The 288,358-nt window shown below is 41.5% G+C and overlaps 2 protein-coding genes across 6 annotated transcripts; one reads left to right on the top strand and one right to left on the bottom strand.

Moving 5' to 3' along the window:
* Positions 1–59,296: 59,296 nt before the first annotated feature.
* On the top strand, positions 59,297–110,313 carry foxn4 (forkhead box N4). Of its 5 annotated transcripts, XM_073065879.1 has the most exons (11): positions 60,339–60,366; positions 60,893–60,991; positions 61,180–61,258; positions 85,581–85,753; positions 87,268–87,395; positions 92,093–92,203; positions 94,540–94,667; positions 105,678–105,774; positions 106,964–107,171; positions 107,804–108,190; positions 109,453–110,313. In XM_073065879.1, the coding sequence occupies exons 3-11, from the start codon at positions 61,209–61,211 to the stop codon at positions 109,698–109,700; spliced, it is 1,530 nt and encodes a 509-aa protein (XP_072921980.1). In that variant the 5' UTR covers positions 60,339–60,366; positions 60,893–60,991; positions 61,180–61,208; the 3' UTR covers positions 109,701–110,313. The 5 variants fall into 5 exon arrangements, with proteins under 5 accessions (XP_072921979.1, XP_072921981.1, XP_072921978.1 ...); XM_073065878.1 differs by lacking the exons at positions 60,339–60,366; positions 61,180–61,258 and adding an exon at positions 59,297–59,373; XM_073065880.1 differs by lacking the exon at positions 61,180–61,258 and having other exon boundaries at positions 59,949–60,366; positions 105,678–105,726.
* A 207-nt stretch (positions 110,314–110,520) lies between these two features.
* Positions 110,521–283,383, bottom strand: acacb (acetyl-CoA carboxylase beta). Its single transcript, XM_073065876.1, has 54 exons — positions 283,181–283,383; positions 260,126–260,258; positions 258,431–258,569; positions 258,195–258,304; positions 254,264–254,345; positions 253,341–253,439; positions 252,107–252,216; positions 245,079–245,189; positions 240,522–240,731; positions 238,139–238,309; positions 233,461–233,622; positions 231,490–231,653; positions 221,682–221,832; positions 214,476–214,579; positions 211,113–211,194; positions 210,248–210,393; positions 210,001–210,151; positions 202,978–203,112; positions 201,444–201,590; positions 199,925–200,113; positions 198,859–198,959; positions 197,420–197,508; positions 195,089–195,213; positions 192,536–192,649; positions 191,504–191,617; positions 188,069–188,158; positions 186,208–186,326; positions 184,015–184,038; positions 182,417–182,542; positions 175,565–175,664; positions 173,914–174,021; positions 173,633–173,689; positions 173,466–173,507; positions 171,148–171,363; positions 170,482–170,637; positions 163,568–163,771; positions 162,142–162,297; positions 160,933–161,055; positions 156,548–156,817; positions 155,156–155,253; positions 149,387–149,507; positions 144,307–144,417; positions 143,099–143,242; positions 141,890–142,010; positions 141,544–141,640; positions 137,872–137,968; positions 137,363–137,498; positions 136,464–136,641; positions 136,200–136,312; positions 135,943–136,097; positions 134,077–134,247; positions 132,070–132,206; positions 126,345–126,467; positions 110,521–110,539 (listed from the first exon to the last, which is right to left on the bottom strand). Exons 1-54 carry the CDS (start codon positions 283,225–283,227, stop codon positions 110,536–110,538), a joined length of 6,783 nt encoding a protein of 2,260 aa, XP_072921977.1. The 5' UTR covers positions 283,228–283,383; the 3' UTR covers positions 110,521–110,535.
* Between the last annotated feature and the right edge of the window lie 4,975 nt (positions 283,384–288,358).

The following is a 288,358-nucleotide window of genomic DNA, read 5'->3' as shown; positions in this document are numbered from 1 at the left end:
CTTGACCTGAAATGTCTACTGCCAATGTCTGGCTTGTGACTGAACCTGCCCTACCTTCTGCAGAGTGGGACAGAACCCTGAAGAGTGGATGTGCTGGAGGTTAACTGTGCATCCGCTCAGGGCTCTTGCAATTTGTTACCCTCCAGTCTATTCTCTTTCCTTCAATTCTACAAAGCGAGAGCAAGGAAAATTTGCCTTAGTTATATGCTGTGGCCTGGAGTCAGGATCCCAGCACAGGTTATACTTGGCTCTGCCTACATAATTAGAATGAAATTTTGTTCAGCCATTCACTGTACACACACTGGAATTTTCAGGAAGCTGTAATATGCACATCGGTGTGTTTTGTGCCTTTCCAGTTACTTCCTTGACTCTGCATTTGGATGGTCAGGATTTTTTGTGAACCTTACCTCTGGTTTCATTCCCTGTTTCCCTTAGGTTTTTTTTGTAGCTCAGCTCTTTCCAGTGAGGTGACAGTATTCTATTGGAGGGAGCTTGAATTTAAATTGTCATGCACTATCCTGTTTCTACCACTAGAGGAGGATGTTTGACAGACATCACTTAGAGGCATGCATGTGCACACGTATACATAGGCATACAGAGGTATTTTTACATGTGCACACTTAGCCATGTATGTATACACATACACAGGGCAATGTAAGCATGTATAGAACGTGTGGACACACACACACACACACACACACACACACACACACACACACACACACACACACACACACACACACACACACACACACACACACACACACACACACACACACACACTTGTGCCCTTCAGAATGTGGGAGGACACTTGTGCACCAACACAATCACGGGGAAAATGTAAGAGCTCCATAAGATCATAAGGCATAACAGCAGAAATAGGCCTTTTGGCCCATTGAGTTTGCTCCGCTATTTCATCATGGCTGATCCAATTTTCCTCTCAGCCCCAATCTCCTGCCCTTTCCGCAAGCAGAATAATACAATTTACATTTGCAAATATTCAACTGAGTCCTCAGTTATACATACTTTATGCCAGTTATGTTTCAGCAGATACAGAACATCTCATACAACCTTGAGAAAGTTGCTCATTTCCTATTTCCCTCAAGGCCAGTCCTCGACATCGAGGGTGGCTTGCATCATGGAGATCTGTCTCTACCAAAGGAGGTGTAAGGCACTCCTTCCCTCTGCCAGCCTGCACCTCACCCTTGGGCAAGGTGTAACACCTGCTTAGCCCCCCCCCCCAATGATCAGGGTCACAGAAGCTTTGGGAGCATGTGGTGGATGGTCATATGAGCAGCCGGTGCATATCACAGGTCCTGGTTATGTGACCACTGATGCCAGGCAGATAATCTCTGAAGTGTATTGATAATGGCTGGGGTCGCCCGACTTGTAAAGACACTGTTCAGAAGAAGGCAAATGCAAACCATTTCTGTAGAAAAATTTACCAAGAGCAATCATGGTCATGGAAAGACCATGATCGCCCATGTCATACAAAATGGCACATAATGATGATGTCATACAACATGGCGCACTCAGTCAAGTTTCTCAATACCACCCCAATTGCTCCTTTTCCACTTTGCGTAGTTACGGGGATGTTTCACACCTTCCAGAAGGCTCTGGGAAATCCTTGTTTTTGCTTCTGTATACCTGCCTGTGACTGAGCTCAGTGTAGAGTATCTCCTCTATGGATGTTGACTGACTTGCTGAGCTCCTCCAGGAATTTTTGGAATGTAGATGAGAAGGAAGTTCTTTAGCCAGAGGGTAGTGAATCTGTGGAATTCATTGCCACAGATGGCTGTGGAGGCCAAGTCATTGTGTAAATTTAAAACAGAGGTTGATAGGTTCTTGATTAATCAGGGCATCAAAAGGTATGGGGAGAAGGCAGGGGAAGGGGGTTGAGAAGGATACTAAATCAGCCATGATGGAATGCTGGAGCACACCCGATGGGCCAAATGGTATGTGTTGCTCAGAATATAGTATGTGTTTCAGGGACCCTGGTATCCTGCCAGATGCCATGAAGAAAATCACCCTGGAATTATCAGATATGATGCAGGGTCTACCTAAAACATTTGCAGTCTCTTACCCACCCACAGTTGCTGCTCGACCCCGAGTTCCTCCTACAGATTCTTTCTATTTTGCTGCAAATCATCTTGCGATTTATTCTTAAGAGGTGGATTACAGAAGCAGTATTAGCCAGAACATTAGCACGGCGGGCAACCCAGCTTTGAAATGATGCAGCGTTCACATCAGATTCAGGTTTATTAATCACACGTGCAGTGAAATGGTACAACAGTGGCAAAGTGGCTACCGCTCAGGGCACCAAAGTTCGGAGTTCAACTCCTTCACTGCTGTAAGGAGTTTCTACATTCTCCCCATGACCATTTGAATTTCCTCCCCCTGGTGTTCCAATTTCCTCCCACAGTCCAAAAATATACTGGTTAGTAGGTTAATTGGTCATTGTGAATTGTCCTGTGGTTAGGCTAGGGTTAAGTAGGAGAGTCACTAGGCGGTGCAGCTTGTTGGGCTGGAAAGGCCTGTTTCGTGCTGTATCTCTAAACAAGTACTGCAAATAAATAATCAATAAGTTTACATTAACATCTAGGATTCTGAGTTGAACCTTTCTTGCCAAAGGTTATCTCTACAGATTGCATAGCGAATGCCTGGCAAGATTGCAGTGTCTAGTCGCTGGAGTGGGGCTTGAACCCACAGCTTCTGAAGCCAGAGTGGGAGAGTGCTGCCGTTGAGCCAAGGCTGACACTGATATTCATGTCCGGTCATTGTGTGGACAAGTTCACTGTCGTCTGGGTTTGCTGCCTTAATGATCTGTTTACTCTCGAGCACAATGCAGAGGCAATGGGTGGCTTACAGGCTGCTTAGTCAAAAGGCGGATGAAATCTGGAATGCTGTCAAAGCCTTTCATTAGTGTTCAGTCAATGTGAAGCCCAGCTAATCATGCACAAGCAACTACTTTCAGCCATTAGACTAAAGCATGTCTATCCCCATGTAAATCAGGGAGCTGGAATAGATTCTGTATGGAATACTCCTCCACCATTGAACAAGGTTCAAGGTCAAAGTCAACACACCTTCTCCGTTGGACAGGGTTCAAGATCAAAGTCAATGCCCCTTCCCCCCATTGGATCAAGTTCAAGGTCAATACTCCTGCTCCCCTGTCCAAGGTTCAAGGTCAAGGTCAGCGCTCACTCTCCACTGGACAAGGTTCAAGGTCCAGGCTGACACCTCCACCTCCACTAGATGAGGTTCAAGGTCAAAGTCTACACACTCTCTCCACTGGATGAGGTTCAGGGTCAAAGTCAATACACTTTCTCCATTGGATGAGGTTCAAGGTTAAAATCAAATTAGTTTGTCACAGTCACAAGCACAAATGCGATGAAAAGGCATCACAGGCACATAGTGTCAGATAAGCAGCATTCACAAGAAAAACTAAACACAAACTATTTTTGCAAGAAAGAACCACAATTAGAACTAAAAATTTTTGAGGCCAAATTTGGAGTATTGTGTGACTTCTGATCAGTTATCTACAATAATCTGACCAGAACGGCTGAGGAGGCCAAGTCATAGGGTATATTTGAAGCTGACGTTGATTAGACAGGGCATAAAAAGGTTACAGGGAGAAGGCAGAAGAATGAGGTAGAGAGGGATAATAGATCAGCCATGATGGAATGGCAGAGCAGACTCGATGGCCCAAATGGACTAATTCTGTTCTTATGTCTCACGGAAAGATATCAATAAGATTGAAAGAGTACAGAGAAAATTTACAAGGAGTTTGCTATGAATTTTGGACCTGAGTTATAGGGAAAGGTTGGATAGGTTAGGACTTTATTGCCTGCAGTGTAGGAGAATGAGGGATGATTTGATAGAGGTATACAAAAATATTAGGGGGATGGAAGGGGTAAATGCAAGTAGGTTTTTCCATTGAGGTTGGGTGGGACTGGAACTGGAACTATCTTTAGTGTGAAATGTGAAATATTTACAGGGAACCTGAGCTGGATATTCTTCATTCAGAGATTAGTGTGCATGTGGAATGAGCTGCCAGTGGAAGTGATGGATGCAGGTTCAATTACAGTATTCAAGAGAAGATTGGATGAGGATATGATGGGAAGGGTTTGGAGGGCTATGGTCCAGGTGCAGGTCAATGGGACTAGGCAGATTAAAAGTTGGTCATGGTATAGATGGGCCGAATAGCACGCTTCTATGGCTAATGCTCTATGCTCTGGTTCTAGTGCTCTATGACTAAGTGGTCACAATATTGCTAAACTGTAGTGATTAGAATTGAAGTAAGACCTAACAATTTTAATCAGAGATATAATGATTTAAGTTATAGGCAGGGCTGATTCCACTTACAGATTTCATTAAGGATCGAGGGAAGGTCTAAGGCACGTTATTGGGATTATTATCGCAGCAACTCCTGGTACTCAATATCAATAAAAGCAAAGAACTGGTTGTGGACTTCAGGAAGGGTAAGACGAGGGAACACAAACCAATCCTCATTGAGCAAATTCAAGTTTCTGAGTGCCAACATCTCAAAATATCGATGCACCCTCTAAAGAAGGCAAGACAGTGGCTATATCTCAACAGGGGTTTGAGGAGATTATGTATGTTACCTAAAACACTCGAAATCCGTGTACCGTGGAGAGCATTCTGACAGGCTGCTTCACTGTCTGGTATGTGGGGAGGGCTACTACACAGGACCGAAAGAAGCTGCAGAAAGTTCCGTAGTATCTAAGACATCTTCAAGGAGTGGTACCTCAGAAAGGCAGCGCCCATTATAAAGGACATCCATCACTCAGGACATGGTCTCTTCTCTTGTCAGGAAGGAGGTACAGGAGCCTGAAGGCACACACTCAATGATTCAGGAACAGCTTCTTCCCCTCTGCCATATAATTTCTAAGTGGACATTGAACTCATGAACGCTATCTCAATTTGTTAACACTATTTCTGTTTTTGTACTATTTTTAATTCAACAATTTAATTCACATATATATACAGTACTCACCGCAATTGATTTACTTATTTTTTACTATATTTATCATATATTGCACTGTACTGCTGCCGCTAAATTAACAAATTTCACAACATATGCTGGCAATATTAAACCTGATTCTGATTTAGAAACAATAGGCAAATGCAGGTGGAAAATTTGGACTGTATTGGTTCCTCCCATATTCCATCCCTCTCCAGGGATCTGTCGTATGAAATCTTGACTAAAATACTTAATAATTTTAGCAGAAATGTCAATAACTGTGGGACAGGGGTTTAAAGTAATTAGTAAAAGTATTAAAGGGCAGTTGAAAATAAATGTTAATCAGAAGAGCAGTGGGACTCTGAAAGGGTAGTGAAGACAGAAATTCATATTAGATTTCTAATCAAGAGCAAGAACCTAAAAACTTATAGAAACAGACATAGAACATAGAACAGTACATCACAGGCCCTTTGGCCCACAACATTGTCCCAACTTTTTATCCCATTCCAAGATCAGTCTAACCCTTCCTCCTACCACATAGCCCTCCATTTTTCTTTCATCCATGTGACTATCTGAATCTCTTAATTGTCCCTAAGGCATTTACCTCTACCACCACTCCTGACAGGGTGTTCTACACACCCACCACTTTCTGTGTAAAAAAAAAACTATCTCTAACATGCCTCGTACAATCATCTTTTAAAAAATCCTCTTGTACTGGCCATCACTGTCCTGGGGAAAATGGTCCACTCTATTTATGCCTCCTCTATCAAGTTACCTCTCATTCTCCTTGACGCCAAAGAGAAAAGCCTTAGTTTGCTCAATCTATTCTCATAAGACATGCTCTCTTGTCCAGGTAGCATCCAGGTATATCTCCTCTGCACCCTCCCTAAAGCTTCACATCTCTCTTATACTGAGGCAACCAGAAATGAATACAATACTCCAACTGCAGTCTCACGGGTTTTACAGAGCTAGATTACCGTACGGCTCTTGAACTTAATCCCCTGACTAATGAAGGCCAACACACCAAACACCTTCTTCACCACCCTATCCACTTGTGTGACAACTTTGAAGGTCTATGAACTTGAACCTCAAGATCCCTCTGTTCCTCTACACTGCTAAGAATTCTGCCACTAACCTTTGTATCCTGCCTTCAAATTCAACCTTCCAAAGTGAATCACTTCACACTTTTCCAGATTGAACACCATCCATCTCTTCTCAGCTCAGTTCTACATCCTATCAATGTCCCTTTGTAACCTATGACAACCATCTACACTATCTGCAACATGACCAACCTTCGTGTCATCTGGAAATTTTCTTGTAGCAGTGCTCCATGTAAGACCATATGGTATAGGAGCAGATTTGGGCCGATCGTGTCTGCTCCACCATTTCATCATTGCTGGTCCATTTTCCCTCTCAGCCCCATTCTCCTGCCTTCTCCCTGTAACCCTTCATGCCCTGACTAAACACGAATCTATCAGGCTCTGCCTTAAATAGGGTCTTTTAAGAGACTTTTGGATAGGTACATGGAGCTTAGAAAAATAGAGGGCTATGGGTAAGCCTAGTAATTTCTAAGGTAGGGACATGTTTGGCACAACTTTGTGGGCCAAAGGGCCTGTACTGTGGCTGTAGGTTTTCTATGTTTCTAAATATACCCAGTGCCTTGGCCTCAGCAGCTGCCTGGATAGAGCAAGTGAGCTGCAGAGGTTTTTATTTTTAGTGGAGTCTACGATCTCAGGGCACAGCCACCGAATAAAGGCATGTCCCTTCAGAACTGACATGAGGAGTGATTTCCTCTGCCAGAGAACGATAAGTGTGTGGAAATTGTTGCACAGAGAAGGGTGGAGGCCAAGTCGTTGGTGTATATAAGGCAGAGATTGATAGGTTCTTGATTGATAAAGGGGTTAATGGTTAAGGGGAAAAGGCAGAAGAACTGGGTTATGAAAAATGATCAGCCATGATTGAATAACAGAGAAGACTTGATGCCCCGAATGGCATAATTATGTGATCTAACCTTAAGGTTTTATGAGGCAAAACAATCACTTTGTCTCTCAGGTCTAGGTGAGCTCACCTCTTCACATCTCCTTTTAAATCATTTCCTCCAACAGATCAACTCTTCCAATCACCTGGAACAGGCCACAATGGCCTAATGTCAGTTACTGATGATCAGTCAGTGTCCAGGGAACCAACGGTGGGTGTGGCTACTCAGTTAATCCTGAGTTCACGAGCCAGCCATCAGCTTAGTGCAGATCTGCTCATTACGGTGCATGGCAGACCAATTGAGTCCAATTCTTTGCCAAAACTGTTGCCATTCCAATTCATCCACAAGCCCAATCTCCCTCCTTCTGTCCACCACTGGTTTTCAGTTGGACCTGCTGAGGTGTCACGTTAAGACCTGTGGGCCTTAATAAACAGAACACCCTCAGGAGTGTGGGCTCAGCAGATGGAAGATATTTCCCAAGGCAAAGTTCTCATCTAGACTTGTCTAGAGGAAGTAAATCAATGAGCTAGTGCCAATCCCAAAGCCATACATTAGATCAGGAGTTCCCAGCCTTTTTTATGCCATGGACCAATACCATTAACCACTGGGTCCCTGGACCCCAGCTTGGGAACCCCTGTGCTAGAAGATAAACACAGGGCAAGGGGCAAAGTTCTATTCAGGGGAGCAATGATGGCACTGATTGATGTGTCATCACGCAGCAGGGAAACATGATGTGGAAACTTGCCAATAAACCAAATGGGAGTTGAGGAGATGATAATCAACAGAGGGGCAGCAAGGTCTAGCTACGGGGACTGCAGATGCTGGAATCTGGGTCATCATCATCATTACATGCTCTGTTGTATGATGTAGGTATTAATCGTCTTTCCATGACCATGATTATTCTTGGCAAATCTTTTTACAGAAGTGGTTTGCCATTGCCTTCTTCTGGCAGTGTCTTTACAAGACAGGTGACCCCAGCCATTACCAATACTCTTCAGAGATTGTCTGCCTGACGTCAGTGGTCGCATAACCAGGACTTGTGGTATGCACCAGCTGCTCATACGACCATCCTCCCCTTGGGTATCAAGGATAAGTGGCAAATGGAACATTATAGCAGCCAATATTCAGAACATGGAAACCCCCTCACCTCTTTGTGAGTCTTTGTGATTGGGTTAGGGTTAAATCGGGGTTGTTAGGGGTTGCTGGGCAGCATGGCTCATAGGATCTATTTTGCACTGTATCCCTAAATAAACCATATAACCATATAACAATTACAGCACGGAAACAGGCCATTTCGGTCCTTCTAATCCGTGCCGAACACTTACTCTCACCTAGTCCCACCTACCTGCACTTAGTCCTTAACCCTCCATTCCTTTCCTGTCCATATACCTATCCAATTTTACTTTAAATGACAAAATCGAACCTGCCTCTACCACTTCTACTGGAAGCTCATTCCACACAGCTACCACTGTCTGAGTAAAGAAGTTCCTCCTCGTGTTACCCCTAAACTTTTGCCCCTTAATTCTCAACTCATGTCCTCTTGTTTGAATCTCCCCTACTCTCAATGGAAAAAGCCTCTCCATGTCAACTCTATCTATCCCCCTCATAATTTTAAATAACTCTATCAAGTCCCCCCTCAATCTTCTATGCTCCAAAGAATAAAGACCTAACTTGTTCAACCTTTCTCTGTAACTTAGGTGCTGAAACCCAGGTAACATTCTAGTAAATCTCCTCTGTACTCTCTCTATTTTGTTGACATTTTTCCTATAATTCGGTGACCAGAACTGTACACAATACTCCAAATTCCGCCTTACCAATGCCTTGTACAATTTCAACATTACATCCCAACTCCTATACTCAATGCTCTGATTTATAAAGGCCAGCACACCAAAAGCTTTCTTCACCACCCTATCCACATGAAATTCCACCTTCAGGGAACTATGCACCATTATTCCTAGATCACTACTGCATTCCTCAATGCCCTACCATTTACCATGTATGTCCTATTTGGATTATTCCTACCAAAATGTAGCACCTCACACTTATCAGCATTAAACTCCATCTGCTATCTTTCAGCCCACTCTTCCAACTGGTTTAAATCTCTCTGCAAGCTTTGAAAACCTACTTCATTATCCACAACACCTCCTATCTTAGTATCATCTGCATACTTACTAATCCAATTTACCACCCCATCATCCAAATCCGGATAAAGTAAGATTCTAAATAAATATACATGTGTAGAATACCGCTGCAGAACAACAGGCCAGTGGGGGTACGCTCCCCAGGAACATTCTCCATTTCAATATACTTCATTTATTGGAACATAGCACCAAAACAGGCCCTTCAGCCCAACCTAAATTAGTAATCAAATGTCCAACCCTTCTGCCTACACAATGTCCATATCCTTTCATTTCCTGTACATCTATATGCCCCTCTAAGAGTCTCTTATACCCCCCATCACCACCCCAGGTGGCACATTCCAGGCACCCACCAGCCTCTGCGTAAAAAAACTTGCCCTACACACCTCCTTTGAACCTACCCCCTCATCTTAAATGCATGTCCTCAAGTGTGATAGACATTTCAACCCTGGGAAAAAGATACTGTTTGTCTACTCTATCTGTGCCTCTCATAATCTTATAAGCCTCTGCTGCTCCAGAGAAAACAACCGAGTTTGTCCAACTTGTCCTTATCATACATGCCCTGTAATCCAGTCAGCACCCTGTCCAAAGATTCCACATCCTTTCTGTAATGAGGTGACCAGAACTGAATGCATACACCAGATGCGACTTCACTGGAATTTTATAAAGCTGCAGCGTAACTCCCTGACTGCTGAACTCAATTCTTTGACTGAAAGAGTTATTGCAAGGCCTGTGATTCTGATATATTCTATTCCTTGAATCCAAATCCAACAAATACATGGCAGAATTCAAACTCAAGTCTCCAGCCTTCTGAATACTCGCTTAGTAACCTGATTCCTCTGCTGTCAAAACCATGTTAATCCCACCCGATCAACGGTGTGCATGTGTCAAAGACTTGTGTAATGACGGTGGGACTCGGAAGTTGGGGGAAAGAGGCAGAGTTGGTGAGATTTAGGGTGAGAAGAGGTAGTCGTTTAGTATGAATCAGCAAAGACAATATGGGTTAAACAAAACTATTTCATAGCTGTGAGATATTTTACACCCCTTCAATTTTGTCTTGTCACCAATTATAGATTTAGAATAAATACTATACAGCAAGGATATAATGCTGAGGCTTTATGAGACATTTGTCAAACCATACTTGGGAGTATTGTGTGCAATTTTGCGTCCCTTCTCTAAGAAAGGATGTACCAGCATTGGTGAGGGTCCAGAGGAGGTTCACAAAAATGATCCTGGAATGAAAGAGTTAACATATGAGGAGCTTGTAATGGCCCTCAACCTGTACTCACTGGAGTTTAGAAGAATTGGAGGGTGGGGAGGGAATCTCATTGAAACCCAATGAATGTTGAAAGGCCTAGATAGAGTGGATGTGAAGAGCATGTTTCCTAAAAGGGGGGGGGGGGGGGGGGAGTCTGGGAACAGACGGCACAGTGTCAGAATAGAGGTATGTCCATTTAGAACAGAGATGAGAGGGAATTTCTTTAGCTGGAGGGTGGTAAATCTGTGGAATTCATTTCCGCAACTGGCTGTGGAGGCCAAGTCATTAGGTATACTTAAGAAAGAGGTTGATAGATTCATCATTAGTCAGGATGTCAAAGGTTATGGGGAGAAGGTAGGAGAATGGGGTTGAGATGGATAATAAACCAAACATGACGGAATGGCAGAACAGACTCAATGGGCCGAATGGCCTAATTCTGCCCCTATATCTTATGGTGTTATAGCACAATAAAGGCTCTTTTGCCTACAATGTTGTGATGACCTTTTAACCCGCTTCAAGATCAATCTATTGCCTCCTTCCCACAGATCCCTCCACATTCCAAGATGAAAAAAGTACTGAAACTAAAATCAATAGTACACAAACCACAAGTTTCATTCAGAACAAAATCTGACATTTTTACTATCACCGTAGAGGAAGGCATGACAGTTGTTCAGCTTTTGGCTTGTGGCTGGGAGACAGCAGTGAAGGGGTTAATGTAAATATCACAGCGTCTGAGGAAATTTAAGCTGAACTATCACTTTTTCCCTTAAAAGCTTTGAATATAGAAGCAGAATAATGATTATAAATCCCTTTACTCTTTGTGAGAAAACTTTCAGTGTGTGAATGGCACTTTTTCACAAGCCTTCCTTCAGACCAATACACTTTTTGTCAACTGATGCTCCAATTCTGCATCTTATATTTAAAGCCTTGTGTTCAAAATCCTTTGAACCAAACTCTCTCAAAAGGGCTTCAGCTGTCAAAGAAAAACTTGTGTGGATAATTGAGAAAACCTCAGCACTTTTCTCTGTAAAATAGAAGTCCCAAAGTGTACCAATCCACTACAAAAATATTTCGAAATTTGCTTTGAATATATATTCATTAGAAAGCATTTAATGTCAGGCCGCATTTCACACTGGCTAGTTTCAACACTGCGGCTCACAATGGAAGGCCTCTTTTCCCTTTATAAACCACTGAAGACCCACTTCTAATCTGAGAGACTCAGAATGAGGCGGGGTCTGCTCCAGACAACAGGCAGACTGGCCATGCAGTTAACGGTTGGGGACCCCTACCCGCTGAGGCTCTCATTTAAAGCTGTTTGGAACAATGGAAGCTTGTTCTCAGAGCCCGTTATGCGGCCGACATTGTTTGGGCCATTCGGCACAAGGGGGCAAGGAAGGAGACTGCAATCTCTCCACCTGCCAGGCGTACAAGTGCTCAGCTCCCACTGCCTCCCCACCACAAACTAACTCCCCCCTCCCCCCAGCCCAGTCAGCAGGACCAACCAACCCGCCTTCCCTTTCCTCTCCTGCCTCCGCAAAACCCTCCCCCAAGTCAGTGTGCCCTCAATTTAACCAAATGAGACAGGTGAACAATATCATTAAAGCAGCACCATTACAAATGTCAGGTCTAATATCACAATTGTCTATCAGACCCACATGCAGGCTGGGACTGAGCTTCCACAGCAGTACAAGGAGCCTCTGTTCCACAACTGGGATTTCCTGCACTTCGAGGAGCACTTAAAAAATATCTGTGGCTATTAGAGGGTGAGGGAAGGCACGTCAATGTCCAGACAATCTTCCCCACCCCCAACTTCCAACACTCACCCTGCATCAAGCTCTTGCAAAACATCAATTAGGGAATGTAAATTGACTGGAGGTGTTGCGAGAGCCTCTGAGATTCTTTTCACTAATTATCTGCCATGTCTCCTTTGCAGTTTTTCACTTTTACACACATTGCTGAAGCCAAAACATAGGTAAACATCAATTAGAGAACAAGGATCCTCAGAAAAAACTGCAAACACAGAGACATACTCCCCAGATGCCTTAATTTAGAGTTTCAAGTGAAACACTTGCCACTGGGGTAAAATGGCAGGAATTCCATTAACGACCCACCCTGCCCATTATGGGAGCAGGGAAACACTGATTTAACTACACTTCTACTTAAGATACTAAACTCCAGAAATCTTTTGCTGCCCTTTCCATTGTGCAGAATTCCTTATAAGTTCCATCAACTCACACCACCTCTTTCACAAGTTATGTCCTCTCAAATGAGTCAGACTCCGTAGAGCAGAACACAAAATGCAGGAGGTTAACTCAGCAGATCAGCCAGCGTTCAGAGAGAGAGATGGTCAGTCAATGTTATGAGTTGAGACCCTTCATCAGGACATATTGACTGTCCGTTTCCCTCCATAGATTCTCCCTGTCCTGCCGAGTTCCTCCAGCACTTTGTGTGTTGCTGCAGATTTTGAGCAATTGCAGTCCCTATTGTGTCTATAGAGAAGGATACTGTTATGTGTCTCAGCGTTTACAGGATCCAAAACAGGTCAAGTTCAATTACACAGTTCTCTGTGCTGGAAATGACAACCTTGACTCAGTTGGAAGCAGTCTGATATTGAGCTACAGAGTTAATGGCTACAAAGTTACAAGGTTAATGGTATTACCGAATCTAACTGAGCCAAGATGGCTTACATTCTAGGACTGTAGAAGGAAGCAGCTATCACAATATTGGATGCATTAGTCATAACATTCCACAAATCTTTCAATTCTGGACATGTGCCAAAGGACTGGAAGTTGGCCAATGTGACACTCTTATTCAAAAGAGAAGGCTAAACACTGGTAACATCTATTGTTGAAAAATGTTAGAATTAATTATTTAGGAAGTAATAGTGATGCATTTGGAATGCACCACTCGACTCGTGGCGCTGGAAGAGCCTGCTGTTCTGCTGTATCTCTGGATAATAACAGAAATTATATACACTATGTTAATGACTTGGAGGAAGGAAGTGAATGTTGGTAGCCACATTTCTGGATGAACAAAAATAGGTGAGAAGACAGTTACAATTAGGCTTGGGATCAGACAGATTCTGACAGGGTAGGTGAGTGGATTGTGAACAGCTTTTCTCAAGGAAGTTCATTTGCTGAAACTTCAATGGGATAATCCCAGGTATGGGGGGGGGGGTGATACTACAAGGGTGGCAGGGTGGAGATACATCTCTACCAGTGGAGGTGTAAGGTGCTCCCTCTCTCCACCAGCCTGCCGGTTATCCTTGGGCAAGGTGCAGCACCTGCTCAGCCCCCTGACCAGGGTCATGTGAAGCCATGGGAGCAGGTGGTGGATGGTTATACGAGCAGCTGGTGCACATCACAAATCCAGGTTATGTGACCCCTGACGCCAGGCAGACCATCTCTGAAAAATATCGATAATTGTTGGGGTCACCCAACTTGTAAGGACACTGTCCAGAAGAAGGCAATGGTAAACCACTTCCATTGAAAAATTTGCCAAGAACAAATATGGGTCATGGAAAGACCATGATCGCCCATATCATATGATACAGCACATAGCAAATGAACTACAAGGAAAAGTTGAATAGTTTGGAACTTGGATTTTGGGAGATCTTATTGACATAGCTAAGGTTCATAGGGGTCAGAGAGACTAGATGCTGAAATGTGTTTGGGAGTGTTCATATCCAGAGAGCATGATTTCAGAAGATGGGAGCACCCATCTAGGTCTGGTTCAATGAAGAACTTGCTATCTCAGAGTGTTGTGCATCTTTGGAATTCCTTGCCATGAGAGCAACGGGGGCAGAGTCTGTATCGATATTTAAGATTGTGATATTTATATTTCTAACCAACAAAGGAATCAAGAGTTATGGGGGAAACGGCAGGAAGGAGAACATGTGGAATGTCAAATCAGCCACCATCTGATTGAATGGTGGAGCAGGCTCAAGGGAACAAATGGCCGACCACTGTTCCTACTTCCAGTATTCCTAAGGTTATAAGGCATATTCCAGGGACATGAACACAAAAGTCCAGGTAGACAGGGATTTTTCATTTCCAGGCTCTCTATATTTTTGCTGAAGTTGTCTTATAGAAACATAGAAAACCTACAGCACAATACAGACCCTTCAGCCCACAATGCTGTGCCGAAAACATACTTACTTTAGAAATTACCTCGGGTTACCCATAGCCATCTATTTTTCTAAGCTCCATGTACCTATCCAGGAGTCTCTTAATCCCTATCATATCCACCTCCACCACCATTCCACACACTCACCACTTTACATAAAAACCTTACCCCTGACATCTCCTCTGTACCTGCTTCCAAGCACCTTATAACTGTGCCCTCTCATGATAGCCATTTCAGCCCTGGGGAAAAGCCTCTGACTATCCACATGATCAATGCCTCTCATCATCTTATACACCTCTATCAGGTCACCTCTCATTCTCTGCCGCTCCAAGGAGAAAAGGCTGAGTTCACTCAACCTATTCTCATAAGGCATGCTCCCCAATCTGGGCAACATCTTTGTAAATCTCCTCTGCACCCTTTCCATTGTTTCCACATCCTTCCTGTAGTGAGGTGATTAGAACTGAGCACAGTACTCCAAGTGGGGCCTGACCAGGGTCCTGTATCGCTGTAACATTACCTTTCAGCTCTTAAACTTAATCCCACAGTTGATGAAGGCCAATGCACCGTATGCCTTCTTAACCACAGAGTCAACCTGCGCAACAGCTTTGAGTCGCCTATGGACTCGGACCCCAAGATCCCTCTGATCCTCCACACTGCCAAGAGTCTTACCATTAATACTATATTCTGCCATCATATTTGACCTACCAAAATAAACCACTTCACACTTATCTGGGTTGAACTCCATCTTCCATTTCTCAGCCCAGTTTTGCATCCGATCGATGTCCCACTGTAACCTATGACAGCCCTCCACACTATCCATAATACCCCCAACCTTTGTGTCATTAGCAAATTTCCTCATCCAGATAATTTATAAAATTCATGAAGAGAAGAGGTCCCAGAACAGATCCCTGAGGCACACCACTGGTAACTGGCCTCTATGCAGAATATGACCTGTCTACAACCACTCTTTGCCTTCTGTGAGCAAGCCAGTTCTGGATCCACAAAGCAAGGTCCCCTTGGATCCCATGCCTCCTTACTTTCTCAATAAGCCTTGCATGGGGTATTTTATCAAATGCCTTGCTGAAATCCATATACACTACATCTACTGCTCTTCCTTCATCAATGTGTTTAGTCACGTCCTCAAAAAATTCAGTCGGGCCCTTAAGGCACGACCTACCCTTGAAAAAGACATAACACAAGGAAATCTGCAGATGCTGGAAATTCAAACAACACACACAAAATGCTGGTGGAACACAGCAGGCCCGTCCTGACGAAGGGTCTTGGCCCGAAACGTCGACAATGCTTCTCTTATAGATGCTGCCTGGCCTGCTGTGTTCCACCAGCTTTTTGAAAAAGACATGCTGACTATTCCTAATCATATTATGCCTCTCCAAATGTTCCTAAATCCTGCCTCTCAGGATCTTTTCCATCAACTTACCAACCACTGAAGTAAAACTCACTGATCTACAATTTCCTGGACTACCTCTACTCCCTTTCTTGAATAAGGGAACAACATCGCAACCCTCCAATCCTCTGAGACCTCTCCTGTCCCCATTGATGATGCAAAGATCATTGCCAGAGGCTGAGCAATCTCCTCCCTCGCTTCCCACATTTGCCTGGGGTACATCTCATTTGGATCCGGAGACTTATCCAACTTGATGCTTTCCAAAAGCTCCAGCACATCCTCTTTTTTAATGTCAATATGCTTGAGCTTTTCAGTCCACTGCAAGTCATCCCTACAATCACCAAGGTACTTTTCTGTAGTGAATACTGAAGCAAAATATTCATTAAGTATCTCTGCTATCTCCTCCAGTTCCATACATGCTTTTCCACTGTCACACTTGATTGGTCCTATTCTCTCACATCTTCACCTCTTGCTTTTCACATACTTGTAGAATGCCTTGGGGTTTTCCTTAATTCTGCTCGACAAGGCCTTCTCATGGCCCCTTCTGGCTCTCCTAATTTCATTCTTAAGCTCCTTCCTGCTTACCTTATAATCTTCTAGATCTCTATCATTACCTAGTTTTTTGAACCTTTCACAAGCTTTTCTTTTCTTCTTGACTAGATTTTCAACAGCCTTTGTACACCATGGTTTCTGTACCCTACTATCCTTTCCCTGTCTCACTGGAACATACCTATGCAGAACGCCACACAAATATCCCCTGAGCATTTGCCACATTTCTACCATACATTTCCCTGAAACCATCTGCTCCCAGTTTATGCTTCCAAGTTCCTGCCTGATAGCTTCATATTTCCCCTTACTCCAATTAAACGCTTTCCTAACTTGTCTGTTCCTATCCCTCTCCAATGCTATGGTAAAGGAGATAGAATTGTGACCAACTATCTCCAAAATGCTCTCCCACTGAGAGACCTGACACCTGACCAGGTTCATTTCCAATACCAAATCAAGTACAGCCTCTGCTCTTGTAGGTTTATCCACATATTGTGTCAGGAACTTTCCTGAACACACCTAACAAACTCACCCCATCTAAACCCCATGCTCTAGGGAGATGCCAGTCAATATTTGGGGCAATTAAAATGTCCCACCATGACAACCTTGTTATTATTACACCCTTCCAGAATCTGTCTCCCTATCTGCTCCTCGATGTCCCTGTTACAATCGGGTGATCTATAAAAAACACCCAGTAGAGTTATTGACCCCTTCCTGTTTCTAACTTCCACCCACAGAAACTCAGTAGACAATCTCTCCATGACTTCCTCCTTTTCTGCAGCCGTGACACTCTCTGATCAACAGTGCCACGTCCCCACCTCTTTTGTCTCCCTCCCTGTCCTTTCTGAAACATCTAAAGCCTGGCACTCGAAGTAGCCATTCTTGCCCCTGAGCCATCCAAGTCTTTGTAATGGCCACAACATCAGAATTCCAAGTGCTGATCCACATGCAAGTAAAATTCAGCAGGACTCTTTCCTCTCGTCACTTCCAAAGTACAAGGGTTTGAAGATCAATGTAAAATTTATTATCAGAGTACATTATTGTCACCACGTACAACCCTGAGAGTCTTTACCCTGTGGGCATACTTGGCAAATCTATAGAACAGTGACTGTAAACAGGATTGATGAACAACAAACTGTGCAAATGCAAATGTAAACAAGTAACGAGTATGAAATAACATGAAATGGTAGAGCATGAAGCCCCAGAAACAGAATGGTAGAGAGAGCACCTAAGATCCCAAATCAAACACCAGCTGAGGCAGGGTTAACATTGAATCCTTCTACCACCTCATAGCCCACAGAGCTGGAAAGGAAACAAATAATCTCTGAGTACCTACAAAGTAGAAACCAAGCCCTTGTCTGCTCTCTTGAGTGAGTAGAATGATCCCATGTTTCCTTCTAGGCACAAGTTGTAGTCAATATTCATCCCTCACTCAGCAGCTTTAGATCTGGGGTTCCCAAACTTTTTCATGCCATGGATGTGTGTGTGTGTGTGTGTGTGTGTGAGTGTGTGTGTGTGTGTGTGTGTGTGTGTGTGTGAGTGTGTGTGTGTGTGTGTGTGTGTGTGTGTGTGTGTGTGAGTGTGAGTGTGTGTGTGTGTGTGTGTGTGTGTGAGTGTGTGTGTGTGTGTGAGTGTGTGTGTGAGTGTGTGTGTGTGTGTGTGTGTGTGTGAGAGTGTGTGTGTGTGTGTGTGTGTGTGTGTGTGTGAGTGTGAGTGTGTGTGTGTGTGTGTGTGTGTGTGTGTGTGTGTGTGTGTGTGTGCTCACACACACATACATGCTTGTACATGTGGCTAAGTGAGGACAGAGCTATCATACAATCTAATACTGCACACAGTTAAAGGGCTGAAAGAGCTTGTTGAAACTCTATATTGAATGATCACACATTCACAGTCATAACATTGACAGATAATGGGCACTCTGTGTTTGCAGCTATAATATTCCAGTGAAGCTACAGGAGAGAGCTTGGAGACTGAACCTCGCTCAGAGTGTCCTTTAATCACAGGCAACACACAAAGGAACATTTGGCTTCCTTGTTGATGTAGAAGAGACAGGAGGCTTAAGCTCTGGATCTTTGGATTTGTGAAACTGGAAGCCTTCCTGTTTTGGAGTTAATACGGAAACACACTGCCTGACAAGGTGGTGGAAGCAGGTATTGCCAAATCTATTTGGACAAGCACATGAATCGCCACGGAATGGGGGTTTACTGACCAATTGCTGGTAAATAGGATAAATTTTTTTAAAAAAGGATCTAGTTCTTTCCCGGCATATATGATGAATAAACTTTTGTTGGGCTTCCTGCCGGGTACATGTATTGATTATAAACGATGTTTTGATGACAAATTCTGCCAACTTCATCAGGGAAGATGTCTGGACATCTCTAGTTTGGTGGTATTTATACCCCCATAGTCCGTCCCTCCTGATTGGTTAGTCCTCATCTAATCAAGTTTTTGCTCTTCCACCTTGTTTACAATCAAATTCCAGTTCTTTGAGAATAATATGTATAATTCTAGATAATTCTCAGGATTAATATAGATAAATACTTTATGGGTTTACATAGACATGATGGGATGAAAGTCTTGTTATTGTGCTGCAGGACTCTCTGAGAAGACAATGAACTGTGGCTCTGTCTGCTCATCCGGGTGAATACAGAAGATCTCAAGGCTTTGTTTCAAAGACAAGCTGGAGAAATTATCCTCAGTGTGCTGACCAATGCTTATTCCTCATTCAACATAGAGTGGTGGTGTCATATAGTACAGAAACAGGCCCTCCAACCCAACTGGCCCATTCTGGCCCAATATTCCAATCTCAGCCTGTCCCATTTGCCCATGTTTGGCCAATGCCCCTCTAAACCAGGGCTTCCCAATCTTTTTTTATGCCACAGACCCCCTACTGTTAACTGAGGGGTCTGTGGACCCCAGATTGGGAACCCCTGCTCTATTTCTTTCTTGGATATGTACCTATCCAATTACCTTGTAAATGCTGTTAAAGTACTGTGCCTGGTTCAACCACATCGCCCAGCAGCTCATTCCATCTACTGACCACTCTCTGGGTGAAAAAGTTCCCACCAGGTTCGTATTAAATCTCTTTGCTCCCACAAACCCATGCGTTCTTGTTCTTGATTCCTAAAGCCTGGGAAAAGACTGCGCATTCACCCTTCATAATTCTATACACAATGTTTTATTACATAAGGGAAAGATTACCTGATTATCATTACAGAGCCATTATGCATAGATTAGCAGAAATATTTCTTATAGTCATGAGTACACTTCAAATCTTAATTGGCATGAAACAATTCAGATGTCAGAAAAGTGGGGGAAAACACTTCAAGTAGTTCAAATCTCACTTTAACCCTGAATACCCAGAACACAAACTCCAAACACTTATAAGAAACTTGATGAGATTCCTGTTTACCAGAACCATCTCGTACTTTCACTGCACAACTAAGTATTCAATTTTAATGTTGCCATTGCTGAATTAACATCAGTTTAGATGTGTCAATATGTTTCAACATGTTGCTAATAGCAATTTCCAGAGAAGAATTGAACGTAATCACCTACAGTTGGGATTTTTGCCCTCTCATGACTGCTGTCCACCCACTGAAAACCCCTGAATCTTTTTCATAGCAGAAAAGGGATTGTTATTTAAAACAGAAAGTTAAAACTCTTTTTACATTCAGACAAGTCCTCAAAAGTGGACCGAAATACAAACAGGATTGAACTGCAGCGGAACTGAGTTCACGAGAAAACTTCCAGCTCCACTCCAAGCCATCCTTGAAACCCAGTGCACATTCCCAATTGATGAATTGGGATTAGAGAAAATGAGGAAAACGATCAATAATTTGACATCCAAAGCTGCCTTGTGCATCCAGCTGCCAATGGTCACTCAATGATCCAACCTTCTTTCAGATGATGGTAGAGGGCATTAAATAAAGTTTCAGGGAGCTTACCTCCTCAGATTATGGTAAACCCTGTACTAACTTCCGATGCTCCTTTACTCCTCAACCATTTCCCCTCTGGCTTCCGACAGAGTGAAAGGAGTTAAGTTCCTTTAGAGCCAGGCTTTAATTAGGGTTAGTGTATTGGACTAGACATGCACACAGAGAAGTCGTTTAAACATTCATGACGTCAGGTACATTTCATGTCTCTTCGTTTTAGTGGACACTGGGACAAGTATGAACAAGTATCTGACATCTTCCAAATTCAGTTTCTGTACACTATGACTCATAATATGACTGATTGTTCTTGATAACTGCCTGAAAAGGGAGACTCAATTATTGCCTATAATGTAGCCTTTCCAACAGTTTACCAGTGTGATTAACTCTAACAGTGATACACCAATCTTTCCCACAACCTTATATTGTAATGTAACACTCTGCCAATACAAATGCATTCCAGGTCTGCATTATTGCAAATAATTATAAACATATTTATTCCAGTCTGGCAAATACTCACATAATGCTTTAACCAATTAGCCTGATTCATTTTAATTGCTTATCGTAAAGTTTCAAAATATATCAAGAAGAATACCTGCATTATGCATATGTTATAACGTATTCTGTTCAATTAATTCTATGTAAATGAGTAAGAGATGCCACTTGCCCAATCTTGCAATGCATGCCTCCGCTAACTGAGCCTCACAAGTGTGTTACCTGGCAAGATGGAGTGAGATTAATAATTCAGGAGTTGAAGTAATGTGTCCGTGAATCCCGCAGTTACCTGCACAACTAGAACACATTCATTACCTCTCTCTCTCTGTCTCTGTCTGTCTCCCTCTCTCTCATTCCCTCTCTAGTTAAGGGCTTTGCAGAGGTTGGGAATAAAGCAGTTTAAGTCTCTCACTTTCACACCGTCTGTGACTTTTCTCTTTTAATTTGGGAAACCCCCCCCCCCACCTCTCTTCCTCCCTCTCTTTTGTTGTGTTTTTTATTTCTTATTCTGTTCTCTAACTGATCTCTGAGACAGTCTACTATTCTTTCACTGTGAGATTCTCTCTCCTCCCCTTTCACTCTCATTGTAACAATCTCCTTTTTCTCAGTATCAATGCTTATTTTCTTCTCCCCATGACATAACCTCTATCTGATTGCTTCTGTCTCTCTTATTTGATAACATCCTCTCTCTCATATACATTCCAGTGGGATAGAGAGAAAGAGGAAGCAGATTATTTCTCTCTCCTTCTCTCTGTCTCCCTCCCTCTCTCTCTCCCTCTCCCTCTCTCTCTCTCTCCCCTCTCTCTCTCCCCATCTCCCTAAAATGTAGGCAGCAACATTACTTTTTTTGTTAATGCAACTGTCAACAACCTTTGTCCTGTTTTTCTCTGACATTATCTTTGTTTATTTAGTTTTTTCATTCACTACTCTTTCTGAGAATAATAACCCCTGACTGCACAGGTGTAAATGGGCTGACTCCTGTGGTAATTCTTCATCTACCTGCTTTGGCAACCAAGCCCACCTCTGTTTCCACTCAATGCCCTTGTACAGGACGTATCCAGCTGTAATCAGTAACTAACCATTAGGAGCAGATCTTTCCATTTAAGGTTTAGATTGGTGAGACTAATTGCAGAGCACTTTTTGATCTTTCAGTACAGTTGGGAACAACCTGGCCACCAGTCAATGTATTGCTGTAGACTGTGAGTTTAGGACGTTTAAAGACAACTTTGTCAATATTCTAATCACTGTTGCTGTGGGAAATGGTTTGAAATTCTTAGTTGGCACAATTCTATTTGCCACCTGCTCTAAATTTGGGACATCTTTGTGTTCATAATTTTCTTTGAAAGAATTTTGAGAGCTCAGCGATTCTAAGTATTTCAAAAGCTACCATAGAACATGAAGATATTTTGGGTGGTTTAGCTAGTAGAAGTTTTTCCTCACAGGGTCAGTGACTGGATTCAGTCCTGTTGTCTGCGTGGAGTTTGCATGCTTTCCATATGACCATGTAGGTCTCCTCTGGATGCTCCAGTTTCCTCCCAGCTTTCAGAAAATATGCACAGTATTGTGCAAAGGTCTTAGGCCCATCTGTATAGCCAGGGTGCCAAAGACTTTTGCACAGTACTGTCTTTCTCAAACTGGGGTGGAGAGTGAGTTTGTAAATCTGGTGAGAGCAATGGATGTTGGGAGTGGTGAGGGCGAGTGTGGCACAGATGGCAGAGAAGGAGTGCCGAGGCAGTGGGTGGCACAGATGCAGATCTGAGACACCAGGCAAGGAGCTTTGCTTCTAAATTATTGATTTATTGATCATTATAGGATGTCTCTCTGGTGCTTCCCACTCCCCACCCCCTCCCTTCCACTTTTCCCAACCGTGATTCCCTCTCCCTGCTCCCTTCCCACTCTCAGTCCACAATAGAGACCCATATCAGAATCAGGTTTATCATCACTCACATATACCATAAAGTTTGTTTTTTTGTGTGGCAGCAGTACAGTGTAATACATAAAATCATTACAGTGCTGTGCAAAAGTCTTAAGCATTGAGTTTTATATATATACCTAATACTTTTGCACAGTACTGTAACTTGGTAAGTTAATTAACCACAGTAAATTGCCCTGGTGTGTTGGTGAGTTGCAGAATCTGGGGGAAGTTGGGGGGAAGATGGAGAGAGTGAAATGGGACTGGTGTAAATCAGCCATAATGTTGAATCACATCAGGAAGAGAAACTGTATAATCAAGGATGACTACTAACTTGGCCATTCCCTTTTCTTTCTTCTACCTTCCTGGAGACAATGACCCGGGTTCAATACTGCTGCTCTCTGTAAAGAGTTTGTACATTCTCCCCCGGCCATGTGGGTTTCCTCCGGGTGCTCTGGTTTTCTGCCACACGTTTGGGTTAGTAGATGAGTTGGTCACATGGGTGTAATTGGGCAGTGTGGGTATGATGGACTGAAGGGCCTGCTACTGAGCTCTATGTTTAAATAAAATAAATAAGATTGGGGAATATGAAAGTCTGGATAAGCAGTTTCATTCCCATTGCTATCGGATTCAGAAACTGTTCACCTTTCTCACATCCCCTTCCCGGTGGTTCTGCCATGCCCTCACATCCTTAATTCTAGCTCTTCCGTTATTTTCTGTCTTTACACTAACCCATTGTTATTGTGCTTGGTGCTGTGTTTATCATGACTAAGGATGCTGTTGATTCTGTGAACTTCGTGTGAGCAAGGAGATTCATTGCACCCACGTGTATATGACAATAAATAAAACTAACTACGTGTGATGTTTGGTTCAGACTTGATGGACCAAGAGGACTTTTTCCATGTTGTGTGACTCTCTGACTTCACTTCATCAGTTGGAACATTGAACATCAGGTATTATTCCCTCAATACCATAGCCCCTCCCTGGGGTAATGAGATGGGTACTGACAGGGGATTAGGAAAGGGGTTTTGCAGAAGCTTTCCAAAAGTCATAGAACATAGAACGCCACAACACAGTCCAGACCCTTCAGCCCATGATGTAGTGGTGACATGTTATTCTACTCTAACTGTTCCCTGTGTCTTGGCCCAAAAAGTGAACTGTTTATTTCCCTCCATAGATGCCGTCTGACCTGCTGAGTTTTGTGTATGTGGGTCATTTGGTAATTGGATGCAAGCCCTCTTCAAATCTTGCCCAGACTATATTAGTACACAGAACACTACAGCATAGAACAGGTCCTTTGGCTACAATGTTTTGCCAAACTTTTAACCTACTCTAAGATCAATCTAACCCTTCCCTCCCACATAGCCCTCCATTTTCTATCATCCTTGTGCCTATCTAGGAGTTTCTTTAATGTCCCTAATGTATTTGCATCTGTGGATACCTATGGCAGTGTGTTCCATGCACTCATCACCCTCTGTATAAAAAAAAACCCTTATACTTTACTCCAATCACCTTGAAACAATGCCCTCCCTTGCTATCAGCCATTTCTGCATTGGGACCCTCAATAAGATTCCTTCAATGGGATGGTTATTACTGAAGTGTGGCCCAGGCAGGGAAAACCTGGTCCACAGGAACATTCTGATCAAGTTATTCAAACAGTTCTCTGTGACTAAGCAGTGCTTACTGAGAAACAGAGCAGGTTGTATATGATTGTAATATAATTGTTGATATTATATTAGTTACAGATTATAGTTCCGGAAAAGCAAAGGGGATAATACTTTTTACTCAGGTTCTCAATTAATGATGACTGGGTTGCAGCCTTGATGATATGTCAGTATTTCAGAGGGAATTAAAGCCCCCGTTAGCCTTTGTAGAATGAAATTCTCACATGATGAGGCAAATTTCTCTGGAATTAATATTTTTAATTCAGTTCCTATCCAGCCCCAAAAGTCCACTCTCTTTAGACAGGAAGAAATGAATGTTAAAACAAAGCTGAAACTTAAGACCATAAAACATAGGAGCAGCATCAGGCCATTCAGCTCATCGATCCTGCTCTGCTATTACATCATGGCTGATTCATTATCTCTCTCTAACCCATTGTCTTGTCTTCTCCCCGTAACCTTTGTTGCTCTGATTAATCAAGAACCTATTAACCTCTGCTTTAAAAACACCCAATGACTTGGCCTCCACAGCCACATCTTGCAATGAATTCAACAGATTCAGCACTCCCCAGATAAAGAAATTCCTCTTCATCTCTGTTTTAAATGGACATCCACCTATTCTGAGGCAGTGTTCCCTAGTCCTAGACTCTCCCACTATAGGAAACATCCTCTCCATGTCCACTCTATCTAGTCCTTAAAATATTCGATAGGTTTCAATAAGACCCCTCTTATTCTTCTAAACTCCAGAGAGTACAGGCCCAGAGCTATCAAACGCTCCTCATATGTTAACCCTTCCATTCCCGGGATTACTCTCACGAACCTCCGCTGAGCCCTTGCCAAAGCCAGTACATCCTTTCACAGAAAAGCGTATCTTATACACTGTCTAGGATTCAGGTGAGTGGGAACATGCAGTTATATTTTGCTTAACCACTGACTGTTTAGGAGTTATGCAAATATAGCAGATATTAATACAAATGAGACCCAGAATTCAGTTCTTATAGTAAATGCATATATGTTCAGGAAACTTGCAATTAGTCTTTTGTTTTTTTTTGTAAATTACAAGCAATAAATTGAAGTTAAAAGTATAGACTGCTCCATAGACTAAGAGATTGTATGTGCAGGGCCAAAGGCTAAGACAATGGGGTTGTGTTAATTGGCTTGCATCAAACCAGGAAGCATGGGGGAAGTTAATTGCAGCATTGTGACTTAACTTCAGTCTGGCAGGCCAGACATGTTGGCACTTAGCATATCAACCAATAGTTTTGTGTACTTACCATATTTGTGTACTCAGAGACAGCCTGACAACATTAATTTTGGGTATTTGACTCTCTGTTGTCAATAGTTTTTAGAACATTTATGCTTCTCCCAAAGGACCTTCAGAAGTGCCTTATCAAATACAATGTGCTTCCACTATGTACCTCAAAAGAACCGTTTGTCAACCCAAAAGTTGAAGTACAGAATATCATTGTAACTATTGAAATTGTATAAAATAACCTACGTTACCTTTGATCTTAAGGCTATAAAAACCTGAAGTAGCTTTGGGTTGGTGAACCTCTACCGATATTTAATATATGATATCTGCTTGTTGTGAAGAATAAAGACCTCTATGTCACCACTTTCAGTGTCTCTCCAGTGATTTCAATCAAGTCATAACACTGACCACACAGAAAAATAAGATATTTAGCAGCAAACTTTAATAACTTCCCTGTTCATTCCCCTGAGCATTTATTTTGGCTGCATCACTGTCTGGTATTGGTGGGACAGGGAGGAGCCAAAGCACAGGATCAAAATAAACTGCAGAAAGTTGTAAACTCAGACAGCTCCATCATGGGCAGTAGCCTCTCCAGGACATCTTCAAGGAGCGATGCCTCAAAAAGGCAGCATCCATCATTAAGGATCCCCATCACCCAGGACATGCCCTCTTCTCATTACTACCATCAGGAAGAACGTACAGAAGCCTGAAGGCACAGACTCAACAATTCAGAATGGACATTAAACCCATGAACACTACCTCACTACTTTTTTAATTTAACTGCATGTATAATTTAACTACTGTGTGTGTATTATATATATTTAGTGTAATTTACAGTTTTTTATTATCATGTATTGCAATGTACTGCTGCCACAAAATAAATTCCACAATATATAGTATGCCTGTGATATGAAACCTGGTTCGGTTCTGCATCCCAACCTGTTTACATCTCTGTTGTTTAACGTAAAGAAACTCTTTCACATAAACTCTTCCCAACAGTTCCTTCACTGTTCACCCACACCACCCACAACTCTCACTCGAAGGTTTACAGAATTGTAGGAGCCTGCAGAAACTTTAGTTGACAAGATTGGGAATGGAGGGGAGGCAAATAAAATAAAGAAAATATATTTAAAAATAATGAAACAAGAAATCATCGCATGTAAATTTTGAAGAAAATTGCTAAAGAATATTTACTTGGTTTCAGATGCAATATGAGTTTTTTGAAGGGACAGTGATACTTGTGAAATGTTTTATGTCCTGAGAATAACTATTTCTAGGCTTTACTCTCAGGATTTGTGATTAGAGGTTTTAATGGCGTGAGGTAATGTTGTAGAAATTTGCCTCATTTATAATCACATCTTAGAACAGTTCATTGTTTGCATTGACAAGATTACTACACCAAACACACACACACTCACATGCACGCATGTGCACACACACACACACACACACACACACACACACACACACATGCACGCGCATGTACACATGCACACACACTCGCATGCACATGCACATGCATGCAGGCACACACACATGCACATGTACGCATGCACACACGTGAACAGCATTTGAGAATATTCATAGAGTCAACCTAATTTTCAATGTCTTCCTCAAGCAGGACAAACTCCCATCCCCCAGCTCTAAACCCCAGCTCAGCCAAAAATAAATTCAACTATTTTAGCCTCAGCTGAAGGAAAGACAAGTCACTGCAGTGACCCAGATACAGTGCAAAACCTGTTCCTGCTTGAAATTTAGTCTGATTGGCGTATCAGAGAGAATAGTTGTTAACCCATTTAGTCCATTTCTATCGCTTTCTGTGGTGAAAACTTCAGATTGTATACAAACCTTACAAAGTTCCATCAATAATTTTATATCTGCCTGACAGGGCAAGTGAAGCCTGGAATTCATAACTCATTCACCTCCAACTGTGCAGCTCACCAAACTGCACCAGCAGAAAAGATTTTGGACTTAAAGTCTCTGGAATTCATTCCAGTGGGGGCCTTTGTCCTGGATGTTGTTTATGCTTCTTGAGAGTTGTTCAGAGTACGCATTCAGATCTTGTTTGTTTTTAACAAAGGAACTTTTAATAAAATAAAATATGTCATAAATGTATTTAATGTTGAATTATTGTATTAATTATTAATTATATGTATATACAATATAGAAACATAGAAAACCTGCAGCACAATACAGGTCTTTCGGCCCACAAAGCTGTGCCGAACATGTCCCAACCTTAGAACTATCTAGGCTTTACCCATAGCCCCCTATTTTTCTAAGCTCCATGTAGCCATCCAGGAGTCTCTTAAAAGACCCTATCGTATCCGCCTCCACCACCGGCAGCCCATTCCACACAATCACCACTCTGCGTAAAAAACTTACCCCTGACATCTCCTCTGTACCTTCTTCCAAGCACCTTAAAACTATGCCCTCTCATGCTAGCCATTTCAGCCTGGGGGAAATGACTCTGACTATCCACACGATCAATGCCTCTCATCATCTTGTACACCTCTATCAGGTCACCTCTCATCCTCCTTCGCTCCAAGGAGAAAAGGCTGATCTCACTCAACGTATTCTCATAAGGCATGCTCCCCAATCCAGGCAACATCCTTGTAAATCTCCTCTGCACCCTTTCTATGGTTTCCACGTCGTTCCTATAGTGAGGCGACCGGAATTGAGCACTGTACTCCAAGTGGGGTCTGATCAGGGTCCTATATAGCTGCAACATTACCTCTTTGCTCTTAAACTCAGTTCCACGATTGATGAAGATGAATGCACCGTATGCCTTCTTAACCACAGAGTCAACCTGCGTAGCAGCTTTGAGTGTCCTATGGACTCGGACCCCAAGATCCCTCTGATCCTCCACACCGCCAAGAATCTTACAATTAATACTACATTCTTCCATCATATTTGACCAATCAAAATGAACCACCTCACACTTAACTGAGTTAAACTCCATCTGCCACTTCTCAGCCCAATTTTGCATCCGATCAATGTCCCGTTGTAACCTCTGACAGCCCTCCACACTATCCACAACACCCCTAGCCTTTATGTCATCAGCAAATTTACTAACTCATCCCTCCACTCCATCATCAAGGTCATTTACAAGAATCACGAAGAGTAGGGGTCCCAGAACAGATCCCTGTGGCACACCACTGGTCACCGGCCTCCACGCAGAATATGACCTGTCTACAACCACTCGTTGCCTTCTGTGGGCAAGCTAGTTCTGGATCCACAAAGCAGTGTCCCCTTGGATCCCATGCCTCTTACTTTCTTAATAAGCCTTGCATGGGGTACCTTGTCAAATGCCTTGCTAAAATCCATATACACTACATCTACTGCTCTTCCTTCATCAATGTGCTTAGTCACATCCTCAAAAAATTCAATTAGGCTCGTAAGGCACGACCTGCCTTTGACAAAGCCATGCTGACTATTCCTAATCATATTATGCCTCTCCAAATATTCATAAATCCTGCCTCTCAGGATCTTCTCCATCAACTTACCAACCAGTGAAGTAAGACTCATGCTTATAATTTCCTGGGCTATCCCTACTCCCTTTCTTGAATAAGGGAACAACTCTCCAAACCTCCGGAACCTCTCCCGTCCTCATTGATAATGCAAAAATCATTGCTAGAGGCTCAGCAATCTCCTCCCTCATTTCCCACAGTAGCCTAGGGTACATCTTGTCTGGTCCTGGTGACTTATCTAACTTGATACTTTCGAAAAGCTCCAGCACATCCCCTTTCTTAATATCTACATTCTCAAGCTTTTCAGTCCACTGCAAGTCATCCCTACAATCGCAAAGATCCTTTTCCATAGTGAATACTGAAGCAAAGTATTCATATAGTACCTCCGCTATTTCCTCCGGTTCCATACACACTTTTGCACTGTCACACTTGATAGGTCCTATTCTCTCACATCTTATCCTCTTGCTCTTCACATACTTGTAGAATGCCTTGGGATTTTTTTCTTAATCCTGTCTGCCAAGCCTTCTCATGGCCCCTCCTGGCTCTCCGAATTTCATTCTTAAGCTCCTTCCTGCTAGCCTTATAATCTTCTAGATTCATATCATTACCTAGTTTTTTGAAATATTTAATATATTTATTATTAATTACTAAATGGTTACTTAGTAAATTTAATAAATAATTTAACAGTTTAAAAAATAAATATTAAAAATTAATTGGATTTCAGATCCCAACCACCCTCTTGTTGAAAAAGCTCTTCGGAAGATACCCTCTAAGTTCATACCCCTAACCCTATGTCCCCTCATTTTAGATACAGTACCTCTACTATGAAGAAGACAAAAAATCCTACTGTCTACCTATTACCATTCATAGCTTACAAAAGATGAAGAAAACTGAGATGATTGATCTAGAACATTCATCATTATTATGTTCTGTGACATATGATGTGGGCAGCCATGGTCTCATGACCCTGATTGGTCTTGGCAATTATTTTCAACAGAATGGCTTGTCATTGCCTTCTTCTGGGCAGTGTCGTTAAAAGACGGCGACCTCACCCATTACCAATACTCTTCAGTGATTGTCTGCCAGGCATCAGTGGTCACATAACCAGGACTTGTGATCTGCACTGGCTGCTCATACAACCATCCACCTCCTGCTCCCATGGCTTCACGTGACCCTGATCTGGAGGCTAAGCAGGTGCTACACCTACCCAAGGGTGACCTGCAGGCAAGTGGAGGGAGGGGGAACTTTTCACCTCCTTTGGTAGAGACGTATCTCCACATTGCCACTCACATTACCCTGGCAATATAAGGCAAAGTCCTTGGGTTGAGGTGACGAATTTCCAAAAAAATTAAATTCCTTTCTTCCAATCAACACACACAAAATGCTGGAGGAACTCAGCAGGCCAAACAGCATCTAGGAAAAGAGCACAATGGACAATTTGGGCCAAAACATCAACTGTACTCTTTCAATGACTGTTTGATATATTGGATTAACTAAAAGCAAAACATTGTAGGTACTGAAAATCTGAAATAAAAGTGGAAATGCTCAGCAGACCAGGCAGCATCTGTAAAGAGAAAAATGGTAAAGTTTCAGTCCTGAAATTTTACCAGAACTCTGAAAAATTAGAAGATAAGGCTTAAGGTGCAAAGAAGGGAGAGGAGAGGGGAGAAAAGTCAGAAGCGGGCTGTGATAAATGGGAGGCTGGTGATCTGAAAAGAATAAAGTAAAGGAGATGAACTAAAATTCTGTCGGAGAAAGAAATTATCTGCTCTCAGATGCTCAGGGTATGGACAATATGATGAATCTCAATAGCCTCCTGAAATCCTAACACTATCAACAGCTACTGCCAGAAGATATTCATAAAGGCATTTACACCTGTGGTCACTTTATTACGTACCTCCTGAATATTCATGAGGTATAACAAGGATGAAGACTGGTGAAGAAATCCATTCTCAAAGGTAACAACAGTGATTGTACATCCAAGATTTACCCACTGGTGAACCCTGCCTTAAACATCAGTAATTAATCTTCCAAAGAATGTACCTGATTCAGAATGCTTGCGATGACTGCATTCCTCCCTGCAAGCTCCAAGCCATTCATCAGATTGAGCTGCCCACTGATTCTTTTAGCTTCAGAGTTGTTAATGATTTACTGATAGCTAATATTGTCAGCGGAGTGTGGCTGGTCTTGATTTAAACTCAATTTAGATTAAGGATTTCCAAAGATTAGCTTTATCTGTGACATGTCCATGGAAATAAAAAGTAAAATTTGGCATTTGCATCAGCAACCAACACAGTCCAAGGGTGATCTGGGTGAAGCCCGCTATATCGCCATGCTTCTGATGCCAAAATTGCATGCTCACAACTTACTAATCCGTGCATCTTTGGTATGTGGGAGTAAATGGGTGAACCTCCAGGAAACCCATGTGGTCACAGGGAGAACATACAAACACCTTGCAGCAGTGGCGGGAATTGAACCCCAATCATTGGCGTTGTAAAGTGTTAACTGCCATGCCACCTAGAAGATACATTCAGCATTGAGAAGTGTTGGAACATGGAGATCGCATTCAGTGACTCTTTATTAAAGTGATTAGACTCAATTAACATCAGTCCCATTGAACTGAGGTTGTGGCTTGTAACTAATGGGGCTCTAAGTCGGCTGTGGACTCACTTTTGTGAACTTTACTTCTGAATGCTATTTGCTTACTTTTATTGTCAGAGTGATTTGTTTATTTCTCTGCATATTGTCTGTGTGAAGGTCTTCTTTTCTTTCAATGAGCTCTATTGGGTTTCTTTGTTTAGTGGCTGCCTGTAAGAAGACGAATCACAAGGTTGTATAAAGTATATGTACTTTGATAATTAACGTACTTTGAACTTTGAGGTAAAGTCTTGGGAGATGGGACAGGAAAATGCAGAAGATAAAACAACACTGGTGTCCTTGAATATTGACGCAAGAGGCCACAGATTCTGGAACTGGAGCAACTAACAAGATGCTGGAGGAACTCGACAGGTCAGGTAGAATTGGTAGAGGGGAATGGGCAGTCAGTGTTTCAGGCTGAGGCCCTTCATCCTTTGATGGTGAGGTTGGGACCATTGTGGAGTGAGAGGGGTGAGGTTGGAGTGTGTGAAGGGGAGTGGAAAAGCCAAAGTGGTTAATGTTGGGCCAGCAGCTGGAAATGAGAAGGGCGGGGCAGGATAAAGGCCCGTAAGGGGATGACGAAGCATCGGGGAGGGTTGCAAACAGGAGAAGATTGTTAGGGATTTTGGGTACTAAGACATAACTCAAGGAGAAGGGCAGAAGTAAGATTTCATAATGCAGCAGAGGAAGAGAGAGAATATTCACCAATATCTCTGTTTACCGTTGCTGCAGAACAATTGTTAGTCAACCGCTCAGCTCAGCTCAGCTCAGCAGGAAGTCCTAGAAGCAACAATGATGCCAGTTTAAATGACTTGGCCTTTGCTTGACCTACTTCAATTCCTTGTCTCGCTCACTGTTAGTGTGGTAACGAGACGTTGTGGGGGATGAACTGGACCAATTAAACAGCAGATTCCAGATCTGAGAGAGGGAGCGGCTGACACCTGACACCAAACCCACGGTAAGGTGAGCCACGGGTTATAAAGTTCCAGGACTATTAATTAAACAAGAAATGAAAAGCTCTGTACCGGTCTCACTGATTTCACTCTCTTGGAGAGATTGTTGCAGGAGTAAGAGGGGTCTTAAACTAAATCTCAGAGCTACCAAAACTAAAGAAATTCTAGTGGCTTTGTTTGGCAATAGCTGTTCCTTTTGTTTTATATTTATCAAAGAGCTTTTTTCTGCTCTCTTGCTCTGTGATTCACTTCAGTCTCCTGGAGAACACAAGAGATTCTGCAGATGCTGGAAACCCAAAACAACACACACAAAATGCTGGAGGAGCTCAGCAGATCAGGCAGCATCTATAGAAGGGAATAAATAGTCAACCTTTCAGGTTGAGACCCTTCATCAGGACATTCGATGTACATGTGATCCTGATGAAGGCTCTTGGCCCTAAACATTGACTGTTTATTCCTCTCCATAGATGCTGCCTGACCTGCTGAGTTCCTCCAGCGATTTGAGTCTTCGGTAGAATCTACCTGTACACAGAATGAGAAATGTGCATTTGGAGTGGGATGCAACCGCACCAGTGATTGTGTATGGAATGATAAAGGGGCCACCCTATGTTTTATTGGTGATTAGCATTCCATTCCATTCAAGGCCAAATCTGGGCACTTGCCCAAGGACTGGAGGCCTGGAGGTGGCCTGTCCTGGGTTGGAGTGGAATGTGTGAGTGGGTGGGCGGAGGGGTGGGAAGGGAGCATGTTTTGCTGTTATTATTGCTGCTTGTGTTGTTCTGTGGAACACTGTGGGCATGATATGTTGGTGCCAGAATGTGTGGTGACACTTGTGGGCATTGTTGGGCATGCTGGTTGTTAACACGTTTCATGTTTCGATGTATATGAGATAGATAAGTCTGAACTATAACTTAGGTATAGTTTATGTTCTGTTTATTGTCAGTATTTACAGGCCTGTGATGCTGCTGAAAGAAGCCTTCCATTAAACCTGCATCTCCTCATACTTATGCCAACTTGATTTCACTTGATGAAAATTGCACTTCTTGCAAGGACAGGAATAAATTCAGAAAATAGACACGCAGTAAAATTCCAAACCTCAGGAGCATCCTCGTCAAACCCAACCCCTCATTTCCTCATGGTAACTATACAGGGTAAACATCAGATTGGAAATGTCTTCTTCAGCAAGAAGGTTTTAAATGTTGTTGAATGGAAAATCCTACAAAAAGTAGTGGATTTGCCCCAGTCCATCACGGGTAAAGCCCTCCCGACTATTGAAAACATCTGCATGAAATGCTGTCACAGGAAAGCAGCATCCATCATCAGGGACCCCCACCACCCAGGACATGCTCTCTTCTCACTGCTGCCATCAGGAAGAAGGTACAGGAGACTCAGGACTCACATCACCAAGTTCAGGAACAGCTATTACCTCTGAACTATCAGGCTCTTGAACCAAAGGGGATAACTTCACTCAAGAGAAAATCTGCAGATGCTGGGAATCCAAGCAACACATACAAAATGCTGGAGGAACTCTGTAGCCCAGGCAAAAAAAGAGTACAGTTGATGTTTTGGGCCGAGACTCTTTGGTAGGACTGAAAAAGAGATCAGAGGAGAATGGCCAGACTGCTTCAAGCTGACAGGAAGGCAACTGTAACTCAAATAACCATGTGTTACAACAGTGGTGTGCAGAAGAGCATTTCTGAACGCACAACACATCGAATCTCAAAGTAGATTGGCTACAGCAACAGAAGACCACAATAATACACTCAGTGGCCATTTTATTAAGTACAGAAATGTTAAGAAATCTTGGGCATGAAATCAGACCTCTAAACATACAGCATGAGTTCACAACAATAAAGACCTTTGAGTCACCATGGTAAAATTCACAAAGGATGGGGAATGTAACTTAAACATTAGGCAATGTCTGCCATGGCTGAGAAGGTGCTGTCTCCACATTTAGTCAGGATTGTGCCTGGAAAGGACAGCTCCACTATCCAATGAACCTCCCCTTTTGTTTCTGCTGTACCCTGCTTTCAAACCAAAGAGAAATAAGAGGGTTGATTCTTTACATTTACATCTCAACACATTCCGGGACAAATGAAGATTCCCATTTTGTTTAAATCAATGAACTCTCCTAAATGAGGTCAGTCTTAAAATGGAACCATGTTTGCCCTAATTAACAAATCCTTTTCATTGCACTCAGCCTCACAAAACATCTACATCTACTTTCAATGTCAACTTTTAATGTGAAAAATCAAAATGGAACAACAGAGGAATTTTTAAAAAATCAATGCACCTTTTCTGTCAAACTGAGAGCAAATATTATTCTATATTCTACTTTTGATTTATAGTTTGATATTCCTCCAAAGGTTAAATGAGATTATTTGCATGTAATCTCTGTATAAGAATCCAAGGAAATCCTCCTTTAATTATTCATTACTAGGTTTCTGGTAGAAAGCAGATTCATTTATAATATTAACTGTATTATGCAGATTCAAAGATAAAGCTATATGTTACCTTGCTGTCCATATTGCTCTTCTTCCTCTAGAATACCAGTGATTGTATCTTTGTCTGCCCAGGAGTGCTGGACACTTGAATGTCCCAGTTCCTATGGATTCAGGTCTGAGATAGCTCCTAGGAGCTGTCCCTGAATTGGTGACAATCCCAGCCTGCCTTGGATTAGGAGCCTCTAGCCATCAGCATTTATTAGTGAAGTGGAAGAAGAGGACAAGAAAGTTGCCCTAGATATTGAGTCCCTCCTCCCTTTAGTTTCTATCCAAGCACCAATGAGAATAAATCCCAAAAAAATCGGTGTCTCAGAAATAGTGCAATCACAGATCTGTCAGGTTATTATTCATTAAGGCTGTGATCGATGATCCTGATGAAACATCGCAGTTTTTCTCAGGTTAAGATAAAGCATGCACAGCTTACTTTGTTTAACTAAGTTTGTTTTCAAATTACTTGCTGCTGTTGATAATCATTTCCCCTACGTGCCCACATCTCCGCCAAATGATTCTGCTGTTTCATCAGGGAATTGAAACACTGGCCAATCTAACTGTCTCAGAATTTCTACACTTAGACTGGCTACAACAAGGTGTTAGGAAAATAGGTGAATTTTTTCTGCTGTTGCTTGGATCCTGGGCAGGACAGAGAGGAAACCAGGGTAACACACACTCATCAATTGTACAAAGTCAAAGTTGAGTGTATTGTCACATGCACAAGTAGATCAAGAACCAAAGATCATTTTTATTCACCATATTAGGAATCTACTATGGTGTTTCAGTCAGGACACAGCATGCAATGAAAACCAAAATGTTCAACAATTATAAAAAATATAGAGCTGCAAAAGTCTGAGGCACATCTATATAGCTAGGGTGCCTTAGAGTTTTGCACAGTACTGTAATTTTATGTATTGCACTGCACAAATGCCACAAAATAACACATTTCATGACATATGTGAGTGATGATAAACCTGATTCTGATCTGGGTCTCTATTGTGGACTGAGAGTGGGAAGGGGGCAGGGAGAGGGGAATCATGGTTGGAAAAGGGGGAAGGAAGAGAGGAGGGTGTGGGAAGCACCGGAGAGACATACTGTCATGATCAATAAACCAATTGTTTGGAATCAGATGACCTTGCCTGGTGGCTCAGGTCTGGGTGTGTCTGCCCTTCTTCTCTGCCACCTGTCCCACCCCCCACCTGCAGAGCTTCACCCTCACCATTCCCAACATCCTTTGCTCCCACCAGATTTACAAACTCACTCTCTGCTTCACGTTGACAAATATTATATTTGTGTGCCTAAGACTTTTGCACAGTACTGTATGTATGTATCTACAGTAGATCAAATGCGAACAAATGGACTAGCTTGTATAGGAGACGTGGGATGAAAAGTCCTGCTGTATGGCTCCAGAATGACACACATGCACAGGTGCAATGAAAACCTTACTTGCAGCAGCAACAACAGGCATGTATCATTAGACACACAACATTTACATGAAGAACATAAATTAAACAAGAATGAACACAATTAGAACAAAAAAAATGTCCACTTCAGTGGCTGAAGTGGTTTGGTGTTTCTGTTCTGAGATAGTGATTAGGGTTGTGCAGGTTGGTTCAAAAACAGAATGGTTGAAGGGAAATAGCTGTTCTTGAACCTGGGGATGAGGGGCTTTAGACTTCTGTTCTTCCTGCTCAAAGGAACCCCACTTATCCAGTGTTTTCAAGGCTTCAAAGTACATTTATTGCCAAAGAATGAATGCAGTATACAGTCCTGAGATCTGTCTTCCTGCAGGCAGCCACGAAACAAAGAAACACCATGGACCCATTCAAAGAAAATATCAAACACCTAATCTGCAAAGAAGAAGAAAAAAACACACAAATGGCAAAAAATGAGCAAATAACACAGAATATTAAACATCAAACCACAGGCTCTGGGCCTGGACCAAGACTGGATTGTGGATCACCTCAGTTATCACTGCATAGAACCAAGAGGGAGAGAATTCTTGGAAGATTAGGTCTTGTAACAGGAGCTCATGATTTGCCAGGTAAGTCTATAAATTAAAGATAGACAGCCATTCTAAATCTTTAATTATTTCTAACCTCTATCCTGACCCAAATCTCCTCCATACGACATCATTTCTGAAGCTACCTATTCTGTGTACCGATGAAGGGTCTCAGCCAATACGTCGACTGTTTACTCTTTTCCATAGATGCTGCCTCACCTGCTGAGTTCCTCCAGCATTTTACCAGCATCTATAGATTTTCTTGTGTTTGTGTACCAGCTCTGTGTCTTGGCTTTTGCAACCAAAATGTCTCCAAGTAGACAATATTTTTCTTCCTACCATATAGTGATAAGACCATAAGACATAGAAGCAGAATTCTTAGTCCTTCTTAATAATCCTATCAGCTTGTGTGAACAGAGGTGTCTTGGGATCCACGAATCTATAGACTTGTAACCGAAGATCCCTTTGTTCCTCCACCCGCTAATGATCCTGTCATTAACCCTACTCTCTGCCTTCAAGGTCGACAACCTTTTACACTATCCACCACGCCACCAATCTCTTTCTAATAATTGTCTTCTAACAACTTGACAGAAATTGTGATCATCTATGGAATAATAATCAATGTGCGATGCTTGTAAAGGGGAGTCTGATCATCCTGAGCTTTACAATGAGTGTCGGAAAATATGTACTGTTTACTGTCTATATAGGTTGGCCCAGTTCTAGCCTTTGCCCTGATTTGGAGATTCAGTATGGTACCAAAGACACCAACAAGTTTCCATGGAGAGCATTCTAACTGGTTGCATCACTGTATGGAGGGGTCAGTGTGCAGGATCGGAAAAAGCTGCAAAGGTTTGCAAACTCAGCCAGCTCCATCATGGGCACTAGCCTCTCCAGAATGGAGGACATCTTCAAAAGGCGAGGTCTAAAAAAGACCAACATCCATTATTAAGGACCCTTATTACTCAAGACATGCTCTTTTCTTATTCCTACCAACAGGGAGGTAGTACAGGAATCTGAAGACACATACTCAATGTTTTAGGGACAGCTTCTTTTCTTCCACCATCAGATTCTGTACAGACAATGTATGAATGCTACCTTACTATTCTTCACAACACACACAAGATGCTGGAGGAACTCAACAGGCCAGGCAGCATCTATGGAAAAGAGTAAACAGTCGACATTTCAGACCGAGACCCTCCATCAGGTCCCTACTGTATTTTACTCTTGTTTTGCACTACTTATTTAATTTAATCTTACATATACATATTTTATGTTTTGCACTGTACTGCTGCTGCAAAACAACAAATTTCATAATGCATGTCAGTGATATTAACTGGTTCTAATTTCCCAGTATCCCAGCACAGGTAGTTCACCATCCCTCTGCTACCAGCAAGTAATGCACAATGTTCAGTCCCGAACAAGCTCATACTTCTTGCCTGAGCTAGCTCGGGCTTAGCTGAGAATTGATTTTGTCCTAGCTGGAAGCAAAAGAGAGTAAATTCGTGCAAACACAAGGAAATCTGCAGATGCTGGAAATTCAAGCAACACACACAAAATGCTGGTGGAACACAGTAGGCCAGGCAGCATCTATAGGGAGAAGCGTTGTCGACGTTTCGGGCCGAGACCCTTCTCAGCATTTTGTGTGTGTTGTGTAAATTTGTGCAATAGTTTTCATTTTCTGCTTGGTGCTCTTGCACTGTCTGGCTGCGTCGGAATGAGGTGAAAGGGTGGGGGTGGTAAGTGTTCATGATTTGATGAGTGGGTGAAATAAAAGGAGGTGCACTTGCACTATGTGTGGGTTGAGTATACAGTGCAAATATTAATTAAAGTTATCCTTATTTAAATAGTTTAATTTATATAAGGGTACAGAGTATAGGTAAAGCAAAAGAACCATGTTTACCCTGAGAACCAAGACTTGCTGAGTGACCGGGTGCAGAGTAACATGAGGGGGTGTCATTGTATCCTGGCATATACATTGAGGTAAATTTGATGTGGCTGTACCCTTGACCTCTCCTCTCCCAACTCAAATATTCTTCCACATACTTATGGCCACTGGAGGACAAAGAGGCCTGGAAGTACCGGGGCTTTTGCTGGGAGTGACGGCTGAACTAATTTGTTCACTCCAGGTAAGCTGTTCCTTTGAGTGCAGACTGTGTTTGTGAGTGTCCTGTTCTATTGAAAAGACCCCCACTGTTCCACCAGACAGGAATGTGCACTAATGATTGCTTTGCATGACAGCCCGTAAGAGATTACCTGAGTTCCCAGGCCTCATTGAATCTTGCCGAGGTTGCCGCAGACCCAGCTCTTCCTTATCTGAAGCTGCAAAGCAGCCTTCCCACCTGAGCTGAAGCCCTTGGCTCTCCTCACTGCTCCAACCTGCCAGGAAATATCAGGGCCTTTTGCAACAGTGTGCCAGTTTGAAAGTCAAGGTGGAGGGCCCACTGGCAAGCTTCCAGTCAGCTCCAGTATGTGAAGATCTTGTTAGAGCACTAACATTGTAGGTTGACTGTGTACCACACCTGGGAAATGGTGCGTTGGTAATCAAAGTAAATCACATCAAACCCAAGTTTAATTGTCATGCTACCATACATGGATAGAGAAGAACAAAACAGCACCCCAGAACATCAGGGTTATAACACCAAGGCTTTATATGACACTGCTGAGGTCTCACTTGGAGTATTAGGAATGGTTTGGGGCTCCTTATCGAAGAAAGGATCTGCTGGCATTGGAGGGAGTCCAGAGGAGGTTTACAAGAATGATCCTGGGAATGAATGGTTTAATATATGGGGAGTGTTTGATAGCTCTGGGCCTGTACTGGAGTTTAGAAGATTGAGGTTGGGATCTCATTAAAACCTATCAAATATTGAAAGGCACAGGTAGAGTGGATGTGGAGAGCATGTTTCCTGTGGTGGGGGAACCTAGGACCAATGGGCACAGCCTCAGAATAAAAGGACGTCCTACTTAAACAGAGATAAGGAGGAATTCCTTTAGCCAAAGGGTGGTGTGTCTGTGGAATTCATTGGGTATATTTAAAGTGGAGCCTATTAGGTTCTTGATTAATCAGGATGCCAAAGGTTACAGGGAGAAGGCAGGCAAATAGGGTTGAGAGAGATAATAAATCAGCCATGACGGAATGGCAGAGCAGACAAGATGGGCTGAATGGCTTAACTCTGCTTCTATGTCTTATGTCTTATGGTTTGTAACAAATTGTAGGTAAGCACTTTGCTGAGACTGAAGATAGTACAATTTAAGTCTCTCTCTCTGTTTCTCACTTTCTGTGTTATCTTCCTTTTATGTCGGCTTCCCCACCTCCACATCTCTCTCTCTTTTTCGTTGTGAGTTTTTCTATCTCATATTCTGTTCTCTTTTTCTCTCTATGACAGTTGATCTTTATTTTAATGTGAGATTCTCTCTCTCTTACCCGCTCTCATCAGTCTCATTGTAACAATATTCTCACTATTGCTTTCTCTCTCATCTCCTCTGTCTCTATTTGGCGACATTCTCTCTCACGTCATCATCATCATTATGTGCCGTGTCATATGATGTAGGTGATCGTGCTCTCCCTGACCATGATTGTTCTTGGCTATTGCTTGGCTAAGTTGTTTGCTATTGCCTTCTTCTGGACAGTGTCTTTACCAGAGGGGTGACCCCAGCCATTATCAATACTCTTCAGAGAACGTCTGCCTGGTGTCAGTGGTCGCATAACCAGGACTTGTGATCTGCACCAGCTGCTCATACAACCATCCACCACCTGCTCCCATGACTTCACATGACTCTGATTAGTAGGCTAGGTAGATGCTAAACCTTGCCCAAGGGTGACCTGTAGGTTAGCGGAGGGAAAGAGTGCCTATGCCTTCTTCGGTAGAGACGTATCTCCACCCCGCCATGAGTCTCTCTCAGATATCATCTTCTGTGTGTGTGTCCCTCTCTCTCTCTCCCTCTCTCTCTTTCTCTCTCCCTTTGACCGTTACATCTCTCTATGCAATTACTTCTGCCTATTGTAAGTACCCTGGCTCACCATCTGTCTGGTATCTGCACAGTCCCACTGGGAACTGGGATGTTGTTAAATCCTCATCCCCTAAAGGATTAACTCAAGGTTTCACAGTTAGTGACATACTTAACACAAAGAAACACATTAAAAGCTACAGTGAAAAACATTCAAGAAAAAAAATGAAGCTCCATTAATATGCACAGAGAGGCCAGAGGTAGAAATCAGCTTTCAGACACCAGGAACTCATTTGAACTATTCTCGATGTGCAAGAAATTCATTTAAGCATCATGTGTTTCAGTTATTTTCCAAACAGATTTCTTGTTAAAATGAGACCCCGTGGGCAAAAAGCTCTTTTGTAAAGAACATTAGAAGGAAGTGTTAAGCGAAGAATAGGGTTATCGGGCAACAGCTGAGCTGCAGACGAGTGAATCATTTTCAGGATCCTCTTAGGCCATGGATCTCCTGAGCTGCTCATCAGTCTGCCCCTTGCCCTTTTCACTTGACTAAACATTCCCAGATTTCTTTTGTTTGCTCCCACTTCTTGTCTTCTACCTAATTGCTCCACCATTCTCCCATTTAATTATAAAGTTTGAATAAGAGTCATTTATTTTCCCAACTGCTCCTCCTTCTATATTTTATCATGGCCCTACCACCCTTGCCTTGACCTAGTCTGAAGACTTTTCATGAGCAGCAAATTCCAAAGCTGATCTCCCCAAGAGCCACACGTCTCACTATTCCTGCCGGGATGCACCGTCCCTCATCTTCACCTTCATTATCTCCTTTCTCCCCAAGAGCAATGATATGAATTTGCATCTGAATTTCCTCTCTTTTACATCTTAAAGTACTAAATATTCTTTCTACTGTCTTCCTGGCACCACACCCAGATTAGCCTTGACATCTCAGTTAGTGATGTTCTCATGTCTGAACTAAACGCTATGGGTTCAGGTCTCAGATACATTTATATACATTGTTTGCATTAGCAACCAGCACAACCCAAGGACATGCTGGGGGCAGCTCACAAGAGTTGCCTCATATTCCAGTGCCAAAATACCACTCCAAGGAAAGATGCAACAAAACTCTTGATTTTGGCACCATCTGGGCAAAGACATTTTCTGTATCCCTCCCTAAATCCTTCCACCAATCACTTCAAGTCTATATCCACTGGCTCCTGCTCTCAAACTTCTCTTCATCATCTGTTCCATAGATCCACATTCTTCTGCAATGTTTAGAGCCGCTTTATACTTCAGCATGAAGCTGGCCAAGGAATGCTTTGTTGACCAATAATCTCCAGGAGAAACTCAGCAGGTCGAGTAACATTTGTGTTGGAAAAGGGATTGTTAATATTCAGATGAAAACGTTTAATGATGAATTTTCTCCTGGTATCGCTGTAAGTAAGAACTGGAATTTGATTGTAAACAAGGTGGAAGAGCAAAAACTTGATTGGATGAGGACTAACCAATCAGGAGGGATGGACTAAGGGGGTATAAATACCAATGGACTAAACATGTCCAGGCATCATCCCGAAAGAAGATGGCGGAGTTTGTCATTGAGACCAGTGATAATTGATACCTATACATGGCTGGAAGCCCGAGCAGAGTTTATTCCTCTTAGAGCAGCTGTTCTTGGGAGCTTTGCTGATTAACACATCTCAGGTTTTGTCTATTCAAATCCAGTTGATGTTGCTTAACTCACTGAGTTCTTCCAGCATTTGATTTTCAGTTCAGATTTCGATCTTTCATTTTCAGACAATACCAGTCTGTTTCACAAAATATGTGAACAGTCTAATTCAGAACTGAGCACTGTTGTCGCTTCAGACAAGCCCATAATATATAGACATAGACACAAGAAAGCCTGCAGGTGATAGAAATCCAGAGCAACACACACAAAATGCTGGAGGAACTCAGCAGGTCAGGCAGCATCTATGGAAATGAATAAACAGTCCATGTTTCAGGCCGAGACCTTCCATCAGGTCTGAGAAGGAAGGGGGAATAGACCAGAATAAAAAGGTGGGGAAGGGAAATAAGGCTAGATGGAAGGTGATAGGTGAAGCTAGGTGGGTGGGAAAGATCAAAGGCTAGAGAGGAAGGAATCTGACTAGAGAGGAGAGTGGATCATAGGAAAAAAGGAAGGAGGAGGGGACCCAGGCAAAAGTAACAGGCAGGTGAGAAAAAATAGATGTAGACATAAATTTCAACACACCTTTAGGTTGTTTATTGTCATTCTTCAGTCACCATCATCATTATGTGCCGTGTTGTGTGACATCATCATTATGTGCCATGTTGTATGATGTAGGTGATCATGGCAACCATGATTGTTCTCAGCAAATTTTTCTACAGAAGTGCTTTGCCATTGTCTTCTTCTGGGCAGTGTCTTTACAAGGTGGGTGACCCCAGCCATATATATACATGCACATATATATAGATATATTTACAATATTTAAATTTTAAAAAGTAATGTGGTAGTGTTCATAGGTTCAACATCCATTCAGAGATCCAATGGTAGAGGCAATGTTCCCTCTGATTTGTAATGACCTGTGTGCTCAAAGGTGTGCAATTTGTTGCCCACTGACAACAGCATGTGTCAGTTTTTAAATGAATTTTTAAATGGAAATAAACCTGAACCTGTTCTAAGGATAATCAGCCATTCTGCTTTAAATGAACTCATGATTCTTTTGTGCTTCACACCCTTTGCTTCTTTGGAATTCGACAAAATGAATCAGCAACTTATTCAAAAGAAAAAGTATAAATAAGCCAGTTCTAAAATCTGTAGACAAATCATCGCAAACTCTACATTGTCAGCACCATCCACACCAGAAGCCGGAAAAGTAGATGTGATTGTATACCATATTAAATATACTTAACATGCTAACGAGGTAGAGTGTGGCAACCTTCTGTGCACAGTTTAAATTCCTTCGTGTGCTTGTAGCAGAAGATGTGTGAGTGCACACGCACACACCTTGGAGGGAACTTTGGCAGAGGAGAAGAAGCTGTTCCTGAATCTTTGAGTGTGCGCTTTCAGGCTTCTGCACTTCCTCCCTGATGGTGGCAATGAGAAGAGGACGTACAAACTTCTTACAGACAGAGGCAGGAATTAAAGCCAAGTTGCTGATGCTGTTATAGTGTAATGCTATGCTACACTACCAAGCTAACCACTTCTAATTTCTTGTGGAGCTGTTATCATACAATCCCAGTTCATCATTGTCTGGATGAACTTCCCAATTATGAATTGATCCATTGTGTTTATTGTTTCCAATGGCTACTGAAGTTGCTTTTGCAACTTGATCTGCATACTATCAAAATATGAATGAAAAATCTCCAGCTACTGGAAATCTGAAATAAAAATAGACAATGCTAGAAACACTCAGCAGTCCTGGTAGCATCTATGAAAAGAGAAACAGAGTTAACGTTTCAGGGCTGAGTCCTTCTATCAGAACTGGGGAAGAGAGACATACGTAAATTTTCAGTTGCAGAGTACCTAGTGGAGGTTGTGTTGAAGTTGTGTAAGATGTTGGTGAGGTGAAATTTGGAGTTCTGGTCACTTTCCGACAGGAAGGGTATCAATAAGATTGAAAGAGTACAGAGAAGATTTACAAGGGTGTTGCTGGAACTTGAAGCCCTGAGTTATAGGGAAATGATGAATAAGTTAGGACTTTGTTCCCTGGAGCATAGGAGAATGAGGGTTGATTTCATATACAAAATTATGAGGGGTGTAGATCGGGTTAATGCAAGCAGGCATTTTCCACTAAGGCAGGGGGAGACTAGGACTAGAGGTCATGGATTAAGGGTGAAGTTGTAATATTTAAGGGGAACATGGGAGAACTTCTTCACTCAGAGGGTCTTGGCGAGTGTGGATTGAGCTGCCAGCAGAAATGGTGGATGTAGGCTCGACTTTAACATTTAAGAGAAGTTTAGATAAGTGCATGAACCAATGGGGCATGGAGGGATATGGTCCAGATGTGGGCTGATGAGACTAGGCAGAATAACAGTTTGGCATGGACTAGATGGGCTGAAAGGCCTGTTTTGGCACTGTAGTGCTTTATGACTCTATGAACCTATGAATGGGTATAACAAAAAGAACGCTATTGAAGTGTGACGTCCCTATTGGCAAATGAAACTCAGGGTGAGATTGAAAAAGATGATGGAAAGTGCAATTAGAGCAACTGAACAAATTGCCCTCAGCAGTTTGCTTCAGGATAGATGTCAGTGCCTTCAACATCACTTCAACTCTCAGACAGAGACATAGATATTTCTGTTTGCTGCTAGTAGACAAAATCCTCAAGCCATTTGGGATGACATCTGTATCAACGGTTTTGTGTGCAAGTTTAGGCATCAAGCTTTGGCTCAATAGTTCTGTTTGAATTTGTTCATACTGATCCATATACAAGCACGATCTGAGAAGGTGATAAAGGATAAGTTAATGTATTCACTATTCCTTCTTCTGGCTCTTTACCCGCTTTTGTAACTTTCAGCTCATCATAATAACTTCAATTAAAGTAATAGAGTTATACAGATCAACAGCAGAGCAACGGGTCCTTCAGCCCATCGGCTACTTGCCTACCATCCATTTACACTAATTCTACATTAATCCCCTTTTTAAATTCTTCCCCATTTTCCTCAAATCTGCCATCGATTCTAACGTTCATCTACATGCTATGGGCAATTTACAGCAGTTAATTAACCTACCAAACTGCATGGCTGGAAACTGAAACCCCTGGGGGAAATGCATGTACTCACAGGGGGAACATGCGAGCTCCACGCAGACAGCACTGGAGGTTGGTTGGGGCTGTGAGGCAGCAGCACGATCTGCTGCGACAATGTGCCACTCCACAGATCTTACACGGGTAGATCAGTGAAGACAAGATTGAGTGGGTCCTTTGTATCGATTCACTCATGACCTGTTGTAGATCCAGTTGTGCTCATCTCAATCAGCTGAGTTTATGATGGACAATGAAGTCCCCCACCCATCCAATCTACATTCTGAACCCTTTGTCCAAATGTCCTTCATCATGGAAAAGCACTGTTTCTTGAGCAGAGGGAAGATGGGTAAATGGTCATTGGAGGTGTGGGGGGGGGGGTGTTGAAATGTATTGTAGTGGTTAGTATAATGCTTTACAGTGCCAACTGTAAGATCAGGGTTTGATTTCTACTGCTGTCTGTAAGGAGTTTGTATGTTCTCCCCACGAACAAGTGGGTTTCCCCCAGCTACTCCAGTTTCCTCCCACAGTCCAGAAAAATGCAATTAGGGTTAGTGAGTTGTGGCCATGCTAAATCCCTGCTGATGTGATTTGATGCAAACAACGCATTTCACTGTATGTTTCAGTGTACATGTGACAAAAGAAGCTAACGTTTAATCTCTCCTTGTTTATATCCTTGATGGTCCATGGATTTCTGGGACATCATGGTGTCTGGAGTCAATGTTCAGGACTTAATATGTCACCATTTTCCTCAACTCTGCCATCGTCTCTAATGTTCTTCTACACGCTATGTACAATTAACTTACTAATCTGCATGGGTGGGAAATGAAACCCCTGGGGGAAATGCATGTACTCACAGGGGGAACATGAAAAACTCCACAGGGGCAGCAACAGATCCTGCAGGTCAAAAAACATAATGAAGCCAGGGATTAGGTTGGAAGGGGTTGTCACGTTTCCAAGCCTTGAATAGAAACTTTCAAACAGGCCTCTGTGTTTCTTGTCTTGGGCTTTGGACCCATATCTGTGGATCTGGTGATTGAATTTTGGCTCACAGTTAGTCCTGAATTGAAATGATGATCCATTTGGAACCTTTGCTCTCTGACCCACCTACTTCCCAGCTGTTGAACAGATCCACACCATCCCTTCCTATTGACAAAAAGATGGGTCGGTCTTCCTTTCATCTCCTGTGCCTGTGGTCTGTGAAGGTTTACAATGTTTCTCAAAGTTTTCACACTTCTTTATAACAGTGTTGTCCTCCCAGTTCATTGCAGGCTGGAACCATCTCAACATTGCAGCCTCTCCCGCACTCTGACACATATTCTCTACTGGCTGGGGCTAGTTTTATCCTTAATGGTCAAATCCCACCATTGGGATGGGGCTTTTTACCCACTGCACCACTGCCTCCATATCTCAAGTATCACACACACAATGCTGAAGGAACTCAGTAGGTCAAGCAACATCTCTGGAAAGGAATAAAGAGTCAACATTTCAGGCCAAGATCCTTCAGTAGGACTGCAAAGGACGGGGAAAGAAGCCAGAATAAGAAGGTGGGGAGAGCAGGAGGAGTACAAGCTGGCAGGTGAGAGGGAAAGTGTGGGGGGTGATGAAGTGGGAAGCTGGGAGGTGACAGGTGGAAAAGGGAAAGGGCTAAAGAAGAAGGAATATGAAAGGAGAAGAGAATGGACCATGGGAGAAAGGGGAGGACAGAGGGATATGATGAGCAGGTGTGGAGAAGATGAGAGGTGAGGGGGGAGCCAGAAAGGGGAATGGAAGGAGAGAGAAGGGGGAGGGCGGAGAACTAACACAAGTTAGAGAAGTCAATGTTCATACCATCTGGTTGGAGGCCTCCATATCTTGTACCCAAAGCTCTGTAGCTCAAGTGCCCTTAATAACTCCAATCATTTACTTTGGTCACAGAGTAATGGAGCTTTACAACCCTGAATATAGGCCCTTCAGCCCAAAGTCCACGCTGACCAAGGTGCTTATCTAGGCCATTCCCTTTTGGTTTCAATTCCCCTTATCTCTCCAAACCTTTCCTATCCATGTACCGGTACAAATGCCGTAATTGTAACCATTCATAGAGTTACATAGCATGGAAGTGTGTTGTGGAGGCATTGTTAAACATACATGCACGTGTGTGCATCCTTGATATGCTTAATGGTCACTGGGAGAACAAGTACCCCTACACTGGCCTCTGGGTGTAAATAAATTTGTTTCTGAATCACTTTGTCCTATTTATGTTAGTTATAATGTAACCACAGGCTTAAATAGAAGCAGAGGTCGATCAGAAAAAATAATAATTACATGATATCATTGTACTTCTTGCAGCTTCACTAAAATTAAGCTGGTAATTCTCTTCTGTATTTTTCCTGTGATTTGCATTTTGGTTGTAAAGGTATTGGTTCTTGCCAGGAATCAGACCAGCGTTGCTCGCTCTGGCCTAACAGAGTCTAATCTCTCTAACTGCATGCACCGGAATGGGTTTGGAAGGAACACGCTGGAGTTTAGAAGAATGGCGGGGATCTTAGTGAAACCTGTTGAATATAGACAGGCTAGATTGGACGTGGAGAGAAGTTTTCTGTGGTGGGGGAGTCTAGGATCAGAGGGCACAGCCTCAGAATAGAGGGATGAACCTTTAAAATGGAGATGAGGCGGAATTTCTTCAGCCAGAGGATGGTGAATCTGTGGAATTCGTTGCCACAGATGGCTGTGAAGGCCAAGTCACTGGATATATTTTAAGCGGAGGTTGATAGGTTCTTGATTTATTTATACAGTATATTTATTTAGGTCCTCCTGGCCCTCCTAGCTGCACTGCCCAGCACCTATTTAACATATTCAACACTAGCATAATCACAGGACAATTTACAATGACCAATTAACCCACTAACCAGTATGTCTTTGGACTGCGGGAGGAAATCAGAGCACCTGGAGAAAACTCACACGTTTCACGTTCAGACTCCTTACAGATGACGTTGGAACTGAACTCCGAACTCTGACACCCCAAGCTGGAATAGCGTCATGCTAAATGCTACATACCATGGCGCTTGATTAGCGAGAGCATCAAAGGTCATGGGGAGAAGCCAGGAAAATGAGGCTGAGAGGGATAATAAACCAGCCATGATGAAGTGGTAGGACAGAATCAATGGGCCAAATGACCTAATTCTGCACCTATGTTTTATGGTCCAAGTTTGTGATGTGAATGACGCCACATGCATGAACCTGGGTATGATGAACGAACAGTGCCCATCTTTCCGGGCAGAGTGAGTCAGCCTGCAGGGAGACTCCTCCTTCTGAACCAGCCTATCCAACTCCTGTTGCAAACTCACTCACCTGATATAAACAAAAGTCCCTGAAGTGTCCTGCCAGAGCAGGCGAAGGCACTGTGCTGTGCTGGCTGAGTGATTTCATTCCACAATTCTTTCTTTGTTATCCGGATTGGCCAGCTAACTCAGGCCTAACTTTCTATTCTGCACAGCTCAGTCAGGGATTACCTTCACTGGCCGAGTGAGAAGGAGCTAAGGAGGCTGCCAGGAGCTTGCGGTTAAAATGCCTATCGGGCCTTTGTTGGGTCCCCTGAAACCAGTCTTTCTGAGCAGCAAAATAGACAGTTGTACTTCTCACACCATGCATATTATTTCCCTGTACTCTTGACAAGTTTGAAACATTCTCTGGGCTGCATGTATTCCACAGCCAACTTAGGTATTGTTTCCAAAATGCAGACAGTGTAGCAATTCCAATTTATTCATAGCTAGCTCAAATAATGCATAAGGAGCTACAGCCAGACATTCAGTGTTTTAGGCATGACCTTGCAGAACAGACACATTGGAGCATCACTGGAGTTAGGTTATAGAACTCGGAACAGTGCAGCCCTTTGGCTCAAAATATCCAGTTTGGTGGATGGTGCACAGTGAGTTTTCTTCAGGAGATCAGAGAAGTCCACTGACCAATATCTGTTCTATATTCTGATCTTTGCTATTAGGTGGCAGGATAGAAATATGTCTCTACCACAGGAGGTGTAAGGTGCTCCTTCCCTCTGCTAGCCTGCAGGTCACCCTTGGGCAAGGTGTAGCACCTCCTTAGCCTCCGATCAGGGTCACGTGAACCCATGAGAGCAGGTGGTGGATGGTCGTATGAGCAGCTGGTACATATCACAAGTCCTGGTTATGCGACCACTGACGCCAAGCAGACAATCTCTGAAAAGTATTGATAATGGGTGGGGTCACCCGTCTTATAAAGACACTGCCCAGGAGAAGGCAATGGTAAAACATTTCTGTAGATTGCCAAGAACAATCATGGTCCTGAAACCATGATCGTCCATGTCATATAACACGGCACACAATGAAGATGAAGATTATTGTGTATTCCTACTGTGTAAAAAAAAACTGCCTGAATTCCTAAATTCACTGCAAAACTACTTCACTGTTCGCAAATCAATTTGAAGTACCCTTGGGTAGTTAAAGATACCAAAGGTAACCTTATTGACACAAATGAAAGATCTTGTTCTTCATAATCCTTGCTCAGCATGGTTTAGTTGGGCCGAAGGGCCTGTTTCTATGATGTAGTACAGTGTAGCTCTATGAGTCTGCAATTTCTAATTGATAAGAGGCAATGAGCATCGACAGCCAGCATCTTTTCACTCTTTCCCAACACTATAACAGGGAATAATTTTGTTGATTGGAGGAAAGTATAGGGGGATGTCAATAGTAAGTGTTTTACACAGAGAGTGGTGGGTGAGTGGAATTCACTGCTGGGGGTGGTAGTAGCGGCAGATGCATTAGGGGCATTTAAGAGACTTTTAGATAGGCAGGTGAATGAAAGAAAAATGGAGGGTTAGGTAAGAGGGAAGGCCTCGATTGATCTTGGTGTAGGTTAAGAGGTCGGAACAATGTTCTGGCCTGAAGGGTCTCCGCTCTGTGCTGTAATGTTCTATATTCTATTTTAATCCAGATCAGGTCATTTTAAAGCGGGGCTCCCTATTTATTCTTCACAAATTTTCTTTGAAACTTCATGAACACAAAACTATCAAGAGAAAATAAACATAAATAAAGACGTGGTCTTCAACAGCAGTGATGCATTCCAGCTCCTGTGCTGTATACTAGTTTACCAAAGAATGCACTGAGCTCCATCTCCAGGGACACTGGAGGGACCCTGATGGCCCCCACCTCGATCTGTGAACAGCCACCTTGGCGTGGCTCAGGACTAGTCCTCCTTGACCAGCCCACCCTCTCTGCAATGAACACTCAAGCTTGCTTTGCTTTGCTCACCTACCTCCACATTAATTGCACTACTTCAGAGAAACCTTTTGAAAGTGAAAAATGATGACAGCTTTCCCATGACTTAATCAAAAGATAAACCCATAGAACCATAGAGCTGTCATGGGGACAGGCACTGGCCCAACAACTAAAGTTCAAAGTAAATTTACTGTCAAAGTACATATATGCCACCATAAACAACCCTGAGATTCATTTTCTTGTGGGCATTCAGAGTAAATACAAAGAAACGCAATAGGATCAACTTGGAGGAACTCAGCAAGTCAGGGAGCATCGATGGAAGTTAATAAACAGCTGACATTTTGAGATGAGACCCTTCTTCAGAATCAATGAAAGACCACACATAACAAGATGGACAAACAACCAATGCGCAAAAGATAGCAAACCATGCAAGAACAAATAAATAAATAAATCAACAATGAGTATCAAGAGCATGAGATGTAGAGCCCTTGAAAGTGAGTCCATAGGTTGTGGGAACAGTTCAGTGTTGTGGTCAGTGAAGTTATACCCTCATGATATCCATCTAATCTAGTTCCGTTTGCCTGTGTTTGGTCCATATGCATCTAAACCTTTCCTCTCTATCTACCTGTCCATGTGTCTTTATTTGTTATTATGCCCGTGTCAATTGCTTCCTCTGGCAGTTCACTCCACTTAATGTACCATCCTTTGGGTGAAGTAACTATCCCTTTTACATGTTTCCCCTCTCGCCTTAAACCTGCACTCTGATTTTTGATTTACTTCCTGAGGTAAAAGATAGTCTGCATTCAGCCTTTCGATGCCCCTCATTGTTTTATATGCACCCACAAAGCCACTCCTTCACTCTAAGGAATGAAGTCTTAGCCTCCATATAACTCGGGCTCTCAAGTCCCAGAAACATTCTCATTATAAATCCACAAAATGATGGAGGAACTCAGCAAATCAACAGGGGGGAATAAACAGTTAATATTTTTGGCAGAGACTTCCTCTGGCATTTTGTGTGGGTTGCTCAAGATTTTGAGCATGTGCAGAATCTCTTGTGTTTAAAACAGTATTATATTCTCTAGACTATCATTCTCAAGAAAATCATTAGGAGGTCAACGGTGGAAAGGGTGAGTTCATGGGCATAAACATCCCAGAGGATCTATGCTGGGCCAGTGAAGGCACACCAGCAGCTCTGCTTTGTTGAGAGTTAGGAAGATTCAGACTGCCACCAATATGTAGATATCTTACAGATATCTATAGATGTATGGTGGCGTGCATTCTGAGTGCTTGCATCAAAGTCTGTTATTGAGATGCCAAGGCACAAGATCACAAAAAGGCTACAGAGGGTTGTAGACGTAGACAGCTCTGTTACAAGAACAACCTGCCCACCACTGGGGACAGCATCAAAGACATGGTGTCTCAAGAGGGTGGCATCCATCACTGAAGGCCCTCACCATCTGGGACATTTTCTTCTCATTACTGCCTTCAGGGAGGAGGTACAGAAGCCTGAAGATGCACACTCAAGTATTCTGAAACGGCTTCTTCCTCTCCACCAAGAGATTTCTGAATAGTCCATGAACCCATGTTATTTTTTTCACTATTTATATATTTATTTTAATTTATAGTCATTCGATGTCTTTGAACTGTTGAGACGTTCCATTGGCTGGGTCAACCATGGGATGTTGCTTCCCATCCAGCTACATGATATAAACCTGAGCAGTACAATGTGGAGAGCAAGCTGTTGCCCCTGTAGCAGGCTGCTCCTCTCCATGCACCTGATGAACCCAAAGGAACGGCAGCGACCGATAACAGTTTGACACCAGCAGCGTCGCAGGAGTTGCCAGCCAGTGTTGAACTCAATGTTGGACTGACTTAGAGACTCCAACTCTGCAGTTTTCTCAGGGGTTTACTACCGAAGCCTTCCCCTGGAGTGGGTATAGCTGCAAGACAGCGGAGGTTTGAGATCAGAGTTTTCCTTTTCCTAGATGAGCTGCCAACAACAGCTGACAAGTCCCATTTGCCCAAAGAGGCTGGTTTTAAAGCATCAGTAACCTGCCTTTGCCCCTTCTCCTATCAGTAGAAACAAATCTGCCGGGCTTAATGGCTAAGACACATGTGAAGCCTGGGACACAAGGCATTGGGAGTATTTAATAGAAAGTAAGAGCGTCTCCCCATTATCTCCCCCCCCCAACCCCCTGTCTATGCCAACCTTAAGGTTCCATTGTAATATTCTACTGCATACCTGTAACCTGCTCATAAATTCAAATATCTAATCAGCTAATCATGTGACAGCAACTCAATACATAAAGGCATGCAGCTATACCTACTCATTGGGGCAGGCTTCAGGAGTAAACCCCTGGGAAAGCTGCAGAGATGGAGTCCCTAAGTCAAGAAGTTCAGTTGTTCAGACCAAACATCAGAATGGGAAAGGAATGTGATCAATGTAATTTTGACTGCAGAATGATTGTTGGTGCCATATGGGGTGGTTTGAGTATCTCAGAAACACCTCCTGGAATTGTCATGCATAACAGTCTCTGCACAGGCATTCTCAACCTGGGGTCCATGGACTCCTTGCTTAATGGTATTGGTCCATGGTATAAAAGGGTTGGGAAGCTCTGTTCTAGAGCTTACAGCAAATGGTGTGAAAAACAAAAAACATTCAGTGAGCGGCAGTTCTGTGGGCAAAAATGCCTTGTTAATGAGGAAGGTCAGAGGAGAATGGCCAGACTAATTCAGGCTGACAGGAAGGTGACAGTAACTCAAGTAACTATGTATTACAACTGTGGAGTGCAGAAGAGAATCTCTGAGCACAGAGCATGTCAAACTCTGAAGTGGATGGGCTACTGGAGATAACTAATAAAGTGGCCACTGAATGTATAAGTCAGTGAAAACAACTCTGATTCTGATTCACTTGTAGGTGATTGACAAGCAAGATTAATTTATAGCAGTTTGCCCCATTTATAATTTTTTCCATCTTCAAAAGTGATTGACATTTTCACAGAACACAGAAGTCAGGCAGCATCTGCAGAGGGGAATGAACAGGTGAGAAGACACAATGACCACAAGAGGCCAGGTGTGGTGCTTCTGAACACCTTCTGGTTAATAATTTGAGGTTTATTTCTCAGTGCATTGACTTTGCATAGCAGACTGATGCTGCCCTATACCCGGTCTCCAAAAGTACTCATTAATTGGAGGACACCAGCTCTTTTAATATGCAAAATGGCAACTGAATTGGGAGACCATAGATGCTCGTTATCCAGTGTTGACAGTCTGTAGCTACTGTCCAACCCTTGATGAAAATTGAGTGGAGATGTTGACTGGAGTTTTACCGTGACGCATGGTCCCAGTACATTCCCAGTAAAATTCTGCTCACAGGAAAGAAAGCGTGAGCTTGGGTGTGGGGCCTACATAATCATCGTCTTCTCTGGGTTTGTTGTTCAGGGTTGAGAATGACTCAGTTCAGTGGGATCTAAAGTGGCTGATGAGGGACCTACTGACTTTGCCATTGATGGTGCAGGAAGAGCCCGAATGAGTGATCAGGCAGACAGTGCAATCTCCATTGGGTTTAAGCATTAGACATACTCCCAATGCTTGGACCTGATGTCCTCACTGTTATCTTGGACGTTCCTCCTCCACTTTGTGCAGTCACAGACCAGGGATGTTACAATCTTTTTCAAGGATGGTTTCAGAGCACTGCTGAAGCTTTTTCTCAGTCTCACCCCAACTCACTTCATCCACCCAGAAACCTCTTCCCATGACAGTGCTCAGAATAGAATCTGTCTCTGGAGTATAAACTCAAAGGGCCAAATGGCATAAGAAAATATAAGAATATAATATGAAATATTAAAAATAAGATTCTTTTTCTTTCCAACATGGCTTTATACAGACCCAACAGATACAGGTCTGAGTGTATCAAGAAGGCTGCAAAGTTTATTGGCTCCACAGTCTGTCTCTGCTTCTGTATCAAATGCCAGCTTCTAATTGTAGAGGATTCCTCCGTTCTTTATATCATCTTCATCATTGTATGCCTTGTTGTATGATGTATGTGATCATGGTTTTGTGACCATGATTGTTCTTGGTAAATTTTTCTACAGAGGTGTTTTACTATTGCCTTCTTCTGGGCAGTGTCTTTACAAGACGGGTGACCCCAACCATTACCAATACTCTTCAGAGATTGTCTGCCTGGCGTCAGTGGTCACATAACCAGGACTTTGTGATATGCACCGACTACTCACACGACCATCCACCACCTGCTGCCAAAGCTTCACGTGACCCTGATTGGGGGGTAAGCAGGTACTACACCTTGGCCAAGGGTTACCTGCAGGCTAGCGGAGGGAAGGAACACCTTTTACCATCATTGGTAGAGATGTATCTCCACCCTGCCACACTATCTCTCTATAAAAAGATTGTCATTCTATGCAAATTCCAATCTGGAATTACACCTGCTTCCAAGCTATTGGAAGAATGGTCTACACTATGGAATTAACTTCTGACAACATTGTTCCTTGAATAACATTTTACAGTTCACCAGGGTCAATATTAATTCTGCAACTTTCCCTTGTGTGATCCTGGAATTTTCTTCAGCATTGCATAGTAAAACACTGGATTTTCAGTCTGCATTTCACGATGACAGGCTCTTTTGATTGTCCTTACAATGTATTGTCAGTGTGGGTGGTAGTTGTCAGTGTGGTCCCTAGGCAGAAAGGACGAAAGAGAAGAAAAACTGTCTGAATTGGGAAGGATTCTTTTGGCATTATTTCTCTGAATTTTAAACAATGAATGGTTTGGCCACAAGTATATATTCAATTTCAAGGACTCTACAACCTATGTTCTCAATAATATTTATTTATTATTTTGTATTTGCGCAGTCTGTCTTCTTTTTCATGGTGGTTGTCAGTCTTTGTGTGTCATTTCTCATTGATTCTGTTGTATTTCTTTGTCCTGCTGTGAATGCCTTCAAGAAAATGCATCACAGAGTAGTGTATGGTGTTATATATGTACATTTATAATAACAATGGTGATGATTAAAATCCATATTCTCCCACTTAATGCTTGGTGTTAGGATTGAAATTAGAATCAGAAAGGGTTTATTGTTGTTACATGTACAGAAATAGAGTGCAGAGTTTAGTTCTTCAAGGGAACCAAGTCAAAATTCAAAGTTCAGATTAAATTAATTATCCATGTACATACATATATGTTGTCAACATATACTACCCCGAGATTCATTTTCTTGTGGGCATTCAGAGCAGAAAAAAGAAATAAAATAGAATCAGTGAAAAATGATAAAGACTGACAAACGACCAGCATGTAAAAAGCAGACTGCAAATACAAAATAATAATAAATAATACTGAGAATGGGAGTTATAGAGTTCTTGAAAGTGGTTGTGTTCAGTGATCAGTTCAGAGTTGAGGTGAGTGAAGTTATCCACACTGGTTCAGGAGCCCGATGGTTGAAGGGTGATAACTGTTCCTGAACCTAGTGGTGTGGGACCTGAGCAGGGAAAAGCAGTTACTGAATGTAGAATATATTTACAGAGAAAGTGCAGTGCAGGCAAACAGTCAGATACAAGGGCCATTACACATTAGATTGTAAACTGTAGGTGACATTGTAATATGTTACCTTGTTACTTCAGGGGCTCCCAACCTGGGATCCACAGACCCCTCATTAATGGTAAGGCACCATGGCATTAACAAGGTTGGGAACTCTGCGGAGAGGGTTCAAAGGAGCTTCATGAAAATGATTCCAGGATTGAAAGGGTTGTCATATAAAGAATATTTGATGGCTGTGGGCCTCTACTCAGAAGAATGAGGGGTGACCTCATTGAAACCTATTAAACGGTGAAAAGTCTTGATAGAGTGGATGTTGAGAGGATGCTTCCTGTGGTGAGAGAGTCTAAGACCAAAGGACACAGCCTTAGAATAGAGCGATGTCCTTTTCGAACGGATGAATTTTTTTAGCCAGAGAGTGGTGAATCTGTGGCATTCGTTGCCACAGGCAACTGTGGAGGCCAAGTCTTTATGTATATTTAAGGCAGAGCTTGATAGATTCTTGATTAGTCAGGGCATGAAGGGATATGGGGAGAAGGCAGGAGATTTGGGCTGTAAGGGAAAATGGATCAGCCATGATGAAATAGCAGAGCAAACTTGATGGGCCAAATGGCCTAATTCTGCTCCTATATCTCATGGTCTTAATTTATTGTGTATATGACAATACATCATATTCTGATATCAGAGTAACAAATTATGATGTTCATCATCCTGTAACAACTCACTGTGTGTATAAACCTGTAGCAATCAGTGGTATTGACAATTATGTACCATGTTATTCTGTTAATAATGCCACAATCAATATTTTCTTAACAATTTATCAGACATATTTGGCATTATCTTACCCTATAAGTAACAATGGTTCATTTGTGTGTAATATGCATATTAAATGTGTAACACTGTGCCATGTGCATTTTCCTGTAGGTAACACGGCACCAAGCACATCTAACTAAAGACAGTGAGGTTATTGTGGAAGATGCTGCAGGAAATGGGCAGTTGAGCCCTCACCTGGAATGAAAGACAGTATAAAGAGCTGAAGGGAGGGGGTGGAGGAAAAGTTGGCAAGTGAGGAGACGTGGCAGGCAGAAGCAGGAGAGAAATTATAGGAGGAGCCGAGAAAGGGCTTCAGATGATGGAGTCTGATTGGACAGTGAGGGTGCAGCATGCAACTACATAAAGGAGGTGGGAAGGTGGGAACTGTGAGGGAAGGAGACCTAGTGGGAGGCATGTGTGGAGGAGGGGATGAGGCACCAGGTGAGGAGGGGGTTGTGTAGGAGGAATTTAATGGATTAGGAGGAGTGAGAAAAATAACAGAGGGGCGGCGGGTTGCCTGAAATTGTAGAAGTCAATGTTCATGCCATTGACTAGCAGAATATAAAGTACAGTTCTTCTAGTTTGAAGTTAGCCTCACCCTGGCAGTAGAGGAGGCTGAGGACAAACAGGTCAATGTGGGAATGGGCAGGGGAATTAAAATGACTGGCCACTGAGGGAGTTTTAGACAACCCTGATACAAAGAATACAGGTGTATGTCAAAGTGGTCTGCTGGTAACTGTGTTTTTGTAAAAAGATGTTAAGACATTAGGATATAAGAGCTATTTGGCTATTAGGCTATTTGGCCCATCAAGTCTGCTCTGCCATTTTATCATGGCTGATCCATTTTCCCTCTCAGCCTCTATTCCTGCCATCTCCCTGTATCCCTTTATGCCCTGAGCAATCAACCTCTGCCTTAAATATACTCAGTGTCTAGGCTTCCACATCCACCAGTGGCAAAAAAATTTACAGATTCACCACTCTCCAGCTAAAGAAATTCTTCCTCATCGCCAATTCTAAAAGGACATCCTTCTATTGAGGTTGTGTCCTCTGCTCTGACTCTCCCACCATCACCTCCACATCCACGTTATCCGGGCCTTTTAACACGTGATAGGTTTCAATGAAGTCACCCCTTATTCTTCTGAATTCCAATGAGTACAGGCCCAGAGCCATCAAATGCTCCTCATATGACAAGTCTTTCAGTCCCAGAATTATTTTTGTGAACCTCATTTGAACCATCTCCAGTTTCAGTACTTCCCTATGTCACCTCTTTCTATATTCTTAATAAAACCCCTTTATTCTTCACTTTAACCTAATGTTAGTATTATTTGCTCATCTACAGTATATGCTAATCTTCTAATATCTCATTGGATTGCAGAGTTGTAGAGATTTTGAGACTGTGAAAGACAGATGGAGGAGGGGGGCACCTTCTCAGCTGCTGTGTAACTGTGGAATCCCACAAGACTGCTCTCTAGGTGAGGAGGCGAAAGAACCGAGATAATGAGGTGGAGCAGCTCAGGAATTGACTAAACGCCACGGGAAAGAGCAGGTTCCTTTTCCCTTTCACCTACCGCCCATTCCATCCCCTACCCACAGACACACATCACCCTCCATCAAATGCCTGAGCTCATGAGTGTAGACCTGTGCCCCAGAACGTGATTTAATTCCTTCCTAAGAGGAAAGCGAGAGGATATGGCGGGGGGGGGGGGGGGGCGTGGAGAGGAACCTTTGAACTTATGTACATCACAAAGCTAGTCAGGTATTTACCGAGCCAGCTGGGAACCGCCACCGAGAAAAGTTTGTGGGTGCTGGTCTTTAGCAGTTGAAGTACGAGGTCTGCTTAGATCAAGAATTTTTTTAAAATGTAGGTATAATTGAAGTAGAATTATTGCAAACACAAAAAGAATGCATCGTTTAGAATTTAAAGAAAATATATCTTAATCCTGAGTTCATTTACAGTAACCGAATTCGCCTGTTGATCTTTGAGAAAGAGGTTCCGGAGAGCCGAGAGCATTGTGTAAATTAATAGCGCTGTTCTCTCTCTCCCCCTTTACTCAACCCCGTACCCCACAGACAGGCAGACACACACACACACGCGCGTTCGCGGGTCTCCCAGCCCCCGAGATTCAGGAGGGCCGCGCCACTCCCGCCGCTTTTCCCGCGAAGCCACTGGGAGCCGGGCGGAGGCGCGGGCAGAGTGGCGGGGGAGCAGAGGGTGGGAGGCGGGGTTGCACCCTCAACACGAGCCCGTGGGTGAAAGAATACCGGCCCAACGGTTTCTTTCAATCACCGCTGTCAAGAGAGACGAGAGAGAGAGAGAGGCCGTTCCAGGACCAGGGAGAGAGCAAACTTCCTGCACCAGACATTCTAAAACTTAGAGGGAACAAGGATATCGTTTTGGAAGAAAATAGATTTACACATTTTATTTTCAGTCTATATATGTATAATATTTTAATTTCAGGCGCAAGGCTTACAGCATCGGTATAAGCTCGCTGGAACACAAATCCAAAGAAGTTTGTAACTTGGCGATAACTTTTGTTTGAAGTTATTGTTGAGCTAAGAGTTTGGTCTGTATCTTTCCGGCCTCCTCCTGTGAACGAGCAGCGCTGCCGTCCTGCAGCCCCTGACCAGTCTAAAGGTGGAAATGTAGCAGCAGGTGCAAGCAGCCTTGGAATTGATCGTAAATCTCTCGCCGATTCGACAAATCGATTTCTCCTTCCTCCCCCCTCCCCCAATCACCTCCGGGCAGCGCGCATGCGTCAGAAGGGCTGCCTGCCAGAGCCGGGAAATTTAAAAACCGTTTGTGTAGATTCAAAAATTCAAACAGGAGATCGGAGCAATAGGAAAATCTCATCAGGTACAGGCATTTCTTCAGTAACTTTCTGACACAGAACAAACAAATCTCTGATGATGCAGAAGCGTTTTAATTGAGCGATGCGCAGGTCTTATTTCTAAATGCTGTGCTAAACTTTAGGATGCATTTATGTACGATGCTGAACAAATCCTAGCAGCTAATTATTAACCAGATTCTCCTGTAAAATATTAATGCTTTGGAAAAATAATGGCTGTTTAGTGCATTTTGTTTTGGGCTATTTGGAAGACTCTACCTGTGCAGACACCGTCTTTGCAATATTTAGAACATAAAGTAATTACCAATACACAAACAAGTGAGAGAGCTTTAATGATACCCATTTATTACAGTGTTGCGGGAACTATTGTTGCTGGGGTTGACGGCATGGGTTTCATTTTATCCGTGAGTGTGTTTGGGGCCGGCGTTGAGCTTCTCCTGAAGTGTTGGATAGCTACAAGTTAAACCCCTACAGATGGCTGGCAAAACCACAATATTCTCTCTGTCTATGTGTGTCTGTGTGTGCATCCTTTAGTGGCTGGAAGGAGATGATAGAAAACGAGATCAGATCGGAAATGTCAGGGATTCTAAGGACATCAGAGCACAATCCTCACCATCCAGCCCAGGAGTACAGGTAAGAAAGGCTCCTTTTTGGAGGGGAGAACGTGAAGCGAACGGGAAGGCTGAGAAACCAGAGGACGTTTTTTTCCTCTCCTGAATAGAATTGATTGCGTACGCAAGCTAACTCGTGTTTTAATGCCTTGTCCGAAAGGAGAAAGGAGTTAAGAGTGATGTTGAGGATGATTGAATTTATATTTCTAGAATTTAAACAGAAATTATTGCACCTTGAGATGGACGGCGCAAGTGCAATGGGACAAGCGCCCGCCTTCTTAATTCTAAGGTATTTAACTTGAACTTTTATTGTCGAACGGTGTATTGTGACACCAGATCCCAACACAAAGTGTATCTAAGTCTGTCGCCCCGCCCCTCCTTTCCCGCTGTAACTGCAGTAGCTCATAGTCCTGCTCGCTTTACACTGTGAAGGGACAGTGCACTTTCTGAAAAGCTTGTAACTTTTAGCCGCAGTGGACTCGTGTGGGGAAGGAATGGACCGGGATAATCGTGTGCTGGATGGCTTCGTCATTGTTTGGGAGTTTGTCTGTGTGTCACCGGATGGTGCAGGCGACCGTGCCGCTGTCAGTTAGCTGCCCCGGGTAGGTGCAACTGGAAGCCCCGCTGCCCCGTGATGCCTTGATTAAAGTCTCTTCTTTATCTGCCACTTTGAAAGGGAAGGTGACAGAGGCCGGGGTCATCCGCACACTTGCTGGGTGAAAGGTGTTTGGGTGGTCGGAGGGTGGACCCCATTTTACAGATGTTTTGCCTCGCACTGCACAGCAGCACCGGGGAGAAGCTGCAGCTTTAGCAAGGGTTTCGTTTGGGTTGGGATGGGCGGTTTGCAAGTCAGTTCGGTCATCAATAGTTGAGGCAGGTGTTAAAGTGCATCAGTCAAATGGGCGAATGGTCTCTCGTCTCAACAAACACCGCCTAATTGACAAACTGGGTGCAAAGAAGAGACCATTCGGCCCATTCCTTGAGCGCTTGCTCGTGAAAGAAAGCGAACCAGTTGTTTCCCCGTGTTTTCCTGACAAATAGGAAGATTAATGTAGCATCGAACATCTGGTTGTGAATGGACTGAATTGGACTGAAGGTCCAATATATCAATTTAACGAATCTTAAATAATTGATTTTGTAATGTGCTTTGAGGAATCTTTACACAATGACTCAATAGGTAAATGAAGGTTTGATATTTCACATTTCAATGGCTGAAATAATTGTTATTTTAAACATTTCCTTGTACTGAGGCCAGTCTTGCGGCACAGTGATTTACTGACAGGATACAGGGAAAGAAAGACGGGAGGTATCTGAATTTCAACAGAGGTCTGCACCAATTATCTTCATTTCGTGTTGTTTCATACGTGTGTCTCGAAAATAATTAGGTGCATTCAAAATAAGACCATAAGACATAGGAGAAGGATTAAGCCATTCAGCCTATCGAGTCTGTTCCACCATTTCATCATGCTGATTTATTATCCCTCAGCACCGTTCTCTTCCCTTCTTTCCGTAGCCTTTGATGACCTGACTAATCAATAACCTATTAACCTCTGCTTTAAATATTCCCAATGACTTGGCTTCCACAGGCGACCGTGGCAACGAAGTCCACAGATTCACCATCTTGTGGATAAAGAATTACCTCCTCATCTCTGTTCTAAATGGACAATCTTGTATTCGGAGTTTGTGCCCTCTGGCTCTAGACTCTCCCGCTACAAGAAATATCCTCGCCACAGTCACTCTGTCTAGGCCTTTCAATATTCGACTGGTTTCAATGAGATCCCGCCTCATTCTTCTTACTCCAGCCATACAGGCCTAGAACCATTAAATGCTCCTCATATGTTAACTCTTTTAATCCCAGAATCATTCTCATCAAACTCCTCTAGACCCTCTCCAATGCCAAGAACGGACCAAAGTTTATTGGGGTGTATACTGTAAACCACTCACTACAGTGTGGTATTCTCAGGTGGCCTGTGTGGTGCCTTTGCCAGGCTGGAACAACACAAGGATCTCATTTTTTAAAGACTCCCCTGCAGGAATTTGCAATGTTACTTTTAAACATTAAAGAGGATACCAAAAGTTTCTTCAGATACATAAAGTGTAAAAGGGAGGTGAGAGTGGATATAGGACCACTTGAAAACAATCGGGAGAGGTAGTAAAGGGGGTCGAGGAAATGGCAGATGAACTGAATCAGTATTATGCATCAGTCTTCACTGTGGAAGACACTAGCAATATGGTGGAAGTTCCAGTTGTCAGGAGTCATGAAGTGTGTGAAGTTATCATTACTAGGGAGAAAGTTCTTGGGAAACTGAAAGGTCTGAAGTTTGATAACTCACTTGGAATAGATGGTGTACATCCCAGGGCTCTGAAAGAGGTGGCTGAAGAGATTGTAGAGGCATTAGTAATGATCCCTCAAGGATCACTAGAGTCTGGAATGGTTCCAGAAGACTGGAGAATTGCAAATGTTACTCCACTCTTCAAGAAGGAAGAGAGGCAGAAGAAAGGAAACTATAGGCCAGTTGGTCTGACCTCAGTGGTTGGGAAGATGTTGGAATTGCTTGTTAATAATGTGGTTTTGGGGTACTTGGAGGCACATGATAAAATAGGCCAAAGTCAGCATGGCTTCCTCGAGGGAAATCTTGCCTGACAAATCTGTTGGAATTCTTTGAAGAAATAGCAAGCAGGATAGACAAAGGAGAATCAGTGGATGTTGTGTCCTTGGATTTTCAGAAGGCCTTTGACAAGGTGCCAAACGAGGCTGGTTAACAACCTATGAGCCCATGGTATTACAGGAAAGATTCTAGCATGGTAAAGCAGTGACTGATTGCCAGAAGGCAAAGAGTGGGAATAAAGGGAGCCTTTTCTGATTGGCTGCCAGTAACTAGTGGTGTTCCACAGGGGTCTATTCTAGGACTCATTCTTTTTATATTATATGTCAATGATTTGGATGATGGAATTGATGGCTTTGTTGCAAAGCTTGCAAATGATATGAAGCTAGGTGGAGGAACAGGGAGTTTTGAAGTAGAGAAGCAACAGAAGGACTTAAATTAGGAGAATGGGCAAAGAAATTGCAGAAGTATACAGTGTCAGGAAGTATATGGTCATGCACTTTGGTAGAAGAAATGAAATGGTTGACTATTTTCTAAATGGAGAGAAACTACAAAACATTGAGGTGCAAGGGGACTTGGGAATGCTTGTGCAGGATTCCCTAAAGGCTAATTTACAAGTTAAGTCCATGCTGAGGAAAGCAAATACAATGTTAGCATTAATTTCAAAAAGACTTGAATATAAAAGCAAAGATGAAGTATTGAGTCTTTATAAAGCACTGGTGAGGTCTCACTTGGAATATTGTGAGCAGTTTTGGGCCCGTTATCTTAGAAAGGATGTACTGAAACTGGAGAGGGTTCAAGGGAAGTTCATGAAAATTATTCCAGGTTTGAACAGCTTGTCATATGAAAGGTGTTTGATGGCTCTGGGTCTGTATTCACTGGAATTCAGAAGAATGAGGGGTGATCTATTGATGAAAAGCCTTGATAGAATGGATGTGGAGAGGATGTTTCCTATGGTGGGAGAGTTTAACACTAGAGGACACAGCTTCAGAACACAGATGAGGAGGAATTTCTTTATCCAGAGAGTGGTGAATCTGTGGAATTCTTTGCCACAGTCAGCTGTGGATGCCAAGTCTTTATGTATATTTAAGGCAGAGGTGGATAGATTCTTGATTGGTCAGGGCATGAAGAGATTCAGGAAGATTGGGGCTATGAGGAAACATGTTGGAGCAGACTCGATGGGCCAAATGGCCTAATTCTGCTCCTATGTCTTATGGCCTTATGGTAAAATGCTGCAATGCTGTTTCTAAGGAGGGATAGGACCATTTTGGGTGGGAGGATGTGTTGGGAGCAATGGATTTAGTGCTGATGGTGTGTGAAGAGCCTTGCACTGAGACAAGCGCAAATGCAGGCAGAGATACAACATGCTCAGAATAAATTAATTCCACTGCTTTTTGTGCTTATGCGCACATTTAAAGGTCACTGAAGTTGGGTTTCATTTAATGCTAAAAGGCAGCTCTCCACTTGCCATGTGCTCATGTACCGGAGGTTCTGAAAGCACTCATCGTGAGAGGGGGGAGTGTTTTCTCTGTTGTTTCATCCAGTGGCCTGCATCGTCCAGTTAAATATGGTCAGAGCGAGACATGACATGTAACCCAGCCATTTCCTTCCAATATGAAGCCAATACAAAGAATTATCATTAAGTCCCTTGTAAGTGAATATTTCTGTTTAAGTGGTTTTTGCAGTATCAAAGGACTCAGATCAAAGAATTGACCAAGTCCAGACTTGTAAGGAAGTGGGATTACTGTGATGATTGAAGTATTTCCAGCAATGATTGTCCCTTTGCATATGTCAGTTAAGGCTCTGCATGCTGTCTGCCGTGACCAGTGCTCTCAGACGGGCTACTTCACCGATGGGCCAGCAGCACTTGCTATACTGTTGCTGTTATGCTCATCCCCAAAGAAGATCTTTTACAAAATATTACCTTTGATCATAATTCTTTACTACTTTTGCCATCAAATTGACCTCGGTTAGAAATAGTGAGTGATTTTTACCCTTGCTGTTTATTGGAAGCACGACGAGGAGCAAGGAGCATCACGTTCAGGTCTGCACCCGGATAAAAGCAGCAGAAAGTTAGACATGCCACATCAGAATCACAATCAAATTTAATATCATTTGATATACGGTATGTCATGAAATTTAACAGGCTGGGTAGCATCTATGGAAAAGATTAAACAGTCAATCTTTCGGGCTGAGACCCTTCATCAGGACTGATAGTTGGTCACCTGATGAAGGGTCTTGGCCCGAAATGTCGACTCTTACTCTTTTCCATAGATGCTGCTTGGCCTGCTGCGTTTCTCCAGTATTTTGCGTGCATTGCTTTGGATTTCCAGCATCTGCAGATTTTCTAGTGTATGTCGTGAAATTTGTTGTGGCCATAAGCCAAATATACTATACATTTTAATAAGAAACGTGGGTGTGTGTGTGTATAAATTAAGTAGCTAGTGCAAAACGAGAGTGAAAATAGAGATAGCGTTCATAGATTAATTGTCCATTCAGAAATCTGATGGCAGTGAAGAAGCTGTTCCTAAAACATGGAGTATGTGTCTTCAGGCTCTGGTACCTCTTCTGTGATGGTAGTAATGAGATGAGGGCATGTCCTGGGTGATGTTGCCTTTTTGAGGCATCACCTTTTGGAGGTGTCCTCCATGGTGGGGAGGCTAGAGCCCATGATGGATCTTGCTGAATTTACAACCTTTGGCAGGTTTTTCTGATCCCATTCAGTGATCCCTCCATACATGAACCCCTTTACAAACTGTAGGCCATTTAGGTTCTTCTGAAAATTATGACTACAGGGTCTGATAAATAATTGGGCTTCTGGCTCCGGCGTTTCATAGTGGGGTGTGGGCGGGGGTGGGGGTGAGAATAACCACAATCTCAATTCTTGCCTGACTTCAACCATCAATCAAAGTACTTTGAATAAAGTTTGAGTGAGTTAGGGCTTTTTTCTTTGGAGCAAAGGAGGATGGAAGGTGACGGTAGAGGTGTATGAGATGATAAGAGGCATGGATAGAGTGAACAGCTATTCCCTTTTTCCCAGAAATGGCTAATATGAAAGGGCATAACCCTAACCCTATTTGTCCCTCTCCACTAGTCTCCCTCCTGGCACATACCCCTGCAAGTGACAGAAATACTACACTTACCCTTACCTCGATTCAGGGCCTCAAACAGTCCTTCCAGGTGAGGCAACACTTCACTTGAGGATCTGTTAGGGGTTGTCTATTGTATCCGGTGCTCCCAATGTGGCCTGCTGTACCACTGAGACCTGACATAAATTAGGGACCACTTTGTCGAGATCTCCACTCCATCCACCAAAAGTGAAATTTCCCAGTGGCCAACTACAGGTATTTTGATTCCGATGCCCATTCCCATTCTGACCTGGGTGCCTCTTTTTGTCACAGAGAAGCCACTCTCACAATGGAGAAGCAACACCTCATATTCCATCCGGGTAGCCTCCAACCTGATGGCATGAACATAGATTTCTCTTTTTGGTAATCTTTTTCCCTCCCTCTTCTGTCTTCTATTCCCCCCCCCTGCCCCTTACTTCTTCTAGCCTACCAGTTACCTCCCCTTAGGTCCCCTCCTCCTTCCCTTTCTCCCATGGTCCACTTTTCTCTCCTGTCAGATTCCTCTCCAGCCCTTTACCTTTCCTACCCACCTGGTTTCACATATCACCTTCTAGCTATCCTCTTCCCCCCTCCCCCCCACAGTTTTTTCTGGCATCTCCCCCTTCCTTTCCAGTTCTGAAGAAGGTCCTTGGCCCAAAACATCGACTATTTATCCCCCTCCATGGATGCTGCCTGACCTGCTGAGTTCCTCCAGCATTTTGTGTGTGTTACTCTGGATTTCCAGCATCTGCAGAATCTCTTGTGTTTTGGAGTGCTGTGAGCAGTTATGGGTCCTTATCTAAGAAAGGATTGGAGAAGGTCTAGAATAACAAGTTCACAGGAACAACCTGGGAATGCAAGGGTTAACATGAGAAGCATTTGATGGCACAGCAGTGGTAGCAGAGAGCCCATGCTACTACCTAAATTTTACAGGGCATATGAAAAAATATTTTGTTCATATTAGATTAGGGCATGTTTTATGAAGATAGGTTGACTGAGCTCGGGCTTTTCTCTTTGGAGTGAAGGAGGATGAGAGGTGTACAAGGTGAAAAGAGGCATAGATCGAGTGGACAGCCAGAGACCTTTCCCCAGGGCAGAAGTGGCTAATACAAGGGGACATAAATTTAATGTGATTGGAGGAAAGTGTAAGTGGTAATGTCAGAGACAATTTCTTTGCCCAGCGAGTGGTGGCAGGGGTGATGGTAGAGGCAGATACATTAGGAGTGTTAACTCTTAGGTAGGCATTTGGATGATAGAAAATGGAGGGATATGTAGGAGGGAAGGTTTGGTGATTTCAGAGAAAGTTAAAAGCTTGGATAAAGTCTGAGCTGCAGTGTTCTATGTTCTATTAGCTTAATGTCATATGCACCAGGATGCCATGAAATTCCTTGTCTGCAGCATGGTAGTGTAGTGGTTACCATAACACTGTAGCATACCAGTGACCCAGGTTCAGTTCCCGCTGCTGTCTGTAAGGAGTTTATATGTTCTCCCCATGACCGTGTGGGTTTCCTCTGGGTTCTCTGGTTTCCTCCCACTGACAAAGATGTACCAGTTAGTAGATTAATTGGTCTTTGTAAATTGTTTCGTGATTAGGCTAGGGTTCAATCATGGGTTGCTGGGTGGCATTGCTCGAAGGACGGAAGGTGGTTGTCCGTCGTGTCCAACAATGACAGGAGACCTGTGCGGGAGAGTTTTTAAATGGAAGAGCCGTTGCACTGGGGGAGTTCCACTCTCTCTACCTCGGAAGTCTAGGTCCAGTGCTACGAGTAGCCATCACAAACTGTCTCAATCGGTTCAACAAGCACACATGGTAAGAATAAATACAATAATGAATACCAAAAGCACAAAAGAGCAGAGTGGTGCGAAGGCTGTACTGCAATCTGAAGAAGCACAGAAGAATAGTAAGTGACAAGTAGAAGATTACAGAGGTACAGTGAAGAGTTTGAGAACATGGCAGCACCTTTGGGAAGAGTGGGCTTCTTAAAGTCCCTGATTTGTATCTTGCTTCATACAGAAATCAGTATCTTTTGTTTAGTTTCCATTCTTTAACTCCGATGTCTACTCTTCTGACTTTAAACCTCACCACTCTAAAACCCCTCTCTCAGATGAATCAGTCTTTTGTTTCTGTGCAGTCTCTGATCCTGGCATAAGAACATTTACATAATTAACGACAAATGGACGGCCAGAAAGAAATTTGTAACTCACAACCATTTGAATGGAGAGGCTGTGCCTTTATACTGTACCTGCAACCAAAGGAAATGACTGTAAGCAAATAAAAATTGCTCTTTTGTCCTGAAGTTAAATTACAATGAATTCTCTTTTTCTTACCTATTACTGGTGTCAAGAATCCCCTTGGTTGGGGAGGGATAGTCTCTAACGGATGTGGGCCACAGTTATACAGCCTTCCTTTAGCAGCAGAAAAGGGATTTCCACTGATCCTCTGTCTTAGTGATGGCAGCCAGTCAGTTAGACACACACTGCTGCAAGGCAAATATGGGCCATTTGCCAAAGACGCTGTGCAAATGTGAATTGTAGACAAGTGATTGAATCCAGATTTACAATTACAAATGCTCTGATATGATTTGTTTTATTTAATTCTGTCTGTAAACATTCCATGACCTATTGTGTATAGTTTATGTGAATGCTTGTGAACGCTGCTTATCTGATGCCATGTGTTTGTGATGTCATTGCAGGTCAGTTTTTCATTGCACCTGTGCATGTGTGTACCCGTGCATGAGTCCGCCTGTGCATGTGTCCGCCTGTGCATGTGTCCGCCTGTGCATGTGTGCGCCTGTGCATGTGTGCGCCTGTGCATGTGTGCGCCTGTGCATGTGTGTACCCGTGCATGAGTCCGCCTGTGCATGTGTCCGCCTGTGCATGTGTCCGCCTGTGCATGTGTCCGCCTGTGCATGTGTGCATCTGTGCATGTGTGTACCTGTGCATTTGACAGTAAACTTGACTTTGATGTTGACTATTGGCTGTTTCAGAGTGCCATGCAGTTTCGATTCAGGCTCGCTCACAAGGCAGATGGGATCCAGTGGTGTTGGTTATGGGTTCAGAGTCAGAGCAGGCTGTAGTGATCGACTCAATAATTGATCTCGATCAGGATGACTTGCTTAGTATTGCTGCAGATGTCAGAATCAGGTTTAGGGTCACAGTACAGTACAGGCATAACAAATTACTAGAAGTCGCAATAATAAATACATATATACCTATAAAGTGCTTTCATGAGGCATTGCCCTTTGAAGTTATTCACAATAGTGGGGAGGCTTGTGTCCGTGGTGGAGCTGGCTAAGTTTACAACCCTCTGAAGCATTTTCTGATGCTGTGCATTGGTGCCTCCATCCCAGACGGTGATACAGCCAGTCTGAATGTTCTCCACGCTAACATCTGTAGAACTCTGTTAGACTTATTGGTGACATACCAAATTTCCTCAAACGTTGAACCCATGAACTACCTCACTACTTCTTTTTCCTTTTGCACTATCTATTTAATTTGACTTTTTAGATATATATTGCTTACTGTAATTTACAATAGTAATCGTATTCGTATTATTATCTGTTGCATTGTACTGCTGCCACATAACAACAATTTTGCGATATATGCCAACGATATTAAACCTGATTCTGGTTCTGATTCTTAATGAAGTATAGCCACCGGCATTCCTTTGTACTGAATGCATCAATATGGTGGGCCCTAACCAACAGTAATATTAGTGTTGCAAAATGTGTGTTTATTTCCCTGCCACCAGGTCAGGTACGGTAAAAATTCCAAGTACCCAGGCTTTGTTATACAGTGGTCAGGCTGAGTTTGAATACCCAAAGAGATTAATTATTCTCTCTACTTTCTCCCATGCCCTATTCCCACCAAGTATTTCCCCAATTCTGCCTGAAGATCCATTATTGAATTTATATCCACCAGCCTATCAAAGATTTGATTCTTTTTCCTCACCACTCAATGCTTAAAAGGGTTTTCCTGGTGTTACTTCTGGTTTCTTTGCCTTAAATCTGTACCCTCTTTCCCCTTCTGTAAAGTACCTCTGTCTTAATCTTTGCTATCTAGACCATTCTTGGTTTTAAACTATCACATTGCTTTTTAGACTCCCCCACCCTTTGAAGGACAGTCCCAGATTCTCCAGACTATCAATGCAATAATAATTCCACATTTTTGGAATACCCTCTCATAAAGATCTTTGTACCCTACCTAAAGCCTTCACATTCCCAGAATTGAGTACTGTATGTTTCTCCAATTTGGGCCAAACATGTTTTACTCGGGCAATAGCATAAACATATGGATTTTTCACCTTACACGTTAATTTGTGAAGATCATGCTCCTTAGTCATTCATTAATTGCCATGAAAGAGTTCTGCATGAACAACCTTTAGTGTTCTCCTTTAACACTGATATTCAGCATATATTTCCTTTCACCATTCCTTCCAACCCAAATGTATTATCTCCTCCTTTCTGCAGTCAAATCTCATCTGGTCCACCAGCCTGCCTGAAAATTCTAGCATCTTCACTATTTGCGCTGTTTCTACATTTTGTGTCACCTGAAAATTTCAATGCTGTTTTCTAAGCCTCCATGTCACTTGAATATCATTCAGACATTATTGACTTACAGAAAATATTTTGAGGGACCAGTTCATAGTCAAGGTAATAGTTGGAGCATTACAGTTCGCTACTGTGGCTGTGTGCCCTCTCTGCACTGACACGTGCAAAATTCCAGTGGCGCTCATCAAACTGGGCTGCATTTACGGATGGAAATAAGCTGTCAACATTTCTGGTCTGAAACATAGATTATTTCTTCCCCACCATAAATGCAGCCTAACTTGCTGAGCTCCTCCAGCATGTTGTGTGTGTTGCTCTGGATTTCCGGCACCTGCAGAAGTTTTTTTCTTCTCTGTAAGTTGTTAATTTCTGTGCACCAATGAAGACTGAATGTTTATTCAGTGTTCATTAGTCCATTTACAACTGTAAATATGTTCAGTTACTGTATTAGAAATTATAAAATATGGTGCACTGTACTTCATCTGGCTGCCTCTGCTTTTATGTGTCTTGGTACAATTGTCTATCTCATTTTATTTCTGTGAGCTTAACACTGGGTGATGTCATTGGTAGTGACCTTATCCAGCATCGGAATCAAGCATTCTTGCTTTTACATGCAGTGTACCTTAATCCAGACTTGGCCACCGATACAGTTTTAGTGATGCCTGAGATCTTGTGGCTATCTTCTCACTGCTGCCATCAGGAAGAAGGTACAAGAGCCTCAAGACTCACACCACCAGATTCAGGAACAATTACCATTCTTCAACCAATAGGTTCTTGCACCGAAGGGGGTAACTTCACTCAACATCACCTGCCCCATCATTGAAATGTTCCCATAACCTATGGATTAATTTTCAAGGGATCTTCATCTCATGTTTTTTTAATATATTTATTGCTTGCTTGCTTACTTGCTTATTAATTAATTAATTGATTGCTTGATTATTTTTTTGTTGTCTTCTGCACTCTGTTTGGATGCCCCAGTTGGTGGTCTTTAATTGATTCTGTTATGGTTATTATTCTATAGATTTATTGAGCATGGTCACAAGCAAATGAGTCTCCAATTGTACACAGTGACATTATGTATTTTGATAAAATGTACTTTGAACTGTTATATAATGTTGGTTGACAGTCCTGAGTGACCTCCGACCACACCTCTCATCTGTCTTTGTTTAAAGGGCCCAGTTTCATTTCAGTCTGAGTGTAGAGGCAGGAAGCTAGCACCCTTACAATGCAAATGGATTCTAAGCCAGGCTCAGAAATGCAACGTTTGCTGCATTATCCCCTCTCATTTACACTTTCAGTCAGCATCTCAGTGTTAGTGGGCATCAGTCTGTGTTTCAAAAATCAAAACCACAGGCAATTTGGTTAGGTTAGTCTTTTGTATTTGATTTTAACTTGGCACTTACCTAAGCAAAGGACATTGAAGTGATCTAGTGAAGGCCTTGGTGGAGGGTTGAGTTTGTTGGACATACACAGACATGTAAGATGACATTAATCAATGGAATATACAGTACATGGGCCACTCTATGGGCTGAATATGCCAATTTTGCTCCTGTGTCTTACGGTCTGAATATTAATTCAATTGCAACTCACAGTCAGAGTCAACAAGATCTCCTGGGCTAAGGTATCAAGGTAAAATGCAGGAATTCATTCAGCACTTAGATTTGAAGAGCAAAGCCTTGGAACTCCTCTGATGATCACTTGCTGGTGTATGTAAAGACACTGCCCAGAAGAGGACAATGGCAAACCACTTCTGTTAAAAAATTTTGCCAAGAACAATCATGGTAATGGAAAGACCATGATTGCCTATGTCATACAACACAGAACATAATGAATGAATGGTGTGGAATTAAACCGTTAATAAAAGAGAGATTCCAGGTTTGATCGTAATAACAGTTTGTCTTCTTTTGCAAATTGACTGTTTGTCAGTTTTGGTTCGTGTGTAGTTTTTCATTGATTCTATTGTATTTCTTGTTCTGTGAATGCCTGCAAGAAAATGAATCTCTGGGTAGTATATGGTGTCATATACGTACTTTGATAATAAATCTACTTTGAATTTGAATAATAGTGGCAAAGTAGCAATTCTCAGATGGGAAACAATCAACAATACAGTATTCCATGATGCCTTGAAGAATGAATGAAATGTCCTGTATTATCAGTAGAACACTCCCTGAGGAGAAAATCAAGCTAGGAAGAGATATTTCCTTAGCCAAGTGGTTGGGTCAATCAACGTTCCAAGGGATCTTCGTTTGAATCTCAGTGTAAGATTGATTCCTGTTATTGGAATGTCTGCTTTGAACCCTTGACCCTTTGGGTTGGAGAACAGCCTGGTACCCATCACAGTGTGAAAGCTGGCAAACTGATGAGAGGAGCTCCCTGAATCCCCAAGGATGACAGGTAAAATGACTTCTAGAATGGTGGAGGAAAGCACAACCCAGGTAAGTCCTCGTCTACCAAGCTTTTGTTAGGAAGACAGATGTGAAAGTTGGTTTTTTAAGTTATGACATTTTTCTGCCATCCCAGGTAATATTTCGTCCAAAATAACCAACAAGGGGATTGACTTAAAGTTGACCATGTGAGTGAATTATTATCACTGTTCATCAGCTAGCAGATAGTTGAGTTAGTCTAAGTCAAAGGAAAATTTATTATCAAGGTTGCCATATAGTACTTTGAGATTCATTTTCTTGCAGGAATTTACAGGAAAATAAAGAAATACAATGGAATTTGCAAAAAAAAAACTACACATAAACAAAGACTGACAAACAATCAATGTGCAAAGAAGATAATTTGTGCAAATAAGTACCATGCTGAGAATATGAAAGAGTCTGTAGATTTTAGACTGTACTTTGTAGTTCACAGTTACCCATGATGGTCCAGAAGCATGGTGGTGATAGGGTAATAACTATTCCTGAACCTCATGGTGTGGGACCTGTTCTGGAAAATGACTCCATTTAGTCTATCTCCTTTTGGGGAATTGCATCTACTGCTTGCACTGACAGGTAATGCTGGAATAATGAAGCGTCATTGTGTTGTGAATAGGCTAAGTATTCAGTGACTGTTCAAAGGTCTGGTAGAAGACCAGGCACTGGCCAGCCACCATCTTCCTGAGGTCAGCAGGGAAGTGTAATGAATGCTGGTCTTGCTGGACAAACTCCAACAGTGGACCTGCTCCTGAGAATGTGAGTGTGAACTTGATTTGAAGAGTTCTCCTCCTCCTGCATCTTTTGTGCTTCACTCCCTCCCTATTGCTCTGACATTAATAACCCGTGACTACATAATGATAACCTAACACTCCAGAGTCCAGGCTAGAACTAAGCCAACGGAATTGTTATTTTTAAGTCATTAACCATCTACAGAATAATATTATTGCATGAAAATTAAAAATTTGCCTGAGGTTTTCCTGTGTCAATCAGATGGATTGGGAAAGTACTATTGATCTTTGTTCGTATAGAATCTGAATGCCTGCTGGTGCAGTCATCTTAGAGAACATACATAGAACATAGAAGACTACAGCACATTTGGCCCTCAATATTGTGCCAAACCAGCTAAAGAGTAAATCAAAAACACTCAAACATTAATCCTCCTACCTACACCAAGTCCCTATCCCTCCACTTCCTCACATTCATATGCCTATCTGAATGTCTCTGAAAAGCCACTGATGTATTTGCCTCCACCACCATACCAGGCAGTGCATTCCAGGCTTTCCCCTCACATCCCCCCTTACCCTACCCCCTCTCACCTTCAATGTATGCCCTCCGGTCTTAGATATTTCAACCGTGGGCAACAGATACTCTCTGTCCACTCTATCTATGCCTTTCATAATCTTGTAAACCTCTATCAGATCTCCCCTCAGCCTCCGGCACTCCAGAGTAAACAACCCAAGTTTATCCAGCCTTCAGTGGTAGCACATGCCCTCTTAACCAAGCAGTAATGGTAGTAAAACTTCCAGTCTACCCTGTCACCTGCTTAATAAACATGTATCTTAATAAATCTTAACAGAAGATATTAAGAATCTCCCCATCTTTTTGTTTAGGCATCTTCCCCCTTCCTTTCCAGTCCTGAAGAATGGTCTCGGCCCAAAATGAAAACTGTTTACTCTTTTCCATAGATGCTGCCTGACCTGCTGAGTTCCTCCAGCATTTTGTGCATGTTGCTTTTGATATTAAATCTACTTATTCAATTCATGGCAGATGCAATTTAATGTGGATAAATGTGAGGTTATCCATTTTGGTTGCAAGAACAGGAAAACAGATTATTATCTGAACGGTGGCCGATTAGGAAATGGGGAGATGTACCGAGACCTGGGTGTCATTGTACACCAGTCATTGAAGGTGGGCATGCAGGTACAGCAGGCAGTGAAAAAGGCAAATGGTATGTTGGCATTCATAGCAAAAGAATTTGAGTACAGGAGCAGGGAGGTTCTATTGCAGTTGTACAAGGCCTTGGTGAGACCACACCTAGAATATTGTGTGCAGTTTTGGTCCCCTAATCTGAGGAAAGACATTCTTGCCATAGAGGGGGTACAGAGAAGGTTTACCAGATTGATTCCTGGGATGGCAGGACTTTCATATGAAGAAAGACTGGATCGACTAGGCTTATACTCACTGGAATTTAGAAGATTGAGGGGGGATCTTATTGAAATGTATAAAATTCTAAAGGGATTGGACAGGCTAGATGCAGGAAGATTGTTTCCAATGTTGGGGAAGTCCAGAATGAGGGGTCACAGTTTAAGGATAAAGGGGAAGCCTTTTAGGACTGAGATGAGGAAAAACTTCTTCACACAGAGAGTGGTGAATCTGTGGAATTCTCTGCCACAGGACACAGTTGAGGCCGGTTCATTGGCTATATTTAAGAGGAAGTTAGATATGGCCCTTGTGGCTAAAAGGATCAGGGGGTATGGAGAGAAAGCAGGTAGAGGGTTCTGAGTTGGATGATCAGCCATGATCATACTGAATGGCGGTGCAGGCTCGAAGGGCCAAATGGCCTACTCCTGCACCTATTTTCTATGTTTCTATGTTTTTACTTTGAAAGTTACTATACAGTAACCCCATCATTTGTTTGCCCTTACAGATGCCAGGAATTGGCAGCTCAGTCCCATACAAATGAGGAGTGGAGAAGGTAGTAAGGCTCCTGCAGACTTTGCAAGAGTTGGTTCTTGTCTTTTGTCAGTTGCTCCAACAGCAGTCTCAGTGTAGCTTTCAAGAGAGATTTCCTGCTCTCCAAATCAGAACATTTAGTTAAAGTTCAATGGAGCATTATAAAATATAAGAGTCAGAGGAGACTGGAGAGGTGGATTTCATACATAAGGATTCAGCATGGCTGCTAATGGTGGAACAACAAATTAAGTTCATTGGCTTCCTGAAGTTCAAAGTCTAAAGTCAATTTATTAATAAAGTACATATTGTGCATGTTACTATATGAATCTCTAGGCTATATATGGTGACATATATCTATTTTGACAATAAATTGACTTTGAACTTCAGGAAGCCAGTGAACTTAATAACCAGGACTTAAGAACTTTTTAAAAGCTATTATTAATGCTTTTTGAGATAGTGATTTAGATGCATATCATATTTTTTTACTGAGTTAAGTATTGTATGTAATTAGTTTTGCTACAACAAGTGTATGGGACATTGGAAAAAAAAAGTTGAATTTCCCCATGGGGATGAATAAAGTATCTATCTATCTATCTATCTAATTATAACTGTGAATAGAATGACAGCCTTTTAACTGTTCTTCCCCCTTTCTGCATGGTTCTGCCCAGTGTGGTGAAGTGAATTGGTCTATCTGAGACCTTCCCAATCTACTTTGGATTCTTTCTTCTGCTGCAATCCACATTTAGTTCGTTCAGAAGTGGGGCAGCAGGATTAAGGCCTATGATGGCAGAGGAGCAAGGTTGTACGTGGTTGCACTAGGTTGGAATATTGATTTTACTATCTTTTTAATCTTGTAGACAGAATGATATAGAATAGTCCCACAGTAGGTCCTGGGGGAAGATCAGTTTTGTTTTCAGGAGAGTGTTAATGGAAAGCGAAAGAAGACTACTTGGGAGCAATAAATGAAAAACAATGATTATGATGACATTAAGAGGTTGATATTTATTAAAATCACAGCTGCAAGGTACCAGCATTCTATTTCTTACCCTCCAAGATTTCAATTTGTTCTGGAATCTCAAGCACTAATATACTCTACACAAAATGCAACAAAAATGGAACTGTTGGAAGAACCTAGCTAGTCCAGCAGCCTCTGTGGAAAGAGAAACCAGTCAACGTTTTTCTGTCAGTATTCCTTCCTCAAAACTGGGGGAAGAGTGGGTGTGTTTACAGTTTACAGATTCTATCACCTGCAGTTTTATTATAAAGTACAGTATGAATCCTTCAATATTCAGATCCCCCGTGCACTTACTGTAGTCCATGTGGTAACAGCACTGGAATAAAAACACTTTGACAGTATTAGGAAGTATTACTGAAATTACCACATTGTGTACCACGTCAGGGCATTACCATGTCACGTACCACCTCTGGACATGACCCCATCACGTACCATCTCTGGGCATGACCACGTCACATACAATCTTTGGGCATGACCATTTCATGTACCACCCCTGGGAAGACCACATCACATATCATCTCTGGGCATGACCACATCACGTACAATCTTTGGACATGACCATGTCACATATCACCCCTGGGAAGACCACATCACATATCATCTCTGGGCATGACCACATCACGTACAATCTTTGGGCATGACCACGTCACATATCACCCCTGGGAAGACCACGTCACATATCATCTCTGGGCATGACCACGTCACGTACAATCTTCGGGCATGACCACGTCACGTACCACCCCTGGGAAGACCACATCACGTATCATCTCTGGGCATGACCACGTCACGTACAATCTTTGGGCATGACCATGTCACGTACCATCTCTGGGCATGATCACGTCAAGTACCACCTCGGTATTACTGTGTCACGTACCACCCCTGGGCACGACTATGTCACATATCACCTCTGGGCATGACCACGTCACGTACCATCTCTGGGCATGATCACATTACGTACCATCTCTGAAGTTAAGAAACTGTATCTTGGATCCAAAATATCCAGGATTCATAAAGTCAGAGTTGTAGAGCAGTACAACACAGAAACAGACCCTTTGACCAGTCCAGTCTGTGCCAAACTGTTATTCTGCCTGGTCCCATTGACACACATCTGGACTATAGACCTCTATACCTTTTCCATCCATGTTCTTATCCAAACTTCTCTCGTGTTTCCTTGGTCTTACTTAGTAAAACACAATCTTATTTAATGCTACAACTCCTGCTGAATTTACAATCAGTGGCCACTTTATTAGGTACACCTGTACACTTGCTTGATAATGCAAATATCTAATCAGCCAATCGTGTGGTAGCAACTCAATGTATAAAAGCATACAGACATGGTCAAGAGGTTCAGTTGGTGTTCAGACCAAACATCAGGATGAGGAAGAAGGTGACTTTCACTGTGAAATGATTGTTGGTGCCGGACGGGGTGGTTTGAGTATTTCAGAAACTGCTGATTTCTTGGAATTTTCATGCACAAGTCTGTAGCGTTTGCAGAGAATGGTGTAAAATACAAAAACATCCAGTGAGCAGCAGTTCTGTTGGTGAAAATGCCTTGTTAATGAGAGAGATCAGAGGAGAATGGCCAGATTGGTTCAAGGTGGCAGGAAGGCGACAGTTACTCAAATAACCACACTCATTACGACAGTGGTGTGCAGAAGAGCATCTCTGAACACACAACTCATTGAACCTTGAAGTGGATGGACTATAGTGGCAGAAGGTCATTAACATGTACTCAATATCCACTTTATGAGGCACAGGAGGTGCATACACTACTGAGGTCACTTTGATTCAATTAAGTGACTTGTGGAATTAGGACTGAACTGATTCCCAATATGCCTTGTTCATGACCTTGTTTCTTAGTATTGTGTCCTGATTTTCAGCCTACTTATTGTAAACTGCCAATGTTATTGTATGGAATATCTTTCCTAAACCATTTCTGCACATGGCAATGACTCCCTCTCTCTGCTTGGCTTCAGTACTCGGCAATGAGCTAAGGCACACTGCATCTACCACTGAGGAGACCTGTGGAAATAGCTGGCATGTTCCATTTTACAGATCTGCTTTGCTCAAGAATGTAAGATTTATTTCAAGGGGAGGCAGTAGAGCTCTCCCACCCCCCAGTGCCACTCAGTGAAATCATAGCTGATATGATGGTGGGCAACATCTCATATTCCAACTGGGTAGCCTCCAACCCAATGAAATGAAAATTGATTTTCTTACTTCTGGTAATTTCTTCCTCCTCCCTCCTCCTCTCTTTTTCCATTCCCCTTTCTTGCTCCCCTCTCACCCCTTCTCTTTTCCTCGCCTTCTGCTGGTTCTCCTTCTCCTTCCCTTTCTTCCATGGTCCACCGTCCTCTCCTAAGAGATTCTATTTTCTTCAGCCCTTTACCTTTTCCACCTATCCCTTCTTAGCTTCTCACTTGATATACCGCCCCATCCACCCACCCAGCTTCTCTCTCATCTATCACCTGCCAGCTCGTACTCCTTTTCACTTGTTCCTCTTTCCTTCACAGTCCTGATGAAGGGTCTATGGTCCAAAACATCAACTATTTATTCTTTTCCATAGATGATACCCAACCTGCAGAGTTCTTCCAGCATCTTGTCTGTGTTATTCTGGATTTCTAGCATCTCTTGTAACAGTGACCCTTATGTCTCCTTTGCTGTAAACCTTGGCTCCAAAGCCTATGAATCTCAGCCTTTAATATCTAATGACTCAGTACCCACAGCCATCCAAGGTAGAGAGCTGCAGAGATGAACAAACCTTAGAGAGAAGAATTTCCTCACCATGTCTCTTTGTCTTGTGATTATTCTCTCTAATTCTTGTCAGAATCGTCCTGCTCAATCCCCTCTGGCCAGTCTACTCATCAGTATGTTCAGCTCACATTTTTTACATTTCAATAAATCAAGGCCTGATCTGTTCAGTTTTTACCCTAAAAATCAACCCAGTGAATCTAGCAGTTCGTGCAATAGTTTACCGTGTCGGCAGTTACTGGCTGGGGTTCAGTTCCCACCATTGTGTTGAAGGAGTTGGTATGTTTTCCCGGTGGGCTCCCTGGGAATGCTCTGGTTTCCTCCTATGGATCAGGGTTAGTAAGCTGTGAGAATGGGAATGTGACTAGACTTGAGGATAGTCCTCAGCACATCCTCGGACTTCACTGTAAATTTGGATGTACTTGTAACAAATGAAGCTTTTCTTTCTTTTCTGTCTTTCTCCCATTCTTTTTCTCTTTCCTTTCTCCACACTGCCACCAGTGCAACTACATCGTTCCTGAAGTAGGGAGAGCAAAACTGCTCATATGACACCTCACCATAGAGCCAATGCACTGTGGTAGGAAATGGGTTGAGTCATGCAGTGCGGCAACACACTAATTCTTTAACTCACTGTCCTAGTTATCAGTACTGCTGGATCGAAATAAGCTGCAGAAAGATGTCAGCTCAGTGGGCACTAGCCTCCCCAGCATCCGGGTCATCTTCAAGGAGCGATGCCTCAAAAAAGGCGGCATCCATTGTTAGGGACCTTCATCACCCAGAATAAACCTTTGTCACATCAGGGAGAAGGTACAGGAGCCTGAAGACGTACACTGTATGATTCAGGAACAGCTTCTTCCCCTCTGCCATCTAATTTCTGAACAGACATCAAACCCATGAACACCACCCCACTGCTTATTTTTTTAATCTTTTTGTATTACTTATTTAACGTTTAAAAAAATATATGTATAGTTCTTACTATAATTTATAGTTTTTTATTTATATGAGTTGCAATGTACTCCTGCTGCTAGCTACGAACTTCATAACTTTTTACTGTGATTCTGATTCTGAGCTTGCTTGCTCGCTCAGTCCTTGCCCCTTCAATACACAGAATAGTTAACACAGCTCTCTTACAACAGCAGACTTGGCCGGAGCAACCACTGGCTCTGTTGGCACCATTTCACTGCATTGTGCAGCGGAGAACGTTTAATCACCATGCAATTGGCAAGTTCAGGAGAACGTATCCAATGTCAAATACTGAAAGCTTTTATTTTGGCCAAGCTTGTTGTTCACAACAACGGCAGAAAATAAAGGTGAAATGAAAATTCGAGCTTTATTTTGACTGATGTGGACTTTACAGCGAGCAAACTTGGCGGCAGATTTTTATTTTCCCTTTAAGGAGAGCACAGGCAGACTAAGCCCTAATTGATGTTCCTTTTTTAAATAACCGGTAGTTTGGAGTGGTGGATTAACCAAACTGCATGTTTGTACACAAGATTTTTACTTCATGCTGAAGATGTGTGCTGTCAGCTGTGACCTCCCCTCCCTGACTATACAGCCCGACAGGAGAGCCAGTGATTGAGAGGTTGAGGTGAAACCTCTGGGTGGTTTGGCCAGACCTTGAAGTGGCAGATGGCATTCTGTGTCTGTTAAGTGCCTGCTGTCGCCCCCACCCCTTTCCTCAGATTAATGTAGAGTTTTTAAAAAACGCAATTAAGGGGATAGTGAGAGACACAAAAGGCCCACGTGCCTCTGGTGAAGCAGCCGTTTCAGAAGACAATGGGGCCATCAGCCAACCATACAAGAGACAACTGTTGCCTATGACATGGGTCTAACTGGCTTTCAAATCATTTCTCTCTTGTTGTCTTATGATTTTATCCAATTGCAAATCTGGACAAGGGTCACCTGATAGTACACCCCCTCCACCCCAGGTTTTTTTTGAATTGCATGACTTAGTACTAACTGCCTGGTTTCTGTTGCTATGGCAACCCTAATTTTATTGTTCTTTAAGTAGTGGGTGCGTTATTAATCATGGGCTGGCTGTAATTGGCTCTCTTTTGAATATTCAAACTGCTTTCTTTCTCTGGTAGTAAAGACACACAAACTGCCACTTTAATTTTTTTCCCTTCGTCCTCCTTCCTTGCCGAGCTCAAAGAAAAAGTCTAAGACTGACACCGGTGCCTACAACGCTTAGCAAGCTTGCAATTACGTTTGTTAAACTTTTTCCCCCAAGTTGTCAATAAAGTTAATGGAACTCCTCCAGTCACAGAGTGGGGTGCAGCAGCATCAGGACAAGATTTGGGAAGTATTCCCTTTAAGTGTTTTTTGTTCAGTGTTCTTTTTTTCAGTGTTTTTTAGGGCTTAGGTTTAATGCCCTGTAGATGGAGGTTTTCCACACTAATAGATCAGGCTGCTATGTCAGCCCCATTAAAGGCAAGATGTACAGTACATCCCCAGATTACCGAGGGGTTTTGTTCCCAGAAAACTGTCCATATCATGATTTTCCTTATTTCAAACCCTTGACAAAAATTGATAATATTTGCTGTCTCTTCTGCATTTTGTGTTTAACTTGCTTTTCCCTCACATAATATGGTAAGGGTGAAACTCTGTCAGGAGTTATCAAGTTGCAGTAACTCAGGAGTCCACTGTGGTTGCACTTACCAGGCACCGCTTCTGAAAACAAAAATTATTGAATGTAATATTTAAATATAACTGTGAATAGAATGACTGTGGTACCCCCTTTCTCCGTGATGAAGTGAACTGTGTATCTGAGAATGTTGTTATGGAGTCAGTGCCTCATACTGTTTGGGGAAGAGGACACCATACCAGGCAAGGTTAGGAGATCCTGGCACATTGCGGCACATTTGGATAGCAGTAACAGGATCGGTCCGAGTCAGCATGGATTTACGAAGGGGAAATCATGCTTGACTAATCTTCTGGAATTTTTTTAGGATGTAACTAGCAAAATGGACAAGGGAGAGCCAGTGGATGTAGTGTACCTGGACTTTCAGAAAGCCTTTGATAAGGTCCCACATAGGAGATTAGAGAGCAGAATTAGAGCACATGGTACTGGGGGTAGGGTACTGACATGGAAAGAAAATTGGTTGGTAGACAGGAAACAAAGAGTAGGGATTAATGGGTCCCTTTCAGAATGGCAGGCAGTGACTAGTGGGGTACTGCAAGACTCGGTACTAGTACTGCAGCTATTTACAATATACATTAATGATTTAGATGAAAGGATTAAAAGTAACATTAGCAAATTTGCAGATGACACAAAGCTGGGTGGCAGTGTGAAATGTGAGGAGGATGTTATGAGAATGCAGGGTGACTTGGACAGGTTGGGTGAGTGGGCAGATGCATGGCAGATGCAGTTTAATGTGGATAAATGTGAGGTTATCCACTTTGGTGGCAAGAACAGGAAGGCAGATTACTATCTAAATGGTGTCAAGTTAGGAAAAGGGGAAGTACAACGAGATCTGGGTGTCCTTGTTCATCAGTCACTGAAAGTAAGCATGCTGGTACAGCAGGCAGTGAAGAAAGCTAATGGCATGTTGGCCTTCATAACAAGGGGTGTTGAGTATAGGAGCAAAGAGGTCCTTCTGCAGTTGTACAGGGCCCTGGTGAGACCACACCTGGAGTACTGTGTGCCGTTTTGGTCTCCAAATTTGAGGAAGGACATTCTTGCTATTGAGGGAGTGCAGCGTAGATTCACGAGGTTAATTCCTGGGATGGTGGTATTGTCATATATTGAAAGGTTGGAGCGACTGGGCCTGTATACACTAGAATTTAGAAGGATGACAGGGGATCTGATTGAAACATATAAGATTATTAAGGGATTGGACACACTAGAGGCAGGAAACATGTTCCCGATGTTGGGGGAGTCCAGAACCAGAGGCCACAGTTTAAGAATAAGGGGTAGGCTATTTAGAACGGAGTTGAGGTAAAACTTTTTCAAACATGTTCCCGATGTTGGGGGAGTCCAGAACCAGACTCCACAGTTTAAGAATAAGGGGTAGGTTATTTAGAATGGAGTTGAGGTAAAACTTTTTCACCTAGAGAGTTGTGGATCTGTGGAATGCTCTGCCTCAGAAGGTAGTGCAGGCCAATTCTCTGGATGCTTTCAAGAGAGAGTTAGATAGAGCTTAAAGATAGTGGAGTCAAGGGATATGAGGAGAAGGCAGGAACGGGGTACTGATTGTGGATGATCAGCCATGAGCACAGTGAATGGTGGTGCTGGCTCAAAGGGCCGAATGGCCTGCTCCTGCCCCTATTGTCTATTGTCTATCCTGCTTTACTGTGTGAGTCAGGGTTGACCATGGTTGTCTAGATACACAGGCCTGGGCAGAATGATGTGCAGAGCAAGCTGTTGCCTGTGTGGCAGCCCCCCACCCCCCCCCCCCCCACGCAGTTGATGAATCCAAAGGAACGGCAGAGACTGATACAATCTGGTATCAACAGCGTCGTAGGAGTTGCCAGTAAGTGCTGAACTCAACGTAGAACTGCCTTAGGGACTACACCTCTGAATATTTCCTCAGGGTTTACTCCTGAAGTCTTCCTTATGAGTGGGCGTAGCCTCAAAACAGCAGAGGTTTGAGATCAGAGTTTTCCTTCTCCAAGGTAAGCTGCCAACCATGGCCAATGAGCTCCAACTGTCTGAAGCGACTGGGTTTAAGGAGCCAGTAACCCACCTTTGCCCCTTCTCCTGTCAGTAGAAATGGTTCCATCAGGCTTACTAGCTAAGCCACATGTGAAGGCCAGGAGTTAGACTTGGTTGTCAGAGGATTTTTGAGATATACACCTTTGGAAGCATTTAATAGGTAGTGGGAGCTTGTCCCCATTACCACCCCCGGCTATAACAACCATATAGAATCTCTGGGCTTGGGTGAGAGCCAGTAAGCTTTTACTTGGAGGGAAGGAACCAAGGAAAATTATTTCAGGATTCTGTATTATCCCAGCAAGCAAAGCTAATGCATGCTCCTCGCCACAGCTCACAGTGGCATTTGACACATTGTCTAGACTACATAATCCAAGGTGCAAGCGGTCCGTTATCCAGCATTGCTTTTACAGTGTATGTGTGCCACAATTAGATGAGGGTGTTTGAAAGCACACTCAAAGAGAATTGCTCATCTAGGAGAAGGAAAACTCTGATCTTGAACCTCCGCTGCCTTGCGGCTATACCCACTCATGGGGAAGCTTTCAAAGATAGGCAAGTGTAGTTCAACTGGGGTGCAAAGATCATCCAGACATTAAGGAGTGAAGAGATAACAGGATAGAGGAGAATATTTTCAGAGATATTACTTTTGATTATGTTATAGGAGAGCCTATAATTTTGCATATCTATTTGTTGATTTAAAGTGACAACTGAGAGTCCCCAGAGTGTGCTGGCAACCTCTACCCCCACCTCAGCTTTTTATTAAATGAGATTCAATGCATTGACACAGAGCAATAAAAGGCAGATTGTAGCCTTACTCAAAATCGCATTTCTTTACCTCCAGACCCGGCCTCCTGACCCCTGACCCGTCTCAGCTGAGCGAGGATGACCTCCCAAGTGACCTGCAGTCCCTGTCCTGGCTGACATCTGTTGATGTGCCCCGCTTACAGCAGATGGCCACAGGTAGAATGGATTTTAACCTGAACACCCAGAATCCGACACTGACAACACAAACAGGTATCACTGAAGCTGCAGATTGTAATGCGTTCATGGTTAGTGCTGGCAACAGTCATTTTGGACAGCAAATATGAGTTATTTCGTGAGACTGAAGGTCATGGAATCCCTTACAGAGTAGAATGGTTCAAAGCTTAATCCCAAGTCCTCTCTATTCAGAATATTCAAATTCTCATTTGGCCGGAAGCAGTATTTGGGTGGACTCTACTTGAGGAGAATATTCATGCCACATGATATTGCTGTAGTCAGCTTCCATGTATGAAGCACATTTTGTATGATACTGTATATCTGTAGTGGTTGTCCATCCTGTTCCCTCCACTTCCTACAGCCCACCACACTTCAGCCTCTTGTTAGCGCCCACCACTTCATGAGGTGATCTCCAGCCAATGGAGCAGTGGTCACTAACGGAGCGTGGCTCTGATTCCCAGCCACAGTTTGTGCCAGCTAATTGGAACATTCCCAGTTCAGTCTTCTGGTGAAGGAAGTATCACTCCTCATTGCTAGGGTGAAGATTACGAGGAGTGGACCTGCCTTCTCCACTTCTCATTGTTCCATCTTTTACTGCTCAGGTAAGTTAATTGAGTAAAGTTTCAACTTCAGTGGTCAATCCCTGCACTCTTCCATTCCCTCTGGCTATTCCCTCACCCCCCCCCCCCACCCTTACCGTGCCCTTTTCATACCTTGGCATACATCAACTCAAGAGTATCATTTTGCATGCAGAAAGGTTCTGGTTAAACCATTAGGCTGTAAGGTACAGCAGCTGAATTAGGCCATTCAGTTCATTGAGTGTGCCCCACCATTCAATTATGACTGATTTTTATTTTCAACACCATTCTTCTATTTCCGCCCAGTAACTCTTAATGCCCTTACCAATCATGGACCTATCAGCCTCTGCATTAAATACACCCTCTGTGGCAATGAATTCCACAGATTCACCTCCTCTGTTCTTAATGAGACATCTCTCTATTCAATAGTTCAAGACTATGCCACAGATCCTAGACTCTTCGACTAATGGAAACATCCCCTCCTCTTCCGTTCTACCCAGGCTTCTCAGTATCTGGTAGGTTTCAATGAGATTCCCTCTCCCCCCCATCCTTTTAAACCAGGGGTTCCCAATTTCTTCTATGTCATGGACCTCTTCCATTAACAGAGGGGCTTGGGAAACCCCTGTTCTAAGCTCAAACTCAGTGATTGGTCTACCGTAGAGAAGCAATAAGAAGAGACTGCACGAGGACTGGTGGGAGATGGAGTCACTTTCTCACCACCCTTCATCACTGACGTACCAAGTGGTGACTATAGGGATGACAAGTTTCTTGCCAGTGTTCTATTGCTTGGAACACTATAATATCAGCTGGGAGTGCAGGAACACTATCAGGAATTTGGAGAAAGTTTAAATCTGGTGTAAATTAAATTCTCAGTAATCACATCAATATGAATTTTTACGTATCTCACCAGGTTCTACGTTCAGTCTGATAGAGTACTTCTACTTAATTCTCACTTTGAATGGATTCTCTTAGGCCTAGTGCTCCATGACATGTCCAACAACCTGACTCCAACTTCAGTGCAAGGGACCATGATCCAGGTACAAGCATCCATGCAGCATGGCATTATGGGAATGAACACCATGGCAACTCATGGACAAAGTGTAAGTTCACAATAACTTCCAAATTGATTTGTAATGCTATTGAATAAACACTGATTTTCAAAATGTAGAAAGAGATCAATAATATTATCTTCATTACTATTTTACTAAGGAAGAGGATGTTGACAAGATGTAAATGGAAATAGAAATGATAAAGCAAATAGATTAATGAAAATTAATATGCAGGATGTAAGCAAAAGATTGGCTATGCTCCAAGTCATCATCATCATTAAGTGCCATGTTGTATATCATGGGCAAGCTTCTCTTTCCTCAGTACGTCCCAGAAATTCCAGCTGCAGTTTCCTGATTGATGACATCAGTTTGCTTCTTATTTTGGCTTTTCACAACACTTCCTCACTTGTTACTCTGTCCTTCCACAGCTTTGAGTCTTCATTCATTTTGCTTTGATATTGTTTCAACATTCGCTTCCATATGTTAGTGTGGAATGAGTGTAGCACCAGAACACTCTGAGTTTCATACCCAAAGAAATTATGTTCTTTTTTGTGTCTTGCTTAAACACTCAAATGTGCACTTAGCAATCCCCACCTTTCTAATTTCAACATCAGTCCTACCGTCAGATGTTATTGTGCTCCCTAAGTAATTGAACTTCCATGTTTGTTTAATTGTTTCATTTCCCACTTTCAGTTAGTGTTTCTGTGTGGTTAAGTCAAACAATTTGCAATCTAATCGATAAGAGAGGAGGTGGGGGTATGGAGGTAACAGAAGCCTTAGTCTCCTAATTTTCTCAGGAAATGCAGGAGGTTCCAGCCGACTACTACGTTGACTCAGGCCTAGGGGGCTGGCGTCGGGCGCAATGACGGACTCTCCTCTCCCTCATCAGTGTGTTCAGTTCATCTACAGTAGCCACACCGCTATCTTCTGGGAGTGTGTTGACCATAGTCTTGGGAGGGTTCCAGGGTTCACCCTCCCATGCTTGGGCTCCCATGTGATGACTAGGCTGGCAGGTAGCTCAGAGTGGCGTAGACGGTGTCCCGCTAGTTGCAGTCTTCTCACCTCGATTTTAGTAGTGAGCAACAGTAGGTCTCATGGAGCTTGTCGTTCGTCATGTGCTGTTGCCAACTGACATCAAGAGCCATCCGGAGCGTTCGTGTATAGCAACCATCTAGTGACTTTCGCATGGTCTTGGTGAGTGTCCATGTCTCACATCCATATGTGAGAATGGACTCTGACTGCTATGAAGATCCTCTTTTTGAGCCCTCTGGTCAGGTTCGACCTCCAGACTTCCTTCATGTCGTTCATAGCCCTCCACACCAGCGCCTTCCGTATCTTTATGTCCTTCTCCGAACTCAGCATTCTTGACCTGAGGTACTTGAAGTCTAAGACTTTCTTAATGGTATCATTCTTTACGGTCTTGAGAGTACCACTGGAGAAGGAGGAGGAAGAGACTGCCACTGACCGCTATCAACGGCTCATAGACGCACACACAGATGCAACAAAGAGTCTGCGTACTCTGAAGCGAATCAAAAACAGCCGGATCTCGAAACATCCTGACGTCGCAGCAAGGAGTGTGGTCAATGCGTGTCATGCTGAACTTAGAAGGAGCAAAACAGAAGAGCTAAGAGACCAGTTCAAAACAGCAAAGAAGAATCCAGCAGACTGGGAAATGGGGATGTATCACCCTTTGTTCAAGAAAGGGTATAAGAACATCATTAGTAACTGCAGGCTGGTCAGTTTAAAATCAGTACTAGTAAAGCTTTAACAAAAATCAGGACATAATTACTGAGCACTTGGTAAGGTTTGTAATTAATTAGATTTTTTGATTTTCTGAAAGGCAGGTAGTGTTTGACTAACCCAACTGAATTTTTTGAAGAAGTAACAATAGATGAAGACTTTGCTAAAGGATTTCTCAAAGTAAATCACTGGTTAACTAAACTGTGAAAATCTTGTGAATGAAGTGTGAATGTTGGCTTGAATTTTAAAGATTGCTTGAGGATATAAAGCAGTGGGTTATGGTAAGTGGTTATTATTCAGAATAGGAGATAATGGACAAATAACATTTCCTTAGAGATGGTGGAAGACACTGCTTTTTGTTTGGAGAATGATCCCGGGCATCAAAGTGTTAATGTATGAGGAGGGTTGATGGCTCTGGGTTCAGAAGAATGAGGGATCTCATTGAAACCTGTCAAATATTCGAAGACCTGGACAGAGCGGAGGTGGAGAGGGTGTTTCCCATAGTGGGAGAGTCTAGATCCAGAGGGCACAGCCTCAGAATAGAGATGAGGAGGAATTTCTTTAACCAAAGAGTGGTGAATCTGTGGAATTCATTGCCAGAGATGGCTATGGAGACTAAATCATTGGGTATATTTAAAGCAGAGGTTGATAGGTTCTTAAATAGTAAAGGCTACTTGAAGAAGGCAGGAAAATGGGGCTGAGAAGGATAATAAATCAGCCATGATAGAATTGTGGACCAGGCTAGATGGGCTGAATGGCCTACAGGAATTCAAAATAAGTTTCAAAGTTAGCCAACAAGACATGTCATGATTTACTAGTTATCTGAAGAAAGATATAGGACAGATGAAAATATATCTGATGGAATTTAATACAGAGAAGTGTGAGATGATACATACTGGCAGAAGGGATGTGACAGATGTGATTGATCTATGGTGATCCAATATGATTTTAGTGGGCCAAATGGTACTTTGACTTTAATACCAAGGATAAATAATTCAAATGTGGTGTAAGGATTTTTTTTAAAGGCTCAAAAGGTCACGAGGATAGATGGATTGCATTTGTCCATCTCCACAATCAGCACCTCAATCCTTTTCAGTAAAAGCAATTTTAAGAGTTATCCTGATTAACACACACAAAACGCTGTAGGAACAGGTCAGGCAGTCCCTATGGAAAGGAATAGTTGATGTTTCGGGCTGAGACCCTTCATCCGGACTGGAAAGGAAAGGAGAAGATGCCAGAATTTTAAAAAATGGGTGGAGAGGAAGGAGGATAGCTGAAGGTGAAGTGATAGGTGAAGGTGAAGTGATAGCTGAAGGTGAAGTGATAGGTGAAGGTGAAGTGATAGCTGAAGGTGAAGTGATAGCTGAAGGTGAAGTGATAGGTGAAGGTGAAGTGATAGCTGAAGGTGAAGTGATAGGTGAAGGTGAAGTGATAGGTGAAGGTGAAGTGATAGGTGAAGGTGAAGTGATAGGTGAAGGTGAAGTGATAGGTGAAGGTGAAGCCAGGTGGGTAGGAAAGATAAAAGGTTGGAGAGGGAGGAATCTGATAGGAGAGGAGAGTGGACAGGTCTTGAACCAAAATGTTTGCCAATGTCTTCTACTACAGACTCTGTCTGACCTTCTGAGTTCCTCCAGCAGTTTGTTTTCCTGCTCCAGGCTACAGTGTCTATTGGAACTTCTAGTTCATTTCTTGCCAATGCTACTACTCCAATTGAAACTGTTCTGACTGCTCATTCCTTATTGGAACGTGAGGGCATCTTGCCCTAGCATATCCAATGAACAAAATCACACTGGAACCTTTACCAGTTAGAACATAGACTATTACAGCACAATGCAGGCCCATCAGTCCACAACATTGTGCCGAGCTTTTAAACTACAATCTAACCCTTCCCTCCAAAGTAGCCCTCTATCTTCCTACCATTCATATGCCTGTCTTAGAGTCCCCAATGTATCTGCCTCACACACCTACCATTCTCCATGTAAAAAAACTGACCTCTGACATCCCCCCGTACTTTCCTCCAATCACCTTAAAACTGGCCACCTCAGTTAGCTATTTCTACCCTGGGAAAAAAGTCTCAACTGTCCACTTGAGCTATGCCTCTTATCATCTTGTACACCTCTATCAAATCACCAGTCATCCTCCCTCTCTCCAAAGAGAAAAACCTATCCTCATGAAACAGAAATTGTGATTTTTTTAATAATAAAGATTAATGAGAAAGAATGACATGGGATAGAAACAGGTCTGTTGATCCTAAACAAGAGTAATCTTACACCAATCCCGCAATTCCCATCAGATCTCCTCATGTTCTAACATATAATCATATTCTGCATATGAGGGACAATTTACAGTGGTCTACTAACATACAAACCCACATGTCTTCTGGATGTGGGAGGAAACGAGAGCACCTGGAGGAAATCCACATGGTCACAGGGGGAACATGTAGACTCCATACAGTCAATACAAGAGATTAGGTTTGGCATGGGTCTCTGGGACCGTGAGATGGTGGCTCAGCCTGATACATCAGTTTCCCACCCCTCTAATGGTCACATGGTCCCCGGTCTCCACTCTAATGGTCATATGGTTCCAGGGAGAAGGTGTGGAACCCACAGTCAAAACCCGAGATTAGGTTTGATGTGGGTCTCTGGAACTGTGAGGCAAGAGGTCTTCCTGCTTCATTAGTATCCCACCCCTCCAATGATCTTCACTGTTTCTTCTGGCTCTCATCTTTACCCTCCACGATCTGACCTTATCTCCTATCATTTTCTTTCAAAGTTTTAAGAAAATGAACAATTGCTTGCTTGGCTCTTAAAGAAAATTTGGAAGGAATATTTGATTGGAAAAGTTTGAGCTTCAAATCTGCTTATTAATTTCATTCTAATAATTTATCCTTGAGCTAAGGTTTTGTGTTTGATGTTGTAATGTGACAGCACAGAGGCTGCTGGTTAGTAGCTTCATACACTTTTAAAAGGAGATAATGAATGTAAGCATTTTTTCCAATCTCTGCTTAGATGTCCCAGTACTCTGTGGCAGGGCAGCATCCATCCACGTTTCAGACACAGCAGACCCTCTATCAAACCAACTCTCAGCAACTGTACAGCCTTTCACAATCTGGTCAGCAGGTATGGCACCATTAATTGTCAACACTCCGATAGTGTCTCTGTGGTCTTTCACGTATCACTTTGGCCCAGCAATTAATCCTACCCTGAAGGACATTAGCTGGAAACGGAAGATAGGATAGGGATATGATGCACCATCAACAACTCTCGGAGACGGGAGGTGAACAATAGGCTTTTATTAGCAGCAAAACGGAGCACGACATCTCGGAGACTGAGGGAGGAGCAGTGCCTCCAATCACCTTTATACAGGGGTCTGTGGGAGGAGTCACAGGAGCAGTCAGCAGAGGGGCGTGTCCAGACAGGTATACATAGTTTACCACAGGATATTCTCTCTCCTTCCCTCTGCCATGGGCAGAAGATACAAAACCTGAAACCACATACCACCAAAGTTCAGATGAAGAGGCAGATTTTGTCATCGAAACTTTCATTAAAATTGACACCTGTACCCAGCTGGAAGCCCAAGAAGAGTTTATTTGTCATATACATCGGGAAACCACTAGATCCTTTTTCAGGTTTAAATCTTCTCTTTGATGGGAATTCAATAAGACCCTCCATCACTGCTCCACATTTATGATCTTTGCTGCCCTCTGATATCCTCTCCATAGATGCTGCCCAACCAGCTGAGTTCCTGTCTGTCCACTAACCCACACCCAATTACCACTACTTCAACTACTGTATGTACAGACACTCCTGTACCTCATGTTACTTTGTGGATCTATGTGTGTAAGCTATTTTACATATTTATTTTATTATTATTGTGTTCTTTATCATATTGAACTTTTTCTTAGGTGCTGCTTTGGATCCAGAGTAACAATTATTTTGTTCTCCTTTGCACTTGTGTGCTGGAAATGACATTAAACAATCTTAAATTTACATACAACAAGCATAAGGCACTTTACCAAAATCAAATTTATTATGTGAAGGACAAAAAACAAAATTAACTAATTCTATTTCCATATTTATCTTACACTGAAAGCAAATGCATGTCTTAGAAGAGTTTAGACCTAACAGTAACAAACTTCACGCCTCCGCATCTTTCTTTAAAGTACTTCGCCCTCCAGTGGCCTTCAGAAGGAATTACAGATATTCCCAGATTTGTACACTGTACCAATTTATGGTCGAAGTGTGTATATGTTACCATATATTATTTTAATATTCATTTTCATTTACAGAGAAAAATAGAATTTTATGAAATTCTATACATAAAGATTGAAAAACAACCAATGTTTTAAAAAGAAGACAAACAATGCAAATAAAAATAACAGCGAGAGCGAGCTTGTGTTGTAAAGAGTTGTGATGTCCACTGTGATATATGTGCATTTTGCAAATATTGGTTGAAGCCCACTCTGAATAATGTTTCTATAAGGCTGATACCATGCAATATGCAGTCACATCATGTGAGGCCAGTGGGAGGATGGTTATATAACACAGCACACAATATTCCACCATGTTTTGGGTCTATGAGTCATGCGAAACTAGCTACTGGAGTGACTAAGAGTGTGGGTCCGGTGTTACAGCCTTTAGATTAGTTCAGGACAGCAGATTTATTTTCTTTGTAGCTTTATGGTCATTGCTATTGATAATTAAACATATTTGGATTAAGTTTATCAGTGATCAGTCTGAGTTTTGTATGAAGACAGACAATGATGGGAATAGGCAGCAGGTCAGGCCACACCCGAGGGAAGAGGAACAGAGTTTGAGTGCCCTGGGTCAGAATGGGAAAGGAGAGAAAAGAATCTTGTTAAGCTGTTGGGAGGGTGAGGGAACAGAAATGTGTCCTCACGAGTAAAACAATGATAACCATGTTTTACCCTATTAGAGACATTCCCCCCACCCTCCTTGCAGCTCAACAAGATTCTTTTCCCTCCTTGTCTGTTCTGACAGAGGGTCGTTGAACTGAGACATTAATTCTGTTTCTCTCTCTGCAGATACAGCCTGACCTGCTGAGTGTTGCCATCATTCTGTTTTGCATGTCCCAACACCTGCAGAGTATTTCCACCACTCTGAGTGTCTGGATTACTATTTATTCTCCATGCTTTGATGTTATTTTAAGCTTGTGGTAATTTAACTATGTTTGTTTTCTCTCTCTCTCTCTCTCTCTCTCTCTCTCTCTCTCTCTCTCTCTCTCCCTCTCTCTCTCTCTCTCTCCCTCTCCCTCTCCCTCTCTCTCTCTCCCTCTCCCTCTCCCTCTCCCTCTCCCTCTCCCTCTCCCTCTCCCTCTCCCTCTCCCTCTCCCTCTCCCTCTCCCTCTCCCTCTCCCTCTCCCTCTCCCTCTCCCTCTCCCTCTCCCTCTCCCTCTCCCTCTCCCTCTCCCTCTCCCTCTCTCTTTCTCTTTCCAGTGCTCTTCTGGCAATATCTACCACTCTGTTTACCATGCACAGACTCAGTACGTGCAGCCCCGACTTGCTCCACATAATGACCAAGATCTCCAACCCAAAACCTATCCCAAACCCATCTACTCATACAGGTACGTAAAGACTGAATTGAACACCACGCTAACTCCAAGAGATAAAAGTTTCATTAAAATTAACGTATAAGCTGATTTAAGATGAACAGAAAGCTATTTTGTAATTTGTAGTCATTACAGTGCTGATGTAATTATGTATGATAAAAAATTTGCTAGCACAAGTAATCTGCTAGAAGAACTCAGTGGCATGAACAGCAACTGGGAAGCTATTTGTTGGGCAGAAACCTTGCTAATCTTTACTGCTTCCACCTGCTTTAACAGCAGAATGAAGACATGACATGAAAACAGTCCCTCTGGTCTAATTCATCCATGCCAAGCACGATGACCATCTAAGCTAGTCCCATTCACTCTGTTTGGTCCATATCTCTCAATCTTTCCTATCCATGTAACTGTCTTATAAAATGTTTTTTGGGAGCTTAACATCTAAGGATACACATTGTATTGAAAGGACAGACAGATAGGCAGAGGAAGTGGGGTGACTCTGTTGGTAAAAAGTGAAATCAAATCCTTAGAAAGAAGGTGACATAGAATCAAAAAAATGTAGAACACTTGAGGGTAGAGGTTAGAAACTGCAAGGGTAAAAAACCCTGATAGGAGTTAGAAGTAGAACAGTAGCCAGGATGTAGACTACAAATTACAACAGGAGACAGAAAATATATGTGAAAAGGCAGTGTTACAATAGTCATGGGGTATTTCAATATGCAAGTAGATTGAGGGCAAACAGATTGGTGCTGGATCCTAAGAGAGAGAATTTGTAGAATGCATAAGAGATGGCTTTTTTGTGCAGTTTGTAGTTGAGTCCACTAGGGGAACAGAAATTCTGGATTGAGTGTAATGTAGTGACCCAGATTTAATTGCAGAGTTTAAGGTAAAGGGATCCTTAGGAGGCAGGAATGATGGCAGAACAGCAATGGCTGGAGTTCCTGGGGGGAAATTCTAAAGGCGCAGGAAAGATACACCGCAAAAATAAAACAGTATTCTAAAGGGAAGATGAGGCAACCGTGGCTGTAAAGGGAAGTCAAACGAAGTATTAAAGCTAAAGAGAGGGCAAAGAAAATAGCAAAAATTAGTGGGAGATTAGAGGGTTGGGAAGCTTTAAAAAAACAACTAAAAAGGCCATAAAGAGAGAAATGATGAAATATGAAAGTAGTTAGCCAATAATATAAAAGCTTACAAAAAGAGTTTTCAGATATATAAAGAGTAAAAGAGAGACGAGAGTGGATATCGAACTACTGGAAAATGACATTAGAGAAGTAGTAATAAGGGACAAAGAAATGGCGGGGAAACTTTTTGTTTTAGTCTTCACTGTGGAATACACTAACAGTATGCCAGAGATTCGAGAGTGTCAGAAGTGAGTGGTGTGGGAGATGGTGCTTGGGAAGCTGAAATGCCTGAAGGGAAATAAGTCACCTAGATCATATGGACTACAACCCAGGGTTATTTTCAAATCTTTTTATTATTATTCAAAAATAGCACAAGTACATTGAAATAACAACACTTACAATACCTCATAAAAGAGGAATTTATCTTAAGGACTGAAAATTTTGTGAATGAAAAAAAAACCCTGCTAAGCAAGAAAAGTGAGGGGGGAAAAAACCCATTGCAGGTACAACCCCGGAGCCATGTGTCATACAGAAAGCTTCTAAAAATAAGCATCAAACCACCAACAAGAAAAAATGATATATCAAAAAAAAATTACATTTAGATCGTGGAGGAAATCTATCAGTTAACTGAAATGATAATAACGAGCAAATGAGCCCCGTCTCTTCTCAAAACCAAATAAAGGTTCAAAGGTTCGACTTCTAATTCTCTCCAAACTAAGACACAGCATCACTTGAGAGATGTGACAAAGTAGGAGCTGATGTATCCTTCCGCGTCAACAAGATGGCCCTCCTAGCTATCAATGTAACAAACGCAATAACATGTTGGTCAGACACAGTAATACCATGGATATTTTGAGGAATTATTCCAAAAAGCACAGTCAATGTATTAGGTTGTAAATTGATTCTGAGTGCTGTAGAAATTGTCGAAAAGACTGACTTCCAAAACTGTTTTAATATAGCACATGACCAGACCATATGTGTCAGTGTCGCTATCTCAGTTTTACATCTATCACAATATTTGTCAACATTGGGAAATATTTTAGAAAGCCTCTCCTTTGTCAAATGGTAACGATGTATAATTTTAAATTGAATCAGTGAATGACTAGCACAGATCGAAGAAGAGTTAACCAGCTTCAGAATCCCTGTCCAATCCTCCCATATAAAAGTCAAATTAAGTTCCTTCTCCCAATCCTGTTTAATCTTAAGTAAAGGGCACTTATCCCATTGTAATAATAAATTATAAATTCTTCCAATAGAACCTTTCAACGAGGGGTTCATATTCATAATAGTATCTAACAAGTCAGCCTCCAATATGTAGGGAAAATTACTTAAATATTTTTGTAAAAAATGTCTAACTTGAATATATTGTAAAAAGTGTGAATATGAGAGAGAATACTTATAGACTAATTGTTCAAAAGACATCAATCTGCCTTCTTTAAATAAATCCAAAAAAGAATAAATACCTTTATTTTTCCAAAGTAAAAAAATTGGATACGATAAATTGTACTGCAAAGTTTAAATTTTTTAAGATTACAAAAATTGCTGAACTGGATCCAAATTTGTAAAGTGTGCTTAACCACAGGATATAGGTTTAAATTAGCAACTTTAGCTAATTGTATAGGTAGAGCAACTCCTATTAAATAAAACTGTTTCACAGCTCTCAGTTCCAGGTCTACCCAAATTGGCCGATCATTCCTATCACCCCAATATGATCAAAAGGACATATACCGCAAATTAACAGCCCAATAATACATTCTTAGATTAGGCAAAGTGAGACCTCCATCCTTTTTCAACTTTTGTAAATGACATTTACTAATTCTTGGTCTTTTATTATCCAAATAAAAGATAGAATAATAGAATCAATCCGATCAAAAAACATCTTAGTCAAAAAAACTTCTTAGTCAAAAAAACAGGAATATTCTGAAATAAATATAAAAATTTTGGTAAAATCATCATTTTAACTACATGAATACGACCAACAAGTGAAAATGTAGGTGGGCTCCATCTACTAAAGAAATACTTCATAGAGTCCACTAAAAGAGGAAAATTGGCTTTATAAAGATTCTTATATTTTTTTTAGTAATTATAACACCTAAATATCTAAAAGAATCCGTAACTTTAAAAGGAATATTATCATATATAGAGACAGATTCATTTAAAGGAAGTAATTCACTTTTACTAAAATTTATTTTATATCCTGAAAAGTCTCCAAATTTGTCAAACAATCTTAGCAAAGCAGGAATAGATTCTTCAGGTTTAGATATATATACCAATAAATCATCAGCGTAAAGAGAGATCTTGGGCATGGTTTCATTCATAAAAATCCCATGAATATTTTCAGCTTCATGAAGAGCAATAGCAAGGGGTTCTAATATTAAATTAAATAACAAAGGACTTAATGGACAACCTTGTCTTGTCCCCCGTGATAGCTGAAAAAAGGGAGACCTACAATTATTGGTGACAACAGTAGCAACAGGAGCTTTATATATCATTTTAATCCAATTATTAAAATTAATACCAAAACCAAATTTTTCTAAAACATTAAATAAATATTTCCATTCGACTCAATCAAATGCTTTTTCAGCATCCAAAGATATAACACATTGTGGAGTTTTAGACGGCGAATATATAATGTTAAATAATCTCCGAACATTTGAGAAAGAATAACGACCCTTTATAAAGCCTGTTTGATCTTTAAAAATGATTTTACCCAAAATACTCTCCAACCAATTGGCCATTATCTTTGAGAGAATCTTAGCATCAACATTCAATAATGAAATAGGTCTGTATGAGGCACAATCAGTAGGATCTTTATCCTTTTTGAGAATTAAAGAAATAGAAGCTTCAGAAAAAGTAGAGGGTAAATCACTTTTCACAAAAGATTCTTTAAACATCTCCAACATATATGGAGAAAGCAATTTTCCAAATTTTTTATAACATTCTACTGGATAACCATCTAGTCCCGGGGCCTTACCAAGTTACATTGAGAAAATAGCTTTATGAATTTAGGATTCAGTAATTTGGGCATCAAGAGTTTTTTGATCCTCAGCAGAAATTTTAGGAAAAGCAATCTTTTGTAAAAAAAAAAGCATTCATTTCAGAAGAGTCTACTGGACATTGAGATTTATAAAGTTCAGTATAAAAATCTTGAAAAATCTTATTAATTTCTTCATAATCCCGAGCCAGGGTACCATCTTTTCTACGAATTTTCAAAATTTGCCTTTTGGCTCCAGCCAATTTTAATTGCGATGCAAGTAGTTTATTATTTTTATCTCAAAACATATAAAATTGGCTCTTTAACTTAAGTAGATAACCTTCAATTGGATGAGTTAATAATAGGTTATATTGTGATTGAAGTTCCACCCTTTTTTTAAATAAGTCAACATTAGGGGAAGTCACATAGATATTATCTAAATCTTTAATTTGTTTTGAAATTTTATCTAATTCTGCTTTAGTCTGTTTTTTAAGTTTAGTTGAATAAGAAATAATCTGACCATGTAAAAATGCTTTGAATGTATCCCATATAATTAATTTAGACATACCTCCTATATCATTAAAAAGAAAAAAATCTTTTATCTGGCTTTTGATAAAATCAGAGTTTTGCAATAAAGTCTGAGACTTTATTACAAAAATGACATCATCAAATTCAAAGGACAAACTCAAAGGCGCATAATCAGATATAGCAATAGCGTCATATTCACAGTTTTTAACATTGGGCAAAAGGCGGGGATCAACTATAATATAATCAATCCTCGAATATTTTTATAAACGTGAAAAAAAAAGAATATTCGCTGTTATCAGGGTGTAAATGCCTCCATAATTCGATCAACCCAAAATCGGTCAAAAAGGAGTTAATAGCTGATGCAGAACGATTTGGAAGTCGTTGATTAGTTGAGCTCTTATCAATCATAGGATTTAAACAACAGTTAAAATCCCCACCCATTATCAACATATATTCATTTAAATCTGGCAATAAAGCAAATATTTTTTTTTAAAAAGAAGGATCATCTAAATTAGGACCATACAAATTAACCAAAACAACCTTTCTATTACAAGTCACTCATTTAACAATCAAAATTATACCATTAGAATCTGATTCAATATCCTCTTGAGTAAATATATTAGATTTAATAAAGATAGACATGCCCTTAGTTTTGCTCTGAGAAGTAACATGGAGTTGTATTCCATTCCACCAGTGAAAAAAACTATTTTGATATCCTGCCTCGATATGCGTCTCCTGAGCAAAAATTATATCAGGTTGGAATCGATTAATAATTTTAAAAGTCTTTTTTCATTTAATAGGATGATTCCAACCACGTACATTCCAACTTATTACATTAATCTGTTTAACTGCCATACTATAATTTTATTCTAATTTACTTTATACATGCGCAGAACACATACCAATATGGGATTATCAAAGATGGCAGTGATGAGGAATATAGCCATATAGAAAACACGCATGCTCCGGAACCACCCAGTGGGAAAAAAACTCCTAACTCTAAACCCACCCACCCTCCCAAAAGCCCGAAAAAAAGGCAAGCAAACTAAGATAGATGAGAAGCCGTGGGCCGCTCTGTCGGTCTCGTCTCTCCCTCCCCCCGGCCAGTACATAAAAAAATAAAATGACCTTGCAAGAAAGACAGTAACATCTCGACAAAGGAGAGTGTTTACATTCCATCATGTACTAAACTGAAAAAGAACCAAAATAATATAATCTCTTAGAGAGAAAAACCAGCGCCATCTTAAGTTTAGCTTTAAATCCCTAAGAAAGCTTTAAATTCGGTTATAGGGCGCTATAATAAAACAGATAAGTTAATAGTATACTTAACTGAACTAAATTTACGAAAATATTAATTAGTAATATCATAGTAACTAAACCCTCCCAGAGATATATATATAAAAAGAAACCCTATTGGTAGGAAAAAAAACTACCAGTTAGTAATTCAAGAAACAACAAAAAAAATCAACCCAAATATTAGATAAAAGGAACAAATCCTTTTATCCTCTTTTCTCAGTCAAATATGTAATTAACCATTTAAACAGTCAAACTTGAACCGTAAATCTTCTTTCCAATAAAAAATCCAATAGGATGTAATGATGAGCAGGTTTTCTTTTCTTCTTTTATTAATCTGTCAATGAAATATCCAAATAGCCTTCATATATCTTTTCGAAATGTGAGGGACGCCTCACGTCTTAATAAGCTGGTAAGGAAGGCGGGCTCTGTCGTGGGCAAAACACTGGAGAGTATAACATCGGTAGCAGAGCGAAGGGCGCTGAGTAGGCTACGGTCAATTATGGAAAACCCTGAACATCCTCTACATAGCACCATCCAGAGACAGAGAAGCAGTTTCAGCGACAGGTTGCTTTCGATGCAATGCTCCTCAGACAGGATGAAGAGATCAATACTCCCCAATGCCATTCGGCTTTACAATTCAACCGCCAGGAGTAAGATATGTTAAAGTGCCGGGGTTAGGACTCAATGTATTTAAGTAAACTACTTAAGAACTTTTTAAAAGCTATTATTAATGCTTTTTGAGAGGGTGATTTTAGATGCATATCATATTTTTACTGAGTTAAGTATTGTATGTAATTAGTTTTGCTACAATAAGTGTATGGGACATTGGAAAAAATGTTGAATTTCCCCATGGGGATGAATAAAGTATCTATCTATCTATCTATCTATCTAATCAAACAGCTTTTCAGATAGTTCATTCGGTAGTAATGTCAGTAGCGGTGACAAAATCCAGCGTGACTTTTGGGTCAAAGAAAGTACGTTGGGAAGAATTAGGAGGAAAAACCTTCATTCTTGTCGGGTAGCTCAAAGAGTTTCTTATCATATGCTTGTTTCATTACCAAAGCAAATCTTGCTCTTTGTTCCATTACTTCTTTTGGATAATCTTTATAAAAACGTAACTCAGACTCATTGAATCTGAAAACTCTCTGTTTTCTTGCCTGTCGCATTATTTGATCTTTAATTTTAAAGTGATGAAAACAAACCAAAATAAATCTTGGTCTGGTTGAGTCTTTAAATTTTGAAGTGGACAGCCTTGTGCGCTCTTTCAATAGCAGGTGGCTGTGATAAAATAGTCGGAAATAGATCATGAAAGAGCTTACCAAAGTAAACTGTTAAGTCTCCATTTTCAGCTCCTTCTTGCAATTTAACAATTCGTATGTTGTTTCGGCGAGACTTAGTTTCCAATCTTATTGTAAATCTTGTAATCTTATTACAATCTTATTGTAATCTTATTACAGTATTTTTCCAAACGGGTTGTAGTTTCAGACAGTTTTTGTTTAGTTGACTTCAATTCCTCTTCATGTTTAGTAACTTGAGTTTCCACATCTTTAAGTTTTCCCAGAAATAACTTCATTTCATTATAATTCTTTTCCAGTTGATCTTTAATTGCCTGATTCTGATCTTGACTTGATTTCAGTGTACGAACGATATCTTCAGGCCATGCTGGCATTTCATCAGATCTTTCCTTCGGCATCTTTCCTTTTCCATTACCTTTGTCAGTAGGTTCATGCGGGTTCTTCCCACTGCTCATAGACATAGACATATTACTCTCCTTCAAGAATCAGCAATTAAAAATGTTAAATTCAAAATTTAAGCTGGGGAGAGGGAGAGAAAACTAAGAGCAGCACAGAATTAGTGCTACTCCATCGACAGACAGAGACGGTCTCCCAAACCAGGGTTCTGAAAGAGGTGGCTGAAAAGATCGTGGAAGTATTAGTAATAATCTTTCAAGAATATCTAGATTCTGGAATGGTTCAGGAGGACTGGAACATTGAAAATGTCATTCCACTGTTTAAGAAGGAAGAGAGGCAGAAGAAAGGAAATTATAGGCCAACTAACCTTACTTCAGTGGTTGGAAAGATGTTGAAGTCTATTATTAAGGAAAGGGTTTCAGGGTACTTGAAGGCACATAATAAAATAGACCAAAGCCAGCATTGTTTCCTTAAGGGAAAATCTAGCCTGACAAATCTGTTGGAATTCTTTGAGGAAACAACAAGCAGGATAGACAAAGAGAGTCAGTGGATGTTGTTTATTTGGATTTTCATAAGGACTTTGACAGGGTGCCACACATGATGCTGCTTAACAAGCTAAGAGCCCATGATACTACTGGAAAGATTCTAGCGTCAATAGAAGATTGGTTGACTGGCAGGAGGCAAAGAGTAGGAATAAAAGGGGCCTTTTCTGGTTGGATACTGGTGACTAGTGGTTTGTTGGCAGGGGTTGGTGTTGAAACCATTTCTTTTCACGTTATATGTCAATGATTTGGTTGACAGAATTAATGATTTGGTGGCCAAATTTGCGGATGATACGAAGATAGGTGGAGAAGCAAGTAGTGTTGATTTAGACAGATTGGGAGAATAGGCAAAGCTGTGGCAGATGGAAAATAGTGTAGGGAAGTGTATGGCCATGTACTTTGGTGGAAGGAATAAAAGCATTACAGTATTTTCTAAATGGCAACAAAATTCAAAATTCAGAGGTGCAAAGGGACTTGGAAACCCTCATACAGGATTCCCTATAGGTTAATTTGTAGGTTGAGTCAGTGGTGAGGAAGGCAAATACAATGTTAGCATTCATTTCGAGAGGACTAGAATATAAATGCAAGGATGTAATGTTGAGGCTTTATAAGGCATTGGTCAGACCACAGTTGGAGTATTGTGAGCAGTTTTGGGTACCTTATCAAAGATGTGCTGGCATTGGAGAGGGTCCAGAGGAGGTTTATGAGTATGATTAGAGGAATGAGAAGGTTAACATATGAGGAGCATTTGATGGCTTTGGGCCTCTACTCACAGAAGTTTAGAAGAATGAAAGGGGGGGCGGGAATCTCATTGAAACCTAATGAATGTTGAAAGGCGTGGATGAAGTGGATATAGAGAAGATCCTTCCAATCATAGGAGAGTCTAGAACCAGAGGGTACATCCTTGGAATTGAGGGGCATTCAGTTAGAACAGAGATGGGGAAAATTTTATTTAGCCCGAGGGTGGAGAATCTGTAGAATTCATTATTACAGACAGCCGTCAAGGCCATGTCATTGAGTATATTTAAAGTGGAGGTGATAGTTTCTTTATTAGTCAGGGTGTTAAAGGTTACAGGGAGTAAGCACAAGAATGGGGTTGAGACAGATAATAAATCAATCATGATGGCAAGGCGGAGCAGATCCGATGGGCTGAATGGCCTAATTCTGCTCCTACGTCTTATGGTCTAAAAGTAAAACGAATGATATTGAATGGCACTGGGACCTACAGGCAATGTCTGGTGATGCTCAGGCATTTGTAAGATGGCATGTTTTCTCTCTCACTAGTCCATTTTCCAAAAGGTTTGCTTGAAAAGAACTTTGACTTAAAATTAGATTCAGTGTCGGTCATACACATGGACAGACTGAAAAGCTTGATACAAAACGTTGCCTGTAGTAATGAACAGATTTCATCATCACAGAGGCAGAGTGCTGGTGCCAACCCCGAATGTTGGCTGTTCATTTCCCTTCACGGGTGCTGCCGAGTTCCTCTAGTGTTTTGTGCATTGCTCCAGATCCCAGCATCTGCTTCTTCTGGTGTGCCTTGTTATCTTTGCCAGAGTGTGCAGTGTGAGCAAGACCCCCTCCCTTCCCATTTGGGTCAGCAAGTCTAATCCATTGAAACAATCTCAGATGGAGACAGGAATTAATGTTCTCACCCTCACCCATAAGGAGATGACAAAAGCGCCAATGAGAAGCAAAGATTGGACATTTGATCCCAATGGCTAACCAAGAGAGAAAGATGGATTACTGTTTCGAATACTTTCCTCCACTGGGATAGTTTGGCCAAGCCATTTGAAACTGGAGGATTCTCAGAGTCTATCACTTATCAAGCTTAAATGCCCTTTGACATCTCAGCACTGGTCCCCAAACCGTTGGCCCATCTCAGTCCCCTAGACTTTACTGGTCCCTAAACCCTTGGCCCATCTCAATCCCCTAGACTTTACTGGTCCCTAAACCCTTGGCCCATCTCAATCCCCTAGACTTTACTGGTCACCGAACAGCTGCATCTGAAGTAGCATCAAATTTTTAACAATTTGCTTATTACCCTCTTAACTGAAAAAGAGTGGAAAGAAGGATGGGGGAAAAGTCTCATACAGTGACACTACGAGATGGATGGAAGGTGACAAGTTTAATGGACACAAATTCTTGGTAAAAGAGATGGTGTGTCTGAAGGACTTCTTGTATTTTTTGTTCATTTTCAGACAGAATGAGGTTTATTATATCATAAGAGGAAATGTAATCAATGTGTTGCAAGAGTTACACGAGATTGTGTTAAAACAGTGAAAATCAAAGGAAGCTACAGATGTTGGAAATCTAAAATCAAAACAGAAAATGTTGGAATTACTCAGGTCAGGTAGCATCTGTGGAGAGAGAAACAGATTGAATATTTCAGGTTGAGGACCTTCCTTCAGAGCTAAAGCAGTTGAGTGAAATATTGAATTGCATCCATTCTTCTTTACTTTGAATCTTGGGCTTGAATTGGTTTAGCTTGATTAGCTGAAACATATTTCATGTTTCAGGCTTTTAATGGCCTGAGACAATATAAATGTGGAACAGTCTTGGGTTATTGGCTGACTGTCACAGCTGCCCATAATTTGATAGAAGTTGGCAGTTCTGGTGAACCAAAACAGGTGACTGTTTGAAGAAATGGAAAAGGTATGGTAGGAAATATTAGTCCAATGATAAGGTTAATTGATGTGCAATGTAAAGGAAGCATTATTCTGTAAGTAAATGAGTTAACCTGGGTGCATTCGATGCTGATGTTGGGCTAACATTTAATTCCACCACAGCAGCACAACAATAGCCAAAGACAGACAAACTTCAGAGTTTTATTTGTGTATTTTCCTTACAATCTTTGATTTTTGGATTTCTTTCAGCTGCCTGATTGCCATGGCATTGAAGAACAGCAAAACAGGTAGTCTCCCGGTCAGTGAGATCTATAGCTTCATGAAGGAACACTTCCCCTACTTCAAGGTGGGAGACTGATACAAGTCCAATCTCTTTGTATTCGACATTGATCTTTATTGTTGAAACAGGAAATGCCTTATTCCTTAACTAATGTCCCTTGCTTAGTCAGGATGACTTTTTGTTAAAATAAGCGAGATTTTCAGAAGCAGTTAACACTAACTAAATAGATTAAGAGATCAAATCACTGTTACTTGTTAAAAGAAGAATTAGAACATAGAACGATCCAAAGAATGTTACAACACAGGAACAGACCCTGATGCCAGACTGAACTAAACCAATTTGCCTGAATATAATCCATATAACTTCATTCACTGCACATTCAAATGTCTGTCTAAATGCCCTTAAGCACCACTACTTGTCAGCTTCTACCCCTGACAGACCATTCCAGGCACCTACTTCTCACGACAAAAAAAATAACTTATTTCCCACATACATCCTTTAAACTTAACCCCTCTTACCAAAAGTTAAGTCTTCAATTATTTAATATTTCTACTCTGGGGGAGAAAATTCTGGCTACATGCCCTATATCTGCCTCATAATTTTATAGGCCACTGTCAGCTGTCCTCTCAGTCTCCGACTAACACAGACCCCTTGGGCAGTCCGGTGAAGCCTCTGGACCCCTTGGGCAGTCCGGTGAAGCCTCTGGACCCCTTGGGAGTCCGGTGAAGCCTCTGGATCCCTTGGGAGTCCGGTGAAGCCTCTGGACCCCTTGGGCAGTCCGGTGAAGCCTCTGGACCCCTTGGGCAGTCCGGTGAAGCCTAGAGACCCCTTTTCAGAATAATGTTTCTAAATATATTAAATGAAATACATAGGATTACAAATTAAGCCAATTCTATTGAAATACAAATACTTTAAAAAAACTAATTTGTGATATAGTGATATATGTACTTCTTTATTAACATTGAATAACAAGACTATACATTTAAAATACAGGTGAGTTAAAATCTTTAGTTCATTTCACGGTCCCCATGGAATCTACTCATGTACCCCAGGTTAAGGACCCCTGGGCTAACAGGAGGAAACATTTTAAGTTTTTCCAATCTCTCTAATCCAGACAACACCTTGGTGAGCCTCACCTGCACCCATTCCAAAGCCTCTACATCCGTCCTGTAATGAGGTGATCAGAAGTAGTAAAGGGGCAACCAGAATGGCAACAGTCATTCAGCTCTGAACCTTTCCCCTCTGGTTTTCTCAGACTGCTCCAGATGGCTGGAAGAATTCTGTCAGACATAATCTCTCCCTGAACAAGTGCTTTGAGAAGGTAGAGAACAAACTGAGTGGCTCGTCACGTAAAGGATGTCTTTGGGCCCTTAATCCAGCAAAGATAGAAAAAATGGAGGAGGAGATGCAGAAATGGAAGCGGAAAGATCTTGCAGCGATACGAAGGAGCATGGCCAACCCAGGTAAGGGTGATGGAGCAGTGACAGGGAGCTCATATTTATTCAGTAATCTACTGCACTATGACCAGCTAACAAAGTTGTTGGGAAACCATATTTATACCGAAGGAAGTGATTTCAGAACAGGAGAGGAAATTTTTACTCAAGGACCTGACCTTACCAGCAAGGTTGTGGAGGAACTCAATGGGTCAGATAGCAGCTCTGGAGGGAAATGGATGGTCAATGTTCAAAGATTCATAGGATTCAAAATATATTTATTATCAAAGTATTTATGCACCCTGAGATTTGTCTTCTCCACAGACAGCTACGAAGCAAAGAGACACAATGGAACCCATTGAAAATAAACATCCAACACCCAACGTGCAAAAAAACAACAAATCATGCAAGTGGTTAAAACGGAGTGAAAAATCAGAAAATATAAAACATCAAGCCACAAGTTTATTGAAGCAATCTAGGAATGTTCAGTGATTTGGGACAAGACTCTTCATCTGAACTGGCAAAAGGTCTTGAGCTGAGACATAGACTGCCCATTTCTCTACAGAGAAACTGCCTGACCCAAGTGCCCCCAGTAGATTGTTTGTTGCCTCAGATTGCAGCGATCTCCCGAGCCTCTCACTACAATCTGTTTTTCTTTACAGATGAGCTGGACAAATTGATATCCGATCGGCCTGAAAACTGCAGAAGGCCATCAAAGTATTCCGAGAGAACGATCCACATGACAACACAGGTGCCATCCACACAGGGAAGCATCACGGTGCCACACCTTCCCCACCAGTCCATTAACACCCTCTCCCTGCACTCCCTGCCGTTGCACCACCAGATCCAGCAGCAACAGACAAGGATTACCCCTGACTCACCAGCACCAGCTCAGACCCCTCCTCTCCATGCCATACCAGATCTGAGCCACAGCCCTGTGCAGCACCAGGGAGACAGCAGGGTAGCTTCTGACCTATTCTGCATGACCACGGATATGAGCACAGATGTCGACGCCTTGGACCCGACCATCATGGACTTTGCTTTGCACGGTGAGTGATTTCTGTAGAGTTCCCAGCCTGGGCTCTAAGGAGTCCTTGGTTAATGGTAGGGGTCCATGGCACGATAAAGGTTGGGAACCCCTGTCATAGAGAAAAGAAATGCAAACACGAAATGGTGGAAATACTCAGCAGGTTCTGGCAGCACCTTTGGAGGGAGCAAAGCAGTGGTGATTTCAGTCTGATTTGGGGGATATCATGGGCTTTAAGCCTTGCAGAGACAGGAAAAGCTGGGAAGGGGAACAAGAGCAAAGCAAATGCCTGTAGGAGTGTAGAAGAAGTAAATTACACAAAAGATGAGGTTTATTTTCTTGTAAACCAAGATATGTCTCGAGGGGATCTGCATGGGAATGGCAGCCTCATCACTGGAAACTACTGAGCTCAAATTCTGAGCCGGAACGTTGTAATGTGTTGAATCTCGAGTTGAGTTATTTATTGATATTGAACTTGAGCATCATTGATGCAACTGATAAATATAAGAGTTTCTGCAGATGCTGAAGATCTTGAGCAACACACAAAAAATGCTCTGCAGGTCAAGCAGTATCTGTGGAGGAAATGAACAGTTAATGTTTCAGGGTGAGACCCTCCATTGTCCTGATGAAGGATCTTGGTCCAAAACTTCGACTGCTTATTCCCCTCCATAGATACTGTCTGACTTGCTGAGTTCCTCCAGCATTTTGTGTGTGTGCAGCTAAATGCTGATATTGTCAACGTATAGAACTAGGTACCACTATTTATATTAAAAAAAGGATTGTCATTTAAGACAGATAAAACAGTATTTTTTCTCTCCCAGTGGGTTGAGTCTCTGGAACACTCCCTGAAAGGGCAGTGGATGCAGAGTCTTTGAACATTTTAAGCTAAAGGTAGATAGATTCTTGGTAAACGAGGAAGTTTCCTGGTGGTAGGTGGGAACACAGAGTTAAGGTTACAAACAGATGAGACACTATCTTTGGGAGGCAGTGTAAAGTTACTTACTCCTGCTCTTAGTACACATGCACTACAATAATTCTTACGCTGCATTTCCCTTTGATCAGAAGTTTAACATGTAATGACTACGGCAATTTTCAGCAGATTTAGTATGAGCATGGGTTGCGTTGTTCTCAGATCTCCGGCAATTCGTTTGCAAACCTTTCAACACCATACGAGGAGACATTATCAGTGCACTGTTAATTTTTAGTATGACCTTGTCAATGTGCCTTTCCCTTGTTAAGACAAATCTAAATCTTTATGCTCTTTCAACCAATTTTCTCTGACAGGAAACCTATGGGAAGAAATGAAAGATGAGAGTTTTAACCTGGACACACTTGGCACATTTAGTACATCCCCACTCCGTCTGTCGGACTCTCCCCTAGGAACGGTGAGCCTCACTCCTGTGTCCGGTGGGAGTGAGAATTCTTTCTCTGACCTGCAGCTGACTGGTCTCTATACCACCTATGCCAGCTTGGAGACCGTGCCAACTCAGTACCTGAATTCACAAGGGAACAAACCAATAGCGTTGCAATGAAGAAGAGCTGTTCCTAACTGCCAGGAATTATTGATAACATGCAGCTTTGAACGAAGTTGTTCAGTCAACAGATATTTATCAGAAAGAGTTCCCATGCCTGTCTTTGAGAATTAGGCATGCATAACATTGTAGTTTTCAATGGTTTGGCTATCTTATTTCGACTTCTGAAACAACACTGTATGGAATGTGCAAGATCTAGGAACTTGAATGCAGCACTGAGCATGAAAATGACATTACTTGCAATGGATGCACCTGGAGAGATCCAGACCATTCTCATTGAGTAAAGGAGAAATATTTGTGAAAAAATATATTGATTAGCTGAAATATAATAGCACTGATATGAGATGGAAAAACAAAGAAAAGAGTTTCTTAATAAAACAAATTAAATGTATGAATTTTTAGTATAGTTTACATCTCAACGAAACATTTCCCTATTCAGCCTGTAAGAAAGAGATATAGTCCTTCAGAGTGAGGTCCAATATGATGGAAGGACAGCATTCATTCAATATGAAACCTAGATTTTGATGATGTATTTGGGCTCAAGCTCAAGATCTTTTGTTTCCTTGTGGAAGAATTGCTGTGCTTTTAAAAGATGGACTCAACTGACTAAAAGTATGTTTGATTAATGACCAAGTAAAAAGGTGAGCATGAGATACAGAACCTTCATCTTTAATTCACAGATGATGAACAATCCCTTCGATGAATTTACTTTACTGTTCCAAATTTGAAATCCTCTTGCAATAATGTCAAGCAGAGTATGTAGGCAGGTGCTTCAAAGGAGATGTGTTTGAGGTTGATTAACATACATGTACAGTATTTGGAGGATGACAGCGGCTTACCTGCAAAATACAATGGAAGCAAAACAAAACCAACACTGAATGCTCATAATTGGACCTTAATAATGGCTTTTAAATTAGTAGGTGCTAGTATTGCAAATGTTTTTTTTTGCTTTGTAAATGTTCCGTGCCGTGTGATAGCTCAGTACAGTGGAATGTGTCGGTGCTGTTGTGATAGGCAGTATTATACTGTTTGTATATTTGTTTTATTTATATTTATTGTTTTAAGGATAAGTGATAATCTTCATTTGAACTAAGCACTGTTTACAAGAATATTTCTTAAAATGTACATTGTTTCCACTTGTTGGCTGTTCTTTGTTTAAAAAGTATTTTTTTAAAGCAACCGATGCAAAGGTGTTAGTTTTATAATCCTGGGATCATCCCTGTGAATAATTGGCAAGCACTGTCTGTGTTACCTGAAATCTGTCTTTCCAACATGGTTTCTTACAGGGGCTGCTCTCTGCAAGAATTAACAAGATCAATGTACCACTAGGACGTTCAAACTTGTCAGAGTTTTGAGAAAGGCACAGTTTGATGCCTTTGCATTGACACTCTGATAGACTCCTGATGATAACTGCCACGTGCAGAAATGATTTTCATAAATGTAATCATCTTCTACAGCTAACTCAAATATCAAGAGGCTTTCATGTGAGAGTGAAAGATACCATACATTCTAGGCAGTCTCTAGAGTAGGTTACCTGGTCAGCACAACTTTGTGGGCCGAAGGGCCTGTAATGCGCTGTAAATTTCTATGTTCTATGTCTTACATCAAAATAATTGGAAAACATAGCAGAATTAGTTAACTCTTCTAAAATATACTGAATTTAACACTTATCTAAAATAAAGATATGAATATTTACTTTGTTTATAAAAGTTTCCCGGAAAAAAGCCTCTCTTTTTCAAATTCAATCACAATATCAAATAAAATATAATTTGCCTGTGTATGAAGAAACTGGGAATCTTTATGGGACTTGAGTTGCTGAATTGCACTGATCAGCAATCTTGATAATACAAAAAAAAACACCAACAATAGAGTTTTATTGCAACTCTTAAGAGAAGTGAGTTAGTGGTGCTTTTGACATATATACTCTCTAATTGATTGATATGAATTGGAAGAAAGCATAAGTTCAAAAGATTCATTATAAATCTTAGTTGTAAATCAGCTTTTACAAATCTTATATTCTTCGTAAAGTGTATTTTCATATGAGCCAGCAAGTGGAGACCACAGATATAATATTCCTTGAAAAAGTAATTAATTGAATACCAATTGAGTTTTATCTGTGAGGCTGTGGGGATGAAAGAAATATTTTAAGATTTTTCCTCCTCACCTAGCTTTAAATCAGTTGGGAATTTTTAACTAGAATGTAATGAAATTGTTTATGTAAAATGTGTTAGGTATATGAATAAATATTTAAGTTAGAATTGGTCCTGTTGGGTTTATTAAACAGAGTTTATATCCTCTTCCAAGTACCTTAAATATGCAATTCTAATACCGTAATTATTTTCTGTATTGTATGTTACTGTAGTGCTCCTTACCATCAGGTTTAAGGTAAAGACCAGGCACACTTTTCCTCCCTTCTGTTTCCTGTGTAAAAATGTTACCAATGTTTAAAATGTGAACAATATCACACTGAGACCTACTGACTTTCCTCTGCCTTGGGACACTAAGTATAGAAATGTTTGTCATTCAGTGGGGAAAAAACACGTGGTTGCTGCATCTCAACAAAGTAATTTGATCACTATGGAAGTAAGCTGCAGCAAAGCTCAATCTTATTATCTCTCATGCACTGTTATACCCAAATGTACTACAGGAACACTTTTTAAAACTATTTTACGTCTTTAAAGCAAATTATACTGTTTAAATTACATTGCGTTCCAAGTTGTTTAGCAAGCCTAAAGGTAAGATTAATGGTGTCCTTAATGAGTGCCATTCAATAAGTGCACAGTACCTCCAACTGGCAGAAAATAATCCTTTCAAATGCAGCCAGTAGGGGTCATAACTGTATTTAAGGGAGTTGAGATTCCTTTCCAAGAAAGAACAAGACACTTTAAGAAATTGATGTTCCATTCAAGAAAATATCTTCAGATAGCCATGTGACTCCAACAGAATTTCTTTTTTTAGGAATTACTCATCTACTAGCTTTTTCAGTTTTAGAAGTATGCATTGGTATCCGGGTTTCAAAGATTCAAAGTACATTTATTATCGAAGTGTATATACAGAATACAACCCTGAGTTTCATCCTCCCCCTCCCAGCAGCCATGAAACAAAGAAACAGCATGGAACCTGTTCAAGCAAACATCAAACACCCAGCACGCAAAAAATGAACAAATTGCACAAGTGGTAAAAAGCAAACAAGTACAAATTCCAAACATTAGTATTGCTTAGGACAATGCCTACCTCAGAGCTGTAGCAGATTGAGAGGGAAAGACTGTACTACATATACAGGAAGAAGAATAGTATCAAGTTCACCTGACTTACACTGTTCTTCTATGCCCATGATTCCTCACTACTTTATTGAGCCAAATCAGTGTTTCTTCTAATGCTGAACATTATATGGTCATCCCATTTATTCAGAAACTCAGTCGCCAGAAAATGAATACACATATAATGACTAAGTTTCAGTCATTACAGGGTCCCCTGTGGCCATTTCCCTCAGCAACCTTTGGATACGGCTGTGTGCGGGGGGGGGGGGGGTGGGGAATGGCCTGTCAGGCACAGCAGCAGCAGCCCGGCCAGTGGCTCTGAGGCTCAGCAGGGAAGGGTGGTAGTGATTGGAGACCCAGCAGTTAGGGGGACAGATAGCAGATTCTATGACCGCGAAAGAGAAACGAGGGCGGTGTATTTCCTCCCAGGTGCTAAAGTCCAGAAAGTCTCAGAGCAGCTACAGAAGATTCGCAAGAAGGAGAGTGAGCAGCCAGAGGTGGTGGTGCACACTAGTACGAATGACAGGCTGAAAAGCTGGATCTCCTATGTAGTAATCGCTGGATTACTCCCAGTGCTATATGCCAGTCAGGGCAGGAATGGGATGATAGTACAGATGAACGAGTGGCTGAGGACATGGTGCAGGGGGGAGTGTTTCAGATTTCTGGATCATTCAGATCTTTTCTGGGGAAGGTGTGAACTGTACAAGAAGGAAGAGTTACACCTGAACCCAATGGGGACCAATATCCTTTGGGCAGGTTTACTAGAGCTGTTGGGGAGGGTTTAGATTAAGCTGGCAGGGGGATAGGAGCCAGAGTGACAGGGCTGAGGATGGGGTAGGTTCTATACAAGTTGATGCGGTGTGTAGTGAGACTGAGGAAGAACAGGCAGATGAGAGGGCAAAACTGAAATCAGTGGGATAAGCTGAAGTGTAACATGGGCAAAATTGAAAACGGTGATGAATACAGGACTGGAGATGGTATTTTTGAATGCAAACAGTGAATAAGGTAAATAATCTTGTAGAGTATTTAGAGTTTGGCAGGATTGATGTTGTGGGCATCTCTGAGTCGTGGCTGATAGAAGATTATACTTGGGAGCTTAACATCCAAGGATACACATTGTATTGAAAGGAAGGCTGATAGGCAGAGGAGATGGCTTGGTTCTGTTGGTAAAAAATGAAATCAAATCCTCAGAAAGATGTGACGTAGGATGGGAAGATGGAGAATCCTTGTAGGTAGAGTTAAACTGCAAGACACCGATGGGAGTTATATACAGGCCTCTGAACAATAGCCAGGATGCGGGATGGAAATTACAATGGGAGACAGAAAGGGCATCTAAAAAGGGCAATGTTACGACAGTGATGGGGGATTTCAATATGCAGATAGACTGGGAAAATTAGGTTGGTGCTGGATCCCAAGAGAGAAAATTTGTAGAATACCTACGAGATGGCCTTTTAGAGCAGCTTGTGGTTGAACCCAGTAGGGAAAGGCAATTCTGGATTGGATGTTGTGTAATGAACCAGATTTAATTAGGAGCTTAAGGTAAAGAGACCCTTAGGAGGCTGTGATCATAATACAATACAATTCATATTGCAGTTTGAGAAGGAGAGCATAAATTCAGGTGTATCCATATTATTATAGAGCAAGGGGAATTACAGAGGCACAAGAGAGGAGTCAAATATGATTGGCAGGGGATACTAACAGGGATTACAGCATAACAGCAATGGCTGGAGTTTCTGGGACAAACTTGGAAGGCACTGGAAGATACATCCCAAAGATGAAGAAGTACTCTCAGGGAGGATGAGGCAACTGTGGCTGGCAAGGGAAGCTAAAGACAGCATAAAAGCAAAACTTAATGGGAAGTTTTAAAAGCCAGCAGAAAGCAACTAAGAAAAACAAAAGTAGAGAAAAGATGAAATATGAAGGTAAGCTAGCCAATAACTTCAAAGAGGATACCAAGTTTTTTCAGATATATAAAGAGGACATGAGAGGTGAGAATGGACACTGGGCCACTGGAAAATGTGGCTGGAGAGGTAGTAATGGGGAATAAAGAAATGGCAGAGGAAATGAACAAGTATTTTGCATCAGTCTTCTCTGTGGAAGACACTAGAAGTTTGACAGAAGTTTAAGTGCCAGGGGACAGGAGTGAGTGTAGTTGCCATTACCAAGGAGAAGGTGCTTGGGAAATTGAAAGGTCTGAAGGTAAATAAGTCATTGGGACAAGCCGGACTATACCCTAGGGTTCTGAAAGAAGTAGTTGAAGAGATTGTGGATTTTTCAAGAATCATTAGATTCTGGAATGGTTCCAGAGAACTGGAAAATTGCAAATATCATTCACTGTTTAAGAAGGGAGGGAGGCAGAAGAAAGAAAATCACAAAAAAGGGAAAATTTTCAGATGCTGGAAATCCAAGTAACACATACAAAATGCTAGAGGAACCTAGCAGGTAGATGGCAGTTATGTTCCTGAATCACTGACTGAATCTCTAAATGAATGTTAGCATTCATTTTGAGAGGACTAGAATATAAGAGCGAGGATGTGATGCTGAGGCTTTATGAGACATTGTTCAGACCACATTTGCAGTATTTGAACAGTTTGGGCCCCTTATGTAAAAAAAGATGTCCAGACAATGGAGAGTGTGCAGAGGAGATTCATCAGAATGATTCAGGAATGAAGGGGTTAATATGAGGAGCGTTTGATGGCTCAAGGCCTGTATTCAGTGGAGTTTAGAAGAATGAAGAGGGGGATCTCATTGAAACCTATTGAATGTTGAAAAGTCTAGATAGAGTAGATATGGAGAGGATGTCTCCTATAGTGGGTGAGTCTAGGACCAGAGAGCACAGCCTCAGAATAGAGCGGTGTCCTTTAAGAACACAGATGAGAAGGAATTTCTTTAGCCAGATGGTGGTGAATCTGTGGAATTCATTGTCACAGACTAATGTGGAGGCCATGTCATTTAAAAGAGTTTAATAGGTTCTTAGTTAGGCATTGCATCAAAGGTGACAAGGAGAAAGTAGGAGAATGAGGTTGAGATGGATTATAAATCATCCATGATGGAATGGCAGAGCAGACTTGATGGGCCAAATGGCCTAAATCTCCTCCAATGTCTAATGATCTAAAATTGCTAGAAACTCTTAATGGTGTGCCCCACAACTGGGAAGGCTTCAATAAATAGAACCAACATTCCTGGTTAAATGGAGGATCTATACGCTTTATTATTTTCATTTTCATTCTAGCTCCATATATACTACTGCAAATAGGCTATTTCCATTCAGGCATATTAAAGCTTTATTGAGAGGCGTGTGGGTTAAAGTTTCTTCATTCATTGCTCTTCAGCCAAACCCATTCATATGTACCATATACCAAAGACCCCAATGTCTCCTCAAGTACAAAACTCACACAACAATTTACCATTAACATGAGCGAATATCAACATTAATATTTTCAGCAACGGATTAGTTCACTTATAGGGGTACTGTGACAGATTAGAAGTGACTTTTAAACCTTTTACGACTGCACAAATACATAGAAGGCCAATTTTTAAAAATCTAATAATTAAAACATGCATAATTTATATATTGAAACTTAGTACTTCATTGTCTTTTCCCTCAGTCTTTAAGAATTTAAAATAAACCCCTGTGCCACAATTCTGGACATTGCTTAAATGCATTCAAATACAGTCCCATTGTTTACTCAGGATAACAATGTACCTCCACCTCCAATCAGGGTCATTTGAAGCCACAGGAGAAGGTGGTGGATGGTCATTTGAGCAGCTGGTGCATATCACAAATTCTGATATGTGACTACTGATGCCAGGCAAACAATCTTTGAAGAGTATTGATAATGTCTGGGGTCACCCGTCTTGTAAAGACACTGCCCAGAAGAAACCAATGGCAAACAACTTCTGTAGAAAAATTTGCCAAGAACAATCATGGTCAAGACTATGATTGCCCATGTCATATGACACAGCACCACCACACATAATGATGATGATGAATAATGTTAGAAATGGGTAATTCAATTTACCTCAGAGCTAAGAATGGTGTGTTTGAGGAATGAAGAGTTTTTTTGCTTCCCTGCTGTGGGAAGGCAGTGCATCCCCTCATTGAATATGTGGGGGTGAACGATGGTAGGGAATATGCAAATATGAGGGGAAATGAAACTTTCAAGAATGCATTCAACCAGGAAAGGAAACCACGTCTTCATTAGATCATCCCAGATGTTCTGTTGAACAAACCAAAATCATTCTCACATACTGATGTTGAGTTTGCTATGCATTGGGCTGCGAGGCTCCCACAATTCATATCAACATTGCTGAGGGTTTCTTTTGGGAAGAAAAAACACGATGAGAATAGTTAATTATTTTCCAAACATCAAGAAAAATGTTGCTGAAACTGAAAATATGAACACAAAGTAAAATGAAGCCAAGTATTTCCCAAATGAGATGCAATTCCAGTGATATTAACAACACCAAACCGAAGAGACTAATACAGTGACAGGTGACAATCTTCACACCAGTTTAGATTTCTGCTGACTGCCATATAATTTTAATTATTGGTCTTCCTTTAGTTCAGTCTCATGAAAATCAGATTCTCACTATTATCTCCCTTAAGCGTCACATGATCTTTGACCATAGTGGAGTGCATGAACAAGACAATCTTATCCTTTGATATAATTTCTTGTAGGAATCATGAGACCTTATTCAAAAGAGAACATCTTCAAAATGGTGATTTTAGGGTTATACAGTTCAATACATTATTGCCTGACAAACCAAGATTATTTAATTATATGATGTTTTATTATCTCATTTATAAGAATGAGGCTGGTTAACTTTCATATACAAAATAGATGTATACAGATAGAGTTTCTTCATATCCTTCATACTTCTAAACTAGGAATATTTTCTTTACTTTAACATTTTTGTAGCAATATAAATATTATAATACACAAATAGCAATCCATTTGTCACAAACAACATAATTAAAACCAGTACCCGAGCTTCTAGCTTCCATTTCTGGAGGATTGGAAAATCGCAAATGTCACTCCACTCTTTAAGAAGGCAGGGAAGCAAAAGACTGGAAATTATTGGCCAGTTAGCCTGACTTCAAGATATTAGAGCCCATTATTAAGGATGAGGTTTTGGGGTTGTTGGAGGCACATGATAAAGTAGGCTGAAGTCAGCATGGTTTCATTAAAGGGAAATCTTACCTGACAAATCTATTGGAATTCTTTGTGGAAATAACAGGCAAAGGAGATTGAGTGGATGTTGTTTACTTGGATTTTCAGGCCTTTGACAAGATGCCACACATGAGGCTGCTTAGCAAGATAGGATTCCAAAGTATTACAGGAAAGATGGGCAGAAGATTGGCTGACTGACAGAAGGCAAAGAGCGGGAATAAAAGGAGCTTTTTTCTGATTGGTTGCCAGTTACTAGTAGTGTTCTGCAGAGATTGGTGTTGGGACTGCTACCTTTCACATTATATGTCCATGATCTAAATGATGTAATGATGGCTTTGTGGAAAAGTCTGTGGATAATACTATTGAGGAAGTAGAGTTTGCAGAAAGACTTGGACAGATTAGGAGAATTGGCAAAGAAGTGGCAGATGGAATACAGTATTGGGAAGCATGTGATCATGCACTTTAGTTGAAGGAATAAAGGCACAGACTATTTTATAAACTGAAAATGAATTCAGAAATCGGAGTCCCAGTGCATGATTCCCTACAGGTTAAGCTGAAGTTTGTTGTAAGGAAGGTAATTGCAATGTCAGCATTTATTTCAAGAGGACAAGAATATAAAAACGAAGCTGTAATGCTGAGGCTTTATAAGACATTGGTCAGACCACACTTGGAGTATTGTCAACAGTTTTGGGTCCCTTACCTAAGAAAAGATATGCTAGCATTGGAGGTGACTTGCATGAGTCTGATTGCAGGAATTAAATGGTTAACATATCCTTGTCCTGTCCTGTCCATACGCCACCACTGGCTATAAACGTGCAGGAGCAGTGTGTGGTTACGTGCCTTGCTCAAGGACACACATGCTGCCTCAGCTGAGGCTCGAACTAATGACCTTTAGATCGCCAGCCCAAAGCCTTAACCACTTGGCCAGATGGGGAACATTTGATAGCTTTGGGCCTGTACTCACAGGAATTTAGAAGAATGGGGGGGGCACGGGGAGACATCTCATTGAAACTTACCGAATATTGAAAGGCCTAGATAGAGTGGATATCAAAAGGATATTTCCTATCATAGGTGAGTCTAGAACCAGAGGGCACATCCTCAGAATTGACAGACATCCATTGAGAACAGACAGGGAAAAATTTATTTAGCCTGATGGTAGTCCATCTGTGGAATTCATTGCCACAGACGGCTGTGGAGGCCAAGTCATTGAGTATATTTAAAGTGTAGTTTCTTAATTGTTCAGGGTGTCAAAGGTTACGGGGAGAAGGCAGGAGAATAGGGTTGAGACGGATAATAAATCAGCCAAGATGGAATGGTGGATCAGACTCAATGGGCTGAATGGCCTAATTCTGCTCCTATGTCTTATGGTCTAAAAGTGAAATGAATAATATTAAATGGTACTGGGACCTACAGGTGGTGTCTGGTGATGCTCAGTAGCTTTGTAAGATGACATGTTTTCCCTCTCCTTGGGGGTCCAGAGGAGGTTTACAAGAATGATATCAGGAATGAAAAGGTTAATGTTGGAGGGGCATTTGATAGCTGAGCCTCTCCTCACTGGAATGAACGAGGAGGGGAACCTTACTGAAATCTACCGAATATTGAAAGACCTTGATAAAGTGGGCCTGGAGCAGATATTTCCAGTTATGGGGGAATCTAAGACCAGGAGGCAGAGAGTCAGAACACAAAGATGCCCCGTTAAAACAGAAGTGAGGAGGAAGTTCTTCAGCCGATGGCTGAGGAGGCCAAGTTACTAGGTATATTTACAGTCGGGGTTGCTACAGTATTTGCCTACTCCTTATCCAGGTATATGGGCACAAATAGTTAAATCGAATGTCAGTTTTGATTTAGTTATGATTTGACAAATTTTTGATTGCCACTATGAGGGATGATCTGAATACATTTCCCTGTTTTGTTTCTTTCCTGATCTCTGGCTTCTGGTTTTGCTATCAAACATTTCCAGATCATGTATATTACAAATGGTCTGATATTTTCTTAATTTAACATACGTACTACCATGCTCCAATTTAATGATTGTTCTGATACTCTGTCAGAGGCATCACCACATTTACCGTCCCTGCCAGGTCGAAGCTTTAGACCAGTGGTTCCCAGCCTTTTCCATGTAGCTGAGGCTTTCCATTAACTGAGTTGGACAATCCATGCCAGGGTGAATGAAAAGAGCTGTTTTAATCAGAGCAGCGATCCAGATTTTGAAGGCAGTTTCTCAGCAGGAGCAGCCAGTCAGCAAGCAGTATTGTGTAAAAAAGAACTACTTTTCAGTCAGGTCCACGTTCAAGATTTAAAAAGCAGAGCTTTGAACTAGTTTTCTCTGAGTAAGTCAATCCACGCCAAGGTGCGTGAAAAGAGCTACTTTTTAATCAGGGCGTCGATGGAGACTTTGAAGGTAGAGTTTTGCGGCAGTTTTCTCAGTTGAGGAGTGACCAATCAGCAAGAGGGATTCATTAGAAAGGGCCAATAAAAATAGCACAGGTGTGAGCAGACTGACCATTCTTATGAGTGTGTCTGTCTGAGAGTGAGTAGCTTTGGCTCCTTAGGTGAGAGCAGGTTTGAGTGAGGTCAATTGTCTTGTAAGTTACTCTCTCTGTCCTTATTTGTTCATCCCTCATCTATCAGTGCACAGTATAGTGAGAATGGCTCAAGGGGCAGTGATCTGTTCTGTGTATGCATGAGCTCCATTCTCCCGGATAAATGCGCTTGCACCGGGTGCACCAAGCCACAGCTTCTGAGAGAACGCATTAAGAAACTGGAGCTGCAGCTTGGTGACCTTTGACTCATACGGGAGAATGAAGAGGTGATAGATAGGAGCTACAGGGAGGTAGTCACCCCAAGGTTACAGATGGGTAACTGGGTGTCTGTCAGGAGAAGGAGGGGAAATGCACAGCCAGTGAAGTGTACACCTGTGGCTGTTCCCCTCAATAATAAGTATACAACTTCAAATACTATTGAGGGGATGTCCTGCCGGGAGGAGCGACAGTGACCGGGTCTCTGGCACTGAGTCTGGTGCTGTGGGTCAGAAGAGCAGAGAGGTGAAGAGGACTGCAGTGTTGATAGGAGGTTCCATAGTCAGAGGGACAGAGACGAGGTTCTGTGGGTTCGATTGAGACACTCGGAGGGTATGTTGCCTCCCCAATGCCAGGATCGGGGATGTCTTGGATTGGGTCAATGGCGTTCTCAGAGGTAGGGTAGGTAGCCAAAGTCTTGGTGCATATTCACACCACCTTGTCTACATGGGTAGACAAGGTGAGGAGGTCCTGGAGAGAGATTTTAGGGAGCTAGGTAGAAAATGGAGAAACAGGACCTCCAGGGTGGAATATCTCTGGGTTGCTGCCTACTCTATGTGCCAGTGAGAGTAAGAATGGGATGATTTGGCAGATGAATGCATGGCTGAGGAACTGGGGCAGAGGGTAGGGGTTCACATTTATGGAACATCAGGATCTCTTCTGGGGAAGGTATGACCAGTACAAAAGGAACTGATTACACCTGAATGTGAGGGGTTGGGTTCAATATCCTTGTGGGCAGGCTGGCTAAAGTTGTTCAGGTAGATTTAAACAAATTTGGCAGGGGGTTGGGAATCGGAGTGATAGTGCTAAGGATGAGGCACTTGGTTTACAAACAGGGGCAGTGTGTAGTGAGACTCCTAGTAAAGAAAGGCTATTGATAGGGCAAAATTGCAGTCAACAGGACTAGTTGCAATGTAAAAGGTGGACAAAATCGAAAAGGGTGAATGCAGCACTGGAGGTGTTGTATTTAACTGTGCACAGTATATGGAATAAGGTAGAAGAATTTGTAACACAGTTACAGATTAGCATGTTTGATGTTGTAGGCATCACTGAATAATGACTGAAAGAAGATTATAGCTGGGAGCTTAAAGGCAAGGATACACATAGTATCAAAAGGACAGGCAGGAGGCCAGAGGGGGTGGAGTGGCTCTGGTTTAAAAATGAAGTCAAATTACTAGAAAGAGGTGACATATGGTTGGAAGATGTTGAATCGTTGTGGATAGAGCTAAGGAACTGCAAGAGTAAAAATACCCTGATAGGAGTTGTATACAGACCCCCAAACAGTAGTAAGGATGTTGTCTACAAATTACAATGGGAGATAGAAAATACATGCCAAAAGGACAATGTTACCATAGTCATGGAGGATTTCAATGTGCAGGTAGATTGGGAAAATCAAGTTGCTGCTGGCTCCCAAGAGGGAATTTCGAGAATGCTTCTGAGATGTCTTTTTAGAGCAGCTCATGACTGAGCCCATGAGAGGATCAGCTATTCTGGATTTGATGTTGTGCAATGAATCAGAATTGATTAGAGAGCTCAAGGTAAAAGAACCCTTAGAGGTAAGTGATCATAATATGAACAAACTCACCCTAAATTTTGAGAAGAAGCTAATGTCAGATGCATCAGTATTACAGTAGATTAAAGGGAATTGCAGAGGCATGAGGGAGCAGTTGGACAGACTTGATTGGAAGGGGACACTGGCAGGGATGACGGCAGAGCAGCAATGGCTGGAATTTCTGGAAGGCACAGGATATATACATCCCAAAGAGGAAGAAGTCATCTAAAGGAAAGATGACACAACCGTGGCTAACAAGAGAAGTCAAAACCAAAGAAGGCATATAATAGAGCAAAAACCAGTAGGAAGTTAGAGAATTGGGAAGCTTTTAAATACCAACAGAAGGCAACTAAAAAGTCATTGAGAAGGTAAAGATGAATATAAAAGTAAATTGGCCAATAATATTAAAGAGGATACCAAAAGTTTCTTAAGATGCATTAAGTGTAAAAGAGGCAAGTGTGGATATCAGACGCTGGAAAACAATGCTGGAGGGGTAATAATGGGAGAATGAGGAACTGGCAGATAAACTGGATAAGTATTTTGCATTAACCTACTGTGGAAGACTAGCAGTATGGTGGAAGTTCCAGGTGTTAGGATCATCAGGTGTGTAAGTTATCATTACCAGCGAGAAGGTTCTTGGGAAGCTAAAAGGTCTGAGGGTAGATGAGTCATCTGGACCAGATGGTGTATGCCCCAGGAGGTGGCTGGACAGGTTGTGGAGGTAGTAGCAATGATTTTTCAAGAATCATAGATTCTGGATTGGTTCTGGAATACTGGAAAATTGCAAATGTCACTCCACTCTTCAAGAAGGGAGGCAGAAGAAAGGAAATTATAGGCCAGTTAGTCTGACTTCAGTGGTTGAGAAGATGTTGGCATCAATTATCAAGAATGAGGTCTTAGGAAACTTGGAGGCACATGACAAAATGGGCTGTAGGCAGTATGGTTTCCTCAAGGGAAAATCTTGCATGACAAATCTGTTGGAATTCTTTGAAGAAATAACAAGCAGGATAGACAAAGGAGAATTGGTTGATTTGGATTTTCAGAAGGCCTTTGACAGGGTGTCAAACATAAGGCTGCTTAACAATCTATAAGTCCATGCTTTTACAGGGAATATTCTAGCATAGATAAAGTGACTGGCAGGAGGTAGAGTGGGATTAAAGGGAGCCTTTTCTGATTGGCTGCTATTGACTGGTGGTGCTCCTCAGGGGTCTGTGTAGGGACTGATTCTTTTTATGTTATATGTTAATGATTTGGATGATGGAATTGATGGCAATTGAATATAAGTGGAGGGTCAGATAGTTTTGAGGAAGTAAAGGAGGCTACAGAAAGACTTGGACAGATTAGGATAATGGGCAAAGTAGTAACAGATGGAATACAGTGTTGGGAAGTGTTTTGTAGAAGAGGTGAAAAATTTGACTATTTTCTAAATGGAGAGAAAAATTTTTTTTAAACTTGGGTGCAAAGGGACTTGTGCAGGATTCCCTAAAGATTAATTTTCAGGTTGAGTTTGTGGTGAGGAATGCCAATGCGATGTTAGCATTCATTTCGAAAGGACTAGAATATAAAAGCACAGATACAATGTTGTGACTTCATAAAGCACTGGTGAGGTCTCACTTGGAGTATTGTGAGCTGTTTTGGGCCCTTATCTTGGAAAGGAAACTGAAGAGAGTTCAAAGGAGGTTTGCAAAAATGAGTCCAGGTTTGCAAAAATGAGTCCAGGTTTGTATGGGTGGTCATATGAAGCATGTTTGATGCCTCTGGGCCTGTATTCACTGGCATTCAGAAGAATGAGGGGTGACCATATTGAAACCTATCAAATGGTGAAAGGCCTTAACAGAGTGGAAGTGGGGGAGGATGGTGGGAGAGTCTCAGACCAGAAGACAAAGCCTCAGAATAGAGGAGTGCCCTTTTAGAATGGAAATAGGGCATTTCGTTAGCCAGAGTGGTGAATCTGGAATTCGTTATCACAGGCAGCTGTGGAGGCCTAGTCTGTATGTATATTTAAGGCAGAGATTAATAGATTTTTTATTAGTCGGGGCATAAAGGGAAATGGGGAGAAGGCAGGATCTTGGGGCTGAGGAAAATTGGATCAACCATGATGAAATGGCAGAGCAGACTCAATGGGCCAAATGGCCCAATTCTTCTCCTATATCTTATGGTCTTATGGATCTGTGGGTCCCAGGTTGAGAACCTCTTTTTTTGAGGTAGTCTATCAGAATTATGGCCGAGACCACCATACTCAAGTCTCTATGATGCAACAATCAGAATCAAATGACAGGGACTGAGTTCAAAGTTGGTTGTTGGAGATATTGTATCAGCCTGTACCATTTTGCATTATTCTTAATTCAATCTGTTTCTACGAAGGGAAGATTGCTGGCCAATTGTATTGATTCACTATGCTTGAAAACTTCCAGATCAAGTTCTCTATAGAAGTCATAATCACAAAAAACAATTTCTAGGCAGTCACCGGCACATTTATAAAATAAGGGACAACCTAACTCAGATAAATGAGTATATAATGTATTTTAATGGCATAATTACAATAAAAACAATAATTAATATCCTCAGGATGAACCATATGGCAATATTGATACTCTTATTTGCAATATTACCAATTTTTATCCAATAACTTGCTTTAGAATCAGTCTTTGCATAACTTTAATATCATGCTCTGGGTCTCGTAATAGTGCTTGAGATGATTAAAATTACAAAGTGTTAATGATGAAACTAAATAGTATGATTGTAGTGTGGCAGGCAAAAAAAAATCTCCTTGTTATAAAGACCTAAAGGAGCAGGAATAGTCTCAGTCTGGTCACCAACTTACAGATGAATGAATTTTCAGCATTTTATAAGCTTCACCAATCACCTTCTAGCTTGTACTCCTTCCCTTCCTCTTCCCCACCGCCCCGGCATTTTCGTCTTTCATTTTCATTCCTGAAGAAGGGCCTTGGCCCAAAATGTCGACTGTTTAATCCTCTTCATTGATGCTGCCTGACCTGAAGAGTTCCTCCAGCATTTTGTGTGTGTTGCTTTGGGTTACTTTACATTCACTTAATTATTACTGCTAGTGGCAGTCACCATGGCTGGGCCCCATGCAAGAATAATTTTATTTGTATTTATTCAGAAGAGCAGAATTTGCCTTCTGAACTGCACTGCCTACAGAAGCAATCATTAAAAAATGATATTTGGTAACAAAGATCGTGTTCAATATGGTCTCATGCAAGAATTTTTGATTGAGAGCTTTTTTCAGACAAGGAAAATAGATATTTAATATGATATAATTTTGATTGCTACATTGTAGCAAGTTTTTGTATAAGATCAAAGTTTATCACTTAAGATTAAGCATTATTAAACTCAACACAGTCAATATTTAACTGATCATGAAGGGTTTTGTTTTGCTTTTGTGCAATACACAATCTGGATTACACTTAACAGGCAAAGACAATCCAGAAACTTCATGAATTGTCATGCTATTCAGTGTTTCAAACAGTCCCAGAACAGGCTTTATACACATCATTCAGCTAGTATCCTGATGCTGAGGCTAGTAAGATGTTTGCTTGAGTGTGTGCATATTCAGGCTGTAGAAAACCAAGTTAATTTTGTGTCAAACTTTTGCACCAAAGTCAACTTATTTTCAGAGCACCATGAGCCCTATGGCCAAGACTCAGAAAATCAATTACACACTTGTGGATATAATTTCCACCATTATTTGTTCATGGATCATCAGCAAATGATTTGGAGAATGCACAGGGTCAATACTTCTGAACTCATTACCCTGCCTCACATTTCCTTAATTTGTATGTGATATGAATCCTGGTCAGTCTTGCTGATATTATATATCCAGTATGGCCATCACTTACGGTGATACAGGGTCATCCATGGCCGTTAAGAGATGACTGATCTGTGCGCGTTGGGCTGGTGTGATGTGTTGTGCCATGTGGATAATACTATCCATTGCCACCTCTGGATTTGCTTGAACCAAGCTGAAAACAGAATGCAATGAACAATGAGAAGTATTAAATATCATGCTTCAACAATTCAGGATTTCCACCTGTATCTTGTTTGGTCTGGTTATCAAAAAATTGAAATAGCACTCCAACTAGCATATACACAATTTGATGTAATTACAATGCTGGCTGAAAGCTTATTTATTATATATTGGTGTTCTCCATCCCATTCCTGAATTGTGTCATCCACTATGACAATAATGGGTAAGCAGGGTGGAGATACGTCTCTACTAAAGGAGGTGTAAGGCACTCCTTCCCTTCACTAGCTTGCAGGTCACCCTCGGGCAAGGTGTAGCAAAAGCTTAGCCCCCCCCCCCCCCCCCACCGCCCCCTACCTCGATCACTGTCACGTGAAGCCATGGGAGCAGGTAGTGGATGGCCATATGAGTAGCTGGTGCATATCACAAGTCCTGATTATGTGACCACTGAGGCCAGGCAGACAATCTCTGAAGAGTACTAATAATAGATGGGGTCACCCATCTTGTAAAGACACTGCCCAGAAGAAGGCAGTGGCAAACTGCTTCTGTAGAAAAAATTGTCAGGAAGAATCAGGGTCATGGTCATCCACGTCATAAGATACGCCACATAATGATGTTAAAGATGACAAACTCTGACAAACTAATGAGGCCAAGTTTCTACCGCCTTTCTTCATAATCCATACCTCTGACTTGGGTTTGGCCATATAGCTCTTCACTTCAATGTACTGGCTGCCTAAGTAACTCCTAAGTTACTAAGTAACTAAGTAACATGGTGTGAGCAGAATCATCTGCAGCTTGATGCGAAAAAGACTAAGGAGCTGGTGGTGGACCTGAGGAGGGCTAAGGCACTGGTGACCCCTGTTTCAATAGACAATAGACAATAGACAATAGGTGCAGAAGTAGACCATTCGGCCCTTCAAGCCTGCACCGCCATTCTGAGATCATGGCTGATCATCTACTATCAATACCTGGTTCCTGCCTTGTCCCCATATCCCTTGATTCCCCTATCCATACCTATCTAGCTCCTTCTTGAAAGCATCCAGATAATTGGTCTCCACTGCCTTCTGAGGCAGCGCATTCCACACCTCCACAACTCTCTGGGAGAAGAAGTTTTTCCTTAACTCCGTCCTAAATGACCTACCCCTTATTCTCAAACCATGCCCTCTGGTACTGGACTCTCCCAGCATCTGGAACATATTTCCTGCCTCTATCTTGTCCAATCCCTTAATAATCTTATACGTTGCAATCAGATCCCCTCTCAATCTCCTTAATTCCAGCGTGTACAAGCCCAGTCTCTCTAACCTCTCTGCGTAAGACAGTTCGGACATCCCAGGAATTAACCTTGTGAATCTATGCTGCACTTCCTCTACAGCCAGGATGTCCTTCCTTAACCCTGGAGACCAAAACTGTACACAATATTCCAGGTGAGGTCTCACCAGGGCCCTGTACAAATGCAAAAGGAAATATGCAGGAAATATATTTCAGAGCAGGAAATGTGTTTCAGATGCCGGGAGAGTCCAGTACCAGAGGGCATGGTTTGAGAATAAGGGGTAGGTCATTTAGGACAGAGTTAAGGAAAAACTTCTTCTCCCGGAGAGTTGTGGGGGTCTGGAATGCACTGCCTCGGAAGGTAGTGGAGGCCAATTCTCTGGATGCTTTCAAGAAGGAGCTAGATAGGTATCATATGGATAGGGGAATCAAGGGATATGGGGACAAGGCAGGAACCGGGTATTGATAGTAGATGATCAGCCATGATCTCAGAATGGCGGTGCAGGCTTGAAGGGCTGAATGGTCTACTTCTGCACCTATTGTCTATTGTCTATTGATTTCCTTGCTCTTGTACTCAATTCCCTTTGTAATAAAGGCCAACATTCCATTAGCCTTCTTCACTGCCTGCTGCACTTGCTCATTAACCTTCAGTGACTGATGAACAAGGACTCCTAGATCGCTTTGTATTTCTCCCTTACCTAACTCTACACCATTCAGATAATAGTCTGCCTTCCTGTTCTTGCTCCCAAAGTGGATAACCTCACACTTATTCACATTAAACGTCATCTGCCAAGTATCTGCCCACTCACCCAGCCTATCCAAGTCACCCTGAATTCTCCTAACATCCTCATCACATGTCACACTGCCACCCAGCTTAGTATCATCAGCATACTTGCTGATGTTATTCTCAATGCCTTCATCTAAATGGTAAACAGCTGTGGTCCCAATACCGAGCCCTGTGGCACCCTGCTAGTCACCACCTGCCATTCCGAGAAACACCCATTCACCGCTACCCTTTGCTTTCTATCTGCCAACCAGTTTTCTATCCATGTCACTATCTTCCCCCCGATGCCATCTCTGATTTTACCCACCAATCTCCTATGTGGGACCTTATCAAATGCCTTCTGAAAATCGAGGTACACTACATCCACTGGATCTCCCCCGTCTAACTTCCTGGTTACATCCTCGAAAAACTTCAATAGATTAGTCAAGCATGATTTGCCCTTGGTAAATCCATGCTGGCTCGGCCCAATCCTGTCACTGATATCCAGATATGCCACTATTTCATCTTTAATAATGGACTCTAGCATCTTCCCCACTACTGATGTTAGGCTAACATAGTTCTCTGTTTTCTCCCTCCCTCCTTTCTTAAAAAGTGGTATAACATTAGCCATTCTCCAATCCTCAGGAACTGATCCTGAATCTAAGGAACATTGGAAAATGATTACCAATGCATCCGCAATTTCCAGAGCCACCTCCTTTAGTACCATCCAAGGGGTTTCCATCCAAGGGATCAGTGTGGATATGGTGGAGGATTACAAATACCTGGGGATACGAATTGACAAGAAACTGGACTGGTCAAAGAACACTGAGGTTGTCTACAAGAAGGGTCAGAGCTGTCTCTATTTCCTGAGGAGGCTGAGGTCCTTTAACATCTGCCGAACGATGCTGAGGATGTTCTACGAGTCTGTGGTGGCCAGTGCTATCATGTTTGCTGTTGTGTGCTGGGGTAGCAGGCTGAGGGTAGCAGACACCAACAGAATCAACAAACTCATTCGTAAGGCCAGTGATGTTGTGGGGGTGGAACTGGACTCTCTGATGGTGGTGTCTGAAAAGAGGGTGCTGTCCAAGTTGCATGCCATCTTGGACAATGTCTCCCATCCACTCCATAATGTACTGGTTAAGCACAGGAGTACGTTCAGCCAGAGACTCATTCCACCGAGATGCAACACTGAGCGTCATAGGAAGTCATTCCTGCCTGTGGCCATCAAACTTTACAACTCCTCCCTCGGAGTGTCAGACACCCTGAGCCAATAGGCTGGTCATGGACTTATTTCCACTTGGAATAATTTACTTATTATTGTTTAATTATTTATGGTTTTATATTGCTGTATTTCTACACTATTTTTGGTTGGTGTGACTGTAACGAAACCCAATTTCCCTCGGGATCAATAAAGTATGTCTGTCTGTCTCCCTGGTGAGTTACTGTTAAGGTTAAACCATGATGCAGTTTGATAATTATTTTCATTTTTATCCATTGTTGCTGAATGGGACCTGCTTAGTAGAGTCTAATGGAAGTCCATGTTTGTTCAGCTTCACTCTCCGACTCTAATACTCTCAATGATTTACACAGACTGCCTATTTTCACTCACTAAATGCATCACAATAAAATGGAACTAATGGGGTCAGATCACAAACAAGAGAAGATCTGTAGATGCTGGAAATGAAAGTAATGGACACATTTTTTTGTGTGTGCGTCTATTGGAGTTGGAGCACTCTTTCAGTGTTACTCTCCACTTGCCTCTATACCATTTTATATGCCCCAGACAAGTGTTTGTTAACCAATTTCACTCTGAATTTATACAAAATGCTGTTTATTTCTCATATTGCTTTATGACACAGAAGGAAGCCATTTGGTCCAAAGAGTCGAAGCTGGCTCTCAGAGCACACACATCAGTCCCATTCTTCTACTCACTGTTTATTCCCCTCTATAGCTGCCACCCAACTTGCTCCAGCATTTTCTCTGTGTGTGTCGCCCATTCTTCTGTTTATCTTTTGGCTGCACCCTCCAGTTAACCTGCTGCCCACCTGCACTAAGGTAACCAATGAACTGAACAACACGTGTGGGAGGACACTGGAGCATCAGGGGTGGGGGAACTCACAAAACTACAGGGAATCTCCACTCGCCCAGGGACAGCACTGAACCCAGGTCACTGGATCTCATGCCGCACCTCTGCACTGACCTGCCTCCACTCCATATTCAGATCATTATTGTGCTGGTAATTTATTCCAGTATTAAACTAAACGATCTAAAATTGTCCATGTGATTTTCTCCTGTCCCTTTAACCTATTCCAACTTTTCTGTATATGTCACCAGCAGACTAAGGTTATTGACATAACAAAGCACTGAATTTAATAGTAGAGAGGTAATGGTTGGACCACAGGATGTACTAATCTGATCTTCATTGTTAAAAAAGGATATAAACATACTGGAGAAAAATTTAAAAAAATGTCAAGGACAAAATTAAGAGGCTACACTTATTAAGAAACATTCAAGGGAATGGTGCCCTTTTCCTAGAAAAAGGCTGGAGGTGACCCATTAGTCTATCTTAATATTTTAAAAGGGACTGATTGGATAAAGATCAAGATATCACTAAACTAAATTATGGCTTCTGTGCAACAAAGACACAGGCAAATGGAATTGAGTCAACTGCCTTCTTTCTTACAGCACACTTGTATGTACTTTTAAATATGTGGTTCCTTTGAAGGGGATGTATTGCGTTTCCAGGTAGCACCTCTGGTGAAGGGGCTTGTCGTGTTCATTCCAGGGCAGCTCACTCTCCTTTGGTCTCCACTGGACACTCAGCTCTCCCCTCTGTCTCCAAGCAGCTGCAACAGCAGCCACATGCCAGTACACAGCTTTGACAGGCAGGCTAAAGTAGGTGAGGGCAGCCAGCGGCCTCATACCCTGGTGAGACAGGGACATGCCTGACCTAGCATGCAAAATCAGCTCCAGTAGACTAGGTGGATGAGATCTACAGTGAGATCCAATGGCTAGTAAGGTGGTTCTGCAACGCTCCATGCTGAGTGAAGGACATGACAAGGCACAGGAGATGTTACCGTCATCCGCTGCAACAAAGGAAGACCTCGGTTCGTGACCCTTGATCGTTCCACCGGACCCGGACTTCTGAGGTCAAGAGAAAGGAAATGCCCCAGTGCAATGGGTTTTCCACATTAAAAACTCTCCCACACAGGTCTCCTGTCATCATCAGACACAATGGACAACCACCTCCTCGTAATAATTGTTTATATTTTAATTGTTTGTTTTGCCTAGGATAAACACAAGCTGATTCACCGACAAGAACTGACATTCAGGGATAGTTACAGTCATCTTAGTTAATCTGTCATGATAGTTCCTGCACATTGACAGGGTAGGAAAGTGAATGTATGTGCACACAATGTAATCAATACACAGATACACACACAGAGACACAGACACACACTGTAATCAACACACACACACACCCTCTCCCCCCCCCCCCCCCTGTAATCAGGTCTTCAGCTGAACAATGCTCACCATCGACTCCTCCTGCAAGGATAAATTTACTTACTTGCGAATGTGTTTTAGTGCATAATCCCGCTTCAGATACTTGATGTTCTCCCATATTACAGAGCGAGTATCGTTCTCTTCATTGAGATGCTGCTCCAGCCATGCCACCACATGTTGGTTATTGTCCCACAGATACGCCTGCACATTACAAGAACATCCAAAATATGAGCATTAACTGCCCTTGGGGAAAATGCCAGCACACAGCTGACAATATTATTTTATCCCTGAGGATTTATCCTGGGCACGACATATCAATGCAGCTGCAAAGACTGTGGTTATATTTCATTAAGGGTTTGAGGGGATTTGGTGTGTCACCAAAGGCACTCACAAATTTCTACAAATGTACCCCATGGAGAGTATTCTAACTGACTGCATCCCACTGTCTGGTGGGCGGTGGGGGGGGGGGGGGAGGGTTACTACACAGGATCGAAATAAGCTGCAGAAAGTTGTAAACTCAGTCAGCTCCATCATGGGCACTAGCCTCCGTAGCATCCACCTTCAAGGAACAAGAAGTCAGCATCCATCATTAAGGAACCACATCACCCAGGACATGCTCTCTTCTCATTGTTTATCAGGTAGGAGGTACAGGAGCCTGAAGATGCACACTCAGTGATTCAGGAACAGCTTATGAGTATGAGTTATTATGAGAAAAATTAATCTTCTGCTCTGAAGGACCTTATTTTTTCATATGTACGAATTGCTTATTTTAAGAGAATCTTCAGCTTGGCAAATGCCTTAGCTTATGTCAAACTACCTCATAGTTCAATAAATCTACTCAATAGAGAAAACATTATTATTTTTTTCCTCACAGTTAGTAACATTTTAATTGATAAACTTGTGTTACCAAAGAAAAAGCTGAGAAGTAGCTTTCCCAGTTTATTCCATCAAAACAGAACAGAGATATTTAACCCTTACATACAGTTCATATTCTATACCTTCACAGCATGGTCTGAGTCAATTTTGACCTGGCCCAAGAATCCCCTCATAACAAGTATCTATACCAAACTCTGAACCACAGATCTATTTAGAATGTATGAATAGCCTATCTGACATTAATAAATGGGTGATTAATCCTTAATGAATGTTTCAGAGATGTAAAATCCATTTCAATAGATACGGGTCAAATTTGACCCGGAACAGCCTCCATGTACAAAAATTTGTAGCACCTGTACAAAAGTATAACATTTTAAAGTATTTTAATTTTTGCGCATTTTGGGTCATTTTGGGTTAAAATCATCAAATTTTGGATTTAAAAAAAGGCATTTAGGGTGTTTTTACTGCTGTCAAATGTCAAAACAGGTCAAATTTGACCCAAACAGTATGTAAGGGTTAAATGATGAATGAAGCAGAGATTGAAAGAGATTCCTTCTTGAGATTGAAGGAAACAAACAGCTAATTTTTTTTTTAGGAAAATAAAGTTTAACTAGTATGTTGTGAGGTTGTGGGTCAGTGTGAAGCAGGTATTATGATAGATTGGCATTTGAGGGAAAGGGAAATAAAAGGATATCAGACCACACTGGGCACGGAGGGAAATCGTGTTTTGACAATAAACATGAAGACAGGTCATTGTGGTGTCAAACCCATTCAGTATTTGCTGCAGATACTGGATAGGCCAGAACACTGTTCAATATAGGGCAGTGTTGACATCATGGTAATGTAGGGATTAGCACAATGCTTTACAGTACCAGCGACTCGGGTTCAATTCCCGCTGCTGCCTGTAAGGAGTTTGTACATTCTCCCCGTGACTGTGTGTGTTTCCTCTGGGTGCTCCGGTTTCCTCCCACAATCCAAAGATGTACTGGTCGGTAGGTTAATCAGTCATTGTAAACTGCCCTGTGATTAGTCCTGTGATTTCGGCAGTTGCTGGGTCTACTCTGTAATGTATCTCAAAAAATAAATAATAAATAAAATGGCATAAATTTAAATTCAGAAATCTAACTAATAACTTATTAAAGACTGCATTGATAGATTGTGCTTTCACATCGACCATACTGACTTCTCCACTGACCTTCACAGTGCCTTCTGTCTCTACAAACCACCTCCGCAACATGGATTTAATGTGGCCGTCACTCAGCTCCTGGTTTGCTTTTATAATAGCTTGTTTTGCCACCTCCTCCAGCAACAGTCGCCGCAGACGCCAGTAGAAAAATGCACGGACAGTCTTCCACTCCAAGACATCCTGAAACACACCAAACAGATCCAGGCTGGCTTGACAGCAGCATTGAGAAGTTGTACCAAAAGAGGACAGTCAGTAGACACAATTCATCCCAGAAGCAAAATGATCATAATGATAAAGATGAATAATGTTGTGTGATGGAAAAATCTAGCATACTGTAGCAGATTACAGATACACTACTGGGTGCAAGGTTTTTAATGAGATCATAAATCATACAGACTTATCTTCCAGCCTTTGTTTTCTCCAAAACTCTGACTGAGTTGCCCGCTCTTCCAAGAAAGGAAGGCAATGAGGCAACCAAGTTTATGAGTGCTGACACAACTGACCAAAGGATTCCTCCGTCTCCTGCAGCTCTCAATCTCTCTCATATTAATGGCTCATTTGTTAATGGCTGTGGGAATCATTTACCCATTAAACCACTGATGGAAAGCTGCTACTTTTAAACTCAAAACAAAAAGTTAGATCCTACAGTTCTATGTGGGAAGATTATTCCAGTAGGTAACATGCACTATATTCAAAAAGAAAGTTATTTATTTAATAACAGTGAAGGAGAAGTTTCTTTCTGATTATGGTGGCAAGGCCAGAATTTGAGTTGTATGAAGTAGTCATAAAATTAGGAACATGGTGAGAAATCACATCACCTGACTGACATCCTGGCTGCAAATGTAAAGTGCTGTTTAAAAGTCGCTCTCTACACTCAGTATTGAACTGAGCAATACAAGACTTACTCGGTGAACGGTAGGGCACTGAGGAGTGTGGTAGAACAGAGGGATCTGGGAATACAAATCCAGAATTCCTTGACAATGGCGTCTCAGGTATATAAGGTTATAAAGAGAGCGTTTCATTCACCTTCATAAATCAATGTATTGAGTCCTGGAGTTGGGATGTTATGCTGAAGTTGTATAAGACATTGGTGTGGCTGAATTTGGAGTATTGTGTGCAGCCCTGGTCGCCTACTTACAGGAAAGATGCAGAGAAATTTACAATCATAGTACCAGGACTTGAGGACCTGAGTTACAGGGAGGGATTGAATAGGTTAGGACTTTATTCCCTGGAGCATAGGAGAATGAGGGGAGATAGAATAGAGGTATACAAAATTATGAGGGTTCTAGATAGGGTAAATGCAAAACAAGCAAGGTGAAATGTTTAAGGGCAACATGAAAGGGAACTTCTTCACTGAGAGGATTATGTAAGTGTAGAAGAAGATGCCAGCAGAAGTGGTGGATGCATGTTTGACATCAATGTTTAAAGAGAAATTTGGATATGTACAGGGATGGGATGGGAGGGGGACGGAGGGATATAGTCCAGGTGCGGATCATTGGGACTAGACAGATTCGGCATGGACCTGGTGAGCCAAGGTGCCTGTCTCTGTGATGTAGTGTTCTATGACTAACATAGTAATAGTAAACTTGGACCTATAATGGATAGCCTATGACTTGTGGGAGTTTGGACTACTTTTCTCATATACATGACAGACATTAACCTGGTTTGGCATACTGAAGTAGCTTCACTAGTTCGCATTTCACATTTGCCTTCCTGTGAAAGTGTATCTTGTAATCATAAAACCCCCTTTACACAAAGTGACTGCTTGGACTAGTTCCTCATCCTTGGGTTTTAAACCTGTATTACAAATTTTGGCATTATTTCTATTTAAGAACTACCGTAAAGACTGAGAAAATGCAGTGAATTCTTCTTAACTGTAATAACTCCTTTCTCCTGCATCCGACCAGGAGTGTCGTGGAGATCAGCAAACTGCGTTGCCACTTGGTGGTAAATCGGAAATAAATAGTCCTCTCGTGCTTTCAATTTGGCTCCTAGGTCTTTGCGGACTTCCTCAGAAAGCTCAGGAGAACCTACAAAAGTTACACATGAGAAGACCCAGAGTGGTACACCAGGAAGGGAGTGTCTATGTATAATATTAACATGCTCCTATAGCAGGGTAATATTACCCTTACCCATCTGGTCAACAAGGTCTGAACAAATGGTGTCAAGCCTCCTCATCGTTTTCACCAAATCTTTCCGCCTGAACTTGATTTCCACAGTTCCTTCAGGTTCCAGCACACCTCCTCTGAGGAATGAGTGAAAGGGAGAACTTTTTAAAGTGTGCTCCGCAGATAATTACCAATGAACTGATCAAAGGACTTGCAATACATCTAAAAATAAGTCAGATATATATCTCAGAGCAAAAGATTTAAAATGCCATTCCCCTTGTTTGGTACCTGCTTTCTTTGTCCGCATACAGCTCAATGTAAAGCGGATTGATCGTTGGATCAATAACTGCCCACGAACCACCTCGGAGTTCAGCATGAGGGGGAATGTAAACCAGCACTGGCTGCTGGAATTCCCTTAAACTATCTACAATACTGGAACCAAACTTCAGAACCTGATCGTACATATCTGAAAGCAAAAGAAAATGGACTTAAAGGTTGATTTAAAGGTTGATTTCAGCCATCAGGTCTAGACTGCACTTAGGAAATGAAGTAAAATAAATCCAACATTAGAGATGTCGAAATAAGTCACTGTCACCACATAATGAACAAAAGTGGAAGCTCGTGAACTCCCAGTTCAATAGCCCACCTTTTAAATTGATATCTGTCCAACTGCCTGACGATGGCACAATAGTGTAGCAGTTAGCACACTAATTTAACAGCACCAGTTGTCACTGATCAGGGTTCGATTCCTGCTGCTATCTGTAAGGAGTTTGTATGTTCTCCTTGTGGCCAAGTAGGTTTCCTCTCACATTCCAATGACATATTGAGTTAGAATTAGTAAATTGTGGGCATGCAATCTTGGCACCAGAATAACGGTGATACTGTTCCCAGCATAAACCTCACTGATTTGATTTGAAGCACAAGACACATTCCACTCTATGTTTCAACTGATAAATGAAGCCAGTCTTTATCTTTAACCTTTAGTTGCTGGGGATCCGACTTGAGGAAAGCTAGCTCATTCAACAAAAATAAAGAGCAGTGAGTCACCAAGCCGATTAAGACTCTGGGCTGAATGGGCAAAGAGCTTTAGTATAGATAGAAGCATCAGCTGGCATAGACGTGGTGGGCCAGACCACTTGTTTCTGTGCTCTATGACCCTATGACTCAATGACAACCATAAAGATTACCTTTCATTCCACCAGAAAACCCCCGCCAGTTAGCGAAAACCATGAGCGGAAGCTGCTCTCGCTTGAAGTCTTTAATAACTTGTGCTGTCTTAAAGGCAGAGTCTGGAAACCACACCTGTCCAGCTTGCTGAACAATCTGTTAAACAACAGAAACTCTAATCAATAGCCTGCAAAAGGAGTCCTCATTGATTGACCCAATGAGTAGGTTTCCTCTTCTTAGAAGGTGCTGTCTGTCTTTGTTCTAAAACATTGCTTATCGATGGAGACGTGGGAGGTTCTGCAGATGCTGGAAATCTTGAGCAACACACACAAATTACTGAAGGAACTCAGGAGGTCAGGCAGCATCTATAAAGGGAAATAAACAGTTGATATTTCAGGCTGAGAACCTTTATCAGAACTGAGGTCTGAGCCCAAAACATCAATTGTTCATTTCCCTGCAAGATGCTGCCTGACCTCCTGAGTTCCTCTGGCATTTTGTGTGAGTTTATCCATGGAGATTACTTACTCACTTTTGACTCTGATTCCAGGTCAGCTGGATCTGCTGGGTTCGTCATTTCAACAGTCCGAGTCTCCACTGCAATAACTCCCACAGGGATTCCTCCTAACCTGTGCAAAATAATGACGGGCCCTAGTTCAGGATTATTGAAGTTAGGTAACATTTCTTCTAAAGAAGCCACTGGTATGCTGTGGTCCAGTGGTTAAATTACCAGAACAGTAATCTAGAGATCTGAACAAACAATTTGAGTTCAAATCCTGCCCCAGGCCCAGCCCATGTGCTGACATTTCAATGCCTTCTGACATGGCCTGTCAAATTTCCCAGTACCACATCCATGCTGGAGAAGGACTAAGACTGGACGTCTACCCATCCATGCACTGAATCTGGGTACAGTAAAGTTTCTTCCAATTCATGCAACATGGTTCTTTTAACAAACATTTGGCAGCTGGCATCTAATTTTGGACATGTTAAAAGACATTTGAATAAGTACATGGCTTGGAAATACAAGTACATGGAAGTACATGTCTTGGGTCAAACACTGGCAAATGAGACTAGCTTGGATGAGGTATCTTTGTCAGAATTACCAGATGGGCCGAAGGGCCTGTTCCATGCTTTATAACTTTAAGTCTCAAGAAGTTAGGACTATCTACAATAAAGTCACCTGCATGACAGCCTTCCTGCTGGTAAGTCAGCTGGTGCTTGATTGTTCTATCTGAAGCATTCTGAGCCTCCATCAATGGCTGGAATGTGTATCCGTCTACAAAATGTAATCCAGTTACTCCCCTGGCTTCTCCAACAGACCCAAGATGGGGTCATGTAAACAACACTACCTCATCTTCGCAAATGTCCACTTCTTTTCATTTTGAATGTGCTTCTGGTACTGATGGAGCCAGTGATCTACAATCTGATTGAGCAATTTGGTCCTCTGTTGTCTCCAAGAAGATTACAGGAGGTGAGCAGCTTCGAGGCCGAGAAGCTTAGAGACCATGGTCAACTCCATTGTTCACCAATATTGCCGATTACAGCATCGAAGAAGATTGGAACATCAAGGCGTGTATTCAGCACCATTGCAAGCCTCTCACTTGCTGCTCCCAGAGGACAAAGTCCTTGTGTGATGGTATCGGTCTCTCTCTCTCTCTCTCTCTCTCTCTCTCTCGTGAACTTGTTCAGTTTTATATTTTTATATTCTGTGTTTCCACCCATTCTTTCTAGTTGCCATGTCTGACATTTGTTGGTTTTCTTGCGTGGGGAGAGGGGTGGAAGGGGTAGTGGTGATACTCTTGTTGCTGTTTGCATGATTTGTGTTTTTGTGTATGGGGGGGGGGGGTTTGATGTTCCTGTTGCAGTTCGCGCATTTTTTTTTGCACGTGTGGCAGTTGATTCTTTTTCCGAAAGGTTTCCATAGCTTTCTTTGTTTCATGGTTGTCTGGAGGAGGCATATTTGAGAGTTGTATACTGCATACATACTTGAAAAATAAATGTACCTTGAACCTTGAACCTCTCAAGAACTACAACCAATGTCTCTAAGGACAAAGTCGTAGGGCATTGGAACCACACTAACTGTGGGTGCCATCGAAAGTACACACTTATCTGACTTGGAAGTACATCAACAGCTCTTCGTTAATGCTGGGTCTACCTCCTGGAACTCCCTGTCCAACACCAACGCAGGGGTGGTTTCACCAGAAGCATTGCAATGGTTTAAGATGGTGGCTCAACAACACCATCTAAGGATACATTAGGGATGTTCGATCACTAAATGCCTAGACAGTGATAAAACAGAAATAAATCCAGTAATATTCCTGTGGCATATTCTGAGATTATAGTTGCACGTATTTATATTTAGAAAGGAGTTTGAAACAAATGTATACAGAACTGGTGAAGTAATTGTTTCTTCATTCCATATTGTTTCCAAATTTTTCAAACTGTAATCTGGAATCTTCTAGTGTATAGTCAGCATATTTTGCATAGTTACAGATGGATTTTCCTTGATGTTGCTCATGAATTAACATATTGTTTCAAAATTCAAGAACAACAACAAAGTATCCATTTTACTGAAATAAATCTTCTAGTTTAAAAAACAAAAAATATTTCAAAAATTATTTTTGAGGTAATTTTTATAGTGTTCAAAATTGGCATTTTATTTGGTTTAATTAATTAATTTATAAAATAATTTTATTATTTGGAATGTCCCTGTTCTCTAGCTCAAGCAATAATTCCAACGGACATTGTATGCAAGATGATGAGAGGCATTGATCGTGTGGATAGTCAGAGACTTTTTCCCAGGGCTGAAATGGCTAGCATGAGAGGGCACAGTTTTAAGGTGCTTGGAAGCAGGTACAGAGGAGATGTCAGGGACAAGATTTTTACGCAGAGAGTGGGGAGTGTGTGGAACGGGCTGCCAGCGACAGCGGTGGAGGCAGAAACAATAGGGTCTTTTAAGAGACTCCTGGATGGCTACATGGAGCTTAGAAAAATAGAGGGCTATGGGTAAAGCCTAGGTAGTTCTAAGGTAGGCCTTTGTTCGGCACAGCTTTGTGGGCTGAAGGGCCTGTGCTGCAGGTTTTCTAATTTCTATGTTTCTATGTTTCTCTATTAACAAAATCTCAAAATTCCAACCAATGCAGTTTTAATGTAAGACAGCTCTAAACTTGCAATAAATATAGCAATCTACGTGGTATAACAAATTTATCAACACAGAAGTTGTATCATTTCAAAATTAATTCATTTTCAGAGTATGTTTGAGAAATACAGGGTTATGATGTAAATTCATGATATCTGAAAAGCTTAACACAGCATAATCTCCTTTGCAGCATTGTAGTCATCGACTGCATTTAGTTTTCAAGGTTGATCACCATCATCATGTGCTGTGTCATATGACATGGGCGATCATGATCGTTACCTGTGGGGAAGATCCCCTTTGCTTTGTTCTGATTCTTTTCTCTATCCATGACCATGTTTGTTCTTGACAAATTTTTCTGCAGAAGTGGTTTGCTGTTCTCTTCTTCTGGGCAGCGTCTTTACAAGACGGGTGACTCCAACCATTATCAATACTCTTCAAAGATTCTCTGCCTGGCATCAGTGGTTGCATAACCAACTGCTCATGTGACCACCCATCACCTGCTCCCATGGCTTTAAATAACCCTGACTGGAGGCGGAGGGATAAGCAGGTGCTACACCTTGCCCAAGTGTGACCTGCAGGCTAGCGGAGGGAAGGAGCACCTTACATCTCCTTTGGTAGAGATGTATCTCCACCCTGACGTGCATTTCAAAGTTACACAGGTGATGAATGAACATTGATTTAGAGTGTTTCATAAATAGAGATCATAATGAAGTAACCACAATGGGAGTTCTAATTCTCTTTGGGGAAATGCATTGTAAGTTCAATGTAATTTATAGATATGAGATAAAGTTAGAACCCCATGCTCCACAGCTCTGGGAAGCAAGATGAAGCTGAAGTAGCCAATGCTAATAAAATGTTTGTAGATTTTGGGTAAATTTTAGGAACAGTGAAAGGCTGTGGAATAACCTCAGCTGAGGAAATAGATGGTGGAAAGATTCTTCACTTAAAGAAACCTTAGCATGGGAGAAAAGCATAAGGTACAGATTAAAGCTGCTAGTATTTATCTGTTCTTTTCCCAACTTTAGGCTCAAAAACCTATCGAAGTAGCAGTTTAGTAACTCTTACCTTGCTCTTCCCACCACTACCGTTTGTGCCCAAGGTTCCATAATTTCCTTGAAGGATCCATGGTCAAAGAAACCACTCTGCCAAGCACCTTTGACAGCTGTAGAGGAAGGAAAATGGTGTAAAAAACAATCTGCTCCCCTGTCAGTCACATTCACATTCTGGAGACTATTCAGTATTTGTCTTTTCTGCTATTTGGTTAAATATTCCCCCATTATTTACAAATAATCCATAACTTTAATGACATAATATTGACAGATTTACTCATTGAATATAACTGTCTATAATTGCATGCATTACTTTGCAGATAGGTGGTGAATCATCTTTAAAATTCCGAATGCTGCCTTACTTGGATGAGGTCTGCCAGCCAGCATCCAGCGAGGATCATATGGGGCTTTGCTTGGTACAAAATCAATTTGCCTCTCAGGGCAATCCTTGGGGGAGATTATAGGCACTGGGCTTGTATTGTTCTGTATTAACAGAGTAAAACATTTACTCACAGATTATTTCATTCTATATCCCAAAAGGAATCATGCAAGACAACCTAACAACATAGAAATTAAAAACTAATTTATTAGATCTAGTACATGCAGGAGCAGGGAAAGCAGGTGGGACTATCTTCAGAATTGGCATCAGTTAATGTACAAAGCTTGTGGTACACACTGAATTACAATTTACCTCATCCCCAAAATGTTTTGTTCAATAACTAGTGATGGTGTATGTTTGTGTTTGATTTAACAAGTGTTATTTCTTGACATTCAGATTTAACTATCCACTTGTAAGGTCCAACTGATTAAAACACAACTAACCTTGAAATGAAAAGAATAATTTTTTTAAAAATGTATTTTAGCTTGGGTATCTACTGGAGACTTGGAAGGGCCCTATTGGAAACCAAACCATCATTAACCCTTTCAATATTAAACACAAATAACACCTGTAGTTCAGTCCTTATTTACTAATTTCCATCCTCTGTACAAGAAAGAAAAGAAGTCTTAAGGGATAGGGGAAAATTTAGTTTGAAACAATATAGCTTCTTAACTGAAAGAGACAGAAGAAATATCCATTAATTATTCTTTATTTCTGTCTGAATATTCATGGCATTTCTTAAATTCTTCCTCCTTTCTCCCCTTTCCACAGAACATAGTTGCTTGGAAAATAGACACTATATCACTGGAAACACAAAATGCTAGCAGAACTCAGCAGGCCAGACAGCATCTATGGGAGGAGGTAGTGACAACGTTTCCGGCCGAAACCCTTCATCACGAAACCCTTCACCCTCCTGATGAAGGGTTTCGGCCTGAAACGTCGTCACTACCTCCTCCCATAGATGCTGTCTGGCCTGCTGAGTTCTGCCAGCATTTTGTGTTTTTATTTATTTCCAGCATCTGCCGATTCACTCGTGTTGCCATTATATCACTGACCTTATTAATGGACTCATTCATTTAACCTTTCAAAACATTTGCAAGTTTAAAAGTTTTCAACAATTGAAAAGGAACTTCCATTTTTTACTCCAAAATGTCGTCCCATAAAGTTAAACATGAAACCTACAGAGGAATACCTTAGGCATGTAAGAGAGCCATTCTAAAATGGTATAAATTCCTTCAAAATCATCAGGAACAGTGATGTGTGAAATCCCATTGTTGTGCATTATATGAACTCCACCCAGCTGGTTGTTGGATGTGTACACTTCACGACCAAGAACCTGTCAGGAAAGTTAAAACAAACAATGACTTCAGTACTAGGGGTGAGAGTAAAAATGAGCACAACCACTTCCTTTGTGGTCATGGAAGCCCACGACTTCCATTTATTTATTCATTTAGAGATACAACATGGTAATAGCTTTAATGACCAATTACTGCCCATATGACCAATTAACCTACGTCTTGTGTAGGTTAATTGTAAGCATTGTAGGAAACCAGAGCCCCCAGAGGAAACCTACACAATCACATGGAGAAGGTGCAAACTCCTTACAGACAGCAGCAGGATTGAACCCAGGTCGCTGATGCTGTAATAGTGTTCCTCTAACTGTGACTTGGACCACAGATAATTCCTCCCCTGGAATTAGTACACACTTCAGAAACAATATTATAGCAAGAAACTGAAAATAGCTACTAAAGGTTCAAAAAATGAATGAGGAAAGAGAGAAATCTTGTGAGTCAGTGAAAATCAGGGTGATCCTTCAGTTTAGAAAACAAAATATATTTTATTTATTAAAGTTTTTTTGTTGTTGCTTTAGGTGAAATACACCATCGTTCCATAAAGAACAAAATACATTTTATTCTGTCTCCAAAAAGTGTTTTAGCTTTTTACTGCAATGATCAATCTTCCTCCGTTTTTTGGGACAAGTTTAAGATCTAAATAACATATCAGTGACAGTTTTGCCCTGCTGACCTTTTCTGCTCATTTTAAAACTGAAATTAATGTCTAATTAATTACCAGTAGGATCCGTCCAACTGGAGACTTAATGGCTTCATAAATATATTCTTTACAGAATATGCATACAATTGCTTAGAAAGAAAGCACAACACCCTGACTTATTGTAGAGAAGTTATACTTGATTTTCACTCTCTCCATTTCAGAATATGTTGAGTTCATTGCCCACTATACGCATGTTAATTGTATCCATCAATGATACCTCACTGGCCTCTTCCACCATGATGTGACAACAAAAACAGGAACTTCAGTCGTTCAAAACTTCCAATGTACTTTGGTTAATTTAGTCCCATTTTGCTAGCTCTAATAGAAACTGGTAAATGTTATTATGACCTTGTTCAGTGCACTGGCTCCAGTGAGAATAATATGTGAATTCTCCACTTGGATGACACGTTGTCCTAATCTCACCAAGTATGCTCCGATTCCAATTGCACGACATGTTACCTGCGAAGCACATATAAAATATTTAAATGTGAGCTTCTATAGACAGTTAGCATTTAAGAATTTCCCTTTTCCATATTTGTTTCTAGCTTGTTAACAAGTTCAGCTGAAATCTCAATTTATCTACTTTTGTTGAGGTTTTGAACCGTTAAAACATGGGGAAAAACCTTAAACAACTTCACCAAACTGTAAAAAGGGAAATGGGACAATCAATATCCATCACCCTTAATAACGTACTTCACCCACAACCATCGCTGTACTTTAACTCCTTTCCTTTGGATGACTTTTGCAGCTTTTAAAATTTGCCCCTTACCCCCATTCAGAGCAATGACCATGATTACAAGCTGAGCAGCCATGCCAATTGTATCTACATTTGCCCTGAGTTCCTGAAAATATTACAAGATGGAAATAAAATCATTTCACCATATTTCTCCCTGTTCCACACAACAATAATATGGAGCAAATGAGCAGTCAGATCACATTATTACAGACAGCATGTATTAAGGGTATTGACAGAATTGTTATGGGGGATTTCAATATGCAAGGGGATTGGGAAAATCAGGTTGGCGTTGGATCACAAGAGAGGGAATTTATTGAATGCTACTAGATGGCTTTTTAGAGCAACTCGTGTTAGAGCCTACTTGGGGAAAGGCTATCTTAGATTGAGTGTTGTGTAATAACCCAGATCTTATTAGGGAGCTTAATGTACAGGAAGCATTAGGATGCAACGATCATAATACGATTCAATTCATTCTGCAATTTGAGAGGGAGAAGCGTAAGTCATTTGTATTTGTATCTCAATGGAATAAAGGGAATTACAGGGGCAGGAGAGAGGAGCTTCCCAGGTGGATTGGAGGAGGATACTGGTGGGGATGATGGCAAGGCAGAGGTGGCTGAAGTTTCTGAGAATAATTCACAAGGTGCAGGATAGCTATGTCCCACAGAGGAAGTTGTTCTCAAATGGCAGGGGTAGGCAACTGTGGCTGACAAGGGAAGTTAGGGACTGCATAAAAGCCAAGAAAAGGGCACATGATGTAGCAAAAGTGAGTGGAAAGTCGGATGATAGAGAAGCTTTTAAAATCCAACAGAAGGCAACTAGAAAAGCTATAAGAAGGGAAAAGATGAAATATGAGGGCAAACTAGCCAATAGTATAAAGCAGGATACTAGAAGTTTTTCAGTTATATAAAGAGTAAAAGGGAGCTCAGAGTTGATATTGGACCACTGGAAAATGATGCTGATGAGGTAGTAATGTGAGACAAAGAAATGGCAGATGAACTTAATGAGTAATTTGCATCAGTCTTCACTGTGAAAGACACTAGCAATGTGCCAGAGGTCTGTGAGTACCATTGCTATTACAAATTAAAAAGTGCTAGGCAAACTCAAAGGTTTTAAGGTGAATAAGTCACCTGGACCAGATGAACTACATCCCAGAGTCCTGAGAGAGGTTGCTGAAGAGATAATAGATGCATTGGTCATGATCTTTCAAGAATCACTTGATCCTGGCATGGTCCCAGAAGGCCAGAAGATTACAAATGTCACTCCACTCTTTAAGCAGGGAGGAGGCAAACAAAAGGAAATTATAGGCTGATTAGCCTAACCTTAGTGGTTGGAAAAGTGTTACAGTCATTTATTGAAGAAGAGGTTTTGGGGTACTTGGAGACTAATGATAAAATAAGTAAAAAGTCAGCATGGTTTCTGTAAAGGGGAATCTTGCCTGACAAATCTGTTACTGCCAGGAAGTAACAAACAGGGTGGACAATGGAGAGGTAGTAAATGTCATTTACTTGGATTTTCAGAAGGCATTTGATAAGGTGCCACATGAAGCTGGTTAACAAGATAAGATCTTATGGTGTTACAAGAAAGATACCAGCAGGGTTAGAGGAATGGCTGACAGACAGGAGGCAGCAAGTGGGAATAAAGGGGGCCTTTTCTAGTTGGCTGCTGGTGACTAGTGGTGTTCCTCAGTGGCTGGTTTTGCATTGTTTTTCAATGATTTGGATAATGGAATTGACGGCTAAGTGACAAAGTTTGCAGATGATATGAAGCTAGGCGGAGGGGTAGGTAGTGCTGAGGAAGCAATGTGATTGCAGCAGGACTTAGACAAATTGGAAGAATGGGCAAAAAAGTAGCAAATGGAATACAGTGTTGAGAAATGTATGATAATGCATTTTGGTAAAAGGAACAATAGTGCGGACTATTATCTAAACGGGGAGAAGGTATAAACATCAGAGATGCAGAGGGACATAGAAGGTTAATTTACAGGTTGAGTCTGTGGTAAAGAAGACAAATGCAATATTGGCATTTATTTCAAGGAGAATAGAAGTTAAGCAAGGAGTTAATGCTGAGACGTTATAAGACACTAGTCAGGCTGCATGGAGAATTGCCAAAGGTTTTGGGCCCCATATCTCAGAAAGGATGTGTTGTTATTGGAGAGAGTCCAGAGGAGGTTCACAAGAATGATTCCGGGAATGAAGAGGTTAACATATGAAGAAGCATTTGGCAGCTTGGGGCCTGTACTCGGTGGAATTTAGAAGAATGTGGGGGGATCTCATTGAAACCTATTGAATGTTGAAAGGACAAGATGGGGTAGACATGGAGAGGATGTTTCCTAAGGTGAGGGATGTCCAGAACTAGAGGGCACAGCCTCAAAATTGAGTGGTGAACTTTCAGAACAGAGGTAAGGAGGATTTTTTTTAGCCAGTGAGTAGTGAATTTTGGAATGCTCTGTCACAGACTGTGGTCAGGTCATCAAAGGATATGGCAAGAAGGTAGGTGTATCGGTTGAGTGGGATCTAGGATCAGCCATGATAGAATGACAGAACAGACTTGATGGGGTGAATGGCCTAATTCTGCTCCCGTGTTTTATGGCATTATGGGCTTATTTTATTCTCAGGAAAAGCCTCAATGGCTGAAAGGGAATATACTGTATATAGTACTATGCATGCGAGATTTTTTGAGATGGTTTCGAATGGCATGTCCTCCACAAGGCCCTGACCTCAGCATCATCAAGGCTGCCTGGGATAAGTTGGAAAAAACAGAAACAAGCAAGACAGCCAACGTCTACTGAAGAACCGTAGCAAGTTCTCCAAGATGCTTGGTACAATCTACCAGCCAATTCTCTTATAAAACTGCACAACAGTGTACCAAAGAGAATTGATGCAGTTTTGAAGGGGAAAGGTGGTCACACCAAATATTGATTTGATTGATTTAGTTTTTACTGTTTACTGCTCTTCATAGTAATTTTTTTGATATTCAAAAACTTTTCAATTGATTATTTTTGAATACATTTTCACTTCACAGAATTTTTACGTGCCGAAGACTTTTGCCTAATACTGTCATATATATTACTCTAAATAAATGAATATAATTTGTTTATTACACTTTTACTTTAACTCACTATAAACTAACCTACCCTTTTATTACAATCCATGAAAAATAAGAATCCTGACAATGCAATTATTAAATTAACTTCTATAATTTCAGTTCCTCTGTAATTCAATTTAATCCCCTAAACATTTATTTCATTCCCCACAACGCATAAACATAATTAGAACAACTATTCTCAATACCTAAGACTTTAAGACACTTCACAGAAGTATTGCCAAGTTAAATGTAATATTGAGTACATGAGAACTTGGCATCTATAAAGGGGTGGGTTGTGAGCAGTATCATAAAGAAGGCAAGAGAGATTCAAAGTGACAGAGGGAATTCTAAAGCTCTAGCATTTTAACTGGAAAATAGTGTATTACTGTCACATACAGTGAAAAAAGTTTTGTATGCATTCCATCTATACTGATCAGTCCAAACATTAACTAAGTAGGATACTGAGGAAGTGAATGCAGCTAGCTGAGGGTTAAGAGAGAAATTGCAGTAATACTGAGGGAAGTCACAGAGGGATTTGGAAGTGAATGATGTGTATTTAAAAACTAAATATAGAAATTGCCCAACTGTCTTCCCACTTTTATAAAAATGTCAGCCAGTCTATCAGCAATATCAAGGAAGAGTCACAAGTTTATGGCCAACCACTTGCTTAAAATACAAACCTATCTAATTGGGATTAATTTCTTTTACATTTGTTTTTCAGATTTGAGCGTATGGTGGCAAATCCTCCATTTATTTCCCATTCCTAATTGCCTTAGAAAGTTGGTGTTGGAATATTGCACCAATCATCAGTAAACATCTCGATTTTTTGAACAACACACACAAAATGCTGGAGGAACTCAGCAGGCTGGGCTGCATCTATGGAAATTAATAAACAGTCGACATTTTGGGCCAAGACTCTTCTTCAGGACTGAGAAATCTCTATTTCTTAATTTGGGAAACAGTTGATGTTTGGATCCCAAACACTGCTTTGAGGAATTTCTGCACTGATGTACTGGGTCTGTGACGTTTGGTATCCAACAATTATGATCATGTTCCTTTTACTTTAAGTTTGACTTTAGCTGCTGCAGTGCTTTGCCTTTGAAGTCTAGAAACCTCAGCCTTGATGCTACGTTCAGTTGAATGCTGCTATGACGTCAAGGGCAGTCACTCTCACCTCACTTCTTGAAATCACTATTTACAAATATTATTTGAATTTTTAACCTTGAAGGAGCACCGGACTCCTGCTCATCAGAACAATAAACTGTAGAATACATGTGTATCCTTGCAAAGCAGCCTATCGCCCACATGAAAAAAAAAATCTGTAGATGCTGGAGATCCAAAGCACAACACACAAAATACTGGAATAACTCAGCAGGTCAGGCAGCATCCATGGAAAAGAGTAAATTGTTGATGTTTTGGGTTGAGACCCTTCTTCTGGACTTCAGCTTTACCTTCTGAAGAAGGCTCTTGGTCTGAAATGTTGACTGTTTACTCTTTTCTATAGCTGCTGCCTAGCCTGCTCAGCTTTTCACCCAGCTTACTTGAGCAACATCATTGTATATTCCCTTATAAACTTGACTCTGATGGAGCAGGGTCAGTCACACTTACCAGACTGATTGTAACAATATCATTGTAAGCTAGGGAGGATTCTCCAGCAATGGTACCAGCTCCACGTAGGTTCTCCACCCCCAAGCCTTCCTCCTTGCCAATAATGTCAGTTATGACATATCTAGAAAACATTTAGGAAGGTCACATTTAGGAGCCTACATACGTTGGTGTAACTTCTGCTTGGAATGAAGCCCAAAGGTAGTATTATCACTAATAAAATGCTGCTTCCATACAAAGACATAACTTCACAAAAACATACTGTACGTTATTTTCTGATAATCTGGAGAAGTAGACCCCTCCTGCTGTCATATCAGACATAAAAGAGAGTTAATAGCTATCATTATAGTCACTGGAATATTTTTATGGTTCATAGTGTTAGTTGAAGTAGCTGGAAGATCCATTTTAGAATCCATTTTAGAATGTCCATCAATGTCAATTTAGGTTTAGGATATTACTGGATCTTGGTTAGATAAAATTCCTTCTCTTCATATTAACAATTGTAATATCTGCATTCATGATTTATTCCAGATTTCTACAGTAAGTTTTAACTGGGAACAGCAAATAATACAGACAGAAATTGAAGTGAATTTTAGTGCCATGATGTGATGCATCATTGGCTTTGAACTTCGAACTGAAACATAGAAAATAGGTGCAGGAGTAGGCCATTCGGCCCTTCTGAACTGAAGGAACTTCTGAAGTTTCATAATGTATGTACTTCAGCCTGGTGTCAAAATGGTTGTAGTGACACGTCTAGTATGATAGTGTAGTGGGTAGTGCTCATTGCTCTCACTTTCAGCTTCCACTGCTGGTTAGCAGTCTTGTGAAAAAGAGAGCTGAATGTGTAAGTCTCTCCCTGCCAGTATATAGCCTCTCCAACAGCAAGCCTCACATAGTGCCTCCTCACCGGTGACACAAGGAAACTGAACTCCTTTCAGAAATCAGGCTGAACTACAGAGGACAGGGAGGAGGTCTGGCCACTGCATGAGTAGTATGCAGGCCCACTGGTGTGTGGACATGCCCTGGTGCTTGAAAACCAGATCCCCAGCAATGGGTAAATAGCCCCACTGCATTGTGGGCAGCCTCGGGAGAGATGAAGGCTACAGGAGTAAATCCAGACAGAAAATCCAGAGTGGAACCCCTCAGGTGGCTGGATACCACTGAAAATCCTTCTGGCAGCTCCTGTGGCCAAGCTGGTGCCAAATGTATTGCTTCGCAAGCTTCCCTTTGGACAGTGGTGAGGCCGAGAGGGGGATCCTGACGAATAGGCATCTCAGGATCTTCATACATTCTACCCAGGCTTGTGATGATGATATCATCATGATATCCTGATATCTCTCTTCAGGACCTTGTTACTTTTCCTACCTATGCCAGTGGTGCCAATATTCACCAAGACTTCTGGCTGCTCACACTCTACCTTTAGAATGTCATGGACCCACTCCAAGACATCCGGGTGTCTTTATTGTGTCCGTAGAATCTCATCTGTATTCCTTTAACTATGGAATCTCCTATCACAACTGCAGCCCTCTTCACCTCTTGTTTCTTCTGAGTCGAGGTGCTAGAGCTCTGGTCACTGCTTTCTATTTAGTTAACACAATATTCTATTGGGCACATAAGCAGGCTTGTAATTTTACATCTGGGGATTTCTAGAAGATATGGATCCAAAGATATAGGCTGTTAATGTGTAGCAATTGGATGAGATCATTCTGGGAAGAGATAGGACAGCTGTATGGGTGAAGCATGCAGATATTGTTAACCAAGAAAGCAGAAGGAAAGTTCTGTCTTGTAACCAATTCTCTGGTGAAGCAGCTTTGCAATGAACAGGGGCGTAAGATCTCCAACTGTGTGTTTGAAATGTGAATGGATAAAAATTAACAAAGGTGACAAAATTAGGTAAAATGCACGTGTGGGGAATACAAAACTAAATCACATTTAATTTAATTTAATAACAGGTATTTGGAGGAATTTAAGGTGGGGGGATATATGGGATGCTGGGCTTAAGGGTCGGCAAAACATTGTGGGCCGAAGGGCCTGTACTGTGCTGTACTATCCTATGTTTTATGTTCTATCACCTATTGTTCTTCTAGACAGACAGATGCCAACCATGCTTCAGCCTAGAAGTTGTATCACAGATAGAAACATGGACTAAAATGGTACAACATGGGAAACCCAAGGCAATTTTATCCTAAGCTGAAAGAGCAATTTTCATGCAGACAAACAGGTCGTGTGCATGTAAAAGATTTAATTTGTGAACTTTCACAGTTACTCAGTAACTATGCCCTAACAGCTTCACAAATTGGCTGAGGCATAATAGATATGCATATCAACAGAGCTTGTACTTAATTTCCATGCAGAATATTAAATATATTAATATGAAAGCCAAAGAAGTTGATTCATTTATGCCAATATTCTCCGTGCAAATTGGGCATATAAGCAGTGTCATTCAAGCTTTAATGTGACAATAACCATGTCTTGCTGAAATCCAGCCCTGTGGAAATGGACCAGGTATTTTTGGGAGAGATTCACTTCAGTGGAGCTGTCATGGCTTTGTCATAGTTGGTTTGCATAATAATATCATCAAGGGTCATCTTTGCCTTCCTGACAGAATCTGGAACAATATATCAACTTTATTTTCAACTCCTGGTACAACAAGCTGCATATCCTATAGCAACTTGCCAAAAAAGGTGTAAAATGAAGTGACAACAATATGTTGCTCCCTGCATTTGCCTGTCTGCACATAAAATACTTGGTATTTTTTACAAATTGTTTCTGAATCTTACAGCATCTAGCACAGCTATGCGCAATGGAGACCGGGAAGCTTGTGCCTTGTAGCTCAAGACCTGTCCTACACTGTTGCAGGATTGGGGTGTACTGTTACAATGCATATTGACAATATGTGTTTCCTCTCCTTCATTTTTTCTCTCCCCTTCCTGCTTCATGCTATTGTGCTGGGAAGGGTTCATTAAGGCTGAAACCTTGATTATTGATGGCAAAAATATGATTGTTTCAACCTTTGCAGGCAACTCAAGTTCAAGTTTAATTATCATTCAACCACATACACGAATACAACTAAATGAACCAGCGTTCCTCTGGGGCCAAGATACCAACAGCACACTGCACACGGCACAGTTATGCTAGCAGAAAAACATACAGTCAGAAAAGAATAATATAGCCCAAGTCCCTGAGTGGCATGGCTTATAGATTGATGGTGCATGGGATAATAGACAATAGACAATAGGTACAGAAGTAGACCATTCGGCCCTTCGAGCATGCACCGCCATTTTGAGATCATGGCTGATCAACTACTATCAATACCCGGTTCCTGCCTTGTCCCCATATCCCTTGATTCCCCTATCCATAAGATACCTATCTAGCTCCTTCTTGAAAGCATCCAGAGAATTGGCCTCCACTACCTTCCAAGGCAGTGCATTCCAGACCCCCACAACTCTCTGGGAGAAGAAGTTTTTCCTTAACTCTGTCCTAAATGACCTACCCCTTATTCTCAAACCATGCCCTCTGGTACTGGACTCTCCCAGCATCTGGAACATATTTCCTGCCTCTATCTTATCCAATCCCTTAATAATCTTATATGTTTCAATCAGACCCCCTCTCAATCTCCTTAATTCCAGCGTGTACAAGCCCAGTCTCTCTAACCTCTCTGCGTAAGAGAGTCCAGACGTCCCAGGAATTAACCTCGTGAATCTACGCTGCACTTCCTCTACAGCCAGGATGTCCTTCCTTAACCCTGGAGACCAAAACTGTACACAATACTCCAGGTGTGGTCTCACCAGGGCTCTGTACAAATGCAAGAGGATTTCCTTGCTCTTGTACTCAATTCCCTTTGTAATAAAGGCCAACATTCCATTAGCCTTCTTCACTGCCTGCTGCACTTGCTCATTCACCTTCAGTGACTGATGAACAAGGACTCCTAGATCTCTTTGTATTTCTCCCTTACCTAACTCTACACCGTTCAGATAATTATCTGCCTTCCTGTTCTTACTCCCAAAGTGGATAACCTCACACTTATTCACATTAACCTCCATCTGCCAAGTATCTGCCCACTCACCCAGCCTATCCAAGTCACCCTGAATTCTCCTAACATCCTCATCGCATGTCACACTGCCACCCAGCTTAGTATCATCAGCAAATTTGCTGATGTTATTCTCAATGCCTTCATCCAAATCGTTGACGTAAATTGTAAACAGCTGTGGTCCCAATACCGAGCCCTGTGGCACCCCACTAGTCACCACCTGCCATTCCGAGAAACACCCATTCACCGCTACCCTTTGCTTTCTATCTGCCAACCAGTTTTCTATCCATGTCAATGTCTTCCCCCCGATGCCCTGAGCTTTGATTTTACCCACCAATCTCCTATGTGGGACCTTATCAAATGCCTTCTGAAAATTGAGGTACACTACATCCACTGGATCTCCCCCGTCTAACTTCCTGGTTATATCCTCGAAAAACTCCAACAGATTAGTCAAGCATGATTTACCCTTGGTCAGGACCCTTGGTCCTGGTCCAGCTCAACTTCAGCCATGTGGACACTGGAGGTCAGCATTGATAGGCAAGGCCAATACGGAGTCCGACATGGCTACAGCAACCTCTGCTCTCTCCAATACTGCCTCTGGTATCTCCTCTCCTGGGCTGTTAGCAATTACACAGTTGCATTTTTATAGTAACAATCAGGATGAAAACCACCCTCAAATATTTACTACTTATATATTTGCCTAATTTTGTAATTTTTTGTGAAAACCAAGAGGATGTTAGTACTAAATGGGGCTTCCATTTTGTGCACCAAGGATGAAGTCCAATTTCTTGGCATTTGTGTTACACACAGAGAGTTCCAGACATTGATACATTATTACAGAGCAGGGATAACACAATTTTCCTGTTTAACAAAATACTTACACCAAGAATGGTATTTCCAGGCATACAGAATTATACACATTCACATGCATTTGCATACCATTTAGGAAATGATTTGTTTCAGTTGAATCATTTTGTGCATGACAAGACCAAATTTCTAGCCCAAGATGCAGCAAAAGGCCATTCTCCCAACAGCTCTCGTTAAGTATTGATACTTCAAATGAACCACATAATGCTCATCCTCATTAGATCCTGCATGCTTATTTATCTTATCCTCTAATACATCCACTGTACTTGCTACTACTTTGGGTGATATGTTTCACTCACTGGAAAGAAGTTTTTCCTGAACTCTCAGTTGATATACTATGGCCCCTAGATCTGACTATGCCTTCAGATGGAAACATCTATTCTATCAAATGCTGTAGTAATTTAAAGCACTCCATCTCATTAGACTGGGACATACATAAATGATCATTGTTCTTTACATAGTAGGTTTATTAGTTACCCAGTACTACAATCATATATGTTTTACTTCCAGGTTCTTTGCCTATCTTTTTCTGTTTTGTGTATGTCTGCAAAGAGTGAGAATTTCAGGATGTATACTGTATACATTCTCTGATATTAAATTGAACCATTGCACCATTATTAGCAAGCAATAGTTTTATTCGATTGTAATTGAGAGCTACTAGAGGAAAGAATAGTAATAGGAGTGTGGTTTGTCTATTAAAAGGAATATTTAAAGTTAAATAAAATGGAACATTGAGAAAGCTATTTGTAACAATCTTTATCAACTCATCAATAAAAGTACAGCAGAATTGTAGTGCCCTTTAACAGCCCTCTCCCCCAATTTCAGATGTGAACCAGAGATTTCAGACATTGAATATGAGCTGCTATGACACCCACCTATATGCTCCATCCTCTTCCACATGCTCACAATGCACCGAATTAATAGAGCTAATTCTGGTGTAGTCCTGGGGTGTTAAATACAGGTACTTGAAGCCCTAACAAAGAAAGTGAATATTAGGAAAGCAGTTAAACATTGGGAATTAGAACCCCCTTTGCACATTTCAATAGACCCAAAAGTCATATGCAAACATCTAACAAAATTACATTCTTGACTAGTGGAGATTCAGGTTTATTTATTTATCAAACGTACATCAAAACATAGAATGAAAAGTGTTGATTGTGTTAACAACCAACACAAACTAAGGATTCCTCATTTAGAAAATCCATATGATTTGCATTTGAGGATAAGATTTATTTCAGTTGGGTTGAATTGTTCTGCAGTCTTGGCAGTTTAGTTGCAAATGTTTCATCACCATATGATGATGACGAACCTAGTTTGTAAGTAAATTGCCAAGATTGGAGAACAACTCAGTCATCAACCATCTGAGCTACAAACTTTATGAATTATTTCCATTTATTCCAGTTCCTATGGTGTAGTATAATATTAGAATATTACTATAGATACTTGTGAAATAGTTATCCTGCTTGTGCTTTCTGTGCCTATGAAGTTCACCCTTTCAACAACAGTTCTTCTCTCAATCTACACTGGAGGAGTCAGCTGGACCTGATTTTGAATAGGGTGAGCATTGTGTATAATGTCTTTAAAGAATCCAGAGGCCGCATGATCTTCTGGATTAGCTTGATGGCTCAAGATGCAATTTGCCAGAAATATCTCTCTGCTCACTATCCTGTCAAATTGCTTTCTCTGAGAGATCACACTGTTTTTAATGTGAGGGGAGAAGAAGATGTATTGCAGTAAACAAAAAAATACAACTGTGTGGGACAAGCTGTATGGACCATAGGATCATTTTCTGTCTGACATTCTTCAGATGTAAATAAAACAAAATAAAGCTAGACTTAAATCTATCTTTGCCTAAAGCATTGCTCCATTGGCGAAATGGAAATGTATCAGGGTAGCTCAATGGTCAGGTTCATCATTGTCATAATGTGCCATGTCGTATGACATAGGCGATCAAACATGGTCTCATGGCCATGATTGTTTTTGGCAAATTTTCCAACATAAAAGTGGTTTGGTATTGCCTTCTTCTGGACAGTATCTTTATAAAGACGGGTGAGCCCAGCCATTACCACTACTGCTCAGATACTGTCTGCCTAGCATCAGTGGTGACATAACCAGGACTTGTGATCTGCACCAGCTGCTCATATGACTAGGCTAGCAGAAGGAAAGAAAGTCTTACACCTCCTTGGTAGAGACGCATCTCCACCCCGCCACCCAAACTAGGTTACTGACACTAAACAAAGAGAGAAGAACAAGAAACTAGAATTCACCTTGTACGGATCATCTGGATCCTTCCAAGCAACCTGGAACATGTGCCTTATCTCTTCAGCGAGCCCAATCCTGGCACCACTGTTAGCTGCTATATAAATTCTTGGAATTCCTTCTGCTCTGGCGAATTGTGATGCCCGCAGGAACAGCAAATCCTCCTCTGGGCCAAATGAGCCAATCTTAAAAGTGATGTCATTACAAATGACAACAATGTCACGCCCATCAGGATACTCTGGAGTTTTTAAACTCATTTTCCAAGCCACTATTCCTACCTGAAGAAATTATAATGCGGTCATATTTTATGTAAAACCATATATATATAGTGTAATTATTATTACATCTAAAAAGATATGATTTAATTAGTCAAGGCAACATCTTAACAAAAGCCTTTCTTATTTATCAGGGAAGATTATATTAAACATCTGAAAGTACCCCAAAGCCAAAACAGACTGGAATCTGCAGCAAAGCAAAATGCTGGAAGAACTCAGGAGATCAGGCAGCATCTGTGGAAGCATTTGTTAAGCATTTTGTTTTTGATCTAAACGTTCCCTGGTAATTATACTGGTAATAATTGCAGATAATGGAAACATGACCTTGAAGAATATTTTAATCATTCTAGTTAATATTTTAATAGCAAACTAGAACTGCTTAACAAAATCAGCATTCATTGGATAGTAAACAGGGTAAATTCTCCAATATAATTTGAACAAGTTTTAGTCCAATTTTAATTGGCATTTGGCATTTACCATGAAGAACAAATCAGCCAAAACAGGAACCAAACTTACTTTTGTACAATTTCCTCAGGACATCCCAAAACACACATCAAAGGTTACAGGGAGAAGGCTGGAGAATGGGATTGAGAGGAAAAAGGATATAGACAATAGACAATAAACAATAGACCCTTTGAGCCTGCACCACCATTTTGAGATCATGGCTGATCAATTCCTATCAATACCTGGTTCCTGCCTTGTCCCCATATCCCTTGATTCACCTATCCATAAGATACCTATCTAGCTCCTTCTTGAAAGCATCCAGAGAATTGGCCCCCACTACCTTCCGAGGCAGTGCATTCCAGACCCCCACAACTATCTGGGAGAAGAAGTTTTTCCTTAACTCCGTCCTAAATGACCTACCCCTTATTCTCAAACCATGCCCTCTGGTACTGGACTCTCCCAGCATCTGGAACATATTTCCTGCCTCTATCTTATCCAATCCCTTAATAATCTTATATGTTTCAATCAGACCCCCTCTCAATCTCCTTAATTCCAGCGTGTACAAGCCCAGTCTCTCTAACCTCTCTGCATAAGACAGTCCAGACATCCCAGGAATTAACCTTGTGAATCTACGCTGCACTTCCTCTACAGCCAGGATGTCCTTCCTTAACCCTGGAGACCAAAACTGTACACAATACTCCAGGTGTGGTCTCACCAGGGCTCTGTACAAATGCAAGAGGATTTCCTTGCTCTTGTACTCAATTCCCTTTGTAATAAAGGCCAACATTCCATTAGCCTTCTTCACTGCCTGCTGCACTTGCTCATTCACCTTCAGTGACTGATGAACAAGGACTCCGAGATCTCTTTGTATTACTCCCTTACCCAACTCTATACCGTTCAGATAATAATCTGCCTTCCTGTTCTTACTCCCAAAGTGGATAACCTCACACTTATTCACATTAAACGCCATCTGCCAAGTATCTGCCCACTCACCCAGCCTATCCAAGTCACCCTGAATTCTCCTAACATCCTCATCACATGTCACACTGCCACCCAGCTTAGTATCATCAGCAAATTTGCTGATGTTATTCTCAATGCCTTCATCCAAATCATTGACGTAAATTGTAAACAGCTGTGGTCCCAATACCGAGCCCTGTGGCACCCCACTAGTCACCACCTGCCATTCCGAGAAACACCCATTCACCGCTACCCTTTGCTTTCTATCTGCCAACCAGTTTTCTATCCATGTCAATGCCTTCCTCCCGATGCCCTGAGCTTTGATTTTACCCACCAATCTTCTATGTGGGACCTTATCAAATTTGATCAGCCATGATCAAATGGCAGAGCAGACTTGATGGTCCTAATGGCCTAATTCTTCTCCTGTCTTATGGTCTAACACTTCACTTTCAAAGTGCAACATGTGTGGAACATGGCTGCTAACGTGTGTATGGCAATGAGGTGAGGAGTGAGATAAGCTGCTGTAATTACGTCCATTGGGGATTAAACTTAATTTAATTTCACCTGTAACTCACATTTAAAGAAATACAAGACCAGAAATATGTAGTTGTAATAACCAAAATGGACAATTAATAGCTTCATTAATGGCTTTTCTGCTGTCTAAGCTGCAACTCATAACATGTAGTGGCATGGTAACGTAGCAGCTAGCATGCTTTACATCCTTGCAGTGGCACCCATCACATCCTTCCAGTGGCACCCAGCACATCCTTGCAGTGGCACCCAGCACATCCTTCCAGTGGCACCCAGCACATCCTTCCAGTGGCACCCAGCACATCCTTCCAGTGGCACCCATCACATCCTTCCAGTGGCATCCATCACATCCTTCCAGTGGCACCCAGCACATCCTTCCAGTGGCACCCAGCACATCCTTCCAGTGGCACCCATCACATCCTTGCAGTGGCACCCAGCACATCCTTCCAGTGGCACCCAGCACATCCTTCCAGTGGCACCCATCACATCCTTGCAGTGGCACCCAGCACATCCTTCCAGTGGCACCCATCACATCCTTGGACTGTGTTGGTCGTTGATTCAAATGATGCAAAAATGACAAATAAAGCTAGTCTTTAAAAAGTTGATTTCTTTCACTGCTTTGCATGGAATTATGTACATAAAGGAACTTCATCCCATGTTCTTGATGTCTATCTATTTATTTGTTTATCTATTTATTTATTATTATTATTATTATTATTATTATTATAACTCTTGCTTTTTGTATTTGCACTGTTTGTTGCCTTCTGCACTCTAGTTGAACACCTAAGTTGGTGTGAGCTTTCAATCATCCTGTAGATTTGTAGAGTATGCTGCAAGAAAATAAATCTCAGGGGTAGTATATGATGACATTATATGTACTTTGATAATAAATTTGCTTTGAACTTTGTAAATTTTCCCTGCAATACACTGCCAATCAACCTTCAAAAATACATCACAGCTAGAAGTCACTAGTTCGTGACTTCTAGAGGTTTTAAAAAGCATAATATTGATGTTGAATTTATAGTACTGGTAAATTGTGATGGTTGGCTTGTTTTCAATGCTCTGTGAAAGTATTTTGTTTTCTTCATCTAACACAGGGGTTCCCAACTGCTTTTATGTCATGGATCCCTACCATTAACTAAGGGGTCTGTGGAACCCAGGTTGGGAACCCCTGATCTAACACAAAGACTCAGGTTCCTCCCTTTTTTCTCATGTTATTAAAACTAGTTTGCTATTAAGTGTGCCTATCAATTAATTCACACATTTCTGAGATCCACGTCCAGATCACGCTAGGTTATGGTGTTTCAGATACATTTCATACCAGATATTTTACTTTTATAATCTAGAATTTCATACAACAAAGAAGTTGGATCCACAAATGTACACATATCTAACCACTGATGTCAGTATGTGTAATGCATGCTGTATAAGTCATACTGGTATAAATTCTTGTTTTGAATCTATGTAGTTTATAATAATGAGGCATTATACTAACCCACTGGCAAATGCACCAGCTACACTTTAAATAAGTTTGATCTTCTGTCTTTTTTAAAGAGTTTTAGTGATACTGGCCAGTATCTTCTGGAATTAGTGGTAATATTACTTTATGTGTTGTTTGTGAGTTACAGTGTGTACTGTGTTGTGCACCTTGGTCCAGAGGACCATTGTTACATTTGGCAGTATACATGTTGCAGCAGCTACACAAACAAACCATGCCATTGCTAGACAACTTGCATGAGAAGTTATCCTGTATCAATCCAATAATAATGGCCAAAGAATCGAAGAACTGTATTCGATCGTTTATTAGCAACTAGCAATACAGACAATCTTGAAGCGATAAAACTTATGAAACTAAAACTTGAGATATTAAATGTACTTAAGTGAAGTAAGTAGAGTTAAGTGATTTCAGATATAATAAAGCGACCAACAAAAGCAATCACAGCCAGTTTTGTCCCAGCTTTATACTAACCAAATAAAGCATGAATATGTAGTTAACCCTTCACTACGCCATGCCTCCACCCACGCGACTAGTTAACCATTATAAACATGCAACACAGAATACAGTGCAGATACAGAACAGATGCATGGCGTCTACACATGTATAAGGTTGAATGGCAATAATTTTGAACTTGTACTGTGACATTGATCCACCCAGTTACTCAAAGATCAAAATCTAATTTACATACCTCATTACTTCCAGGAATTCTTTTCATCTGTACTAGCTGACCATGAGAGTCAAGCACAAGTTCTGTGCACTGCAGAGTTTCTTTTGGATATTCCACATCAGATCCCCACATCTTAAAGAGAGCCTGGATCATAATTACAAAATGTTAGAGAAAACTTTCCTATTTTCTAATAGATCTTTCAATACACAGGATCCTGTGGATCTCATTAAATAAAGGTTTAGTAAGGATTTTCATCATTCGATACAGCTATTAGGATTGAAAGTGGACAAAAAAAAATGTTGGCAAAACACTTCTCAATGATATAATACTTAGTTACAAAGACCAAGAAAGGACTTGATGAATGAGATAACCACAGATAAACACACAATGGTTTCAGTAACTCAGAAGGAGTAGTATGCTGGCATGTTGTGTGTATTACTTTGGATTTTTGGAATTTCTTGTGTTTATGGGTAATATCCAATTAGGATTTTTGTTCATTAGTAGCATCCAGCAACAACTGCTGAGATATGATACTGGAGGGGACATCACCAGAATAGGCTGCACTCTGCCACTTGGCTTTGAAGAAAGATAATGAGGTTTAGCATTCAGATTAGAGAAAGTACTCTACTGACTATGTATTTAGGAGAACAAAAAATATTTCAGACACCATTTCTACATTCTGAAGACAGCAACATTGAACAGTATTCAGCCCCACAGAGAAAATACATTACTTAAAATCACATGTAAATTTTCTATATGTGAACAAAGAATAAAATAATTTATTTTCAGTAGTAAATTGTCAAGCTACTATGTGTTTCATTATCATACACTTAAAGTGAATTGTCTTTTAAAATACATCCCTTGTTGTGTGATCTGATTAATAAGCCAAAGACTTGACATATTTGATCAGGCACGAGTTTGTGAAGACATATTTGAGTATCTATGCCACACAATAGACTGAAAGTGCTGGAAATCTGGAGCAGTTCACACAAAATGCTGGAGGAATTCAGTGGGTCAGGTAGTGGGGTCTCAGCCCAAAAAGTGGACCGTTTATTCTTTTCCAAACATGCTCCTTGACCTGCTGAGTTCCTCCAGCATTTTGTTTGTTTTGCTTTGTGTGTAGGTTTGATGTAATTGCAGTTTTAAAAATTTGGAGTGACCAACATCCTGCAAAAGGATCTTTCTGAGATTTCTGAGGGACGTTAGTAAAGAAAGATGAACAAACATTACTTGTTGAAACATTTCAGGAAAATCATATGCATAGGTTGTTCCCAAGGACTGTGCCTGAAACCGTTTTGCCTGGAGCAGGTCTTTGGTGACATACGGAGTGTTCATCAACATTCCGTGGAGAGGTCCTTGTTTTTCTCCATATGAAATGAACATGATCTGAATAAAAGCACAACAGATAACTATCACCTTACAATTTTTAAAAAGGAAATTCATCAGGTTTTGTTTAATTCAACAACTCTGCACTATAGGGGCTAATATGATCTAGCTAGAGGGCAAACCAGCTGAAAAATAATGGTTACAGACATTACATCTTGGTATAGAAAGAATATTGCGGTAGGTCTCCAGAATGAAAGCTAATTGCTTAGTTTCTCAATCTCTTGGAATGGCTTTCTATTGGCATTTATTGTGATTCATATTACATCTCAAATACTTCTACTAGCTGGCTTCTGTTAGGACTCCATTCCTGTATCTTACCTTTTCTGATTTTTTCATTCATTAGTCTCCCATTCCAGGTCTTCCAAAATAGTTTCAGGCATGGATTCTACTCCCCTAGGTGGGCAGTATCTTCAACTAGAGCAGGCTTTCCCAACCCGGGGTCTCCAATCCCTCAGTTAACATTAGGCGACCACGGCATAAAAAAGGTTGTGAACCCTGGAACTAGATCTATTAGTTTTTTATGCTTTTTCTGTCATTTCTTTCCTCTTTCACAAGTATTGTTGGGGTACCACCATTCATCCACTAGGTGTCTTGCATCACCTTTTCCATTTTCAGAATGACTCCTTCATCAATCACCCTCTCGTTTGCTGATATCTGAAGGAATTGCTGCCTGACTTTCAGTTTCAACATTCACATCAATGGCACCTTCACATTTCACTAAGTGCTCATCCTGGGTAAACTGCCTGCAAGTCCTTGGACAGCGGTTTTTGATCATCAGACCCATTCAATCGTCATCAGGAATTCAAATACAGTTTAGTTGAACAGCTTGTTGAATACCTCTGTGAATGTGACCTGAAGTTGTTCTTCACTTATTATCTAATTCCCTTCTCATTTTTATTTCTGACCTATACTGTTATGATGAAGTTGAATACAAGTACAAGAAATAGGATCTGTTTTTCCTACTAGGCGTAAGTCATGCTAATTCAAGTTAACTTAAATAGCATTCTCCTGCCTTTCTTGCACTGTTCTCTTTGAAATACCATCAATCTGCAATATACTCTATTATGATCAAGTGCTCTCATAAAATTTGACCCCTTCATTCTTTTACAGACTGCCGGAGTTATGGACTACCCCCATCTCATTAAACATCTATTTCAGATTTACAGCATTTGCAATTCTGGCCAACAGTTGAGACTTTTCCTTTTGCAGTTCTAATGGGGAAGAAGCTTCACATTTTCTAGATACATTCCACAATTCAGGAAGGAAGTACCTGTCTGGTTCTAGCATTTGCCACCTCCTTATACAGGCTCATATCCAGATAATATCCCGATTCATTAGTGAGGAGCAAGCGGATTGGGATTGCATTTCCCGTGGGAGTTAGACGGATATTTATTTTCAGTTCAGCTTGCATGACCCTGAGTTTCCACAATCTGCTCCCATATCTCATCACCATTTCATGGACAGACTTTTCAATCTAAAAATAGAGAAGACATTAAGTCTCTGCAATAACAAGGCTCAGGATTTATGGTGTTAAAATGGGAAAGAACACGCATCCTTTCTCACAAAAGAAGCAATAATGTATGTAACAGTTTGGTACATAGTTGTATATTAATTAAGGAAGAAAAAACTACTAAACTCCGACAACAATGTCTACTACAAAACTTGAAATAAATCATAATCTTAGTAAACTTAACGTGTGATGTTCTGTTCTTCAAGGAAGAGAATGTGATTGGGCCTGAATTAACAATCAAGATATTGTAATGAGTGTTTGAGTAACTTCACCATCCCAATGTATTATCATATTGTACATTTTCACGGTGTATGCCAGGCTTTAATACAAACTCTGAATATTGTCATAAGTATAGACAAATCAGCTATCAAAACAGGTTAACTGATCAAACTACTTGCTTCCATGAACAGTGCAAGTTGACAATGATATAAATGCAAGTGTGTAGCTGACTTTTCACAATGTATACATATAAACTAAACATATACACTAAACAGAGTAGTAATCTCAGGATTGCTGCCTGTGCCACATGCTAACGAGCACATGAAGAGCATGATCAGGCATGTTAACGCATGGATGAGAGACTGGTGTAGGGGGCAGGGCTTTGGGTTCCTGGATCATTGGGGCTTCTTCTGGGGGAGATATGACCTGTACAAAAAGGACGGGTTACACCTAAACCCAAAGTGGTCCAATATCCTAGCAAGTGGGTTTAATAGAGCTGTTAGGGAGGGTTTAAACTACAAAGTAATTTGGCAGGGGATGGGAACTGGAGTGATAGGGCTGAGGAAGGGGAAACAGAAATAAATCACACATAGTGTGGAACAGAGATGATAGAAAGGACAGGCAGGAGATGAGGCATAATCAAAGCCAGTGGGATGATTTACAGGGCAATTGAAGCATGATAGATAGATAGATAGATACTTTATTCATCCCCATGGGGAAATTCAACTTTTTTCCAATGTCCCATACACTTGTTGTAGCAAAACTAATTACATACAATACTTAACTCAGTAAAAAATATGATATGCATCTAAATCACTATCTCAAAAAGCATTAATAATAGCTTTTAAAAAGTTCTTAAGTCCTGGCGGTAGAATTGTAAAGCCTAATGGCATTGGGGAGTATTGACCTCTTCATCCTGTCTGAGGAGCATTGCATCGATAGTAACCTGTCGCTGAAACTGCTTCTCTGTCTCTGGATGGTGCTATGTAGAGGATGTTCAGAGTTATCCATAATTGACCGTAGCCTACTCAGCGCCCTTCGCTCAGCTACCAATGTTAAACTCTCCAGTACTTTGCCCACGACAGAGCCCGCCTTCCTTACCAGCTTATTAAGACGTGAGGCGTCCCTCTTCTTAATGCTTCCTCCCCAACATGCCACCACAAAGAAGAGGGCGCTCTCCACAACTGACCTATAGAACATCTTCAGCATCTCACTACAGACATTGAATGACGCCAACCTTCTTAGGAAGTACAGTCGACTCTGTGCCTTCCTGCACAAGGCATCTGTGTTGGCAGTCCAGTCTAGCTTCTCGTCTAACTGTACTCCCAGATACTTGTAGGTCTTAACCTGCTCCACACATTCTCCATTAATGATCACTGGCTCCATATGAGGCCTAGATCTCCTAAAGTCCACCACCATCTCCTTGGTCTTGGTGATATTGAGACGCAGGTAGTTTGAGTTGCACCATATCACAAAGTCCTGTATCAGTTTCCTATACTCCTCCTCCTGTCCATTCCTGACACACCCCACTATGGCCGTGTCATCAGCGAACTTCTGCACATGGCAGGACTCCGAGTTATATTGTGCATGGTGCAGTTAAAACAGAAAACAACAACTAGTGGACTGAAAGTGTTGTATTTGAATGCACGCAGCGTAAGAAATAAAATGGACGATCTTGAAATTCAGCTACAGATTAGCAAATATGACGTTGTGGCCATCTTTGAAACTTGGCTAAAGGATGGCTGCCATTGGGAGTTGAACGTCCAAGGATATACAGTATATCAGAAAGACAGGTTAGTAGACAGAGAGGGGTGGTGTGGCCCTGTGTATAAGAAATAATATTAAATCATTAGAAAGGGATGACATAGGATCGGAAGGTGTAGAGTCTCTATGGGTTGAGTTAAGAAATGGTAAGGGTAAAAGGACCCTAATGGCAGTTGTATACAGGCCTCCAAAGAGCAGCTGGGATATGGATTACAAATTACAGCAGGAGATAGAAAAGGTGTGTCAGAAAGGCAATGTCATGGTAATTATTGGGGATTTTAACATGAAAGTGGATTGAGAAAACTAGGCCAGTAGTGGACCTCAAGAAAGAAAATCTGTAGAATAGCTAAAGGATGGTTTTTTTAGAACAGCTTGCTGTTGAGCCCACTAGGGGAACTGGATTGGGTGTTGTGCAATGATCCAGAGGTGATAGAGAGCTTAAGGTTAAGGAACCCTTATGAAACAGTGATCACAACATGATCAAGTTCACTTTGAAATTTGTGAAGGAGAAACTAAATTTCAATGTGTCAGTATTTCAGTGGAATAAAGGAGATTACAATGACGTGAGAGGGGAACTGGCCAAAGTTGACTGGAAAGGGACACCAGCAGGAAGGACAGCAGAACAGCAATGGCTAGAGTTTCTGTGAAAAATGACGAAAGTGCAAAACAGATATATTCCAAATAAGAAAAAATTTTCAAATGGAGGAAGGACACTACAGTGAAGTCAGAGCCAAAGAAAAAGCAAAAGAGAGGGCATACAAGGAAGCCAAAGCTAGCCAAAGATAGATGATTGGGAAGCTTTTAAAAACTTGCAGAAGGAAACTAAAAAGGTCATCAAGAAGGAAAAAATGAATTATGAAAGGAACCTGGTGACTAATATCAAAGAAGATACTAAAAGCTTTTTTAAGTATATAAGGGGTGAAAGAGAGTCAAGGGTAGGTATAGGACTAATAGAAAATTGCGCTGGAGATATTGTAAGAGAGGCACAGAGATGGCAGAGGAACTGAATGCGTATTTTGCATCAGTCTTCACAGTGGAAGACATCTGCAGTATACGGACATTCAAGAGTGTCAGTGAAGTAAAGTACAGTCGGCCCTCATGCACATTGCGCGGATTCAACCAACCACTGATTGGGAAAACCTGGAAGTTCTCTCTCCAGCACTCGTTGTTTGAGCATGTACAGACTATTTTTTTCTTGTCATTATTCCCTAAACAATACAGTATAACAACTATTTACATAGCATTTACATTGTATTAGGTATTACAAGTAATCTAGAAATGACTTAAAAGTACAGGCAGTCCCTGGGTTATGAATGAGTTCCGTTCCTGAGTCCGTCTTTAAGTCAGATTTGAAGTCGGAACAGGTACATCCGGTATTATTTAGCATCAGTTAGTCAAATGTTTTTCTTAGTATATAGTACATATTTTACCTTTCTATGCATATAAAACACTTAAGAAACATACGTATTTCAATAATTAAACCACTGCGTTGCTTAGTAATAATTGTAGCTTTCATCAGGGCAGGGCCTTTCACGTGCTCCTTTAAAATTGTTCCGACCATTGACTGACTGTAGCCTAATGCTTTTCCAATGACCAATGGCGTTTCACCTCTTTCCGATCGCTTTATTACTTCCACCTTATTTTCAATCGCAATCGTGATTATTTTCGTGTACAGAAACACCGTGGATTCAGAGCTATGCCGGGTCCTAATGTCCACCGATCTGAACATGTTAAATAAAGTCCGGGATTCCGCTGGGTCCTAAAGACCACCGTACTGCTTCAGGTCAAATGAGGGACTTGAGCATCCATGATTTTTGGTATCCACGGGTAAGGAGGGCCAACTGTATGTGCAGTGAAAATACATTACAACTGAGAAGGTGTTCAGGAAGCTTAATAGTCTAGGGGGTGGATAAATCTTCTGGACCTGATGGAATGCACCCTTGGGTTCCGAAGGAAGCAGCTGGAGAGATTGCAGAGGCATTAACAATGATCTTTCAAGAATCGATAGATTCTGGCATTGTACCGGATGACTGGAAAATTGCAAATGTTACTCTGCTATTTAAGAAGGGTGGGAGGCAGCGGAAAAGAAACTATAGACCTGTTAACCTGACATCAGTGGTTGGGAAGTTGTTGAAATCGATTGTTAGGGATGAGATTACGGAGTACCTGGAGGCACATGACAAGATAGACCAAAACCATCATGGTTTCCTGAAAGGAAAATCCTGCCTGGCTAATCTACTGCAATTTTTTGAGGAAATTACAAGCAGGGTACTCAAAGGAGATGCAGTAGATGTGTGTACTTGGATTTTCAGAAGGCCTTTGACAAGGTGCCGCACATGGGGCTGCTTAGCAAGATAAGAGCCCATGGAATTACAGGAAAGTTACTAGCATTGGCTGATTGGCAGAAAACAGAGAGTGGGAATAAAGGGATCCTATTCTGGCTAGCTGTTGGTTACCAGTGGAGTTCCACAGGGGTCGGTGTTGGGACCGCTGCTTTTTTACGATGTATGTCAATGATTTGGACTATGGTATTAATGGAGTTGTGGCTAACTTTGCCAACAGTACAAAGATAGGTGGAGGAGTGGGTAGTGTTGAGGAAACAGAGAACTGCAGAGAGACTTAGATAGTTTAGGGGAATGGGCAATGAAGTGGCAAATGAAATACAATGTTGGAAAGTGTATGGTCAAGCACTTTGGTGGAAGAAATAAGTGGACAAACTAATATTTAGATGGGGAGAGAATTCAAACTTGGGAGTCCTCATGAAGGACACCCTAAAGGTTAACCTCCAGGCTGAGTCGGTGGTGAAGAAGGCGAATGCAACGTTGGTATTCTTTTCTAGAGATATAGAGTATAAGAGCAGGGATGTGATGTTGAGGTTCTATAAGGCACTTGTAAAACTACACTTGGAGTATTGTGTGCAGTTTTGAGCTCCTTATTTTAGAAAGGATATACTGACATTGGAGAGGGTTCAGAGAAGATTCATGAGGATAATTCCAGTAATGAAAGGGTTACTGAATGTCTGGCAGCTCTTGGGCTGTATTCCCTGGAGTTCAGGAGAATGACAGGGGATCTCACAGAGACATTCCAAATGTTAAAAGCCCTGAACAGATAAGATATGGCAAAGTTATTTCCCGTGGTAGGGGAGTCTAGGACAAGAGGGTACAACTTCAGGATTGAAGGACATCCATTTAGAACAAAGATGCAGAGAAATCACTTTAGTCAGAGGGTGACTAAAGAGAGGACTCTCTGATGGTGGTGTCTGAAAAAAGGATGCTGTCCAAGTTGCATGCCATCATGGACAATGTCTCCCATCCACTCCATAATGTTCTGGTTAGGCACTGGAGTACATTCAGCCAGAGACTCATTCCACCAAGATGCAACACTGAGTGTCATAGGAAGTCATTCCTACCTGTGGCCATCAAACTTTACAACTCCTCCCTTGGAGTGTCAGACACCCTGAGCCAATAGGCTAGTCCTGGACTTATTTCCACTTTGCATAATTTACCTATTATTATTTAATTATTTATGGTTTTATATTGCTATATTTCTACACCATTCTTGGTTGGTGTGACTGTAACGAAACCCAATTTCCCTCGGGATCAATAAAGTATGTCTGTCTGTCAGGTAAATCTGTGGAATTTTGTTGCCACAAGCAGCTATGGAGGCCAACTCATTGGATGCACTTAAGGCAGAGATAGATAGTTTTTTGATTAGCTTGGGCATCAAAGGGTATGGGGTGAAGGCAGGGGAGTGGGGATGACTGGAAGAATTGGATCAGCCCATGATTAAATGGCAGAGCAGGCTTGATGGGCTGAATGGCCTACTTCCGTTCCCATATCTTATGGTCTTATATCCAACTTGGACTATAATTAGATTACAGTTGTTCTGTCAAAAGATTAATAGTACCTCAAGGAATTATGTGATAAACCATAGCTGTGGCATTAACCTGATTAAAAAGGAAAGAGAATTCTAGCATTGTACCTGTAATTTTGACAGGTTTGTACCATAGAACATGGGACAGCTGCCCCATTTGTACACTGGACCATGTGCTAGTACTATATACCAAGGGCATTCCTCACCAGAAACACAGGAACTGTTCATTGCCTGAAAGTCAGACATTCTGCACTTTTAGTTTTCCATTTGTATGTATCTGAACTTTGCTTATTTCAAGAGTGGAATATGATTATAGGGATTTTTAGGCTGAATTTTGGCAATGTGAAATTTCAGTTGGGCACTGTCTTGCATGTCTGTGTCAATGATGCAATTTCGGTATCAATTGTACATGAGATATTATTATTTCCTAGGTCATGCCACATTGATCACTCCGGGAAAAAAGGTCATGCTTTCATAGGCCACTACAATAGCACTGTTTAATGGATCCCTCTGGATTAGGTCTGAGTTCAGATCTCTTTAGCCCTCAACTGTACCCTCCCAATCCTTCACATTGTCTCCCCAAAGGCAATTCCCAGCCTCCATCTCCCGCCACCCACAGCTCAGGGTCTGAGCTTCAGCCACCATTTCTCATTACTCCCTCACCTACTGAGCTTGGCATAAAGTTTACTGCATACTTTTAAAAGAGCAGGTGTATTTCAACTGCGAGTTCTTTTGGTTTTAATGATAGAAACCTGAACAATAAATTGAATGTTATTTTTGAGATAAAACCATAACCAAAAAATATGAACTCTTCAAACCTTCATTGGATCCATTATTACAGTCGGCACAAAGTTAAGGAAAATATGGTTGCAATCGGTGCGCACAGTCTGTTTGTTAAAAGCCACTTCTAGTTCATCCATGGCCTCAAGCAGCAGGCGCTCCCCCTCATTTTGTAGATATTCAAAAGAGGCTTCCTGAGAGAATGAAATTAAAACAAGTTCTGAATTTGGTTTGGGTCCTTTTCATTTTGATGCAGAATGTGGAGATGAAGATTTGTTAACCTGGAATGGGATTTGCAGGTATCAGGTTGGGAATAAGGGAGGGATAAAATGCTACCACTGCTGTGATGAGAAATGCTGGCCACATTCAGGGCTCATAAGAATGTAAAAGGATTAATGGTTTAATTTTCAAAGACAATTAGAAAAATTAAGAGAATCATGAAGTCTATGCATAGGACTTTCCCCCACTTTGACAAAATGGCTGGGGCATAGTTCATAATGGGCAAAGATTGTCCTCATAAATTCGGATGCAAGTAAGCTAGATGGATCAAGTAACCATATTTATTCAAAGTTTCTTACATTAGAATGTCCCACTGACTGGGTTTGATTCAGTTTTTGTCATGCAAGGCCCATCATGCCAAATGAAATATTGAACTGTAACCAAAGGGTAGCACTCAAGTGCTTTATGAGCCTGAGTCTCCTCACCTTAGTAATGAGGTCAGGATGTCTGATGATGGCGCGGACAAAAAACCTGTAGTCAGTGACCTCTGTTCCCTTCTTCACCTTGGCAGCACCTAGGTACAGGTGCATCTTGTGGTTACCACACGGAATAGCAGTGAGGTCAAAGTTTTGCATCCGGTTGAGTTCCAGCTGGAAAGCCAAGGCTGGATCCAAATGCCGATAAATACGATCTTCTGCAAACTGAATGGTGAGATTTCAGGCTTGATGCACAAAGAGATCACTGGTTTCTAAATGCAAATGAAATGTCTGCCCCATCCCCACTCTTGACTTGAAAATAAAAAACTTGTTTTAGGGTATCAATAACAATAACCTTTCTGAAATAAAGATAAGATTTTCATCTTAGGTTCTGTAAGCTAGAATTATTAAAACTGTTTCTTTCAATATTAAAAGATGTTGATGTTTTATTGACATAATCACTGCAACATTACTGCAACTGTCCCAACATCAGAAGGCATTCAAGAAATTCCTTCATGTCTCAAGTTTCTTAGATTTAGGACTTATCAATTTAATGACATAAATTAAAGGAATCCATCTCTTAATGTTTTAAAAATTACTAAAGATTTTGAAAGCATTCACAAACTCAGCAACGATTAGATTTTCACTTCTCATTTTAGCATCCTAAATGTAAATATTTGTTCATTTTAATAGAGAATAAATATCTAGCTCTCTATGTATAGCAAGGTCTGATTAGATACAGCAAATGCTAAATTCTTCTAGACCAAATGTTTTATCTGAGAAGTTAAGACAAGGTCAGCTGAGAAGATCATCAGGGTCTCTCTTCCCACCATTACAGACATTTAACCACATGCTGCATCTGCAAAGCAAACAGCATTATGAAGGGCCCCACGCACCCCTCGTACAACCTCCTGCCATCTGGGAAAAGACACCGAAGCATTCAGGCTCTCACAACCAGACTATGTGACAGTTTCTTCCCCCAAGCCACCAGACTCCTCAATACCCAGAGCCTGGACTGACACCAACTTACTGCCCTATTGTCTTGTTTATTATTTATTATAATGCCTGCACTGTTTTGTGCACTTTATGTGGTCCTGGGTAGGTCTGTAGTCTAGTGTAGTTTTTTTCTGTGTTGTTTTTACATAGTTCAGTGTGGTTTTTGTACTGTTTCATGTAGCACCATGGTCCTGAAAAGCGTTGTCTCGTTTTTACTCTGTACTGTACAAGCAGCTATGGTCGAAATAACAATAAAAAGTGACGACTTCACTTACCTCTGTGACAGAGAGCAATTGGTAAACATACTCCTTACAGATGCACATTTACACACACACACAAAGCTTGCCTTGTCAATCTGCTGTCGATGTGCTGAGTGTGTGCACTTCATTGTGTTCCCTGGTGTTTTGTTATAAAGGGTTAGCTTTATGATGCCTTTCCCAACATACTCAGTAGAATATTTCATTTCTTTAGTAATAGGGATGTGTAAATGTGCATATGCTGTTTGTATACTGTTTTTAAAGTAGATCCTTGTTTATTTTGTAATATGATTGTAACTACACTGTGGGGTGCATCATATTCTAATTCATGTGTAGTCTTAAATTAACTTCGTGGGTAATTAGAAATGGTATGTCCTAGAGCCTAATAAACAAGGTTCATTGCCCTCAGTAGGAGAGGGAGATCGGGGCTGCCAGGAGTTCACACTGGACAGAGTATGGAGTTGTTACACAAACATGACAAAGTCTGCAGGTACTGGAAATCCAAAGCAACACACACAAAATGCTGGAGGATCTCAGCAGGTCAGGCAGCATCTATGGAAAGGAGTAAACAGTCAAACTTTTGGGCCGAGATCCTTCTATGCTGTGGAGTTTTTATTGTGTTTTATCCTTCTGTAAATATTGGCAGTTTTTCTTTTCCCTGTTATTGCTAATTTTTGTAAGTTAGATTTTTGATGCTCGGAAACACCCTTGGACTAAAGTGCTGACTCCAGCCATTTTTTCTTCCGTCATAACCCACACATCTATCAATCTCCATTGTCTAATTCTTGGTATATCTGAATAACGTTCCTATTTCTCACATTTCCATCCTTTATTTCTTTTGCTGAGACTGAAAATCAGCAGCAAATAACAGAAAGGATTTATGCTAACCTAGTAAAAACCATGCTGGCTAGAACAGAGTGGAAACAATCCCAGATGGATTTTCAAGGTCATGTCCTAGAAGTCAGAGGACAGAAAGTACCTTGGAATCTTCTTCCTGATCCAAAAGACATGCAATTATAACTTAAAGAGGCAACAGTTCTTGGTCTTGCATAAATAGTAAATAGTTTTGTGTACCTCTGCATTTGCCCTGAAGGTGAAGTACTTGGGGAATTCTCGCTGTAAGCAAAAGAGAATGGGAAAGACAAACTGAAATTTAATGATCATATGGCTGATAATTAAATATAAGCATTTTAATGCAAAACTTTTCAAGCAGACAACTATACAAATTTAGAAAAGCTCACCTTCTGTCCAACTAGAAAGGTGATTCGTCGGATTCCATACTCACACAAAAGGACTTTCTGCAAACACAGAGGCAAAAGAATGGTTTTTAGCCTTTGATGGATTTTCATAGCAAAATCTAAAATAAATGTCTAATGCTTTTAAAAACTTCATAATACAAAGCCTATTTTGATTATACTTCTTTTCTGAAAATCATTTCTGATGAAAGGGAAGAATTATAATGGCCAGGAGGTGAGCCTAGAGTTGCAGAGGTCAAGTTTAAAAGGCAAGCTTTCACAAATACCTTGGATTGACAGAATGTACTGAAGATCATCACCAATTCATCATCTTTCTCACAATCACCATCTCTGAGCGCAATATTCAGAATATGGATGGGTTCGTCCTTCAAATCCTGTTTACAAAAGTAGCATTTTAAAGCCTTTTTTTTAGTATATCCCAGACAATACATGATAAACATTAACAATCTCCTAGAGCAGGGGTTCCCACCCTTTTTTATGCCATGGACCAATACTATTAAGCAAGGGGTCCATAGACCCCAGGTTAAGAATCCCTGTCCTAACCATACATAGATTCATATTTCATATGGCAGATTTTCTCACTTCCAGCTCATAATCTATTTTTATTTTTTTAAAATTAGCTTTGATCACCAGCATTCTGAACTTCATTTTCTCGTGGTTTCTGAGATCAAAAGGTTTATGGGCTGGTAGACTATCCAAGCTACCAGAGCTAGATTTGGAAGTCATGATGTTATTACCTTCAGGTTAATTTCTCAAGCAACGTCCATTGAAAATTCCAGTGGTCTCAATCTGTCTTGCACCTTATTCAATTCATTCATCTCTGGAGAACAGGGGTTCCCAACCTGGGGTCCACAGACCCCTCGGTTAATGGTCTGATTCCATGCCATGAAAAATGATTGGGAAGCCCTGCCTGAGTCAGTTTTCTTCCCTTTCATTTCCATGCTTAACCAATTATCTCTTTAAATCTATTATAGTTCTTCTTTCTATCCTATCCATCATAGAACTCTGGCCACCCTAAATATCTATTGCATAAAATAAGGTCTTTTTAACCTCTCTCAGGATATCTTCAAGGAGTGATGCTGTAAAAAGGTGGCATCCATCATTAAGAACCCCCATCACCCAGGGTGTACCCACTTTTTGTTGCTACCATCAGGAAGGAGGTACAGAAGCCTGAAGTTACACACTCAACAGTTTCTTCCCCTCTGTCATCAGATATTGACACTTCCTCACTACTTCTTAATTTTTTTTATTTTTCCACTACTTATTTAATTTAACTAATATATATACTTACTGTAATTCACAATTCCTTTTCTCTATTATTACATGTGCAGCACTGCAAAGACAACAAATTTCATGACATATGCTTGTGATATTAAACCTGATTCTGATTACTACGGTGATTTATTAAAATTTTTGTTTAATATTTATCAAGTCATTACCCCAAATAGTATTTTCCTAAAATCTCTCTTAGTTTTGAGTACCTCTTCAGTTTCCTCTTTTGTTCTCCTAGGAAAAATAGTTGCATCACTCTTGACTTCCCTACAGGTACATATCCTTGGCATTTTCTTAGGGAATTGTTATTGCACTCTCTCCATGGACAGGAGATCCTTCTCATTCTGAGTCATTCAATACAGGAGACTAAATTCTAAACTCAGTATGATCTATCTGAGGAGGTTAATATTCTTCATCTTGCATTTCTCCTCTCGTACATGAAATTGTAATCTTGGTTTCATTTAACCTTCCTCAGTCAATACTCTCCCTCTTTTTACCTTTATCTCCAGGATTTCTTGATTTGAAATTGAGAGATTCAATAGTCTAGCAAGTGCTAATTTCAAAATCTTCAGTGGCAAGCTCAAAGGAAGAACAATAACTTAGAGGTTAAGCTTCTACGTGTAAAGCACAGAGATTAAGAATTACCTTACTGTCTTCCTGATCAAAGAAGGTTGACCTTGTCTCAGAAAATAATGGACTATCCAGAGATGGGTCAGCAAAGCAGCCAATCACTTCTTCAAAGTTTCTTTAAAAGTACAAATATTCAAATGATTTACACACTAATTACAGAGAGCATTACATAATTTATATGATGCAACAACATATAACTTATTGTGGATTTCTCTTGATATTAGGTGTTCATTGCATTGCTCAATCTTGTACACCATAATATGAAAACACTCACTTTGTGTTTTTTTTACAACTGATATATTTATGTAACTTGTTGGACACTATTTTTGACAATATAGAGATATAAGTTGGCTTCTCCGAGACAATAAATATATATTAATTTTACACTGATCTGAAGACTCAACATGGGAACCTATTTTTGGAGCATAAATGGAGAAGTTCACAAAAAAGATCTCAAGGAAATGCTCTGACTTGCTGAGATTCTCCTTCATTTTGTGTGTGTTGCTCTAGATTTCCAGCATCTGTAGAATCTTGTGTCAAGAAAAAGTATGATTTCTACTAGAGTGGAGTTAAATTAAGAAGTAAGAAATGTGCTTTTGTAGAGGTTTAAATGACCTGCTTCCATGAAAAGGATCAAATAAACAGGAGCAGCTATCCCCTTAACCCTGCTGTGCCATTCAAGAAGATCATGGCAGATCCAATCTTACCCCAATATCACCTTTCTGCTCTGTCCCCATTCCACTTGATCTTCTGCTAATACATGAATACAACTGGACGCCACGGTAGTGTCATGGTTAGCGAGATGCTACTGCACCTTGGTGCTTTCTAGAGTTCAGAGTTGAATTCTGGTAAGGAGTCTCTGTACATCCTCCCCGTGGTATGCTTGGGTTTCCACCTGGGTGCTCCAGTTTCCACCCTCAATCCAAAGACGTAGCAGGCAGGTGAATTGGTCATTGTAAATTGTCCTGTGATTAGGCTAGGGTTAATCAGGGCTGTGGGATTGCTGGGACAGAAGGGCCTACACCCTGCTGTATTGGTAAATAAATACATCGATTATTCTATCACCATAGGTCTCAGCAGAAGGTGCAGAATCCTCTGAAAGAAATTCCTTCCTATCTCCATTGAAATGGGTGATTTCTTACTCTGAAAACTTGCCGTCCTGTTCTAGGTGCCCCACTCGGAGAAACATCCTCTTAGCATTCTCCCTGTCAAGCCCCTTCAAATCATCTACAGTTTCAAAAGATCACTTTATCTTTTTAATGTTTCCCCCAATAAGTGTAGGAACAACTTGCACAACATTTCTTCAGATACCACTGTTTGCTTTCTGAAAACCAAACTAGTGACCCTGTCTGCACTGTTTGCAATGCAAGAACATCCTTACTTAAAGATGGAGACCAAAACTGTACAAAGTACTGCAGATGTGATCTCAGCATTTCCCTGTGAAATTATACAGACCTTACCTGACCTATGTTCAGTTAGTGTTCCTCATTACTTGCTGTATCCAGAAGTGAACTTTTTCTGGTGTTTGTGATATTTGTACCATCAGATCCCATTGAACTGTAATATTGTGTCAGCTCAGTCCTTTTAAATAATAATTTATTCTTTCAAAAATTGAACTTCCCCACGTAATCCTCCATCTGCAACTTCACTATACCTTTGCAAGCTCTTTGTAACCTTACCACAACTACTTAGGTCACTGATTTTGTGCCATTATCAAATATGTCTACAGTACACATTCTCCTTTCACCAAATCATCATCATCAACGTAAACGTAGAAGGCTGTAGTGTCGATATCTGTGGCGGCCATACATGACTCACTGATTCCAATTCTCTGTTTCCAGTGAACAAACCTCCTGTCCCTGCTGAATGATTACCTCCTAACTTTGTAAGATTCCTAAGACTGTACATATTGGGTTCCATCTCTGTGAGCAGCTGAAAACTAGGCCAACAGTTTGTAGTAAAAAGATATTGTTCTATATCTTGAACAGACGCCAATTAAACAACGTTGCCTGTAGATTCAAGGATGACGGAGAGTGGTGCTACAAAAAATATGCTGCTAAAGCCTAATGCGAATGGGACTTCTTATATGGACAGTAGGTATATAAGAAGTAATGATACAAAAAACAATGGAAGTTACCAAGAGAAGAGATTATTATGCATCTGGAACACAGAGATATCCAGAATGTTTTATATGCTAAGGTCACATGAAATCTCTTAATGTCATTGATAATGACAGAAACTAGAAGGTATGAAACATTTCAAAATTTGTCACTTTTGATAACTCAAATCTAAATTTTGCATACTTATGTTACTGAAATAAAAGTAGAAGAAATTACTAGTGGGATTTAAAAATCTTGGAAAATAAAAATCCTTTATTGATCCCAAAGGAACTGACAGTATCACAGTAGCATTACAAATGCACAGGTATACAAATATTAGAAGGGAAGTAAGAAAGAATAAAAAAGAAGTTGCCTCAAACAGTCTAATAGGAAGGGGTCATCACTTCCCCGGCTATTGCTTGACTCGCTGTAGAGCCTCATGACTGAGGGTAAGAATGACCTCATATAGCGCTCTTTGGAGCAGCACAGTTGTCTCAGTCTATTACTAAAGGTGTTCCTCTGTTAAGCTAAGGTGGCATGCAGAGTGAGAAACATTGTCTAGAATTGCCAGGAATTTTCGTAGGGTTCTTTGTGCTACCACAGCCTCCAGTTTGACTCCTATAACAGAGCCAGCCTTTATTGAGCCTGTTGGCATCACCCATGTTGATGCCATTGCCCCAGCACACCACCACATAGAAGATTGTTCTGGCAATAACAGACTGATAGAACATGTAGAACTGATAGATCATTGCATACTCCAAAAGTCCTCAGTTTCTTCAGGAAGTAAAGATAACTTTGGCCCTTCTTTTACATAACCTCTGCATTGGTGCTCCACTCAAGTTTGTCATCCAGGTGCAACCCCAGGGTACTTGCAGGTCCTCATGACATCCATGTCCTCTCCATCAATAATAACAGGGAGCAATGCAGGTTTAATCTTCATAAAGCAGAGTAAAACAGTGGATGTTGTCTATATGGACTTCAGTAAGGCCTTTGACAAGGTTCCACAAGTAAGGTTAGTTCGGAAAGGTCAATTGTTAGGTATTGATATTGAAGTAGTAAAATGGATTCAACAGCAGCTGGATGGGAGATGCCAGAGAGTAGTGGTGGATAACTGTTCGTCACTTTGGAGGCCGGTGACTAGTGGTGTGCCTCAGGGATCTGTACTGGGTCCAATGTTGTTTGTCATATACATTAATGATCTGGATGATGGGGTGGTAAATTGGATTAGTAAGTATGCAGATGATACTAAGATAGGTGGTGGTGTGGATAATGAAGTAGGTTTTCAAAGCTTGCAGAGAGATTTAGGCCAGTTAGAAGAGTGGGCTGAAAGATGGTAGATGGAGTTTAATGCTGATAAGTGTGAGGTGCTACATTTTGGTAGGACTAATAAAAATAGAACATACATGGTCAATGGTAGGGCATTGAGGAATGCAGTAGAACAGAGTGATCTAGGAATAATGGTGCATAGTTCCCTGAAGGTGGAATCTCATGTGGATAGGGTGGTGAAGAAAGCTTTTGGTATGCTGGCCTTTATAAATCAGAGCATTGAGTATAGGAGTTGGGATGTAATGTTAAAATTGTACAAGGCATTGGTAAGGCGGAATTTGGAGTATTGTGTACAGTTCTGGTCACTGAATTATAGGAAAGATGTCAACAAAATAGAGAGAGTACAGAGAAGATTTACTAGAATGTTACCTGGGTTTCAGCACCTAAGTTACAGAGAAAGGTTGAACAAATTAGGTCTTTATTCTTTGGAGCGTAGAAGGTTGAGGGAGGACTTGATAAAGGTATTTAAAATTATGAGGGGAATAGACAGAGTTGACGTGGATAGGCTTTTTCCATTGAGAGTAGGGGAGATTCAAACAAGAGGACATGAGTTGAGAGTTAAAGGGCAAAAGTTTAGGGATAACATGAGTGGGAACTTCTTTACTCAGAGAGTGGTAGCTGTGTGGAACGAGCTTCCAGTAGAAGTGGTAGAGGCAGGTTTGATATTGTCATTTAAAAAAAAATTGGATAGGTATATGACAGGAAAGGAATGGAGGGTTATGAGCTGAGTGCAGGTCGGTGGGACTAGGTGAGAGTAAGCATTTGGCACGAACTAGAAGGACCGAGATGGCCTGTTTCCATGCTGTAATTGTTATATGATTATATGGTAAAGCCCGTCACCATCTCCTTTGTCTTACTGATGCTGAGCTGCAGATGATTCAGCTTGCTCCATTTGACAAAGTCCTCCACCAAGGCCCTGTATTCATCCTCCCATCCTCCCTTTATACACCCAACTATGTCGAGTCATCAGAGAATTTCTGCAGATGACATGACTAAGTGTAGTATCTAAAGTTGAGGTATACAGGGTAAAGAAGAAGGGAGCCAATACAGTCCCCTGTGGGGTCCCAGTGCTGCTTATAGCCATCTCTGACTCATAGCTCCGAAGCCGCACAACCGGTGGTCTTCCAGTCAGGTAGTCCATTATCCAGGATACAATGGAAGTGCTAATCTGCATTGATGGAGCTTTTCCCCAGCAATGAGAGTTGTATGGTTTTGAAGGCGCTTGAGAAATCAAAAAACATGATCCTCACAGCGCTGCCCGGCTTATCCATATGGGGATAGGTCCTGTTCAGCAGGTAGATGTAGACAGTGGTAGCCTGTGTTGTTCATCCATATGTTGAAATGGAGCGGGTGGGAGGCCGGAAGGGAGTCGTTGGTGCTGAGGAAGCATTAGATGCCTCTGCACCTGGACTGGTGTGCTGAAGGGGGTGTGAACAGGAGGGCAATTATCAAACCTATTGAAGAATTGGTTCAACACATTAGCCCATTCACAGCTGCATTCTGAGGCTCTACAGTCAGGCTGATTGAAGCCAGTGATGTTCTTCATCCTCTTCGCATTTCCTGTGTGTTACTCTGCCCAAGCCTGTTCTCCAGCTCTCTCCTGTATTCCTCTTTAGCCACCTTGATCTTCTCCTTTAGCTCCCTCTGCACATGTGTCAATTCCTCCCTGTCTCCTGATTTAAAGGCTCTCTTTTTGTGGTTGGGAAGAGCCTTCAGATCACTGGTGACCCAACATTACACAAATACTACTGAAATATTGCTGAGCTATCAATTCCAACTCAAAAACATAACATATTGCTCTCCAGTCATCTTATATATGCAGTATACTATACAGTACAACTACTATATAGATATCCACAACGTAGTAAATGTTAATTCATCCCATTCAAGTCTAAAGATTAAATTGCTGTGTCTTTCCTGATTGTAGGAGTTGACTTTGGGCCGGCAGGAAGTTGTTCTAACTGCTCTGGACACCTTTTTCTCTAACTATCTCCACAAACAGATCTGTTATCTCCAGATTACATCAGATGCCATCTCCACAGAGAGTGGTCCAGTTCCATCCTTAAAGAATAGAACTTCTTGCATCAAGCACTTTTTGATCACCCCTGTTTGTCCTGAGTACTCCTTCTGAGATTGGGTTTGAGGAGATCCAAGCGTGAGTGCAAGGGACAACCCAGGAACAGCGTAGCCGGTGAGTTATTGGTCACCGAGTTGCTACATTGCAATATGCAAGGAGGAAATTGGTGAGCTTCTGATTCAGTGTAAGTGTTCCACTGATATTGCTCACAGTACTTTCTTTAGACTGAACAAAACTTTCTGCCAAGCCATTTGTAGCTGGGTGGTATGGTGCAGATGTAATATGTCTTATTGCATTCATTTCCAGGAATGACTGAAACTGTTCGACAACAATCTGTGGTCCATTGTCACTGATGGAGTGTACTGGAACACCAGTTCTTGAGAAGAGGTTTCTCAACACATCCACAGTGTGCGAGGCTGCAGTGGAGGCAGTTGGCAACACTGCTGGTCACTTTGTAGCTGCATCTGCTGCTACCATGAAACTTATGCCCTTGAATGGTCCAGGAAAATTCATATGAATCTCTGCAGGGTAGTCCCAAGGATTGAGAGGTGTTGCTCTTGGCATCTTCTGGATGTGTTGGCATCCTGAACAGCACATGGCAAGCTGTTTGAACTGCTGATCTATCCCAGACCACCAGAAAACATTCATTTTGATCAGATTTAGATGACCAGCATGTAGCTGCTCCAACTTGGATGGCATAACAACTCTCAATCCCTACATAATGTAAACCCCGTCAAGGGCAAGTTCAACCTAGTGCTGGTAAAAATGGGGGAACTGGAGTTTCTGCAGCACATTCCAACCATTTTGGGTGGTGATGTAGACCTGAGACAGTGAGGGGTCTTTTCTGGTTTCCCTTTGGATCATCTCTGCCTTAACAGGGAGATTTACGATTTGTATTACTTTGACAGCTGTCCTCTTTTGTCACTTTTTCAGGTATTTCCTGTTCCAAGAGTAAACAGGACAATCTATCAGTATTTCCATGATCAGTTATGCTCTTTGATTTGTTCTTTTAATTGTACCCGCCAAGAAACAGTGCTCATCTCTGCATTTGTGCTGGTGCAGTTATTGAGCACCATTCTATGGATTGTGTTGATGATCAGTAATGAGGGTAAACTCTCTCCTCTACAGGTGCTGGTTGAAATGCTTCATACCCACAAATCAGGCTCAAGGTCTCTCTGTCAATCTAATTTTTCTCTGCAGTTTAGTGAGGTGCTTACATCTGATGTGGTGATGTGATGCTGTATGGTATTCACACACTTATATATAACCCATAATGACTTATGTAAACAAAGAGTGCTAAATCAAACAATATATTTACAATATTACTCAATATTACTGAAACATTGAATAGACTATAGTACTTACTTAACAAAGTCATCGAATGTTTCAAATGCAACTATAATACCCATTCGTTGACACAGAGATGTCTGTATGCTGGTCATGTATGGATCATTGCTCTGCCGATTCAGTTCATAATGCGGAATACACATCCTATAAATTGGGGGGGGGAAGGACGGTTAAATGCAGATGTAAAAGAAGTTAGATTCCTTCTTCGTTCCAGATTTAGTGAATTAAATTATTCTGGAATTAGATAAGAAAAGCTTTTGACCCTCTAAAGCGGAGTTTCCTACCTCCATCTCCATTTCATTGTAACAGTGCAGACACAAAGCGAGTTCTGGTTTCTATACTACACAACACAGGATAATAATAATAAAAAAAAGATCTTAATCAACAATATAGAACAGTGCCTCTTACACTGAATTCTTAACAAAAAGGGGAGTAAATAATGATCTGGAGTGTTCAAATAAGTATAGGATAGGATAAATATTAGACAGTTCCTGTAATTAAAATGCAACAAAAATGCAAGTGCAAAAGTATTGGGATTACAAAAGATTTTGTAAGCCACAAATCAACAATTTTAGTAGTTGTCTTTTCAATGTACTTCACCCCTAAATTAATTATATGCCAGTAATGGTCTTTTAATTCTCTTTTTGGTACCAGCATATGCTTGAATGCAGAACATTCTCTTTTCCCTCTTCAATCCTATTAAATTAAAACAACAACACACACAAAATGCTGGTAGAACACAGCAGGCTAGGCAGCATCTATAGGGAGAAGCGCTGTCGATGCTTCTCCCTATAGATGCTGCCTAGCCTGCTGTGTTCTACCAGCATTTTGTGTGTGTTGTTGTTTGAATTTCCAGCATCTGCAGATTTCCTCGTGTTTGCAAATTAAAACTGTAATACTTTGTGAACCTTGAAGAGCTGTCATTGTGTTGCACTGAATTAGCTTGAGTAGACAAGATACCAATTGTTAGCACTTGACTATATAGAAAAGGTAGGAAAGCAAAAGTTTTGGGAACCAGGCAGTCAGTTAAAAGCCAATGTATTTTGTGGGATACTCTCTGATGCACAGATAGGCTTTAAACTATTTAAGCTAAGCAGAAATAATTATGAATCCCTTTATTGAAGTTTTCAGATGATTATGTGATTGACCAAAGCCTGACACCCTTTGACCTAAACTACAAATAGATTATGTCCAACTACAACATGTTAATTTTATCTTTTAACAACTATTTGCAAGTTGCCCTTTGTACCAGTTAACCTTTAAGTGTCAACATTACAAAAATTAACAATACAAAAAATCCATTTCTTCTCCTTTGTCAATTTTGCTAATTGTAGAGGAATGTTATTTTTTTTACATGTTTTCTAATTGTTAGATAAAGTAATCCATCATATTACTATAATCCAGATGTGGTCTGTCTGAATCCATCAACCCAGCTTGGTTTAGGACTGGTAACAATCACATTCATCACAGGCATGCTCAATTCTGGTTAAGATTTTGAGCCTCACTTTCTGCATTTTCCTAATTTTTCACCAATTGGGTTAGTTGTTCATCATTTGCAAGGCAATATTCTTTTCCTTTGATCTTTTGGCTCATGCAATAAATAGATGAAACAATACCTGCATATCGTAGGATTGCTTCCTCTGAAATTAAACATTTAACACACAAAAAGTAAGAAAGATGAAAACTACACCTTTTTTTTTACCCAATAATGCACAATACATAGACAGTTTAGCATACTAATTAAATAAAATATTTGGTACTCTATCCAGAAAAAAGACTTCTCAAAACTTATTTCTGAAAATTCAGAGGTTATGAGCATTGTGCCGTGCTGAATGACACTACAATGGCTGAGATGGTGAGTTCAATCTTGAGTCTATTTAAGGCAAGTTAACTGAGAAATGGGAGCCAAGGAGGTGTTATAATTATCTTCACTGAATGCACATTTATGGAGTACAGAGACCTGAAGATCAGCTATTGTCTAATGATTTCTGCTGCATAGATTCTGCAGAATTCAAGAGAATGATTGGTTATGTTGGAATAGTGCCATTCACATTCTTTAGTCTGAGTTATAGAGCACAGAAACGGGCCCTCCAGCCCTCCACTACTATGGTGAGCTTTTCACTCATCCCATGGCTTTAAGACTATCATTGAAAATTCTTCTATAGAACAGAAGCTGATATAAACATGAGGCTGGAAAACACTACTTGCAAAATGAACTGGATTTGGGAAGTGAGGAAGAGTGACAAAGAGATTCTGAAAGTAAACTGATTTACAACAGTTTGATGATGGCACTCTCTTTATGTATTTTAAAGATTGAGGTCATAAGCAGATTTACCAAGGTTTGTTCTACAGCTCTCTCAACCTCTCCTAAACCATAATTTATAGAGTAAGGAAGAAAGAATTCCTCCTACCCTGAAGAAGTTTAAATCTTTCCTATGATGGGAGTTCAGTGAAACTCTGTCTTTCTGCTCCCCCGGTGTGATCCTGGCTGCTCTCCAACTCTTTGAACATGTGCCAAACCCACTACTACAGTCTTGTATCCTTTCTGGGAACATGTCTTCCATGGCTTTCTGTCTTTTTCACCAATCAACTTCCCAGTTCTTTACTTCATCCCTTCTCTTCCAGGTTTCACCGATCACCTGGTGTTTATCTCTCCCCTACCACCCCCCCCCCACCCATCTTTTAAATCTACTCCTCAGCCTTTTTTTCTCAGTCCTGCCAAAGGATTTCAGCCTGAAACATCGACTGTACTTTTTTCCACAGGTGATGTCTGGACTGCAGAGTTCCTCCAGCATTTTGTGTGTGTTGCTCCTTTTACATAAAGCAACAGCAGGCAATAGGTTAAGGACATATAATTCAACTTATGGATTTAAATAAATTTTAAGCTAAATGATCAGTTTCAAGTAACCACTTTCAGAATTCTAGCTATGTTATCTGATCATTATAGTATGCAGCACCAAAGAGGACTACAACTAGAAATAAGTTTGAAAATGTGTAGCTCGAGTGACTGATGTTTGGGTTGAGTTGTTCTCCAATTTTGGCTATTTACTTGTAAGCATTTCATCACCATAGCAGGAGACATCATCAGTGTGCTATCAATCGTAGCATGTCCTCTGAAAGCCTGCTCTTTATATATTCATCAATCATCTGATTGGTCATCATTACAGAAACTCAATTGTGATGTAGGGAGGAGGTCTCATCACTGTCTGGTTGTGTGGCAAACTTTGTGTGTTATGGTCTAGAATTCCAAACGGGTTTCCATAATGACAACCAATCAGTAGACTGATGTATCAGCTAAGCATTCAGAGTACATACCACAATTAACAGTGCACGATGATGCCTCCTGGTATGGTAATGAAACACTTACAAGCAAATTGCCAAAATTGGAGAACAACTCAACCCAACCAGGACTACAACTTTTAAGCAAGTGAATAATCAAAGAGAAGATATCGGGAGAATAGTTGATTGGTTTAGTGTTCTATGGACCTCAGTTTAGTTGTTAATATTACTGTTCAATAATTTTTTTGTTATAAGTAACTATTTTGCTGTCCATAGTCTTTTTAATGAATCTCAATCCACAATTTTAACATATCTCAACAAATCAATCGTAATTGCAGGGGAACAGTGAATGGTTTGGTCTTGTGTAGTTGTGCAGGCTGTGCCAACATACAGACTGTTGGCACTTTGCAGGAACTATCTGAATGCAGACCAGAGAAAATATTTTTGGCTTAAGAAAAGCATAAAAGTCCTGTAAAGAACTAACGAAGCACTAATTTATTACAGAGATTTTAACTTAAACCAGTCAGTACCTGTTTGGATGAGATGAAGGAAGCAGAAACTGGAAATCTACTACACGAATCCCATTGTGCAGCTGATGATGCTGTACGCTGTTGAGTTCGTAGGCGATATATGATCTACGTACATAAACCTTAAAGATGTGGAAAGTTTTTTCATGAGCTGGTAAACTGAAGCCTCTGCAATGAAATCACTAATCTCAAGACACAGCACTGAAACAATAAACATGTGAAGTCTCAAAACAGAGCTATTAGTTTTAAGAAGTCAAAGTCAAGTTTACACATGAGTACATACATGGGTGAAATGCAGCAGCATCACAGACACAGAGCATTGGATAAGCAGCAATAATGGGGAAAAATAGACAGAGGCTTTCTTAACATATGGAAGGATAAAGTAAAAGAGATGCAGTTTCTTTCAAACTGGGTTCTCCATTATGATCCATTACTCAGGCTTCCATAACAGATCTGTGCACACATCAAGTCAGACGTGAGTCAGAATGGCAGTGATGTCATTACAACTAAAGAGAGTGAGATTGAGTGATGAGAGTGGAAAGATATGAGGCTCTCTTTTCTAAGCAATTTCCAATTTCTGGATAACAGAGCAGTTGGTATAGATCTAAAACAAAGTGCCGAGATGAATCAAAATCAGAATCAGAATCAATGTCACTGGCTTATGTCGTGAAATTTGTTGCATGCCAGAGATATTAAAACTGATTTTGATTCATCTAGGCACTTTGTTTTAGCTCGATGCCAACTCCTCTGTCATCCACAAATCGGAAATTGCTTAAGAGAAACATCAGGATAAGATGCTGTTCTTGTTTACATTGGGACTCATTCTGTCATTGGAAGATGCTGTCAGAACAGGAAAAGAATGGGACTGAGAATTAAGGTGTCATGGAACAGGAAACTGGCACAAGAACTGGAGAAAATGCAACACTTGTCCATTCAGTTTTTTCCCCTTCCCACTACACAGTGGTCCAAACAATCATTTCAAGAAGCAGAGATTCACTTGAACTTCCAGTCTAGTACACGGCATCTGATGTTCACAACATGGCCTCCTCTAGGTTGGAGACTTGGTGATCATTTTGTGAAGCAACTGTGCTCAGTCCACATGTGTTTGAGCTTCCTGTTGTACACCACTTTCTCAGCCACACTCTATAAAATGCCTAGCTAATTGTCAATACTCATGTTACTCATCATTTGATCTACCATAAACTATCTCTTTTGCCTTTTGTTTTACCCCTGCCTGCCGTAAAACAGTAAACCCCCCACTTTGTTCTGGAGCAGGGGCTGCTGACCTGTCGTAATGAGTGTCCTCATCCACATGTGCTGCTTGGCTGGCTGAGTGCTTTTAACACTTCTATTTTGGTTTCAGATTCGAGCACCTGCTTATTTATTTGTTTGGTATCGATCCAATGACAATATAACAGTATGCCAACACCGTGCATGCGCTATAAGATGTACATAGCTTAGAATACATGCTTTTGGCCAATGAGGCAGCTGAGTGATAAATTTAAATTTAGAAGATCACAGGATGGCAGCTGCTTTAGAACGTTAGAATACGCCCATATTAATGAATTACCTTCTAATTAGTAATCTGTACTGATTGCTAAATCATATCAATATGTCTTATGCGTGATGCTTATGATAAGGGTTGCAATCAGAAATGTTTTGAAGGTATAACAAATAAAGAAGGACTTTTCCTGGGGGAGAATGGGGTGACCACTTTTGAAATCAGAGAAGGCTAAAAGGGGGAAAATATAGAAGAAACCTTTATGTTTAAATTGTGTTCAGGAAAACAATTGGAAGAATACAATCCTTTTAATTCAATGACACATCCAATCTAAAATATTTGATCAGTAAATAGCAATTTTACCTCTAAAGCAGCCATCCGTACCACTAGGTTGACATGATAGAAAAAATTGGGAAGGACATCAAAAATAGAAGTCTCTGAGAGGATCAATTTCTAAAAACAAACAATAAAGTCAGTGCCCAGTCCACCAATCCAGGGTTAACCTTTCATATTTAACCATGGCCTTCATGCTCAAGAGAAATTACATAGTCATCCCTTAATAAAATTACAGCAACTCTGCTATGAGTAAGAAAATAATGATACAGTATGCAAGAATAGTATGACAAGTAAAAACACCAAGTTGTGCCATCTATCTGTTGTGCTGTAGATAAACAATGTTACACCAAGTACAAAAAACCATTCGAACTGTCTTCTTCCTGTGAGATCCCATCAACCCTCATGTCACTGGCCTGTAATGTTCCTTTTCCCATGAATACTGCTTGCTCCATTGAGTATTTCTAGAATATTTGGAGTCGTACTCTCATTTCCAGAATGGGTAATATTTTGCTTTTGTATTTGTTTGTAGAATGTAGTTTTATCTTAAGTGGTCCCAGGCTTTTTCATTCACTTCTCCATTTGGAAGTTTACTCCAAATAACTGTGCTTTGCACTAAAAGATAATATCTTGTCATTGCTTCTAAATTACTTGTTACTAATTTCAATACCTTTTAGGATTTTAAGTAACATTTTATATTTATTAATTTCAAATACTTGTTAATGCAGAATTATTGATGTGCATTAATTGCTAATCTTGGATTCCTCGTGGGGAATTTCCCTTTAATTATTGGTTTGCTGAGCACTAAAGTAATGTTTGAGCAAAAAAAAAGATATAGCTGTAAATCTGACCATAATGGTATGCAAGTTCAGGATAGTTTCGACTTTGGGGAGGAATGGTCAGGCTTTACCATGGCAGTAAACACAACTAGTAGTAGCAAAGTGCTGCAAAACTTCTTGAATCTGTTCCATCATTCTATAAGAAAGTGGTTGACAGCCTATCACAACTTCATTTTCAAAACCACATGATGCCCTCATAAAACACACTCCATCCTAAACCTACTGACTTAAGACATGTGAACAGAAGTAGAAATTCCCACACTCATCCCAAAATTTCTACATCTTTTAATTCTATTTATCTCTATCTTAAATATCCTTGTTTATCAGGCATCTATAGACCAAGGAGTTTTAGATTTCTATAACTTGTCCCATTCTGAGAAGAATTTTTCCTTCAATTCAGTCCTGAATGATTAACTCCTTGCCAATGGAATGTGAACCCTGAAGGATAATATTTCATTCCTCTCCCTATCTGCTAGCTATACTCATGTTAACTTATACTGTATATTACTGTGTGAGGACTAAGTACCATGGAGGACAATCTGGCTGTTATCAAATTGAAAACCATGGATGGTCCTGTAGATCCACTCACTCCTAATGACTTGGTCTGCAGCATTCAAATCAGGTGACCCTGACTTTTACAAGAAACCAAGATACAACTGTAACACACTGTAAGGTTTCACTGCTAATGTAATGGTTTCTCTGTAGCAACAATGTTTGGGTTATGACTAGAGATAACATGGGTTTTGGAATGTACGTTATCCAATGAGAGGGATGTTGTTCTTTCTTGTGAGTCTGGAAGAGAGATTTTCATGGTCTTTTGTCGGGAGAGAAGAAGAAGGAAGACGCGTGTGGAGAAAGCCGGAAGACCACTGGACGGAGTGGACTGGGAACAAGGGTCCGAAGGTTAGCAATGTTCGGGGAAGGTCAATGGCTATATTTGTGAGCTCCAAAGTGCACTTTTGACTTTTCCCTTAAAATGGGCCCTTTTGTTTTTTATTTTCTTTACTAACCCTATATCCAGATTAAGATTTATAAAGTTCAATCATTTAATTGCATATGGTGTGCTGTCTGATATTTTGCGGCAAGGATTTGGAACTGGGCAAAATATCATGCAGCATCCACACAAACTTGATTTCTCAGTTTAGCGGGGCCAGAAGTTGTTTTTCCCTAGATGAATGCGTGCTGGCCAAGTCTGAGGGTTACACAACCTTCACCCCAACAGCCTCCAGTGTACCTGAACCCCCAGTCACTGCTGCGGATCTAAGATCAGTCCTTAGGAAAACATCTGGCCTGATGGTGCCCCTAGCTGCGACCTTATGTGTTACACCCATTAATTCTAATTTATATACTCTGCTGCTTACAGCTTCAATCACGATTTGCCTTCATAAAACCTCAGTGATTCTGTTTAATTATTTTGTGGATGTCTGCTACAGTGCATTAACAGTCTATGTGAATGGAGGTGATGGTATTGAATTTAGAATTCTCTACAGGCAGTTCTTGGGTAACATAAAAATTCTCATCCTGAGAACTGTGCATAAGATGTCTCTCCACATTGATCTTCTGTTTTAACCCATATCATATCACTCTATATTCAGTGATCACACCAACACTGTCCATAATTAATATAATATATAATGTACCAGTCAATAATGAATAATGTCAAACACATTGTTACTATTATTGTTATAGCTTGAAAAACGCTTTAGAAATAAATGGGAGAATTTGTGTAAAGACAGATTTCCATAAGACTTTCTTAGTCAAAAAAAATCTTGATAAAATAAAAAGGGAGAATGAAATGGGTAAACTATATCAATCAGCCTCATTTTAATCTACTTGTTTCAAACTATCATAACACCTCCATGGTCACGGTCACACCTTCATGGTCATGGACTCACCTCCATGGTCAGGGACACACTTCCATAGTCATGGACACACCTCCATGGTCCGAGACACACTTCCATAGTCATGGACACACCTCCATGGTCCGAGACACACTTCCATAGTCATGGACACACCTCCATGGTCAGGGACACACTTCCATAGTCATGGACACACCTCCATGGTCCGAGACACACTTCCATAGTCATGGACACACCTCCATGGTCCGAGACACACTTCTATAGTCATGGACACACCTCCATGGTCAGGGACACACTTCCATAGTCATGGACACACCTCCATGGTCCGAGACACACTTCCATAGTCATGGACACACCTCCATGGTCAGGGACACACTTCCATAGTCATGGACACACCTCCATGGTCCGAGACACACTTCCATAGTCATGGACACACCTCCATGGTCAGGGACACACTTCCATAGTCATGGACACACCTCCATGGTCCGAGACACACTTCCATAGTCATGGACACACCTCCATGGTCCGAGACACACTTCCATAGTCATGGACACACCTCCATGGTCAGGGACACACTTCCATAGTCATGGACACACCTCCATGGTCCGAGACACACTTCCATAGTCATGGACACACCTCCATGGTCAGGGACACACTTCCATAGTCATGGACACACCTCCATGGTCCGAGACACACTTCCATAGTCATGGACACACCTCCATGGTCAGGGACACATGTTTATTATCATGGACACATAACGTACATACCTTTAGATTGTCAGGGCAGAACTGATGCCCGTACATATCAATAGCAGACAGGAACAAGGACTCCACCTGATTATGTCGCAGCTCATAGGAAGGCAAGTGTGAAGCAATCAGAACCTGAAAATATCAAAGAAAAGTTATTTTGGAAAGGAGCTGGGTGGAAATGGCTAATTCAAAGGGCATAATTTTAAGGTGATTGGGGGAAAATGTGGGGGTGATGGAAGAGATGAGTGTTTTTTAAATACAGAGAGTATTGGGTGTGTGCAAAGCCCTGCTATGGGTGGTTGTAGAGGCAGATATATTAGGGACATTTAAGAAACTCTTAGATAGGCACATGGATGATAGAAGAATGGAGGGTTATGTGAGAGAGAAGGGTTAGATTGACCTTGCAGTAGGTTAAAAGGTTGGCACAACATCATGGGCAAAAGGGCCTGGACTGTGCTGTAATGCTTTATGGTCTAAGAAAGTCCTTTTCATTTCATTGCCACCAACAAACAGCCTACTTAGAAGAAAACAAACTGGTATGAAACTGAATAGCAACACTAAATATCATTTGTCAAAAATAGCCCATACAAGGTGAAGAAAAATGCACCTAGGGCTGACATCTTTCCAACTCACATCAAGATCTGAGTTTACTAAAAAAGGAAAATTAGCTGACAGGAGGAAGAAATAAGAATTAATAATCAACACTCGGGCAGTTTTTTGAGCATCATAACTGCTAGGTACAGGCAACACTGATGTAAGACAAGGGAAAAGACTGTATTTGGTCAGTAGATATTAGCCTGGAAAGATAAAGAAAGGTAGCACAAGCAACACAGGGAAATGTACATAATAAGGGTAAATGAAAGAGATATTTTTATATCACATTAACAGTTTACAAAAACAGGTTTCAAAGTCTTCTAATTTTACTACTAAATGGTTTCTCACAAGCTTTCTTAGTTGTTTGGAGTTTGAAGAATGCTGGACTACCTGGATTTCTACCTTTTGTAAAGTAATGTAAAACACTTATTCGTTCTCAGTGCTGCAGATTCTCACCTGCCTGGATCGCAGAGCTACCTTAGAGTTCTCCGTTCGGCTGAGTTGTGTCAGTTCATTTAAAATCACCATCAGCTCATCTGTCAGTGTGGGATCTCGGGCACAAAGCTGATCCTAAATCAACATGTGAAATAAAGTACATCATATGCATTGGATAACTCCCAAGAGGTAGTCACACATCATGTCATGCAGTTTTATTGCTCCTTTTAATACCAAAGTATTTGTAGAATCCAAAACCTCGTCAGAAAGAGCACTTGTTGCTGACCTCAGAGAGAGCTGCCCACAAAGTAGTCAGGCCTCAGTTCCAGAGGATTTCAGATATACAATAACAATGAACTGAACATCCAAGTAGATGAAAAAGCTTTCTCACATCCAGCAAAGCAGAGGACAACACAAAAGTTTAAATATTTTAAAGATTTTGTACAACATATTAAGTGATTTAACTACTGAGGTGGAAGTTGAAATATCAAACATTTAAAAAACCTACTGCATTCTGAAACTATTAGCCAAGGAAACAACGATCCAAGTATGAACTCAGTTTCTTTAAAGAGCTAGACAGATTGTCAAACATGGCTCATTAATTATGACTTATCAAAATCTCAGTTACATCTCACAAAATAAAACAGAATTAGCTTGCTGGTATGAGACATAGACAGGCAGTGGAGGGGTGATGTTCAGATTGGAAGTCTGTGGACAGTGGTGTGATGCATGAATTGGTGTTGGGACCTCTACTGTTTCTCTTAAAGATTCTGATGATAACTTAGACAGAATGGTTACGAAGTTTGCAGACGACACCAAAATTGGCGATGTAGTGGACAGTGAAGAAAATTGTCTAAGGTTATAACAGGATATTAATCAACTGGGAAAGTATGCAAAGCAGTGGCAGATGGAATTAATTCAGAAAAGTGCAAAGTGATGCATTTAGGGCAGGACATATACAATTGACGGCAGGTTCTGGGAAGTTTTGTTGAACTTGTGGCTGAAGTACATTGCCCTTTGAAAGTGGTAATATACTGTAGGTATACTGTTTGCCTTCGTTGACCATGATATCAAATACAAGATTTGGGACATCATGATACAGTTGTACAAGATGTTCATTAAGCTTCATGTAGAGTACTATGTGCAGTTCTAGTTGCCACACTACAGAAAAGATGTGATTAAGTTACTGAGGATGCTAGCTGGATTCAAAGGCATTAAAGATTGAGTAGGTTGTGTCTGCTCTCCTCAGAGCAAACGGGGTTGAGAAATAACATGATGGAGGTATATTCAGTTTGATAGGAAAGGTGCTCAGTGTATTTTCCCTGCAGCAGGGATTGTTTAAAGCTAGAGGGCAGAGGTTTAAGGTGAAAGGAAGGAGATCTGATGAGTAAACTTTACATATGAAAAGTTATTGATATCTGGAGGGATTTTCCAGAAATGGTGGTAGAAACAGGAACAATATCAATTCTTAAGCAGTATCTGGAGAGGCTCTTGAATAAGCAAGACATAGAAGGATATGAAAGATTTATCAAAAAAACTACGAAAATAATTCAAGGATGTTCACAATGTCTCCTTGGAGAATGTTTAATATTCTTGGGGGAATTCCTGGCCCATGACTGATCATAATGGAAGAGGAGCATTTGGATTGGGGCTGACTTTGAGTAAGAATGGAATTTAATATGTTTCAGTAGACTGGATATCAGCAAGCTCCAGGGATGTATCCTGTCATCACCCTTATCGCATGGTACTTCTTTCCCTATAAAGTATTACTTAATTTTTCATACTATTTTTAATAATACTTTTTAAAATATTTGTACTTTTTAACAAACTCATGTATTTTTCACACACACTGGCAGAAAGTGGTATAGCAACTAAACTAATGGTTTATCACCTTTCTCATTTTTCATTGTCTAAGCATTAGCACATTACCCACCTGATGTAATTGCTTTAACTATGTAGCCTACTTACTAATTCATTCATATCTCAGGAATATCTCTTATCTTATCTATGAAAGAGACAGATATTTCAGAGGTACCATCTTGGTTTCTTCTTTATTCCTTTTGCCTTACACCCCTTCGTACCACTTCTCAGCTCCTTGGTTAGTTTGCTCAGCATCTGTATATTTGTTTGTACTCAAAATTAAACTAAAATCTTAGAATTAAGAATACTTGTCATTCCTGACTCCTGGAAGAGCCCTAAGGTTCAAAAAAATCAACAGAAATCCAACAAGGCATATGGGCCAAATGCAGGCGAATGGGACAAGGTTAGTGGGCAGCATGATTGGCAATGACAAGTTGGCCCAAAGGGCAAATTTCCATCCTGTATTATTCTACAACTATAAAAAGGAAAAACATAGAATATTCAGAGAAGGTTTATTCATCTGCTTATTGTCCAGAACTGGAAAAATTACTCAAGTCATTTTTGAGATTTTGAAGAAAGGTGGAAAGATTGTAGTGAATATTAAATTAGAGTTTCAGACCAGAGGAATCAGCTTTCCTTGATCCAGGAATGCGCATGCAGAATGAAGGCTGTGGATAAATTGGTAATCAAGTTGCTCTTTGCTAGAGTACTCACAATTAGTGTGATGACCAGATCATTTTTCTTGGCCACCTGCGCATGAGAGAAGATGCAGTCGAGCACAGGCGTCATGTTGGGTTTGAACTGTTCCCTCAGATTGATCACACATTTGTCATAATGAGCTGGAACATGAACATTTAGAAACTTTACATCACTGTCTGGCAAAAGGCAATTGATTTGAGAGCAACATTTGGGGGAGAGAATGTGGGCCATTTTAAGTATAAAAACATTTTTATTTTATATAAATATAAATAAATATAAAATATCAAATAACACCCTTTTCTGTTATTTTCAATTGAAGGCCTATTTACGAGATAAACTGGGTCAAACAATGTTAATGCCAAAACCTAATGAAATAGAAATATTAATTCAAAAAGGAAAAATTTAAAAAATTACATCTTGTATGTATAATTTGATTCAAAAACAGGCAATTAAACCAGGAATTCATAAATCAAGACAAAAATGGGAATCTGATTTGAATATTAAAATTGATGGAAAAAATTGGTCAAGATTATGTTTTGATAGTATGATAAATACAATAAATGTCTGACTTAGATTAGTACAATATAATTTTTTACATCAATTATATATAACACCACAGAAAATAAATAGATTAAATTCAAATCTATCTGACCAATGTTTTCGATGTAATCAAGAAATTGGTACTTTTTTACATTCTACTTGGTCTTGTTTTAAAATTCAACCATTTTGGATAAATTTAAGACTTTTATTGGAACAAATTACTGGAGTACAGCTCCCACATAGTCCAATATTATTTTTACTAGGTGACATTGAAGGGACAATACCGAAACTTAAATTGAATAAGTATCAGAAAAAATTTATAAAAATTGCATTGGCAGTAGCCAAAAAAGTTATTGCAGTTACTTGGAAATCAGACTTATATTTAACTATGGATCATTGGAATAATGAAATATACAGCTGCATTCCACTTGAAAAAATTACTTATAATCTAAGAAATGAATATGATATATTTTTGAAAATTTGGCACCCATATCTACAAAAGATAGGATTAAATATACAGGTCCTTTGAAGATAAAATTACAAAGTAATGGGGAAAATAAAAATAAAAATTAAAATTATTTTGAACTCCATGGAGCATGTGGGGATCCTCCGATATTCAGGCAATCTTTCTTTCTTTCTTTCCTTTCTTTTTTTTTCTTTTTTTTTTAGATGGGGTTAAGGGGGAGGGTTAAGGGGAGGGGGGAGGATCAATATTTTTTTTTACTATTCTAATATTCCGTTCATTCTATGTAATTCTCTTAAAAATGTAATAAATTTTTAAAAAACACAAAAAAAATTTATAACCCATGATGATGTTTTGCATTTAAATTATGTTTCCCTGTCCCAAAATGGTTCCAGAATATTCAGGGAAAAGCCAGTTAGACATCTTCCAGGTATAGAGTGTCCAAGAGTATTACCAAAATCTTCACTTCATCCTATCAAATGTTGAGAGGCCTCAATTTAGTGGATGTGCAGAGGATGTTTCCTATGGTGGGGAGTGTAAGACCAGAGGACACAGCCTCAAAAAAGAGGGATGTCTGTTTAAACTGAAGTTGAAAAGGAATTTCTTTAGCCAGAGAGTGGTAAATCTGTGGAATTTATTGCCACAGGCATGTGTGGTGTTCAAGTCATTGTGTATATTTAAGGTAGAGGTTGATAAATTCTTTTTTAATCAGGGTGTGAAAGAATATGAGGGGAAGGCAGGAGATTGGGGCTGAGAGGAAAATTGAATCAGCCATGATGAAATGGTGGAGAAGATCTGATGGACCAAATGGCCTAATATTGCTCCCATGTCTTATTCTCCTATTCTAGAATGTTTGAAATACATTAAGATGTGACTTCAAACACACAAAAGTATTGTCAAGGCTGAACAAATCAGTACGGTGAAAGCACCGGCAAGTGCAGATATTAATATTAATTAAATTCCCAGAATGCAACTCACATGGTCTGGCTACATAATAGTGGCAAAACTGCTGAGATGAATATTTTTGCTCATCTTACAACAAAGAGTGGGCCATCATTGGAAAGGGGAAATGAAAACAAAGGACTTAATCTCAGCAAAATTAATACGTTAGAATGTTGATAATACATTCTATCAGTGAATGTTAACAGTGTTCACCAAAGTGAATCCAGTAAGTATTGAGCATTGTCATTGGGGGTGGGGGGTGGGAAGGCAAATGCATCAGAATAGCACCACACCACATCTTTCAGCTAAAACGGAGCGCATATTAATTTAGTCTGGTTTCAGTAGATCATACGCTGCAAGTTCATCTACTCAGATCCAAGTCAAAAGAAGTCTTTTTTTACCTTGCTGAAACTGTGTTTCAACGTTCAAATACCTCCTCAACAGGTCCAGAACAATTGACTTCATGTGTCCACGAATCCCACTTCGAAACCTACACAGAAAGCAAAACAAACCAATTTATTGTTGTGTTGGTAACATTGTATCAATCAGTACCAGATCATGCTGCAAAAAATATGTTAAATTATGGACTAGGAACTAAAATGGAAAGCAAATCTGAAAAACAACATCTGAATTTGCAGTCTTCAAGCAACAGAGAGAACGTTTAATAAAGAATCGGGGTGGGAGTGGGGTCATGTCTACACATACAGTGATCCAGTTTTCTCCAATTTACAAAAGAGGTATGAGATGTTACTTCATACCTTAAGGAAATAATTTCATCCATCAAAAAATAAAATAAAGAAATCAATTTGAAAATAAGTGATATTGGCAGTAAACTTTAAAAAATGAGGTCTCAGGTGGTTGGGGTTGACCGTGGATATTGTGTCCTAGCTGAAACGAGTGTCCTATGTGAAATACAAGCCAGGACAGTACGATATGGAGAGCAAGCTGTGGCTATGCAACAGACTCCCCCCTCTCCACATAGCTGATGAATCCAAAGGAGTGGCAGACTCAACGTAGAACTGCCTTAGGGACTCCAGCCCCAGGTCCTTCCTTAGGGTTTACTCCCGAAGCCTTCCCCATGAGTGGGTGTTGCCACAAAGCAGCGGAGGGTTGAGATCAGAGTTTTCCTTCTCCTAGATGAACTGCCTACCATGGCTGATGAACCCCATCTGCCCAAAATGACTGGTTTTAAGGCACCATAAATCCGCCTTTGCCCCTTCTCTTATCAGTAGAAATGGCCACATGGTGAAGGCCAGGAGCTGGGCTTAGTTGTCAGAGGCTGTTTGAGGCAGACACCGTTGGGAGCATTTAGTAGGTAGTGGGAGCCTATTCCCATTACCACCCCATACCCTGGTTCTGACAACCTTAATGAACCAAACTGACCTCTAGCGATATTATACACAATAGCATGAGCAGAAATTTGGCAACAACAGATGAGATTAGCAGCTACCAGATTACAGAATTACCTTTTGAACTAATAAGTCAGATCCAAGAAGTCTTAGGCTAAGAGTAGTGAATCTATGGAATTTGTTACCACAGGCAGCTATGGAGGCCAAGTATTCATGTATACTTAATGCAGAGGTTGATAGATTCTTGATTGGTTAGGGCATGAAGAAATACGGGGGGGGGGGGGGGAGGCAGGAGTTTGGGGCTCAGAGGAAAAATAGATCAGACATGATGAAATGGTGGTGCAGACTTGACGGGCCAAATGGCCTAATTTCGCTCCTATACCTTATGGTCTTTTGGTCTGAGTTATAAAATGGGTTATTAGAGTTCAAAACCTTTACAGGAGACTGATCTTCTGTAATCACTTAAAAAGGACATAGGATAACTTACTCACCATTGTACCAACTGGACAACACTCTGCGTGTTCATAAAGAAAACTTCCCTGTCTGCTTTCCGCTGAAGAGTGGCAGCATGGCTGTCTAGGATGTCTGCAATCTTAATTTTTTTAAAAATATTGTTAGAGCAGAAAGAATAATTGTTATCACATCCTGGTTAGATTGACCACCCAGAAATTGAATTCATTTCCCACCAAAGGCAAGTTTACAATGGAAAATAAAACATCCAATAATTTGTGAATTTGTAACAGAAAAGCAAACAAAATTGCTCGCCAATCTCTATCAAGGAAGGGAGTCGGTCATCCAGCTCCATAGACAGACAACCAATGTGGAAAAGAAGACACGATAATTAATATTGAGAACATTAATTGTAAAGAGTCTTTGAAATTGAGTTTGTAGGTCATAGAATTAGTTCAGAGCAGTAGAGATTGAAGTTATCTATGCTAGTTCAGGAGCCAAATGTTTGGTGCAAATAAGTTTCAACACCTCCTGTGTTTCCCCAATTTCAATGATTGTAAGAAATACCAGGCAACCCTTATCAGTAAGATCCAGGAACCTTAAAATAATTAAGACCAAATCAATCACAATCTGTTGACTTTAAATATTTCACCAAACATTTGGCTCCTGTACTAGCATAGATAACTTCAATCTCTACTGCTCTGAACTAATTCTATGACCTACAAACTCAATTTCAAAGACTCTTTACAATTAATGTTCTCAATATTAATTATCGTGTCTTCTTTTCCACATTGGTTGTCTGTCTATGTAAAGTTTTTTCATAAAAATTCTATTGTATTGCCTTTTCCTATGAATGCCTGCAAGAGATTTAATCTCAAGGTCGATATACGGTAACACAGAATATGTACTTCGATAATAAATTTACTTTGAACTTAAAAGATAAATTTCATAGAGCAACTGGGTCAACTTAATTTTATTTCACAGATTTCTTAAATGAATCTGACACTATGATAGCACTTCCCTTAGTAACTGCTTTTCTGACAATCTGCTACATTTTGGAGTTTCCTCGAAACAGCACAACTGATTCAGGTCCAAGACCTGGTTTACCTGTTGACTTGGGAACTGACAGAGCACAGAAGTGATGTTACTGGCATACTGAGCTATCACTTTTCGGATGGCCTTCTCCACACTCACAGGGATTCTGCCCGAGACACTGGTCATGATATCTTGCAACTCAAGAAGGGGCAGCGAAGGGTCTCCGAGAGTCATCATCAGCCTTGTGACCCATTTTTTAACCTGTAGTGGAGGTGGAAGAAAGATATTGAATGAGACAAATTAGCACACGTATTCCTTAAAGTAGATTTAAAATAACAGGGCTTAGGCAACCAGTCATTTCAACAATACTAGAACTCTCTTGGTATAAGATAGTTTGCAAATGATCAACAGCAATAAGTAATTTTCACGATGAAAATACAGGAATAAATGCAGAAACATTTAATGCTTAGGAAGAGGGGTGTTGAAGGAATGGTTACAATAGAAGCAGTGAAATAAGTGTCAAAGGGAGCTTACAGGAGTTCAAGGAGAATTACACTGCCAATAGAATATATTTTCTGTGAATTGAATTGAATTTATTTCTTACATCCTTCATATACATGAGGAGTAAAAATCTTTACATTACGTCTTCATCTGAATGTGCAATGTGCAACTTATAGTAATTTATTAAATAGTATGTACAACAGGACAGTCAATATAACATAGACATACAAATGTATCAGCATGAATTAATCAGTCTGATGGCCTGGTGGACAAAGCGGTCCTGGAGCCTGTTGGTCCTGGTTTTTATGCTGCGGTACTGTTTCCCAGATGGTAGCAGCTGGAACAGCTCTGTGTAATTAAACATAAGCAGCATAAAAAGTCCTGTAGGTTTTTATCTGGGATGATTTGAGGGAGTGGTGATGAAGGGGAAGGGTGTGCAGTGAGTTTAGATGCACTCAGTTTATACTGTCTCAGTCAGCAGGAAGTGATTGATAAGCAAGTTTACTGTCTGCTGCAAATGTCCATATTTTGTCCATGATTTTGATAAAAATAGTTGCTGCATATTAAAATTATCATAGACAAAATTTCCTGAGGATATACAGAGGAAAATATAAATCCAAACAGATTAAGGGTTTACATGACACAATTCAACATTTTTTTAAAATTATGGCAACTAGGACTGAACGTTCCTGGACTGTTTCGATGACTTTGTGGTTTGATGTTTTCTATTGTATGATTTTTTATCTTTTTCTGCTGCTTGTGTGATATGTTCTTTTTTTGTGCCTTGGGGATTTGTGTTTCTCATTGAATGAATGCCATGTTTCATGGCTGTCTGTGGGAAGATGAATCTCAGGCTGTGTACTGCATATATACTTTGATAATAAATGTACATTGAATATTTCAACCCTATATTGTTTGCTTATAGCTATCTTCAAATACAAGAATTAAACAGCCGAAACCTTCCATTTAGCTAACTGGAGTTAGGTTCTCAGTTATCACACAGGGAAGATGGAAGAGAGGGTATTGACAGACAGACAGACAGACATACTTTATTGATCCCAAGGGAAATTGTTGTAGCCCTACTGCTTACCTTGCTGCTGAAGTAGGGCTCAGGCAAGCAGTAGCCATTCATGACGTTGATCAGGTTCTCCAGCATACTATGAAAGACCTGGTGTAGTTTCTCACCAACAATACTGAGCAACTGCTGTGGCTCAAAGATGCCCGTGTATAATTGAGCCTAGAGAATGAGATCCAGAACAGCAATAAATCCTGCTATTAAATTTTTAAGTTAATGCTAATAGCTAAGAAGTATGTTAACAGTGTCTTGTTTCCTGGGTACAATAGTTGGCAAAATAACCAAAAGTTATATAAGGAAACTTGTATTTATAAACAGCATGGATTATCGATATCTAGAATACACTGCCTATAAGCAGAACCAATGATAGATAAATTGATAAAATACCCAAAGGAAAGGAAATACACTCAGTGGCCACTTTATTAGGTACACCTGTACACTTTGTTAATACAGATACCTAATCAGCTAAACATGTGGAAGCAACTCAGTGCATAAAAGCATGCAGACATGGTCAAGAGGTTCAGAACATCAGGATGGGGAAGAAATGTGATCTGAGTGAATTTGACTGTGGAATGATTGTTGGTACCAGACAGGGTGGTTTGGGTATCTCAGAAACTGCTGATGTCCTGGAATTTTCACTCACAATAGTCTACAGAGTTTACAAACAATGGTGTGAAAAATGAAATCAAAAATCCAGTGAGTGGCAGTTCTGTGGGTGACGGAGGTCAGAGGAGAATGGCCAGACTGGTTCAAGCTGACAGGTAGGAGACAGTAACTCAAATAACCACCTCTGAATGCGTTACATGTCAAACAGCACCACAAACATACATTCAGTTGTCACTTAATTAGGTACAGGTATCTAATAAAATGATCACTGAGTGTATGTGACTATGTGGAGAAGGCTGAAGATCATTTAGATAGGTACACAATATCCATAATAACATTCTTCTGCGCTTTAGATATTTATGATGCCTTAGGTTTATTTTAAAAAGCTGGCAAAGTTATGGTAAGGAGACTGACACCTTCTGTACTCGGTCATCTCATGATCTTATATTTAGGGGTCTTGGTCACATAGCAGCACTGAGTCCTTCTCATTAGTTATGCTGGCAGAGCAGTGGGTAGGAAGTGCAGCAGAAGAAACAGAAACAAGAAAAGGAAGCAAGAAACAGAAACGAGAGTGATTAACAAAAAAAGCACCTTCATTTATGCTCAGAAATTCAACTTGTTTTAATTTGGGAGGATTCAATCGTTCTCTTAACCCAATAAAATACTTCTTGCAGAATGGAACCCACTCTCTCAGTTTCTTCTTTCTATAAAAGTGTTGAGAAGTCTATAGTATTAAAAGACATAATTACGTTTTTTGAAGAACAGTGGATTGTAAATAGGTCAAAGTTGCCATTTCCCATCAGTCTGGCGAGGGAAGGACTAATCCAACTTCTTTTTGTCATCTTCTCCAATCTTACATTTTTTAAACATATTTTATATACTGAAAGTCTTCAGCAAAATTAGTGAATTAAAAGTGCATTTACACAGCTGAAAGAGAACTCACTGGGTGAAGTTTTGTCGGATCATCTAATTCCATTTTTGCTACTATGCACCCCTGGTCCAAACAGGCTCCTGGTCTCTTTACATAATGCACACATCCTGACTCCTCCACAGTCAACGCCATGACCATTTTCATCACCTGTGAAAGAGAGCAAGTCGGGTCAGAGGTTAGAACTTCATACAATGCCCCCTCCTCTTATATAAAACTAAGTTATCTTCTTACACAAAGCCCCTTTCTCAGCTCTATTGATACAAGCATAAAATAGTACCTTAGGAGATCTAATTGTTAGTAGAATTAATAAACTATTTCAAAGATCACTAACTGACAGTCATATAAGAATCTTCTCTATGTGAAAGTAAGGCTTGCAAAAATGGAATAGACTCTAGTGTTAGAACTGGTGTTGAAAGATGGACCATGGGAATGCTGAGGACATCATTTCATGATTCTGTAACTCAAATCCAGTGGAGTCCAATGTGGGGCAGCAGATTAGCACAACAACACACACACAAAATGCTGGAGGAACTCAGCAGGCCAGCTAGCATCTATGGAAAAGAGTACAGTTGACATTTTGGCAGGACTGGAGAAAAAATCAGAGAAGTAGATTTAAAAGGTGGGGAGAAGGGGAGAGAGAAACACAAGGTGATGGATTAAACCAGGGAGGGGTAAGGATGATGTAAAGAGCTGGGAGGTTGATTAGTGAAAGAGACAGAAGGCCATGGAAGAAAGAAAAGGGAGGAGGAGCACCAGAGGGAGGCGATGGGTGGGAAGGAGATAAGGTGAGAGAGGGAATGGGAATGGGCAATGGTGAAGGGGGGTTGGGGGGGCATTACTGGAAGTTTGAGAAATCGATGTTCATGCCATCAGGTTGGAGGCTACCCAGACAGAATATAAGATGTTGTTCCTCCAACCTGAGTGTGGCCTCATCACAACAGTGGAGGAGGCCACTGATGCACATATCGGAATGGGAATGGGAAGTGGAATTAAAATGGATGACCACCAGGAGATCCCGCTTCTTCTGGCAGACGGAGTGTAGATGCTCAGAGAAACGGTCTCCCAATCTACGCCGGGTCTCACCGATACACAGGAGGTCACACCGGGAGCATCAAACACAGTATATAACCCCAAAAGACTCACAGAACAGTAGGTAGTGTGGCTGCCCCGCATTCCAGCAGCTGGGGTTCAGTTCTGATCAGAGGTGCTGGCTGCCTGGAATTTCATCTTCTCTGTGTACATACATGCTTGCTCAGATTTTCTCCTAAACTCCATAGATATCACAGTTGGTCAGCTAATTGGCTAATGTAAATTACCTCTAATGTGGATGGGTGACCGGAAAAATCAAGGGGGTGTTAATGGACAAGGGGACATTGGTCACAGAGAAGTAACTTGGGGAGGGGGGGGGGCTGAAGATGGGACTATAGGAATGCTCATTGAGCCAACATTGATTTATTGGGCTGATTGACTACCGTCCAATTCATAAAAATAAATCATTGTATATTCATCATCTCCCTGACTGCAGACCTGTGACTAGTGGAGTGCCTGCCACAGGGATCGGTGCTGGGACCATTGTTGTTTGTCAGCTTTGTCAATGATCTGGATGATAATGTGGTTCACTGGATTAGCCAGTTTGTGGATGACACCAAAGTTGGGGGCTTAGTGCACAGTGAGGAAGGTGATCATGGCTTGCAGCAGGATCTGGGAAAATGGGCTGAAGAGTGGCAGATGGAATTTAATGCAGACAAGTGCGACATGTTGCACTTTGGCAGGACCAGCCAGAGTGGGTCTTACATCATGAACGGTTGGGCACCGAGGAGTGCGGTCGAACAAAAGGATCTGGGAATACAAGTACCTAATTCACTGAAAGTGAATGCATGAGCATGGATGTGGCGCTGAGGGTTTGTAAAGGAATGGTGAGGCCTCAGCTTGAGTATTGTGAGCAGTTCTGGGTTCCTCATCCAAGATGTGATGTGCTGGCATTGGAAAGGGTTCAGAGGAGGTTCACAAGGATGATTCCAGGAGTGAAAGGGTTATCATACGAGGAACGCTTGATAGCTCTGGGTCTGTACTCGCTGGAATTTAGAAGGATGAGGGGGGATCTCATTGAAACCTTTCAAATGTTGAAAATCCTAGACATGGTAGATGTGCAAAGGGTGTTTCCATGCTAGGGGAGTCCAGGACAAGGGGGCACAGCCTCAGGATAGAGGGGTTTCTATTTATAACAGAGATGCAGAGAAATTTCTAGAGCCAGAAGGTGGTGAATTTGTGGAATTTACCACAGGTTACAGGGAGAAGGCCATGGAGTGGGGCTGAGGAGGGGAAAATCAAGTCAGCCATGATTGAATGGCAGAGCAGACTTGATGGGTCAATGGCCTAATTCTGCTCCTATGTCTTATAGTCTTATGGAAAGTAGCATCACTGGTTGATAGGGTCGTAAAGAGAGCATTTGGCACATTGGCCTTTATAAATCTAAGTATTGAATGCAGGAGATGGACTGTTATGTTGAAGTTGCATAGGACTTTGGTGAGGCCTAATTTGGAGTATCGTGTACAGTTTTGGTCACCTACTTGCAGGAAAGATGTAAACAAGGTTGAAAGAGTGCAGAGAAAATTTACAAGGTTGTTGCTGGGTCTGGAGAACCTGAGTATATGGAAAGATTAAATAGGTTAGGACTCTATTCCTTGGACATGGCAGATTGAGAGGAGATTTGATAGAGATATACAGAATTATGAGGGGTATAGATAGGGTAAATGCAAGTAGGCTTTTTCCACTGAGGTTGGGTGGGACTACAACTAAAGGTCATGAGTTAAGGGTGAAAGGTGAAGAGTTTAAGGGGAACATGAGGAGAAATTTCTTCACTCAGAGGGGTGTGAGAGTGTGGATCTAGATGCCAGCACAGTGGTGCATGTGAGCTCCATTTCAACGTTTAAGCAAAGCTTAGATAGTTACATGGATAGTAGGGGTATGGAGGACTCTGGTTGATGGAAATAGGCAGTGTAAATGGCTCAGCATGGACTAGATGAACCAAAGGGCCAGTTTTATCTTAATTAGCTCAAAGTGAGAGATGCCTGGGACACCTGAATTCAAGGTGGGGGTGGGGGGGGGGGAGGAAGCTTACAAGGATTTACGCTCACTCGTTTAAACTGCATTCATATGAACCTCTAGTCAAGACAGGACTAGGCCTGTACGTGACACCCCATGTTATGTATAACCATATAACCATATAACAATTACAGCATGGAAACAGGCCATCTCGGCCTTCTAGTCCATGCCAAACACTTATTCTCACCTAGTCCCACCGACCTGCAATCAGCCCATAACCCTCCATTCCTTTCCTGTCCATATACCTATCCAATTTTACTTCAAATGACAATATCGAACCTGCCTCTACCACTTCTACTGGAAGCTCATTCCACACAGCTACCACTCTCTGAGTAAAGAAGTTCCCCCTCGTGTTACCCCTAAACTTTTGCCCCCTAACTCTCAACTCATGTTTGAATCTCCTCTACTCTCAATGGAAAAAGCCTATCCATGTCGACTCTATCTATCCCCCTCATAATTTTAAATACCTCTATCAAGCCCCCCTCAACCTTCTACGCTCCAAAGAATAAAGACCTAACTTGTTCAACCTTTCTCTGTAACTTAGGTACTGAAACCCAGGTAACATCCTAGTAAATCTCCTCTGTACTCTCTCTATATTGTTCACATCTTTCCTATAATTTGGTGACTAAAACTGTACACAATACTCCAAATTTGACCTCACCAATGCCTTGTACAATTTTAACATTACATCCCAACTCCTATACTCAATGCTCTGATTTATAAAGGCCAGCATACCAAAAGCTTTCTTCACCATCCTATCCACCTTACATGGCAAATCTCTAGATTTGTCCTAGCTCAGAAGGAGGTGAACTTTGGGCCACTGCAAGTAAGAAGGCCATTTATGCTTGACCACCTTTTGTGATTGGTCCTCAATTGAAGGCCATTGAGATATTTGGGGAAGTATATGAAATAAATAATTTCAGGAAGATCAAGGGGAAATCTGCGTGATTAATCCAATAATCTGTATTGTGCTAGAGCCCAGGGTAGGACAGGACAAACAGAAGCAGTCTCGAAGATGGGGGAGCTTGGGGGAATTTCCAACTGATGCTAAAGTGGAAACTTTCCAAGAGATGCAGATCATGGAAAGAGGTTATATTTTTATGTGCAATTCTATTTTTTTACACATCACTGAAATAATATATCTAACAATTATTAATAATAGGGATAACTGGAAAATTAAGCTTTTTCATATATATTGAAGATGGAATTACATTGTTTTTAATCAAACATTGCTTAATTGATGCCTGCTTAATTGATTTGGACAGAATTTGGTTTTGGAATAGAAGGAAATACCCATTTGATCATAGAGCATTCTACAGTAGAATTCTGTAAATTCGCACATGTGGTGCCAAACTAGCAAATTTTCGGATTACCAGATTTTAATGGAATAAGGAATTTTAAATTCAGTTATTTTAAGATGATACACATTAAAGCAATAAATTTTCTTGAACCCGCTGAGCTTATCAGTTATAATGGAAAACAAAACTGTGAATTTTAAGGAAGAATGCTTTGAGAGGTTGGTCATGACTAGTCTGAACTCCTGCCTCAGCAAAGACCTGGACCCATTGCAATTTGCCTATCGCCACAATAGGTCAATGGCAGATACAATCTCAATTGCTCTCCACATGGCTTTAGAACACCTGAACAACACAAACACCTATGTCAGGATGCTGTTCATCGACTATAGCTCAGCATTTTATACCATCATCCCCACATTGAGAAGTTGCAGAACCTGGGCCTCTGTACCTCGCTCTGCAATTGGATCCTTGACTTCCTAATCAGAAGACCACAATCTGTGTGAATTGGTGATAACATATCTTCCTTGCTGATGATCAACACTGGCACACCCTAGGGATGTATGCTTAGCCCACTGCTCTATACACATGACTGTGTGGCTAGGCATAGCTCAAACACCATCTTTAAATTTGTTGACGATACAACCATTGTTGGTAGAATCTCAGGTTGTGATGAGAGGGCATACAAAAGTGAGATATGCCAGCTACTGGAGTGTGCCACAGCAACAACCTGGCACTCAATATCAGTAAGATGAAAGAGTTGATTGTGGACATCAGGAAGGGTAAGACGAAGGAACACATACCAATCCTCATAGAGGGATCAGAAGTGGAGACACTGAGCAGTTTCAAGTTCCTGGGTGTCAAGATCTCTGAGGATCTAACCTGGTCCCAACATATCAATGTAGTTATAAAGAAGGCAAGGCAGCGCCTATACTTCATTAGGAGTTGAAGAGATTTGGCATGTCAACAAATACACTCAAAAACTTCTATAGATGTGGAGAGCATTCTGACAGGTTGTACCACTATCTGGTATGGGGGGCGAGGGTCTACTGCACAGGACCGAAAGAAGCTGCAGAGGGTTGTAAATCTAGTCAGCTCAATCTTGGGTACTAACCTACAAAGTACCCAGAGCATCTTTAGGGAGCGGTGTCTCAGAAAGGCAGCATCCTTTATTAAGGATATCTAGCACCCAGGGCATGCCCTTTTCTCCCTGTTACCATCAGGTATGAGATACAGAAGTTGAAGGCACACACTCAGCGATTCAGGAACAGCTTCTTCCCCTCTGCCATCAGATTCCTAAATGGACATTACCTCACTTTCTTAATTTACACTATTTCTGTTTTTTGCACGTTTTTTAATCTATTCAATATATGTATACTGTAATTGATTTACTTATTTATTGTTAATTTTTCTCTTCTATATTATGTATTCCATTGAACTGCTGCTGCTAAGTTAACAAATTTCACGTCATATGCCGGTGATAATAAACCTGATTCTGATTCTGAATGGAAGACAGAGTAGGTGAGCTTATCTGGAGCAGGGGTTCCCAACCTGGGTTCACGGATCAATCGGGTAATGGCAGAGATCCATGATGTAAAAATAGTTGGCAACCCCTGATCTAGAGCATGGCAACTGATGAGTGAAAGGATGAGAGTAAGTTGAAGAAGAATGCAGAATCTGAGACCCTGATTGGTTAACAGGAGCCTAGAAACTAGGGTGCCGTGAGAGATGGGATGGGAGCTGAGAACCCAGTGGCTGGAATGGAGCATGGGAATCATCACCCTGTAAGCAAGGTGCTAAACCATCAGGATTCCAAATGGTTGGAGAGCAGATCATCAGACGCCTACACTAATTTGAAAGCATTATTGAAATGTTCATGCCATTAACTTTTGGAGTCTGTGAGGCAATGGGCCCTGCATCACAAAGGTTTGGAAGTCACTGCCACATGTCCCTGTTCTCCTGATTTTTTTTCCTCCTCCTTTATTGATTTATTAAGATAGATTGCAAAATAGGCCCTCCCAGCCCTTCAAGCCACATCCTCAGCAATCCTCCAATTCAACCCTAGCCTAATCATGGGACAATTAACCTACCAACTTGTTAGTCTTCAGACTATGGGAAGGAAATCGGAGCACCTGGAGGAAACGTATGTGGTCATGAGGAGAATATACCAACTCTAAACAGGCAGCACTGGGAACTGAACCAGGGTGGCCTCTACCGTAAAACACTACACTACCATGTGCCCCAAAGTATGGATTACTGCACCCTTGGATAAAGAGTAGATGAATGAGCTCAGAGCCCTCAAAAGTCATCCCCACGTCTACTGGTGAATAGTTGGTTCTTAAATAGATTGTAGACGTGAAATAGAATGTGAAATGTGAACACTGCTTTCCACCGATATGCACACCTACCCACCAACCCCCTTTCCTTCCCTGCCCCTTTAGAATGGGTTCCACATGTGCATCTCATACACAGCAATTAGGCACATAACTAGCTCGAGACTGTGGGCTGGGACAGAGAAGTATGAAAGTTCCCATATGTCCTACTGATACTTAAGTTTCATTAAAAATGAATTCTCAGCTGATTAAGGATTAACCAGCTTTGAGAGAGAAAATAAATTGTCACCAAACCAACACACCTCTATCTCTGCATAACAGTGTCCTGCAAAGACATGTCCTCCATCTTCAACAAGGTACTGCAGGAGTTTGCCAGCAGAGGGAGACCGCAGCTCAGTGGGATCCTTCTCTTTTTCAAACACACAAGTCTTGTTACCAATAGTGATCCGATACCTGTCAGTACATTGGAAGCATTGCTTATGTGACAAGAAGGAGAACTTTTAGGCAACATAATTTGTGTATCAATGCAATACCCAGGAGAACTCATACTTGTCTATCTCCTCTTTCATGTAGGTAGTGTGACTGTTGCCATCATAGGACAGTAAGAGGCCTCCATCACTTAATCGGTGAACATCAATCTCAATGTGAGAGTCATTCATAATAACAACATAGAGAGTCTGTGACTGACGGGCCACCTGTACAATGGATATAAAAACATGAAAAAATGTTGTAGAGGAACAAAAATAATTGTTTGAAACTCAAGGGAGAGGGTAAACTTGGAGAAATAATCATCCCGACTTTATCAAATCCAGTAATGGGCAGTAAAATAATGAAAAGGCTGGCATGTTTTGATAAGCTCTGTAAACTGTCCACAACAGGAAGCTTTAGGGTGCAGGATAAAATGTCCTTCGCGCTGCTTGGCAAGTCATGCATTACATTTGGTGGTTGCATTAACAGGGTGGTTTCCATTGAGCACAAGCCCACACTAAACAGTGATCAATCACGAAAAACAATGTGAAAGCTTTTGGAATTATAAGTTATGAGGTGAAAGTGGAGGCCAAGTCATTGAGTAATTTTAAAGCAGAGGTTGATAGATTCTTGATTAGTTAGGGCATGAAGTGATATGGGGAGAGTGCAGGAGATTGGGGCTGGGAGGGAAAGTGGATCAGCCATAGTGAAATGGTAAAGCAGACACAATGGGCCAAATGGACTAATTCTGTTCATAAATCTTAGGTCTTATGAAACAGTGCAGCTCTTAACCAAACATAATCAGTTACCTTCGGCAGTCCAACTCCATAATTCATGCAAGCTTTATTATTCTTTAAATAAAAACTCAAATGCAACTACATATGTATACATTTGCTAAGAAATGGGAAAACAATATATTGAGACGTATCTTCACCAATTCCCCTACCTGTAAGGAATATTTAGTTTCTTCATAAATGAGCTGCACGTTCACTAGGTTTAACAGGCTGCTGGCTGGGAGAACCTGACCTCTGTCAATGGTGGAAGAAAAATAACCATGAAAGGAACATCCTTTTTAGATTAGTCATGTGCACCAAAGTGCAATGAGATCCGTTGCTCGTGTGAGGCTCACAAACAATACACATGGTAATAGTAAATACAGCAACTAGCACAAAGCAATGGAATGGTACCAAGTATAACAGTGCAAACTGATCACCGCAAAATGAAATGTTATAGTAACAATAATGTAGCAGTAGCATTAAAGGCTTGAGAACATGGCAGTGTCACTGGGAAGGGGATGTGAAACAGTTTGGAAGTCTGACAGCAGTGGGGATGAAGCTGTCTTTGAGTTTGGTCATCCAGGTTTTCAAATTCCTCTATCTTCTCCTCAAAGGTAGAAGAGAGCAAAGGGAATGGCCAGGGTAGCAGGCATGCTTGACTATACTGTTGTTCTTCCGGATGTAATGCACGCGAAGATGGATTGGGTGGAAAGAAGAGATGAACTTGTGATGAACTGGGCAGCAGTCAACCAGCACACCATAAGTTGCTGCAGGTTCCGTTGGTCCAGAGAAGAGCAGTTGGCTGAGATGCAGCTCTTTAGAATGCTTTCTATAGTTATAATGTTTATAGATTTTATGATTAATAATCTTACAATGGTCTTATAATTTTCTATTGCTTTGATCTCTTCCTTCTAAGAAAGGCAGAAAATAAAAAGAGAGTTAGGATTGTTAGGCTACTATAACCTTAACTTGTTAAAGAGAACAATTTTAAGAATCTTTTACTTAATCCTGCTTCCTCCGTTTTTAGTTAATGAGTGTCTTGTTCAGTTTTCTTTCCTAACCGTATACCTCTTCCTTTCTGAATTGCACATCATGTACTCAAATGAAGGTGGAGAAACTTCTTCTCAACTATTTCTTGATTCATTTTTCAGGAGGCAGCAACCCATTTTACATAGTGATATTAATCAGGACTCAGTAAACTCAAACCTATTGGGTCCTACAGATTAACCTGCATGCTGAAAGTCACATTTCAAGTTCTCTGCTCTTTTAAAATTCTTCTCTTCTCAAGAATCTTTGTGGTGATGTGTCTATGCCTGAATAGCTTCATAAGCCATGGTTTCTGTGATCACCAATCACCTCTGTAAAGGTTCTCCTTGTACTAGCTGTATTATCAATGTAAAATGATATATGAGAATTAATGTGTATGCACGCATGTAAGCTTATTGATGGCACACATTAGCCAGACATTAATTGAACAACTCATTTAATTCAGAGGATAATTGCTTGTGGCTATATTTCTATCAATCATCCTTCTTACATTCTACTTTTGGGAACCGCGCCAGTCTATGGAATTAGTCTTTTTGTTTTGGAGTTTCATGGGCTTCTTAAAGAAGGTCATAAACTGCCAATATAACAAATTTAACGCAGAGGTGAAAAAAAGTTCCTAAGGCTGCCGAGTGGTAATCAATTCCAAATAGTGAAGTAGTTACTTTGCAGCACACCTGGTCTGCCCACCTTGGTAAATGAGATGAGGTGAGTTTTATTTGTACAGCTTCCTGTCCATATGCCTCTGCAGCAATCAATACAAGACCAACCAGTGGCATTTCCAAACATGTGTTTTTCAATGGGAAAGCCTGAGAAATGTCAAATTGTTGGAATGAACAGCCAGTTTTTGATGTACTGTAGACCATGGTCTGTCTTTGCGCATTTTGCTGTGGGGAGGGGGTGAGAATGCTGATGCTTTCTGCTAGAATAAATAGGGGACGGGTTGATGCTACTTCTGTGTGGGAGGAGGGCAGAAGGGCTTTTGGGGTTCTTACAATATTTTCTTGTCATTCATTCTTTGGGGTTTTTCTTCTGATTTGAGGGTGCCTGCAGAGAGCAAGAATTTCAGGCTGTGTATTGTATACATTCTCTGATATTAAGTGGAACCACTGAACTATTGACTGTTTCGGTGGAATTGATGTGATAGGATAGAATTGCTACAGTCATTGTTTTTAGAGAACATAGAACATGGAACAGTCCTGCACAGGAACAGGCCTTTGGTCCACAATGACTTACCATCAGAAAATTGCGTAGATTAGCTAAAAGCAGGATTTCATTATTGCCCTCTGACTGGAAACTGTAACCAGTGATACCCCTTTCTATCATGCTTCACTATTGTGTCATTCTATTGGCTGAGGATTATAATGCTATTTTTTATGGAAGACATGCTATTGGAAAGAATGATTCATTTTGTTTTTGGAAGGCTACTGCAGTTATCCCTACTAAAGTGTTGCAGAATTTAAAACTATTTTCAAATTTTCAAATTTCACTTTGTTATTTTTCCAAAACACTTCTTGACTTTATGGTTCAAAAAATAGACTGCTTCTCAGAAATAAACAGCATTTCACAGAACCTTATGCAATATGATTGCAAAATTTGCACAAGTTTGGGCATGCTGCAAAAGTGACACAATACAACTTTTAAAAAGAACAAGGAAATAGATAGATTGCCTATTCGTGGAAATCTGGTCAAGTGAAGCTAGAACAAATAGCAAAGTTCAAACTGTGTCAGCAGATTTTTTTTTACATAGAACATAGAAAATCTGCAGCACATTACAGGCCCCTCAGCCCACAATGTTGTGCCCACCATGTAACCTACTCTAGAAGCTGTCTAGAATTTCCCTACCGCATAGTTCTCTATTTTTCTAAACTCCGTGTACCTATCTAAGAGTCTCTTAAAAGACCCTATTGTATCCACCTCTACCACCCTGACTGGCAGTGTATTCCACACACCCACCACTCTCTGTGTGAAAAACTTACCCCTGTCATCCCCCTTGTACCTACTTCCAAGCACCTTAAAACTATGCCTCCTTGTGTTAGCCATTTCAGCCCTGGGAAAAAGCCTCCGACTATCTACACCACACGATCAATGCCTCTCATCATCTTATACACCTCTATCAGGTCCCCTCTTATCCTCTGTCATTCCAAGGAGAAAAGGCCACATTCACTAAACCTATTTTCATAAGGCATGCTTTCCAATCCAGGCAACATCCTTGTAAATCTCCTCCGCACATCCTTCCTGTAATGAGATGACTAGAACTGGACACAGTACTCCAAGTGGGGTCTAACCAAGATCTTATATATTTTTTATTCCAGCTATTTCCAATCCTGGGAGTTACTGTTAATGCTTGCAGTATATATACTTTTGAATTAGTCCTCCCTGGGATAGTAATACCCTGAATTGCTGAGGTTTTCCATATTACTGCTCTCTGTTTACAGTATCATTCATCTGACTGACCTACAAAATGTTCTCACTCCTCAAAACGTTACCTTTCCAGAGAGTGCAGGAAATTGGTCATGCTTGTCTGAAAGGCGGAATCTGCCACATGCAAAGCACCACATATCACTCCAAGCACTGTATCCGGCCTCTCTGCCTACAAAAACAAAGAAATAAATTATTTTCTTGATAAATGGAAATTATTCACTACATATTTTATGCATAATAATGTACTGATTTTTGTACTTGAGTCAACCAAAACTACTCCTCTTCACCTGCTGGTAGATCAGGGGTATCACAGTAAAAGCCAACTGCCTCCTTTCTATTCAAAAATTACTGATTCACCATCCTTAGAAGAGCATTCACTCATATGCTGGTTCCCTCACACGGTACTTGAATTAGATAGCCACTAAACCAATTTACTTGTGGCAACTGAACTTACATTTCACTTTAAAAGTGCTGACTCTATGGAAATTGTTACCACAGGTGGCTGTGGAAGCCAAGTCCTTGGGTATACTTAAGCCAGAGGTTAATAGCTTTTTGATTAGTCGGGGCATGAAGGGATACGGGGAGAAGACAGGAGATTGGGACTGATAGGGAAAGTAGATCAGCCATGATGAAATGGCCTAATTCTGCACCTGTATCTATGGTCTTTATCTTTGTGAATAAAGAATTCGTTTTGTGGGACAATTTTCTTTCAAACATCTGGTAAAACCCAGACAGAGCCCCTTTCCTTCAGGTCATAGTACGAACCCGAGCATCCAGTTACCTGTCCAATAAATTCTCCAAACCACTCACACTCTGACCTGCTCCCTGTGGCAACCAACACCACTGTAATGAGGCTCAAAGTAACAGCACCTCACTTTCCACCTGGGCTCATGGTGGCCTTGGGAACTCAGCATCAAATTCAGTAAGTCTGGGTAATAATTTCTCTGTTTGACTCAGAACTAGCCAGTTCTACCGTGTGTAAATCTGTAATATCTCCTTAGATTTTCTCTCTCCACTGAAAATGTTTAACCTGCTGTTCCCTGTTGTTTGGACCTGCATTTCACAGCTTTTGATATGTCCTTTTGTTTGTTTTCTTTTTCTCTAACTTCCCACATTATTCTGTCTGCCAGAAAGCTTCGTCAGTGTTATCGCACCTTTCAAACCTATCCTCATCATCATCATTATGTGCTGTGTCACGTGACGTGGGTGATCATAGTCTTCTATCTGTCTTTAATCTGAGAAGTTTTAATAAGCTCTTCAAAACTTTTGCTTGTCCATTCTTTGATGTAACTCATCAATGGTATTTGCTGTCAACCGTGACTTTTTCTTACTAATTTTTCCATCACTGCAAGATATTCAAGCTTCTCTTTCCTCAGTACACGTCCCAGAAATTCCAGCTGTCATTTCCTGATTGATGATAACAGCTCTTTTCTTATTCCAGCTTTTTGCAGCACTTCCTCATTTGTTACCCTGTCCTTCCACGATATTTTCATCATTCTCAAAACCACATTCCTGCAGCCTTGAGTATTCCCTCATTTTGCTTTGATATTCTCCAACATTCACTTCCATATGTTACTGTGTAATGACATGTGGAAGTTGGACCTGTCCTTACCAGCAGAAATATTACATTGTTCTACATGGAACATTGTCGCAGGAAAGCAGTCTCTCATCAGGGATGCTTACCACCCAGAACACGCTCTCTTGTCCCTGCTGGCATCAAGGAGAAGGCACAGGAGCCTCAAGATTCACACCACCAGGTTCAGGAACAGTTATTACTCTTCAACCATCAGGCTCTTGAATAAAAGGGGATAACTTCACTCGCCCCATCATTGAAACATGTCCATAACCTATGGATTCACTTGCAAGGACTTTCCATCTCATGTTCTCAATATTTATTGCTTATTTATTTATTATTACTATTTATTTCTTTTTGTACTTGCAAAATCTGTTGACTTTTACACAGTGGTTGAATGCCCAAGTTGGTGTGGTCCTTCATCGATTCTGTTATGGTTATTATTCTATGAATTTATTGAATATGCCCACAAGAAAATCTCAGGGTTGTATATGGTGACATATACAGTGCCTATAAAAAGTATTCACTCCTCTTGGAAGTTTTCATGTCTTATTGTTTTACAGCATTGAATTACAGTGGATTTAATTTGGCTTTTTGACATCAATCAATAGAAAAGATTTTTGTGTCAAAGTGAAATCAAATTACTACAAGTTGATCTAAATTTATTACAATTATTAAACACAAAATAATTGATTGCATAATTACTTACCCCCCCCCCCCCCCTCAAGTCAGTAATTAGTAGATGCACCTCTGGCAGCAATTACAGCCTTGAGTCTGTGTGGATAGGTTTCTATCAGCTTTACACATCTGAACACTGCAATTTTTCCCCATTTTTCTTTACAAAACTGCTCAAGTTCTGTCAAATTGCATGGGGATTGTGAGTGAACAGGCCTTTTCAATTCCAGCTTCAAATTCTCAATTGGATTGAGGCTGGATTCTGACTTGGCCACCCTAGGATATTAACTTTGTTGTTTTTATTTTCCAATATTTTTCTTAGTTTCTACATAGAAGAATACAGGGTACAAGAAAGTGTATATAAAAGGTCAAAAAAGATTTTTTTTAAACTACCAATTACATTGTATCTGTTCATAATAACAATCCCATTACCCTGTATTCGTATAAGTTAATCAATAGTTATATTGAACTATACTAATTTATTACAATAAAAAGAATCTAACCCCTACCAAGACCGAAGCTGTTCATTAAGGAGAAAAGAAGGTAAAATACCTTCTCATATAATAAAAATCAATAATAGCCAACATCTGAGTTTAAACAATGAATTGAAGGTTTTGAAAATAATTCAGAACAGGTCCCCACAATGTTTGAAAGTCTTGATGAGATTCAAAAATTGAACAACAAATCTTCTCTAAATCTAAACATGACATAAAGTCGCATAACCATTGAGCATCAGTAGGAGGAAAAACAGTTCTTCATTTAAAGAAAAGCATCCTCCTAGCTATAAGAGAGCTAAAGGCCAAAATATGTAAATCAGATGCCTTCAGCTTAATATCTTGTCCTGCAACAATACTGAATAGGGCCGTCAGAGGGCTAGGCTTAAAATTGACTTTAAAAAGTAAGGAAAAAGTTTGAAAAACTTCCTTCCAATATTTTTCAAGATTTGGACAAGTCCAAAACATATGAATTAATGAAGCTTCATTAACTTTGTTTTTAAGCCATTCCTATGTAGCTTTGGCTTTATGCTTGGGGCCATAGTCTTGCTAGAAAATAAATCTTCTCCCAAGTTGCAGACTGCATTGGGTTTTCCTACAGGATTTCCCTGTATTTTGCTCCATTAATTTTACCCTCTACCTTCACAAGCCTTCCAGGGCCTGCTGCAGTGAAGCATCCCCACAGCAAGATGCAGCCACCACCATGCTTCACGGTAGGGATGGTGTGTTTTTAATGATGGGATTTAGTCTGATAGCCGAAAAGCTCAATTTTGGTTTCATCAGACCATAGAACTTTCTTCCAGCTGACTTCAGAATCTTCCACATTGAACTGATTTGAATTGAATTGACTTTATCACTTACATCCTTCATATACATGAGTAAAAATCTTTATGTTACATCTCCATCTAAATGTGCAATGTGCAATTTATGGCAATTATTAATAAATATTATGTACAACAGTATAGTAAATATAACATAGAAATATAGTTGCATCAGCATAAATTAATCAGTCTGAAGGCCTGGTGGAAGAAGCTGTCCCGGAGCCTGTTGGTCCTGGCTTTTATGCTGTGGTACCATTTCCCGGATGGTAGTAGCTGGAACAGTTTGTGGTTGGAGTGACTCAGGTCTCCAAAGATCCTTCGGGCCCTTTTTACACACCTGTTTTTGTAAATGTCCTGAATAGTGGGAAGTTAACGTCTACAGATACACTGGGCTGTCCGCACCACTCTCTGCAGAGTCCTGCGATTGAGGGAGGTACAGTTCCCATACCAGGCAGTGACACAGCCAGTCAGGATGCTCTCAATCATGTCCCTATAGAAAGTTCTTAAGATCTGGGGGCACACACCAAACTTCTTCAACCGTCTGAGGTGAAAGAAGCACTGCTGTGCCTTCTTCACCACACATCCAGTATGTACAGACCACAGGAGATCCTCAGTGATGTTTATGCTGTTGTTAAAGCTGTTCGACCCCAGATCCATTGATGTTAATAGGGGCTAGTCGGTCTCCATTCCTCCTGTAGCCCACAACTAGCTCCTTTGTTTTTTGCGACATTGAGGGAGAAGTTGTTTTCTTGACACCATTGTGTCAGGGTGATAACTTCCACCCTGTAGGCTGCCTATTATTATTGAGATTAGGCCAATCAATGTTGTCAGAAAATTTAATTAGCAGATTGGAGCTGTGGGAGGCGACACAGTCATGGGTATACAGAGAGTAAAGGGGGGGCTTAATAGTCAGCCCTGAGGGGCATCTGTGTTGAGGGTCAGAGGGGCAGAGGTGAGGAAGCCCACTCTTACCACCTGCCAGTGATCTGACAGGAAGTCCAGGATCCAGTTGCACAAGGTAGGGTGAAGGCCGAGGTCTCTGAGCTTCTTGTTGAGCCTGAAGGGAATTATGGTGTTGATTGCTGAACTGTAGTCCAAGAACAGCATTCTCACATAAGCATCCTTCTTCTCCAGATGTGTAAGGACGGTGTGTAGAGCTGTGGCTATTGCATCGTTTGTCGATCAGTTGTGTCAGTAGGTGAATTGTAGGGGATCCAGTTTGAGTGGTAGCACAAACTATAGATGTAGCCCATGACCAGGCTCTTAAAGCATTTGCTTATTATTAAGGTGAGTGCAACTGGACACCAGCATTCAGACATGTTACATTGGTCTTTTTAGGTACTGGAACAATGGTGGATGTTTTGAAGCAGGAGGACTCTACACTGGGAGAGGGGGAGATTAAAAATGTCTGTAAACACACCTGCCAGTTGTGCCGCTCACATCCTGAGTACCCGCCCTGGGATGTCATCCGGTCCTGAAGCCTTGTGACTGTCCACTCATTGGAAACACCTGTGGCAAACTTTAGCCGAGATTTCATGAGTTTTTTTTTCCCACAGTGGTTTTCTCTTTGCCACTCTCCCATAAAGCTGCGACTGATGAAGCACCCAGGCAACAGTTGTGTGTGCAGTCTCTCCAATCTCAGCCACTGAAGCTTGTAACTCCTCCAGAGTTGTCATAGATCTCTTGGTGATCTCCCTCACTAGTCCCCTTCTTGCATGATCACTCAATTTTTGAGGATAGTCTGCTGAAAGCAGATTTACAGCTGTGCGATATTCTTTCCATTTCTTGATGATTGACTTAACTGTACTCCAGGAGATATTCAGTGACTTGGAAATTTTCTTGTAACTATCTCCTGACTTGTGCTTTCAATAACCTTTTCGCAGAGTTTCTTGTGATAAAGTCTTAAGGGGATTCTCAGATTCCTGTAAATAATGGTTAAGGTTGAGTCTGTGTATTCTGGTTTGATAATTGCTGCAGCATGCTTGAGCAACTGCTCTTTGGAGTGAAATAATGTCTCCTGATTTTTCACACCTTTTGGTTTTGGGTTAAAAAGCTCACAAAACCCACAAGAGGATGTCTCCTAACTTTTCACACCTTTTGGTTTTGACAAAGGGTGGTTGCTGATGGAGATTAGACCGAACATTCCTTTCTTAATTAAAGCATAAAAGTCGGTGGATGTTCTTATCTTGATATTTTAAATTTTGGCTCCAACAAACCAGGTATGGCATTCCTTTCTTAATTAAAGAGGTTGGAATGTCTATCAAACTGATTGTCCTTTGTGGGGGTGGAACTGGACTCTCTGACGGTGGTGTCTGAAAAGAGGATGCTGTCCAAGTTGCATGCCATCTTGGACAATGTCTCCCATCCACTCCATAGTGTACTGGTTAGGTACAGGAGTACATTCAGCCAGAGACTCGTTCCACCAAGATGCAACACTGAGCGTCATAGGAAGTCATTCCTGCCTGTGGCCATCAAACTTTACAACTCCTCCCTCGGAGTGTCAGGCACCCTGTGTCAATAGGCTGGTCCTGGACTAATTTCCACTTGTCATTATTTACTTATTATTATTATTATTTAATTATTTATGGCTTTGTATTACTATATTTCTTCACTATTCTTGGTTGGTGCGACTGTAACGAAACCCAATTTCCCTTGGGATCTATAAAGTATGTCTGTCTGTCTGTTTTGTATCAATAGTCCACTTACTTGACTGGAATATCTATTTTGTTTGAAGTGATTAAGTGGTCTTTGTCTTGGACTATCACTGTTGTTGGACATGTGACTGTGGGGGCTAGCTAGAAACTGTTTTCTGCATACGTGACAAAGATGGTACACAAGCTCTGTATCTCTGTGCTTCAACAGAGAGACTTCCATAGCTGACTCTGTGGGAGTGCAGAAGGGGGTTCTCTCTCATAGCTTGCTACTAATAAAGGTGGAAAAGAATCAACTGTGGTAGTTGTTTCATTACATTGGGTTGATCACCGTTAACACTTGGAGTGTTCTTTTCTCTTCATGGTGTAGTTTTTGCCAGGATACAGACTCAACAGCAGCTGGACCTTCCCAATACAGGTGTATTTTTACTAGAGTCAATTGAAACACCTTGACTGCAAACTGGTCTCCAAAAACAGATCTCCATTTAACTAATTATGTGACTTCTAAAACCAATTGGCTGCACCAGTGATGATTTGGTGTGTCATATTAAGGGGGGGGGGGTGAATACTTATGCAATGAATTATTTTGTGTTTTATATTTGTAATTAATTTAGATCAATATGTAGAGATCAGTTTTCACTTTGACACGAGTCTTTTTCTGCTGATCAGTGTCATAAAAGCCAAATTAAATCCACCATGATTCAATGTTGTAAAACAATAAAACATGAAAACTTCCAAAGGGAGGGGATGAATACTTTTTATAGGCACTGAATGTGCAATGAACAGCTGTATATCTTATATTGGATAATGACTACAGATGAAAGGTATTTAATTGATACTAAGACATTTTAGGATGCCCAAAGGTTGTAAATGTATCACATAAATTCAACTCAATAGCTATCTTTAACTAGTACATACGTTTATTTTTATCTTATTACCAATGAACTTGATCTAAAGCTGGCACTAATACTTTTAAAAACTGATGGAAACGAATGTTATTCACCTTTCTCAAATTTAATATTCTCACTCACATCCACAAATAATGTGATGTCATTACCTGAATTTTGTCTGCAATGAGGTGGTCAAGCCAGCTAGTATCAATGGTGTTACATTGAAAACTCTCCGTTTCCAGAAGCTTTATCAAATACTCAACTGTAGTTCTAAAATCCCCTCGGATTGAGAGTTCTTTAAGAGCTAAAACCATATTCCTAAAAGGAAAATTAGAATCAATACCGCTTTAAATTTTTGTGTGCTACTAAGTCCTTTACAGGCCTCTTTTATTTTAAGTGACAGTCTTCCTTGTATTGCATTGTATTCCTTGTATTCTTATTGCATCTCACTATGCAATCGAGATGCTGACCAAGGGGGAATGTTACAAGTAGATGGACTCAGTATGCAATGATGTGGCACACTTCATCCTTTGAATAAATCCAGCGACTGCCAACCAAGGTCTCATTCTGTCAACAGTAAAGGCCTGTACCAATGTACGGAATGGAGTAAATGCAGCTCAGCTTTCATCACACCAGATTCCACTGTCTCCTTCATTCAAATTGTTTTCTTTGCTATTACCCTTGCTTTGTCAGATCCACTCAAAGGATGTGTTCAGGAAAGTTTCTTGACGCAAGAAGAAAAGAAGAGCTTACGAAAGATTCAAAAAACTAGGGAATGATGGAGATCCAGAAAATTATAAGGCTAGCAGGAAGGAGATTAAGAATGAAATTAGGAGAGCCAGAAGGGGCCATGAGAAGGCCTTGGCAGACAAGATTAAGGAAACCCCAGGGAATTTTACAAATACGTGAAGAGCAAGAGGATAAGACATGAGAGAATAGGACCAACCAGGCGTGACAGTGGAAAAGTGTGTATGGAACCTGAGGAGATGGCAGAGGTACTTAATGAATACTTCAGCATTCACTATGGAAAAGGATCCTGGTGATTGTAGTGATGACTTGCAGTGGACTGAAAAGCTTGAGCATGTAGATATTAAGGAAGAGGATGTGCTGGAGCTTTTGGAAAGCATCAAGTTGGATCAGTCACCGTGACTGGACAGGATGTACCCCGGGCTACTGTGGGAAGCAAGGGAAGAGATTGCTGTGCCTCTGGCGATAATCTTTGCATCATCAATAGGTATGGGAGAGGTCCCGGAGGACTGGAGGGTTGCGGATGTTGTTCCAATATTCAAGAAAAGGAGTAGGGATAGCCCAGGAAATTATAGACCAGTGAGTCTTACTTCAGTGGTTGGTAAGTTGATGGAAAAGATCCTGAGAGGCAGGATTTATGAACATTTGGAGAGGCATAATATAATTAGGAATAGTCAGCATGACTTTGTCAAAGGTAGGTTGTACCTTATGAGCCTGATTGAATTTTTTGAGGATGTGACTAAACACATTGATGAAGGTAGAGCAGTAGATGTAATGTATATGGATTTTAGCAAGGCATTTGCTGAGGTACCATGCTCAGCTTATTGAGAAAGTAAGGAAGCATGGATCCAAAGGCATATTGCTTTGTGGATCCAGAACTGGCTTGCCCACAAAAGGCAAAGAGTGGTTGTAGGCAGGTGGCCAGTGACCAGTGGTGTGCCTCAGGGAACTGTTCTGGGACCCCTACTCTTTGTGATTTTTATAAATGACCTGGATGAGGAAGTGGAGGGAGGGGTTAGTAAATTTACTGATGACACAAAGGCTGGGGGTGTTGCGGATAGTGTGGAGGGCTGTCAGAGGTTATAACAGGACATTGATAGGATGCAAAACTGGATTTAAACTAGATATGAGGGGGGAGGGGAACCAGAGTGTAGGAACAGATGTATGGGAGAAGGAAGTTACTGTTAGAGATAAACAGAGAGGAGGAGGTGGAGAATTTCTTAAACGCATTTATTTTAATGCTAGGAGCATTGTAAGAAAGGTGGATGAGCTTAGAGCACAGGTTGATACCTGGAGATATAATGTTGTAGCTATTAGTGAAACATGGTTGCAGGAGGGATGTGATTGGCAACTAAATACTCCTGGATTTTGTTGCTTCAGGTGTGATAGAATCTGAGGGACGGTGGGGGGGGGGGGGGGTGCGTTGCTTGTCAGAGAAAATATTACAGCAGTGCTCTGGCAGGATAGATTAGAGGGCCCATCTAGGGAGACTATTTGGGTGGAATTGAGGAATGGGAAAGGTGTAGTAACACTTATAAGGGGTGTATTATAGACCACCTAATGGGGAGCGAGAATTGGAGAAGCAAATTTGCAAGGAGATAGCAGATATTTGTAATAAGCACAGGGTTGTGATTGTGGGAGATTTTAATTTTCCACACATAGACTGGGAAGCCCATACTGTAAAAGGGATGGATGGTTTGGAGTTTGTAAAATGTGTGCAGGATAGTTTTTTGCAGCAATACATAGAGGTACCAACTAGAGAAGGGGCAGTGTTGGATCTTCTGTTAGGGAATGAAATAGAAGGTATGTGTTGGGGAGCACTTCGGGTCCAGTGATCACAATGCCATTAGTTTTAATATAATTATGGAAAAGGATAGGACTGGACCCAGGATTGAGATTTTTGATTGGAGAAAGGCTAACTTTGAGGAGATGCAAAAGGATTTAGAAGGAGTGGATTGGGACAATTTGTTTTATGAGAAGGATGTAATAGAGAAATGGAGGTCACTTAAAGGTGAAATTTTGAGGGTACAGAATCTTTATGTTCCTGTTTGGTTGAAAGGAAAGGTTAAAAGTTTGAGAAAACCATGGTTTTCAATGGATATTGGAAACTTGGTTAGGAAAAAGAGAGATATCTACAATAAATATAGGCAGCATGGAGTAAATGAGGTGCTCGAGGAAAATAAAGAATGTAAGAAGAATCTTAAGAAAGAAATTAGAAAAGCTAAAAGAAGATACGAGGTTGCTTTGGCAAGTAAGGTGAAAATAAATCCAAAGGGTTTCTACAGTTATATTAGACAATAGACAATAGACAATAGGTGCAGAAGTAGACCATTTGGCCCTTCGAGCCTGCACCGCCATTTTGAGATCATGGCTGATCATCTACTATCAATACCCGGTTCCTGCCTTGTCCCCATATCCCTTGATTCCCCTATCCATAAGATACCTATCTAGCTCCTTCTTGAAAGCATCCAGAGAATTGGCCTCCACTACCTTCTGAGGCAGTGCATTCCAGACCCCCACAACTCTCTGGGAGAAGAAGTTTTTCCTTAACTCTGTCCTAAATGACCTACCCCTTATTCTCAAACCATGCCCTCTGGTACTGGACTCTCCCAGCATCTGGAACATATTTCCTGCCTCTATCTTGTCCAATCCCTTAATAATCTTATATGTTGCAATCAGATCCCCTCTCAATCTCCTTAATTCCAGCGTGTACAAGCCCAGTCTTTCTAACATCTCTGCGTAAGACAGTCCAGACATCCCAGGAATTAACCTCGTGAATCTACACTGCACTTCCTCTACAGCCAGGATGTCCTTCCTTAACCCTGGAGACCAAAACTGTACACAATACTCTAGGTGTGGTCTCACCAGGACTCTGTACAAATGCAAGAGGATGTCCTTGCTCTTGTACTCAATTCCCTTTGTAATAAAGGCCAACATTCCATTAGCCTTCTTCACTGCCTGCTGCACTTGCTCATTCACCTTCAGTGACTGATGAACAAGGACTCCTAGATCTCTTTGTATTTCTCCCTTACCTAACTCTACACCGTTCAGATAATAATCTGCCTTCCTGTTCTTACTCCCAAAGTGGATAACCTCACACTTATTCACATTAAACGTCATCTGCCAAGTATCTGCCCACTCACCCAGCCTATCCAAGTCACCCTGAATTCTCCTAACATCCTCATCATATGTCACACTGCCACCCAGCTTAGTATCATCAGCAAATTTGCTGATGTTATTCTCAATGCCTTCATCTAAATCGTTGACGTAAATTGTAAACAGCTGTGGTCCCAATACCGAGCCCTGTGGCACCCCACTAGTCACCACCTGCCATTCCGAGAAACACCCATTCACCGCTACCCTTTGCTTTCTATCTGCCAACCAGTTTTCTATCCATGTCAATGTCTTCCCCCCGATGCCCTGAGCTTTGATTTTACCCACCAATCTCCTATGTGGGACCTTATCAAATGCCTTCTGAAAATCGAGGTACACTACATCCACTGGATCTCCCCCGTCTAACTTCCTGGTTACATCCTCGAAAAACTCCAACAGATTAGTCAAACATGTTTTACCCTTGGTAAATCCATGCTGGCTTGGCCCAATCCTATCACTGCTATTTAGATATGCCACTATTTCATCCTTAATAATGGACTCTAGCATCTTCCCCACCACCGATATCAGGCTGACAGGTCGATAGTTCTCTGTTTTCTCCCTCCCTCCTTTCTTAAAAAGTGGGATAACATTAGCCATTCTCCAATCCTCAGGAACTGATCCTGAATCTAAGGAACATTGGAAAATGATTACCAATGCATCCGCAATTTCCAGGGCCACCTCCTTTAGTACCCTAGGATGCAGACCATCTGGACCTGGGGATTTGTCAGCCTTCAGTCCCATCAGTCTTCTCATCACCGTTTCCTTCCTAATGTCAATCTGTTTCATTTCCTCTGTTACCCTATGTCCTTGACCCATCCATACATCTGGGAGATTGCTTGTGTCTTCCTTAGTGAAAACAGATCTAAAGTACTCATTAAATTCTTCTGCCATTTCTCTGTTTCCCATAACAATTTCACCCAATTCATTATTCAAGGGCCCAACATTGTTCTTAACTATCTTCTTTCTCTTCACATACCTAAAAAAGCTTCTGCTATCTTCCTTTATATTCCTGGCTAGCTTGCGTTTGTACCTCATTTTTTCTCCCCATATTGCCTTTTTAGTTAAGTTCTGTTGTTCCTTAAAAACTTCCCAATCATCTGTCCTCCCACTCACCTTAGCTCTGTCATAATTCCTTTTTTTAATGCTATGCAATCTCTGACTTCCTTTGTTAACCACTGTGGCCCTTTTCCCCCCTTTGAATTCTTCCTTCTCTGGAGGATGAACTGATTTTGCACCTTGTGCATTATTCCCAAGAATACCTGCCATTGCTGTTCCACTGTCTTTTCTGCTAGGCTATCCGTCTAGTCAACTTTGGCCAGCTCCTCCCTCATGGCTCCATAGTTTCCCCTGTTCAACTGCAACACTGACACCTCCGAGCTGCCCTTATCCTTCTCAAATTGCAGATAAAAACTTATCATATTATGATCACTATCTCCTAATGGCTCCTTTACTTCAAGATCGCTTGTCAAATCCTGTTCATTACATAACACTAAATCCAGAATAGTCTTGTCCCTGGTCGGCTCTCGTACAAGCTGTTCCAAGAATGCATCCCGTAGGCACTCTACAAACTCCCTATCCTGTGGTCCAGCACCAACCTGATTCTTCCAGTTCACCTGCATGTTGAAATCCCCCATAACTACTGCAACATTACCTTTGCCACATGCCAATGTTAACTCCCTATTCAACTTGCACCCAATATCCATGCTACTGTTTGGTGGCCTGTAGACAACACCCATTTGGGTCCTTTTGCCCTTACTGTTCCTCAGTTCTATCCACACAGACTCTACTTCTCCTGACCCTATGTCCCCCCTTGCAAAGGACTGAATCTCATTCCTCACCAACAGGGCCACCCCACCCCCTCTGCCCACATTTCTGTCCCTACGATAGCACGTATACCCTTGTACATTCATTTCTCAGGTCTGATCTCCCTGCAGCCATGTCTCCGTTATCCCAACAACATCATAGTTACCCATTCACACCTGAGCTTCAAGCTCATCCGCCTTATTTCTGACACCGTGCATTCAGATATAGAATTTTTAGCCCATTTCTCCTCTCTCTGTTTGAATCGCTGCCTTTAATATTAATAGCAAAAGGATAGTGAGGGATAAAATTGGTCCCTTAGAGAATCAGAGTGGACAGCTATGTGTGGAGCCGAAAGAGATGGGGGAGATTTTGAACAATTTCTTTTCTTCGGTATTCATTAAGGAGAAGGATATTGAATTGTGTAAGGTAAGGGAAATAAGTAGGGAAGTTATGGAAACTATGAATGATTAAAGAGGAGTTTTTAAAGGAATATAAAGGTGGATAAATCTCCAGATCCTGACAGGATATTCCCTAGGACCTTGAGGGAACTTAGTGCAGAAATAACAGGGGCTCTGACAGAAATATTTCAAATGTCATTAGAAACGGGGATGGTGCTGGAGGATTGGCGTATTGCTCAGATGGTTCCATTGTTTAAAAAGGGTTCTAAGAGTAAACCTAGCAATTATAGGCCTGTCAGTTTGATGTCAATGGTGGGTAAATTAATGGAAAGTATTCTTAGAGATGGTATATATAATTAGCTGGTTAGACAGGGTCTGATTAGGAACAGTCAGCATGGATTTGTGCGTGGAAGGTCACGTTTGACAAATTTTATTGAATTTTATGAAGACGTTACGAGGAAAGTTGACGAGGGTAAAGCAGTGGATGTTGTCTATATGGACTTCAGTGAGGTCTTTGACAAGGTTCCACACGGCAGGTTAGTTAGGAAGGTTCAATTGTTAGGTATTAATATTGAAGTAGTAAATTGGATTCAACAGTGGCTGGATGGGAGATGCCAGAGAGTAGTGGTGGATAACTGTTCGTCACTTTGGAGGCCGGTGACTAGTGGTGTGCCTCAGGGATCTGTACTGGGTCCAATGTTGTTTGTCATTTACATTAACGATCTGGATGATGGGGTGGTAAATTGGATTAGTAAGTATGCAGATGATACTAAGGTAGGTGGTGTTGTGGGTAATGAAGTAGGTTTTCAAAGCTTGCAGAGAGATTTAGGCCAGTTAGAAGAATGGGCTGAACAATGGCAGATGGAGTTTAATGCTGATAAGTGTGAGGTGCTACATTTTGGTAGGAATAATCAGAATAGGACATACATGGTAAATGGTAGGACATTGAAGAATGCAGTAGAACAGAGTGATCTAGGAATAATTGTGCATAGTTCCCTGAAGGTGGAATCTCATGTGGATAGGGTGGTGAAGAAAGCTTTTGGTATGCTGGCCTTTATAAATCAGAGCATTGAATAAGGAGTTGGGATGTAATGTTAAAATTGTACAAGGCATTGGTAAGGCCAAATTTTGAGTATTGTGTACAGTTCTGGTCACCAAATTATAGGAAAGATATCAACAAAATAGAGAGAGTACAGAGAAGATTTACTAGAATGTTACCTGGGTTTCAGCACCTAAGTTACAGAGAAAGGTTGAACAAGTTAGGTCTTTATTCTTTGGAGTGTAGAAGGTTGAGGGGGGATTTGATAGAGGTATTTAAAATTATGAGGGGGATAGATAGAGTTGATGTGGATAGGCTTTTTCCATTGAGAGTAGGAGAGATTCAAACAAGAGGACATGAGTTGAGAGTTAGGGGGCAAAAGTTTAAGGGTAATACGAGGGGTATTTCCGTACTCAGAGAGTGGTAGCTGTGTGGAATGAGCTTCCAGTAGAAGTGGTAGAGGCAGGTTCAGTATTGTCATTTAAAGTAAAATTGGATAGGTATATGGACAGGAACGGAATGGAGGTTTATGGGCTGAGTGCGGGCCAGTGGGACTAGATGAGAGTAAGCGTTCGGCAAGGACTAGAAAGGCCAAGATGGCCTGTTTCCGTGGTGTAATTGTTATATGGTTATATGGTTATCTTGTATTTCCATACAATGCTACATGAGGCTGTTACAAATCTATTGTCAGAGAAGTACTTACATAAATAGGTAAACCAGCTTCATACGAGCAAGGACAGAAAACAGGGCAAAGTGAGTATACTTATTTATTCAGTAAGTTATGGGTCAAAGTATTTGGTGAGTACATTTCTAACTCTTCTGGCTTCAGTCTCATTGTCGTCTGTTGTGAAATTGTTAAATTATGTGGGGGGTTGCATTCAGGAAAACAATGAAATGGTGCTCTGACAGTGTCTGACAGCGTTTTCAGATTTCTCCAGTTACCCCATCCACACTGATCTGCCCAAGTGGCGTTTTCAAAATTACACACCTTGGACAGCGCTTCTGAAAAGCTCTGGCTTCGGGGGATGAAAACACCGTTTTAGTGTGGACGAAGGGTAAAAACAAAGAGAAAAAGCTTCAGTTACGGATTTATCCGGTGTAGTGTGGACGTGGCCTAAGAAAGTGATGACTGCTTGTTAATCCTGCCTAGAGGAATGTAAACAGCAGGAAATGAAAGAGGACAACATGTAATTCTGTTGAAACAATGAGATGAAAAACACAACAGCTGCTGTAGAATTTGAGTTAATGTTCTACAAGTGCCTGGCAGATCAGGTAAAATTTGCATTGAAATAAAACAAAGTTACTGTTACAGTGGATCAGCTGGCATTAGAATGGACACTTCTGGCACAAATACGAAAGATTAAATGTCTGAAATAATTGAATTTAATCATAATCCCAAAGGCTACAGCACGCTAGAGAGAAGGTGAGTTGGGCTATAGTAGAACAGATTATATTGGGCTCTATTGGAACGATGGTTTAGGTTAGGCTTTAGGAAAATAGTAAAAAAAGTATCCCCAGCAGCTGTGTAACAGAGGACTCTCTGATCTCCGGGCTGTTCCCGGGGACACACACCGAGACCAACATCCGGTGCTGCTGGCAGATCAACTCGGTCAAAGATGCTCTTTGGTCGGCCCGAAACTTGATGGTCTACCAGCACATGGAGATGTCTGTGGGGGAATGCTGCCGACTGGCACATTCTCGGCTGCAGGAGTACGTGCTGAGGGACGCACTCAAACTTGGTACAGCCACTGCAAGGGCCCGGTGGGGAAGGACCACAGTCTAGGGTTCTTCTCCCACAGGAGTTGAGGGGTAGGGGGGTGGGGTGTACACCCCTCAATAAGGCAATGTAAATATGGAATAACAGAGTGCTAAGTGGGTGGCGAAAAGTGTGAAAGTGTGAAGACCGTAATGGAAACATTTGTAAAGGATTGAAAGTCATTGAATGGTTTATTGTATATAATTTATTTTTGAATAAGTTTTTAAAAAAAGTAAGGGAAGCCAAAGTGGGAGATGCAACAGCTATACATTCACATCTTCCCTTCCCTCCACCAGTGATTCAAACAGTCCTTCCAGGAGAAGCAGCAATGCACTTGTGCTTTTGCAATTCACAGTATGACATTTGGTACTCCCTTTTATTGAAGAAAACAAACTCAGATTGGTTGACTGCTTTTAACAACATCTTGTTCAGTTTGCACCTTGTTCAGAGTTCCCATTTGCCTTTCGCTTCAAATCCAACTCCCATTCTGAATTTCTACCCTTGGGTTCCTACAATATTCCAACAAGATCCAAAGTAAACTCAGAGGGAAAAATAAACCTCATTCTCGAGCAGCCGTCAGGACTCAGTATTAAATTCAACAATTTCAGATAACCCCCCTTTCCAATTAGTGTCAGAACTGGTCACTTCTGATGCCAGGTGAAATGCCTGCAAACATTAACACATTTTTTACATGATCTTCTGGGTACCCCCAGCATTCTCTTACACCAGGTTTCTTTCTATCTCTACTTGATCTTATTCACCTGCTACTCGTGCATCTAAGTTTGGAATGCTTGTATATACAAACAAAGAAAAAGGTGAGGGGGGTAAAACTTTACCTCACTTGCAAAATAAACACTGGACAAATAAAATAGTCAAATGCTGTATCATATAAATAGCTTGATGGACCAAATTCAACCAATCTCCTCCCTCAGACACTTTAGTCTATTAATTGACATATACAGAAGTTCAAGTAATGATGAGAACAACTCTCCTCTTCAATATGAGTCTATACAGGGTTTAAATGGGAAACATCTTTGTACATGCTTTTGATGTAATTGGGCAACACAATTGCTACTCACGAGATAGCTTCCTCACGGTTTTCTCCCCAGGAGAAACAATGGCCAAACTGGGAATCAGCAAATTCATGCAGTCCTCCAGCTGCTGCCACACTGAAGTATCCCCAGACATTTTTGTTGCTACGGAAGTTTAACTCCTGGACTGTTCCTGAGCTAGGCTTAAATCCCTGGATCAGAGAGAGAAGAAAAAAGAAAAGAAGGTTACATAGTGCGGCGCTTTTGGGGATTGATCATTTACCAGTCAGTAGAATATGAACATTTCATCTAAACATCCAATTTATTGATCCATTTTTAATGAGAGCTGTCAATGACAAAAACCTCTCACTCATTGTCAGTAAGTCCAAGGAACAGACTGTAGACTTCAGGAGAGGGGAATTAGAGGTCCATGAGCCAGTCTTCATTGGAGGATCAGAGGTGGAGAGGGTTAAATTCCTCGGTGTTATTACTTCAGAGGTCCCGTTCTGGAGCTGGCACATTAATGCAATTAAGCACAGCAGCACCTCTGCTTCCTTAGGAGTCTGCAGAGATCTGCCATGACGTCAAAAGCTTTAACAAACTTCGATAGATGTCTAGTGGAGTATAAATTGACCGGTTGCATCATGGCATAGTATAGAAACACCAAGACCTTTGAATGGAAAATCCTACAAAAGGTAGTGGATTTGGTTCAGTACATCATGGGTAAAGCCCTCCCAACAACTGTGCACATCTATATGACATGCTGTCGTAGGAAAGTAGCCTCCATCATCAGAGATCCCCACCACCCAGGACATGCTCTCTTCTCACTGCTGCCATCAGGTAGAAGGTACAACAGCCTCAGGTCTCACACTACCATAAGACCATAAGACAAAGGAGCAGAAGTTGACCATTCATCCTATCGAGTCTGCTCCGCAGGTTCATGAACAGTTACTATTAATCAACCATCAGGCTCTTGAACAAGGGGATAACTACACTCACTTGTCCTATTCATTGATGTTCCCACAACCAATTATCTCACTTTGAGGACTCTTTATCTTGTTATTTCAAGCTCTCGCTATTTATTTATATTTGTATTTATTTGTATTTCCACAGTTTGTCATCTTCTGCACCCTGGGTGATCATTCGTTGATCTTGTTATAGGTACTATTCTATAGATTTGCTGAGTATGCTCACAGGAAAATGAATTTCAGGGTTGTACGTGGTGACATACATGTACTCCAATCATAAAATTTACTTTGAACCTTAAACTAAAGCAACACACACAAAATACTGGAGGTCAGGCAGCATCTATTGAAAAGAATAAACAGTCAATATTTTGGGCCGAAGCCCTTCTAAACGCAGCTGACAGATTTTCACTCAAGAGGCAAATACTAATCCACAGTATTGTCACAAAAAAGTCTAAAAAATGTAGCAGCAAATCTTGGCCTAATTGGTCATCTTTCATCTGTACTTTAATACTAGTTTACTGCCTTACTGATACTGATACAGTTGCTCCAAGTTACTTTTCAATCTAAGTAAATCATTGTTTTGGCACAATTATACCTTGTGGTAGAACATATTTCAGCTAATGGCCTACAGGAGGCTGTCTAACTTACAAAGGGATGGATATTGGCTGGTGCACAAGAGGCTGGGGTAAAGTATCAATAAATGTAAACTTACAGCAAACTCCTTCAGTTTACTGATTTATCATTTTCACCTCATAAGTAAGGAGAACAGATCAATCTTAATAACCACATTGGTGAAAGGGAAGCCAGTAAAAACAGATCTGTATTTTCATACATATCAGTGAAGAAAGTCCATTTCCCCCAACTTTAAACATGTGAGAAAGCAATATATATGTAATTTGTATCTTAAATAACACTTTTAGGTTTCCTTTTTTTTAGTGACATATCAGATTTATGAAAAAAGATAGAATGCATGTACGTAAAGTGTTCAAAAAGTTACAGTTGCATTATAAAAATTACATCTGGAGTTAAAAGAGTTTTTATTAAGTTGTACCTCATCAGGGTTTTCACTTGTGATCCTGGCAGCAATAACGTGACCTCTGGGCCTTGGAATATTTACTGGCTCTGTGAAGTTGATTGGTGAGTCAGCCCAAGGAGATTCTCCATACAGAACTCTGATATCCTTAATCCGGTGCAAGGGGATCCCCATAGCAACCTCAACAGCAACACAAAAAGAATATGCAAATCAAAGTTACACCAAACCTCAGGCATTTTAATTACATTTGTTTTAACTCTTCAAACCTGAATGCAGCAATTTAGATCTGAGTAAGGTTAAAAAAATAGAACTTAACCACTTTATTCACATCAAATTTATTCCAAACCAATTTTGTAACCATTGCTTTCTTCATTTGAAATGAAATGAATTTAAACAATCACAACATATTTCTTTATCAGGCCTAGTATAAAACTGCTAACATTTTAATACATTGAAGAAAGCTGACATAAAAACAGAAAATAACTGAAATGTGAGGTTACATCAATGGATTAAGAACTAGTAAATGTTACAGATTAATGATATCTCAGCAAAATTAATAAAAGTTCAAGATCAAGCCTGTTTGAAGATGGAGCATGAGAGGATGTGTAAGGAGAATGGTTTTAAATGAATGACACAAGGAAAGCTGGTGCGAGTGAGGATGGTAAGGACTTGTTAAACATAACTGGTCTGTCTGTGTTGTACTGTGAACAAAGTCACCAGGGAAAAGTACTGGGTAGACATGAAGTAGTCTCTTTATTGAACAAAATGAGACTCAGCAGGCTTCATATTGAGACTCTTTTGGAGGAAGAGGCCTGTTCAACCCACAAGGACATGACATTTTATATGCTAAAGATCAAAGGACATTCCTATATTTACAATGTATCCACCTGCTCTCTTTAACCACACATATCTCTCACCCCTCCCCCCACTTCACACCCACACTCATATACGATGTTGATCAACGTTGTCTGCTCAAACATAGAAAACCTACGGCACAATACAGGCCCTTTGGCCCACAAAGTTGTACCGAACATGTCCCTACCTTAGAAATTACTAGGGTTACCTATAGCCCTCTATTTTTCAAAGTTCCCTGTACCTATCCAAAAGTTTCTTAAAAGACCCTATCGTATCCTCCTCCACCACTATTGCCAGCAGCCCAATCCATGCACTCACCACTCTCTGCATAAAAAACTTACCCCTGACATCTCCTCTGTACCTACTCCCAAGTGAGTGGGTGGAGTATTTGCTCACAGGGTGTGTGTGAAGCGTCTAGTGCAGTAGTGCTTGTAGTTAGTGCATGTTGCATGCTGTATGCCACATAGTGCTGTCTGCTTGCTACTCTCTGCTTACAGCTATTGCCGCTGGCTAGCCTCCTCAACAGAGGGTGAAAAGAGGAGCCGAGTGTGTAAACCTCCTCCTGCCAGTACGGAGCCTCTCCACCACCAAGACTCCTGCAGTGCCTCCTCGGGGCCACACACGGAAACTGGGTATCTTACGGTCCCAGGCTAAACTACAGGGGATCTTGGAGCAGTAGTGGGCCCCAGAGATGTGGCGTGCAGGCCCACCACTGTGTGGACACGCCCTGGCACCCATCAACCACTGTCCCAGCTATGGGTAAATAGCCCCACTGCATTGTGGTAAGTCTGTTGAGACAAGGCTAAGGGAGCGCACCCTGACAGAAAAGCAATACGCTGGAGGCACGCAATAGGCGGGCTTTAACAGACTAAGGACCTGGCGACCTCCTGCAGTCAAGATGTGGGACCGGTTGTCCTGGGTTCACCCTTGCCACCGGGATTTGCCTCAGTGCTACTGGAGATGGTGCACCCCCTGTGGCACTTCAATATCTTCCTTGCACAGGTCTCCACCTCTGACCACGGTGAACAACATCTGGACCTTACGTGGTTGAAGTCTGACGGCAATGGGGTGTCTGGTGTTACATATCCGTGGGTATCTTGTACCTGAAACATGATCATGATGTAATTGAGGCTATGCTGGGCATGAGGTAATAAAAAAAATGGTCTTATGATGGTGGAGTGACGTCATTTTCCCGTCAGTGAGAGGTCATATGATAGAGCAAATTCAATCAGGCTCGTAAGGCACGACTGCCCTTCAATCAATTGTTGTTTTTACAGCTGTAGGATCGCATTGACCAGAAGTGTATTTTAAATTTATTGTAAATAGTTATATAAATAGTGAAAAGAGAGCAAAAAAGAAATAAAAAGTGAGGTAGTGTACATAGATTCATTGTCCATTCAGAAATCTGAGGGGCAGAGGGGAAGAAAGTGTTCCTACAACATTGTGAGTGTGTTTTCAGGCTCCTGTACCTCCTCCTTGATGGTAGCAATGAGAAGACAGCATGTCCTGTGTGACAGGGGTCCTTAATGATGGATGATGCTTTTTTGAAGCATCACCTTTTGGAGATGTTCTTGATGCTGGGGAGACTAGTGCCCATAATGGATCTGGCTGAGTTAGCAACTTTCTGTAAATCATTTTGATCCTGCGCAGTAGAGTCATGGTACATCTGTAGAAATTTCTGAGAGTCTTTGGTAACATACCAAGTCTTCTCAAACTCCTAATGAAATATAGCCACAGTTGTGCCTTCTTTGTAATTCCATCAATATATTGGGCCCAGAATAGATCTTCAGAGATGTTGACACCTAGAAACTTGAAAATGCTCAACCTTTTCAGTAGCTGATCTCTCAATGAGGACTGGTGTGCGCTCCCTCAACTTTGCCTTCTACGTTGAATTATTGTGACAACCACTCAACCAGCTGACCTATCTCACTCCTATATGTCTCCTTGTCACCATTTGAAATTCTACTAAGTATAGTTGTGTCATTGGAAAATTTATAGATGGTGTTTGAGCTGTACCTAGCCACGCAGTCATGGGCGTAGAGAGAGTAGAGCAGTGGGATAAGCACACATCCTTGAGGCACGCCAATATTGATTGTTAACAAGGGGAAGGTGTTATTTCTGATATACATTGTCTGTGGTCTTCCAATGAGGAAGTCAAGGATCCAATTGCAGAGAGAGATTCTGGATTCTGGACTCTGGATTGGGGATTACCAAACGTTATGTGGTTTTTCTTGTGTGGTCTGTTTTGTGCTTTTTCATGATATCATTCATTGATATCATGTCTCATTTTTTAACTACATTGCATTTGTGGTTTATAAATGACAATGAACTGAATCTGAATCTGGAATCTGAGATACAGAGGCCCAAGTTGATTAGTATTGAGGGTATGATGATGTTGAATGCTGAACGGTAATCAATAAGTAACAACTTGACGTAGGTATTACTATTCTCCAGGTAATCCAAGGCCAAGTGGAGAGCCAGTGAGATTGCATCTGCCGTAGACCTATTGTACAATTGACAAACTGCAGTGGGTCCAGGTTCTTGCTTAGGCAGGAGTTGATTCTGGACATAACCAATCTCTCATAGCACTTCATCACAGCAGATGTGAGTGTATCTGGTTGATAGTCCTCCCCATTCCAGGTGATGATGTAATCAGTTAGAATTCTCTTCATGGTACACCCTGCTCACCCTGCTCTTCGTGGGTACTGGTATGAGTTGCTCTTTTAAACCAGGTGGGAGCCTCCGACTGCAGCAGTGAGAGATTGAAGATGTCCTTGAACATTTCCGCTAGTTGTTCTGATATCAGCCTCTAACACATAGAGCACAGAGTCTCTTACTCTAAGCCACAGAGTCACAGAGCAGAAAAAGAGAGATAAAAGCAGTGCCCAATAGAACCTGAGAGAAACTGAATTAACATTATAAGTTGCTGATCTTTCATCTGAACTGACTGGTTTTCAAACTGGAATGGCTGGTTATCTGAAATGTTCCATGTAATGTTAAATACTAAGGGCTATAATATGTTGAAAGATGAGCTACCATTTCTCAAGTTCCTGTAGGCTTTGCTGGAATAGCATAAGAGAACAAAGACAGGAAATTAAGAATGGAAGTGGGATGGAGGTTGACAATGACATTCATTCATGTCATGTTTTTAAGCACTTAGTCTCCAAAGATGATCCAGTTTTCAGCTGCTGAATTCCATCAGCTGTCAACGTGTGGTGTGAGAAAATGGGAAACAGAGAAGGAAAATGTTACACCAGAACAAGAGATTGTTCTCCATGGCTGGCACATTGGAGAAGGCAAAAAAGAGTGTACTTTGTTTTTCTCTCTCTACTTGCTTGCATTACAACAGACCTGACTGACACCAAGTACAAAGTGAGTTATGTAGAACAAAAGCATTGTATTGCTCACCATATATATTCTTTCTGGGTTTTTTTACATTTTTGAAGTACATAGCTATAGACCAGTGATTCATTAAACTGGTGTTCAGAAAATGGAACAATTTGGATTCCACAAGGTCTTTTCCAATGCTTGTAACCAAATGTAAACAGTCCAAATCCCTCAACAGATGCTGCCTTACCTGCAGGATTCCTTCAGCAAATTCTTTCTGATTTTTGCCTCATTTTCCACCATTGGTGGTCTCTTGTATCTAAGTTAGTTCTAATCTATCTGGACCCATCTCTTTCCAACTGAATGAAGTGAGCTCTGTGCCCATTGAATGCTGCTCTTACATCATCTGCTCGAGCTAGGCTTACTTTAAGGATGAGTTGTTAATGAAGACAGTTAACAAATGTGTTGTAAAGAGCAAGACAAAAGTTGCATTTTAATTTGCTCCAGATTTTACCTGTAACTGGGCAGCGGGCAAATTGACATCTGCTATCATCTCAGTACAAGGATGCTCCACTTGCAGCCGAGGGTTCAGTTCCAGGAAATAGAAAGTGCCATCTGGACTGTAGAGGTATTCCACAGTTCCTGCGCTGACATATGCAACCATTTTGGCAATTTGAACAGCATACTGGAAAGCAATGATGTCAGAAAAATATCAGCTTTAATTTAGTGATCTAGGTAAATCATTAGATATTTCTTGGAATCACGGAAAGTTGCAGTGAACTAGAAGGCCATTCAGTTCCTTTTATCTGTCAAGTTTTGGAGGAACTATTTAGATAATCCCTTTCCCCTACAATTTCCCCATCACACTGCATACTTTACTTTTTTAAAAGTACCTTCTCCTCTATGAATACACTCTGTTATTCACTTACTGTTTTATCTGATAATCTTTGGTTCTGATATGGGCATGCTGATGAAAGGTCTCAACTGGAAACGTCAACTGCCAAATTCCCTCCACAGAGGCTGCCTAACCTGCTGAATTTCTCCAGCAACTTGTTTTTTGTCTCACATTCCAGCATCTGTGGTCTCTTGTGTTTTCATTCAGCTCTAATCTATCTGGAACCCCTTCCTTTCCAACCCTGTGAAACTAAGTCTCTGCCCATTGAATATTTCAATACTTCTCTGGGGCATCTGTTGAAAGTCTTACTATGAGGATGAGATATTAATGAGGGTGTTGTAAAGAGCAAGGCAGAATGTGCAAATGAGAAAAAGGGAATAAATGAGCCAGTATCACAGACAGATAACTCAGAGAAGAAATTACTCCTTGTTATTCCTTTGTCCATTCATCCCTCCCACTGATCTCTCTCCTAGCGGTTATCCCGACAAGTGGAAGAAGTACACCTGTCTGCAAACCTCCTTCCTCATCTCCATTCAGGGACCCAAGCAACCCTTCCAGGTGAGGCAACACTTCACCTGCCAATCTGCTGTGCTTGCCTTCTGTATCCGGTGCTCCCGATGTTTCTCCTGTACATTGGTGAGACCCATCCTAGATTGGAGATTGCTCTGTCAAGCACCTCTGATCCAACTGCAAAACGCTGGATTTCCTGGTGGCCAACCATTTTAATTCCTATTCCAACACATCGGTCCATGGCCTCCTCTTCTGCTATGATGAGGCCACTCTCAGGTTGGAGGAGAAGCACCTCATATTCTGTCTAGGTAGCCTCCAACCTGGTGCATGGACATCAATTTGTCCAACCTGGTAATTATCCCCCTCCCCCTTCCCTCTTCTTCAACTCCCCACTCTGTCCTCTTGCCTCTTACCCCCACCCGCCTATCACCTCCCCCTGGGCTCCTTCCTCCTTCCTTTTCTCCCATGGTCCACTCTCCTCTCCTATCTGACTCTTTCTTCTCCAGTTCTTTACCTTTTCCACCTATCACCTCCCAGCTTCTTCCTTCATCTCCCCACCCCCACCCATCTGACTTCACCTATTTCCTTCTGACTTGTCCTCCTTCCCCTCCTCCCGTCTTCTTATTCTGGCATCTTACTACCTCCCTTCCTGATGAACGGACTTGGCCCAAAACATTGACTGTTTATTCCTTTCCATAGAAGCTGCCTGACCTGCTGACCTCCATCCAGTCTTTTGTGTGTGTTGATCAGCAGAATCTTGTGTCTACAACATTAAATGACACTTTCTGTTTCTTCAGCTGTTCTGATGAAGGGTCTTAGACTTGAAATGTTTCTCTTCCAACAGATGCTGCCTGACCTGCTGAGCGTTTTCAGTTTTTCCTGCTTTTGTTTCAGATTTCCAGCACCTGCAGTTTTTGATTTTCATTTCCATATGGCATCTCACTCCTTTAAATTTTAATGCTTAGAAATTTTCTAATTATTTTCAATTATATCTGCGATGTTACAGATCACTTTTCATTGTATTCACTCTATGTATTTGATTTGGCATTGTTGATTGCTAATCTATTCCAATTTACACTTCAATGATTTAGACCGAATGTCTCATTAAGAATTCTTTAATCTGATTGGTTCAAGTCATAAACAGCTGATTGCTCATTTTAAAAGTGTCCTAGATCCCTTGCTCAAATCTGACCAATTGACCAAGTCTGTAGTTCAAACACCCAATAGAAAACATGTAGCCAATTGCAGAAAGAAAGACCAGCACTGATTATTTGCTGCTAACTACAAAAGTTTGGACAATGTTCAAAAACATGAACTTACAAGAGGATTCATGGACCAAGGATGTTACTGTGTTCTCAAATTTACTGAGAAGTGATGTTACGAAGCCATTTACTCATTAACAATAACCTCTACAGACATCGCCGCAAAACTTACTGTTGTAAAATAATTGGAGTAGAGATAGCCCCAACTCCCTTCCTGAAATGCCATTCACCTTTTCCATGTGTTCAATCACTGACTGAGGTGCAATAGTTGCAGGGGCTTCCTCAATAATCTTCTGGTGTCGGCGTTGAATGGAACAGTCACGTCCAAACAGTGAGATGGCATTACCATACTGATCGGCCAGAATTTGTATTTCAAGGTGTCGTGCATGCTGGGCCATTCGCATGATGAAGATTGGTGAGCCAGGAACCTCAGTCTGAACCTGGAGAAGGAACATCATGGAATTATGCCAGTTTAAAGGCATTTAATTCTTGCTATAGTTTACTTCTGCACCATTACAAGAAGGTGTAGGGCACTAGTTCGAACCTCAGCTAAGGCAGCGTGTTGTGTCCTTGAGCAAGGCACTTAACCACACATTGCTCTGTGATGACACAGGTGCCAAGCTGTATCGGTCCTTGCCCTTCCCTTGGACAACATCAGTGGTGGGGAGAGGGGAGACTTGCAGCTTGGGCAACTGCCGGTCTCCCATACAACCCTGCCCAGGCCTGCGCCCTGGAAACTTTCCAAGGGCGCAGGTCCATGGTCTCTTGAGACTAATGATTATTTAAGGTTAGAATACTGCACAACTCCTACAAAGAATAGTTCTGTAACTTAGTGTAATTAATCTTTACCTAGGTGCAATTATTTGAGTAAGGTACCCAAACCGTTCCAAACATTTTGTACCTAATTGAGGAAAGGAGAGAAAATTTGAAGAAAACCTTGTATATATAGGTAACAGGGAGCTGGTGATCCCAGGGGATCATGGGTTTGCGCATCCGGTGGACTGTGTCCTCTCCAGGGCAAGCCTGGGCAGGAAGATTTGAAGAACTGGCTGTTGCCCATGCAGCGGGTTCCACCTCACCATATCACTGATATAGTCCAAGGGAAGGACAAGTGCCAATACAGCTTGGCACCAGTGTCGTCACAGAGGTTGCCAGAGTGAAGTTATAAACTATATATATATATATATATATATATAGATTAATTATTAATATTCAGATCTGCATTAGGATGTAGCTAATCTGTTATCCTGTTGTCATCTCGATAGGTAACAAAATGTTTACTTGACTGCTGGTAGTTTACTCAAGATAACAATTCTAGATATATTAAAATGACTGAGACCATTGCTTTTTTTTGCTAATATTCACTTCTTTCCACTGGAAAGGGTGCCCATCGAGCCATTAATGAATAGTTTGCCAATATTTATGAACTTGGATCAGTTATTAACAAGCTGGAGTTGATTGATCCCAGAGCTTCTGTAGCTGGAAATTCAATGGTGCTCTCTCCGAATAGTATGGTACCTTTATTCAAGTTGACAGGAAAATTCTTTTATAATTGAATGCAAGAATCCTCCAAGCTGGGGGAGTCATTCTTGAGGCTGTGGAGCTAATGGTTCATCTAAAAGAGTGTAAAGGTAGTTGTGTGAACACTACCCCTGAGAATTTTGTTTTATAGTTGGAAAATGTGGTACAGCAAAGTAACAGCAGAATATACATTTATGGAGTGACTTCAGCAAAGAAAATGATCCCAAAGCAGATGAATGATAGCATACATTCACCCACCACCGTCAAAAATTGTATGTGAGTTGGAGAAATGGAATCTAGACTATGGCCAAAATCCAACGTAGATAACGTAAGAAAACATAACAGAATGGTAAATGGTGTAGAGTTCAAGGATTACAAGCAACCATCCCACAACAGACGAATGGAGCATTATCAGTGTAAACAAAGATTTGGAGGTTGCCACATAGGGAGGACGTGGTTAATATCCATGAAGGTCTTTGAGAATGCTGCAAAAAACATAAAGAGATTGATGACAATTTATTTGAAAGAGTAAATCTCTTTTTTTTATTGATTGACCACACAATTATGAATTGGGAAATGATTTGAGAATCCATCAATGGTAATTAAACTGTGATTAAAATAGATGTTACTACAAATTGAAACTGGATCTTCATGAAACAGTTCAGCAAAATAATATTGTTTTCATTTGTCATTGGAGAGTTGCCTGGTTTTACTGGCAGTCAAGGTCTCTGAGAACTAATACTGAAACAAGTAGACATCAGCCTCCTGGTTATTGTGAGATAAGAAAGAAAATGATTCCACTCTGAAGCATCTTGCTTGGCATCCAAGGCTCAACAGCAGACAGTAGAGCTAGTTATTGTATTAATAAAAGATAACTAGAAGTCTAGGTTAAGGCAGTGAAATGCTTATGTGATGAGACTAAGTCACAAAGCCCATGTGGGTAAGCTGTCAGCAGCAATCACTTCCAAGCTCTCCAACACCTGATTAGCTCAGAACCAGTACAGTTGAAGTGGGAAATGTAGGTGGTGGTATAACAAGTAATAGTCCAGCTACCGGTACTTTAGGATACAATGTTGGTACGACTTGGACTGAAATATCAATTTAACTCTGTTTATTTTTTAGAGAACAAAAGAAGCTGGGCACAAATGGGTCTAGGAAACAGGATTCGACTGCTTAGCAAATCACGGAAGACAAGAACCTGGAATCAGTGTGAGAAACTATGTCTAAAAGAGGAAGAACTAGGTTGAAGGATCAGATCACAAAGAGAAACCATAAGCCTGACAGGGATTGATCAGATTACGTTTTGACAAGTGGCGAGTCTAGAAGGAGAGGCACGGAAGTCGAAGCCCCAGGGTTATCTTATATGGAGCTTAGCGGTCCGATGTCTGCAAGACAGCGTGTCTGGACTAGGTACTGAAAGTTGGAGGTCCGATGCCTGGGAGTTTGAGAATCCAGGGACAGGGACGGGAGGCCTGGAGGTGGCTGGCCTGAGGTTGGATGCCTGCCTGACTATATGTGTAGGGAGGGAAAGGGGCTTATTTTGCCGTTTGTTCTCTTGTTTTGTTGTTCTTGTTGCTGCTTGTGTTGTTCTGCCGAACATTGTGGGCACCTGAAAGTGTGGCGACACTTCTGGGCTGCCCCCAGCACATCCTTGGTTGTGTTGGTTGTTAATGCAAACAATGCATTTCACTGTTTGGGTCGATGTACATGTGATAAATAAATCTGAATCTGAATTGTACAAGCTGTGAGTGCTTGTGCTTTTAGTAATTTAAAATTTGAATAAAATATACCTTTTTCCAGATGTGAGGAATGTGTCTCTAACATTAGTGCAAATTCGACATAACAATAGGTGGCAATCTAAAGACTCAAGAGCTGAGCAGATAGGTTCCAGGAAGGTTAAGACTGTATGGGATAATTGATGAAAAAAAAGACGTGGACTTAAAATGTGAGTGCTGGGAGAACAGGAATCAATGTATGGCATAATGGAACGTCTGACAAGGTTACAGGGTTTGACCAGCAGAGACAGAATAAACTGAAGTTTATAGAGATAATGGAATAAGAAAACAATCAGATAATAATTGAAATGACACTTGGAGGGACGTGGCAATGAAGATTCCAGAAACCAGTGAGCTGAGGTGTGGATGCATGGAGGTGACATTATAGATCTAGAAGCAAATGGACTTCATGGTGCAGCATGTTATATCAGAAGCAGAATGCCTCTGTATCAAACAAAACAATGAGAATGTAATGAGTCTAGCTCACCCAAAGGCATTTATTAGTGACAGGGGTAGTCTGTAGTGCATTTGCCTAGCATTATGATAAAGAAAAACAGTCATCCAAGATTAAGCACCAAATAAGCTGTCAGACAGTGGAGGAACTGAATGCTGGATATTTAAACACATAAGCAGAATCATTTTCCTTTACCTAGGAATGAAACAACTTTTTAACATGCTCGTCGAACCTGACACATAAAGAAAATGAATACCCAAGCCATGGAACAACACATTCAAGGAAAGGAAAGATAAATGAAATGCTAAAGTAAGCATGCAACTGGATAGGATGGTAAGAGCTAGAGTGGTGTTTGTGCTGGGCTCACAATAGTTTGATCAAGTAAATCTTTTAAAGGATGGAGGTTTCTTGTTGACAAGAAATTTGTCAGACTACTTCCCTTACCTGGCTAGAATCGAATGCAATGACAAAACAAGGCAGCAAGGCAAAAATCTTAAAGGTTGATTTGTATATGATAATATCTACACCATAATGAACTTTTCAAACTTAATTCCCTCTGCAAGATTAAAGAGAGATGTCAGTCAAATCATTAAATTCAAGAATGAAATTTATTTTTGAATTCCCAATTCCATGTATTCTATATATTCTCTTTTCATCATTACCATCAGAAAGGAGGTACAGAAGCCTGAAGGCACACTCTCAGCAATTCCCCTCTAGCATTTCATTCTGAATGGACATTGAACCCATGAACACTACCTCACTACTTTTTATTTGTTTTTGCACAACTTATTTTAATTGAACTATTTAATCTACATATATACTTACTGCAATTCAGTTTCTTCTTCTGTATTTATCATGTGTTGCATTGTACTGCTACCACAAAGTTAACAAATTTCACGAGATATGCTGGTGATATTAAGCATGGTTCTGATTCTGATTATTTTAGTTTTGTAAATAGTATACGGTTACATTTTCAAAACAGGAAACCTCAACCTTTACAGTAATTACAACACAGAAGCTCTACAATGTTGACTCACTTGTCGGAAGAGATTGGAAAAGTCATCCGCACTATCAACCTTACGGATACCTTTCCCTCCACCTCCTTCTGATGCTTTGATCATTACTGGATAGCCAATCTTTCCTGCAACCTAAACATAAACATCAGAAACATAGCATTAGTTTTACTAAAATTGCAGTTATTCCAAAAATATCTCGGAGTGAAATAAGCAGGACATTAATTCAAAGGACTAATAACTCAAATAGGTTCAATTTTCAAATTGTTATAGCAGTAGGAGAGAAGAAACTTCTCATTTTGGTTTTAAGTAGGAGATGCTTTATCTTGAATCTATGCATCCCAGTTCTACAGGAAGTATTTTCACTTGTTAAACTTCCTCATAATTTTAAATGTTTTAGCTAAGATTATCTTTTATCCCAAGTGGGTGATCTCTAAAGGAGATAATGTGCATTACGTATTTCATGTTTTAGCCATGCATTTTTAATGCCTGGGTGACAAGCTGAAGAGTCAGAGGAGGTGGAAGACACTTCTTCCCTCCGCTAACCTGCAGTTCACCCTTGGGCAGGTGTAGCACCTGCTTAGACCCCTGATCAAGGTCACATGAAGCCACGGGAGCAAGTTGTATGAGCAACTGATACTTATCACAAGTCCTGGTTATACAACACTGATACCAGGTAGACCATCTCTGAAGAGTATTGACAGTGGCTGGGGTTACCCGTCTGGTAAAGACACTGCCAGAAGAAGGCAATGGCAAACCACTTCTGCAAAAAATTTGCCACAAACAATCCTGGCCATGGGACCATGATTGGCTATGTCATGTAACGTGGTACATATGATGATTTTAATGCCTGAATTGTAAAATGCACATCTTTGTGAATGTTGGCAAACCAAATATTAGATCAGTCATAGACTTACTGTAAAACAGGGCCAACAGGCTCTCTGGACTATTGTTGTCCCTATTTTTAATTCTCTTCAAGTGTGTTTTGGTCATTTTTGTGCCAGACCATAAATGAACCCACTGTTAGGAGGTGAAAAGGGATTCATGGAGAAAACACCAGTCCTAAAGGACTGGCAGTTTCTTTCAGTACAGGGTCCAACAAAACTGAGGGCTAGAGTCATGCCAGCAGGACACAAGGAAAATTGAAACCTATCAACTGATCCAGTGTGGGAAATGACAGGAAGTTTTACACCAGGTAACTTGTCATCAGAATCCCTGGCAAAGTTGACAGGAAAAGTTGACACAATGAAGACTATTAAGATCTGGCTGGAGGGTGCTGACTCTGTTCCTCAGCACCTATTCCAGCACACAGACTGGAGCGAGTTTGCTGCCCACAGACTCTCAGATTAACATTGACTTATATACCAACTCTGTCCTTGAGCACATCAACAAGTGTGTAGACAGAATGACACTACAAAAACAAATAAAAGTTTTCCCCAACCAGCAACCATGGATGAACAGAGAGATTCACCTCCTGCTCAAAGCCAGAGATTCAGCCTTCAGGTCTGGAGACCGGGAAAGCTTATAGTTCAGCCAGGGCCAACCTGAGGAGGGGAATCTCTCAGGCTAAACACGTATACAAACAGAGAATCGAGGAGCAATTCAACTCCTCAGACCCCCAACACATGTGGCATGGCATACAGGTCATTACAGACTTCAAACCACCTAATACTGTGCCCCCTTCCAGCTCTACTCCCCTCCCTGATGAGCTCAATTACTTCTACGCTCACTTTGACCAAGAGAACAAGGAGATCACCCTCAAAGTGGATCTCCCACATGGTGAACTGCCTCTCTCACTTTTCACCTCCGATGTTTGCGCCACCCTGAGCAGGATGAATGTACAGAAGGCAGCTGGTCCGGATGAAATACCTGGCCACGTGCTCAGAGTCTGTGCAGGGCAGTTGGCCGGGGTCTTCACAGACATTTTCAATCTGTCCCTGGCCCAGGCAGTTGTTTCCACAAGCTTCAAGATCGCCACCATTGTGCCAGTACTGAAGCATTCCACTGCCACAGGCCTGAATGACTTCCGCCCAGTTGCATTCACCCCCATTATTGCAAAGTGCTTTGAAAGACTGGTTCAATCATACCTGAAATCCTGCCTGCCCACTACCCTGAACCCCCATCAATTTGCCTATCGCACCAACAGGTCAACAGAGGATGCCATCTCCACAACACTTCACTCTGCCTTGACCCACCTGGACAGCCCCAACTCTTATGTCAGAATGCTGTTCATTGGCTTTAGTTCAGCATTCAATACTGCGATCCCCTCCAAGCTGATCGCCAAACTTCTTACAGCTTATTATCAGCTCATCCCTCTGCAATTGGACCTTGGACTTTCTGACTAACAGACCCCAATCTATTAAGTTAGACAACCTCTCCTCCTCCACTCTCACCCTGAACCGGCGTGCCTCAAGGCTGCCCTCTTCTGTACTCCCTTTTCACCTATGACTGCATTCCTGTACATGGTTCTAACTCCATAATCAAGTTCGCAGACGACACCACGGTGGTTGGCTTGATCAGAGGGGGACAAGGTCCAGCACCTGGCCACGTGGTGTGCCGACAACAACCTGGCCCTTAACACCCAGAAGACCAAGGAGATCATTGTGGACTTCAGGCATGCTAGGAGCCACACGTACAACATGCTGGAGGAACTCAACAGGTCAGGCCGCATCCATAGAATCAAGCAGTCAACGTTTCAGGCCGAGACCCTTTGTTAGGACTGCTAGGTGCTAGGAGCCACACTCACATCCCCATCTTCATCAATGGAGCTGTAGTGGAGCGTGTATCAAGCTTTAAATTCCTTGGTGTCCACACTTCTGAGGATCTCACCTGGTCCCTGAATTCTTCCATCCTGATCAAAAAGGCGCAACAGCACCTTTATTTCCTGCGGAACATCAAGAAAGCTCACCTCTGTCCCAGGATACTGACGGACTTTTACCGCTGTACCACTGAGAGCATACTCACCAACTGCATCTCAGTGTGGTATGGCAATTGTCCCGTATCGGACCGCAAAGCACTCCAGCGTGTGGTGAAAACTGCCCAGCGGATTATCAGCACCCAATTGCCCACCTTTGAGAACATCTACCATAAACACTGCCTGGGCAGGGCAAAAAGCATTATCAAGGATGCATCTGACCCTAACCATGGACTTTTTACTCTCCTCCTGTCCAGTAGGCGCTACAGGAGCCTCCGCTCCCGCACCAGCAGGCACAGGAAGAGCTTCTTCCCTGAGGCTGTCACCCTGCTGAACCTCACATCACAGCGCTAAACAGTATTGCACCCATATTGTACTGTCTCAGTACTTCTATATTTGTGTGCTGTAGCACTTACTTTCTATTCACAGTTATTTTGTAAATAACACAATTCTTTGCATTTCTGGTTAGATGGTAACTGCATTTCATTGGCTTTGTACCTGTACTCGACACAGAATCTAATCTAATCCAATCTAAGTAGGAGCTGTCTGGCATGTGGAAGCAAGGCATTGGGTGCCAGCAAATCACCACTGAGAACATGTAGAAATGATTCCCAATAGTCTGATCAATAGCTGGAAGAATCTTTCAAAGCTTAAGGCATAGTTCCTTACCAAAGGGCCAAAAACATTTTCTCCTGACACAGATCCCTCTGCAACAGGTTGCCGTTTGGCTGCAATGCACTTGTATGGAGAAACAAAGAAGCCTTGTTTGCCTGTGACTATTAACATACTTCCTTCTTTAACCCTGGCTCCTATAAAGACCAATATCTGCATCACCCTAAAAGAGCTATGTTAAATCTGATACTGTTTGCCAGTTCTGACCAGCAAAGCAACTTCACTTATGCAGTTAAAATCTATCAGAGGAGCACTTGGAGATCTGCAGCAGTGGTCAGTTTTACCTGAGTGCCCCTAGCTGCTGCCAGCGGTGAGTTCTCTGCTCAGTGATTCCAACAATTCCTGAAAAATGCTTGGCTGCTCCATCTAATTCTGATAGATATCTCCTGTCTCTGTCCACTTACCTGATGTAGAGCCACTTCCACAACAGGCCATAATGAAAGTGCATGCACAAAATGTACTTCGACCAATACTGCAGATCAGAGTGCCAAATATTCATTATAGTAGAAGAATGAGAGGGGATCTAATAGAAACATTTCGAATGTTGAAAGGGTTGGACAGAGTAGATGTGGAAAGGCTGTTTCCCTTGGTGGGTGAGTCCAGGACAAGGTCACAGTCTTAGAATTAGAAGGTACCCATTTAAAACAGTGATATGGTGAAATTGTTTTAGCCAGAGGGTCGTGGATTTATGGAATTCATTGCCACATACAGCTGTGGAGGCCCAATCATTAAGGGTGTTTAAGGAGGAGATTGATAGGCATCTAATTAGTCAGGGTATCAAGGGATACGGGGAAAAAGCCGGAAATTGGAACTAGATGGGAGAATAGTTTAGCTCGTGGTGGAGTGGCAGAGCAGACTCAATGGGCCGAATGGCCTACATCTGCTCCTTTGTCTTGTGATCTTGTGAAATATGATAAAGGCAATAAAGTTAACAGCAAAGATAAAGTAAAACACGAAACATAGATTGACATACCCATTTGCATCAATGCCAATTCTATGGGACTGATATTAATCACTTCTGCCAATTTATTCATTTATTCCATAGAGGATAGAAAAGAAACCTAGGAGTCTGAACTGCTTTTTGTTAAATTAGTATACATATGATAGACTAAATAGTTCTCTGTGGTAAATTCCTGCATTCATTACAAAGGCTCAACAGAATCCCTGCCAGCTGATAACAGACATGAGCTTTGATCAAGTTTAATAAAAAATCAGTTAATGATCCTCTCCCTGAGCTTCCTTTATTTGTTTAACGTAACTTTGGTTCCACCAGCATAGTGTCAGACTACTGCTTCTATTTTCTTTCCCATCTTTGGGAGAGCTTTCTCTGAAACACTGTTACAAGAGCAATCAACCTGCTCTGGGTATTTAAGTTTCTTCTATTTTTCTGATTTCAAATGGCTTGTATCATCAATGGCCAAGTGGAGGTACTTAAACTACTGAACAGTACTGTTTCAGCACCTGCTGCTCAATGCACAACTGACAACATATGCCATAAAACACAGGGCAGTATTAGGCCATTCACCCTGCTCTACCTTTGAAGTGGAAGCACTTCCTGGACTTCTTTTCAGTCATGGAATTCCTGAAACTGTTGATTAGATTCAGATTTTGATTTTCCCAGAAGTTAAGCTGAGAATTTGCCAGCTCTACACTGTATATTAATTTTATTGATAATCAAAAGGCGCAAATATGAAGCAAAAAATTTAACTTTTTAAATATTTTGGTTTAAGTTCATTTTTAATTGTAAATAAGTTTTAGATAATTTTATTTTCAAAAGCTATTAATGATTTTATTTACATTTAATTATTTACTTTATGTCTGACAGTTTTCAAATATATCTGATGCTGCTGTTGTCTGAGATACATACAGATGACTTGGACAAAAGTTTCGAGCAGTTGATTAGTTAGTCTGCAAATGACACAGTCATTGGTGGAATGGGAGATGGTGAGAAAAATCAGCAAGTGATACACCAGTATCGATTGGAAATATGGGCAGAGAACTGTTGAGTCCAGACAAATGTGAAGTGGTGCACTTTGAATGTCAAATGTAAGAGGAAAGTATGCAGTAAGTGGAGCATTGATGTTCAGAGGGATCTGGGCAAACAAGTCCATAGCCCCCTGAAAGTGACAAGTAGATAGGATGGTAAAGAAGTCGTATGCTATACTTGGCTTAATCGATCTAGGTATTGAATCTGAAAGTCAGCAAGTTATGCGGCTGTATAAAGTGAATATTCTGTACAGTTCTGTTCACCATAGCACAGGAGGGCTCTGGAGGTTTTGGAGAGGGTGCAGAAGTTCGACCATGATATTGCCTGGATAGGAGAGTGAGAAAACTTGAATTATTTTCTCTGAGGTGCTGGAAGCTGAGGGATAATCTGAGAGAAGTTAGTAAAATTAAGAAAGGAATAAATAATGTTGGAGTTTCACCAGGGTGGAAATGTCAAATGCTAAAGGACACAGCTTTAAGGTGAGAGTGGTGAGGCGGTGGGGGGTGTAGCTTAACATAGATTTACAGGGCACCATTTTTATACAGAGGGTGGTAAGTGTCTGGAGCACACTGTCATGGCAGGTGATAAAAGTAGATATAACAGTGATATCTGTGAGATACTTACTCAAGAATATGAACAAACAGAGCATGGAGAGATATAGGATTTTGAATTGGCATGATGGTCAACACAGACATCATGGGCCAAAGGGCCTGTCCCTATGCTGTGATATTCTATGTTCTTTTGAATTACTCTAACAACCTTGATAGTTAGCATAACTAAGAGAAGGCTGGCCTTGTGTCAAAGCTAACAAAGCAGATTCAAATGTTCATTTCCACATCAGTTTAATTATAATGCTGCTCCATCCTCTATTTCCTAACAAGAGGAAATCAAAGTTATAAATAGAATAAAATATAAAGGCCTTGGGAAACAACTGCCCATACATATGCAAAGATAGTATATGTTGCCCAGGCAGAATAAGATAAGCTTTGATCTTTTTCTGATGTATTCTACACTCGATCTAGGACACGGACACTTGATAGTGCACCCAGTAACAAAAAGTACAAAATGAAATTACTGTTTTGAATCAAGTTCAAAATCTACTACTCAGCATGAAAGTTATTTGCTGGAGTAATTTCAGGAGTAATCTGGTATAATCTACCAACTAATTTACTATTCCTCAGATTTTCACTACTTCCCACAGTAGCCACCTTCACCTGATTAGAAAAGGTGGACTTGGTCCTAAAGTTGCTTTTATTATTTTTATTAGTATCTCTATTCAATTCCCTTCTTTCTGTTACCTTTATAACAAACAATGTACAATATATACATTCTTTGATAATAAATGTACTTTGAACCTTTGAAACTGCTTTCATGGAACAGAAATTCATCAATTGAAGATATGCACGCATTGGCTTATATTCTACAAATGAGTCAGCTGCACCTTATGTCTCGTTTTATTACAAATATAATGTTTCGTACTTCTAAACCTTCAGTAGCATCTCGCACACACCCACTCATGTACAGTTCCTTGGGAAGACTGACAATCCTTTTCAGTCTCTGATCTTCTTCTGTCCATTCAAAAGTCAGACCTGGATTATTGATAGGATATAATCATTACATGATAACATGTTTAACTCCAAGTAAATAAGCAATAGCAAATCAGTATCAGTCAAATTCAGAGGCACCTGCAAGCATGCTGGCTAAAAATTCGTTCGCAATACCACTTTCATTGGGCAATGTATTCTCCTTTGTGCAAAATGGAAGGCAAGAAGTGAATGTTCTTTATGTTTTGGAATATTGGTAAAAAATAGAAAATGATTAAAAAGCCAGAAGACAGGCTTTTTTGCTCTTGTAAGTAATTGATGTAAAATTCATTTAAATTTCTCTAAACAGTTGTGTGGGGTGGCAGGATGGATATACGTCTCTAACAAAGGAGGTCTAAGCTACTTCTTCCCACCACTAGCCTGCAGGCCACCAATGGGCAAGGTGTAGCACCTGCTTAGCCCCCCCTCCCCCCCAATCAGGGTCCCATGAAGCCTTGGGAACAGGAAGTGGATGGTCGTATGAGCAGCTGGTGCATATCACAAGTCCTGGCTTTGTGACCACTGACGCCAGGCAGACAATCTCTAAAGAGTACTGATAATGGGTGGGGTCACCCATCTTGTAAGTACACTGCCCAGAAGAAGGCAAAGGAAAATCACTTTTGTAGAAAAATTTGCCAAGAACAATCATGGTTATGGAAAGACCATGATTGCCTACGTCATACAACATTGTACACAGCAAATGAACAAAACACTGGTGGTTCCTGTACAGCTGACTCCAGTTGCTCTCAGGAGCACCAGGTCTATATGTAGCCTAGGCTCAGTGTAAGGTGCCAATTTAGCCTAAAATCCTGACTTCCAGGAATTATTCCTTTTCTCCCTCATCTTTTGACCTGTGTTCAATGCTGGCCTCAGGTGCTGTCCATGTCACGTTTGCCTGCTTTGCTTATGACACGGGTGTTTCCCCCACCCCCCGCGGGGCTCCAGTTTAAACATGTGTAGTTTGGTAGGTTAATTAGTCATTTTAACCTGTGTAGGTGAGTGTTAGATTCTCAGGGAATGGGTGAGAGTGAATTGGCACTAGTGTAGGATTAGTGGTGAAGGGCACACTTGGTGGGCTGCAGAGCCTGTATTTGTGCTATACTCTCTGCAAGTTAGACTCATCGCCTTACCATTTCCACTCCAAGGCAGTGTTGGTATCCCAGCAGTCTGTGCTACAATGGTAGAGGCAATTTTATCACCTAGTGACCACATAGCTTGGCTTGGAGGACCTACATGAAATAAAATGGGACCAAAACAATTGGAGACAAGAGTGAGAAAACAGAACACAGTTCCACAACAGGACAGGAATTCATCATTAGGCAGTGGTAGCTGCGAGTGTACCATGCAGTTGTAATTCAAACACGTAAGGTCAACAGACGTGCAATATTCTGGTTTTCTAAAACTTCAGGATAATGCTGAGATGCATTGTAGGATTTACTGGGACTAATCATCAATGATGTAGCCTGGTGTTTGGTCTTTTTACATCAGACATCCTCGCCCAGGCGACTCACTCAGGATTGATCAGGCCCTGGCTTGTGTCCCAGCAGCATTGGTCTATGGGGCACACCTCTTGATCCATAGCCACCCTGAGCAAGTTTTGCAGAGCCGGCAGCCAGCAAAACCTCTGTAGGCTCACATTGTGCCCTCCACCCCTCTAACCAGCTCCTGGTCCTTGTCTTCTTATGCTCCAATGCCTCTCAATCTGGTCTTCTCAAGGTACTGTCATTTCTGCCATGACGACCTGCTTCGAGGTTTCTGACAGAGTGACCATGTCAGGCCTCAGTGATAAATTTGTAATTGGTAGGTTGGGGCACAGACTTTCATAGAATAAAACAGAATTTATGGAAAAGTAGTACGTCATGTTAGCAACTTTTCTAGGTTAATAGTATTGTAAAGCACATGAAACTCCTTTCACCATACTTCATTTAATCTTTTATTATGACAGTAATTGCAGTATGTGTGAATCTCAAACATTTTCAGTCAATAGCAGCACTGGGTCCCAGAATTAAATCCAATGTTCCAGTGGCTTCTTATTGGGGAGAAGAAAACTTACCTAAAAATGCAATGTTGTATTTCTGAAGGAGCTCTGGAAGTTTGGGGTTCTCTGAAGCATGTCCCCAGCCAGCCCACACAGCCTAGCAGAACACGAAAATGCTAATGTCATATACATGTTGAAATATAGAACTTAAATTATTTTCTCTGTGATAAAACTCCTAAAGAGTTTTTAAATTAACACATTCAAACATAGATGGGAATTTCCAACAAAATGACTTCCTCAGCTCAAATATGCATATGAATTCAGTCTTCACATTAGTAGCTGTTAAATAGAGTCAGAGTCGTAGAAAGATACAGCACAGAAACAGGCCCTTCAGCCCATCTAGTGCTCCCATCAACCTGCACTTGGACTATACCCCTCTATTCCCCCTACCATACGTGTACCTATCCAAACTTCTGTTAAACATTGAAATCGAGCTGGCATGCACCACTTGCACTGGCAGCTCACTCCACACTCTCACCACCCTCTGTGTGATGAAGTTTCTCCTCATGCCCTCCTTAAACTTCTCACCTTTCACCCTTAACCCATGACCTTTAGTAGTAGTTCCACCCAACCTCAGTGAAAAAAGCCTGCTTGCATTTACCCTATTAAGTGGAAAAAGCCTGGTTGCCTTTACTCTATCTATACCCCTCACAATTTGGTACACCTCTATCAAATATTTACACTTTGTTCTTCATTCATATTTCCTCTGCTTCTCTTTATTTTGACCTGCTCTCTGAGCTTAATTATATTTAGTATAGACAAACATAATTCTTATCTTTCACTATTCATTCCAATAACTTTCTTCTCTCTGAACTGTTCAGTTTGAATTGTTTAATATTCTCTTTGTAATCTCTGTTTATTTTGAAAAGATGACGTAAAGGCAAGTAGCCAAATGAAGCTAAAGCCTCATCAGATAACTCATCCACTTTTAATTTCAGAAATCGTTAACAAGCTACCGGGAAAATTGGAATAGCAATGCCAATGGATGCATTTTTATAGTAATTGACAACAAATCATGTACTAATTTGCAAGTTGAGGAAAATGTATCTGGAAATGGCTGATTAAGCTAAAGTTCATGGGAAGGGATGAGAGCTAAGTGGCACTTGTATCAGAATCAGGATCAGTTTTATTATTCCTGACTATAGGTCATGAAATTTGCTGTTCTGCAACATCAGTACAGTGCAAATACTCAAAACATCTTGCAGATGACAATAACTCTGCAGTAAAAAGGAATAACCAAGTAGTGTTCATGGGTTCTTGCATCATTCAGAAATGTGATAACAGAGGGGAAGAAGCTGTTCCTAAATAGTTGAATGTGAGTCGTCAGACTCTTGTATCTCCTCCTGATGGTAGCAACAAGATGAGGGCAAATCTGAATGGTGAGGATACTTAGTATTCGATGATGCCTTCTTGAGACACCTCCTCATGAAGAGGTCCTCAGTGGTAGGGAGGGTTATGCTCTTGATGGAGCTGGCTAAGTCTGCAACCCTCTGTATCCTCTTTCAATCCTCTGCGTTGGAGCCTCCTATGATGCAACCAGTCCAAATGCTTTCCACAGCATATCTAGAGAAATTCACAAGTGCTTTCGATGACAAGTGAAATCTCACCAAACTCCTAATGAAGTAGGACCACAGACATGGTTCCTTGGTGTCATGGTCTGGATCGGTTCCCCTTTAAATTTAGTTATGTTGCGATCCGGACCATTGACGCCTTGTTCCCTTTTAATTCCGTTTCACGCGTCCCTTGAGCTTGGCAATCAAGGTGATCTACCCTCGACCCGAACCAGCAGCTTATAAGCCCCTGGCTTTAGCTGTTCGGGGCGAGAGTGTTAAGAAGCCTTCGCAAGTCGCCACCGCTACGACAAGCCAGAGTGATTCAGCCCGCATCGGGGTGCCAGCAATTCGCCTTCCTTCGCCAGAGTGGGTCCGAGCAAGGTCAATCTACCAGGGGTGAGCTGAAGGCAGAGTCCTGGCTCGGCTCGACGTTCATGTCCATTGTCCGTGTCTACCCTTTGAAGAGTCCCGGCTCGGTGACTGAGCTGAAGGCAGAGTCCTGGCTCGGCTCGACGTTCATGTCCATTGTCCGTGTCTACCCTTTGAAGAGTCCCGGCTCGGTGACTGAGCTGAAGGCAGAGTCCTGGCTCGGCTCGATGTCATGCCCAGTGTCTGTGTCTACTCCCTTTGAAGAGTCCCGGCTTGGTGCCTGAGTGGAAGGCGGAGTCCTGACTTGATGTTCCTACCCGTTGCCTCCGTCGGGGAGATCCAGCCGGACTGCCGCTGCCCGGTGGGGATTCTGCCCCTACCTACCCATTGCCTCCGTCGGGGAGGTCCGGCCGGACTGCCGCTGCCCGACGGGGGTTCTGCCCCTACCTACCCATTGCCTCCGTCGGGGAGGTCCGGCCGGACTGCCGCTGCCCGACGGGGGTTCTGTCCCTACCTACCCATTGCCTCCGTCGGGGAGGTCCGGCCGGACTGCTGCTGCCCGACGGGGGTTCCCCCCCCTTTCTACCCATTGCTCCCCAAGGGCCGTGGTGGTTCCAGTCCCCAGGGTCCAAGTCCAAGGTCCGCGGCTGTCCCAGTTCCCTGTTTCCAAGTCCCAGGTCCGTGGCGATCCAAGTCCTTAGTCCCTTAGTCCGAGGTTCATGTTTCTCTTTGTCCTCGATTTCCCGATCTTCTGTGTAACGAGTAATAAATGCTATTTTATTATACCTAAGAAAGACGTGTTTGTGTCCTGTGTATGGGTCCTCTCCCAGCACCTTTGGTGATTGTATCATTGTGTTGAGCCCAGGATCCTCGGAGATGTTGACCGTCAGGACGTTGAAGCTGCTGACCCTCGGTGTGGATCAGTGTTATCTTGACATTGCCTTCCGTGGTGTTGCTGATGTTGATTGTGAGGTTGTTGTAGTTGTGACACCATTCAACCAGCCAAGCTATCTCATTCCTGTATGCTGCCTCCTTGCTATGGGATTTTACCAACAACAGCGGCGTCATCTGCAAATTACAGATGGTGCTTGAACTGCGCCTGGCCACATATTCAGTAGTGTAGAGAGAGCAGAGCAGCAGGCTAAGCACAAGTCCTTGAGGTGCACCTGCATTGATTTTCAGAGAGGAGGAGGTACTATTGCTGACCTGTACTGACTTGTGAGAGTTCACCCTCTTGAAGGATGTTCTGACATTGGCCTCTGAGACAGGGATGGCAATAGTAGCACATCTAGCAAACTTGAAATTCCGTTTGGGTAGCCTCCAACCTGATGGCATGAATATCGATTTTCTCCTTCTTCCCCCAGCCCACACTTCCTCTATTCCCCACTCTGACCTTTTACTTCTTCTCACCTGCCTATTATTCTCCCCTGCATCCCCACCCCCTCCCCTTTCTCCTATGGCCCACTCTCCTCTCCTATCAGATTCCTTCTGCTCCAGCCCTTGACCTTTCCCACCCACCTGGCTTCACCTATCGCCTTCCAGCTAGCCTCCTTTCTCTCCTTCCACCTTTTTATCCTGGCATCTTCCCCCTTCTTTCTCAGGTCCTGATGAAGGGTCTTGGTCTGAAAGATTGACTGTTTATTCATTTCCAGAGATGCTGCCTGACCTGCTGAGTTCCTCCAGCATTTTGTATGAGTTGCTTATAGTTCATGTTGTTTTGCTTATATTTGCCATGCACTTCCATCTTGAAATGGTAGGGGCACCTTTGATTAATTAAACTGGAGCAATTCTGTTTCATTATCAAATTCATCAAATACATACTTGTGCATTGCAATATTGAAGTAATAATGAAGAAAGCTTGGAAAACGTGAACAGTTCATTAATTATCTGTAATGGAGGAAGTAATAAAGAAATAAAAAAAATCAAAATTAAAAATAACAAATAATCATTCATATTCTAAAAATTGCAAGTCCATTTTCTGATTAACCCCAGTCTGTTACACTTTTTGCAACAGTATAATTTACCTGCACTGGGATTCTTTTTGCAATGTCCACAATCAACTCCACATTTGCATAATTGTTGTTGTTGGGTCCTCCGGTGACTGGAACATAGTGATCCGCCATTTTGATGTATTCTAAGTGGACACAATCACACAGCGATAAAGACTTATGATCTGGAGATGTCTTAAAATAAAAGATTTTGTCTTAATTGAAGAACACAAATTATAAATTTGCCACAGAGGATCTTACACGTTGCTTACCTGCATTGGCCTTCAGATCTTCAGGAGTCACCATAACTACAAACCGAATAGCTTTCTCATTCCGAAACATTTCATAGGACCATCTACGGATGGACCGCATACATTTGACAGCTGCAATACCATTGTTGGCAATTAGAACCTGGCAAAGAATAATATTACAGTCAAACACTCTTCAAAATGTGGAACTGTTACTTTCAACTAACTTGGAAATTATATGGTTTACAAGTGATGTTAGCAACCCTGAGCTAGAAGATGATTTCTTCTCCTGATGACCTTCCATACTGAAAATTATTTCTTAATATAAAAGGAAGAGAATGTCTAAAGATTGCTAAGGACCTCTGAACGTTGGACAACAGGATTTATGAAAACTTTGATTCATCTTCTGTCATGTGGCATTTCTGTGCTCTCTTTTGAACAGACAAGCTGAAGTAACTTAGTTTTCTGATGCTGTGACGTTTATATTTTCGTAATAGTGGGGATGCACTATTACAGAATAGTGGTTCTGAAGAGAAGTAAATGAAATTGACCTGGTGTAGCAGTTAGCGTGACACTATTACAACTTAGGGTGTTCTAGAGTTCCGAGTTCAATTCCGGTGCCGTTCTGTAAGGAGTCATTGAAACCTATTGAATGTTGAAGGGACTAGATAGGGTGGATGTGGAGAGGATGTTTCCTATGGTGGTGGTATCCACAACTAGAGGGCCCAGCCTCAAAATTGAGGGGCACCCTTTTATAACAGTGGTAAGGAGGAAATTTTTTAGCCAGAGAGTTGTGAATCTGTGGAATGCTCTGCCACAGACTGCAGTGGACGCCAAGTCCGTGGGTATACCTGATCATTTCGTAATCAGTCAGGGCATCAAAGGATATGATGAGAAAGCAGTTGTATGGGGTTGAGTGAAATCTGGGTTCAGCCATGATGAAATGACGGAGCAGATTCGATGGACTGAATGGCCTAATTCTGCTCTTATTCTGGTCTTATGGAGTCTCTGTACGTCCTCCCCGTGGAATGCGTGGGTTTTCCCCATGGCCGTCTGTTTTCATCCCACAGTTCAAAGATGTAGCGGTTGGTAGGTTAACTGGCCATCGTAAATTATCCCGTGGTGAGTTTAGGGTTAAGGTTAATCAGTTTTGTTGGGGGTTGCTGGGGCAGTGTGACTCAAAGGGAATGAAAGGGCCTACTCCGTGTTGTATTGCTAAAAATGAAAATAAAACTAAATGGATTAAATTGCATTTATCAAAGAAATTGATCGGCGTTGATATTGAAGATGGCTCATATATCAGGGGATATGATTGAAAATTTTCAAACTAATAAGTTGGGATGGGGTATGGATATTTTCAACCCATTAACCTGAATGCCTGCTAAAGTGGACAATGTGGACAGGTTCAAAGCAGCAACTAGTTAGAGGTACCATGAATTAACTGAAAGCTCTACTCAATGGATGGAAAAGCCCATAAATATTATTCTTTTGTTACTGTTTTTCTTATTTCCTCATGTTTCTTCCCTCTTCCTTGTTCAAATTTTCTCTTTTATAAATACATTCCTTTATGGTTGAATAAAATTAAAGATATATCCTTCAATCTCTGTCGGGATGTTTTGGAGAGAAATCCATCTAATTCTAGTTTATGCGGCCTCCTATCTAACCCACTTTCCCGCATGACCAGTCAACTCAGTTTCACAAACTTGATACAATTCGTACCTTTTCAATAACTCGATTCCCTCCAAACCGGGTAACAAACTCAGCAGGAGAGGCCACAGTGAAATCCCGATGAAGATCCAGACTTAGTTCCTCCCTGCCCTTCTTTGTTAGATGCAAGCCTGACATATTGGACCTAAAACAAACAAAAAGCCTGCATCTAAGATGGAGTCATTAGAAGTGTTATCACTCTCCTCATCATTAATCACCAGTAGACCATTTGTGGGTGTGCCTATGCTCTGCAAACCCTCACCTCCCACCAGGTCCCGGCAGAAATTTTGAATTCCATTCAATGATTCTTGTATATTAAAAGTATATTGGAGTTTATTGGAATAAACAACAGTCAGGAAGCTGATGGATAGCATCAAACAAATAAATAAATTTCCTGTGGAAAATCTAACAAGCCAGAATATGAAGTATGAAAAAGAAAAATCACAGTGTAAAAAGCTTTGAGCAAGACCATGCCTGCATTGGAACCAGAATCTCAAAGTTCTAACTACATCAATGTGCATATACTGTACATCACTATATACAACACTGAGAATCATTTTTTGCGGATGTTCTCAATATATCCATAATAGAATAACAACCATAACAGAATCAATGAAACACTGCACCAACCACGGTACAGACAAAAAATTGTGCAAATACAAAAAGAAAGAAATAATAACAATAAATAAATAAGCAATAAATATCAAGAACATGAGGTGAAGAGTCCTTGAAAGTGAGTCCATTGGTTGTGGAAACATTTCAATGATGGAGAAAATGGAAGTTGAGTGAAGTTATCCCCTTTGCTTCAAGAGCCTGATAGCTGAGTGGTAATAACTATTCCTGAATCTGGCGGTGTGAATCCTGAGTCTCCTGTACCTTCTTCCTGATGACAGCAGTGAGAAGAGAGCATGCCCTGGGTGGTAGCGGTCCCTGATGATGGATTCTGATTTCCTGCAACAGCATTTCATGTAGATGTGCTCAATGGCTTGGAGGGTTTTACCCGTGCTGGACTGGGCCGTATCCATTACTTTTTGTAGGATTTTCCATTCAAAGGCTTTGGTGTTTCTATACCAGGCTGTGCAGCATTCAGTCAGTATACTCTCCAATATACATCTATAGAAGTTTGTCATGGCATTAGATGTCATGTCGAATCCTTGCAAACTTCTAAGGAAGAAGAGGTGCTGTTGTGCTTTCTTCATAATTGCACTTATGTGTTGGGCCCAGGGCAGATCCTCCAAAATAAAGTTGCTGACCCTCTTCACCTCTGATCCTCCGCTGAGGACTGGCTTATAGTCCTCTGGTTTGAGAATATTTTCTCCAATTAATACTTTCTGTGCTACACAACTCAAAGATAAATAACGTGCAATGAGACATTAATTTGTCATGATTTCAGTTGTTGAACGAAGTTTGTGTTTTGTAAACTATGGCTTCAGAAATTTCTAGAAGGGCAATTTAACATTAGACCATAAGATCATGGGACCATAAGGAGCAAAATTAGGCCATTCAGCCCATTGAGTCTGCTCCACCATTCCATCATGGCCAATCCCGGATCTCACTCAACCCCATACACCTGCCTTCTCTCCATATCCTTTGATGCCCTGACCAACCAGGAAATGATCAACTTATGCCTTAACTATGCCCAAGGACTTGGCCTCCACACAGTCTGAGGCAGAGCATTCCACTCTCTGGCTAAAAAAAATTCCTGCTTACCTGCATTCTAAAAGGTCACTCCTCAATTTTGAGGTTGTGCCCTCTAGTTCTGGATACCCTCACCAGAGGAAACATTCTCTCCACATTCACCTTATCTAGTCCTTTCAACATTCAGTAGGCTAAATTCCAGTGAGTACAGGCTCAAAGCTGCCAAATGCTCCTCATATGTTAACTCCTTCATTCCCAGAATCATCCTTATGAACCTCCTCTGGACTCTCTCCAATGACAACACATCCTTTCTGAGATATGGGGCCCAAAACTGTTGACAATACTCCAAGTGCAGCCTGACTAGTGTCTTATAAAGCCTCAGTATTATCTCCTTGCTTTTATATTCCATTTCCCTGAAATACGTGCCAACATTGCATTTGCCTTCTTTACCACAGACTCAACCTGTAATTTAACCTTCTGGGAGTCTTCTACAAGGACTCCTAAGTCCCTCTGCACCTCTGATATTTGAACCTTCTCCTCATTTAGATAACACACAGAAAATGCTGGTGGAATGCAGCAGGCCAGGCAGCATATATAGGAAGAAGCACAGTCGAAGTTTCGGGCCGAGACCCTTCGTCAGGACTAACTGAAAGAAAAGATAGTAAGAGATTTGAAAGTAGGAGGGGGAGGGGGAAATCCGAAATGATAAGAGAAGACAGGAGGGGGAGGGGTGAAGCTAAGAGCTGGAGAGTTGATTGGCAAAAGGGATACAGAGCTGGAGAAGGGAAAGGATCATGGGACGGGAGGCCTCGGGAGAAAGAAAGGGGGAGGGGAGCACCAGAGGGAGATGGAGAACAGGCAAAGAGGGATGGGCAGAGAGAGAAAAGAAAGGAGGGGGGAAATAAATAAATAAATAAATAAATAAGGGATGGTGTAAGAAGTGGAGGAGGGGCATTAACGGAAGTTAGAGAAATCAATGTTCATGCCATCAGGTTGGAGGCTACTCATATGGAATATAAGGTGTTGTTCCTCCAACCTGAGTGTGGCTTCATCTTGACAGTAGAGGAGGCCATGGATAGACATATCAGAATGGGAATGGGACGTGGAATTAAAATGTGTGGCCACTGGGAGATCCTGTTTTCTCTGGCGGACCGAGCGTAGGTGTTCAGCAAAACAGTCTCCCAGTCTGCGTCGGGTCTCACCAATATATAAAAGGCCACACCGGGAGCACCGGATGCAGTATACCACACCAGCAGACTCACAGGTGAAGTGTCGCCTTACCTGGAAGGACTGTCTGGGGCACTGAATGGTGGTGAGAGAGGAAGTGTAAGGGCAGGTGTAGCACTTGTTCCACTTGCAAGGATAAGTGCCAGGAGGGAGATTGGTGAGAAGGGATGGGGGGGGACATATGGACAAGGGAGTCATGTAGGGAGCGATCCCTGTGGAAAGCAGAAGGGGGGGGGGGAAGGGAAAGATGTGCTTGGTAGTGGGATCCCATTGGAGGTGGCGGAAGTTACGGAGAATTATATGTTGGACCCGGAGGCTGATGGGGTGGTAGGTGAGGACAAGGGGAACCCTATCCCGGGTGGGGTGGTGGGCGGAGGGGGTGGAGAGCAGGTACTCTTCACTTAGATAATAGTTTGCACCATTGTTCCTATTAGCAAAATGCATAATCATACATTTCCCAACACTGTATTCCATCTGCCACTTTTTGCCCATTCTTCCAATTTGTCTAAGTCCTGCTGCAATCACATTGCTTCCTCAGCACTACCTACCCCTCCACCTATCTTCACAAACTTTATCACAAAGCCATCAATTCCATTATCCAAATCATTGCCAAACAATGTGAAAAGCAGTGATCCCAATACTGACCCCTGATGAACACCACTAGTTATTGGCAGCCAACAAGGAAAGGCTCCCTTTATTCCCACTCACTGCCTCCTGTCAGTCTTTTCTCTATCCATGCCAGTATCTTTCCTGTAACACCATAGGATTTTAACTTGTTAAACAGCCTGAAATGCCTTCTGAATGTCCAAGTAAATGACATCCACTGCTTCTCCTTTCTCCACTCTGCTTGTTACTTCCTCAAAGAATTCTACCAGTTTTGTCAGACAAGATTTCCCTTTACAGAAACCATGCTGATTTTGACTTAATTTATCATTAGTCTCCAAATGCCCTGAAACCTCAACATTAATAATAGATACCAACACTTTCCCAGCCACTGAGGTTAAGCAAACTGGCCTATATTTTCCTTCCTTTTGCCTTCCTCCCTTCTTAAGGAGTGGAGTGACATTTGCAATCTTCTAGTCCTCTAGAACCATGCCAGAATCAAGTGATTCTTGAAAGATCATGACCAATGCATCTGCTATCTCTTCAGTAACCTCTCTCAAGATTCTGGGATGTATTTCATCTGGTCCAGGTGAGGGATCCACCTTAAGACCTTTGAGTTTGCCTAGCACTTTTTCTTTTGTAACAGCAATGGCACTCACTCCTGCTCCCTGACACTCACAGACCTCTGGCACACTGCTGGTGTCTTCCACAGTGAAGCCAGATACAAAGTACCCATTAAGTTCATCTGCCATTTCTTTGTGCCCCATTACTACCTCACCAACATCATTTTCCAGTGGTCCAATATCAACGCTCACCTCCCTTTTATTCTTTATATAACTAAAAAACGATTAGTGTCCTGCTTTATATTATTGGCTAGTTTGACCTCATATTACATCTTTACCCTTCTTATTGTTTTCAAGTTGCCTTTTGGATTTTAAAAGCTTCCCAATCATCCAACTTCCCACTCACTTTTGCTACCTTATATGCCCTTTCCTTGGCTTTTATGCAGTCTTTAACTTCCCTCGTCAGCCATGGTTGCCAACTCAAGCCATTTGAGAACTTCTTTTTCTGTGGTGGAAACATTGGTGAAACACAATTTATTTCTTTGAGGGCAAGCCTTTCACCTACAAAAGCAATGTTTTTTAAAAAAATTTAATTTAATTAATTTAATTCAGCACATTTTTTCTGCATTTTGAAATATGCTTAGAAACAAGTGTATGGAGGAAAGTGGAAGGAAAGTCAGAATGACGTTGGGGCAACACAGCTCATGGAATTATTTCCAGTGGGATTGAAGAGTTGGGAAAGTCTATTTTAAATTGCTTCATACATGACTGGGAGACGTTTACTATTGCGCTGTGGTGTTGAGAGTGTTGAAAACAAGGGTATGCTTTTCATTGTTCACAGATTAGATAATGTTCAATTTCCCATTAATATGTGGTGTAAAATAAATGCCCAGGCTGATGTATATTGTAGAAAATTCCACGTAGGGAAAGAGTGCAAATTAAATAAATTAAAACTCCAATTATCAAGCCAAAACTAAAAGTTTGTCTAAAGAGATTTTCAAATGCATCAGAGAGATGATATGGTAGAAGTGTACAAGAATGGGATTAGACAGCTGAAAGCCGAACTGACTGTTGTATGTAACATGTAGTCCTCCCCTCACTGGAACAACCTCACCTTTTAAAGTCAACATTATCCCTTCTGGGGTGAGACACTGCAATCTCTCCTTGTGAACTACCTCTGACACTGACGATACTAGACAGCAACCCACAGGGGTCAAAATATACATAAGTACATAATCTACCCCTCCCTCCTTATTTTAAAGGTTTATCCCCCTTCCCATACATGGACCAGCTGCTGAAGGAGTGCCCACATACGGACCAAAAATTAACACTAAGGGATACTGATCTGTCTGTAGTGTAAGTAAGTCATTGACCAAAGAGGAATTGATGGAATTTCTTAACTCCAAAGACAATTACAAGTGCTTCCCACTCAATTTGGGCATTGTGGCTTTCTGCCTTGCTAAGTGTGATTGATGCAAAGGTGATTGGATGCTCTTCACTCAACGGCGTGAGACAACTGCCCCCACACCTAGGGTGATGCATCACAGGCAATGATGGATTGAAGTGTGTGAGTGCTTCAGATTGGGGCAAAGCTGTTTTGACCTTTTTAAAAGCCTCTTCAGAGTGATCTGTCCTCTGCAGTGTGTTGATTTATTTAAAAGCTCATGAAATGGTTTTAGCCTGCTAGCTGCTTTAGGAAGAATCTTTGCGTAATATGTTAGTAGTCCTAAGAAAGATCTGAACTGACTTACATTCAGTGGTGATGGAGTCTCTGTTATTACCTTCACCTTTGACGGTGCCTTGTGAAGCCCTGAGTTGTCAGTCACATAGTTCAAATTTTCAACCAAAGGTTGAAAGAACTCACACTTGTCCTTCCGGACCCTTAGTCCATATTCCCCAAATCTTTGTAATGTAGCAAACAAGTTATGTAGGTGTTCACGCTCATTTTTTCCCCAGTAAAGCATAAGTCATCTAAATGTCAACCCACTCAGGACCTGGTCCATTGCTCGCTGAAAAAGTGTGAGAGCTGAGGTGACACTAAACGGAAGCCTTTGGTACCTGAACATTCCTTTGCAAGTCACTGCAGTTAACATTTCCTGTGACTCTGGCCCCACATGCATCTGCAAGAACACCTAGCACAAGTCAATCTTGTTAAACGTCCGTCCTCCGACCAAACCTGTAAAAAGGTCATCAATGAGGGGAAGAGGGTATTGTTCACCCATAAGAACTGGGTTAATAATTACCTTGAAGTCTCCTCGAAGACTTACAGACCCATCCCTTTTTAGGACAGCAACTAATGGAGTTGCCCAATTACTTACCCACACTTGTTCTAATACCTTACTCTGGACCAGTCTATTCAATTTAGCCTCTACATTTGCTTTTAGGGCACATGGAACAGGTCTTGCCTTTAGGCATTTGGGTGGTGTGTCAGGTTTAACAGCCAGGTTAACTTAGATTCTTTTCACACTGCGCATTTCTCCATTGAGTACTTCTACATGTTTCTTCAATACTTCTTGTAGACCAATGCTGTAACCAATGTTACAGACCACCAATTAAGTCTGCGGAATTTAGAAGAACAAATTTGTAGAGAGATCACAAGAAAAATATGGTTGTGTGTGATAGTAGGAGATTTTAACTTTCTGGATATTGACTGGGACTCCCATACTGTAAAAGGACTAGATGGGATGGAGTTTGTCAAATGTGTTCAAGAAAGTTTCCTTAATCAGCGTGTAGAAGCCCCAACTCAGGAGAGTGAGATACTAGATCTCCTATTAGGGAACGAGACAGGGCCGGTGACAGAAGTTCGTGTAGAGAAACTTTTTACGTCTAGTGATCACAATGCTATTACTTTCAAGATAATTATGGAAAAGGACATAATGGATACAATTGATACTGCCTTTTAGTTTTATACAAAAGTGAATAAACTCACAGATCACATCAGCTATCCTTTTGCTTATGAAATTCCTGATCTAGATTCCTTTGCCGGCCCATTATTAGAGAAATTGGATTTTGTAGCAAAGTTTTCTTAGACGTTACATGACCTGAGTTCAATTTTACCTGGAGCAATCTCTCGGAATCAGATCAGGTTTACTATCACTGACATATGCCATGAAATTTTTTTTTTTTTTGCAGCAGTACAGTGCAAGATATACAAATATTACAACAAGCGACAACATATATAAATAAATAAATAGTGCAGAAGGGGAACAGAGAGGTAGTGTAAATGGGTTTATGGTCCATTCATAAATCCGATGGCAGAGGGGAAAGGAGAGGTGAAGTAGTGGTAGGTGCAATGTTGTACTGGTTACTTTGATGCATTCAACACACACAGAATGCAGAGGAACTCAGCAGGCCAGGCAGCATCTATGGAAAAAAGTACAGTCGACCTTTCCGATAGAGACCCTTCAAAGGGTCAATGATAGATTGGCAGGGTACTATGATATGGAGAGCAAACTATTACCCATGTGGCAGACTCCCCATCTCCATGCAGCTGATGAATCCAAAAGAATAACAGAGACGAATACAGTCACCAGTGGCAACACTGGAGCTGCCAGACTGTGTTGAACTCAACGTAGGGCTGCCTTAGGGAGTCCAGCTCCGGAATTTTCCTCGGGGTTTACTCCTGAAGCCTTCCACATGAATATATGGGGAATATGGGTATAGGAATATGGGCATAATAAGGGTATATGGGTATAGCTGCAAGGAAGGAGGTTTGAGATGAGAGTTTTCCTTCTCCTAGGTGACCTGCCAACCATGGCTGATGAGCCCCATCTGCCCTAAGCAAATGGTCTTAACATGCTAGTAACTCAACTTTACCCCTTCTGTCAGTAGAAACGGTTCCGCCAGGCTTAGTAGCTAAGCCACACCTGAAAGCCAAGAGCTGGACTTGGTTGTCAGAAGCTATTTGAGATGTCAGTAATTGGGAGCATTTAATAGGTAGTGGGAACTTACCTCCCACTACCTCCACCAGCTATGACAACCTTAAGGAACCTTAAATGTGTAATTTTTTCATGAAACCATGTATTTGTCTCTGTTGTGGATCCTCGATTTCCTCACTTACAGACTCCAGTAACAACATCTCCTCTACAATCTCCATCAGCACAGGTGCACCAGAAGACTGTGTGCTTAGCTGCCTGCACTACCTACTTTACAATTACAACTGTGTGGCTAAGCACAGCTCCAATGCCATATTAAAGTTTTCGGATGACGCTACTGTCATAGGCCAAATCAAAGGAAGTGATGAATCAGCATACAGGAGGACAACTCAAAATCTGGCTGAGTGGTGCCATTACAATGTCAGCAAGACCAATGAACTGATTCTGGAGTAGGCAACCAGAGGTCCATGAGCCAGTTCTCATCGGAGGATCAGAGGTGCAGTGGGTCAGCACCTTTAAATGTTATTATTTTGGAGGACCTGTCCTAGGCTCTGCTTGTAAGTGCAATTACAAAGAAAGCACGGCAGTACCTCTGCTTCCTTAGGAGCATGCGAGGTTTCGGCACGAGATCCAAAACTTTGATAAACTTCTATAGATGTGTACTGGAGAGTATATTGACTGGCTGTATCACAGCTTGGTATGGAAACACCAATGCCCTAAAACAGAAAATCCTACAAAAAATAGTGGATGCAGCCTAGTCCGTCATGGGTAAAGTCATCCCTACCATTGGGCACATCTATATGGAGTGTTGCAGGAAAACAACATCAGGATGCCCATCACCCAGGCCATGCTCTCTTCTTACTGCTGCCATCAGGAAGAAGCTACAGGAACCTCAGAGCTCACAACACCTGATTCAGGAACAGTTATTGCCCCTCAACCAATAGGCACTCGAACCGAAGTGGATAACTTCCCTCAACTTCATTTGCCCCATCATTGAAATATTCCCACAGCCTATGGACTTACTTTCAAGGACTCTTAATCTCATGTTCTCAATATTTATTGCTTATTTATTTTTGTTGATATTTCTTTTTGTATTTGCACAATTTGTTGTCTTTTGCACACTGGTTGAATACCCAAGTGTGTTATGGTCCGGTCTGGAGCCCTCTTTCAGGGTCTTGATCTGGTCTGCGGACTCTGGACTCCGGGTCTTGTAGCCGTCCCTCCCGTCACCCTTAAGCCCAAATAGGATCATCTTGGCTTAAGGAGGTGCACCTGAGACCTATCGGCTTGCAGGTGGATATAAGGGGCTCTGGGATTGAGTCTAGTTGGGGTTGTCTTGTTCTGAACTTGTTTTGTCTTGTATCTGCTGTTCTGTCTGGTTTGCCTGGCTATCCTGTTTTGACCCTGGCTTGGAGTACCCACTGTTAATCATCTAGTTCTGTAAGTCTGTTCTTGTAGTCACCCTGGACTGAGCTCCCTTCTGATCCCTTGCCTCTGTTGGGTCAGCAGGCTGGACTGCTGTTGCCCGGTGGGGGGACTCTGACCCTTTCCTACTCCTCTCTTCTGATGGGTGGTGCCCTGCAACCTGCACAGGTGCTCTGCATCTTGCCCAGGCCCCTGTGTTCCTGTCTGGGAGGTGGCCCTGCCCAGGAGCTATGTGGCCTGCCCTGAGGACTCTGACCCTTTCTGACCCCTTGCTCCTGATGGGTTGTGCCCTGCATCCTGCCCAGGCCTCTGTGTTCCTGCCAGGGTGGCTGGGCCCTGCCCAGGAGGCTATCCTTCCATCATTCCTTGTCCCATAAACCCATCCTTTAGCCTAGCCAGGGTCCTGCCTTCACCATGAACTCTCTAAACCCCAGGATCACTGTTGCATGCCACAGTCTCCCCATCTTGTTCTATCCTTTAGTTGTTCCTGTCCTGCCCCTAGTACTTCAGTGCCTGCGTCCTGCACTTGGGTACAGTCTCCACGTCCCCCGTGACAAAGTTGTTGTCATTGATTCTGTTTTGGTTATTACTATTATGGATTTATTGAGTATGCCCACAAGAAAATGAACCTTAGGGTTGTATATGGTGACATAAGTAGTTTGATAATACATTTACTTTGGACTTTGAATATAAGTTGGAGTAGAATCCTCCAAACCAATGTCATAGACCAGTTGAACTAGGAACTTGTCGTTAGTTCTCTGCTGACATTAACAAACTTGACCAAGCACCTTCAGAGGTGAGGTGAGTGCAGGAAACTTGAACATTCTTGAAGACTACAGTGTGTTAAATGTGTCAGCAATTTTTTTCAGCATATAGTTTGTAAAATACTCATTATCTTCTGTTCATTGGCTTTTGATAATAACACTTTTTTCTGAGCTGTGTTACGTAACCAGGTAACTTACCAGCAAAGATAGCGGGATCAGCTGAGTCAGATGCTACTATTTTCAAACGTTTTATTCAAAAAGGGGCACCAACGTATGGTTAATACAAAACATTCAGATCATATACATCGTCAAAACTCAATCTAAAACACCGGTGTAATAATAATCAATCAGAAATAAGCTCTATAGTTGTCTAGGGGTAATACTGAGTCCAATTGAAATATAAAGAGTCACTCAGAAGTCTGCAGGCTTTTCCCTTTTGGGAACCGCTGGGGTTTCACATTGGGGAGAGAGAGAGATGGTTGAGAAAGGATAAACACTTGCCCATTGCCTTTACAGAGCAAATCCTTGGAATCAGGGGAGCAGGCTTCCCCGTTGCTAGTCAAAAGCGGTCTTCCGTTGGTTCCAGCCACAGATTCAAAATTTGGAATCTAACGCACGTGGCTTCCTTCAAAATGGCTTCCCGCTCCCACGGGAATCGGTATCGCGCTTCCTTGGTGTCTCTTTGGTGCGTCTGAGGGTTGTCCTCCCCTCAGACCCTCCTTTATACTTCTTCACGGGATCGCAGGTGTCAATCAGGTTGCAGGTGATGCAATCTCTCTCTCAACCAGCCCACTTTGCCTGAGGGCTTTTCACATGGTCTCCATGAGACAATAGTCAATGTCGCCTTTATTCTGCTTCTCGGGAGAACGTGGTCTTCCGCACGTCTCCCTCTCTTGGGTCAGTTGACCCCCCTTGACTAGGGCTCTTGCGATTCTCACAAAGGAGGGGGCCGAGATCATAACACCTCCCCCCATAGCAGGTTTTTTACCAGCGGTTAAAAACAGGTTGGTACAGGACTTTTTTTTTTGAATCTACATACTACACAAGCTTTTCTCTTCACAGAATACTACCGTTATACAGGCAAGTCAGTATCTAAACAGGTAACAAGTACAGTGCCCCTTTCTTTAATACCTTACCCTCATGTGCCATACTAAAGTCTGGTAGCATCAAACTTCAGCTCAATAACCACCTTATTTGCTTTCTTCAGCAACATAACTAAGGAGGTGTGATCTTAGCTTAGGTGCATCTACAAAAGTTTATAGAAATACTAATCGTTTCGGTCGTGGTATTTCACCGGCAGGTCTCCCAAGGGGTGGTCTTTATTATTCACAGGCTTTGGCGCGAACCCGTACAACCGGCGTTGTGATTTACAAAGGGCATTTCTATTACCCATCGCCTTTTCCCGGTGAGTCCCCCCGTGGGGACTGTGAGTAATTTGGCAAGGTACTCTCCCGCCTTTCCTTCCCACAAGGGTTATTCTCTTAACTCCGCGTCCACCCAGGTAGTTAGCCCTTCTGCCAAGACCATACAGGCTGATGTGTTTCAGGGCGAACCTTACCCCCTGGCCGCATTTAAATTTCGGCTTCCTTGCAGCGCTTTCTTGAATAACAATAGCGTGTGAGGCACCTTTACATTCCCAATCAACCCATAATCGGTGCGTAGGCATCATTTTAGACTTTAACCTTTTTCCCTTCGAGTTGGGAACTACAGATTTACCGTTCTCCCCCACAACAACAGTTATCTCCCCATTCATAAACTCCACATTAACTCTGAACACTCCCCTCAGCACAACCCTCTGGGGACTCGCACTCCCCAAGGTTAACCCTTTCTTCCCCGAACCAAGCCTATCTGATCCAAAAGGACAGCCGTCTCGTCCAGCGGAGTCAAATACCTCAGCTTTTTCCTGAGCTCCGTGACTAGGTTCAGCACCACGTGCATCCCCATCTTGGACACACTCAAACGGGACATTGGCCTCTTCCAGGCTTTCAACACCCGTACCTTTTTCAAATTCTAACGTCCCCCGATCCTTCCAGTTACTCTCTAGGCAGCCCCCCGTTGGGGAAGGCGCAACCCTGCGAGCTGAAACAACCTCCTCGGCCATTTCAGCTGACTTCTCCACAGCAAGGATACCCTTCCTCTCTAAGACTGCCCTCATTTCACTCTCGGGACCATCGGGAACACCTTTAGAACTCTCAACTTCTCCAAACAATTCTGCCAAACCAGACAGATCAACCATGTCCAACTCTGGACCCTTTAACAGCTTTATCCATTTCTCATCTTTATTTCCTACCTCTAGGACCTTTCTCTTCACTAAGGGGAGGGCTATCTCCTCGCCCTTACCCCCTTTCACTTTACTACCTTCTGTTTTATCACCCTCGGAACCCTCGTGGTATAGGGTCGGTAAAAACGTCTGGGCCAATTTCAAACTGCGCGCTGTCCCAGCCACCGCTCTCGACAGGCTGCGAGTGTCCGCGCATGCGGGATAGCTCGGGGACTCCATGGGTGGGGCCTCAACTATCAGGGCGGTTCCCATCTTCCCACCCGCGAGGTCATTACCCAAAAGGAGGTCCACGCCCTCCCCCGGCAACTCCGGCAGGACTCCTAGTTCCACTGGTCCCGACACCAACTCGCAATCGAGAAGGACCCTATGCAAAGGCACTACTTCGATCCAGTTCCCTAGGCCTCTCAGGGCTACCTCGCCCGTCGGAGGTCCGAAGGGTAACACGTTATGGCTAATTAATGATAGCTCCGCCCCCGTGTCTCTCCAAATTCGTACGGGGATGGGGGGGTCCCCTTCCTTCAAAGACACGGTTCCTTCGGAACTAAATGTCTCCCGCCCCTCCTGTATTCCATCTACCTGGGGCCCTCTTGTCGATTTCCTGATTACCACTGCACGCCCGATAGGGATCGCTGCTCTCTCCGTCTCTGGCTCCTTTCTCGGAGCAAAGCATTTTGATGCGATATGACCCACCTTCCCACAATTAAAGCAGGTTAAACCAGGGGGTCTCCAGGTTTCCTGTCTGTTATCCTCACTTTTTCTGCTAGCCCCCGGCGGGATCTCCGCCTCAGCCAGCGGGCTTTCCCTGCCGTTCCGACGGTCTCTCGGGTAACTTTTTGGCGAGGAAAACTTTGGCTTGTGGGTTAGGGCATATTCATCTGCGAACCTAACAAGTTCTGAGATGGACTGATTCGTCCTCTCATTTAAATACACCCGGATCTCTTCCGGAACACAACCTTTAAATTCCTCAACCAAAAATAACTCCCTGATACGCCTATAATTCTCGGCCACCTTTTCCGCGGTGCACCAGCGATCCAAGAGCACACCCTTCTCGTGGGCTAGCTCGGTATACGTTTGATTCCACCCTTTCCTTAAATTTCGGAACCTTTGTCTATACGCCTCAGGTACTAACTCGTAACCTCGGAGAATGGCCTCCTTTACTTGATCATAATTCCCGTCCCTTTCTGGGGGCAGCGCGGCATATACCCGCTGTGCTTTCCCTCGTAACACACTTTGTAACAACGCCACCCACTGCTCTCTGGGCCACTTCTGATTCACTGCCACCTTCTCAAAGAGCAAGAAATAACTATCAACGTCCGTCTCCTCAAACGGAGGGACCAACCTCAATGCCCGACTAACATCAAACCCCTCCTCTCTCTCTTCCCCTTGAGTTCTTCGCTCTTGCTTTCGCCTGTCCAGCTCCAATTCATGGCTCCTTTGTCTCTCTAGCTGCTTTAGCTGGAGCTCATGACCCCGTTTCATCTCTAATTCCTTTAGTTTGAACACATGCTCCCTTTCCTCAGCCTTTTCCTTTGCTTCTAGCTGCTTTACTTTAAGATCATGGTCCAACCTTGCTTTCTCCAACTCTACCTGATCTGTCCCACTCGCTAATCTCTTTTTGGGGATATTTTCCAAATCCTCAGCTGCAAACACCTCCTTTTCAACGTAATACTGTTGTATGACCCTTCGCACTTCCTGCTTTTTCATTGCTGGCTTCACCACTGTGAGGTCTAACGCCTGCGCCAAATTTACCAAGTCTGATTTTGTAGCCTTCCCTAGCGCCTCTACCGTCGGGTTTCTCGTAAATTCATCCACATCCATCTTTGCTGGTTTCCTGTCTGGCTACCTGCGTAACCAGATTTAAGTTTGGACTTACAGCCCGATTCACTGACCCTCCACTTTGGTTTCAAATCCCGGACAAGCCCCCACTTGTTACGTAACCTCGTAACCAGGTAACTTACCAGCAAAGATAGCGGGATCAGCTGAGTCGGATGCTACTATTTTCAAACGTTTTATTCAAAAAGGGGCACCAACGTATGGTTAATACAAAACATTCAGATCATATACATCGTCAAAACTCAATCTAAAACACCGGTGTAATAATAATCAATCAGAAATAAGCTCTATAGTTGTCTAGGGGATAATACTGAGTCCAATTGAAATATAAAGAGTCACTCAGAAGTCTGCAGGCTTTTCCCTTTTGGGAACCGCTGGGGTTTCACATTGGGGAGAGAGAGAGATGGTTGAGAAAGGATAAACACTTGCCCGTTGCCTTTACAGAGCAAATCCTTGGAATCAGGGGAGCAGGCTTCCCCGTTGCTAGTCAAAAGCGGTCTTCCGTTGGTTCCAGCCACAGATTCAAAATTTGGAATCTAACGCACGTGGCTTCCTTCAAAATGGCTTCCCGCTCCCACGAGAATCGGTATCGCGCTTCCTTGGTGTCTCCTTGGTGCGTCTGAGGGTTGTCCTCCCCTCAGACCCTCCTTTATACTTCTTCACGGGATCGCAGGTGTCAATTAGGTTGCAGGTAATGCGATCTCTCTCTCAACCAGCCCACTTTGCCTGAGGGCTTTTCACGTGGTCTCCATGAGACAATAGTTAATGTCGCCTTTATTCTGCTTCTCGGGAGAACGTGGTCTTCCGCACGTCTCCCCCTCTTGGGTCAGTTGACCCCCCCTTGACTAGGGCTCTTGTGATTCTCACAAAGGAGGGGGCCAAGGTCATAACAGCTGGAATAAGTGAAACTTCATGAGGAATTTCTCTTTAATCTTAGTTTTGGTCCTTGGCATGGTGCTCAATGAAATAGCTTTATATGAGAGCACCTATGCCAATCTAATGTTACCCAAAAAGAATACATCATCCCAATAAACCCTATGTGCAGAACTGCAATAAGGCATCTTAGAATCATAGAAAAGTGCAGCAGATAAATGGGCCTTTTGGCCCATCTAGCACATGTCAAACCATTTAAACTGCCTAGTCCCATTGATCTAAACCTGAACCATAGCCCTCCATACCCCTGCCATCCATGTACCAATCCAAACTCTCTTAAACATTGAAATTGAGCTCGCCTGCGCCACTTCCTCGTTCCACATGCTCACGATCCCCTAAGTGAAGAATTTTCTTCTCATGTGCCCCTTAAGCATTTCACCTTTCACCCTTAACCCATAACCTCTAGTTGTAGTCCTATCCAACCACAGTAGGAAAAGCCTGCCTGCATTATACCCCTATAATTTTGTATATCTCTATCAAATCTCCCCTCAGTCTTCTAGGTTCCAATGAATGAAATCCTAACCTATTAAATTTTCCCTTATAACTCAGGTACTCCAGTCCTGACAACCTCTGTACTTTTTCAACCTTATTTACATCTTCCTTGTAGATAGGTAACCAAAACTGCAGGCAATACTCCAAATTAGGCCTCGCCAATGTCTTGTGCAACTTCAACATAACATCCCATCTCCTGTACTCAAGAACTTAATTTATTAAGGTAAATGTGCCAAAAGTTTTCTTAACTGCAAGATTAATATTAAAGTTCCTTTTAGTATCTCAGCATAATCACCACAGTAACAAAACTGAGGGGAATTGAAGCATTAAAGTGACTACTAAAACAAATCATCTTGCAGTAAGCATGCTATTGTAATTCAATATTATTTACTCATGTTGGTGTTTTTTTTAGCAAAGAGCAGCCCTACAAAAAAATCCACAGGTACTAATAAGATCAGACTATTAATGAAAGTACAAATTCCTGTGGCTACTAAAGCATTAAAAGAGCACTGACCGTGAAAATTGTTCAGTAAACTTTGTTACGTACTCGTGACTTGTGACAGTGGTACCCTTGTCACATGACTGGGGTTGAAGCTATACTGGACTTGAGGTAATGGTCTTGTGATGGTGGAGTGATGTCATTTTCCCGCCAGTAGAGATCATGTGACAGGTTTTTTTTACAGGGTATAAGAGGAGGACCCCACCCTGTGGGGAGGGGCAGTTTGTGGCTGGATTTGCCAAGCTGACTTCATGCCACTGCGTGATTTAATGTGATGACGCAGTTTAGTTGAAAAATGAAGTTCTATCTAATGCCTAAAGTTTAAAAGGTCATTGCCAGCAGTTTCTTTACAATACTGCTAGTGGAGAGTGAAGATAAGAGTTCGGGAGTTAAAGATCGAGGAGAATCGAATTTCGATGGTGGAATGGGTTCGATCTTTGTGATCCTCATTCGGAAGGATTTCGTTGACTGTTCTCGTGTTAATCTCTGCAGGATAGCAGAAGATTGAGGACAGTGTGATAAAGGAAAGGTCAGTGCCTTTAAGCCGTTACGTTTCATAAAATTCTTCGTGGGAAGAGTTCAACGCCGGGGATTGAAGGAAAACGACGTGGAAGAGAATTTAAATCGCCTTTAAAAGTCTCTCCTTTTAAATGGACTGAGCATTTTGAACTTTTGGCAATATCGCTTTAAACAACTGTTGTTGCAACATCGCTTTAAGAACTGTTAGAGCTGCATCGCTTTAAGAGCTGTTAAGCTGCCGCACAGCAGCTGTTTTCCGGTTACGTTAGTGTTTGTTTACTTTTGGGGGGTTTGTTTTCAGTGTTTAATAAACGTGTTATTTGTTATTAAAACCTTTGCCTAACTCATCTGTTCATTGTTGCCTGAATACATAACAACTTATCAATAACAAACCTACAATGTGGTCTTACAAGTCACTCAAACTCTGTTACAGTGTATCCTAAAGGATGATGTACAGTGCAAGTTACCTTTTCACTCCAGACATAACTGTTGAAATGTTTCTTACATGAACAACTGAAATTTGTACAATGTTTTTAATTTTAAAAATTCTAACCAGTTTACAGAAGCATAACCTTTATCACAGACCAAGTTAAAGATGGTGATGACTCCGTGTATAGGAGGGAGATTGGCAATCTGGCTAAGTGGTGTCATAACAACAACCTCTTACTCAATGTCAGCAAGACCAAGAAGCTGATTACAGACTTCAGAAGAAGGAAACCAGTGTCTATGAGCCAGTCCTCATCAGAGAATCAGAGGGGGAAGGAACTAGCAGCTTTAAATTCCTGGGTATTACTATTTCAGAGGACTTGTCCTGGTGCCAGCGTTTGTGCAATTGTGAAGAAAGCACAGCAGTACCTCTACTGCCCCAGGAGTCTGCAGAGATTCAACATGACATCTAAAACTTTGACACTTCTATAGACGCGTAATGGAGAGTGTAGTGTACTGCCTGCATCACAGTCTAGTATGGAAATACGAATGCCTTTGAAGGAAAATCCTACAAAAGGTAGAGGATTTGGCCCAGTACATTATGGGTGAAACCCTCCCAATGATTGTGCAAATCCACATGAAATGCTGTCATAGGAAAGCAGCATCCATTATCAGAGATCCACTCACTGTGGCCATCAAGTAGAAGGCACAAGAGCTTCAGGACTCGGACCACTAGGTTCAAGAAAGTTTGTACCCCCCCCCCCCAACCATCAGGCTAGCTATACTTTAATCCCCTTCATTGAAATGTTCCCACAACCAACGATCTTACTTTAAGAACTCTTTATCTCATTATCTCATGTACTCATTATTTATTGCTATTTATTTATATTTGCATTTGCACAACATTTGACTTCTGCACCCTGGTTGACCTTTCATTGATCCTATTATAGTTACTATTCTATAGATTTGCTGAGCGTGCCCAAAGGAAAATGAATCTCAGGGTTGTATATGGTGGCATCTATGTACTTTGATAATAAATTTACTTTGAACTTTGAACTTAACTATTTCTAAATGCTGTTGTGCTTTATTTACAAAGTTTTAACTTTAAATTATGTAAATTTTACTATTTTTGAAATGTCTCTAAATGCCATACATTTAGAATTATTAAATCCCAAACTGCTTTGCATAGAGCTCAGTTCCTCCCCAAATTTTGCCTTCTATTAAGGACTGCCCCATCTGAAGATACAATGGGCCAGGAGTAGGCATGGCTAAAATCTTGGCATAAACAGAAGATTTTAAAACATCTCTTAAATTAGAAACATATGAAAACAAGGAAAGTGGTATTGTGGTGAACTACATATACTTGTCTGGACACACCCCTCTGCTGACTGCTCCTGTGGCTCTTCCTACAGACCCCTGTATAAAGGCGATTGGAGGCACTGCTTCTCCCTCAGTCTCCAGGATGTTGTGTGGTGGTCTCTTGCAGCTAATAGAAGCCTATCGCTCGCCTCCCATCTCCGAGAGTTATTGATGGTGCATCAGGTATGAAGAGAGCATTCTGGAGTTTAAGTATTGTCAATTCAAGCTGCAGCTGAAAATGGTGAAGCGAAGTGGGTTGCAAAGGCTGCTTTTGGAGAACATTCAAAGGAATAGGAAGAGGCCCCAGAAAGGGAAGTTGTTTAACATATGGCTGAGATGTTTAAATTTGATTTGCCTGGGAATTGTTAGCCAATGTAGGGAAGTGAACACACAGGCCCTTCCTTTGGGGTCTCGAGTGATTCGGGAGGTTTGAGGATAGGAGACCAACCAGTGAAACCTGGAGTCGACAAAATTCTGAGGTGATGATGTCATAGAATCATACAGTAATAGAGTGCAGCAGCCATTCAGCCCTGCTTGCCCATGCTGGCCAAGATGTCTATCTGAGCATGTCCCATTTCCCTGTGTTTGGTCTGAATCACTCTAAACCTTTCCTATATATTCACTTGTTCAAAAGCCTGTTAAACATTGCAATTGTGTCTGCTTCTGCAGCATCCTCTGACAGTTGCATATATCCAACACTCTCCATGTGGAAAAAATTGTCCCTTCAGTCCATTTAACTATTTCTCGTCTCGTCTTAAATCAATGTTCTTTAGTTTTGGACTCCTCTGCTGAAACTTCAGAGTAAATTTTATTATTATTAAAGTCAGCATGAGATCCATTTTCTTGTGAGCAAACTCAAGAAATCTACAGAATAGTGACTATAACAGAATCTCTCTGGGGAAAAAAGAACATAGAAACATAGAAAACCTACAGCACAATACAGGCCCTTCGGCCCACAAAGCTGTGCTGAACATGTCCTTACCTTAGAAATTGCCTAGGGTTACCCATAGCCCTCTATTTTTCTAAGCTCCATGTACCTATCCAGGAGTCTCTTAAAAGACCCCTTCAAGTCAGCCTCCACCACCGTCACTGGCGGCCCATTCCACGCACTCACCACTCTCTGTGTAAAAACCTTATCCCTGATATCTCCTCTGTACCTGTTTCCAAGCACCGTAAAAGTGTGCTCTCTCGTGCTAGCCATTTCAGCCCTGGGGAAAAGCCTCAGACGATCCACACGATTAATGTATCTCATCATCTTATACACCTCTATCAGGTCACCTGTCATCCTCCGTCACTCCAAGGAAAAAAGGCCGAGTTCACTCAACCTATTCTCATAAGGCATGCTCCCCAATCCAGGCAACATCCTTGTAAATCTCCTCTGCATCCTTTCTATGGTTTCCATATCCTTCCTGTAGTGAGGCGACTAGAACTGAGCACAGTACTCCAAGTGAGGTCTGACCAGGGTCCTATGTAGCTCCAACATTACCTCTTGGCTCCTAAACTCAGTCCTACGATTGATGAAGACCAATGCACAGTATGCTTTCATAACTACAGAGTCAACCAGCATAGCAACTTTGAGTGTCCTACGACCTCGGACCCCAAGATCCCTCTGATCCTCCACACTGCCAAGAGTCTTATCATTAATACTATATTCTACCATTATATTTGACCTACCAAAATGAACCACTTCACACTTATCTAGGTTGAACTCTATCTGCCACTTCTCAGCCCGTTTTGCATCCTATCAATGTCCCGCTGTAACCTCTGACAACCATCCACACTATCCACAACACCTCCAACCTTTGTGTCATTAGCAAATTTACTAACTCATCCCTCCACTTCCTCATCCGGGTCATTTATAAAAATCACGAAGAGTAGGGGTCCCAGAACAGATCCCTGAGGCACACCACTGGTGATCGACCTCCATGCAGAATATGACCCATCTACAACCACTCTTTGCCTTCTGTGGGCAAGCCAGTTCTGGATCCACAAAGCAATGTCCCCTTGGATCCCATGCCTCCTTACTTTCTCAATAAGCCTTGCATGGGGTACCTTATCAAATGCCTTACAATATCCATATGCACTACATCTGTGGCTCTACTTTCATCAATCTACTTTCTAGATAGAGTGAATGCAAGCAGGCTTTTTCCACTGAGGCCAGGGGAGAAAAAAACCAGAGGACATGGGTTAAGGGTGAAGGGGGAAAAGTTTAAAGGGGACATGGGGGGGGCTTCTTCACACAGAGAGTGGTAAGAGTGTGGAATGAGCTGCCAGATGAAGTGGCAAATGTGGGCTTACTTCTAACATTTAAGAAAAACTTGGACAGGTACATGGATGAGATGGGTATGGAGAGATATGGTCCAGGTGCAGGTCAGTGGGACTAGGCAGAAAAATGGTTCGGCACAGCCAAGAAGGGCCAAAGGGCCTGTTTCTGTGCTGTAATGTTTTATGGTTCTATGGTGATGTAACCTTCTAGACAGGCTTTACCACCCTGGCCTCATCAATCTCTTCAATAACTAGATTTCCCACTCAAAAAACCATGATGAATATCCCTTATTTGCCCTTACCTTTCCAAATTCATGTGGCTTCTATCCATTAACTTTCCCACCATTGCTGTTAGGCTCATCGTTGTTCGCTGTCTTGTCTTTGCAGCTTTTTAAAATCAAGGTATAAAAGCCAATCTCTGGTCTACTAGCACCTCACCCATGACTAAAGTTGATGCATTAATGTATCTTTGCCAAAAAACCTTGTTATTTCTTCCCTTGCTTCCCACAATGTCCCAGAATATACTTGGTCAGGACTACCCACTAGTGCCTCCTCTGTTATAATGTGGATATGTTATTGAGAGAGTTACAACCAAACTCCTACCTTGAACGTTTGATCGAGTTTATCTGAACTGACTCTTTGTAGTTATGAAAAAAATATATTGCCTTGAAATTCAATTACAATGCACTGTTGTATTGGCATAATGCCACTGAATTTTGAGCTTTCTGCGTAAAAGATGAAGATAACCATTTCTGGGTTGTTTCAAGTTACTGTAGATATTCGGCTGGATGTTTTTGGGCATTCATGATCTTATCATTGTACAAGAAACTATTTTTGTGGGGCATTCCTTTTGAAAACTTGCATCATGATATCTTAGAACAGCATGTCACTTCTGGGACAACATGGTCTTCCCAATACAAAGCTAGGTTAGGCATTTTTTACACTGCACAAAAATACAACTGCAGATGCTGTGGATCAAAGAATAAGTACACAACATTGGAAGAACTCAGCAGGTCAGGCAACATCCGTGAGAAAAGAGTAGCCAACGTTTCGGGCCGAGACCCTTCATCAGGAATGGGGGGGGAGAGAGGGCTGAAGCCCAGTAATAGAGATAGGGGTGGGGGAAGGGCTAGAGGCGCCAGGTGGAAAACCAATCAGAGGAAAGATAAAGGGGGAGAGGGAGGGGATAAGCATGAAAGAACTGTAGAGATAAAGAAGCAGAAAGTTGAAAGGGGAGAGAGGCAGAGAGGGACCTGGGATAGGGGAAGGGGGAGGGGGAGGGAATTACCGGAAATTGGAGAATTCAATGTTCATACCACCAGGCTGGAGGCTACCCAGACGGTATATGAGGTGTTGCTCCTCCAACCTGAGTTTTGGCCTCCTCATCATGGCAATAGAGGAGGCCATATATGGACATATCTAGATGGGAATGAGAGGCAGAGTTGAAGTGGGTGGCAATCAGGAGGTCCTGTCTAGGTAGGTGCTCAACGAAGCGGTCCCCCAATCTGCGTCGGGTCTCGCCGATGTAGACGAGGCCGCACCGGGAGCACCGGATGCAATAGACACTGCACCAAGCCAATCCCAATCTCACCTCTCCCTCTGCAACCACTGAATTGGTGGCTCCAGCTCTTCATCCTGCAATCAGTCAAGTGTCAAGTTCTGGACCCCAGTTAGATTATCGCAGCCCCCCATCTCCTGGTCAGATCACATGTCAGCAACCATCCTGAACTTGGAATCTGTGTGATAGCTTGGCAGCAGGTTCTCATTGCCACAAGTCAGACACATCTGTTCAGTACTGATCAAAAGCATGGGTCTTGTGCACAGTTTTCACTGCTGCTGTAGCAGGGGTTCCCAATCTGGGGTTCGCAGACCCTTGGTTAATGGTAGGGCTTCAAGGCATAAAAAAGTTTTGGAACCTCTGGTCTAGAGTATCTAATCTCTGGGCACATGTATTTATATAGTCCCATCAATGACCTCATGGTGCTCGAAGGTATTCACTTCTCATTATTAATATTTGAAATGCACTTTTGCTGCATCAGCAAATTTGTGCTCAATAAGGTGCACTGACAAGTGCATTAGCTTAACATTTTCTAAACTTATTATGGAAGAAATTAATTAAAACCTATGACTTTATACTGATTATTAAATCTTTGACTATATCAACTTGGCTAAAACTTGGCAAAGAGTCCAGCATGCTAATGAATAGTTTAAACAAATGTTAAACACAATTATGTGAAGCAGTGTTTTAAGCTGGCAAATGGCCTATTCTGGCCACAAGAGTTGATTACCTTGGAAAAATAAATGCTATGTATGGAAAGTAGGCCTGATTGATCCTTTGTGTTTGTTAAAAAAAACATTCACTTACCTCAGATATTGAAACCACGTTGAAGCCGGACTGTTTTCGTTTGCCATGGAAGAATTCAAACTACATTTTTTTGTTTCTAGTGAAGTCCTTAGACTAAACTTCAGTTGTTTCACAGCAGCAAGTCCAAAGAGCAATGACGATAATAAAACAAGACAGACTTTAACTTCCCCTGCCCGCCACTCGGTGCTTTTGTGAAATTCACAAACATGTAGCACTGACTGCTGTAACTTTGCTGGCAAGTTATATTTATTCCACAATATCTAATCTCAATCAGGAAGGGGCGGGATTAAAACTGTACACACAGGATTTTGTAAAATGGTGTTGAGTGCAGGGTTTTCCTTCCACTTTCCACTAGCAATGCAGTTGTTGTGGATACCCAAATTAAAAAGGAACACTTACAGCTGACAAAAAGAAACCTTTAAAGCTAACTACACTGACAAACAAAAGATGACTTTATGCCAGCTGCAGTAATCTGATCCTTCCCGCTCTTGCTAAGTTTGGCCTCTTATAATTTAAAGCAGGTTATTGGTTTAAAACATAGGCACAGCTGCAATGAACGGACACGGCTAGATTCCAAGACAGAGGAATGATACTACACTCATTCAAAACTGCCAGAGACCGAGAAACATGGGCATATAACGCATTGTCAGAGGCTATACTGAGAACTTGTAAAAATCACAAAACTTCTAATGAATTCAAAGACTCAAAATTGTATAGGGAAAAAAGGAGTTTTTAACTTAACATTTAGAGCAGGAGTTCCTAACCTGGGATCCACAGACCTCTTGGGTAGGGGTCCATGGCATAAAAAAGGTTGGGAGCCCTTGATTTAGAGAAATCACAAGATTAATTTCATTCTCCTCCCTTACCTCCCAATTTATACCATTTTTCTCTTCCTATGGTCACTTGTTTTAGTAGGTCGTGTTAATACGCTATTCAAACCATTATGATGACACAGCTTGACTCCTTCTTGTAGCTGATCTCAGAAAGGTTTGCAATGGAACTGGAAAATTGAACACTGTATCTGTGGACTAACTGAAAATAAAAGCAGGATGGCGTAGTCTTTGTTTAATGACCCCTGCTGGAAAATTTATTTCTGTTGGCACTGAGCAAGGGCAGGCTGTGATTTGATATCTGGTTACAATGATAGAGCCGGACAAATCAGTACTTAAAGTCGTGCAGAAACAATGTAAATGCCAGTGTTGTATCTACTTTACCTGACTCATTCATGGGAATTCAATGTCATTATCAATTATGGCATTTATTTTCTGCCTCTAATTGCTGCTGAGACAGATGAGAATCAACAATATTAGTGGGTTTGGGATATAGAAAGTAGAATTGCAAAGTACTGGATGGATCAATCTTGTCAACTTATACTAAATGCCCTGTTCCTGTGTATCATCCATATCCGTCCATTTCCTTCATATGCAGCATCTATATAGAAGCCTCTTAAATTGCCAGTTTCCACTACTATCTCTGGCAACTCATTCCAGGCCCCTTTCACTCTCTATGTAAAAAACTCCTTTAAACATTCTCTCTCTCTCTAACCTTAAAAGCATGTTGAGTGGTATGTGACACTTGTACCAGGGAAAAGATTTTCACTGTCTACCCTACGCCTCTCGTACTTTCAAACCCTCCATCGGGTCTCCCCTTAGTCAGTGACACTCTAGGGACAACAACTCAGGTTTGCTCAACCTTTCCTTATGCCTCATGCTGCCTAATCCAGGCTGCATCCTGGTAAACCTTATCTATGCACATTCCACACTCTCCACATTCTTCCTATAATGAGCTGACCAGAATCACAGTAATCTAAGTGCACTTTGACTCAAGTTTTATATAGCTTCAGCTTGACTTCTTTATTCTTATACTCAACACCCTTACCAATCAAGGCACGCATGCCATACACCTCCTTGGCCACCTTAACCACTTGCATGGCTGTTTTCAGTGAACTATGGAGTTGGACCCCAAGATCCCTCTGTACTTCAGTGCTATTAAGGGGTCTACCATTAACTGTGTACTTTCTCCTTTCATTTGACCTCCCAAAGTCCACACCTCACACTTACCTGGACTAAACTCCATCTGCCACTTACTTGCCCATATCTGTAACTGATCTCTATCCCACTGTATTCTTTATACTCTCCATAATTTCACCCATTCTGGTGTCATCCGCATAATTGCTAATCGACCCATCTACATTTTCTCCAAGATATTGATATATATCACAAACAACTGAGGTTCTAGCACAGATCCTTATCTTACATATTTTAATGTCACATTTTCTGCATAAGACAATGTAATAAGGATACACCTTATGCTTTTATTTCTTTTAGGGACCACAACATATTAAGGAAGCTAAGTGCAGGGAAGGCTGCTCAAGTGTTTCAGTTCTTTTCAGCAGAAAACCAAAGTCTGACAGAGAAGGTCACTAGAGCTGAAGTGTACTTTACATTGTGGTAACTTCTACTTTTAAAAAAAGGACCACTCGACAATTGCATGGCCAAAAGAACATCTTTTTCTTGGATGGCAAATGATATTTACAATACAGAGGCTTTCAGGTAACTCGTACGGCCTGGGTGGTGGAACTACATACAAAGCATACCGGAGTAAAACCCCCGCTGACCCCGGAATCAGCCTCCTGTTTCCAACAGCTTTCCGATTAGTATTAACTTACTGTTAATAACACTCACATTACAACACTTCTCCCTCTTTAAAAGCCAACATTCCCCAAAAGAACTGGGAAATAAAAACAGTGGTATCATTAGCAACAGTTTACCAATACAAAACACCTAAAAAATGTGGCAAATTCAACATTCAATCTAACAACAAAAAAAAACTATCCAATCAAAGATTCAGTCTGTCAGGAGGTTTGCGAGGGCGCTGCGATCTACGCACTACCCCCGGTGACCCAGCAGGCACCCCTGGTGAGGATGTGTTGGGTGGATCTGGTGTTGGGGGCATGAGAGGGGTTTGTGTGTCCTTGTGAGACTGTCCATCCTCTTCAGGGGACTCTGCCCCCTCTGCCTGTGTCTCTCTCTCTAGTAAAGTCACTGGTGGACATGCTTCCCCAGTAGTCTGTCTCACCATTGGAAACTCCATGGAACTGTCTACCTCTGAGCTGGAATCATGACGCAGGCACACATTGTCCTGATGTCAGTGGAAAACACAGCTTAACAACATAGGAGACTGGACCACTCTGCTCAAGAATAACCCCAGGTAGCCATTGCTGATTATTGCTACTGCTGAAGTTTCTCACATAGACATTGTCGTCCAGTTTTAAATGTCTTTGTCACGCATGTTGATCATGTCCCCCCTTCTGCTTTTCCTGCTTTCTCTCCACTTTTGCCTTCACGTCTGGGCACAGTAGGTCCAATCTTAACTTGGGCCCATCAGTATCTCTGCTGGAGTGCGGGCAGTTGTAGTCTGTGGCGTAAGGTGATATTTAAACAGGAAATGTGAAAGCCGGGGACTAAGAGTGTCCCCTGTCATCCGCTTCAGGCCTTCCTTCACTGTCTGAACAGCCCACTCAGCCAAACCATTTGACATTGATTGGTGGAAAGGGGCCGTCTGAATGTGCTGAATGCCATTCTGCCGCATGAACTCACTGAACAGCTCACTGGTGAATGCCGGCCATTATCAGTGACCAGAGTGTCAGGCAACCCGTGGACTGCAAACACTTGCCTGAGTTTGTCTATGGTTAAAGGGGCTGTGATGTTGCTCATGATTTGAGCATTGATCCATTTGGAATGCGCATCTACCATTACAAGAAACATCTGCCCCATAAAGGGGGCAGCGAAGTCCAAATGTAGCCTAGACCAGGGGTAGACTGGCCACTCCCATGGGTGCAAAGGAGCTGGTGGTGGCATGTTCTGATTGGTCTGACATTGCATGCAAGATTTTACCAGATCCTGATCCATTCTTGGCCACCAGACATAGGATCTTGCAAGGCTTTTCATTTGAGACACCCCTGGATGAGTCTCATGAATTTCCTCCAAAATCTGTGAGTGGCCAGGGGGAGTCATAATGACCCTTGCCCCCCAGAAAATGCAGCCATCCTGCAGACTCAGTTCCATCTTGCATTTGGCATAAGGCCTCAGTTCCTCTCCTTCCATGACTCTGGGCCAACCTTGTAAAAGGAAAGTTCTTGACTTGACACAGGACTGGGTCCCTCTCTGTCCATTGCTTTACAGGTGTTTCTGACAGCCTCTCCAATGAAAACACAGTCTCTGGAGGCACATATGTAGTAACAGGTGTCTCAGGTAAAGGTAGTCGACTCAGCGCATCGGTGTTTGCATTATGCTCTGTACACTATAGTATACTGGTAGGCTGACAACGTGAGAGCCCAGTGCTATATCCTGGCTGAGGCTAGCAGTGGGATGCATCGGGTCTCATTAAAAAGGGTCATCAACGGTTTATGGTCAGTATAAATTGTGAATACATGTCCATAGAGGTACAGATGAAAGCTTTTGACCACAAAAACAATGGCCAGACCTTCTTTGTCTGTGAATATCCCTTCTCACCAGCCGTCAGGGTACATGAAGCAAAACCTATAGGCTTCTCTGAACAGTCCTCCATTATGTGTGAGGGAACTGCCTCAACTCTATAGGGCAAAGCGTCGCATGAAAGGGTGATCTCCTTGTCTGGGTCATAGTGAACAAGCAGCTTCGCTGAGTGCAGGAGTTCTTTCTCAGTGTCATTGTGAAGCAGCTTATACAGTGGGGCCAAAACCTTTGAGAGGTCCGGAAGAAACTTGCCATAATAATTCACCGTGCCCAAAAATGATGTGAGTTCAGTGACGTTCTTGGGGTTTGGGGCCTCCTTGATAGCTCTCACTTTGTCCTCCACTGGGCAAAGCCCCTCAGCTGTGATCTGGTGTCTCAGGTAGGTAACACTCGGAGCCAGGAACACACATTTTCCACGTTTCAATCGCAGCCCTGCATCTGAGAGCCTCTTCAGCAACTGTTCTAAGTTGGCTAGATGCTCCCCTCTGTGGCTCCCGTGATCAAAATATCATCAAGATAAACTGCTACGTGCGGAATCCCCTACAGCAAAGAGTCCATTGTCCTTTGGAAAATGATGGGGCTAGACGCCACTCCAAACACCAGGCCATTGTATTTGAATAATCCCTTGTGCGTATTGGTTGTGACATACTTTGAATCCTCGTCAAGCAGCAGTTGTTGGTAG

This window comes from Hemitrygon akajei, chromosome 14 (genome assembly GCF_048418815.1).
Source record: "Hemitrygon akajei chromosome 14, sHemAka1.3, whole genome shotgun sequence".
Taxonomy (NCBI): Eukaryota; Metazoa; Chordata; class Chondrichthyes; order Myliobatiformes; family Dasyatidae; genus Hemitrygon; species Hemitrygon akajei.
Note: the sequence above shows the minus strand (reverse complement) of the source record. Positions and strands in the feature narration are given on the sequence as shown.

Excerpts from the sequence above, each read along its gene's own strand:
- foxn4 (XM_073065878.1), top strand. The coding sequence starts at position 60,906 with ATGATAGAAAACGAGATCAGATCGGAAATGTCAGGGATTCTAAGGACA. Across the intron at positions 60,992-85,580 it reads CATCCAGCCCAGGAGTACAG|ACCCGGCCTCCTGACCCCTG; the intron begins GTAAGAAAGGCT and ends CTTTACCTCCAG. Across the intron at positions 107,172-107,803 it reads AAGGAGCATGGCCAACCCAG|ATGAGCTGGACAAATTGATA; the intron begins GTAAGGGTGATG and ends TTTTCTTTACAG.
- acacb (XM_073065876.1), bottom strand. The coding sequence starts at position 283,227 with ATGGCAAACGAAAACAGTCCGGCTTCAACGTGGTTTCAATATCTGAG. Across the intron at positions 144,418-149,386 it reads ATATTGTTACAATCAGTCTG|GTAACATGTCGTGCAATTGG; the intron begins GTAAGTGTGACT and ends TGTGCTTCGCAG. Across the intron at positions 137,969-141,543 it reads GTAGTGGTGGGAAGAGCAAG|GTTAGGAGGAATCCCTGTGG; the intron begins GTAAGAGTTACT and ends TATTTTGCACAG.